The 275,522-nt window shown below is 53.0% G+C and overlaps 15 protein-coding genes across 20 annotated transcripts in view; 7 read left to right on the top strand and 8 right to left on the bottom strand.

The window, feature by feature from the left end:
* The window catches only part of LOC115912661 (disintegrin and metalloproteinase domain-containing protein 9-like), a 27,963-nt gene extending 7,374 nt beyond the window's left edge, over nucleotides 1-20,589 (bottom strand). The window contains exons 1-16 of the mRNA XM_030964312.1: nucleotides 20,405-20,589; nucleotides 12,387-12,484; nucleotides 11,802-11,866; nucleotides 10,657-10,735; nucleotides 9,016-9,092; nucleotides 8,150-8,339; nucleotides 7,297-7,362; nucleotides 6,802-6,873; nucleotides 5,674-5,843; nucleotides 4,271-4,352; nucleotides 3,313-3,446; nucleotides 2,933-3,104; nucleotides 2,733-2,825; nucleotides 1,800-1,995; nucleotides 743-848; nucleotides 138-327 (exon numbers count right to left, since the gene is read on the bottom strand). Coding sequence (XP_030820172.1) covers nucleotides 138-327; nucleotides 743-848; nucleotides 1,800-1,995; nucleotides 2,733-2,825; nucleotides 2,933-3,104; nucleotides 3,313-3,446; nucleotides 4,271-4,352; nucleotides 5,674-5,843; nucleotides 6,802-6,873; nucleotides 7,297-7,362; nucleotides 8,150-8,339; nucleotides 9,016-9,092; nucleotides 10,657-10,735; nucleotides 11,802-11,866; nucleotides 12,387-12,484; nucleotides 20,405-20,510 — 1,896 coding nt within the window. The 5' untranslated portion in view covers nucleotides 20,511-20,589. The remainder of the gene's footprint in view (nucleotides 1-137; nucleotides 328-742; nucleotides 849-1,799; nucleotides 1,996-2,732; nucleotides 2,826-2,932; nucleotides 3,105-3,312; nucleotides 3,447-4,270; nucleotides 4,353-5,673; nucleotides 5,844-6,801; nucleotides 6,874-7,296; nucleotides 7,363-8,149; nucleotides 8,340-9,015; nucleotides 9,093-10,656; nucleotides 10,736-11,801; nucleotides 11,867-12,386; nucleotides 12,485-20,404) is intronic.
* Nucleotides 20,590-21,961: 1,372 nt separating this feature from the next.
* TM2D2 (TM2 domain containing 2) lies at nucleotides 21,962-23,128 on the top strand. The gene is made up of 4 exons (XM_030964248.1): nucleotides 21,962-22,183; nucleotides 22,258-22,345; nucleotides 22,418-22,533; nucleotides 22,646-23,128. Exons 1-4 carry the CDS (start codon nucleotides 21,996-21,998, stop codon nucleotides 22,857-22,859), a joined length of 606 nt encoding a protein of 201 aa, XP_030820108.1. The 5' UTR covers nucleotides 21,962-21,995; the 3' UTR covers nucleotides 22,860-23,128.
* Nucleotides 23,129-23,926: 798 nt separating this feature from the next.
* On the bottom strand, nucleotides 23,927-38,351 carry PLEKHA2 (pleckstrin homology domain containing A2). The gene is made up of 12 exons (XM_030964254.1): nucleotides 38,230-38,351; nucleotides 35,323-35,486; nucleotides 34,281-34,337; nucleotides 32,822-32,870; nucleotides 32,605-32,702; nucleotides 29,922-30,068; nucleotides 28,003-28,137; nucleotides 27,831-27,899; nucleotides 27,641-27,711; nucleotides 27,146-27,209; nucleotides 26,619-26,696; nucleotides 23,927-26,521 (listed from the first exon to the last, which is right to left on the bottom strand). The coding sequence occupies exons 2-12, from the start codon at nucleotides 35,461-35,463 to the stop codon at nucleotides 26,180-26,182; spliced, it is 1,251 nt and encodes a 416-aa protein (XP_030820114.1). The 5' UTR covers nucleotides 35,464-35,486; nucleotides 38,230-38,351; the 3' UTR covers nucleotides 23,927-26,179.
* A 6,876-nt stretch (nucleotides 38,352-45,227) lies between these two features.
* On the bottom strand, nucleotides 45,228-81,734 carry TACC1 (transforming acidic coiled-coil containing protein 1). 3 transcript variants are annotated; one of them, XM_030964307.1, is made up of 13 exons: nucleotides 69,840-70,098; nucleotides 69,301-69,413; nucleotides 60,841-61,780; nucleotides 57,406-57,469; nucleotides 56,382-56,580; nucleotides 53,739-53,794; nucleotides 51,323-51,445; nucleotides 50,644-50,720; nucleotides 49,663-49,706; nucleotides 49,406-49,566; nucleotides 49,098-49,204; nucleotides 47,914-48,034; nucleotides 45,228-47,294 (listed from the first exon to the last, which is right to left on the bottom strand). In XM_030964307.1, exons 1-13 carry the CDS (start codon nucleotides 70,010-70,012, stop codon nucleotides 47,226-47,228), a joined length of 2,247 nt encoding a protein of 748 aa, XP_030820167.1. In that variant the 5' UTR covers nucleotides 70,013-70,098; the 3' UTR covers nucleotides 45,228-47,225. The 3 variants fall into 3 exon arrangements, with proteins under 3 accessions (XP_030820167.1, XP_030820169.1, XP_030820168.1); XM_030964309.1 differs by lacking the exons at nucleotides 69,301-69,413; nucleotides 69,840-70,098 and adding an exon at nucleotides 81,444-81,734; XM_030964308.1 differs by lacking the exons at nucleotides 69,301-69,413; nucleotides 69,840-70,098 and adding an exon at nucleotides 76,721-76,810.
* A 41,022-nt stretch (nucleotides 81,735-122,756) lies between these two features.
* Nucleotides 122,757-156,289, top strand: FGFR1 (fibroblast growth factor receptor 1). The gene is given in 19 exon segments (XM_030964147.1): nucleotides 122,757-122,986; nucleotides 128,666-128,862; nucleotides 138,063-138,326; nucleotides 139,246-139,329; nucleotides 139,949-140,124; nucleotides 141,990-142,113; nucleotides 143,578-143,768; nucleotides 147,076-147,220; nucleotides 149,154-149,350; nucleotides 150,583-150,728; nucleotides 151,164-151,285; nucleotides 152,262-152,372; nucleotides 152,476-152,666; nucleotides 153,664-153,786; nucleotides 153,901-153,971; nucleotides 154,210-154,265; nucleotides 154,268-154,346; nucleotides 154,747-154,852; nucleotides 155,371-156,289. Coding segments are annotated over 18 exon segments (2,454 nt in total). The 5' UTR covers nucleotides 122,757-122,986; nucleotides 128,666-128,771; the 3' UTR covers nucleotides 155,548-156,289.
* A 5,526-nt stretch (nucleotides 156,290-161,815) lies between these two features.
* LETM2 (leucine zipper and EF-hand containing transmembrane protein 2) lies at nucleotides 161,816-169,697 on the bottom strand. Its single transcript, XM_030964244.1, has 10 exons — nucleotides 169,570-169,697; nucleotides 168,280-168,703; nucleotides 167,334-167,477; nucleotides 166,426-166,560; nucleotides 165,897-166,100; nucleotides 165,280-165,399; nucleotides 164,645-164,755; nucleotides 164,426-164,512; nucleotides 163,654-163,728; nucleotides 161,816-163,073 (listed from the first exon to the last, which is right to left on the bottom strand). Exons 1-10 carry the CDS (start codon nucleotides 169,614-169,616, stop codon nucleotides 163,023-163,025), a joined length of 1,398 nt encoding a protein of 465 aa, XP_030820104.1. The 5' UTR covers nucleotides 169,617-169,697; the 3' UTR covers nucleotides 161,816-163,022.
* Nucleotides 169,698-171,725: 2,028 nt separating this feature from the next.
* Nucleotides 171,726-209,965, top strand: NSD3 (nuclear receptor binding SET domain protein 3). Of its 3 annotated transcripts, XM_030964198.1 has the most exons (24): nucleotides 171,726-171,900; nucleotides 177,303-178,024; nucleotides 180,666-180,734; nucleotides 181,254-181,413; nucleotides 182,169-182,323; nucleotides 183,012-183,515; nucleotides 184,284-184,410; nucleotides 187,562-187,662; nucleotides 190,044-190,089; nucleotides 190,604-190,734; nucleotides 191,276-191,404; nucleotides 192,017-192,143; nucleotides 193,105-193,302; nucleotides 194,586-194,756; nucleotides 197,170-197,319; nucleotides 200,526-200,682; nucleotides 201,217-201,419; nucleotides 201,860-201,972; nucleotides 202,915-203,184; nucleotides 204,541-204,657; nucleotides 204,757-204,898; nucleotides 205,252-205,358; nucleotides 205,680-205,884; nucleotides 206,348-209,965. In XM_030964198.1, the coding sequence occupies exons 2-24, from the start codon at nucleotides 177,347-177,349 to the stop codon at nucleotides 206,587-206,589; spliced, it is 4,302 nt and encodes a 1,433-aa protein (XP_030820058.1). In that variant the 5' UTR covers nucleotides 171,726-171,900; nucleotides 177,303-177,346; the 3' UTR covers nucleotides 206,590-209,965. The 3 variants fall into 3 exon arrangements, with proteins under 3 accessions (XP_030820058.1, XP_030820059.1, XP_030820060.1); XM_030964199.1 differs by lacking the exon at nucleotides 180,666-180,734; XM_030964200.1 differs by lacking the exon at nucleotides 197,170-197,319 and having other exon boundaries at nucleotides 206,348-209,964.
* A 1,864-nt stretch (nucleotides 209,966-211,829) lies between these two features.
* On the top strand, nucleotides 211,830-217,566 carry PLPP5 (phospholipid phosphatase 5). Its single transcript, XM_030964264.1, has 7 exons — nucleotides 211,830-211,949; nucleotides 212,030-212,138; nucleotides 213,639-213,729; nucleotides 213,839-213,902; nucleotides 214,916-215,040; nucleotides 216,380-216,550; nucleotides 216,866-217,566. Exons 1-7 carry the CDS (start codon nucleotides 211,888-211,890, stop codon nucleotides 217,033-217,035), a joined length of 792 nt encoding a protein of 263 aa, XP_030820124.1. The 5' UTR covers nucleotides 211,830-211,887; the 3' UTR covers nucleotides 217,036-217,566.
* A 759-nt stretch (nucleotides 217,567-218,325) lies between these two features.
* DDHD2 (DDHD domain containing 2) lies at nucleotides 218,326-229,361 on the bottom strand. Its single transcript, XM_030964079.1, has 17 exons — nucleotides 229,178-229,361; nucleotides 227,734-227,924; nucleotides 226,766-226,855; nucleotides 226,400-226,520; nucleotides 224,851-224,940; nucleotides 223,822-223,957; nucleotides 222,749-222,957; nucleotides 222,058-222,128; nucleotides 221,821-221,940; nucleotides 221,537-221,632; nucleotides 221,326-221,448; nucleotides 221,082-221,237; nucleotides 220,890-220,992; nucleotides 220,640-220,804; nucleotides 220,117-220,279; nucleotides 219,724-219,835; nucleotides 218,326-219,477 (listed from the first exon to the last, which is right to left on the bottom strand). Exons 1-16 carry the CDS (start codon nucleotides 229,359-229,361, stop codon nucleotides 219,745-219,747), a joined length of 2,109 nt encoding a protein of 702 aa, XP_030819939.1. The 3' UTR covers nucleotides 218,326-219,477; nucleotides 219,724-219,744.
* Nucleotides 229,362-231,468: 2,107 nt separating this feature from the next.
* BAG4 (BCL2 associated athanogene 4) lies at nucleotides 231,469-235,706 on the bottom strand. The gene is made up of 4 exons (XM_030964348.1): nucleotides 235,651-235,706; nucleotides 234,235-234,474; nucleotides 233,471-233,716; nucleotides 231,469-232,748 (listed from the first exon to the last, which is right to left on the bottom strand). Exons 1-4 carry the CDS (start codon nucleotides 235,696-235,698, stop codon nucleotides 232,260-232,262), a joined length of 1,023 nt encoding a protein of 340 aa, XP_030820208.1. The 5' UTR covers nucleotides 235,699-235,706; the 3' UTR covers nucleotides 231,469-232,259.
* A 125-nt stretch (nucleotides 235,707-235,831) lies between these two features.
* Nucleotides 235,832-237,815, top strand: LSM1 (LSM1 homolog, mRNA degradation associated). Its single transcript, XM_030964351.1, has 4 exons — nucleotides 235,832-235,956; nucleotides 236,093-236,161; nucleotides 236,665-236,780; nucleotides 237,340-237,815. Exons 1-4 carry the CDS (start codon nucleotides 235,911-235,913, stop codon nucleotides 237,508-237,510), a joined length of 402 nt encoding a protein of 133 aa, XP_030820211.1. The 5' UTR covers nucleotides 235,832-235,910; the 3' UTR covers nucleotides 237,511-237,815.
* Nucleotides 237,816-241,866: 4,051 nt separating this feature from the next.
* Nucleotides 241,867-244,686, top strand: STAR (steroidogenic acute regulatory protein). The gene is made up of 7 exons (XM_030964350.1): nucleotides 241,867-242,068; nucleotides 242,775-242,888; nucleotides 243,111-243,238; nucleotides 243,325-243,483; nucleotides 243,894-244,078; nucleotides 244,269-244,362; nucleotides 244,473-244,686. Exons 1-7 carry the CDS (start codon nucleotides 242,005-242,007, stop codon nucleotides 244,578-244,580), a joined length of 852 nt encoding a protein of 283 aa, XP_030820210.1. The 5' UTR covers nucleotides 241,867-242,004; the 3' UTR covers nucleotides 244,581-244,686.
* Nucleotides 244,687-245,664: 978 nt separating this feature from the next.
* On the bottom strand, nucleotides 245,665-253,973 carry ASH2L (ASH2 like, histone lysine methyltransferase complex subunit). Its single transcript, XM_030964346.1, has 16 exons — nucleotides 253,913-253,973; nucleotides 253,656-253,725; nucleotides 253,254-253,399; nucleotides 252,098-252,186; nucleotides 251,698-251,792; nucleotides 251,519-251,614; nucleotides 251,237-251,332; nucleotides 251,024-251,099; nucleotides 249,125-249,218; nucleotides 248,228-248,445; nucleotides 247,907-248,074; nucleotides 247,632-247,825; nucleotides 247,210-247,302; nucleotides 246,990-247,088; nucleotides 246,614-246,673; nucleotides 245,665-246,236 (listed from the first exon to the last, which is right to left on the bottom strand). The coding sequence occupies exons 2-16, from the start codon at nucleotides 253,710-253,712 to the stop codon at nucleotides 246,129-246,131; spliced, it is 1,689 nt and encodes a 562-aa protein (XP_030820206.1). The 5' UTR covers nucleotides 253,713-253,725; nucleotides 253,913-253,973; the 3' UTR covers nucleotides 245,665-246,128.
* A 903-nt stretch (nucleotides 253,974-254,876) lies between these two features.
* On the top strand, nucleotides 254,877-256,552 carry NODAL (nodal growth differentiation factor). The gene is made up of 3 exons (XM_030964347.1): nucleotides 254,877-255,168; nucleotides 255,591-256,318; nucleotides 256,400-256,552. The coding sequence occupies exons 1-3, from the start codon at nucleotides 254,877-254,879 to the stop codon at nucleotides 256,550-256,552; spliced, it is 1,173 nt and encodes a 390-aa protein (XP_030820207.1).
* Nucleotides 256,553-262,981: 6,429 nt separating this feature from the next.
* Nucleotides 262,982-268,596, bottom strand: EIF4EBP1 (eukaryotic translation initiation factor 4E binding protein 1). Of its 2 annotated transcripts, none has more exons than XM_030964352.1 (3): nucleotides 268,363-268,596; nucleotides 264,898-265,068; nucleotides 262,982-263,531 (listed from the first exon to the last, which is right to left on the bottom strand). In XM_030964352.1, exons 1-3 carry the CDS (start codon nucleotides 268,508-268,510, stop codon nucleotides 263,497-263,499), a joined length of 354 nt encoding a protein of 117 aa, XP_030820212.1. In that variant the 5' UTR covers nucleotides 268,511-268,596; the 3' UTR covers nucleotides 262,982-263,496. The 2 variants fall into 2 exon arrangements, with proteins under 2 accessions (XP_030820212.1, XP_030820213.1); XM_030964353.1 differs by having other exon boundaries at nucleotides 262,982-263,528.
* Nucleotides 268,597-275,522: the final 6,926 nt, after the last annotated feature.

The raw sequence follows: 275,522 nt of genomic DNA, 5'->3' as shown, positions 1-275,522 counted from the left end.
GTGCAGCTGAAAATTTTAACTACAGGCATCCAAAAATAATGACCATAACTATTCATGAAACAGTGCAGCTGAAAATTTTATTCCCACAAATACCCCAAACTATTACATAAGGATATAATTTTAAAAATTTTTATTACCTTTCCATTACCACACTTGGTGCCTTCATTCACCATTCCTGGGTCTGGGACATCAGAGCCCAGCTGGAAATCCACTCCCCAGCATGTCTGATGGGTGCCTCTGATGGGAGTTTGGATAATAGCAGGCTTGATTCCAAACGCAGGCATGGCTTTCACATTTTCACACTGCAGCTTCCCACACATGGCATTCCTATAACAGCAACACAGGAACACTGTAGTGACACTTGAATTTATTCTGAGAACCAGACTACTATGTGCTTGATGCCATCTTTCTACTGGAAGATGCTACTTGAAAACAAAATTGAGGCAACTTGACAAATAAAACTGAACTGGGCTTCATTCCAGTGCTGCAAGAGTAGTTTATCCCTTCTTTCTGTAAGCTGCTGGAATCTCTACATTAAGGACAACATGATGATTTGCTTCTCATCTTCCCATATGTGATCACTTAGGGAAAGCACAATCCTTGACAGGAGATGTGGAACACCCTCTGCTCAGCACAGCCCTGCATCCCTCCCCTACAACATCCCAAACTGACACCACAGCACCCAAATACACATTCCCAACCACTTCCTTCAGAACTTCCCAATGCACTGGGCTCAACTCACCAGCTGGAACATTTCTTGTAGTCATGGCCATGGAAACCACAGTTGCCAAATCTGTCCCCCTTGGAATTCACTTCAGCAAAGCAAATGTTGGAGGCTGCTTTGGCTTCTGCAAACAAGAGCCCACCCCCAGAGAGAGGAGCCACGTTACCCAGGCACAGAAACATCTCCCACAGGATCTCCTGTACCCAGAGCAACTACCCTGCTGCACCAAGTGTTTGCCATGCAGCAGCGAGCTTAGGAACCTGGGCAAAACACTAAAGAAGTTACAATGTCAGAATTACAAGGTTCCAAGTTTAAAAACTGAGAAAAACAGTTACTTAACCTGATATTTTTTGATATTTCTTTACAGATCTATAGAGCAGAAAGCAGCTGTACCAAAAATGATAAGTGCAACAAAATTATGACTTGGATCCCCAGCACAAAACTAAATGTAACACAGGAAGAATGCATGACCATGATGCTAAACCATTACTACCACTGCTCCAAATACTCTGCCAAAGCCAGCTGGTCTCTGTTAGTGACAAGCAAATAAATACATTTCAAATAAACTTTTAGTGTATTTATAGGAATGTGCCCCCTGTTGACGGAGTGACAAAACTATCTTTTGGTTTTTTAAAAAGGAAATAAGCCCAGAAGTTTTTCTGTTCAATGAGGTGAAAAGACATCTCATAAGACAGGGGACTTCACTTCAAACTTAAGGATAGCTAATTGGATAAGAGCAAAAAAGTTTTGCTTGGGCAATTTGCTAGAAAAAGAAGAGAACAAAGAAACTAATCACTTTAGTGAGGTTTTTTACCAGGAGCAAGAGGGCCTCTTGCACTTGGATCAGTTTTTCTCTGTAAAGAGTTTTGTAATTTCGCCTTTTATTAAAACCTTTTTGTTTCCAACACTACCACAGAAGCCATCCTGCTGATTTTATGCCTTCTGAGGTAGCTGAGCTATCTTGGATGTGAAATAGATCTCCAAGAGCTTGTAACACCTGGCTGGAGGAGACCAATATTTCATGTATTCTTTAGTTACATCTCTTAGAAAGACTGTAACCTGTGCCCTTCCTTACTGGAGCCAAAGATGTCCTGGCACTGAGCATCGTAGTACTGGCACACGCCGTTGTAGCAGTAAGCCTCCTGGTTGTGGCAGGGGTGCCCGTTCTGCACTGTGAAATCTGGCTGGCAGAACTGGGAGGTGCCATTGCAGTACTCAGGGAGGTCACACTCGTTGGTGCTGGCACGACACTCCGTGCCTCCAGGGAGGAGCTGAGCAGAGAGAAAGGGAAAATTGTGTTAGAAAAGAGGAATCTCACAGCAGAGAGTGGCGCTGCACCTGAGCCATGACACGCCCCAAAGCAGGGACTGATCTGAATTCTGCTCTGGGTGTTCTCGTGGGGCAGGTGTGAGAAACAACTGCTCACTTTGAAAATTTAAAGAGGTTTATTAAACCTTAATAAAAATACAATAAAGGACTACATAAGGAAAAATTCGCAGCACTGGGAACTGCCCCTCGTGGACACCATGACTTCAAGATGGATGCTCAGCCTTTTATACCCCTGGGGCTGCATCAGCCAGCCCTGGCCCTTCCCAAAGTCTGTCACTCAGCTCTTCTTTGCCATTTATCAGTGCAAACTGCTTTGGAACTGGGTTGGAGGTCAGGTGTTGCCATGCTGCACCCCCTAAGCACCCCCAAGCTTTTCCATTCCCACCTGCCCCAGGCAAGGGACACGTGTGCACAGCTTCTTTGTACCTGTCCTAGACACCCCAGGCTGACTGATGGGGAAAAGGGAACTATGGGGAGAACAGAGGACATCTAAACTACAATAACACAACTATACATCACTAAAGCTTTTCTTGATATTCACACAATAGTTATCTTTTAATTGTGACAGCCAATCATCTCATTATCCATTTATAACACAGGAAAACTCCCTCTCACAGATGCACTGACTAAGCCAATGCTCTCCTCTTCTCAACCTCCTACCACCACCCCAGTTTCCTACCTGGCAGTTTTTGCAGCAGTCCCCATAAGCACATTCAGCACCAGATCGGAGCCTGCAAGTTCCCGGCTCGCAGCACGGATCGTTCTCACATTCCTGAGGACACAAAGGCTGTGAATGTCACAAAATCTCCCCCTCTGTCACAAACAGTCCCCTCTGAGCGGGGGGCACTGCTGGGATAAGTTACACACACAGCTACAAACCTTTGGAGAGCCACAGTCACACTCCTCCCCAGCATCCACCAGCTTGTTCCCGCAGTACGGGACACTGTAGGTCTCATCAGGCTTTGGGACATTGAGCAGGCAGCTCCCACCTTTGTTGAGTGTCAGCTTCTCAAAGTCTTCTGCACTGCAGCTGCTGAAGTTCCTCGATCCCCTGCAACGGAGAAAATGAGCTGAGCTTTACACTGAGCCAAGCCAGCAGCCCCTGTGTCTGCAGAACAAGGGGGACATTCGCATCCCCCATCACAAGCACAACAGCACTCTTTGCAAGGGGAATTTGAAGGTGAAAGTAATCCATAAAAACAAAGCACATGGATGGGGCATTTTGAGCTTTGTTTGCCTTCCCTTGGTCAGCTACTTACGATGCTCCAGAGCTCATGATGCAGCTGCTTGCCCCACAGTGACAGACTCGTTCATCATCGTGGTTCATGCCCAGGTTGTGGCCGAGCTCGTGAGCCATGATGGAGGCAAACATCTGGATACTGATCCTTCCAAACTGCACAGGAGTGACACAGAAAGCAGTCAGCACAGAGCTTATCACTGACAAAGTCAAAGTGAGCCATGATGGAGGCAAACATCTGGGTACTGATCCTTCCAAACTGCACAGGAGTGACACAGAAGGCAGTGAGCACAGAGCTTATCCTGACAAAGTCAATGTTTGCTTCTGTGCCAAGAAGACCCTTTTGCCATTCTGGCTCTACATTATCAGGATTCTCAGACCAACACTGCTGGATTTCCAACCAAGTATATGGAATTTGCTTAGCAGTAAGAGCCCTCAGAGAAATCTCCCTGGGACACTGCCCAACAACCTCCACTTTCCAGAGCAGCTGCAACATTACCACAAAAACTAGAACTCTCCACACCAGCCCAATTCTCCTGAAATGTGCAAATTCCAACATTTCTGTCACTGGTCCAAAGAAGCAGATTTCTGGGATTGTGAGTTATCTGAGACCAGCAGCTTGGTTCATTAAGGCTCTGCAGTTCCATATAAAACATGGAGTGAACCAGCACTGCTCAGGGAGGTCACAGCTGCAGGTCAGACAGCACAGGACAGATTTGAAAATACCCATAGCTCCCACAAAATTTCAAGGCAGAGATGCTTAAAACAACACAGAGAAGTCCTCTTGCATGAGTACTGCACACTGAGCAGAAGACTACAGAGAAGTTGTGATCTAGATATCCTGGAAGTGTCAGAAATTGTTTGGGACAACATTAAGAGCCCCACTAAGGCACTTCAGCTTTGTTATGTGCTTCCAGGAAGACTTTCAGAGTGCAATCTCTAACCTCAATCACATTCAGAGATCACTGAAGAAATCTCACCACGTTAATTCCTCCTGCATGGCTCTTGGAGCACACTGTTCCCACATAGGCCATTCCAGCTGTGCCACCAAAACCCTTCTTCCTGCAGTCATGAAGGGAAAGGAGAAGCCATCATCAGTCTCTACAGACACACACAGAGTCCAATGCAGCACACCACTCCTGCCTGTGGGGCCCAAATCCTGCTGCTCCAGCTTTCCTAGCACTGCTACTGACTACAAGCAAAAATGGCACCAATTAAGCTTTTGCTGTCTGCTCAAGATTCCTTTACTCTGTTCAGTTAAAACAAGTGTTTACAGAGAAATTCAGCCTCTTCCACACCATCCCTCTGCATATAAGGAGCACAGCACTACAGCTGTGAGGCAACTCTGGTGGTTTTGGGGTCTCCCTGCCGTGGGTGCCCAAGACAGAGAAATCCAATTAAGCACGATCTGTGCAGACCCCTCAGGCAGAGTCCAGACCTAGCAAGCAGTTCAGTTCTTAGTGATTATCAGCTCATTTGTGATTTCAGCTCTTTAGTTTGCTAAGTGCCTTTGGCAGACACAGGGAGAGAGAGGAGGAGGCTGTGTGAGGTTCCACAGAGATGCCTTTATTGGCATCTTCTGCAGAGGGTCTCAGGGACAGCTCTTCTGCTGAGCTGGGCAAAAGTAGGGGTTTTTATAGGGTACAGGAGTTTTGGAAACTATCCAGTGGTGAGGGTTCTATAGGCTTACAGAGAGATAACAAGGGTCTGAAGGCAAAGAGGGCTTCTAAGGTCCACTCACCATGACCAGGCATTTCCTATCTTAGGCTGCTGAATGCCATGGAGGCATTGCAGGCCCTGTGCCTGCTACACAGCTGGGCTGAGCAGGCAGGGACAGAATGAACTTCCTGGTGTTAGGAAAATTAATCTACAAACATCAGAGGTTTATGTCCAAAAAGGAGACAGAGGAGTCCTTTCTGGCTTTATTCCAATAAAGGGAGAGGCCATGGGGCATTCCCCTGGGGTTTCTCCAAGTTTTGGAGGACACAGCCTCCCTTTTTATCCCAATTTCCAGCCACATTTCCCTTCTCTCTTTCCCCATTGGCTGAGGTACTTGAGAGGTTCAGACTTCCCAGAACACCTGATCCCAAAGATTTCCCTCTAATGTACAACCCTCCTTTTAATTTTTAATTCTTACAGAATTTAGGGATTTTTCTTCCTCGTTGTTTCTTTCATCTTTCAATGTCTAATTTCATTTACCAGCAAACCTAAACTTTATTTACAAAAGCAAATCTCTTTTTCCATTCATCAATCCGTGGAATCCTCCCCGTTGTTTCTTTCCTCTCCCAGTGCTGGTTTTATCTCCCAGCAGACCCACAGCTTGTTTGGAAAGAGAAATCCCCCATTCCTCTCCCAGGGAGCAGAGGGAAGGAGCTGCACTCACAGGACAAACTGGGCGCTGTCGTGCCTCCGCCGCAGAACGAGGTTCTTCTCTCGCCACTGCACGAAATTGGCCAGCACATCCCCAGCCCCCCCGTCAGTGCTGATGATGTTCTCGTGCTTCCAGATCTCCAGCCCAACCAGCACGATGCGGATGTTCAGCATAACGTACATCTGGGGAGGAAAACAAGAGAAATATTCATTTATAGCTTCAGACAAAAACAAGTGGCCTGGTGTCTTGTATTTCCCTCGTGGCAGGAGGAATGATGAATCTGACTCCATGTTCTTAAAAGACTAATTTATTATTTTATGATACTATATTATATTAAAGAATACTATACTAAACTATACTAAAGAATACAGAAAGGATTCAGACAGAAGGCTAAAAAGCTAATAATGAAAACTCCTGACTCTTTACAGAGCCTCAACACAGCTTGACCAGGACTGGCCATTAAAACAATTCACATGAAACCAATGAAACAATCACCTGTTGGATAAACAATCTCCAACTGCATTCCAAAACAGCAAAACACAGGAGAAGCAAATGAGATAATACTGTTTTCCTTTTTCTCTGAGGCTTCTCAGCTTCCCAGGAGAAAATCTTGGGCAAAGAGATTTTTTCAGAAAATATGATGGTGACACTGGGGTTATAGATTTTATTGCAAGCATCCATCTTTTCTGTGTGGGTTTGAGTTTTCTTTTCACAGCTAGCATACAACTGGAAGCACCAGAATGCATTTTCCCTGTGATTCAGACCTTCATTAGCTACAGAATCAATGCTTAAATGCCACACTGGCTCCATTGTAAGACAATACCAAACAGAAATAAAAAGAAGTCTCAATTCTGACAAATATCATGTGAAATAGTGGAGTTCCAGACATGCTTTTTCTCTAACCTTTACACAGACACAAGAATTGCAATAATTGCAACAATCTGTCCTGTCACTCGCTGGATGTAGCACAGGTTGGAAGAGTTTCCTAAACAAATTCTCAAGGTGGGTAAGTGCAGATGAATTTAGAGATGGAAAAGCTTCCATGGGGACGCATTCCCCAAAGTGGTACCAGAACAGACCCCAAGGTGGACATTTCCAAAAGGCAGCAGGGCTGCAGCACACAGCATCCCTCCTACTCACACTGTCAAGGAAGTTTGCCAGCTGCACCATGTGTTCTCTTACTTCTGTTTCACTCTTCCCAAAATCTTCAAACTGCAAGACAAAGAAACTTAGCTTCATGAAGAGAAGAGATACAGACAACAGTTAGAAAAAGGAACAGAACATTTTTGCCCGGCTCAAATCTCCAAGAAGATGCAAACCAATTCAGCAACATTTTCACTGGTGCTGCTCAGCAGCTCAGTATTCCAAAGACAACAGCAAAGGCAGTTTTTACCATGTGCTTTCCTTACATCAGGAGATTCCTTGCTAACAGAACCTCTCCCTGTCTGATGGCTGGCTTCTTTTCTGAGGAGGATTGCATTGCACACATTTATCCATTTCCAGATTAGCATATTTGTACAACTTGGGTAAATTGTGAAGTGTTTTTCAACAATCCATTTGGGAGTAATGAAATCTGAGGGCTTTCCAGGCCCTCTTCTGAGGAGAAAGAAAAGGAAAGCCACACAGAACTCCCACCTTTTCTTTATCCACAACTATGAACAGCTCCACATATCTTGTCTGGTGCAGGACCGCCCTCTTTCTCTGGGGAAAAACAAAAATCTGTTTTAGACAACTTCAGATTTATTAATTCAAGTATAAACAAAAAAAACCCTCATGACATTGTCATATTTCACTTGATACCACCAGTGGTTTGAGACACACCCAAAGCACACAGTGCCAAACCCAAGCAGTGGAATCCAGTGCAATGAGAGTCTCTGTGTTTTACACTAAAACTCAGCTGCACAAAGACTCCCCTTGTTCCAAAAGCAAGGCACCTCTGCACAGATTGCTTTGGAATGTCACCACACACTTTGATAAAGGGGCAGAAAGATTCTACCAGCAAATACCAATGACTTGGATGTGAAATACAACATTTCTTCATTCTCCTGCTTTCATTTCAATCTTGTTCCTGTACAGACAGTCCTTGAAGGACAAGGGGGACTTCACACCAAACTGCTACTGGGATGGTGATGATGGTGTAAATGGAATAAGGAAATAATGGATGGAATAAACATGACAATATTCTCCTGGCTCCTGATGCAATACTTTGTTAACAAGCCTCTCCATGATGAAGGTCATGCTCCTGCCTTTAGGAGTCCCCCAAAAAAGCCCAGGAATATTCTAATCAGCTGCCCCAGCCCCACTGCCATGTGCAGAAGCAGGAGGAGACTGTGGCTGCTTTGGGGAAGAAACTGAGTTGTCCCTTAGTGCAAACCCCCCAAATCATAAACCTTTAGGTATGCACTAAGAACCAGGAAATCTGATAAGCTGCTTCCACACTCTTAAATGAACTCACAAAACCCCTTGTGTGGGACTGGGCAGGACTTACCCGCAGCAGCTGGGTCATACTGGGATGGAGCTCTCCCTCTGCATGTTCCCCTTCCTGGCCTGCAGTGGTTACTCCACACTCTGTGGGCTCTTTCTTCACATTATCCAGTCGATACAAAATGTGTTTAGAGCCAGAGGAGGGATCCATGGGCTCAATCCCATAGGTGACATTCCCTATTGTCACCAAACCCCTAAAATAAAGCAGTGTGTAAGAAATCTGGCACTGAGCACAGAGGACAGTTAGCCAGAATTTTATTTTACTGGATAACCAAAGCCTGCCTATACCTCAGCTCTTGTGAAGCAGCACACCTCACTTCACAATTCTACATTTCCAAAGGCTGAGCAGGGCCTTACAAATGCAGGACATTAAATACCCCTGTAAGGCTCTGCAATGCCCCAGGAATTACATCCCATTTAAGCAGAAATGCTTTAGTTCAAATACACTATTGCCACTCTGACATGGCTCTGTAAAAAATACAACATATGGAACACAATATATGGCAATTAGGTCAAAGTAGAAAACAATTCCCTCAAACTTGAGGTGCATAAGGTTTAGGGCCTATTTTGTGAAATTTGGAGATTAGTGTTCAACATTCCACTTCTGCAATATGTACAGCTGTCATGACTATCTGTGCAAGTTAAAAAATAAGCCAAATATGCATCAAAACCAACTTACTGCATTCTGGTAATAATCTGTATTAAAAACTTATTTGATGGTACTTCAGATATCTGTGAACTCCTTGAATAAAAGGACAAGAGCACCAAGGCAGCTCAGTGCAGCCAGTGACAGTCAAAAGCAGCAGAACTGAGTTTTGGCTTCAGCAGCCACAAAGTGACAGCAGGGACACAAAGGAGGAGTTGTGTTACCTGAGCCCTGAGCAAGTGCTGACAGCCACCAGGGAATCCAGGGTCCCCTCCACGAAGCCCTGATAGTGGCAGTGATCCTGGGCAGGAAAACAAGGGTGCATTATCAGGTGTTTCAGGCATCCCTGCACAGCCAGGGCAACCTCTGAGCTGCCACTGACCAGCAATGATCACAACTCAAGAACACAACATGTATGAAGTTAAAATTTACCACAGCTGGATTTCTTGACTTGAGCTAGGCTATCCCTCTCCTGTTCTGTCCTCCACCCTGCCTCAAATATTTCGAGGCCAGCCCCTCCCTCCTGATTTGGGCCAAATTACTCTTCAGTCTTCTGGCAGAAAGTTCTGGCTTGTCTGTCACCTCTCTGCAGCAGGAGGACGGACAGCACCTGCTGTGTCCCCAACCAGAGCTGTGCTGCACAGTGCAGCCCTGACACATGGACATCAAAATTCTGGAAACCAGACAAGGGGGAGCATGGGGAAATACACTCAATTTCCTCTGGCAAGGGCATCTTTAGACATTGATCTAGGGGTCTATAATACAGGTTCTGTCCCCTGTTGCTCTGTCTGTCTTGTTCTGTCACTTATCTGTAGCAGGAGGAGGGACAGCACCTGCTGTGCCCCCAACCAGAGCTGTGCTGCACAGTGCAGCCCTGACACATGGACATCAAAATTCTGGAACCCAAACAAGGGGGAGCATGGGAAAATACACTCCATTTTCTCTGGCAAGGGCATCTTTAGACATTGATCTAGGGGTCTATAATGCAGGTTCTGTCCCCTGTTGCTCAGCAAGGAATGCAGAAAGCACAGAGGGTTTGTGCTAATTGTTCAGGGCCAGCGTGACTTCTGTGACCTAATGCTGAAAAAGCATTTTTCCTCTAACCAATCCCTTTTAACTAGGAAGCAAAGAGTGACTTGACTCAGGTGCTCTATTTTCAAGAACAAGATCCTATAAATCATGTATGACTAATACCTCCCTTTCAAAGGAACAACACTGATCCCTAAGAGTGAAGCCATTAGGAAATCTCTTTTGCATTTTGTATCACACAGCTTGCTTTCAATTCTACATTTCCAAAGGCAACATGTCAGGCAGCTTTTTGTGGAGTAACTCCAACACTGCACAGATTCCATCTCTCCCAAAGGTCCTTCTGGCTTGGTGCATCCCTTCCAGCAGCTCCCACCTGTCAGGACTCACAGAGTTTTTAGTTCCTAAAAGCCATCCCTGCTAAATGGATGGCCCACAGCTCACTGTGCCTCAGGGATTGATCTGGAAGCTCACTGTGTGCAAAAAACAAAAATGCAAAGTTGCCTTTTCAGCGCCCAGAGCCACCAGCCCTGCACTGGGCTGTGGGACAAGGACAGCAGCATTCCAATAATGAGACACCAACAGCTGAGAGCAGCACTGCCTTGGAGAGAGGAGCAGCTTCGAATGAGACAGCAATCACCTCCACAGCAGAAAATACAGGTTTTTCACAGGTTAGAGCCTCATCTAAAATTAAGGATTCTCTCCAGGAAGAGGGCAGTGGGTACTGAAGGGGGTCCAGCAGAAAATACAACTATCTTTTTGTAATCCAAACTCCCTCATCCCACAAATGCTCTGTTCCAGTCACCCTCAGTGAGGGAAGGAATAGAAGGAAATCCTACCTGGACATCTGGATATTCCAATTGCAACTTTCCCTCCTTGTCATAGGTATAAACTGTGAAATCTTTGGGCAGCAGTTCTCTGCAATGACAGGGGACAAGGAATTCAAAAGGAATTTCATGGAATGGCTGTGACATTGGAACAGAGCAGTAAGATGGCCCTAATCAAAAGTGTGACACATATGTAAATTGAAATTAAATAAGGAAACATTAAAAAGGAAAATCCTCTAAAAATAACAAAGAACTAGTATATTCTCACGGCAAAATTCAGGAGACCAGAATGGTAGAACTGCTAATGAAATCAAACACACCACCTCACCTCAGAGAGTAGAACAAGCAGCAAACCCCATTAAATTGTGCTAAAAGCCTCTTTCCAAACAGAAAAAAAATTCTAGCCCTCAGTCTGCTGCATATGCCTTTTCCTCCCCAGTTTGAGGAGGAAGTGCATTGGAAAGTCTCCCACGACTAAGACTGCTGCACTATCCTGGTAATTCCATTGATGTGGTGCAGCTAAATTCCCACATTTCTGAGGGTCAGGGCCTTGGCAAGTGGCAGCTGGAGTTCCCCAAGGGCTTGCACAGTTGTGTCTCTATCACAAGGGCAGCAGTGGCCTGGTAAATGACCATGTGCTGGTGCTGCAAGTGGCCCTTAAACCCCAGACAGACAGACAGACAGACAGAGTCTGTATCAGTGAGGTGTCAGTATTCACCTTGGAAAGAGAGTCAGTTTCCTCATTTATTAGTGTCCTTGTGCTACTGTGACAGGAAAAACCACAAAACTAAAACAATAAACAAGATCCAGACAAAAGTGAAAATATTTACTTGGAATACAGTTCAGCTTGTTTATTTTTAGCTGTGAATGGAAAGAGTTGTAGATTCCCTGGGTCTCCTCAGAGTAATCTGCAGCTTCCTGCTCTGAAGGGGGTTCCCCAGGGCTGCAGGAATCAAAACCATCTCTGGCTGATGGCCAGGACAACTAGGACTCGATCTCTTCCCATTGTGCAGAGCTGGGGTGTACCTGCACTTCCCACACAGAACCCCAGCATTCAAAACTCATGTGCTACCTGCCAGCTTCTCATCTGGACACAACAGTCATTTAATAAAATTTAATTTGAGTAATTTAATAATTTCAAGAAATTCGTCACTTACTTGTTCTTTTCTAGATGAATGGTGTATTCTTTTCCCTCAATCTCAATAGCATATGATACTTTGTCCTGAATATAAAGAAAGGTGCATTTTACTCATGTTAATGAATGAAACAGTCTTTGAAGCCAACAACAGTGGATGAGCATGATATTTATTTTATAATTGTCCCTGCCTTGAGAACTTAACATCTCTTCCTGTGTGACTGGGGAAAAACATCCCATGAAGGAAATGGTTTTAAAATAGAAATGGAAATGGTTTCAAAATAGAAATGTGGTTTTCTTATTCTGTCCTTCTAAAACTTCCAAGTCAGAACCAGAAAAGGACAACACATTTTTTTTACTGAACACAATGCAAGTTTTAGACCCAGATCAAAAATTCTACTGCAGCAACTCATGAGCTCTGGAGGAGGGAGGTACTCCTGTCCCTCAGCTGCCAGCAGTGCCAGAGGTGATGCTCTCTGCAAGGACAGACATTTCCCTGCTGCCAGGTGCATCCAGCAGCATTCCACAGGCATTTCAGGTCAGTTTTGGGCAGATTTTATTTGGAAATAGACACTAAACTGAAGATGTGGCTCAGACTGCCCAGTACCTGTATGGAGGAGCTGTTGGAAGCCTCTCGTCGTTCTCTCCCCAGTCTCTGTGGAGTTACAACTTCGTAGGAAGTGAGCAGGGAAATCTCCTGGAAACCTGGAGAGCAGAACAGGAACATTGGCTAAAGGAACAGAGCAACAAGGAGGAAAACACTACTTGAGGAAAAGTCCACACACAGAAGAACACAGAGCAAGGCACACTTGGATTGCCTTGCAAGGGGCCAGAGAAAAACAACACACAAACAGCAGAGGAGACACCAATTTCCCCAGAAAGTTTTGAATTGAAATCTTCCCATTCCAAATACTGTCTCACCAGCACCACCCTCTTCATGAGCAGAATCAGCCCAGCAAGGGATGCCCAGTGTCAAACCAAGCGTCCTGTGCTGCAAAGCTGCACAACTGCCCCGTGCAGCCTCTCCCAAGGAGCTCCAGCAGCTCCTGCTCTGCCCATGGCACAGCTCAGCCTCAACCCTGGCCCTGCACAGCACAGCCAAACCCCTGCCCTGAGGCTGGTGCTTTTGTTTATTATGCTTTTAGAGAGCTCCCAAGGGCCTCATCAAAACAACTGAGGTGAGACAAATCCCTGCAACAAAGAAGCTGTCACAGACCCCTTTATATATTATCTGTACATGCAACATCAGACAGATCCCCTGAACCAAACAAGTCCACAGTCCAAGCTCCCTTTATCAGTTTTTGCAAGCTGTTTTATATTAACTATGTAAACAACAATAAATTGTGCATGCAAATTACTTTTCCCATCAGTGGTGGCATCTGCTGGTGCCTGGCTCACAGCCACTCACCCAGGAAGCAGGAGGTTGGCCAAGGCAGATCAGGCAGCATCCAGAGAAATAGTTTTCCTGGCTCATGGCAAGGGAATCAATGAGCTCATCAAGAGGAGTCTGAGCTTCCCAACAAAGGCAGGGGGAAGGGAACACAGTTATACTCGCTGTCTGTCTCCAGAAATCATCACCACGTCTGGGTGAGCAAGTGTTTGGTGCCAAGACCCTACAAAATCTCTCAAGTGGGACTGAGATGCTGCATCCAGTTAAAACCAGTCCCTCTGAGCACACCAAAACTCACACTCCATGTCCAAAGGGCCTTTGGCTTCTCTAAGTTTCAGGACAGCACTGTGAGCTCAAAGCCTCCATGAGAGGCTTGTTCCATCCTTTGGAAAATGGGCAGGCTTTGAATGCCTGGATTTCACCAAAAAGCACCAGGCTGCAGCGACATTCAGGCTCCTTCAGACGCCTTCTCATCCCTGGCAAGCTGGCACAGATCATCATCACCTTGGGGAGCACTCAAAAAGGCATCCCAAAGGAAAAGCAAGTCCTTTGCACACTGTTCCTATCGCCAGCTGGGGGCTCTGTACAAATCACCAACAGGACAGGACTGCTGGGAACGTGCCTTGAGCTGTTTTATTTTCCAGCATCAGCCTCATTATCTGATTATGACAATAGGAAGATGCCACCAGCTCACATCCCAGCCAGCAGACCAAAGACTTAATGTTACAAATCACTTTATAAGTTTTTTGACCAATCACACAAAGCAAAAGCACATTGACAGCAGTTCTATGCAACCACTATAAGCACAGGTACCTTTGGTTAAACAATGCTTGCTTATTTCAAATACAACACCTGCTTGTGAGCCTTCAAACACAACGCACAGAGCTCCATTATTAACCTTCAAACTTCCTAATATCTCACTAGATAAACTTTTCTGTAGCTTAGGGAGTTATTCTAGACAAGCATTAATACACAGACCATTGTTCTATTTGTCCTTGCTTTTCTACATTTTACATCATTTTTCTGCTGACCAATATCATGGTGAATGCTTAGCTCCAATCACAGTTCTGCTGTCTCTGAGGCCTTTTGCAGCTTTCCCAAGCCCTCTGATTTATGGATTCCCACACTTCCCACCACTATCCCTGAAGAAGAAGCCATCAGCTCACTGCCAGCTTCCCCCTGTCACAGCACACGTGGCCATGCAGGAGGCCTCAGATGCACTCTCCTGCTCTGCCACACAGAATTTCTGTCACCAGAGCACAGGCACAGCCCCACTGCTTCTCAGGAACTCACACAGGGCACAGACTGCAGCAGAACTTGCATTACTATGGTGTTTTAGACAAAAGGTATTTGTCTACTATTAAAGTAGACATACTACAATACTACAAAAAAAAAAGCAGACATTAAAAGTATTGAAAGTATTAAAAAGTAGACATTAGAAGTATTAAAAGTATTTAAAAGTAGACATTAGAAGTATTAAAAAGTATTAAACTAATACTACATTAAAAGTATTAAAGGACACATACAATATTACAAAAGTATTTGTCTACTATTAAAAAAGCAGAGAGAAAATTCCTGAAAACAGCCCCTGACATTCACTGGCTACAGAACACAGTGTCAGTACCTCCCTGGCCTGAAAACAAGGGAGGGAAGGGCTGCTTCCTTCCCTGGAATGAACCACCAAAAGCACACACTGCAGCAATCACTTCTGTCCATTTGTCATTTCCCAGCCAGCCCCGAGCTCCTGCTCTGCCCCTGTGCCATCCCCAGTGCCCTTCCCACCCTCAGCAGAGGGGTGGGACCCTCATGCCAGGCTCTGCAGGCTCACAGGTGACACAAACAGCAGGGCACAGCCAGCCTTGGCAGTGCCTGGAACTGACACGTTTGCCCAAGAGCAGCTTGGAAGCAGAAAACAAGTCAGTGAATCATCACATGAAGCACAACTGGGAGGGATTTCTGGGAAGAGCACAACTCCAAGAGGATCCTCTTAGAGCAAGAGCACTAAAAGAGGCCAACTTTCAAGTCTCTGAATGCTCTGACAGTTCTCTCCCCACTTTCTGCCCTCCTTCCCATCCTTCACCCTCCCAGTTTGGGAGGTGCTGGGGGTGGGAGACTCCAGCAGGGACGTCCCTGGCACTGCCCCTCACTTCCCAAAGCAGCTGTTTCCATGCTGAGTGCCCTGGGCAGCATTTCACACATCACCAGCAACCCTCAGAGAGGGCACAGAGCCATCAGAGAGGGCACAGAGCCCATCAGAGAGGGCACAGAGCAGTTCAACAAAAACCCAACCCAAGGCACAAGTGCAGCCAAGCAGAAAGCCAACCCCTCTCCCACAATTTCCTTCTACAAAGGCCAGGTAGAGTTTGGAATCAATTTTTCAGCAAGTTACAGGACTTCTAATAGTCAGGTGCTTTCTGGCAGCTGCTGGAGCTGCACCACGTCACTGCTGAGGACAGGACATGCTGATGACCCATTTCCGTGCTGAGATTTTACTTCTGATCAGAAGAACACAACTGCATCCATGACCATAGTTATCTCATCTCATTAAAGGCTGCCATTAATTACCAAGCACTGGAGACAACTAGGAAGATGTGATTCATCTTCCCCTCCCCACCCCAAATCCACCAGAGGAATTCCATGCATGCTCCACGGCATGTGGGAGCTTGAAAACCACAGAACACATCACAGCCACAACGACTCTGCAGACACTGAGGGAACCTCTGGGGGTGTTCTGGGGGAGCCTGACAGGTAAAATCTGCATTCAGCAAAGGTCAGACTGCACCCCCTGTCTTGCTAAACCTTGGCATGCCCATTGGCTCAGTTACAGAATCACAGCACACAGCTACATCCACTTACTCACCCACACTTCCCCTCAATCACCATCCTTCCTGAGCTGTGACTCCTTCCCAAGGAAGGTCAAAGATACACTCTTCAAGGGAAGAAAAAAAATTAATAAGAGGAAAGTTCATACTGTGGCCTGTTACACCACAAAACAAGCTAATTTCATAAAAACAACTCATCAGCATGTGAGCAGGTCAGCTGCTAACACCAAAACTCATTAAGTTAACTGTGGTTATCATCAATTGATTACAATTGATAGCTGAGGTCAGCTTCCACACTTTGGCAGGGGATCGCTCACCAGAAGTGCCAAAGGCATTACACAGCCATCCAACCCACCAGGACAGTTCCACACGGAGCATTCCTGACCCAACCATCAGCTCCTTGTGCTTCAAGCTGCACTCTGAGCTCCAGAGCAGGGCAGCCATTCCTTCCAGCCCTTCCCTCCAGCTCCACATCTTTAGATTTCCTGCTGTCATCCTTCCCTCTCCTTTCCTGCAACTAAGGAGCATCAACACTCATTATTTCCTTACACCTCTGCCTGTTTCCATCAGGCTGTTCTGGCTCCAATATCCCAAAAAACCCCACAACAGGACACAACAGCCCAGAGAGGCCTCACACACACCAAGGCACACATGCTGTGTGTGTTTATGGATCTCCACAGGTTAAACTCATCTTCAAAACAGCACACATCTGATTCACTTGTCATTTAACCCACTCTGACACTCATTTCCCTTCCTGCCAACATGCTCCCCATTTTTCAACCTCTCGTACTTGTACAGAAATTATTTCCACCTCAGCAGAACACTTTGCACCATCCTTTCAAAGCCACTAATCTCTGACAGACACTTCTCTCATGCTCAGACCCCAGTCTTTATGGAGCCTGAATCCCATCTGACTGGGAGGTACCAGCTGCCAGCTCAATCTGCATTCTCCAGATCCTATTTTCAGAATCACACAGGAGTTTGCCAAGCAGTGTCTGAGGAGAAACTTCCATGACCTGGCTTCCTCACATATATCCTTCAAAACAACAGAACCACTGCTGGAGGATTTCTCCAGCCAATGACACACCAGGAAAAGCATTTTTGGTGCACTTGACTTTTGCACTAAGGTCACAGCTGAAGTAGGATTTACTATTTGGACTACAGCTAGTAAAAAGTTCCTTCACTTTTACTATGCAAATATTATCCAAGTCCACTTAAAAATGTTTAGAGTTTTATAAAAACCACAAAGATAACAAGTCTTCTTCTAAATGCAGGAATGTTTTCTGTGGAGCCAGCAGTTCCAGCTCCTCCCAAACCTCAAACACCAAAGAGTGCCTCAGTGGTGCTTCATCTTCAAAACACCTGGGAACATATGGCCAGCTGTTCTTCCACAGGTACCACTCCTTGGGACTTTTCTTTCCACCTCTCCCTCCCCTGCTCTCAGTCTTTAGACCTGCTGGGTTCTCCTGCTGTGCTGGTGCAGGAAGAGATGACCAATTATCATGGCAAGAGAAGCAAATTCCTCTCTATGTATCGCTCACCTGGAATATTTGGATAACATTAAACCTGGCCAGAGCAGTTCATGAAGTTTCTTTTGGTATTTCACTGGGGATGTTGGATGTTGATCAGGTTACGGAGCTCTTCCACAGAAATATTTCCTAGAAAATTCTTACACCCCTTGCTGAAATCCAGACCTATGCTGTAAGTGTTTCCTGTCTAGACTCTCCCCATTCCTTCTGCCCTTCCTAAAGCCTAACTTGTCTGCAAGACAACAGCTCCCCTTGTTCTACAAAAAGGACTGTCACAACATGCTCTGCACCTCGGAGCCTTCTCAAAGGAGAAGCAGGGTAAAGCTCAGCTATCTGCAGCAAAATGAACCCTCCTGGGGGTCACTGGCCCTGAGTCACTCCCTTCCACCCATGGCATGCTGAGCCCACTCACTTCCTCCCCATCTTACCAGCTCTGCTTGCTCAGCTGACTCCGTGGGAAGCTTCTCTTTGGAGACATCACTGGCTCTACATCTGGCCACCAAAGGGAACTGTGACATGCACATTCTTACCTTTTTAATATATATTTAGCTTGTGAAACAATAATGATCAAGACATGCAGAAACTCTAAAGTCATAACCCTAACTTCATTTTTCCTAAAGCAAGGCATTACAAGAGACAATGTTAGCTACACTGAAATGTATTTTCTCTCTTTCCTTTTCACATGGAGGAAATAACCACAAACCCACTCTTTGCTGAATGATTGTCCCAGATTTGCTGCAATATGGGTGAGGCAGTGCTGTGTTTTCTGTGATCTGAACGAAAGAATTATCTTAATCAAACACCCTATCTCCCCAGAAATTTAAACCTAAGCATTTAGACACTTCAAGAATTGTGGTCAGGCCTGGCTGGAACATCCTGATGTGGGTATGACACCAAGTATCAAGAAAGATAGTTGGTGAAGTAGAAAGAGATGGAGTAGCACAAAGCAGTCTCTGCCTGTGAATTTTTTTGAATCCATATAGTTAAATCTTTAAGGCTTTTATGGACACCAACAGGAGAGGAAAAGCCATGCACACAAATCCCTTAAGGCTACACACCACTATGTGATTATGGCCATTCAGGAACTTGGAGATAATAGTTTCTGGTAACACTCCACTTCTGCCTTACATCCCTATGTGTGTCAAAAGCACTTACATTATAACCCAAGAGTTGGAGGCTTCTACCCTCTCCTTCATGCTCATACTCAGGCAAGGGAGGTTCATTATATTTCATGGAAGGTTTGGGATTAACAGCTGGGGCAGAGAGTTCCAAAGGCAAAGAGGAACACTACCATCCACCATCAGAAATGGCACCAGTGTTTATTTCTTAGAGGCAGGAGCAGAAATCTTATTCCTAAAACACCAAGCACCCCACTGGAAGCACAAGCACCTCAGAGATGCATAATCCCAGACATCACTCCCCAGTCTCCAGTCAGGCAGCTCCCAACGTGCTGCACAACCTCTCAAAGCCGACTTTCACCTCACACAGCTCACACACCCTCCAGCAACACCGCAGCAAGTGAGAGGAAGAGATTCCAGCACAGAATCCCTCAGGGAGAGGCACACATCACATAAGCACTGTCCTCAGCACGAAGCACCAGTATCAAGTTGTATATTGCTCAGTTGGGAAGACCTAACTATAAAAACATGTATTAATGACAAACACAAAAGTTATACATAGTGCATGTGTCCCTTCAGGAGGGGGAAACAATGACAGAGGAGGCATTTGTGCCTGTCATGTACGTACAGCTTTAAATCAGCACCGTAAGAGCCCATAAACAGAACCATCTCAATCCATAAACAATCCCTAAGGACAGCACGGGACCAAGTAATTTAGAGCCATGCAGAACGATGGTACTGAGTGCTGCCCTCCCTGGGGACAGCAGCCTGGGCAGCTCTGCCCCATACCCGAGCTCCTGCATGGCCAAGGCCACCTGCACTGACCGGGCAGCCCCGCATCCCTGGGGCTTTGCTGGGCTAAGAGCCGGGCGGAGCTCCCGGGAGGATGGAGGAGCAAAGAACTCAGGCAGGTGTGCCGGGACCCGAGGCCACTGCCGGGATCAGCTCCCCGTCTGGAGCTCCGTGGGCCCGGCACCGGAGCCCCGTTATCCGGGATGAGCTCCCTGCCTGGAGCTCCATGGACCCGGCACCGGAGCCCCGTTATCCCGGGATCAGCTCCCTGCCTGGAGCTCCGTGGGCCCGGCACCGGAGCCCCGTTATCCGGGATCAGCTCCCCGTCTGGAGCTCCATGGGCCCGGCACCGGAGCCCCGTTATCCCGGGATCAGCTCCCCGTCTGGAGCTCCATGGGCCCGGCACCGGAGCCCCGTTATCCCGGGATCAGCTCCCCGTCTGGAGCTCCATGGGCCCGGCACCGGAGCCCCGTTATCCCGGGATCAGCTCCCTGCCTGGAGCTCCATGGGCCCGGCACCGGAGCCCCGTTATCCCGGGATCAGCTCCCCGTCTGGAGCTCCATGGGCCCGGCACCGGAGCCCTGTTATCCCGGGATCAGCTCCCCGTCTGGAGCTCCGTGGGCCCGGCACCGGAGCCCCGCTGTCCCGCCGGGCCCTCGCAGCATCCCTGAGCACTGGCGATGCTGGGCAGGGCACAGGTGGTGCTGGCACCCACAGACTCGCCTGCTGTGGGTGGCACCGGCCACCCCCGGGCACCGCCGCGGGGCACACGGGGCCAGCGGGCAGCACCCCCTGCTCTGGCCGAGCTGGGGGGGCTCTGCCCCACCGGGCCCCTTCGAGGGCAGGGGAAGGGTGACAAGGGAGGGCCCGACCCTCTGGAGGGGACGGGGAAGGGAGAACGGCGCTGTCCGGGAAAGGGAATGGGGGCCGAGCGGGCTGCGGGCGGCAGGCCCGGCCCGGCCCCGCGCACTCACCCGCGGGCTGCCCGGGCGCGGCCGGCGGCGGCAGGAGGAAGATGAGGAAGATGAGGAGGCGACAGAGGCAGCTCCAGGCCCGGGCCATGACACCCCCTGGCCACATCGCCCCTCCCGTGGGGCGCTGGGTCCGGCCGGCGGCCCCGCGGCCTTATGGAGCCGGGCCGGGGCCTGCGCTGCGCCGCCCCGGGGCGGAGCCGTGTGCCCGACCGACCGGCCCGGGCCCGACGGACCGCCCGCCCCACGGCTCGGCACGGCCCGGCACCGCCCCGGAACCCAGCACCGACCTGGGCATCGGCACCGCCCGGGCACGGCCCCGGGATCCAGCACCGACCTGGGCATCGGCACCACCCGGGCACCGCCCCGGGTCCCAGCACCGACCTGGGCATCGGCACCGCCCGAGCACGGCCCCGGGACTGAGCACGGACCGTGGAATATCCTGAGCTGGAAAGGATCGTCAGTTCCGCCTCACGGCCCTGCACGGACACCCCAACAATCCCATCCTGGGCATCCTTGGGAGCGTTGTCCAAACCCTCCCGGAGCTCTGGCAGCCTCAGGGCTGTGACCCTTCCCTGGGACCCTTCCCTTGGGAGTGCCCCACCAGCCCTCTAGGGAAAGAACCTTTTCATAATGTGTTAGAAGCACATGAGAGCACACCGTGTCACCCCCTGCCCAGGCAATACCACAGGTACAGGTGAGCACAAGAAACTCCCGAGAATGAGAAGGCATCCCAGGCTTTGCCCTCCTCTACAAGCATCAGGCATCCTGCCCTGCTCCACCAATCGCCCGCGGACAACCTGCCAGGGCAATTTCGGAGCTCTGCATCATCCTCCAGAAAAACCAGGACCAAACACCTGACAAACCCATTACATTAGGAGCAAGTAATGGCAAAGTGGAGTCAATTTACTGGGGAAAAGAGCACAAATACACCCGAACCTGGGCTGCCTCCCATTCCCACAGGGCCGGGTGGCACTGGACAGAGCCGCGCAGCACAACGGCGGCTCGGACGGAATCAGTCGCTGAGCCGCCGCGCTGCCCGTTACCGGCAACGCCGACCCCTGAGAGCCCTTCCCCGGTGCGAAGGGTGTCCGCTCTTCGGGCGAGCGCGGCGGGCGCCCCCGAGGGAGGGGTCCCGGGATCCCAGAGTCCAAGCTGGGCCCCGTTTGAGGCGGTTCGGCCCCGGCTGGGCCCCATTTGAGCCGGTTCGGCCCCGGTCGGGCCAAGTTCGAGCCGGTTCGGCCCCGGCTGGGCCCCATTTGAGCCGGTACGGCCCCGGGATTCGGTCCCGAGCGCCGCGCGCGGCGGCAGGCCACACGCGCCGCACCAACGCCCCGCCCCTCGCCTTCTCCCATTGGCCGCCAGGTCCCTCGGTAGCCAATCAGCTCCTCGTCCGGCGCGCACTCCCTCCGCCACGCCCTTCGCTGCCGCTTCCGCAGCTTTTTCCGCTTCGCTCCGACCGGCTGCGAGCGGCGGGCGCCCATTGGCTGCGGGAGCGGGGCGACGGGCGCCCATTGGCTGCGGGAGCGGGGCGGCGGGCGCCCATTGGCTGCGGGCGGTGCGGCCCGAGGCCGAGCGGGGCGGCGGTGCCGCCATGGCGCCGCCCGTGGGATACGCGCTGTTGTGCGGGCAGGCCGCGCTCCTGCTCGGGAACCTGCTGCTGCTGCACGGCCGCGGCCTCCCGGGCAACGACACGGAGCCCCGGGAGCTGCCGCCGGAGCCGCCCGCCGCCGCCTGGGCTTACAGCGATCCGCGGGCGCCGCTCGTCCTCTGCACCTACCTGTGAGCACCGGGCCGGGGCGGCAGGGGGGGGCGCGGCCTCCCGGCCTCCCTCACCAGCCGCTCCTTCCCCGCAGCCCCGATGAGTTCGTGGAGTGCGAGGAGCCGGTGGACCACGGCGGGAACGCCACGGCACAGCAGGAGCTGGGCCACGGCTGCGTGAAGGTGAGGGCGGGGCGGGGGCGGCCCCGGTGCCCCCCGGGCCCCGGTGAGCGCTGAGCGCTGCCCCCGCCGCAGTTCGGCGGCCAGGCCCACGGCGAGGTGGATCACACGCGAGTGCAGTGCCGGGCGCTGGACGGCATCGAGTGCGCCGAGCCGCGGAGCTTCCTGCGGGGCAGCCGGCCCTGCGTCAAGTAGGAGAGTCCCTGTCCCCCCCGCAGCCACCGGACCGAGCCCCCCCGGGAGCACGGCTGGTCCGGCGGGGAGCGCTGACACTCGCTGACCCCGCCGCATGTTCTCTCGCAGGTACACCGGACACTACTTCATCACCACGCTGCTCTACTCCTTCTTCCTGGGCTGCTTCGGAGTGGATCGGTTCTGCCTGGGCCACACCGGCACCGCCGTGGGGAAGCTGCTGACCCTGGGGGGCCTGGGCATCTGGTGGTTTGTGGATCTGATTCTGCTCATCACCGGGGGGCTGATGCCCAGTGATGGCAGCAACTGGTGCACCGTGTACTGAGGAGGGGCAGGGCTGGTCCTCCTGCAGCCCCTGGGTGCCTCTGCCCTCTCCCAGCACCAGCCTGGCACAAACTGGACTTACAGAACTCAGGGTGCACAGTTACTCTTGATAATGACTCTGTACCGACCTTGGACACAAAGTTGTTCAGGATGTATTTTGCTTGTTTAAAATAATCTGGCTTCCCACTGCACATAGTGACAGCTTCAGAAATCAGAGCTTGCAAACACGGGGAGTCAAACAAACAAACAATAAAATCTGGAAGAAGCTGACTGCACGTACTTTGGGGATTAGTAGATCACAGCCACACAGAGATGCAGGCCATGGGGTCATGGGCCACCTGACATCTGGGAGCAGTCAGGGAGCTGGGAAGGGGCCAGAGGTGCCGTGGGGCAGCTCCTGAGTGTGCCAGGCACCCTTTGGGTGCTCCAGCCCCAGCACAGGGCACCTGCAGCACACAAAGGGTGCAAGAACCTCACACTCGAAAGAGGAAGCCCCAGCAGCTGCAGGTTAAAAACTTACCAAGCTGAATAAAATGGGAAAAGGAAGCTGCAACAAGTCCCAGCCAGAGCCAGACACAAAATCTGTGTATGCAAATGTCCAGCATATTTGAGATAAAACAGCAAACACACGCTCACAGTTTGGCAGCTTCAACTGGGTGGGGGGCAGGGGGCAGCTTTGTCCTGAAAATGCCATTCCTCAGCAGAACAACAGTGCTGGAAAGTCCATGGAGGGGAAAAAGTTCTGCAGTGACTCAGAAAGAAAAACAAAATAAAAAATAACGTGCAAAAAGCCCACTATCATTAACAGCTCCCATGTCTCCGGCCTCCCACTGCCAGCTCACAGCAGGACCTTGGTCCAGCAGCTTCCCTCCTCCCCAGGGAACATTTAGGACCTTGGTCCAGAAGGAATTGTGATGTCCCTGCCCTCACCATGCACTTGTGCAGGGCAGCAGCACCCTGAGCATGGGGAGCAGCCAGCAGTGCTCCTGGGCTCTCCCCAGCTGCTGCACCCTGTCCCCCCACCCTGGTGGGGACAGCGTGACCCAAAACACACAGTGCAAATGGACATAACTGGGATTTCCTTCTTTATTTAAAAACACAGGGGAGAAAGGGCATTGCAGCATGTACAGGCGAGGGGTGGGAGGCAGGGAGCCCCCACCCCAGGAGTCACGAGCACTGCCCCAGCCCTAAGAGCACTTGGAATCCCCAGCCAGCACTTCCAGAAACTTCTGGAACCACGTGGGAATAGCAAACCCCTCTCTCCCACTGCTCTGCCCTCCACAAGGCACCCCGAATCTGCAGCACCCCCAGCAAAGCCCCAGAGCACAGGAGGGAGCAGTCCCAGGGGGATGCCAGGAGCAAACGCAGAGCTGAGGAGAAACCAGTTTGCTTTAAAATAACCACAAAGCTCCATCGAGGTCTGGCTGCACCCACCCAGCACTTTGGAACAGGAGGGAAATCCCTCCCTCCCAACACCAGCTGTGCTCTGGATGGCTCTGGAGCCCAGCTGAGCTCCACACTTGTTTGAACCTCACCTTCAGCCTCTCTGCTGTCCTAGGGATGCAGGAGGGTGGGAACCAGCAAGAGGAATGTTGCAATATTGCTGGAGCCACTGGTAGTTTCTGCTCCTGGATAATTACCTTAATTGTGCAACAATCCTCTGCTTTACCTTCCCAGGCCTGAGGAAACTGTGCAATTATCCAGCACCAGGAATACTCAGGAGTCTGTGGTTCCAAGGCCTTGCACAAAAGAACCATCATCCCTCTGCGTTCCCTGCTCTCCAAAACTGAGATCACAACGCTGCAACTCTGATGGATGGGCTTGCCAAAACTACTAAAACATTCTTGAAACAGTGTTAGGAGCCAAACAGCAAGTCAGCCTAAAAAAATGAAAGTTTCAAACTCTAGTGCAAACAAAGCAAAAAGGAGCAGAAAAAGGAACAGCAGGATCTAGGTAGCTACAATTAAATAACATTAACACTCGCCCCTGTACCGTTTGCACTGATTCCCACTCATTTTCACGGTGTCTGTGTTCTTCAGCACAAAATCCCCTTTGAGACTTTCTTCCTCCTGAACTTGAGGGACCCCATTCCTGCCTTCCCCAGCAGCAGGGAGGTACCTGTGCCATGCCCACCCCACAGCAGCCCCACGGGGACTGAGGCAGGAAGGTACAACTGGCATCACATTGAGGTCAGTCAGGCTAATCAAGGCTCAGGCACAGCTGTCAAACAGCTGGAGGCCCCAAAAGGGCTGGGACAGCCCAGATGTTCTGCTCCTGGGGAACACACTGGGCTGAGCTTGCAGAGCAGAGCATGTGTCACAGCCAGGGAAGTGAAAGGGGAGCTGAGTTCTGGCTCGGCAAGCGGGGATTGCACACACTTGTGGGGTGAAGGTATCAGATCTCCACCAAGGGAACACCTGAACTTTCTACACACTATTTATCACACCTACAGGAGCTCATTTGGTTATGGAAACGACGATTCACATTGCTCTAGAAACTCCTGCTGCTTTCCATCTCGGGCAGGCAGTGAGGGAGTTGGCCGGACAAGTCTGCCCAGCTCCATCAGGGCTGGTTTTCATTGCTTTTTACTAAAAGCCCTTCACCATCTGGCACAGCTACCTGTGCCCAGGTGTGAGTAGTGCCAAACCAACGTCACACCTGAGGATGCTCCCACCTGGGAGCCACTGTTGCTCCGGCTGCCTGCCCTGGCTCATGCTCAGGAAGTACCAAAAGCCTTTGGAGGGCTTGAGCACCTGCCCAGGCTGGGTCCAACAGGAGCCACAGGTATAAAGAGACATAATTAAAAGCCAGCAGATTGCTGATAAACCTTTGTGTGGGCAGTGGGAAGATCCGGTCTCTGAGGGAATAAGTCACTGTAAGGGGAAGCTGCAGTGAGTCCCCTGTGTGGGCAGCTGCAAGCTGGTGGCTCCCAGCTCTGCCCTGGGGAGTCTGAGCAGCAGAAACGAGGAGAGAAACATTTTACAAACACAAGAAAGGCCACACTCCCCGTGTCACGCCTTCAAAACCTCCTGCCACTTCCTCCAGACCTGGTTTGTGGGGGAAACAATGCAATTGCAGAAGATGTCCCCTCGTGCTGGTCCCCAGCACCTCCTGCCCTGCACAGCGAGCGCCAGCAGCGCCAAGAAGCACCTTCCAAACGTGGAACCAGCGGGGCCAGGCCTGGGCAGGAGCAGCCAGGGACCCCACACCCCGCAGAGCAGGGTGTGTGCAGACAGATCCTGCATCGCAGGGAAAGGCTGTGCCGGAGGGAAGGGAGCACTTTGCATGCCCCAAACCGCCCCACAGGGACCCCGGGGAGGCTCAGACATCAGAGGTCCGGATGCTTTCATCGTCCAGGTCGAAGGCGAACGGTTTCTCCTTGAGGGGCTGCGGCTCGGAGCGGTGCCGCAGGCGCGTGCCGGGCCCGGCCTGGCGCTCCGTCAGCGCCGGCACCAACCCCGAGGAGTCCCTGAGCGGGGCTGGCAGCGCCCCCAGCCCCGGCTGCTGCCCCTCGGCCCGCGGCACCGGCGTCCAGGGCTGCCAGGAGCTCGTGGAGGGCGCCCTGCACGAGGATCGCCGCTCCTCCGCCGACGGCCGCGCCTGTGAGGGGCCCGAGGCGCCGCCGGGCCTGGCCACGGAGGTGGATCTCATAAAGGACATCTCCTGCAGGGACAGGGCAGATATCTGCTGAATAAATGTCTTGCATGTTGGCATAGTCTCTATTTGACACTAAACGTGAAATTGAAAGTCTGTCACCTACCCTGGGGCGGGTTTTCAGGGCCTGCACTGCGGCTGTGATTGCCCGGATCCAGCTGTGCATCTCCTCGGGGCTGTCTGCCTGCAAACACAGCAGCCCCAGTGAGGTTCAGCTGTCCTGGCATTGCCAAAGTTCAGCTCTGCTCCCCCAAACAGCCTCTATTATAAATAATCCCAAGGGAGAAAGGAATCCCCCACAGTTCTCCCTCACACTCATGCGTTACAGCCCCCTCTGCTCGTGTTCACTGGTGAAGGGCTGAACTTTCTGCCCCAAAAATTATCCTGGCCTCAGCTGCTCACCTGGATGTAACAGGTCCTGGAGCTCGTTATGATTTCAGAAAGGTTGTCCCCCACAAACAGCCTCTATTATAAATAATTCCAAGGGAGAAAGGAATCCCCCACAGTTCTCCCTCACACTCTGTGTTACAGCCCCATCTGCTCATGTCCACTCTTGAAGGGCTGTGGGGAACAGCCCATTTCTTGAGAGCTGAACTTTCTGCCCCAAAAATTATCCTGGCCTCAGCTGCTCACCTGGATGTAAAAGGTCCTGGAGCTCGTTATGATTTCAAAAAGGTTGTCTCGCATCAGGAGGTCACTAGAAACAGTGGGAAAGAGACAGTCACACCCCAGCAGCCATCGTGTGTGCCAGGGAGGAACATATTGAAGGCAAACCTTGGATCTCATTGGGATCTTTTTAGCCTTCTGTAAGTATCCTCTCTCTATTCTTTAGTAGAGTTTTTAGCCTTAGTTTTTCTTTATTATTCATTATCTTTTTAGCCTTCTGTAAGTATCCTTTCTCTATTCTTTAGTATAGTTTTAGTATAGCAGAATAGAATGGAATGGAATGGAATAGAATAATAAATTAGCCTTCTAAGAACATGGAGTAGGATTCATTTCCTTCCTCCTCAGACAGGGGACACTGAAAATACCACACAGGAGCAGCTGGAGCAGGCCAAGCTCCCTCTGGCTGCTGTGGCCTGAGCCAGCCTGGGGCCAGGGCAGGGAAATATGGGTGGAAAGCATTACCCAGACTTGACCAGGCACTCGTGGGTCTTGCAAACATCTTTCAAGAGAATCGAACGCAAAGGCTCCTTGTCCTGCAGAGGTGAGAGGAGACAGTGCTGGGCTTGGCTGGCCCCAGAGCTGGCATGTGCCTCCTCCAGAGGAGGAGGAGGAGGTGCCAGAGCCCTGCTGGGGTCCTGGGGGAGCTGCTCACCTGCTCACACTTGTAGTAACTGATGGAAAACTCATCCAGAACAAAGTACCGCCGCTTCCAGCTCTTCCTCTGGAAAAGAGCAGGAGATTCAATGCTCAGCCCTGCCACTCTCTGTGGAGGTCCTGCAGCCAGAGCACCCCCAGAGCAGCCCCAGCCCGTGCCTGGCACTCACCACATTGCCCTGCTTGACACAGAAGCCGCTCTTGAGCGGGGCTGGCCCGGCTGGGGGCTTGGTGGCCGAGGGGGGGATGTAGCTCTGTGAGCGCCTCAGCAGAGGGTGTGTGCCCACCTCGCTGCCCTCCCCGTCCTGCAGAGAGAGAACACAGCCACCGTCAGCAGGGAGGCAGCCAGGACAGCCAGCTGCAGGGAAAAGCCACCTGACACAAGCCCTGAGTGAAGTGTGTGAGCCAAGGGCTCGTGGAAGCGCTGAACACGGGCAGGGAATGAGGCAGAGCTGATGTTCTCACACTGTGTGCAGCTCCCTGGTGCTATTCCACCTTTTGCAACCATGTGTTAAAAAAAAGAAATGAGAAGGGCTGCAGAGAAGCAATTTGAGGGCTGAAGGTAATCCCCTGCAGCAGGGGAGTTAACAGAGCCCACCTGCCTGGCTCAGAGGTGACTCAAATGCCCCACTGAAGGTATGAGGAGAACAAGAACCACCAGACAAACACAAGCTGGGAAGGAACGCTTTAGAGAAGGCAATATACCACGGGAATAAATTGCTCAGAAAAGCCATTAAGTCTCTGATTCTCATTTTCAGAGCCAAGTTCTCCCACAGATACTTGGGTGTTTGGAGTTCAGGAAGGGAAGCTGTGCCTCCTCTGGCCCCAAGCTGTCCCTCCCAAGTGCAGTGCTCAGTGCTGTGAGCACAAAGGGGCTGCGGTCATGACCACGTGCCCAGCACCCAGCCCTGGCTCCCCTGAGCACATCCCAGTCACCCCAAAGGCCAGACCCACCCCAGCAGCACCGAGGATGGCTGAGATGGAACATCTTCTGCATTCAGCTTCTTCCCCATCCCTCAGAGCCCTTCCTCCCTGGGCTGAGGTGTGAGCATTGCCATGGCAGCCACTGCCAGCCTTATATGGCGCCACAGCAGGGAGACTGTGGTTTGGGTGAACCTGCCCTCCCCAGCACCTTCCTCAGCTGCTTCCGTGTCCCCAGGACACAGCAGCAGCTTTTTGTCTGCCTCAAAGCGCTGCCCAGCCCTGCAGAGAGCAGTGCAGCACAGCTGCAGCACCACCATGGGCATGGCACCCACACCCCGAGCCAGGGCTGTGCCAGCTCTGCTGGGCATGGCACTGGTGGTGTCCAGAGCAGAGGTGGGGACACTCCAGCAGCCAGGAGTGTCACACACCTCGGGGCTGGGGTGATGCTCCTGTGCGTGGGACTCCCCTCTGCAGTCCTGCAGCAGCACAGCCAGGAAACCACAGACACACCCAGGAAGCTGCAGCAGGGGAATGGCCATTTCACACGGGTGAGAGGCGGGGGAAGCAGCAAGAGCACGGAAATATTCTGGCAGCTGATGCACCACCTCCAAAAAACCCCTCTGCACCCCACAGCCCTCCGTGCACCTCTGCATCCCGCCAATCCCCGTGGCCAGGGAAGTGTTAAAAGCATCTGCCAGCAGAGACTGCTGCAATGATCTAATTCTCCACTCTATTTTTAGTGCTGCCACTGATAAGAGCTGAAGTGAGACCCGGAGCTGGACAAGTGCCCAAACATGGGAGATGCTGATGGCCACGTGCACACCCAGCTGCGTGCCAGGGAAGGGGATGTAGAGCCACAGCAAGAGGTGCCACCAGCCCTGGGACAGTCCCTATGGCTGCTGTGCTGGGGACACCAGACACAGGGCTCCTCTGCCCTGGGTACCTAAAGAGGATTTGCGCCCAAGACACGTGGGTGGGTGGATGGTGATAGCCAGGAAGCCGAGCAGATTCATGACCTTCTCCTTCTCACACCCCCTCATCTCATCACACTTCAGAGTGAGACAAAGCAAAGGTGATCAGGGTGCTCAGAGCAGCCATTCCTGCCTGCAGAGGAAAGGCTTTGCAGGCACAGTGCTTCCAGGATTGAAAGTGCAAACCAGCTCACCTGGTTGATGGAGATGGGCGTGTGGACCACCACCCCCCCAACAATCTCAGTTTTGTAGGCCACCTGGGGCTTCCTCTCCTGGGCCTGGGGCACCACTGGAGGCTTTGTGATCTCTGTGGCCGGCGGGACGCTGCCACCCTTTGGCACCTGTGGGGGAAAGGAAGGGATGAGGGGCACAGGGTGACCGTGCTGGGCACCCCATCTCTGCCTAATGCAGCCACAGCCCTTCAGAAAACAACTCCTGGCCAAGCACCCCAGTTAGGGAGGGTGTGGAACCCCCTGGGCAGCAGGAGCCACCCAGAGGAGAGATGAGAGGAGCTCAGTGATTAAAGCATCCCTTCACAGGCGCCTGTGATTCGCCTCTGCAGCTCAGTGAGTTTGTGGGACACTTGCTCCTTTAATTGTCCCCGCTCCATTTACAGCCAGGCTTAATGAGGAGCTGGGGCTGGCTAACGAGGCGCCAGGCACTGCTGTGACCCCAGAGCTGGCTGTGGCCCCCCTGAGTGGCCCCACATCCCTGGGCAGAGGCTGGGCTGCAGCAACACAGCTCCCAGCACTGCCATCCTCCCCTCTCCCTTCCCTGCTCCTTCCCTTGGACAGAAAGGGCAGTTTCCAAGTAAGTTTAGTAAAAAGCAAATGCAGTTTAGTAAAAAGCAATGAAAACCAGTTTCCCTTCCCATCCCTGCACTTCAGCTGCCTAACGCCATCCCTCACTGCCTTCCCCCAGAGCGGCAGCAGCAGCACCACATCCCTGGATTTCCCATCCAGCCAGGGACAGCTCCTCCCTGAAGGGCTGGACGAGCCGGTTGGCCAGCTGGGACACAGCCAGAGTGGGGAAGGGCTGGCCGAAATCAGGCCATGGAAAGCACCACGGCTTCTTGCAGAAGCAGAAGATGCATCTCATTATTCTCCTGTCAGCCCAGCTCTGCCAGCCCGGCAGAATCCCCCTGCCCCAGAGGCAGCGACCCTGGAGGACACTGCTGACAGCACAGCCAGACACAGAGCCCAGGCAGGCTCTGGCCACAGCTCTGGACATGGAGTCTGTGGCCAAGAAAGAGAAGGCACGAGCCAGAGCAGGGTGGCAGCTGCAGGTGCAAAGGTTGTCACACTTAATGTATTTGCACACAAAGAAAGAAAACACAAGCTAGGTCTGATCTTGCAGATGAGTTTCCCACAGAGACTACACCATGGCACTCCAGGGATTTTAAAGAAAAAACCCATGGATAGGCCCCAATCAAACTGTTTACATCACTTTTCCTTACATTTAGTTTACACCCCATAAACAACACGCATCAGTGCACGACCTAATAAAACTGTTCACATTATGCATTGACCCTACTGTGGTAGTCACACGCCCTCTGAACAGAGAGAAGCTGTGAGACAAGCAGAGAAGAAGGAAAACACAATTCTGATCTCGCTTGCTGTGCTAAAGTAGAATGCAATATGGAGATTGGTTACCCAAAGTGAGGAGGTTTTGTTCCCTTGGCCTGTCAGGGCCAGGTGTGTGTGTGGGACTGTCATGGGACAGGCACGAGAGAATCAGAGATGAGTGCAGTGTGAGCAGTTGTGAGCAAGGGTGAGTGCAGGGCAGATTCAGTTTAGATACAATGCACATTGTCGCAGACATTTTTTATGAAAAACCCTTTCTTTAGGATTTTTCCTCCTGAGAAGCTGAGAGGCCTCAGGAACAAAATGTAAACAATGATTATCTGCTGCTGTGGAATGCAACAGGTGCATCTGTGATTGGTCTCATGTGGTTGTTTCTAATTAATGGCCAATCACAGCCTGGCTGGCTGGGACAGAGAGCCGAGCCACAAGCCTTTGTTATCATTCTTTCCTATTCTATTCTTAGCTAGCCTCTGATGAAACCTTTTCTTCTATTCTTTTAGTATAGTTTTAATGTTATAAATATCACAAAATAATAAATCAAGCCTTCTGAAACGTGGAGTCAGATCCTCATCTCTTCCCCAATCCAAGAACCCCTGTGAACAGTCACAGTACATAATATAGTATAATCAAGTAATTAATTAGCCTTCTGATGATGGAGTCAGATGCATCATTCTCTCTCTCCTCTTCGTCAGACTCACCTTTGATTTACAATACCCCACTGCTCACTGCAGGTGAGCCCCCAGAAGAAGCCCCTCCAGCAGAAGCCCCCAGCCCTTTCCCAGGGACCCCCATATGCAGGCAGAAGCCATCCTGGAGCCCCCAGCCCAGGCCCTGGTGGTGCCCAGGAGGGAGCAGGGCACATCCCACACTGCCAGGAGCAGCAGGCACCGGGTCAGTGCCCATCAGCTCACGGCCCTGTGAGCACAGCAGCACAGCACAGGAGATGGCAGATGAACCCCTCTGGATGTGCCTCGCCGTGCCCCACAGTGATTCGCTGCCTCATCACAAGAGCTGGCATTCCAGGGAGAATAAAAACTGAATAAATAAGTTACTGAAGCACAAAAAAGCCAGCTTTAGAAAGCCACAGTGAGGCCAGATCCCAGCCAGCAGGAGCAACGGGAGGAGGAGGAGGAGGAGGAGGGCCTGGATGGCTCCCACAGGACCTTCCTGGGGCACAGCTGCTGTCCCCACAGCTGGGCTGGGAGGGTGAAGGAAGACACACAAATAAACCTCAGCCATAAGGATCCCTGGGGATGGTGGAAGGAACAATTGAGAGCAGCATGAAGTAACGTACCGTGATCTTACTGGCCCTGTTCAGTGCCTCCACCCAGTCCTGCAGGTCCTTTTGGTCACTGGCTTGCAAGAAATAGCGCTGGGAGAGAGCGTTGATAACTGCCAGAGGAGGAGGGACAAGGAGAGAAGGATTCAGAGGGGTTCATGGGGCGCCCACACTGCAGCTTCCTGTGGGACGCTGTCCCCCCACTGAGCCCACCGAGATCCCACTCACTTACCAAAGCAGAACGGAGTTTTAGGCTTCTGTTTTGGGGTGGCAATGCTAACCTGTGACGGAGCAACACAGGGGAAAAAATAAGAGATAACAGCACGTGCCAATGGCGGGCAGAAAAGCTGGGAGTGCCCACCCACCCATCCTGCTCCCTGCCTGGGCTCTGCCAGCCCAGCCAGGACCCCTGAGCGGGACCCCACACCCATGGGGGCAGCTGGAGCTGCAGCACAGCTGTGGAGCTGAAGGGAACTGGCCCGTGTCAGAGCACATGCAGCACAGGGTGCTGGGTCCCAGGGGAAGGTCAGCACGGAGCCAGGACTTTCATCCTCTGCATCCCCTCAGGCGCTGGCTGAGCTGCACAGCAGAGGACAGAAAGCTTTCAAAGGACCTGAAAACATCCATTCTCCTGGATTAACACAGTCACTCTCATCAGCAATTAAGGGAATTGAGGGAAAATAGTGGTGGTTTTTCCCTGAAGAGTAGGAATCATTTATATAAGAATAATATTCCTTGAGGCTCCACAAACAACATTCGTGGAGTATTTATTCTGACAGTCCTCCTCCTTCAAAGCCAGTCCATAATGCTTTAAATATGTTTTCTCAAGCAAGCCTCCCTTTTTCTGGTGTATTTACTGTTGGTAGTTCCAGCCACTGACAGAACCCAACCCCGCAGTTTCTGACCAAATGCTGTCCTGCAGCAATTTTCATTTAAACTAAAACCTATGTAATTTGTGAGGCTCTTTCCAAAATGGGGAAGGCTCGGCCTCCCAGCATTGCTTCATCTGTGCTTAATTTATAAATCATGATTCAGCAGGAACAGGAAGATCTGTCCAAGGCTATATCCAGCTCCAGGATAAAGCAGCCACCAGCCCCCCACTCCCCCCCAGCAGCTGAGGGGCCACTGGCAGGAGGAGGAGGAGGATGGTGGCAGCTCCACTGTCCACACACAGCCACAGCTCTGCTCAGCTCTGTTCTCTCTCTCAGGCACCAGCCCGGCAACAATTGGTGCTTATTGCACTGCTCCTGCCTTCCCTAGGAGACTGGATAACCCCCCTGAGACACACAAGTGACTTTCCAGAAGGTCTCATCCTTCAGGGCACTGCCCTCTGAGCTAGGGAGAGCTCCTGAAGCACTGCTCAGCTGATTGCCCAGCTCACACCGACACCACATTCCTGTCCCCACTCGGTCCTGACCACCCCATGTCCTTCCTCACAGCTGAGCAGTTCCTCTTCCTCCTCCAGCCCAGCCTTGCGCCCTGTCCCGTGCCACTCCAGGATCTTTGTGCCGTGGGTCCCTCCCTGCTTCCACAGCCCTGCTCAGGCTTCTTCCCAGGGTCACAAGCCCAGGCAGGACCAGGAGCTGGCCTTGGGTGCTTCCAGGGCAAGCCGTGGCCTCTCCTGGGAATGGCACAGGGATAAGGGGAAAGCAGGGAGCACTCACCTTCCCTGTGCCCCACCCCAACATTACCTTGGAGATATAGGTCAGCTGCAGGGATCCGACAGCACCTGCTCCAATGGCCAGGTTCTGCAACACACAGGAGAGCAGTGGGAGGTAAATGACAGGGAGAAGGTGGCAGGGGCAATCCAGCCTGTCGTTTGTGCCCTTGAGCTCAGGCAGCAGCTGCCATCCTCAGCCACTTCCCTGTCCTGCACCTGCTTCAGCCCAGACCCCGCAGCGGTGGGAGCAGCCCTGCTGTGCTTCCTTGGGACACTCCTGGAAACCACAGAGGTCACAGAAGGGCTGGAGCCTGGTCATGGGAGACACTGACACAGCAGGAAGGGGCCTGGGGAGACCTAGGGGAGATGTCTGCTGCAGGGAGGTGGGATGTGTAGGAGCATCAGGGGGTGGGATGGTCGGGATGGACGGACACGAGAGATCTTTGAAGCCAGGTGGTGGAATTTGGGGTTTATTGCAAAGGGCCTGGGTGCAGGGCCCTGCTGGGAGCTGCCAGGCACAGCTCAGAGCAGGCTGAGAGAAGAGAGGGGGAGAGAGGATGAGAGGGTGAGAGAAAGAGAGGCAAGAGAGCAAAAGCATAAGAGGGTAAAAAGGGTAAAAGAGTGAAGTTCTCATTACAATACAATAAATCTTCTTCTGTGTTGAATATTCTAATTCTCACTAACCATCTAGTACAAGATACAAATCCTATAGGATTTACATACAGCCTGTAAGAATCATTACATTGCCATATTGTGTTCAGTTTTAAACCTTAAAACCTACTCTTTAGACCCTTTCTGCCAAGCTGTAGGGTCTGCTCTGACCCTTGGAGCTGTCTGCAGGCAGAGGGTGTTGTTCCATCAAAGGGGGATCACCTTCAGCCAGCCACACCATTGTTTTCCAGTTGTTCAGTAACTGAGGGATCTCAAAGCTTGCTTTCATCTCAATCTCACTTATAGTTTCTATATTCTCCAAATCTTTTTCCAGACTATCATATTTATAAGGCTTTGCTGTTCCATCTTCCCCAACAGGGATGTGCCCACACACTCACTGCCAGCTTTGGGGACGTGCCCACCTGAGGATTGTCCATGTACCACAGGAGGTGGTTGGCCTGGGTGTCCAGGATGAAATACCTCCGCAGAAACTTGCCACAGGTCTCATTCTCCTCGATGTCCAGGAAGCCACAGATCCGGTTCTGTCGGTCCAGGTACGGCATGCCGGGCTCCTTCTGGCATCACCCTGTCATGGATGGGGGCAGGCAGGGGCAGGTGGGTGCTCTGCCCCCACATCCATAGCACCCTACCTGTCCCAGGTGTTCCAGGATGCCAGCACAGCCGCTCAGCCACAGCTGAGCTCTCTGGTGGGACAACATCCAACCCACCACTGCCAGCCCCCAGAGCCACCAAACCCCACGAGAGAGGCCAGAGCAGCCACAAAGCATCTGCCACGAGACACCAGACCCCTGAGAACTGTGGTGAACAATAATCCCAAAGAGAGAGAGAGCCTGAGCACACTCCCAGGAAACGGGGAACAATCTGCAACTCCAGCAGAAAATCCCTGCAGCCAGGATGTCGAGTCAGCAGGGAAAACAATGACCCATCCCAGCAGGGCCGCGCTGTGTCCCCAGCTCTGCCAGGGGCATGGACCCTCCCCAGCTCTGCCCCTCACCCTGGAGGGATCCTTCAAACCCCCTGGGCTGCTGTAGGAGCATCATCATCACTCCCAGCCCTGCGTGGGGAGCAGAACCAGCACCTCCCACCCAGGAGGGATCCTTCAAACCCCCTAGGCTGCTGTAGGAGCACCATCATCACTCCCAGCCCTGAATGGAGAGCAGAACCAGCACCTCCCACCCTGGAGGGATCCTTCAAGCCCCCTGGGTTGCTGCAGGAGCACCATCATCACTCCCAGCCCTGTATGGGGAGCAGAACCAGCACCAAGGGGTCTGGGGGTGCAGGATGTGTCCCCCTGCCCAAGGCACAGGGTGGAGGGCAGGGATGAGAGCAGCCGTTACCCAAAGGATGTGAGTGAACCCAGTGTGGTTTGTCTGGCAGGAGAGTGAGTGGTGATCACGCAGGTGCCAGAAGCAGAGCTGCACAAATAAAAGAACTCATGCAGCAAAAGGAGGAAATACTATTTTTGAGCTGCAGTGGAGTGGGGCCCGGGGAGGTGAGGGTTGTGCAAGAGCTGGGGTGCAGCTGCAAAGGTAGAGGAGGCAGAAAACAAGACAACCTGCTGCTACCACCACCATTTCAGAGATGGGTATCATGGGGACCATGCTGCTGCAGGAGGAAAGAGTGTTTTAGACCAACAACAGTGCCTTGGCACAAGGGTTTGTGTGGGCACTTCAAGGCTCACAGCTTTTTTGTGGGGTTATTTTTGTGGTGGGGAAGCACATGGAAAGACAAACCCTAGGTACCTTCAACCACACCAGCACGTTCAGACCAAACCTCATAAACCCTTCCTTCTGCTGACAACAAAGCTCTGGAGATTTCTGCTTAGGAGATGGATGAGGAAGGAGCAGAATGTGCCACAGGCAGCACAGAGATGAGCCCCCAGCCCCATGGGACACCTCTTGGGGTCTCCATGTCCCCCCCACCACCATCCTTCATTACAATGGGCTCATCTGAGTCTCCATGTCCCCCCCACCACCATCCTTCATTATAAAATCATCCCTACTGTGCTCACCAACCTCAGGCTGCACTTGGAGATGCCCAAACCTGTGGGCAGAGGGGATTGGGATTGCCCCACACCCTGCACCAAGTCAGCCAGGTTCCTGTTCCCTCACATCCCACCGCCCACAGAACACAAATGGTCTCTCTTTGGAGCCACCAAAGAACTGCACTTTTCCATAAGAAAAGGATAAAAGGAGCATCTCCAGCTGTGCTAAGGAAATCCAGGAGGGTCAGAAAATGCTCAATTTCCCAGTGAAGCCTATCAGAGACTTCCAGGACTCTCCTACCTCTGAAGCAACTGACTTGCCAGCTTTTTAAATCACAATATCCCACCACAAAAGACACCCCTTTCCTGACTCAGTGAATGACACGACAAGCAATTGGGCTGCAGAAGGAGTTTTACAGCAAAACCACCCCCTTGCCTGCCTGGGCCAAAGGGAAGTGCTCCCCAGGGACCGGCAGGAGGTGCAGGGCACTGTCCGTGCAGCACCCAAGGGTGGCTCAGAGGCCTCGTGTGCAGCCACTCAGGCAGACTTTCCAGGAAGCACCTCAGGATGCCCCTGCACGGTCACGGCTGCCTGTGCCCTGCTCTGTCCCAGCAGGGCAGCAGAAAAAGCCGAGGCCATGGGAGAGCCGGCATTTGGAGCATCACATCGCCTCGGCACCTCCCTCCGCAGCAGCCAGCGCGCCTGTGGGCAGCCACAGCGTCCTCCTCCTCCTCCTCTGTCACACCTGGATGAGCCTCCCTCTGTTCTGGGAGGGCTGGGAGCTGCCCGGTGCTCCGGCTGCAGCAGCGCTTCCTCTCGCCTGCGCTTGCAGAGTTTGCTCCCACGTCTGTCCCGACCCACGAGACAGACGCCCAGCGACTCGCTCCTACTAATTGCAGACCTTGGCCTTAATGAAACCATCAGCCTGTCGGGAGGAGGCTGCATACAGCGCTTAATCAGCCACAAAGAGTCGGAGAACACACAGAGTAGCCCCAAACCGATGATCCCCACCACATGCTTGCCTCCAACCGCACAGAGTTTGGGCGAGGACGGTGCCTGCAGCATTCCCGGGGCAGAGCCCCCCTCGCTGCCCCCATCGAGCCGCTGGCACCGGGAGGGCTCCACTCCAGCCCCGGCACGGATGATGCCGCTGCAGGAACAGGGACAGGGGGACCAGCGCTGTCCGGAGCCGGGGGCGCGGAGCCTCCAGCGCGGGGAGGGGACACGGGGAGGACGGGAGGACAGCGAGGGCTCCCAGCCCGGCCCGTGGGGTCTCTGGAAGCGGCTCGGTGGCCACGCGTTTTCCCCCCGGGTGTCACTTACCCCGCGGCGTCCCTGGGCTGCGCGCCCCGGGCGGGCGGGGGGCGGCGGGCGCTGCGAGGAGGACGGACGGACAGACGAACGGACGGTCGGGAGGCGGAGGGGGTGTGCCCCTGGCTCCGCCGTCGCTTCTTTCCGGGTTAATTACGTCTGTCATTAGCAAACCCGGCCCCGGATGTGAGTGCGGGGCGCGGGGCGGCTCCGCGGGGCGGGGGGTCGGTGTCCGTCTGTCCGTCCCACCGCCGTCTGTCCGCCTCCCTCCCGCGCACCTGCCGCGGGCCCGGGGGCTCAGCCGGTGGGAGGGGCGGGGGCAGCCCGGTGCCCTCCCGGTGCCAGCCTGTTGTGGGTCCTCTGCGTCCTCCAGGCGGGGAATTCACCCCATTCCCGGTGAATCCCCCCAGGCCCGGCACAAAACCACTCGGGCTGTGCTTGAGGCTGGCACTGACAGAGATGAGCCGCCCAGCTGGCGATTCCTGCAAGAGCATCTCTTGGGGAGGCTGTTGCAGGGTGGATTTGGGAGCAGGAAACACCCGCTGCCCCCGGGGAAGCCCCACTTTCTCTCCGAAACTCCGTCTGGCCCCGACGCACTTTCTCCCGGCGCGGTGAACCGATCCCGGTGCAGAAGAAGATTTAAAGCAAAACCAAGGCAGCGCAGGGATCTCGCTCACGGCCACCCGCAGCCCCTGTCCCACCGCTGCCTTCTCCCGGCATCCTGGAGGTCCCGAGCCCTCCTCCTCTCCCCATCCCTCCCTTTGCAAACACTGAACTGTTTGAGGGTTTTCACACCGAGGTTCCTCTCGCAGCCCTTGTGACCCTCTGGGTTCCGGGCACGGTCACACGGCAGCGACTCACAGCGCTGCTCTGCCTTCCTTCCCAGAGCCTGGCAGCTCTCCCGGACTCTCCAATGAGTTTTTCTGCTCTAATCTGTGCGGGTGCAAGCCCCTGGCACTCACTGAGATACCCCATCAGCAGATGAGGGAAGCGCGGGACAGGGCACGTCTCTGCCACAGGAGCTTTGGGGATTCCAGCAGCAGCCAGAGCCCCGTGCGGTGTGGCCATGAGATTTTCTGAAAAATCCTTTCCTTAGGATTTTTCCTCCTGAGAAGCTGAGAGACCTCAGGAACAGAATGCAAACATTGATTATCTGCTGCTGTGGAATGCAACAGGTGCATCTGTGATTGGTCTCATGTGGTTGTTTCTAATTAATGGCCAATCACAGCCCAGCTGGCTCGGACAGAGAGCCAAGCCAAAAACCTTTGTTATCATTCTTTCCTACTCTAGTCTATTCTTAGCTAGCCTTCTGATGAAACCTTCTCCTCTATTCCTTTAGTATAGTTTTCATGTAATGTATATCATAAAATAATAAATCAAGCCTTCTGAAACATGGAGTCAGATCCTCGTCTCTTCCCTCATCCAAGAACCCCTGTGCACACGGTCACTTCTCCCCCATGTCTCCCTCCATAGCCCCAGGTTGCAGACAGCAGCCCCAAAAATGTCTCTGTTGGACCAGTGGGGAGGGAATCCCTGCCTAGCAAAGCCCATCCGGGGTGGCACCAGAAGCCAAACTGTCACAGACAACTTTTTATGAAAATCCTTTTCTTGGGATTTTTTCTTCCTGAGAAGCTGAGAGGCCTCAGGGATAAAATGCAAACAATGGTTATCTGCTGCTGTGGAATGCAACAGGTGAATCTGTGATTGGTCTCATGTGGTTGTTTCTAATTAATGGGCAATCACGGCACAGCTGGCTCTCTCTCTGTCCCAGCCACAAACCTTTGTTATTCATTCTTTTCTATTCTTAGCTAGCCTTGTGATGAGAACTTTTTCTTCTATTCTTTTAGTATAGTTTTAATGTAATATTTATATATATATATATATATATCATAAAATAATAAATCAAGCCTTCTGAAACATGGAGTCAACATCCTCGTCTCTTCCCTCATCTGAAAACCCCCGTGAACACCGTCACACCAAACCAGTCCCATTCCGTGCTTTCTCTCGCGGTTTTGCTTCCCCTGACAAGGAGAGGCTGCGGACGCGCTTCTCACTGCAGCGTTTATTGCACTGGCGGCGCTGGGACCTTCCCGTGGAGCATCCCCGCCCGTCCCTAGGCTAGAGCAGCAGCAGGCGGGGCTCAGAGCCAGCCCAGCAGCATTGTCCCGGCCAGGGCCGTGGCCAGCAGGCCGGAGGGGGGCGGCAGGGCGCTCCCCCCGCCGTTGCGGGAGCCCCGAGCCGCCGGCCCGTTGCAGTCGTCGCTGAAGCAGCAGCGCACGGTGGCCCCGCCGGAGCCGCCGCGCCGAGCCTGGTCACAGAAGGACTTGTAGGAGCAGGATTTAATGATGCTGTCTGCGAGGAAAGGCGAGGTGACAGAGGGTCAGGCACTGCCGGGAACCGCGGGTTTCACCGGCGCAGGAGGAAGAACCTCTCAGCGCGGCGCGGGGGCGGAATTAACGCATCTCTCTCCTCCCCACAAGTAGAAGCCGCCTCCTGCTCTGCCTCAGGTCCCCTGCTTCTCCTCACCCTCTGGTTCTCAGCCCCTCTGGTCCCCTCCAAGACCCTCTGGTCCCTTCAAGACCCTTTAGACCCCTCCAAGATCCTCTGGCCCCCTCCAAGACCCTCCGATCCCCTCCAAGACACTCTAGTCCCCTCCAAGACCCTCTGATCTCCTCCAAGACCCTCTGATCCCTTCAAGACCCTCTGGCCCCCTCCAAGACCCTCTGATCCCTTCAAGACCCTCTGACCCTCTCCAAGATCCTCTGGCTCCCTTCAAGACCCTCTGGTCCCCTCCAAGACCCTCTGATCCCCTCCAAGACCCTTTAGCCCCCTCCAAGACCCTCCAATCCCCTCCAAGACCCTTTACCCCCTCCAAGACCCTCCAATCCCCTCCAAGACCCTCTTAGCCCCTCCAAGACCCTCCAATCCCCTCCAAGACCCTTTAGCCCCCTCCAAGACCCTCCAATCCCCTCCAAGACCCTTTAGCCCCCTCCAAGACCCTCTGACCCCCTCCACCCTCTGGTCTTCCCCCTTTCCCCCCAAGCCCCCCAGCCCAGGCGCTCACTGGGTGCAGTGATGGTGGAGCAGGCGTCGGCGTACTGGGGGCAGCTGTGGGATCCCTGCTGGTTGCAGTCGTTCTCGTTGGATGCCACACATTTGTGGCATTTCAGAGCTTTGCCTGGGTGAAGGTGAGGAGGAGGAGTGAGGGGGAGAGCAAGGCACCATCCCAGAGCCCCCAGTGCCTCAACAGTCACACACTGGTGACCCCCAGCCCAGGAACTGGGGGGGTCACAGGTGAGGGTTGGCACCCCATGAGCAGGAGCTGCCATGGCATGCAGCAGGATGGGGCATCTAGCCACAAGTTTAATTTAAAATTTATTAATTTATTATTATTAATTTAAAAATCTGTCCACAAAATTAATGCAAAACTCTTCCAGGTGTGACTCAAAATGGCGAGAGCTAAACCTGGCAGGTGAGCTCTGCAAAGTCCTCACCCTGCAAAGACTCCTTGAGAGTCCTGGAATTCCTTTTACAGTAAAAACAGGCAGACATAATATTTAAAAACCATCCTAGATCTTTGTCTTCTTGTGCCAGATTTCATTTTAATAAGTATTTTGTGGGGGGGAGAAGGGAGAATCCATCCAACCTGTGGGAGCAGCTCCCACATTCTGTACTCAGGAAGCTCAGCCCAAGGGACTGCATGGGGACAAGGAGGGTGACACGCAGATGCAGGAGGGACAAACCATCTCCAGATTGTCCTTTAAGGAGCCCCACAGGCAGGTTAGACAGCAGCCAGCCCTGTGACCCCTCAAATCATCCACACACCCCAGAAAAACCCGGAGCTGAAGATGCTGCTCCTGCCTGAAATGAGGAATTTTGGATTTTGACGGGGCTGGATAAGGCAGCGCTGGGGCTGGAGGTGGAACTCGGCTCTTGCCGACAGAGCAGAGCCCTCTCGTGGCAGCGGGGCCGGAGCTTCCACCTCCATCTCAGGGAGAAAACTCGGGAATGGTGGGGTCAAAATTGGGATTTCATGGGGTCAGAGGCCAGTGAGCACCTTCCATTAGCCCACAATGACCCGGCTCCCACTGCTGGGTTGTGTTGTGTCCCCTTTGCTGTTCCTCACATCTGCCCTGAGCTAAAAGTTCAGTCGTGCTCTGTCACTATGATGTTTTTAGAAAATTTTTCTTTGCCCAGAATTTTTCTCCTGAGAAGCCACGGAAAAGAAATGTAAACAATAATTATCTGATTGTTTGGAATATGAAGGTTGCTTCCCAACAGGTGCATCTTTGATTGGTTCCGTGTGAATTGTTTTTAATTAATGACCAATCCCAGTCCAGCTGTGTCAGACTCTCTGTCACAGGTTTTTATGATTCTTGTCTAGCCTTCTGATGTATCCTTTCTCTTTCTTTAGTATAGTTTTAGTATACAATTTCTAGAATGGCATGGCATGGCATGGCATGGAATGGAATGGAATAATATAATATAATATAATATAATATAATATAATATAATATAATATAATATAATATAATATAATATAATATAATATAATATAATATAATATAATATAATAATATATCAGCCTTCTGAGAACTTGGAGCCAAATTCTCATCTCTCACCTCATCCCGGGGACCTCAGAACACAACAGTGTTCATCTTGCCTTGATCCAAAGACCCTGAAACAGCCCAGAGCTGCCCCAGCTCCTTGGCACTGCCCTGAGCAGTGCAGCCACCCCCCTTTTACCACATCTTTTTGAGCTTATACCTTTGAGGAACCAATTTTCAGCAGGCAAACACAGCTGTAGACAGGAGAAGCTGCAGGGTTTTGGCTCAGGAGCCTCCATCAGAGGCTCTGTGGTCCCTGCTGGGCACAGCCTGCCCAGGCTCTGTGCCAGTGGCACAGGGGGCTTCTCTTGGTGCCACTCAGAGGAGAAAACCTCCCTCCCCGCCTCCCAAAACATCATTTTCCTGCAGGGGTGGGAGCAGCACGAGGCAGGGGACAGGGCAGCAGCAAGCACAGGAGCAGCTACAGGGATTTACCCCACCCTGGGCTGCCCAGAGCCAAGGGACACTTACTTCCTCCAGCCAGGGACGTGACCAGGGCCAGGGCCAGCAGGGCCTTCATGGCAGGCATCCTCAGCAGTGTGCAGGGTGGGCTGTGGAGCTGCTGTTTTGTCTTAAGGTCTTACAGCTAATCTGCTTGGGTGAGTGCATCAGGGGCTGGGCTAATGCCATCTTAGCTGGGGGGACAGGACACAGCTCCCCAAGGACAGGGGCTGGGTGATGGCACCACTCTGGTGCCGTGGATGGGCTGGGCTCTGCTCCATAGCCTGCTTTGGAAACCTTCTCTGGACACAGAACCTTGTGGTGGCTTTCAAAGGTCTTCATCAAGCCCAGCTGCTCCATCAGAGAACTTCTTGTCACAAGGTGAGGAAAACCCCTCCAGATTTTCCAACCCACCAAAGGAGAAGTGCAAGAGAACAACTGAAAATCCCCAGGAGCCCAATGGAACCATTCCTGCCCTCCCCAGGCTCCAGCAGGATTTAGCCAAGGCCACAGAGGGTTGGCAGGGCGTCAGGATTGCAGGGTGATGCTGGGTGATGCACACGTGGATTGGGTTTCATTCCTGCCTGGAAACCCTCTGAAAGAACTTGTGGTGGCCTCAAGCTCTTACCGCTGCTGAGCCTGAAAAAAATTTACCCCCCAAAAAGCTAACTGCCAGGGCATGGAACCATCGGACCCCCAGTCACAGGATGTGCTGGGAGGGTTACAGGGAGCCAGAAAAACATCCAGGATCTGAATTTCAGAGCCCAGAAATGCAGAATCACAGTGTGTTTCAGGAAATCAGGTGAATTAACTCGTGCTTATTTCAGGAACAGGTGAAACCACATTTAAACACAACATTAATAAAGACAAGGCAGAACACAGCCCATGCTTAGGACCATCACAGTGTGCTGGGAGTTACAGAGCCAGAAAAATCATCCCAGATCTGAATTTCAGAGCCCAGAAATGCAGATTTCAGGAACAGGTGATAACTGTACTTATTTGAAACCAAATAATAACCATGTAAACCACGTTAATAAAGATAAAGCAGAACACAGCCCATACTGGAAGGTAAAACCAACTCCTCCCAAAACTCTTCACCAACCTCACAAACACCAAGAAAGCTTTCAAGAGTGATAAACACAGTTTTTACTCAGGCAATGAAACATGGCAAAAAATATATTAGTAATCATTATAATAATCTCATTTGTGTGAGTATAACTCTTACAAATATTTACCTGACATATAAAAGGGAAATTATCATACATATAAAACCAATGGCAATGGCAGTTACACACATGGCTGGAAGCAGAGGGGAAGGAGCCAAGGCAGAGGAAGCTCCTGCCTGGGGGAGGCCACACTGCAGGGACAGGGGAGGGGATCAGTAGTTGGGGGTCACTGGTTGGCACTTGGTTACAGACAGATCTGCTGGCAAACACACACTGCAAACAGCAACACAGCAGCAGCAGGGGCAGGGCCTGCTGCTGCCAAAAGGGCATTTAAAGCCTACTGCAAGGAACAGGGGACAGACACACACCCAGCTGTGACAGCACACACAGGGACCTGCCATTCCCTGTGCCATTCCCTGACACCACCCCATCACCTGGAGGTGCAGCCACGCTGCCCGCTGGCAAACACCTTCTGTTTTACATCACCATAGCCATTATGCCTGTATTTATCTATATCTGGAGCTACAACCATATTATAGTTAAAAAATCATTCCTTAGGAATCTTCTTTGCCCAGGCTGGGGATGCACGGGATGGGCACAGCACCGGGTGAGGGGAGGTGGCACAGCAGGACTGGGTGGCACTGGGGACAGGAGGGGTGGAGGGCTGTGTCCTGTGGGGCACCACAGTGCAGCCCTGCTTTGCAGACAGGGCAGGGCTCTGGGGATGTGGTGAAATCTGAATTCCTGCAATGCTCCATCAGCTCCAAGGGTTGTCACCTTGACCAGACACACATGAGGATCACAGCGCTGAGCAAAGCAGAAGGCTGAGGGGCTGCCATAGTCCTCCAGCAGCCTCACACCACACTGGGGGTGCTGCTGTGTGCAGGGCAGGGCTCTGGGGAACTGGTGAAATCTGAATTTCTGCAATGCTCCATCAGCCCCAAGGGTCAGAACTACGCCCCAAGCAGATGAGCTCACCTTGAGCCAGGACAGCACATGAGGATCACAGCCCTGAGCAAAGCAGAAGGCTGAGGGCTGCCACAATCTCCCCTCACAGCACACTGGGGGTGCTGCTGTGGGCAGGGCAGGGCAGCGCCCCAGAGCCCCAAAGCAGCCCTGGAGCAGCCTGTCAGCAGCTCTGAGGGGTGATGCAATGCTGCACTCTGCTTCCTCAACAGAAAAAAGCCATCTGCCCCAGAAATCTCAGCGTCTCAGGGGTTTGCTTTACCTGCACAGACTCCCACAGGGGAACAGAAATAGTCCTTGTTGATCACAGGATTGAAGATTTTCCACCAGCCCAGGAGGGGATATGTGGGGAAGCCAAGGGGGTTAAAAAGAAACAGGAAAAAAGGTGTTTTTCTTTTCTGTCAACTGTGCAAAGGATGAATATCCAGCACAAGGAACAGGTGCACTGCTTTGAGTGGTGTCAGCCACTGGTTTCTGTGACCAGTCTGTCACTGGGATAACTGGAGAACAGGGAAGAACATGGAGAACTGGAGTTGGGGAGCTGTGTGCTGGGGCAGGCTGCTGACACCTTTGCTTAAGTGTAGAATAAACTCTCTATATATTATATAACTAATAAAATATAATCAAGTGTATGGCTCTGGCTTAAACAGGTGTTTGCTCTGCATGCTCGACACGGGGAATTAGAAAATAGAAGGAAAAGAGCTCAATTCTGTTACAAAAAGGTAGCAGCAAAAAGGTTTGTGAAAGTCTTCAACAGGCTGGGCAGGAAACAGTCCAAACTGCAAATATTTCCCTTATTTCACACCTATCCATTCAAGGCAGAGAATCCTCCACCACTGCAGCTACTGCAGCACCCAGAGGCACGTCAGGGTTCAGTTCCTTCCTCCTGCAGCCTCTGAAAGGGAGCCCTGCTCTCAGCATGGCACAGGGAGTCACAGACAGGGCCCTGCAGGGGCCAGGGCACAGGCAGGGTGGGCACAGGGAGGATGGATGGGCAGTCCCAGCTCTGCCAACATCTCCCCTGCTTCTCAAACACCTCTTGGTGCAGAAGCCTCCTGGTACTGCAGGTTGTGTGACTGCTCCGTGGGGAACAAGTTGTGCCTGACTGGAAGGAGTGAGCAGAGAGCCCAAGTGCCCATAAATGCTCATAAAGTGCACGAATGCAGAGATGTCAGCTCCCTTCCTCTGAGGCTGGCACAGCCAGGGACAGGGAGAGGCTGTGCTGTGCTTCACCCACAAACCAGAGACCAGCCAAACCCAGTGCAAGAGCCAGCAGGTCCCACCCTGCCACCATCCACGTCCCAGGGCAGGACCCACCAGTGGCTGGACCTCTTCTGCTGAGCCCATGAGGACAAATCAGTGACACAGAGTGCAGTGGGGACACAGCCCAACCAAGGGGGACAGAGCCCAGGGTGTCACCTCCCACCTGAGAGGTGCAGAGGGACAGGGCAGCACGCCCTGGGAGGGACACACAGGATTCCCAGGCTGAGCCCAGGATGATGCCCAGGCTGAGCCCAGGATGATGCCCAGGCTGAGCCCAGGATGATTCCCAGGCTGAGCCCAGAATTCCCAGGCTGAGCCCAGGATGATGCCCAGGCTGAGCCCAGGATGATTCCCAGACTGATTTCAGGGATCCCAGCCTGGAGCTGTGGGAAGCAGACAGGGACAGTGAGGGGAGCAGCCCTGCTCAGGAGCCACAGGTCTGGCAGCCAAGGGGCAGCTGGACACGTGAGCTTTCCTGCAGGGAGCCCAGGGGTAAGGCAAGGTGCTCAAGGTCATGAGAAAAGCAGCCAAGTGCAGAGTGCTGGGCGAGGAGGGGTGCTGAGGCTCAGTCTGACTTTCCCAGTTTCGCTATCAGCTCGTCGCAGATCTTGGTCAGCTCCTCAATCTCCTGGTTCTGGAAGGAAAGCAGATCTTGGGGACCAACAGCAGGGCCCATCTGGCATCAAGCATGTGTGGGAAAGGGCAGCCAGCTCCTGTATGTGCCCCTGTGGAGCCCTGTGCTCACCCCTCCTCATCCCAGATCTGCAGCAAGCCAGCCCCACCCCATAACTCTGCAAACAGGCCCACATAAGCCAGCAATGTCCATTCTGCCCCAAAAAAATCCAAACCAACCCCACAAAACACAAAAAAAAACCCCAAAAAATATCCCAAAAACCAAACCCGCAAAACACCTTCTGGACTAAAAATCTGGAGGACACCTCTGGCATCAACAGGATGCTCAGGGCAGAACAGGAACTCCTCATCCCAGTCAGACCTGCAGAGGGATCTGCAGCAAGCCAGTCCCAGCCCACACCTCTGCAAACAGGCACACACAAGCCAGAAATGCCCATTCTGCCCTAAAAAATCCAAACCAATCCCACAAAACACAAGAAACCCAAAAAAATATCCCAAAACCCAAACAGCTTCTGGACCAAAAACCCGGAGGACACCTCTGGCACCAAGAGGATGCTGAGGGCAGCAGCAGCAGGAGCTGCTGGCAGGGCTGCAGAGAGGCAGGGGCAGGCGTGTGTTACCTTCTGCTGCAGGGTTCTCTCCAGGGACTCCACCTTCATCTGCTCCTTGCGCAGCCCCGCGTGCAGCGCCGCGCTCTCCGCCTTGGCCTTGGTGCGCACCTGGGCGATCTCCTCGTTGGCTCTGCGGGACACGGGGGGCCAGGGGCCGGCTCAGGGGGCAGGCAGGAGCACCACTGCTGCCTTGTGACTTCAGGGTTTACCTCGGAACCTCGGGTGCCTCCCCTGATAATTCCCTCCCAGGTGTGTCAGTCACCTCTGCCTTCTTCCCTTTCCTGACCCCTCCCAGCACTGTCTGTCAGTCCTGGAATTCCAGGAGGGTGGCAAGATGTGGGCTGGTGTTCCCATCTGCATGCACGTTACCACCAAAAAAATAAAGCAAATGCACCTGTAATCACAAGACAAAACTACTTAATGACAAAAGGATAAGAGCTCCTTGATTTTGCACGCAGAGCCATCTGAGAAATAATGTTCTTGCAGCTCCCCAAAAGCTACAGAGTTCTCCTAACTGCCCTCTACATGAAGTTCAGAAGTACATCTCTAAAGAAATGTCTCTAATTTCTGCAATTCATCTTGTTGGAAAAGAATAAAATATTTCAATAATGAATTCTTTAGTTACAAACAGCACCATCAGCACCTGTGTCATTCTCCGCAAGAGTGGAAACATCACAGCAAGGCCTGAGGCTGTGCAGCAACTGCAGAGCCTGGCTCTGCTCCCCTGGGCACAACAGAGGGGCTTTGCCCCTGTGGAACCTGGGTGAAACTGGGTTAATTCAGCTCCTCCAGCCCCTGTACGAAACTCTGCCCTTTCAGGGCCAAGCTAAACCCCCTCACCACCCACCTCACTCAGGGTTACACGTGCTGCTGAGCTCCTGCTCATCAGCTGAGCCCCAGGGCTGCACAGCCCCCTCGTGTACCACAAACACGAGCACTCTGAGACAGGGGAACTCGGTTAAGTGGCCATAAATAGGCTGTGAACCTCAGGTTCTCCATTAAAAAATAAATAAGCAGAGATCAGAGAGTGCATTCAGGGATTTGCTCTGCCTTGCTTAGAGACACTGGAGCCTGGGGTTGTAAAATGCAGCTTTTCACATAATTCAGCTCCTGCCTTCCAGCCTCTGGAGAGCAAATGAAGCCTCTTCCCTACAAGGTCTTGAAGCACCCAACAATCTCATGCATGACCTTACTTGTCTAATTTTTCTTCTGCGTGGACTTTCAGGGCCTGATACCGCTGCTCCTCCTGCTTGACACGGGTCAGATAATCTTGAGCACATTTCTTCAGAGCTTCTTCATTCTGGAAAAGAAAGTACATCCATCTGCACTGGGACTGGGCTCTGACAGGATAGATACTGCTCTAAGTGCAAGAAAAAAGGTTTTTAACAAACCCAACTTCTGCTTTACACTCAGCAGCATGGAAACATGGAGTGTGAGTGCCCAGGAACCCTGTGTCAGGGACCAGAGCTGCAGGGAGAAAGGGCAAACCAAGGTAAGGAACCTTCTTAAATCCTTCCAGGACGGCCTTCAGGTTTTCATATCTCCTGAACAGATCCGACAGGGACCTCTCCACCGAGTTCAGGTCTGCCAGAGCTTGGTCCTTCTCCATGGTGAGCTGCTGCAGGTTCTTCTGAGATGTCATGTTTGTCCTCTGCTCATCCTCTGGGATGGAGAACAAACAACAGGAGCACAGTGACTGACTGGGGACAGCTGTGGCAGCCAGCTCCCTGCACACCTGGCCAGGTGACAGCACCTTACCTATCATCTGGGCAATGGTCTTCTCATACTCTGCCACGATTTTCCTAGAGGGAAGAAAAAAAAAACAGGTGAGAGGCCACTGATGGTGGGGACATGCACCTCCAGCTGTGCTGGCAGCAGTCTGCCCCATGGAGGCCCTGCTGGCCCTGCCACCACTGCAACCCCACAGGAGCACGGGCACAGGGCCCAGATGTTGGTGCTGCACCCCAGATGTTGGGGCTGCACCACCCATCAGTGCTGCTTCAGACCAAAACCCTCCTCTGCCACTGGGGCTGGCACAGCTCATGGGATTTTATTTCTTTTTTTATTTTATTTCTATTTATTTCTATTTTATTGCAGCAAAGGAACGAGCAGGACACAGCACCAGCACTAAGAGAACAGTGGTGTTGAGTTTGTGAGGTCCCCAGGACGAAGGAGGAATTGAGAATCTGACTTCATGTTCTCAGAAGGCTGATTTATCATTATATTATATTATATTATATTATATTATATTATATTATATTATATTATATTATATTATATTATATTATATTATATTATATTATATTATATTATATTATATTATATTATATTATATTATGCTATACTAAAACAATAGTAAAGAAAGAGAAAGGATACATCAGAAAGGTTAACAAGAATGATCATGAAAAACTCATGACTGACTCCTCAGAGTCCAACACAGCTGATGGTGATTGGTCATGAATTAAAAACAATTTACATGGAACCAATCAAACAATCACCTGTTGGTTAACAATGTCCAAACCACATTCCAAAGCAGCAAAACACAGGAGAAGCAATCAGATAATTATTGTTTTCATTTCTCTCTGAGACTTCTCAGCTTCTCAGGAGAGAAATCCTGCGTGAAGGGATTTTTCAGAAAATATGATGGTGACACACTGACACAGCACTAAGAGAAGTCTCTGCCAAGCCTGGTGAGGCTGTGCCACCCCTCATCCTCCTCCTGCCCAGCACAGCTCTCACCTCATCTCCAGCACTTCCTGCCGGCTCTCCTCGTATTTCTTCTTCCACTCGTTGGCCTCGATCTCCTTGGTGATGATCTGGGTGGCAGCAGACACAGCACCCTTGGGATGTGCTCGGAGGGGTTTCCCCTCTCTGTCCCATGCAGGGGATCAGATCCCCCATCCCGGGCAGAGCAGAGCTGCCCCTGCTGCCCTGGGGAGAGGTCCAGGGAGGGACAGCCCCAGGGACAGGAGGGGCAGCCCCAGGGGACAGGGACAGGGCTGTCACCTCCTCTCTGATGAGCAAGGGGCAGCCTGAGGGGACAGGGACACGAGCGACAGCCCCAGGGGACAGGGACAGAGCTGTCACCTCCTCTCTGATGAGCAAGGGGCAGCCTGAGGGGACAGGGACATGAGGGACAGCCCCAGGGGACAGGGACAGAGCTGTTACCTCCAAGGGACAGCCCAGGGGACAGGGACACGAGGGGCAGCCCAGGGACAGGGTTGTTACCTCTGAGAGGCAGCTTAGGGGACAGGGACAGGCCTGTCACCTCTCTGATGAGTGAGGTGCAGCCCAGGGGACAGGGACACAACGAGCAGCCCCAGGGGACAGGGACAGGGCTGTTACCTGGTCTCTGATGAGCAAGGGACAGCCCCAGGGGACAGGGACACAAGGGACAGTCCCAGGACCAGGGCTTTACCTCCTCTCTGATGAGTGTGAGCACAGCTGCCTTCTCAGACTCGCTGAGGCAGATGCCAGCCAGGGGACTCTCACTGCTGCTCACGCTGGGGCACTTGTCCATGGAGCACAGCCCGGGATTGTCCTGGGGGAATTACCCAGGGAGGAGATGTTGGGGAAGGGGCTCTTTTCACCCACCCCCGCCCCCTGTTTTATCAGCATCTGCATTTTCCCTTTCTGCACACACAGAGCCCAGAGCCTGCATCTGAGCCCTGGCAGAGCTGCTGGGAGGTGCCAGGAGCAGGCAAAAGGAGCCATGAGCTGCCCAGGGAGGCAACATCCCAAAAGGGAGACCCCAAAAGGGACACCCCAAAAGGGACACCCACTAAGGGACATTTCAGAAGGAAAAGACCCAGCCCCAAGCACATCCAACTTCCTTTATCCCATGGCTGCTTTAAAAACATCCCCAGCCTGGAGGGTCTCTGCTGGCTGTGAGCCACAGGCAGGGATGGTCTGCAAGGCTCTGGGTCGGTCTGTCTGTCTGTCTGTCTGTCTGTCTGTCTCCAGTCCCTCCCAGCCTGGAGGGGACAGCAGTGCAGTTCAGATGGATGCTGGCAGCTGCAGGGACATCTCCTGGGCCTTGCTGCTCACCCAAATGCCCAAGGAGGCTGTGGGGGAAGCAGGATTCACCCCTCTGCAGAGCAGGGGTGCAAGGGACAGCCGCACTCATCCCTGGTGCTGCAGGAGAGCTCTGAAATGGGAGATGCTCACACAGAGATCCTGGCACCCTCCTGGTGCCATTCTGGGTGCCCCTACAAGGCCTGGGGGGGTTGTACCCCCATTGTCCCCTGCCTTCCTCTCCCTCTGCCCCACTCCTGTGCCCTGCCTGTGCACCAGTGCTGCTGTGACCGTGCTCACAGGGGCCTGAGGATGAGGGAAGAGATGAGGATCTGACTCCATGTTTCAGAAGGCTTGATTTATTATTTTATGATATATATTATATTAAACTATACTAAAAGAATAGAAGAAAGGATCTCATCAGAAGGCTGGCTAAGAATGGAAAAAGAATTAAATGATAACAAAGGTTTGTGGCTCGGCCCGCTGTCTGAGCCAGCTGGGCTGTGATTGGCCATTAATTAGAAACAACCACATGAGACCAATCACAGATCCACCTGTTGCATTCCACAGCAGCAGATAATCAATGTTTACATTTTGTTCCTGAGGCCTCTCAGCTTCTCAGGAGGAAAAAATCGTAAGGAAAAGATTTTTCAGAAAATATCACGGCTACACGCTGCAGCCACTGGGACAAACTGGGGACAAGGCTCAGTTGGCACTGCCTGCCCCTCCTTTCCCCACCCAGAGCAGTGACAGCCGTGCAGCATCTCCCTGAGAAGGGGCTGCCAGAAATAGAGAAGTGCTGGCAGGAAGGAGGCAGCCTGCTCCTCACAGGCTGGAAACCAGAGCACTGCAGCACTTCTCGCCTCCCCTCTCCTCCCCCTGGTGCTTCAGCTGCTCAGCTCGAGCTGCCCGAGCCCTCCTCAGCTCTGCTGTGGCCATGGCAGAGGTGGGAGCCAGCCCTGGGGCAGGTTTGGGGCCAGGCACCCCAGCACTGAGGAGGTTCAGCCTCCCATGGTATCTCCCAAGAGCTGGTGCACACCTGAGCTCCTGTGGGGTGACAGCAGCCTGCCTGCAGGACCAGAGCCTGCCAGGCCCTCCTGGGCACCAAATTAAAGCTCACTTTGCCCCATGTCCTTGCGGGGCTCAGCACAGCTAAATCTGTCTCCCGGGGGTTGCTTTTGCTGATGGTGCTAATCCCATTGTCATCTGCTTGTCAGCTCAAGCAGCTTTGGCTGGGGCTGGCACAGGGTGTCCCTTGGGGCTCCTGGGGCCATGGCAGGGCTGTCCCAGCACTGTGGTGCTGCCAGGGGCAGTGTGGCTGCAGAGCAGGGCTCCTGTGCTCTCCCCACCTCTGCTGTCAGAGGGCAGGGCCCTGAGGGTGCCACCAGCACCAAGGGGCCACCAGAGCCAGCTCTGGGCACTCCATGTGAGACAAAACCAGCTCCCTACAGTCTGCTCTGCCCTCCCTGCCCTTCAGCCACTCCTAGTGCAGCCCTGGCTCTGCACTGCTCCTGTCCCAGCACTGCTCATCCCTGTCCCAAACAGTGCTCATCCCTGTCCCCAGCACTGCTCCTGTCTGTCCCCAGCACTGCTCCTGTCCCCTCCCTGCCTGTCCCCAGCACTGTCCTGCCTGTCCCCTCCCTCCCTCCGTCCCTGCCTCCCCCTCCCCTCGCCCACCCAGGCTGGATCTGTCTCTGCCAGGCTCCTCCAGGCCTGCTGGGAAATCTCTGCTATTTTTATCAAGTCCCTGCGTGGGCTTGTCAGGAATTTTACCTCCCAGAGAAACTCATTTCAGAAAGGAGAAAGCGAGAGGCACTCACGGGGAAGATGCCAGGGCCTCCCTTTTCCATCTGCTTGCAGAGCTCCTTTTCAAAACCTAAAAACAACGAAACACAACCTTTAATTGATTTGGAAACAGCACCTTGGGGCACACACAGATTTTCTGAGACAGAGCAGGGTCCCTCTGAGCCTCCCCATCCCCTGAGCTTCCCCTCCCAAAGGCGTCTTTGCCCCCAGCTCCTTGCTGGAATCCTTTAGGTTGGAAAAGCTCTCTAAGCCCACGGAGTCCCCAGCAAGGTCACCATTAAACCCTGTCCCCAGGTGCCACAAGGTGCACCCTGCCATCCTTCCAGCACTCCTGGAGCGGGAACCAACACTCCCCTCTGGTGGCAGTTCAGCTGTGCCCATGTCCCCAGGGCTGGGAGCACCATGTGGTGGCAGTTCAGCTGTGCCATGTCCCACCATGTGGTGGCAGTTCAGCTGTGCCCATGTCCCACCATGTGGTGGCAGCTCAGCTGTGCCCATGTCCCCAGGCTGGGAGCACCATGTGGTGGCAGTTCAGCTGTGCCATGTCCCACCATGTGGTGGCAGTTCAGCTGTGCCATGTCCCACCATGTGGCGGCAGTTCAGCCTGTGCCCACGTCCCACCATGTGGTGGCAGCTCAGCTGTGCCCATGTCCCCAGGCTGGGACAGGACATTCTGCACCTCAGCAGCTGCTCAGACCACCCCAGAGCACCAGCACCCCTCATCCCAGATGCTGCAGGTGTCCAGGAGAGCTCTGGCATGGGAGATGCTCACCCAGAGATCCTGGCACCCTCCTGGTGCCATTCTGGGTGTCTCTACAAGGCCTGGGGGGTTGTACCCCCATCGTCCCCTGCCTTCCTCTCCCAAAGCCCCACTGCTGTGCCCTGCCTGTGCACCAGTGCTGCAGCCACTGGGACAAACTGGGGACAAGGCTCAGCCCCAGCACCAGCCCGTGCCAGCCAGTGCCAACACCCTCCAAAGGACCTGACACACAGCCCCGGCTGCTTGTAACAGCAGAGGAGATAAAAAACATCTCCTCCATCTGCAAGGTGGGGACACCCCAAGCTGGGGGACATCTGTCTCACAGGACACTCTGTCTCACAGGAGGGACACCCTGAGCTGGGGACACCCTGCTCACAGGCCACCCCAACCTGGGGACACCCTGCTCACAGGCCACCCCAATCTGGGGACACCCTGCTCATAGGACACCCCAATCTGGGGACACCCTGCTCACAGGCCACCCCAACCTGGGGACACCCTGCTCATAGGACACCCCAATCTGGGGACACCCTGCTCACAGGCCACCCCAACCTGGGGACACCCTGCTCACAGGACACCCCGACCTGGGGACACCCTGCTCATAGACACCCGATCGGGGACACCCTCACAGGCCACCCCAACCTGGGGACACCCTGCTCACAGGACACCCCAATCTGGGGACACCCTGCTCATAGGACACCCCAATCTGGGGACACCCTGCTCACAGGACACCCCGACCTGGGGACACCCTGCTCATAGGACACCCACCTGGGGACACCCTGCTCACAGGAGGGACACCCTAATCTGGGGACACCCTGCTCACAGGACACCCCGACCTGGGGACACCCTGCTCATAGGACACCCTGAGCTGGGGACACCCTGCTCACAGGAGGGACACCCCAATCTGGGGATACCCTGCCTCACAGGCCACCCTGCCTTGCTGGAGGGACACCCCGACCTGCAGGTGCTGCCTCATGTAGCACGAGGGGTGATTTATGGGCCACACTCTCACACCTGCAGGCACAATTCAGGTGCTAACAGTGTGTTTAGAGAGCTCAGCTTCGAGAGGAAGCAGGAACTGGGACACTGCACACTTCTCATGCTTCCCTCCAGTTATCCCAGCGCCAGCAGCTGCACTCGCAGCTCGCACCCCATCCCTGCAGAGAGCACCCAGCCCCTGCACCTGCCCGGCCTCTGAGAGCAGCAGCAATAAATAAACCCTCCAGCCTCTCCCCTGACTGTCAGGTTTTCCTCCCCTGAGGACAAAGGACCATTCTCCATGGAGCTGGCAGCGCCATGGAGAAATGATTAATGGGTTCCTGCAGAGGGGAGGCTGCAACCCCCCCGTGGTGATTTCTCCTGCTTGCACCTAGGGCTTGGCTATTGATTAAATGTCATGTTGCCTGGCTTTTAATTATTTTGTAATGGCTTGGGCAGAGAGGCTAATTACGTGGGAAACTGAGAGCAGAATTCCACCAGGAGCAATAACTGGGGCTGTGTGGGCATTACTGAGATCTCCATCAAGCACAGCCCTGTGCCAGGACACCAGGTCCTGGCAGCTCTGCTCTAAGCAGGGACCCTGCAGGCCAGGATGCTCTGAAGGGACAATTGCTCTGCTCAGCAGTGAGCACTGGTGGGGGCAACCTCGTGTCTGAGCCACATCCCCCTGCAGCATCGTGGGGAGAGAGCTCTGTACACAAAATCCAAATAAACACAGCCTGAACCATGGTTTTCCATGCTGGAAACAGTGCAGGAAGGCAATGGGAGGCTCCATGAGAAGCTGCAGCAGCCTTTAGCCCTGTCAGTGCAAATAAGCTCTGATGAGGCTGCAGCACCAATTCCTTGCCAGAGGCTCCCACAGCACATTGCCAGGGCTGAAGGCAAGCAGGGTGCTCCTCACCTGCCTCTGGTCTGTGCTTCCCTGAGGACACAGGCACGTTGGAGCACTCAAAGTACTCCAGGTCATCTTCTGCCTCGGCCTTCTTCTCCAGCCCCGCTGGTTTCTGCGTGGAGGTGGTGGAGGCCAACTTCTCCTCATCAGTGGCACGTCCATCCCTGTTTGTAATGTCTGGGATCTCTGAGATCAACACTCCTTCATCCTGCAGGACCAAAACACGCAGTTAGGCAAGATCTGCAGGGATCGGCCCACCAGGTGAGCTGCTGATACTGCACAGAAAGCGTGGAAGGATTCAAATCCACAGGTGAGCTGCTCCTGCCTCCCTTCCTGTAGGATGGTCAGGATGGACGGAGACGAGAGATCTCTGCAGCCAGGTGGTGGAATTTGGGGTTTATTGCAAAGGGCCAAGTGCAGGGCCCTGCTGGGAGCTGCCAGGCACAGCTCAGAGCAGGCTGAGAGAAGAGAGGGGGAGAGAAGATGAGAGGGTGAGAGAGGAAAAGGGGTAAGAGAGCAAGGTTCCCGTTCCAATACAATAAATCTGCTTCTGTGTTGAATATTCTCATTCTCACTAACCAATCTAGTACAAGATACAAATCCTACAGCATTTCCATACAGCCTATAAGAATCATTACATTACCATCCTGTGTTACATTTTAAACCCTAAAAACTCCTCTTTGGGCCCCTCCTGCCAAGCTGTAGGGGCTGCTCTGACCCTTGGAGCTGTCTGCAAGCAGAGGGTGTTGTTCCATCAAAAGGGGATCACCTTCAGCCAGCCACACCATTGTTTTCCAGTTGTTCAGTAACTGAGGGATCTCAAAGCTTGCTTTCATCTCAATCTCCCTTATAGTTTCTATATTCCCAAAATCTTTTGCCAGACAATCATATTTATAAGGCTTTCCTGTTCCATCTTCCCCAACAGGGATTTTCCCATCAGGAACTGCCCAGAGGGAAGATGCCAGCCTGAAGCTCAGCCAGCCCAGCCCTCCCCAGCCCCCTGTGCCCAGTTCTGGGGTCTCAGCCCCCCTACCTGAGCACTGATGTCCAGGACCAGGGGCTGCTGTGCCTCGTGCTGCTTCACCTTGCATCCACTCCTGCAGGAGAGAGGAGCAGCAGCTCAGGGGGGTTCAGGGGCAGCGAGGGGGGTGTGGGGTGAGTGCCAGACAGCCCAAGCAGGGGGAGGCAGTCCCAGCACCAGCCTTGCACCCACGGCGTGCCAGCACCCCACTCACCAGGGAACACCGAGGCACAGCGGCTTCTGGGAGGGACAGAAGGAACAGGCAAACAAAAGACACAACTACACAGAAGTTGGGTTTGTCTGTGAGGTGTTTATTCCTGAGGAAGGCAAGGAGCAGAGCAAGGACCCCAAGAGGCTGATGGGGAGAGAGGCACTGCCAAGGAGCTGGCACAGAAGGATCTCCCTCGCTGCGCCCTCGCCCTGCGTGCCCAGCGCCACGGCACCCCAGGCTTTGGTGCAAGTCGACTTTCTGCAGGAAGAACCATGTCCAGGCTGTCTCACGGCCTCTCCCTGCAGCTGGAAGTTTGTCTGGGGCTTCTCCACAGCAGCCACATCTCCCAGGTGGGTCAGGCAAGGCACTGTGGCTCGAACAAATGCTCTGTGTGGCACGAACGCTGCCCCGAGGAGACGAGCCCCTCAGGTGGCATCTTTAGCCCAAGGAGGTCTTGCAGGTGGTCTCCTTGCCCTTCAGGGAGGAGGCTGTCCCTGGAACTCCATGCCATGTTCCTGAAGACACCCATCCATCTGTGCAGGGCTGCAGGCACGGCCGCATCCCCACGGCCCCAGTGGGAACAGCAGGAGCTCTTCTCCTGCATCTCACCACCTCACACCCCACACTCAGGGACCTCCCAGCCTCACGGCCATGTCTGACCCCCCAGGAGATGCTTGCTGAGCTGGAACAGCTCGTGTGATCCCTGGGGAGGGATCCCAGCCTCCAGGCACAGGCAAGGGCTCCAGCAGCACTGCAGGGAGCTGCTCCCAGGTCCATGGAGCTGCTCCTGGGTCCACAGAGCTGCTCCCGGGTCCACGGAGCTGCTCCCGGGTCCACGGAGCTGCTCCCGGGTCCACGGAGCTGCTCCTGGGTCCACAGAGCTGCTCCCGGGTCCATGGAGCTGCTCCCGGGTTCATGGAGCTGCTCCCGGGTTCACGGAGCTGCTCCCGGGTCCACGGAGCTGCTCCCGGGTCCACGGAGCTGCTCCCGGGTCCATGGAGCTGCTCCCGGGCTCATGGAGCTGCTCCCGGGTCCACGGAGCTGCTCCCGGGTCCATGGAGCTGCTCCCGGGCTCATGGAGCTGCTCCCGGGTCCATGGAGCTGCCCCCAGCCCCTGGCAGTGCCCAGCCCACCCAGCCCAGCAGAGCACGAGGAGCAACGTGGGGCACACGGAGCTGGCTCTGCACGCTGCCATGCACACCTGGCTCACACAGAAGAATCCCTCAGGACTGGTTTTCTCCCTCATGCCCTGCCACATGACAAACTTGTCATGTCCTCCTTTTCTGCAGCCTCTCCTGTGCCAGGGCTGTCCCATCACCTGGCAGCTGGTTTGAGCTCCCCCCTCATGTCCTCACCTTCCTCTTTTCTGCAGCCTCTCCTGTGCCAGGTATCTGGCAGCTGGTTTGAGCTCCCTCCCAGCACCAAGATAACAGCTCTGGATCGCACCAAAACCTCCTGCCCTTCCATGAGCTGAAGGTTTTGAACATTTGTCCACCATCAGAAGATGCTGCAAGGCGGCATGCTGCGAGGACAAGCACGGGTGTGTGCCTCCAGTGCAGCTCAGCCCAGCTCAGCCCAGCTCTCCTCTTCTCCCTCACACCAGGCCAGGCCACCCTGGGGACCCCACCACACAAACCAGACAGCAGAGAGCACAAGTCAAAGGGCAGAAGGAGCCAGCATGCCATGGAGACCAGTGGGGCAGCACACACCCAGAGAGAGGACAAAAACAGCGAAGGAGAAGAAAAGGAATACAGGAGAGAGTACTTACAACAGAAAACAGAGAAATTTCACTTGCTCAGTAGTCCTGATGCACCAAAGCACGGACAGGGAGAGAGACAGACAGATGGAGAGAAGAAGAGTGTGTGAAAAGACCTGGATGTTAACTCTGCTCTGAGAAGCACAGGGAGCTGCCTAGCTCAGATTTTGGGAAGGCACACACACACACGGGACACTGATCCTGCCTGTGCTGCCCACAGCAGCGGGTTGAGATCCAAACGAACCTCACTGCCAGGGCAATGCCTGATGTGGGTGAGATCCACACACAAACCTCACTGCCAGGGCAATGCCCTGATGTGGGGTGAATTTCAAACCCAAACCTCGCTGCCAGGGCAGTTCCCTGCTGCCTGTGCTGCTCCAAGGTGACAGAGAGAGAGAATTCCCGGCTGCTTCCCCTCCCCACAGGCTCTGCTCACCCACAGCCACACATGGGAACACCAGCTCTTTTTTATCTACTCTCTGTAAAGTATTCCTGGACAAAACCATCCAACACAGCCTGATTTTTGCCTGTGAGGTTTTTAAAACCATCTAATTTTCTCACTGGAGAATCCGACAGCAGAGTGAGAGACTGCCTGTCCAACCTGTTCTCTTCCTCTGACATGAAACAGAAACTTGGTGGCAGCTCACAAAATGTCTCAGCTAATTTGACCAATCACACCTGCATCCACCAGGGTGTGTTTGGTCCTGCACAAGTCCAGCAAACACATCAGCTCCAGCCTCCCCTGAGGGTTCCTCTGACACCACATCTACACCCTGAGCCACCAGCTGGACCCCCAAAGGGTTTCCAAGTGGTGACCCTGTGAGCAGCTCCCAATCCAGCCTTCCCTTGGGACTCAGGACACTGGCACTGCTCCAGAACTCCTGTCCCTCTGCTCCCACAGTGGTTCTGACAGGCACAGGGGGTAAAACTGAGCCAGCAGCAGAACCTGAGGTGCACAGGAGGATCTGGGGCTGGCTCAGGAGGCACCAGGGCAGGAGCACCATGAGGGCAGGAGCACCACCAGGGCAGGAGCACCATGAGGGCAGGAGCACCACCATCACCACCTCCATCTCCATCATCAATGTGTCCATCACCATTACCATCATCACCTCCTCCATCACCACCTCCATCACCACCATCATCACTTCCTCCAACTCCTCCATCACCACCACCATCATCACCTCTCCATCTCCATCATCAATGTGTCCATCACCATTACCATCACCACCACCACCATCACCTCCTCCATCACCACCACCATCATCACCACCATCACCTCCTCCATCAACTCCTCCATCATCTCCTCCAACTCCTCCATCACCACCACCATCACCACCTCCATCATCACCACCTCCATCACCTCTCCATCTCCACCATCACCACCTCCATCTCCTCCATCACCACCACCACTGCAGCTCTGCCTGCCCATGGGGAGCACAGGGGGAAGCTGCAGCCCCAGCTCTGACACACTGGCACTCACGTTATCAGGCGTGACTTGGGCTTCTTGGGGGAGTCTCTGCCTTTCAGGGCCTCGTCCTGCAGCTCCAGGGTCTGAGATTCCAGGATTTCATTGAGGCTGTTGTCTGCGGTGGAGCAGGAGTCAGGGTCACTGCTGGCAAGAGTCTTGGTGGGCTTGAATGGATCCATGGAGTCAAAGTTACTGGGGTCAAACTGGTAAGAGCCCTTGGGGAGAACTGGTGAATTTTGCAGTGCTGAGCTGCCACTGAGAGAGCTGAGGCTGGGAGCCAGCTGGGAGGAGCCCCGGGCTGGGGGTGGCTCTGTGGGACCCCTCTCTGCATCCTCAGCTGCTCTCTTGGGGGACTCTCTGTGTCTCCTGGGTGTCACCTTGCTGGCTGGGATCCTGCTGCCCCTCCTGGGTGAAGCTGGCTTGGCCTCCACACTCTCCTTGGCCTCTGTAGAATCAGCCCCAGGTTTCAGGAGCTGCCCTGGGGCCTCCAGAGCCGGGTCCCCCCCCAGCTCACCGGGGTCGGGGAGGCATTGTGGGGCTGCTGGGGCAGAGCTCTGCAGCTGGCAGGGGCTCACACTCCTCTCGTGCTGCTCAAGCTGGGTCTCCTCTGTGGCTTCATCTGTTTTCCTCCCGAGTGAAGGTGTTTTCCCTTTCCCGAGCTGCTCCTGGCCCAGGGCACCAGCCCTCAGCTCCAGCAGCCCCGTGCCAGTGTCCCCTGCTGGCATGGTGGCAGTGCCCACATGGGGCACAGGCTCCCCAGCAGAGTGCCCAGGGTCAGCCTGGCAGCCCAAGGGCTGCATCAGGGGTGAGCTGTCAGGCTCAGTTTCCCCTTTAGCATCCAAACTGGCTGTAGGGGCTCCAATCTCTGGCTGAGCCTCATCTTTGGGGTGCTTCCCAGGCGAGCTGTCCCAGTGGGCTTCCCCTAGCAGCAGGTCACCATGGCCAGCTGGCTCTGGAAAGAGAAAAGGAGATGGTTAAACCCTGACCCGTGTGACCGTGTTCACAGGGGGGGTCTTGGACTGGGGAAGAGACGAGGATCTGACTCCATGCTTCAGAAGGCTTGATTTATTATTTTATTATATATATTACATTAATACTATACTAAAAGAATAGAAGAAAGGATTTCATCAGAAGGCTAGCTAAGAATAGAAAAAGAAAGAATGATAACAAAGGCTCTATCTCGGACTCTCTGTCCGAGCCAGCTGACTGTGATTGGCCATTAATTAGAAACAACCACATGAGACCAATCACAGATGCACCTGTTGCATTCCACAGCAGCAGATAACCATTGTTTATATTTTGTTCCTGAGGCCTCTCAGCTTCTCAGGAGGAAAAATCATAAGGAAAGGATTTTTCATAAAAGATGTCTGTGACAACCTGCAGTGCACTCCCCTCCAGAGGGCTTCCTGTTCCCTCCTCACAGCTGCTCTAGGGTTGGATTTTATGGGGGATCCACAGCTCAGCTTCCCTCCTGCCACACCACAGGGAGCCACTGCTCGCTTGGGCAGAGTTAAAAATCAATGAGAAGAGTTCAGGGATGCACAGCACGAGACAGCAGCACAAAATGTGAGCCAGCAGGGCCCAGGGAGGAGGGGAATGGGAAGGTGTGCCCAGTGAAGGAGCAGAATCTGGCTGCAGGAGGGATCTGGGGGTCACCCAGCACTGGGGCTGCAGGGCTGGACACTCCTGCCCCACACCAGCTCCTCTCCACCTGCACAAACCCTGCTGTAGTCACACCACGCTCTCCACGCTGCTGTCAGCATCTTCTAATGACAAATCCTGATCCATGACTTAATCTCCAATCCTTTCCCCTCAATCCTTTTACTGTTTAATCTTTTCTTTGACATCAAGGGATGGGAAAAGCTGGACCAACCGAGCACCCAGAGCCAGGCTTGTGGTGCAGCTGTGCCGAGGCACAAGAGGAAAACATCTGGTGCTTCTCCTGCACCTCAGCCAGGCACAATTCCACAGATTCCTGGGAGAAGGTGAGACAGGATGGGATGCCCAGCACCCACCAGGGAGCACATGGTACCTGCAGCCCTCACAAGCACCTTTCTGAGGAGACACAGTCAGGTCCTCCAAGGGCAAAACAGAAAAAATGCTCTGCCAAGATGTTTTTACCAAGCAGAAAGACGGCACATGCAAACAAGGCAGCAAAGTTGCAAGTAGAAGAAAGGTCTCAGAATTTTCTACTGCAAGAAAACTGACAAACAACTTCTAGCTCAAACTGTAATGTACTGACTTTTAGTGATTGGAGAACAGTAACATGAATATGGTAATTACAGTAGTTATGATAGGCTATAGATAATAGTTAAGGTATAGATTGGTTCTGCTGTATGGAGATGCTCAGCAAAGGAAAGTAAATAATGCATTGTAACCAAAAGAAAAGTAAATAATGCACTGTAACCTAAACCAAAGGGTCTCCAGGCCTGCCTGCAGCTGGAGCTGACAGCTGTGGGCACAGCTCTGTCACCCACGACCCTGGACTGCTGTAACCTCTTGGATGGAATAAACTCCATTTTGTATACAATAAACTGCATTTTGGATACAATAAACTGCATTTTGAAGAGCCCCTGGAGTCCCACATCTCTCATTTAGGCTCTTACAGTGGCGCCCAACGTGGGGTGCCATTAGTATGATCCTGAATGAGGGAGAATGAGGGATCTGAGTTTCCAGGCCTGCCTGCAGCTGGAGCTGACAGCTGGAGGCACAGCTGTGTCACCCACGACCCTGGACTGCTGTAACTTCTTGGATAGAATAAACTGCATTTTGTATACAATAAACCGCATTTTGGAGAGCCCCTGGAGTCCCACATCTCTCATTCAGGCTCTTACTTTTTCCTATCACCAGGCATTTGCAAGCAGCTCAAGTGCGCTGGTAACAGAGCCAGGCTGGCAGAGGAACAGGGAATCAGGCAAAAATCTGATCCCAGGACTGATCCAGGACATGGAGCCAACAATCCTGACTCAGTGGATGGCTCGTGGTTAGCATAATTGATCCCCAGGATGCTAAAAGCCATGAAAATGAATCATGAGGGTCTGTGTCCTCACTGAGACTGCAAAAATGCTTCCTCTGAAAAAAAAAAAAAGCTCCCTCCAAGTAGACGTTGCCTTGATGCCCCAGAAAATGCATCAGTAAACACAAATCCAGTGGATGAGTACTTGGAGTGCAGCCAGGAAACAGTCTGAGGCAGCGCCTGGCAGGCCTTCCCATCATTAGGAACCAGGAAAACCTCCTTAACAGACCCCAAAGAAAACTTTATTACACTTGCTGTGCTGCTCAGCCGTTTGAAGCCTTCCTGAGACAGCCCTGAATAGAAGAACAGACTTCAAAGTCAGGGCAAAAGGACTATTTAAGTGCATTTTGCCTTCCCAGCAGAAGGTTTGGCAGCTGCTGTTCTCACAGACATGAGCCCATCCTGGTTTCTAACCCAAGCAATGAGTAATTACTCCTTGAATAACAAGCAGCCAGCACACAAACTGCCTCTCCATGCCGTGGTGTCTCCAGGGTGGGGAGGAAAGGAGCATGTGGCCAGAGCTCAGAATGGTTTTCCCACAAAAAGCAGAAGCAGCACCCAGCCAGCTTCTCCAGTTTTGTGATTCCCTCATTTTCTGCACCCAGGAGAGCTCAGCTGCTCAGCCACAGCCAGTCTGAGGAACTGGGCTGTACTGGCAGGCAGGAGGTGCAGGCTCAGGTGCTGGTTTTGGACATCTTTTGCAGCAAAAATATCCCTGCTGCAACCTCAGTGGGGGGGGGATTTCCCCTAGTTCCTCCCCCTCTACATTTCTTCTGCCTCCAACAGTAGCAGGAACAATTACACAGGATGCAGAAAGCAGAAGCCCCTTCCTTGGGGGCCCCCACAGCGGCCCAGCCCTGCTCCTCCTGAGCTCTCCCTGCTCCTCCTGAGCTCTCCCAGCTCCTCCTGAACCCTCCCTGCTCCTCCTGAGCTCTCCCAGCTCCTCCTGCAGCTCTCCTTGCTCCTCCTGCAGCTCTCCTCCATCCCCATCCCCAGCCCTGCAGCTCTCCCAGCTCCTCCTGAGCTCTCCCTGCTCCTCCTGAGCTCTCCCTGCTTCTCCTGCAGCTCTCCCCCATCCCCATCCCCATCCCCAGCCCTGCAGCTCTCCCAGCTCCTCCTGCAGCTCTCCTCCATCCCCATCCCCAGCCCTGCAGCTCTCCCAGCTCCTCCTGAGCTCTCCCTGCTCCTCCTGAGCTCTCCCTGCTTCTCCTGCAGCTCTCCCCCATCCCCATCCCCATCCCCATCCCCATCCCCATCCCCATCCCCATCCCTGCAGCTCTCCCAGCTCCTCCTGAGCTCTCCCCCATCCCCAGCCCCAGGCAGTCACGTTGTGAGCAGCCCTGCTGGCTCTGCACGTACTCCCTTGGCTCGTGGCTCCTGCCAGGCAAACCAGCTTGTCCCCAACTCCTGCAGCTGTCCCCCAGCCCTGTCACTGCTCAAATCCTCCCTTCTGGGCCAAATCTGTGCTGAGCAGCCCAGGAGAAGGAGGGCTGGCAGGCACGGACCACAGACAGCTCTGCCCCTTCCAGAGCATCCCAAAGAGGTGACCCCAAGGTGGCCCATCCTGTGGGATTCACATTTTTTTGGAAAAATCCCTTTGCTCAGGATTTTTCTCCTGGGAAGTTGAGAAGCCACAGAAAAAAAAAAAAAGAAAACAATAATTATCTGATTTGCTTCTCCTGCGTTTTACTCCTTTAGAATGTGTTTAGAGATTGTTTACCAACAAGTAGGTGTTTAATTAAATTTCTGGTGTGAGTGTTTTGACTCAAAGGCCACGCTGTGTCAAGAGTCTGAAAAGAGTCACGAGTTTTCATTATTATCTTTTTAACCTTCTGTCTGTGTCCTTTCTGTATTCTTTAGTATAGTTTAGTATAATATTCTATAATATCATATCATAATAAATTAGCTTTCTAAAACCATAGAGTCAAATTCATCCTTTGCCACCATGATATTTTCTGAAAAATCGCTTTGCCAGGATTTTTCTCCTGAGAAGCTGAGAAGCCTCAGAGGAAAAGAAAACCAATAATTATCTGCTGCTGTGGAATGCAACAGGTGCCTCTTTGATTGGTCTCATGTGGTTGTTTCTAATTAATGGCCAATCACAGTCCAGCTGGCTCGGACTCTCTGGTCAGTCACAAGATTTTCTGATTATTCCTTTCAAGCCTTCAAGCCAATTCCTTTAGTATAGTTTTAATACATAATTTTCTTTTAATACAATATATATATCATAAAACAATAAATCAACCTTCTGAAACATGAAGTCAAGATTCTCATCTCTTCCCTCTGAGAACACCACCACAATCATTCCTTCCTTTGTCTATGGGAAACCCAAATACAATCCTGTCCCACCTCTGGCACTGCACCCTGCAGTGGGGGACACTGTCAGAGCATGGCACACACAGTGACCCCACATTCAGTCCCAAACACAGCACAGGACAAGCTGGATCTCACCCACACCCGCTGTCCCGGCTGTGCTCAGGCTGCAAACCTGCTCCACACCCAGCTGAGTACCTGCAGGGGATGCTACAAAGTGAAAACAGAGATTTTTTTTTTTAACTTTCTAAAGAAAAGCAGGCAGGGCAGTCTGGCACCGCAGTAACAGACGCGTTGTGCCTGTGCATTATAATTGCTTTGCTTGTCTTCCTCGGGCTGAAATTAAACACAAACACCAACTTCAACAGCTTTCCATCGTGCCATCCCTCAAACCAACCAGGAGAACTTGGCAGTAAAGGCTCAGAGCCCTTTCCATCCCACAGGCAGCAATCCCTGTGCCAGAACAGCCCCTCTGCTCTCTGGGCTCAGCTGTGAGTCACACACTTCCCATCTCAGCACAGGATATCTGCCCCACACACCCAGCTCAGCCCCACCACTGCTTTCCGTTGGTGCTGAACAGCCGTTGGTCTATTTTTAAATCCATTCTGTTAAGAATTAGCATCAGAGGGAGGATGCTGCTAACGCACCGGAAAACACGTGCCCTGCATCAGGGCAGCTCCCGGCTCTGATGGCTCCAGATCTGCTGCTTCTGCTCATTTCCTTGTGCAAAATATCTACTGGCAGATGACTGCAGACAACTCCAGTATCTACTTTTCCTTGTGCAAAATATCTACTGGCAGATGACTGCAGACAACTCCAGCAAGAATGGGATAGAGTTAATCCCACCATCCGAGACCACAAGAAGAAACTGAGTGGGCACAAACCCTCACTGCAGCTCCCTCCAGGGCTGAATTTTTGTCCCCAAGGACAGGGTTTAACACGCCCAGGTCACCTCTCGGTTGAGCATGGAGCAGCCAGCCCTGAAGTGCAAAATATCTACTGGCAGATGACTGCAGACAACTCCAGCAAGAATGGGATAGAGTTAATCCCAGCATCTGAGACCACAAGAAGAAACTGAGTGATCCTGAGTGGGAACCCTCACTGCAGCTCCCTCCAGGGCTGAATTTTTGTCCCCAAGGACAGGGTTTAACACCTCTTGGCTGTGCATGGAGCAGCCAGCCCTGCAGCCACAGGTTGTGTCATTCCTCACTCCATTTATTCCCAAGGCAGGGTGAGACTGCAAACACACAGCAGACAGTGCCTGTCCCTCAAGGCCAGGGGGGCAGTGCCTGCCCCCAGGTGCAGCCCTGGCACTGCCCCAGACAGCCCAGCAGGGAGCAGCTCCTGGCACTGCCAAGCAGCCATTTCAGGGATTGCATCCCTGCCACTGCTGCAACCCAGCTGCAGCCAGACCCAAGGGCCTGTGCAGCAGCAGAATGCAAAGATGAGGCCTTAACACAGGGATTGCACTGGTGCTGTGACAGCCCAGGGTGCCTCTGCCCACTGCAAACCCACCCACAGCCACACAATCCCTTCTCTCCACCATTCCAGCCAAACTGAACAGGCACCGCCACAGACAGGGGCAGGGAAGGGCACCACAATTTGGCTCTGCTGGCCCCAACATGCCACTCTCTGCCAGCCAGCACAGAAAAACAGCTTTTGCTGGAGATCATGCCCCCGCCTGCAGAACACTGGGAGCTTTGTGTGCAGGAGCAGATACTCCCTCACTGCTGAGCAGGAGCTGCTCATCCCAGGACAAGGGGCACAGGCACACAGGGGAACAGTGACACCCTGAAATGTTCCTCCTACCTGCTAGGAAAGCCTTGATCTCTCCCCCCCTTCCCAGGCATTATCCCCCAAAGTAAAGATGCCTCTATCATCCCTTCTTAAAAGGATTATTCCAAGAGCTGTGATTACTGGAAGCACGAACAGAGCACTCCCTCCATCACAGCACACAAACACGAGTTTTCCACAGGGATGGATGAGCAGCACCCAGATCCACCCCAAAGCAGAACAACACCACAGGTGATGCAGAGCCACAGCATCCTGTGCCTGGGCTCCTGCACAGGACCCACGGCCTGGATCAAGCCCTGTGCTCTGAAACCAGCCCCACACAACGTTCCCAGCTGCTGCTGCCAGCATTGAAGGAAAGCACAACGTTGCACATCACACACCAGGGCCCGCAGCAGTGAGAGGGCAGGGAATGCTCAGCATGGCCTGTCCAGGACTGCCCGAGCCACCACAAACTGCCCTGTGCCTTGGAGAGGCTCCTGCAGGGCACGCCAGGGCTCACAAACAGCCTGGCACTGCCCAGCCACCCTGCCCTGCTGAGAGCACAGGCAAGGGGAGCTCTTCTCCTCCCTGCCCTGCCCTGGTAACCCCCCCGTGGGCTGCTGCAGCTTCAAAGCTTCCTCCCAGCAGCACAAAACCAGAGATAAACACCAAGACCAGCCACGGACACCAGCACAAACCCCTGACGAGGAGGGAATGGAGACAGTGAGGTCCTCACAAGGCTGTGGGCTAATGGGGAGCCACAGCAATGTGGGACACAGGGATAAACCTGCTGAACAGCTCAGGACCCACCAGCAAAGGAAACCCCACACAGTTTCCTGAGTTTTCCTAGAGCAGATCCCCTGCAATTCCTCAAAAAATGGGGTTTAGCAGCATTGAGCTCTTGCATCTTTAACAGTGAGGACAGCTGGCACCTAACTGCAAGGAAAAATGCCCTGTGCAATGAAATCCCACCGAATCAAATGAAATACTGAATCAATCCAATGAAATACCACTGACCAGCCTGGGGGACACAGACCTGGCATCCTGCCACTGCTGAGCAGGAGCCAGGGGTGAGGGACACATGAGCAAGGTCCCAGCAGCCAGGGCAGCCCCCAGGTTGCAGAGGAAGTGTCAGAGGAACGTTAAACCGATAAAATAATCCAACAGCACCCTGGGACTCCTCCCATCACAGCTCCTTGTGGGGCACCCAGCCCAGCCCTGGCATTTGAACTGTCCAGGCCATTAACCACCAAAGTGTGCTGGGCATTACTCAAAGTCAGAGAATTTGACTCCTTGACCCCACCCCGCCTTTCTGCCACCGGAGCAGAGCACCAAGAGCAGAAGGTGCATCTTTAGAGCTGGCTCTTTACCTTGGCTCCCAGCCTCAGGCTCTGGCGATCCCGGGGGCTCACAGAACTCCTTGAGGGGCGAGCAGGCCGGTGTTTCTGCTTCAGGGGTCTCAAAATTATCAGTGGAGTCCGAGCTGCCGAGGGGAGGGGGAAAAGAGTGAGCAATTACTGCTTTCAAGGCTACCTCTGAAATCCTCCAGAGCGCCCACACGTCCAGCCAGGCCCCAGGCTGGCCGCGGGCATCCACTCGCTCCTGTCCAGCGGGCAAAGGGAAAAGGGAGAGCAGGTGAAACATCATCGGCAGCAGCGCCCTGTGAGCCCCAGCCCTGCGGGAGGTTCTCAGCCAGGTCTGAGCACACAGCACGGGCCTCCAAGGACACGCAGCGAGCCCGGCTGCTCCGGCATCCTCCGGGGAGCGGCTCCCGGCCCCCCAATCCCCGGTGCGGCGCGGGATCCCCGGCAGGCAGGCAGCGAGCGAGGGGAGGATGAGGATGGGGACAGGGCCGGGGAGGACGCGCATGGGTGCGGGCAGGGAAGGGGAAAAACCGCGGGTGACTTGCCTGAAGCCAAGGGCCGAGCCCCCCGCCGGCGGGTCCTGCTCCTCATCATCATCATCATCCTCCTCGCCAGCAGCACCGTCCCCCTCCTCGGGGCTGCCCCCGCCCCGCACCGCCGACCATGTCCAGCGGGCCCACTGCACCGGCGAGAGGATCTGCCAGGCGCTGAACGCCATGGGCCCCGCTCCGTGCCCGCTCCGCTCCCCGCCGGGCTCACTGCGGCCGCGCCGCCCCCATCGCGCCCCGCTCCGCTCGGGCCGCCCGCCCCCGCACCGCGCCAGCGCCGCCGGGGAGCGCCCGCCCCGGGGAGGGGCCGAGCCGAACCCCCCAGCGCCCCCCGGAGCCCCCGCCGCGGGGATGGACGCGGGGATGGACCCGGGGATGGACCCGGGGATGGACGCGGGGCTCCCCCGCCCCGGGGAGGGGCCGATGCCGAACCCCCCAGCCGCCCCCCGAGCCCCCGCCGCGGGGATGGACACGGGGATGGACCGGGGGTGGACGCAGGGCTCCCCGGCTCGCCCCACTCCCGACCCTCCCGCTGTTTTTCCTTCCTATGCGAGCTCCCAAATCAGCCAATTTCTCCCAAATCGGCCCATTTCTGCCCAAAGGCGGGGCCCGGGCAGGTCGCTGTCACCCCTCCCCTGCCCTGCCACGCCACAGGGATCCCCCCCCTCCGTGAGAGGGCAGGGAGCGGTGAAACCCAATCCCCGGCAGTTTATCCCGCATCGATTTGGTTGCACCTGTGCTGACACAGATTCTTTCCACTCTGGACGTGCCCGAGGAGACCCCACACGGGTGGGGAAGTGCCCTGCGGGGTGGGCAGTGTCCAGGAATCACCCCCCCAGGAATCCTCATTCCCCCCAGGAATCCTCATTCCCCCCAGGAATCCTCATTCCCCCCAGGAAGATTCTGTTCCCCCAAGGAAGGGGGGCTTCCCCAGAGCTGAGGAGCCAAACACAGCAGGGCAGGGGCAGAGGGGAGGGAAACACCTGTCCTTTCCACTTTCCAAGGAAATACCGGCCCCAACAGCCCTGGCTGATGCTATATCCTTCCGTGGCAGCAAGTTTATTTATTTATTTATTTATTAAGCTATTGTTGTTTAACAATAACAGCCAGCAGTTCCCACAGAAATCAACCTTGCTGGCCTCCCTCGGGAACTTTTTTCCCCTAACGAGGGCTCCCACTCCCAAATTCATCACCTCCCACACACTTGCTAGAGAGAGGAGGATAACGTTTCTCACACCGTGCTGCAGCACTGGGAGGAATGTCCAGGGCTCTGCAGCCGATCTGTCACGGGCAGTGACATTTGGCAGCTCCTGACTGGTTTAGCCCAGTCCCAGGGATGGCCTCAGGACAGACACACAACTGTCCTGCTGTGAAACCAGCCTGGCCCACTGCAGAGAACGCTGCTGGCCCTGCTGACTGCACCAAGAGCTCCCATGGGAGGCTGAGCCCACGGCTTCCCTGTGAGTCACCAGGCAGCTCTGGGGGTTGGGAATGCCTCTGCATGGACACAGAGGCCCCTGGGCCAGAGCAGACCTGTCCATCTGGTCTGGCTGCCTCTGTCTGAAGCTTCAAAGGGCTCAGCAGTCACCACTGAGCATCTCAAATAACCTCCTTGCAGGGATCCTTTCTCCAGGCTTCCCTCTCTTGGTGTCCTTATTAGGTATATGTGTCATTCCTGCGTGCTTTCACTCCCCATCCTCTCGAAAAGAAAACCTCTTACCCCTTTCCACAACACTTCTAAGTTTCCCCAAAGACTTCTCTGGGTGAACCAAAGCTGAGGTGCTGCCAGCTCCCAGCACAGGTCAGTGGCAGGGAGGCACGTGGGCCCCAGGGAACACCTCAGCCCTGGCACCACATTGGCATCCCCAGGGGGACAAGGGACCCTGCACACTGCCCTGCTGCTGTGGAGGACACAGAGCAAGAGGGGGTTATGTGACTCTTACTGAAGCTTAGCCAAAACCATGAGTCTGAAGCAAAACCATGAGTCTGAAGCAAAAGCAGAAGCTCCACATCCTGTTGCCCATGGCTGCCGTGAGCAGAGCACAGCCCACATCCCCGCTCCGAAGCAGCAGAGCTGATTTCTGCAGATGAATTTTACATCAGATCCTCAGCGTGAGCAATGCTGCAGCGACACGCTGCAGCCTGACCTCATCCTCCTCCTGCCTCTGCTTCCCCTTCCCACCTCCCTGAAGCCAAGGAGCAGCTGAGGAGCTCTGCAGGGACCTCGCAGGGGATGAGAAAGCCGAGTGCAGCAGGAGCAGCAGCTTTGGCACAGCAGCAGGGATGAGCCACCTCTGCTGCAGAGGGAAGGAGCTGTGTGTGACCTGCTGGAGGAGGGAACTGGGGCACACGAGAGCAGGAAATCATTCAGGACCTGTCTTTGTGCATCCAGCCAGGATCCCCAATCCCACCCAGCACCCCGGGAAGGAGCCAGCAGGAACAGGATGAGCAGGACTGAACCACGCTGGCTGCAGAGCCCTGGGGGAGGAAGATACCAGAGCAGCTCAGGGGCAGAGCCGGCTTCCACCTGCTGTTCCCGAGGAGCAATTAAGAAAATGCCTCGAGTGGCATTTTCCAGCTTGGCACCTGACCCAGCCTGGCAGCAGCACCGGCTGCAAATCACCACCAGGGAGATAACCTGACTTTGTCGGTCACACCGGAGGCTCTGCCTGCCAAACGCTGCTTGGCACAGTCGGCAAACACATCTCTGCAGAGCAGGGAAGGATGCTGACCTGCTTAAAAACACCTGGCAGCAGTTTCCATGCTGGCAGAGTGGTGCAGCCCACACAGGCAGGAGCTGGACAGGCTGTCCTTGGCACTGCTGTCACTGCACACACGCAGGGCGATGCAGCCCCACATTTCTCTTCACAGAGAAAAGCGAGGCACAATTCTTCCCAAGAATATTTCTGGGGTTTGCATTTTTTGAACTTCAGAGAAAGAAAACACAAATTTTTTATCATTTGCTGTGGCTGTGCACAAGTAGAATGCAACACAGAGATTATTTACCCAAAGTCATGGTGGTTTTTTTCCTTGGCCTTTCAGAGCCAAGTGTCTGTGTGTCAGGACTGTTGGGTGACAGTCACAGATTCAATGCAGTGTGAGCAGCTGTGAGCAAGAGTGAGTGCAGAGCAAATTCAGTTTAAATACAATGTACATAGTATAGTATCATAAAGTAATTCATTAACCTTTTGATATCCATAGAGTCAGATGCATCGTTCTCTCTCCCTCACCAATGTCAGAGTCGCTTTTGATTCACAATAAGGCTCAGGGACGTCTCTGAACTGCCTAAAACTCCACCCACAGTTCTCACACTGCCTGCGCTTTCCAGGAGGGGGACTCCAGCGTCCCCTGCTGCACAGAGGAGCCCCAAATATTTTGGAAGAAGCTGCAAAAAGAAGCAAAACCTCGCTCAGCTTTTCACGTTTATCCTTGCAGGAAGCCAGCTGTATCCAGGGATGACAGCTCTCATGCAGATGGACCTTCCCTTCACACTGGGGATGAACTTCCTGCTGGCAGCCTGGCAGCAGAGCCTCTGCCTGACCCCACAAACACAGTGTGCACAATTCCTGAGCCCCAAAAACACAGTGTGCACAATTCCTGACCCAAAACACACGTGCACAATTCCTGACCCCAAAAACACACGTGCACAACTCCTGACCCCAAAACACAGTGTGCACAATTCCTGAGCCCAAAACACAGCGTGCACAATTCCTGACCCCCAAAACACAGCGTGCACAATTCCTGACCCCAAAAACACACGTGCACAATTCCTGACCCCAAAAACACAGCGTGCACAATTCCTGACCCCCAAAACACAGCGTGCACAATTCCTGACCCCAAAAACACAGCGTGCACAATTCCTGACCCCCAAAACACAGCGTGCACAATTCCTGACCCCAAAAACACAGTGTGCACAATTCCTGACCCCAAAAACACACGTGCACAATTCCTGACCCCAAAAACACACGTGCACAACTCCTGACCCCAAAACACAGTGTGCACAATTCCTGAGCCCAAAACACAGCGTGCACAATTCCTGACCCCCAAAACACAGCGTGCACAATTCCTGACCCCAAAAACACACGTGCACAACTCCTGACCCCAAAACACAGTGTGCACAATTCCTGACCCCAAAACACAGCGTGCACAATTCCTGACCCCAAAACACACGTGCACAATTCCTCTCAGTGTTCCCCCACCCCAGTTCCCAAGAAGGGCACGGGGAATGACGCTGAGGAGCAGGTACCACACAGCCACACCTGGTTTGGAGCTGCAGTGCCCCAGGCCAGGGGAAGGCGTGCACCTGGAATTTCCCTTCTCAGCCCTTTCATTAGGCAGCACAACACCTATTTGTGGCTTCGAAGCTTTTCTGGGCACGGCACAGCAGCCGGCGCTGACATTTCTAGCTCAGAAACAGATCTTTTGTGGGGTTTTATTTCTCTTCCCCACTCCTGCCTCTGTGCTCCTCTGCAGTGGAGCACCAGGACCAGGGCCAAGCCCTTGAAGGCACCACCAGGATGGGGCACAAGGACAGCAGGGGAAAGTGGCGACAACCCAGAGATCAGCACACTGAAAAAACCCAAATCCACATTTCAGTGCTGTGTAAATCCCTCTCACAACCTGTAATAAGCACCTTATCCACATAGCACTTATCTCCTGCAGGAGGGGAGGTCCGAGGCGTTTCAGGAGCATTTTTCTGTCGTGGCATTTTATTCCAACCTATTCTATCGAGCAGGGAGCAGCACCTGGAGCATCCCGGGAGTTCCCCAGGTGCAGGAGCATCCTGGAGCATCCCAGAGCATCCTGGAGGATCCCAGGCATTCCCCAGCTGTGAGAGCATCTCAGGCGTTCCCCAGGAGCATCCCGGGCATTCTCCAGGCATCCTGGACCATCCCAGCTCCCAGAGCATCCTGGAACAGATCATCCCGGAGCATCCCGGGTGTTCCCCAGGTGCGGGAGCATCCCGGAGCATCCCGGGCGTCCCCAGGCATCCTGGACCATCCCAGAGCATCCCGGAGCATCCCGAGCATCCCGGAGTTCCCCAGGTGCAGGAGCATGCCGGCATAGCCCCAGGTGTGCCAGCCCCCCCCGGAGCATGTCCCGGGCACAGCGTCAGCCCCGGGAGCCCGGCGGGCTCAGGCAGGCTCCGCTCTCGCTAGAGGGCTCCCCAGGATGGGTTTCCGAGCGCTGCCGAGCTCTCCGGGCCGGGAGCGCGGGGCTCCTTCTGCTTCTCCTGAGCTTGGCACAACCTCAGCCCGGACACCTCCGGGCACAGCCCGGAGCGAGCAGAACGACAGACACCCGATGGCCTGGAACTGGAACTGGAATTGGAATTCAAGGCAGACAAAACCGAGCAGCATCCATCTCGGGCTCTGCCATCTGCCCGGGTGGCACAGAGGGAGCCAGGGTGGCACAGAAGGTACCAGGGTGGCACAGGAGGAACCAGGGTGGCACAGAGGGACCCGGGTGGCACAGGAGATACTGGGGTGGCACAGCAGGAGCCAGGGGGGCACAGAGGGACCCGGGTGGCACATCAGGAGCGCTGTCCCCCCCTGTGGCAGCACTCCCGAGCTCCAAAGCCATGCCCAGCGTGGGACAGCTCTGCAGAGCAGCTCAGCTCCCCCGGGACCCTCCCCGGCCTGGGATGTGACAGTTCCCATCGCTCCACATTCCATTAAAGCAGCGCTCCAGAAATAGAAATAAAGGACACAACTGTCACACTCGAGCCTGGACACCAGCAGCCAGCCCCGGGCTCCAGCTGCCTGTCCCCAGCAGACTGCCAGCAAATGGATAAATACAGACGTTTGTGGTTGCACTGAAAAGGACTGATGGGATAATGAATGCTCTGCTATCCCTGCGTTTTAAAAATGCCAAGCACAGCTCAATCTCGCTGATGCACTCGTGTGGGTGCGAGCTCATTTCAAAAGGAGCAGGCTCCAGCCCCATTTCCACACTGATGCTGGATGAACACAAGCAGCTGCCTTCATCGTGCAGCTTATTGACTCGCCCTTCAGCTCCTTTGCTCCCTTTGCTAAAAATATCTGTGCTATGTGGCAGGAATGCTTTTATCAGGTGTTTGTCAGGCCCTTAGATCCCTGAGTTTACTCCAGAATCGGTTGTTTTGGGAAATGCAGGCAGCACCCTAACCCATAACCTGGGCAGGAATGAGGACAGCCAGGATAGGGAGGGGGACCAGGAAGGTGATAAAGGGCAGGAGGAATAAAGCAAAGTTTGCTCAAGGTGGAGCAAACAGGTGGGAAGGAGAAACAGCTGAGTCCAACGAGGCAGAAGGGAGCAGCTCCAGCCACGCAGGGAACACTGGGGTGGCTTTTCCACCTGAAAACACCTCTAAAGTCCAGCTAGGAGAGGATTGCAGGAAATAAAGGCAGGAGCGAGCAGTTACAAGGGCAGCACACGCTTGTTTTCCTTGTCTGAGCCCACTGTTTGCAAACACACAGCCTCACAGGGTCCCGCTTAAATAAAACACGTCCGTTCTCAGCAAAGTTTTGGTTGATTCACGGATAAGATGTTTCCATTTTTCCTTTTGATCCCAGCAAGTGTCTCCCCTTCAGTTCCCAGCGCTGGAGCAGCCGGTGGGGAGCAGCCCCAGCTCTCCCAGCCTGCAGACCCCCCCCAGCTCCCACCCGAGGGCCCCGAGGCAGCCCAGCCTCCCCCCGGGCTGAGCTGACACCAGGGATGGCGTTCGGTGTGCTGGGGGAGGAGAGGGACAGAGGGGACAGAGGGACAGAGGGGAAGGAACTTTCTCCCCGCAAATTAAACCCCACTCACTGTCCGTTCGCCGCCTCCACCGCAGAGAGGTCGGGGAGGGGGGAACGGGACCCACCCGGACCGCGAGCGGCCCCTTCCCCACCACTCACCGCTCCCGGGGGTTCCGGGGGTCCCGGGGGTCCCGGGGGTCCCGGGGGGATCGGGGGGATCGGGGGTCCCGGCTCTGCGCCGCCCCCATGGCCCGGATCACTGCCGCCGCTCCGCCCGTCCCGGAGCGTCCCTCCCGAGGGAGAGAAGGAGGAGAGAGGGAGAGGAGGGAGAGAGGGGGAGGGAGAGGGAAGAGAGGAGGGAAAGAGGATGGAGGGATAGAGGAGGGAGGGAGGGAGGAGGAGAGGGGAAAGAGGGAGAGAGAGTGACACAGGGAGGGAGGGAGGGAGAGAGATAGAGAGAGGGAGAGAGGAGAGAGACGAGGGGGAGAGAGAGGGAGAGAGGGAGGGAGGGAGGGAGGGAGAGAGAGACGGGGGGAGAAGGGGAGAGAGGGAGGGGGAGAGGGGGAGAGAGGAGGAGAGCGGGAAAGAGGGAGAGAGAGAGAGAGACAGGGAGGGAGGGAGAGAGAGAGAGAGGGGAGAGGAGAGAGGAGGGAGGGAGGAGGGAGGGAGGGAGAGGGGAGAGAGGAGGAAGAGAGGAGGGAAAGAGGAGGGAGAGAGAGAAGAGGGAGGAGGGCCGGGCTCGGGTGGAGCTGGGGGGGCGCTGGGTGCCGCTCGCACCGGCGGCGAGTTGTTGTTTGTTTGTTTGCTTTCTTATCCATTCTAGCAAAGAAACGTTATTCCTGCTCCCATATCTGAGCCCCTTGTCCAGGGCACCTGATCTCTGCCCAGAAGCTCTGACAAAGCGCTGGTGTGATTTCTCCCCTGAGGAGCTCTTCCCAAAGCTCCTTGCAGGGAAGCCAAACAGCCACTCCTGATGGCAGGAGCAGCCAGACCCCTCCGTGGGAGGAAGATTTAAGGTCACGCTTTAAAAGCTCAGAGGTGACCCTGCTAAGGAAAGGTCCAGATTGGAGTACGTTTAATTAAAGTGCCTGAGAATGCATCCATTTCTGACAACATCCGAGCCTTTTTACTTTTGAGAAACTGAAAACTGGAATATTAATCTCTTTTTTTTTTCCCCTGTCAGTCAAGGTGCTCTGGCTGGAGCTGCAGCGTTTCTTGGCAAGGAAAGTGTCAATGCCCTTGAAAGCTCTCACCTTTCTGAAAAAAAAACACCCAAAAAAACCCCAAACATCAACAACAAAAAAAAGGCACAAAAAGGCACAAAAAAACACAAAAAACCACAAAAAAACAAAAACAAACCAAACCAGGAAAAAAAAAAAAAACACAAAAACCAAAAACAAAACAAAAAAAAAAAACCAAAAAAACCAACCAAACTTTCCTTGGATGAAAAAATCCAGGCCAGGCTCAACTGCTCTCCTGCCTATGATGGTGCCCTCAGCCATGCCCACCCATGGGGACCCCTCTGTGATCGGGGGGGCACCCACAACATCCCGACCCCCCCAGAGCCCTGAGATGCCCCCGGTAGGAGCCAGAGTTACCTGTGAGAGCTCGGAGGCTGCTGTCGGGCTCCAGGTTGGCCACCGGGGCTGAGTCAGGTGACAGCCATGTGGGACCTGGCGTGGGGCCCTGCCTGCTGCAGGAGGCCAGAAAATCCCTGGCAGGGCTGCAGGAGCAGCCTGCACCCCACCGAGCAGCCCGGGCGCTGCTGGCACCTGTCACAGACATCTTTTCATGAAAAAGCCTTTCCTTAGGATTTTTCCCTCCTGAGAAGCTGAGAGGCCTCAGGAACAAAATGTAAACAATGGTTATCTGCTGCTGTGGAATGCAACAGGTGCATCTGTGATTGGTCTCGTGTGGTTGTTTCTAATTAATGGACAATCACAGTCCAACTGGCTCGGACAGACAGTCCAAGCCACAAGCTTTTGTTATCATCCTTTCTTTTTCTATTCTTAGCTAGCCTTCTGATGAAATCCTTTCTTCTATTCTTTTAGTATAGTTTTAATGTAATATAGATCATAAAATAATAAATCAAGCCTTCTGAAACATGGAGTCAGATCCTCGTCTCTTCCCTCATCTGAAAACCCCTGTGAACATGGTCACAGGCACCTGCACCATTGGTGCCACTGAAATGGAGATTTTTGGAGTTCACTTGAGTCAGCAATGTGAATTAAGCATTTAAATTTTAGCTTGTAGAATTATGTGTTGAATTTGAACCTTTTTACTTAAGAAAACTCTGCCGTGGTACAAAGGGCGGAGGAAAATGCAAATTTCTGAAGTTTCTCGCATAAAGAACAAAACCTCTTTAAATTTTCAAAGTGAGCAGTTGTTTCTCACATGTGGGAGTGGAGGTGCAGTCCCTGCACAGCATCCTCCTGTGGGGCCAGGCTCTGGCACGGGCAGAATTCCCAGGGCTTGGCCCTTCCATTCCTGTGCCTTTGGTTTCAAAGGAATTTCCTCCAGCCCTTTCTGAGTGCTGCATTTGGAAATGCTGCCCTGCCCGGATGGGCCAGGCTGGGACACACACACACATCTGCGTCTGTTGGACAGAGCTGCCAGGACCTGCCTGTGCTCCAGGCTGGGATGCTACGTCCAAAAATGAATCCCAGAAATGAAAAAATGCTTCCACGAGGCTTTGCCGAGCTGAGGACTGCTCCCCTCAGCGGCAGGAATTCAGCATTTCCTGTAAAAGTGCATCTTGTCAGAGCAGGGATCTAAACTGGAGGGGTGAGTCTGACCAGGAGCCAAGGTTGCAGCAAACACACATTAAAATCAGCATTAAAAAAAGCCCACGGATGCCAAACAAGCCGGGGACAGGCAGCGGGGACATGTGACACTGTGGCTCCAGGCTCGGCAATTTTCCCCCACCCTCCTTGGCAGGGTCCCACCCTGAGAGGAATAAACAAACTGGGATTGCTGGGAAACTGCTGGCGTTCCGGGCAGACCCTGCAGGGAAACTCAGGAGGGGGAAGGCACCGAAATTAAGTGACATTTATGTAGCACACCAGCAGAGCAAACCAGTTTCCAAATCCAAAAGCCCTGAGGGCGCATGGTGATGTTCTTCCCCACGCTCCCCAGAGTTCCCTCCACCTGACAAACCAGCAGGAAAAGTCCTGATGAAGCTTTTCCCAGCCCCTCAGGGCAGCAGGAAGGATCGGTGGCACCACCTGCGAGCCACAGCCTCGGCCTTAGGGCAGTGCCAGGGGCTGCTCTGACCCCCCAGGAGTCCCAGAGCAGCCCCCAGTCCCAGCTGGGGGTCTGGGGGTGAGCAGAGCTGCAGGAGAGGCTTTGAATCCTGGCTGGGCCAGGTGTCACAGGACCTTAAACAGCCACAGCACCCTGCCCAGAGAGCCGCAGGGCTGGGTGCCAGTCACACAGAGCAGCCAGATGTGCCCCAGCTGTGGGGTCCCGCTCTTTGCCAGCAGAACTCAGCTCAGGTGGGGCTCCTGCACCCCTCAAAGAGCACTGGAGCTGCCCAGGGGCAGCTGGTAATAATTATCCTCGTGCTAATTCCATGGAAATTTCCATGTGCATGGGAAAGAGGCAGCCAAGCCCTTTCTGCTGCCCGGGGCAGAGGTTTGCAGGGTCTGGGACTGAGAGCCCGGTCTGTCACATGGATGCTGTTTAAATGCCTCCTTGGAGCTTTCCGAGTGCCACCAGCTCCAAACCTGCCCGGAGCTGGCAGCACCAGGCTCTGAGCTGCACCTGGGGGTACCTGGGCATACCTGGGCATACCTGGGCACCTGAGCTGTGCCTGGCAGAGCAGCAGCACTGGGTCTCAGGGCTGGAGAGCTGTCCCTGAGCCCTCTCCCCCTCTCCCCTGTCACCATGATATTTTCTGAAAAATCCTTTTGCCAAGATTTTTCTCCTGAGAAGCTGAGAGGCCTCAGAAATGAAATATAAACAATGGTTATCTGCTGCTGTGGAATGCAACAGGTGGATCTGTGATTGGTGTCATGTGGTTGTTTCTAATTAATGGCCAATCACAGTCCAGCTGTATCAGACTCTGGTCAGTCACAAAATTTTATTATCATTCCTTTCTATTCCTTGCAAGCCTTCTGATGAAATCCTTTCTTCTATTCTTTTAGTATAGTTTTAATATATCATTTACTGTCTGGTCAATCAAAAGATTTTATTATGATTCCATTCTTTCCTTTCCTTGCTAACCTTCTGATGAAATCCTTTCTCTATTCTTTTATAGTTAGTATAATTTTAATATATCATTTACTTTTAATATAATATATATATCATAAAACAATAAATCAGCCTTCTGACACATAGAGCCAAGATTCTCGTCTCTTCCCTCGTCCTGGGACCCCTGTGAACACCCCACATTAAACCAGTTTGGTCCTTGGGAGATCATTGGTTCTGTTTTGCCCTTGAAGGACCTGACCGTGTCCCCCTGTCCCCCTCTCCCCCTGGCCGGCTCGGAGCTCTCCCGTGCTGGCATCTCCCGTTCCCGAGGGTGCCGAGGGCGGGCAGTGTGAGCAGCGTGTGCCAGCACACATCGCACACATCGCACACACCATCCCATCCCGTCTGGCTCCGGCAGCGCCTCCTAGCAACCCAAACAGAGCCACAACAGGGGCTGGCGGCAGATCGCACCCCGGCCAGCTCTGGAGGAGAGCCCGGGATGGCCACACGGCCCCGGGAAAGCTCCGTGGCATCATCGCCCTGCAGGGCAGAGCCGCAGGAGCTTTGTGTCCAAAAGTGTCCTCCAGGCTTTGCCATGGCAGGGGACAGCTCTGCGCCTCTGTCCCTGCTCTCCTCCTCCCTCCAGCCTCTGCGTGAGCCTCCCAGCCCTCAGCTCCCTTCTCCTTCCTACCTTGGCAGCTGCAGACTTGTCCCAAGCTCTGGCACTCTCTGCTACCTGCCCGGGGCTCCTTGGACAGCCGCTCCCGCGGCAGCTGCCTGGGGAAGGGCAGGGAGGAAGGAAGGGGATGGACGGGGTGGGCAGGGCCGGGCCGAGGGTGTCTCTGCTCCCTGTAGCCGGGGGGGAAGGAAGGAGGGCGTTTGGGAATATTTGGCGAGCAGAGCGAGGGAAGCGGGGCCGCGCACGGCGCTGGGGGAGCCGCGCACCGGGAGCCGCTGTCCCGGAACCGGGGGAACGCCTGGAGCTCTCATGCCGGCTCCTGCCGGGGCCCCAGTGGTGTCATGCCGTAAAAATGCGCTCTCGGCTGGAATTTGGCAGCCGAGCCCCTGACGGGGTGGGAACCTCTGCGCTTACAGCGGGAGCGGGAGCTGGGGCTGCAGGGAGAGGTGATGGGGAACTGTTCTGAGCAGGGAGAGGTGATGGGGAACTGTTCTGAGCAAGGAGAGGTGATGGGGAACTGTTCTGAGCAGGGAGAGGTGATGGGGAGCAGTTCTGGGCAGGGAGAGGTGATGGGGAGTTCTGAGCAGGGAGAGGTGATGGGGAGCTGTTCTGAGCAAGGAGAGGTGATGGGGAGCAGTTCTGAGCAGGGAGAGGTGATGGGGAGTTGTTCTGAGCAGGGAAAGGTGTTGGGGAGTTGTTCTGAGCAGGGAGAGGTGATGGGGAGCAGTTCTGAGCAGGGAGAGGTGATGGGGAGCAGTTCTGGGCAGGGAGAGGGGATGGGGAGCAGTTCTGGGCAGGGAAAGGTGATGGGGAGTTGTTCTGAGCAGGGAAAGGTGTTGGGGAGTTGTTCTGAGCAGGGAGAGGTGATGGGGAGCTGTTCTGAGCAGGGAGAGGTGATGGGGAGCTGTTCTGAGCAGGGAGAGGTGATGGGGAGCTGTTCTGGGCAGGGAGAGGTGATGGGGAACTGTTCTGAGCTGTGCAAGGATGGGAAGGAGGTCTGGGGGCAGTGGATTGAAGCCCAGGGGTGCCTGCAGGAGCAGACAGAGCCACGGAGCTCCCCAGAGCAGCGGGGCAGTGCCTGGAGCACAGGTGAGCAGCCCTGGGGCACTGGGGACAGCAGGAGGTTTGTCTGGGAGAGGCACAGAGTATGATGTGGACTATCCTACATTTCATGGACTGCCTGATGGGGCAGGGAGTGTGATGCATAGTTATACATACCCTGAAAGCATGAAGGAAACATGCTGGGGAGGGTAAAGGGGGCTGAAGGGGAAGAAGGGTTGAGTTAGGCGTTCCTGTAGTTAAATTTTGTAACAATGGTTTTTCTTGGAGCAGAGGAGCTGTGAGGGTCCCAAGGTTTTGTTCTGGGCCCCAGCCCAGCGAGGGGCTCTGAGGTATTGCTCTGCTGAGCATCTCGTCCCCATTCAGCTCCCTCTCCCCTTTTGGGGCAGGCGCCCCCCGACCCCTTTCCAGGAGCTTTTAGGCATCACCCCCTGGTTTTCCTAAGCCCAAACTTCAGCCTGGTCCGCGAGCATCCCTCCGGGCAGGGCTCAGCCCGCGACACACGCACGGAAATCGGCTCAAGCCATTCGGTTGAATTCCCAGGAATGAGAATTCCCTGGCAGGGTTCGTGCCAGGGGTGCCAGCCTGGTGGGAGCTGGCAGCGACCCCCGGCCCCTCCCGGCCCCCGCCCGCTCCTGCAGAGGGAGCGCAAGGAGCGGGAATGAGCCGCGGGCTCCGCGCAGCCATTTCGTCCTCGGGAAGCGTCAGCAGGGGTGTTGCTTCCCAAAGAGAAGAGAAAACTCTGCTCACAAACTTCCCCTCGCAAGCCAATTGTGCCGTCTGTTCCCGGAATTCCCTTCCCAAAGCCGCAGGACCCACGGCATCCGTGCAGGGACATGAACCTGCCCTCTTCACTCCCAGCTCCTAAATTCGAAGGAATTTCCTCCAGCCCTTTCTGAGTGCTGCATTTGGAAATGCTGCCCTGCCCTGCTGGGCCAGGCTGGGACACACACACATCTGCGTCTGTTGGACAGAGCTGCCAGGACCTGCCTGCGCTCCAGGCTGGGATGCTGCGTCCAGAAATGAATCCCTCCAAAAAGCAACGAATCCCTCAAAAATCAGGGCAGTGAGAGGAAAGGACCCTGCTGCACCTTCCTGGGACAAGCAGGGTGGGGAGTGGCAGCCTGGGAGCCCCCATTTCTTCTGCCTTGCCGGGTTGCTCCATCTGCTCACCCTTCCCATCCGTCCCTTTCTCTCTTTCTTTCTTTTTCTCTCTCTGATGCCTCCTTGCTGGGGTGGATGGCTGCTGTGTCCCAGCTGTGCCAGCACCCCCAGGCTTGGCTCTGCGTGCTGCCAGCCCCATGCAGAGCCACGCCAACACCCCAGAGCCCGTGTTCTGCCCAGGGTTTGGGGCAGGAGAGCGTTCCCAGCTGCTGCAGTGGCACTTGCCTGCTCGTCTCATCCCTGGCCCCAGTTTAGCTTCAGCTCCCATCTCCCAAGTGGCTCTTTCTCTCCAGCTGGAACTTCCTGTTGGCTCTCATTTTCATTCTTTACCTCTTCAGCAGTGCAGAAAATTGGCACTTAATGTGCCCTGCGAGGCTGTGTGGTAGCAGCTTAATTGACCCTGGTTGCATCAGCCTGCCCACAGCCAGCTCAGCCTTGGGCCACGTTCATTTCCCACCCCCTCCTTTGTTTTCCTGCCCTTCCCGGGATGCTGCTGGTGTTTGGCTCCAGGTGAGGGTGGTAGAAGAGCCCAGGCTGCCCAGAGAGCTGCAGGAATCCCTCCTGGCTTCCCACCCAGGCAAATCTGTCTTCCTGCAGCTCTCCATCCTCTTTTCCTCCCTCATCCCCAGCTGGTCAGCAGGTTGCTCCAAACCCTGCACATCCCAACATCCCACCTTGGATGAGACATGTGGCAGGACCGTGCTGCAGCTCCGGGAGCTTCCCCAAGCACTGCAAACCAGCCAGAAACCTGAGCTGCTGGTTGCAGCCCTGACCTTGCCAGTTGTTTTCCAGGAGCTGGTCCCAGGCAGGATGGGTGGAGGGATTGCAGAGCGTGTCAGCCCGAGCCAGAGCAGTGGGGATCAAGTGGCACACTGACCAAAAAAAAAGCTGATGATAAAACCAGAGCTGTAGCAATCACCCAGATGTGGTCTCAGCTTAGCTCCAGTTCCCTTATTGCATCCTTTGGGGCAGAGATTGCTGCAGGAAGACCTGAAATAATTGGTATTGAGAGCGTCGTAAAACTCCGCGTGAGGCTGACACTCCAGGCAGGGCTGCATTATGGCAGATGTCTAGCAGGGGAATAAGATTTTCCAGGTGAATGAAGGAAATGCGTGCAGCCATTGTTTTGGGGTGTTCCTGAGTGCTGCTGAGGAGAAGGGGCCTGCTCACTCTGCTCACTCTGCTCACTCTGCTCACTCTGCTCTGTCATGGGAGAGCGCAGCGCTGCCACCAAGGCTGTGCCCAGCTGCTGCCCTGGCACTCAGCCAGCCGGACCCTCCTCACCCAGCGGGCTCTGGGGGACAGCAGGGCCACACCAGCAGCAGCAGCAGGTCCTGCAGATGTCCCTGTGGAATTCCCTGGGCTTGGGTGCAGGTTCCCAGGGCAGGGCTGAGGCAGCACCTCCGACGCTGTGTGCCTGGGATGCTCTGTTAACAAGGAGGGTTTCCTCTGACTGAATGTCTCACCACTCCATTTGTGTTGGACCATGGAGTCCTTCCAACACTTGGAATACAATGAGTTAGTATCTGCTGCTCTGGGTTTGCATCCTGGCCAGCTGGGAGCACGCTGGGACCAGGCTCCAGCACAAAGAACAATGGGAAGGCTCAGCAAGGGGCTCTGGGGGCAAGACCCAGCCTTGGTGACAGCGCTGGGGCTGCTCCCAGCTCTCTGATTGTGCACCAGGAGAGGATCACAGCCTCCAGAGCCTCCTTTTAACTCTGCAGCTCGTCCCCTCACTGTTCTTTCCTGCTCTTTCAGGCGGTGGGCTCTGCATGCCAAATGGGATGCTGGGGAAGGCGCTGCTGCCTGGATGGGCTCCAGCTGCAATGCAACGAATCCATTTTTATAGCTGGGAGCAGGTGTCTCGTGCGTGGCCAGCAGCTCTTCTAAAGATCACTCTTTTTATTTGGCCACAAGCACTGGAGGGGTGCAGAGGCATTGGAGAGCATTCAGTGCCCTCCAGCTCCAGAAATGCCCTGTGGGGCCTCGGCTCTGCTGCACCAGCCCAGAGAGCAGGGGGGGCTCTGGGTGACTGTTGGCATCCCTGGCCAGGGTCACAGGACCTGCACCTCGCTCCTTTTATTTCGTGTCCTATAGTGACACCCATGTTGCCCTGATTTTTTAAGATTTTCTAAGCCTTCTGACGTTTACATTCTTGTAACGAACTTTCTCGCACACTTTCTGTAAATAACTCATTGTTTTGCATTCTTTTCTGGAGGAGGAGAAATTTGATGGGCTGTTGATTTGCCCAGTGTCATTGGAGAGGTGGCACTGCCACCCTCCAACCCACTGTCACTTTTGGAAAACAATAAATGTTGGAGTCAGAAATTTAAATACTCTCTTTTTACCTTGAAAGAGCAGCGTGTCAACATCATGTTACTTCATCTCCTATAGTGACAACAATGACCAGTCTTGGGGTTGTGCAGCCCCTCCAGGGCTTCATGGACTGACCTCTGTGTGCCTAAAATGAAGAACACAGCCTTGAGGACATGGAGAAATTCCTTTTTGCTTGTACTTTCCCGCATTTCCTGTGCCTGGGAAGAGCCAGTACCTGTGGGGAGGAAAAGAAAAGAATCCACTGTTGGAGCCGGAGATAGGAAAGGCCAAAGGGTTTGTTTTCCATCCTCAGAGCTCAGCAATGCAGCAAGTGGAGCTCAGTCAAGAAACCCCATCCAAACCCACAGCTCTTGAAGCTGCTCTGGGCAAACAAAACCTCAAAGGGCCCTCTGTCCTTGCCCGTCCCATTCCCGCTCTGGAAGGAGAAGTGACCCAGGGCTGCAGGACTGGGGACCCTCAGCTGAGCCACAGCAGGACTGAGGCACAGCCCCATCCCCAAAGCAGCACCTGCAGGAGCTGCAGCCACAGATCCTGAAGGGAGCAGGTCCTGGGGGGGCTCAGAGACCCCAGGAAAGAGCCCCCAGCCCAGGAGCTTCACCACAGCAGCTACCGACAAGCCTGGACCCTGCTGAGACAAAGAGCCATTGCTGGATTCAGCTGCCCTGGGTATTTTTTTCCCTCTTCGATGAATCACCTGCTAAAAATATTATAAATTGAGTCGCTGGCCAGACCTTTCACTTCTCTGGAAGCAAAAATATTTATTTTACTCAGGCCGTGCCTGTGTTTTAGCAGAACTTTATGATCAATTTTGGAGGAATGTGCCATGCTGTATATTCAAATTACAACTTTTTTTGGCTCGCAGCGTAAGTTTAAAATGTCTTGTTTAAGACACAACTGTCAAGCTGCCAGAAAAATGCATTTTCAGCTGTTTTCCTCCCAAAAGCAGCAGTTTTGCTCTGTTGATGGTTATTGTCAACCCAGGTGTGTGCCTGTTTCAGGGTTTGGTGATCAAGGCTGGACTGGTTTAGACTGGGAGCTTCCACTTCCATGGAAAAACCAGCACTCAGTTCCCAGCATCACCACAAAGTCAGGTCCCAGGGAGCCCTGGAGCTGCCTGGCTGGTGGGACAGACCCATTCCCAATGAACAAAGCTGCATTTTTGGGAACTGGAGTGGGACCTTCTCCTGCCCAGGCTCCAGGCTGGTGCAAACCTGATGCAGATCATCAGACAGGCGCCAGCACAATGAAATCCTTGAGGAGAAGAACATCACAGAGCCAAAGGAGCTTTGTCCTGGGAGCACCTTCCTCCTCCTGGGGAGCCTGGAGCCAGCTCTGTGCCCCTGGCCACTGAGACCCCACTGGGACCAAGCACCACCAGCTCCTGTTGCTCTTGCTCCCGTGCCAGGCACACCTTCCCCAGAAACCCTCATTTGAATTTAGGAAGGAAATGAGGGGAAATTTCTTTTTCTTGCTTCAGGACACAGAGAGAATAATGGGATCTTTATTCCCTGGTAATGAAGTTGATTTTTTTTTTTTTTTTTGTGGGTTTAATTTACACTCCCTTCCAGCCTCCCCTGCAAAGTGGGAACGTGGCTGTGGGTGGGCAGGGAACACCAGGACCAGGTGTGTGTCAGGGCATCCCTGAGTGCAGGAGCTGGAGGCCCAGAACCAGCACTTGGGATCCTCTTCGTGCCAGCTTGTTGGGAAGGATGAAAGTTTGACAAGAAAGTCTCACAGATCTGTGTGCTTGGCAGAAAGACTTTTAAATGTAGAGTCTGATGGAAGAATAGAGATGGAAGCAAGTTTTGATATAGAAGAAAAGAATTGCTGAGCCAGTCTTGCTGGCTAACCAAAGAAGCAAAGATTGTGTTAGTTAGAAGGGGTTTTTATGACTTAGAGCAAAAGATAAACTCACCTCAAACAAGAAGATGTTTTTACCAAGCAGAAAGATGGCACAGGTAAACAAGCCTGCTGATGTTGCAAGTAGAAAAAAGGTCTCAGAATTTTCTACCACAAGAAAACTGACAAACAACTTCTAGCTTCAACTGTAATGTACTGACTTTGAGTGATTGGAGAACAGTAACATGAATATGGTAATTACAGTAGTTATGATAGGCTATAGATAATAGTTAAGGTATAGATTGGTTCTGCTGTATGGAGATGCTCAGCAAAGAAAAGTAAATAATGCATTGTAACCAAAAGAAAAGTAAATAATGCATTGTAACCAAAACCAAAGGGTCTCCAGGCCTGCCTGCAGCTGGAGCTGACAGCTGTGGGCACAGCTCTGTCACCCATGACCCTGGACTGCTGTAACCTCTTGGATGGAATAAACTTCATTTTGGATACAATAAACTGCATTTTGGATACAATAAACTGCATTTTGAAGAGCTGCCTGGAGTCCCACATCTCTCATTTAGGCTCTTACAGTGGTGCCCAACGTGGGGCACCATTAGAAAGAGCCTGAATGAGGAATGTGGGTCTCCAGGCCTGCCTGCAGCTGGAGCTGACAGCTGTGGGCACAGCTCTGTTGCCCACAACCCTGGACTGCTGTGACATCTTGTATACAATAAACTGCATTTTGGATACAATGAACTGCATTCTGTATACAATAAACTGCATTTTGGCTGGAATAAACTGCATTTTGTTGAGCCGCCTGGAGTCCCGCATCTGTCATTTCGGCTCTTACACCAGCTTCCCAATCCCACGGATGGGAGCTCTGCCCACCACTTCTCCCAGCTCTGCCAGCCCCCCTGGCACCTGCTCTGTGCCACTGCTTCCCTGGACAAAGGCACTCACAGCCTTGAGCTGGATCCCATCAGCTCCCCCAGGAGGAGCAGGGCAGGACGGGGATGAGCTGGATCCCTTCAGCCCTGGGGATAAGCTGGATCCCTTCAGCTCCCCTGGGAGGAGCAGGGCAGGGAGGTGCAGCAGCCCCAGAGCAGCTTCTGCCCCCTCAGCGGTTTCCCTGTGCCGGATGTCGCAGCCACAAGGCAGCACAGCACATGTGGGATGCTCTCAGCCCACCTGGCACATCCCCCCAAGGAGCTGGGCTGGCCTCACGGGGCACCAAGGGGTTCCTGACTCCGAGGCAAAGCAGGGGTTGGGCACAGGAGCATCCTCAGCCTGACACTGGCAGAGCCAGGGCACTGCCAGACTGCAAAAAGAAGCTATAAACACAGATATTCACATCCAGATGAAATTCCCAGCAAGCAGAGGACGGTGTCTTCATCACAGATTTCAAGTGCATAAATACCTGAAGCCAAAAGCTGCTGCTGCTGCAGGAACCAAGGGGTTCCTGCCTCCGAGGCAAAGCAGGGGTTGGGCTCAGGAGCATCCTCAGCCTGACAGTAGCAGAGCCAGGGCACAGCCAGACTGCAGAAACAAGTTATAAACAGAGATATTCACACCCACATGAAATTCCCAGCAAGCAGAGGATGGTGTCTTCATCACAGATTTCAAATACACAAATACCTGAAGCCAAAAGCTGCTGCAGGGGAAGGCCCTGTGGGAGGACACAAGGAGTGCCCTGGCTGCCCTACACCCTCCAGGCCCTCCCTCTCTGCAGGGCCATGGCAGAGGAGAGGAAAGCCAAGCCCAAATGAGAGCCTGCTGTGTCTGCTCTGTGCTCCTGGGCTGCAGAGGGGAGCAGCACCCCAAAGCCAGCCCCATCACAGGGCATGAAAAACCCACAGCAACACCTGCTGACCCCTTTCTTCCTCTTATCCTGTCCAAGGGGATGATAAGAATTCAGACACCTTAAAATCCACCATCTTGTTGTACAAGTCACAATATTAAACCTAGTTTCAATATCAGCAGTGAGTTTCCTTGGAAATGGTGAAGAAAACAGCAGCATTAATTAAAGGCACAGCCTTTTGTGTTCATTCCTTGCTAGCTGTCTTTTTTCCACTCTCCTCTTGTATATTTGATCTGTTCAAAGCTGAGGAAATGTTACCCACAGCTTTACTTTAATAGCAACCAACTTCCAGCGCCTGCTTAGTCACTGGGGAATTTCTTGGGTTTTATGTTTTCTGAAAAAACAGAACCACCATTGCCTTGGTCAAAATTCAGACTAAGGCTCACCAATATTTTATAGTAGTGGTTGGAGGTGAAATTCCACTCATAACTTTTTGACAGTGCTGTGGCCTTTTGTACATATACAGGGCCCTGAGCACCCTGCTGGAGCTGAAGATGTCCCTGCCCATGGCAGGGGATTGGACTAAATGAACTTTAAAGGTCATTTCCAGCCCCAAACACGCTGTGATTCTATGAATTCTCATTCAGGGCTGCTCCACATCCCCACACAAGTGTCGGTCAGATGCAGATGAAGAGCCCATCCTGCAGAACAGGCTCAGGAAGTTTCTGTCCTCAGCTGAAACCCCTTTGGTGTGGAAGAGCCTGGAACTTATTACAAATCGCTTAAGCAACTTTGGCTCACTCACGCTGATTAAATTGCTTCCCTGACTATTCCAGAGGCTCAAAACCACCAGCAGCTCCCAGGCTCACTGCGCAAAATTAATTAAAGCAGAGGATAACTTGGCAAGGACAAGAAAAGAAAGTCTCATAGTAAGGAACAAGCCCAGTGTGGGGGTGTTTGCTGGAGCACGTGCCTGTGGGTGCTGGTAGGTGTCTCAGATCCAGCCTCACTCAGGGAGAGACCTCAGCTCACACGTAGCACCACCCTCAGCCCTCAGTGCTTTGCCAAATCTGGGCATAAAAATAAACTTGGAAGTTGAGTGCAAGATCCCAGCACAAAGGCAGGGACCCCTCGGTTTCCATAGGAAGCAGAATTAATAGCTTGGCAGAAGGGGCGCGTTTCCATTTTTGTACAAGAATTTCCTCCGCCTCCTGCAAAAAAAAAAAAAAAAAAAAAAAAAGTTGTGTAAGAAACACGGATTCAGAGAGTTCTGCAGAACCTGGCAGCAGCTCCGAGGCATCCCAGGAGGTGCCTGCAGGACTTCCAGGTTTCCAACAAAAACCAAGTGGGCCATCACTGCTCTCTTCCTTGAAAGCAGCAGAAAGGCAAGCACAGAGAGGCACCCGGCACCTTGAGCCGCACAAGGGGAAATGGACTCCAGGGTGTTTTCATGCTCAGTTCATCCCCTGGAGGTCCCTTCTGGCCCCCTGTGAGGAGGGGAGGGGGGTGCATGATTAAGCAAGAGCCCTGGCAGCAGGACAGAACCGAGCCTGAGCCCAACCTTGTCCCCCCTCCCCTTCCCCAGCGTTATCTGAAACCACAGCCCTGACTGGCTGCACTTCTCATGCATCTGCAAAAGCACATTAAGGAGGGAGAGAAAGGTTGGCAGCTGACCATGAAGCAAATCCCCAGAGAGGTCCTTACCTGACTCCAACCAGATGCTGTTTGTCAGCCCGAGCGTTTGCTACATGCCCGATGTGACGGAGACGGCAGAAATACAAGAAATGCTTGTTATGCTCGGGGCTTCGGGGGGTTTTCATCCTCAGGCCGGATATACAAGTTCCAGGAGAGGAATATGCATCCCTGGAGTCCTGGGCTGAATCTGGAATTCATATACTCTGTAAATGTACTTTATTTAATACAGGAATCAAGAAGGGGTTTGGAATTATTGCACTGGAGAGTTTGATTGCGTAGTTGCAGCTTGGAATTAAGGAATAGCTGCAGATCCGTAGGGCAGTTCCATCCCCATGGAAAGGGCAGGATGGCGTGTTCTGGCTGCACTGTTCTGTCCCTGCTCTCCAACCACTGCCCTACATGTGCTGAAGCCTGAGAGAAGGTTCCAGCGGGGTCTGCCCTAGCCCTGCATGTTTCCCATCCCGGATCTCCCTTTGGATTAAGCCAGCAAAGCCCATCAGGCCAGGAAGAGGCACCACAGTGACAGTGCAGGGTCCTAGAGCCCAAGGAAGCCTCTCAGAGCAGCACAAGGACAGGGCCAGGCTGGGAGGTGGGGAGGATGTGCTGCCAAAACCAGAGCAGCAGTAACCTGGAACAGCCACGCAGCCCAAGCAAAGGCAGGGAAAACAAGGCAGGACTCCCTGAGAGATGGCTGTACCCTTGTGCAAGCACATACCTGTATGTTTACAGAGTTCTATGTGTGCCTTTCGTGTGTTCCAGCCTGGCTTTAAGGATCTAACAGGTTTTTGCTGCATCACCATGCTTTATCCGACACCTGCAAGGTGCATCTGGCCCTGGGAGTGCCTCATCCTCACCTGTGTCCCGCTGGCAGCTCTGCAGAGCGTGGTGCCAGCAGCTCACAGGGCTCTGGGCACCGTGCAAGGCTCTGCCTGTGGAAAGAAATGCCCAAATGCCAAGCTCTCAGAGTTTTGGGAAGGGTTTTTATAGCCTGGAGGGACCTGGTTGCTAATTAACAGCTCATTAATGTCAGATTAACATCTGGAGCACCTCTGGAGGAGCCCCAGAGCCAGGGGGTGCCCTGGGGGCTTTTCTCCCCATTGAAGGGTGAGTGCCAGACTCTCCCAGGTACTCCTGCAGGCTCTGAGCAGAGGGAGGGCGCCCTGGCTGCTCCCTCCTTTGCTTCCCCAGGCAGATCTGCAGGGAAGAACCATCTCCCCAAGCAACCCCAGACCATGCTTTGGGACCCTTGGGGATTATCAGCAAAAGGCTCTTTTTTTGGAAAGCCTGTGCCATGAAATTTGGTGTAGGGAAAGTGTCACATCCCAGGAGATGCCCTGGCAGGGCCAACCCATCAGGAAGGTGCTGAGGAAGCGGGTGAAGAACACTTTGCTGCATCAGTGTCTCCCACTCCACCAGCTGCTGCGTAAATCACGTTGGCTTCAGAACCTGCTGGCAAAACATAAAGCAGTCTCCGTGCTCCAGCCACCACAAGGGTATTAATCAGGCTAAAAATATAAAAACAACATGAAAAACACCATCTAGGGGGGTGTGCGGCATCAGCCGCTCGCTCCGGGAGCTTGGCCAAGTGCTCATATCTCCACTCTCATAAATACACCAGGAAAACACATTATCTCTGCAGTGCTCTTGGAGCAGGGAGAGCTCAGAACAGCCCATGGCACCTGCTGCATTTTAATGATCCTTCATCATATCACCTGTAGGGAAACTGGTACCTGTCACCGTCGTATTTTCTGGAAAAATCTCTTTGCCCAGGATTCTTCTCCTGGGAAGCTGAGAAGCCTCAGAGAAAAATGAAAACAATAATAAAATAATAAATAATAACTGAATTATTTAAATAACTGCCCTGCAGCGCCCTGGCCTTCCCACTGCAGCCCTGGCATCAGCAGAGTGAGGATCAGCAGTGCCAGCAGAGCATTCACACAAATCCTCCCGTTCTGGAGCACCAGAACATTGACCACACATATCCATGTCCTCACCTGTAGGGAAAGTGAGATTTAAATAACTGAATTATTTAAATGACTGTCTTGCAGCACCCTGCAAAGCTGGCATCAGCAGAGTGAGGATGAGCAGTGCCAGCAGAGCATTCACACAAATCCTCCTGTTCTGGAGCACCAAAACATGACCACACATCCTTGTCCTGGACCTGCAGCACTACCAGGGGAGCAGCAGGCACTGGGATGTGGGATTGGCCTGGCTGGGGTGACAGATGCACCCTGGTAACAAACACAAAGAAAGGTTTTATCGTGTTCAGGCAGCCCAAAGAACAGAGCTGATGTAGAAAACACGCCCTCTGCATTGCTCTCCATTGCCCATAAAGCCATAAACCCCTTTCAAATGCTCCATCCCCCGAACTTTTGGATGTCATTAAACGCTTTATTAATTTACTCCAAATGTCTTTCTCATATTCCAGCACGGCTAACCCCATCAAAAGGAGACAGCACAGTGCTTAGGCAGCACTTCTGCTCTTCAAAGCCTGTTACTGAGATTAATTGCTTCTCTCGAGTCCTCTGTGAAGGGGGAACATGAGGATAGCTGTTATGAGTGCTGGGTGTGAGGGGGGAAGTGAGATCCAAGGCAAAAGCAGAGTTCCAAGGCATCCCAGCGCTGGCTGGATGGGATGGGCTGTGCAGGCTGCAGGGGGGGCCCCCAGGATTGCTGCTGGATGTTCCTGCAGCTCCTCAGGAGAAGGCAAAGCCCAGCTGGGCAGCGTGGTGCCACTGCAGGGCTGAGTCCCGAGGTCCTGGCATCTGCCACCTCCAGAAATCCTCCCTTGGGCAAGACCTGAGCGTGTCCTCAGGCTCTTCCCTAACCTCTGCTGCCTGCCAAGAGCCTCTGCAGGCAGAGCTCCCTCCTCCATCCCAATTTATCCTGTGATGTCACCAATCCCAGTCCATCCTGACATCACCAGTGCCATCATCAGTGCTTCCCCACATGCCTTGTGTGGCAGTGGGGCTGGGCAGGGAGGACCCACGGCACCAGCCATGCCCTGCCCCACAGCACAGCTCAAGGTCCCCGCAGCACTAAGGAGGGGCTGCACAGCCTCCCAAAATCTCCCTGGCCACCCCCCAGGCTGGCTCCCACTGGTTCCTGTCACCGTCATATTTTCTGGAAAAATCTCTTTGCCCAGGATTCTTCTCCTGGGAAGCTGAGAAGCCTCAGAGAAAAATGAAAACAATAATTATCTGATTCGCTTCTCCTGTGTTTTGCTGCTTTGGAATGTGTTTGGATGTTGTTTACCGACTGGTGATTGTTTCATTGGTTTCTGTGAATTGTTTTGACTTTTTGGCCAATCAGGGCCAAGCTGTGTCAGACTCTGAGGAGAAAGTTACAAGTTTTCATTATTATCTTTTTAGCCTTCTGTCTGTATCCTTTCTGTTTTTTCAGTATAGTATACTTTAGTATAGTATACTTTACCAAAGAATGCTATAGTATAGCATAACTAATATAATATAACATAGTATCTTATACATATATTTTTATATCTTAATATGACATAGTATCAGCCTTCATTAGTATCTTTCTAACCTTCTGTCTGTATCCTTTCTGTATTTTCAGTAGAGTACACTTTACTACAGTATAGTTTACTAAAGAATGCTATAGTAGAGCATTCTTTAATATAACATAGTATCATATATGTATATATAAAATATCTTAATATAACAGAGTATCAGCCTTCATTATTATATTTTTAGCCTTCTGTCTGTATCCTTTCTGTATTTTCAGTATAGTATTTTCTGTATGTTCAGTATAGTATACTTTAGTATAGTATACTTTGGTATAGTACACTAAAGTATACTATACTTTAGTATTCTTGAATATAACATAGTATCTTATATATATCTTATATCTTAATATCACATAGTATCAGCCTTCTAAGAACACGGATTCAGATTCATCATTTCCTTCCTGCCACGGGGCACCTCCGAAACACAACAGGTACCTGCGGAGGGAGGATCCTGCGCGGAGGAGCGGCGGTGCCAGATGCGCTCCTCGCCGGGGCTGCCACGGCAACATCTGCTCCGCGTTTTGGTTTCCATCGCCGAGCTCACCACATCCCCCCCGGCCGGCTGGAGGCGAGGAGGAGAACATCTGGAAGCAATCGCGGCTGTCACGCTTCAAGGAGATACGGCACCGCAGAGAGGAGAACCCGATCCCGCGCCCCAGCAGCTCCTCCCGCCCGCAGCCCGGCAGATGAGCACAGAGCCGGCATCCTGCCCCGGGCTGGCTCCCGCCTGGTCCCCAGCCCCTCCCAGGAAGGGTAACACCCGCCACCAGCGTGTCCCTGGGCAGAGGTTCAGGGCTGAGCCTCGTGGTGAGCACCCCAGCTCCGTGCCAGGGCAGGAGGAAGCTCCCGAGGGACTTGCTCTCTATTTTGGGTTGGGTTTTTGGGTTTTTTTGGCTGAAATAATTGCCACTGGCATGCCAAGGACTCTCTGGCGGGGCAGCAGGTGAGGCTGTGGCTGGGCTCTGCAGCCCCCCAGGCTGGGCAGCACTTGCTGCTCTTTCATTCCCTCCCTTCTGAGAGGGAAACTGCAGTCAGGGGCACACGTGTGGGTGACCCATGGCCACCAGTGCCTTCCTCTCATGTCTCCTCCTCCTTGCTTTTTCCCTGAAAACATTCCTTGCTGTGGAAAGCTCCACAGGCAGCAGGTGTGGGGCCGGGACAGGGGCAGCAGGGTCCCCTTGGCACCCTGATCTTTTGCTGCCCAGGGTGGGGAGCAGCAGGGCCCTGCCCTCACCTGGCCATCAGGACTATGCTGCAGCCAGCCTGTCCTCCCTGCAGACACAGGGAGATGATTAATTAAAGCGAGAGAGAATGGGGCTCAGGTGGTTCATTGAAGCGAGGCTGCAAATCCAGCCTGGGAGTTTCTGCCTGTGGTCATGCACGCGACATCTGCTCTGCTAGGATTCGAGAGATGAAAGCTGAGAGGATGCAGGGATTCCACGGGAGTCCCCATGGCAGCCCTTCTTTTGCCTGGCACCCTTCAGCCAAGCCAGAACTCCACAGGGACATGGACATTCCTGGAAATTCCTGCTCCCCTATGGAAACACAGCAATGCACTCTGATAACCATCACCTCGCTCAGCAGAGCTGCACTGCTGCTGAGGGGGGCTCCTCTGCTCTTGGAATGTTGGGGGACACAAGGCAGATGATGGACTTTAGACCTGGTTAACACAAGAGATTTGATAACAGGATGCCTTGGCAAAAGCAAACGGAACTTTGAAAATTAGGGCTAGATTGCAAGAAGATTAAATCAGACAGGTTTACCGGAAAAAGAAAATCCCATTAAACTCTGCAAGCAAGAGATGTTGTTATAGGGATAAGTTTGTGTGTGTGATTTTAGCCTAATCATTGTAGTACACATTACTAGTCTCCCTGAAATAGGATAGAAGTGTTTGTATCCTCTCGGAATCTCTGCTGCTCAGTGACCCCAAGATACATTAGAAAGTCTCTTTTCTCAGCCCAGTGATTGAAGAAGGAGTCAGTGCTCTTCAGTTTTCATTCTCAAGGTTCTTTATTGTTTCTTATCTATAAAATTCTTTTTCTCTGGCCTGCTGAGGTCCATTCAGCAGGTCAGACTGAGGCACTTTGGCCACCCCTGGGGCAGTGTTATCTTTTTATATTAAAAACTACGTGTACAATATTTACAATTACTTCCCAATACCTATCACCTGTGTTAGACAGTGAGCTTCTACTCTAAACCAATCCAAAAGTGCCACCATCACAGCAGAAGATGGAGGCTAGGAAGAAGAAAGAAGGACAGGGCACGCCCAAATTCCTCCATCTCGGACCTCAAGCCCCCATTTTAAAAACCCCCAAAAATCTATTTTTCACTCTGTGACAAACTATTATTCTACTTCAACACTTTTGACTTGTAATTCTTCATATAAAGGTTGGTAATTGTTTTTTCCAAGGGCTAAATCAAAGGCACAGGGGTCTTGGGCTCTGTGCCAAGGTCTCTGAGCCCCCTGGGCAGGGGCTGGAGCCCTCCAGGGCAGTCAGAGGAATTTCTTGGGTTCCGACAGCATCCCACAATAAAATGGGATTCTGATCACCAAGTCAGTCTCCATGGCCGACACTCTCCCACACCTGCAGCAAGGTCACATGAAGAAAATGCAAGTGCTGGGCAAAGCAGCTCAACCCAGAGCTGGTGGGAGTGCATGTGACACCCAGTGCCAGCTGCTGCAGCTCCCACCTGCACCTCAGTGCTCAGCCACGCACTGCAAACACCACCGGGGCTGCGACGAGAGCAGTGGCACCAGCAAGGTCCCTCCAGGGCTGGAGATCCCTCCTCTCCCTCCCCAAACATCTGTGCAGATGTTAACAGGCGTGCCACGGCTCGATTTTCGATATGAAAGGCAAAGGGTTAGAGTTGAGCTCTTGGGTAAGCGACACCGAGAAAGTCAAAGTTTAATTGGCATTCCTGCCTGGGATGAAAGCCCGCGGCTGCCGGGGCCGGCTCGGGCTGAGCGGGGCCATTGGTCACGGGCTGTAAAGGCCACACACAGGCAGCACCGGGGCAGGGCTGCCATGGCCAGGGGAGCTGCAGCTCTCTCGCACTGGCATCTCCCTCCCCACGTCCCCCATGAAGGGGCAGCATGTGGGAGCGTCGCGGGGCAAGATGGTGGGGATGGAGATGAGAGATCTCTGCAGCCAGGTGGTGGAATTTGGGGTCTATTGCAAAGGGCCTGGGTGCAGGGCCCTGCTGGGAGCTGCCAGGCACAGCTCAGAGCAGGCTGAGAGAAGAGAGGGGGAGAGAGGATGAGAGAGAGAGAGAGGATGAGAGGGTAAGAGAGTAAAAAGGGTAAGAGAGCAAGGTTCCTGTTCCAATACAATAAATCTGCTTCTGTGTTGAATATTCTCATTCTCACTAACCAATCTAGTACAAGATACAAATCCTATAGCATTTACATACAGCCTGTAAGAATCATTACATTACCATCCTGTGTTACATTTTAAACCCTAAAAACTCCTCTTTGGGCCCCTCCTGCCAAGCTGTAGGGTCTGCTCTGACCCTTGGAGCTGTCTGCAAGCAGAGGGTGTTGTTCCATCAAAAGGGGATCACCTTCAGCCAGCCACACCATTGTTTTCCAGCTGTTCAGTAACTGAGGGATCTCAAAGCTTGCTTTCATCTCAGTCTCACTTATAGTTTCCATGTTCTCAAAATCTTTTGCCAGGCAATCATATTTATAAGGCTTTCCTGTTCCATCTTCCCCAACATCAGCAGAGCTGGGGAACATCCCTGCCCACACACGTGTCCCCCACTGGGGTCGTATTGTAAATCAAAGGCGACTCGGATGAATGCAGGGCTGATGTGGCAGGGAGGAAGCTCAGATGATGGTTCCCAAAGCATGGGAACCCCTTGCCTTGCTCCAAGCTCTTACCACCTTAAAAACTCCCTGGCAAAATGGAGCCACTACCCAGGCCCCAAGGGAGCTGCTCCAGCTTCTTCTGGGCTTCTTAGAAAAACCAAACCAAGTGAAGAAACATCTTCTTATATTGACAGGGACACACAGGGATAGAGCACTGGGATCAGACTGGGGCAGCCAGAGCAGCAAGGGTGGCTGTGGCTGTGGGAGGCTGAACCCCCACGCTGCAGCTCCTCTTTCAAAGAGCCCTGGATGAGGATTTTTGTTCCCTTCTTCCTTCAATTTCAATGAAACTGCAATTTTTATGCAGGAGAAAAAGCCCTGAGAAAACAATTTTTTGGCATGTTCTAAAAGCAAAAATCCCCTTTTTCTTGGAAAGCAGGCCAAAGCCTAGCCCGTATTCCTTGGAAGTGGGCCTTGTTCTACTTGAAAAACATCCCAATTTTTTGATGGAAAATTGGAAAATAGATCCAGGTTGGCTCTAGGAAAACGTGGCATTGCAGCAAAACTTTCCATGGAAATGATCGAGAGTCTGCACAGAGCAAAAACCCTCGAAAGTGGAATTTCACCAGCCCAGCCCAGGACCAGCCTGGCAGAGGCACTGTGGCATCATCCTGGTAGGAAGCTCCAGTGGTGGGGTGGTCTCGACAAGGATGCTGTGCCCCCAAAAGCTGGAGTAGCTTCCATTGCTGTGGACTTGAGGAAATGCAGGTCCCCTCAACCACAGCTGTTTTTTCCAACCCAACATGATAAAAGAGTCTCATCCCACCCTCCAAATCTCCCCTGTAATGCAATTCTGGCAGGGCATGTTACCCAATAGGATTTCTATTAAAATGTGATTTTCTTCTGCTTATAATTTCATTACAAGGCATTTGTGTAGAACATCGACCCCACAGGTAATAAATACATGGGCAGGGGAGCAAGAGTAGAGAGCATGGATGATTCCTAATGGAGGCTGCAAGCAGATGTGAAACAATCAATGCTGGGCACAACCACCATCATTTACTGGTGCCTTATTGGAATATTTACCAATATTGTGGATGGGAGCTGCCTGATCTTGTCTGGCCCTTGGTGCTGAACCAAACAGCCACAACTGTGGCGTTTCACCCCAGAGACACTTTTGGCTGGCTGGGTGAGTGGTGAGAATGTGAATCCCAGGAATATTCTTGGGAAGATTTGTGCCTTGCTTTCCTCTGTGAAGAGAAATGTGGGGCTACACAGCGGTGAGGAGGAAGCAGGAATGCTCACCTCCATCCCCAGCCTTGTCCCCCAGCCCCCTCCAGACCGAAAACTCATCGTGCCCCTCTCTCCCTGCCTGCAGGGGCTGTGCTGGAACTCAACCCCTCCCCATTGCCTCAAACTCACACAAGAATAACCCAGCTCAGAGGGCTGAAATGCCTTTTTCCAAGGCAAAAGAGCAGGAAAAAGGCGGTTTCCCCCTGCAGCAGTCTGGGGGTGGCGGCAGCCCCGTCTCTGGTCCTGGGCAGACGATGCTGAGCCCGGCGATGCCACTTGGCATTCCTCCCACACCCGAGGAATAAACACCGCTTTGTTTTAACCCCCCTCGCTGCACAGACAAGAAGCACTCCGAGGCTTTCATAAGCTCATCTGCATCATAATGCTGGCGAATTCCTAACTGGAGTGATCGGAGTGTCAAAACCCGGGATCCAGCCGTGAATTAGGGGGGAAGAAGCGTCGCAGAGAAAATGACACCGGGTGCGGGAAGGAGAGGAGCTGCCTGAGGGCTGCTCCCGGGCCACGGGCTTTTAAACAAATGTCTGAGAGAGGAGGGCGAGGAGAAAACCTGGGGTCCTGTGAGGGGAAACCTGGGGGTCCTGTGAGGGGAAACCTGGGGTCCTGCGAGGAGAAAACCTGGGGTCCTGTGAGGAGAAAACCTGGGGTCCTCCGAGGAGAAACCTGGGGTCCTGTGAGGAGAAAACCTGGGGTCCTGCGAGGAGAAACCTGGGGTCCTGTGAGGGGAAACCTGGGGGTCCTGTGAGGAGAAAACCTGGGGTCCTGCGAGGAGAAAACCTGGGGTCCTGTGAGGAGAAAACCTGGGGTCCTGTGAGGAGAAAACCTGGGGTCCTGCGAGGAGAAACCTGGGGGTCCTGTGAGGAGAAAACCTGGGGTCCTGTGAGGGGAAACCTGGGGTCCTGTGAGGAGAAAACCTGGGGTCCTGTGAGCAGGATTCAGACTGTTGCTAGAGCCTCGTCCCCCGAACCATGAGCAAATCCTCATCTGCAGCAATCACAGGGTGGCTGGGAAGCCACGGCGTCACCAGAGAGCCTGAGGGCTGCTCCCGGGCCACGGCTTTTAAACAAATGTCTGAGGGAGAGGAGGGCGACTGGAGAGCCAGGAGAAAACCTGGGGTCCTGTGAGCAGGATTCAGACTGTTGCTAGAGCCTCGTCCCCCAAACCATGAGCAAATCCTCATCTGCAGCATCCACAGGGTGGCTGGGAAGCCAGGGCATCGCCAGAGAGCCCTGTGTTGGGATGGGGCCACCCCTGCACCAACACCCACAGCATTCGGGGGGCTTTGACCTCCCCACCCCACTGCTGAGCCCTGGGAATAGAGGTCACACGCCAGATGTGCGATTTCTGGGGAAATTCTGATTCGTGAGCAGCAAAACCTGCTAACGCCATCCCTCTCCGAGGAGGGAGCCGTGTTTTCTCTGGCATCCGTAGGAACAGGGGCTGCTTTGAGCCGAAGCCTTCCCGAGCCCTCCGGGTGTGAAGCTGCAGTGAGAGCTTATGCAAACACACACGCTGTTAGCCGGCAGCTGAATTCAGCAGAAATCACCAACTCTGCCTTCGCAAGGAAAACAAAGCCGGTGAAACGAGGCCGGGCAAATGGAACAAAAGCCTCTTGCTAACTTGGGTGAGAGCAGGGAGGGCAGGCGGGGCTGCAGCGGCTGCGAGGGGACCCTGCGGGCCGTGGGGCTGGCCAGGGGCAGGGGCAGCGCTGCAGAGCCCTGCCAGGAGCTCGCCCTTCCCCAAAACCCTTCCTCCCCAAACTCTTCCTCCCCACAGCCCTTCCTCCCCTCAGCCCTTCCCCAAATCCCTTCCCCGCAGCCCTTCCCCAGAGCCCTTCCCTGTCACCCTGGTTTTTTAAGATTTTCTAGGCCTTCTGATGTTGACATTCTTGTGGTGAACTTTTTCAGACACTTTCTGTAAATAACTGATAGTTTTGTCTTCTTTTATGGCGGAGGAGAAAGTTGATGGGCTGTTGGTTTGATCAGTGTCATTGGAGAGGTGGCACTGTCACCCTCCAATCCGCTGTCACTTTTGGAAAACTATCTGAGTCTCTGAGACTTCTGGGCAGGGTCTTGGCTGCTCAGGACAGCCAGAGGGATGTCCTGGGTCCTGACAGGTCAGGGCTCCTCCGGACAGCCCCCCTGGGTCATGTGCCAGAGTCACTCAGCCACCTTTTGTCGCCTTTCCATCCTACTACATATTTATCAGCCTCATTTGCATGGCCTTTGCATAAACCGCTGGGCCGGCGGCTGCGGAGTGTCTCTGTTGAAGGCAAGCTGAAGTATGCATCTCCATAATTCTGCCGGCATTCTGACTTCCCAGGACAGAGCCTTTGTTTTATGCCATTGCCAGCAAATTCCTGCTCGGGTGGGCTCAGGTTTCCAGTGCACCACTAGCACACAGCCGTTCCCATCCACAGCTCCAGAGAATTTCCCTGTTCCCTTCCAACTCCAAACAGCAGCAGCTCGGATCCTGTTGGGAAATCCCCATCTTATTGAGATGCCTGGACACAGTTGGGATGAAAACCTTTTTTAAAAGCTCCAGGACCAAGGCTCTGCAGGCTCTGCCACCACAGCTCAGGGATGTGGCCATTCCTGATCCGGGTGCTCCTTTTCTGACTCCTCACAGCTCCATGGAGTGAGAGGAAATATACTTTTGATTCCAGACCCTAATTAGGCCTCAGGAAAGGAGATAATGTGCTCTGTTCTCACCCAAAGAGTCCCAGCATCAATCCCAGCTTTGGCAGGGTTCACTTGTGGTTCCCAAAATGGTGCTGAGGAAGGAGGAGGGTCCATCCCCCCACAATGTTTCCAGTGGGAATGGGGGAAAAACTCTCATCACATGGGCAGAAGGGGCAGGAGGAGGTTTATTAAAAGTTTCCCTTTCTTGATGTGAAGCAGCCATTTCTGTATCACATTCCCATCATCTTCCATGGCACTGCTGGGACAGAGCCCCTCATGGCTCCCAAGATGGTGCTGAGGACAGAGGAGGGTCCATCCCCCCACAATAGGCCTACTGATATTTCCAGTGGGAATGGGGGAAAGACTCCCATCCCATGCACAGAAGGGGCAGGAGGAGGTTTATAAAAAGTTCCCATTTCTTGGTGTGAGGCAGCCATTTCTGTTTCATTCCCATCATCTTCCACAGCACAGCTGGGACAGGGCCCTGTGTGCCCAGAGCAGGAGCCTGGGATGAGGACACCAGGTCAGGGGAATTGATTTCACAATCCTGGAAAAGCAAAAACCCCTCAGCAACAATCTCATCGGATGTTCCTGCGAACACATCCGTGTCCATTAGGCTGCCGGGCTGCCTGGAGTGCTGGCTGAGTGCTCCCGCCGGGATCGATGCTCCCCGCCCTTAAAAACCCACTAATCACCCTGATTTATAGGCAACATGCCTTGCTTGTTCCGAGGGGAGGGTTTAAAACCCTTCCTGCTTTTTAGTGCTTTTCGGTTGAGCGAAATCTCTGGCTGCTGGCTGCCCCCAGCCCTACAGTGCCCTCACAAAGTCTGCTGGAGCAGATTGCTGGGGGCTCGGAGGCAGCTCCTGGGGCAGGGGTTTCATGAGCACCCAAGTTTTGGAAGTCTCCAGCACCATGGCAGCTCCAAGGTGCAATATCTGTGCTGTAATTGCACCCTTGAGCCTGTTCTCTGCCCAGCAGCTGGTTTGTTATCTGCAGGGTTTGGCTCATAGATGCAAGTCTGGCTGCTCTGCAGTGTCCTGGGGCTGAGGAGTCTCAGAGCTGCATCCAGCCAAGCCAGGGAGCTGAGAAATCCCTCCCTGCCTGTGCCAGGGAGTGCAGCACAGACAAGGGCCTCTCCAGCATCCCTTCTCTGGGCAGTGGGAGTGGGAGCAGCATCACTGAACCAGGGCATCTCCCTGGTGATAAAACCGAGAGCTGGATACCGGTACTAAAGTGATTTCAGCATTTATTATAAAAAAAGAAAGGCCTAAAGCAAGGGGGCCCCAGGCCGAGCAGGAGCGCTCCCATCGAGGATGCTGGGTTTTCTTTTCAGCAGTGATGTACCAACCCTTGGATTGGTTTTCCAGCCCTTTGGATTGGTTTCTTTTTGGATCCTTCATTTGCATGAAGATTTTAGGCCTTGATTGGCCATTACAGCTCTGTCCGGGCTGGCTCATGGTGCATTTACCAAGGTGTGTTCTGGTACCTTGAGTACCAGATTTCTTACAACTACCCTTTTAACCCCTTTTACAACAGAATAACCAAACTGAGAGTACATGTTCAACGATCTATCAACTATTTTACAACAGTTTTTAACTTATTTTTAACCCTGAGGTGCTGAGGAGCATCTCCAGGAGTATTGGGAAGAATCTCCACGGGATGCTGCATCTCCACGGGGCGCTGCCTGCAGCCTGATGAGCACGGGCTCAGCCCTGCTCTGCTCAGCTAATCAAAAGGAGCTGAAGTGCCTCTCTGATTGCAGTGAGTAAGTGCCTCCGTGGGCAGCAAATGCCGGGCACTGGAGAGCTCTTCAATCACACCACAAAATAGATGGCACAGCCAGAGCCTGCAGCCAGGAGCACTCGGGGGTTGCCTGGGGACCAGCGCATGCTTGTGAGAGAGAGGATTGTCACATTTCCTCCTCAGAGAGAAAAGCAAGGCACAATTCTTCCCAAGAATATTTCCAAGTTTCTCTGAACCTCGGAGAAATTCTTATTCTTTGCTGTACCTGTGTTTGTACAAAAGTAGAACGCAATATGAAAATTGTTTACCCGAAGTGATGGTGTTTTGTTTCCTTGGCCTATCAGGGCCAAGTGTGTGTTTGAGTCAAAACTATCAGCTAACAGTCACAAGATGTTGTGCAATTGTGTGCAGTTGAGTGCTTAGCAGATTCAGTTTAGATGTAATGTAACATAGTATAATATAATATAGTGTAATATAATATAATGAAGTAATTAACCTTCTGATAAAATAGAGTCAGATACATCATTCTCTCCCCAAATTTGTCATGCAAATTTGATAGAGGATGATGAGGGAGGAGGAAGAGGGAGCAGTAACTCCATCTCTGGGTGTTGTGGGGGGCTGCAAGAGACCCATCAGCCAGGCTGAGGCACAACGGCCTCGTGGTGTTTCTGGTCCTCAAATCTGTGAACCCACAGTGTTTCCAAAGCATTTCCTGTATTTAAGGAGAGAGCTGCTCTGGAGTGCTTCCCTGGATGCTTTACTCAAGTCCTGTAAATAATGCATTGGTTTCACTTAGAGGAGGGCAAGCAGCCCAGGTTTGTGTTCTTGCTGGGGCTGCAGACAGAGCACAGCATCCCCCCCTCCCCGGGCTCCTTCCTCCCCACAAACTCCTCGTTCCTAATTTCCCTTTTCCTATTTAATGAGCTGGTAAGCACGGGGATGATGCCTGGCTCCGAGCGCCCTGTGCATTAGGCAGAGATGATCCCATTAGGAGCAGTCTAGCGAGCCTGGCTGGATACCTCCCGTCCTGTCCGGGGCTGGCAGAGCTGAGGCTCCCTGGGACCCCTGCCTTCCCCCAGGGCATGGAAACTCCCCTGGAGCGAGCAGCACGGGCAGCCCCACAGCAGGGATTGTGAAAAATGCATGTATTTTATGATTGGCTTTTCGCAAATATTCAAATGAATATTATATGTGTTGTGTTATAAAGTAATGCTGTATTAATTCTCTTAAGTAGTGTGTTAAATATAGTTTTAGGTTATAAAAATTGTTAAAATAGAAACGATGCTATGTAGGATACTTTTTTTAAAGAAAGGACTCGCACCGAGATAGCAGCCACAGGACACCTGAATCTTTCAGAGAAAAGAATTTATTGCTCCATTATCAGGAGAAACGAACTTCTTCCCACCTCGAAGGCGCTGTCAGGATTCAGAGGAAGAAGTTGACGCTGACCAGACAGAATCCTGTGCTTGAATGGAATTTATGCATCATGGATGAGGTGTATGAATATGCAACAGGCTGTTGTTTTTAAGGGTTAATCCTTTGTTAACATGGGTCCTTTTTCGGGCTCGTGCTGCCCAGAAAAAGGTACCCAGATATCCGTAACTCTTTGTATTTATTGTCTCATATTGTCCTAATTCAAATTGTCCAAATTATTATTACTCCAATTGTATTACTATTTTTATAACCATTTTATTACTCTTAAACTTTTACAATTTTAAAAACAAGTGATTGGCGTTTTTCACAAGGGACCATGCTGGTTCATGCCAGCCCTTCCCTGGGACGGATCTGCGTGCTCTGCCATGCTCCGAGCAGGTTTGCAAAACAAAACTTCACCTGGGAGATGGACAAGCTTCCAGAAGCGTGGGTCGTGCTCCAAGGAAAGGAGTGTTTTCAGCTGTCTGCTGGTGAGGCAAAGCAGAGAAGGGAAAACAAGTTCTGCTGTTGGAACCCACGACCTCCTGGTGCAGGGATCAGCACGTGGCAGCTCGTCAGCTCCCAGCTGCCAGAGACACGGCAGGTTCTGGGGTGTTGCAGCCTCCCTGCTCAATAATTCATCAGAAAAGGCCAAGCAGAGGCAAGTGCTGGGAGCAGCCCAGTGATGGGAATACGTGAGCAGCCTCAGGAGTGCTGGGCTGCAGCGAGGTCCCCACTCTGCAGCAAGCAGGGCTGGCAAGAGCTGCTTGGAAAACTTCGGGTGGCTTTGCCTCCAGTAACATGCCTGTTGATTTTCCCTCTGTCCCTCCTGTGTAGCTATTATATTTTCTGAAAAATCTTTTCCTAAAGATTTTTTTCTCCTGAGAAGCTGAGAGGCCCCAGGAACAAAATGTAAACATTGATTATCTGCTGCTGTGGAATGCAACAGGTGGATCTGTGATTGGTCTCACGTGGTTGTTTCTAATTGATAGCCAATCACAGTCCAGCTGGCTTGGACTGTCTCAGTCAGTCACAAACCTTTGTTATCATTCTTATTCTATTCTTAGCCGGCCTTCTGATGAAATCCTTACTTCTATTCTTTTATATAGTTTAATATAATATATATCATAAAATAATAAATCAAGCCTTCTGAAACATGGAGTCAGATCCTCGTCTCTTCCCTCATCCTAGGACCCCTGCAAACACAACCACGCTCCTGCAAATTTTGTGACATCATTTTCCCTTTACATCCCTCTTTCCCTTTGCTGTTTCAGGCCAGGGTAGGAAGGAGAGCAGCAGGGCTTCCCCCAGACACCCCCCAAAGCCTGGAGAAGCCCAGGGGAGACTGAGCCATCCTTGCCCACAGCCCTGCTCAGTGTTTGGGGGAGCCCTGAGCAGGGGCTGCACCCCAGGGTTGTGCCCCCAGTGCCCAGCCAAGGGGCACCACACCCACAGGCAGGCTCCTGGCGCCCATCCTGCAGGTTAAATCTGTTCCCAGCCACAAATTAGACATTGAGTCGCTTGAGTCCAGCTTAAATTACAGTGCAGGGTTACAGCGCTCCCTCTAATTAGGAGCTTTGCTCTGGAAGCACAGCCCTGCAGGAACGCCCTGTGCACGCTTCCTCCTGCCGGGGCAAACCAGGCAGGCGGGCCCATCCTGCCCATGGAGCCCCTGGAGGGTCCCGTGGAGCCCCTGGAGGGTCCCATGGAGCCCCTGGAGGGTCCCATCCTGCCCATGGAACCCCTGGAGGGTCCCATCCATCCTACCCATGGAACCCCTGGAGGATCCATGGAGGAGGTCCTGGCCCTGGAGGGTCCATGGAGGAGGTCCTGGCCCTGGAGAGTCCAGCTGTGGTCACTGCTGGGAGGGAAGGTGGCCTCATGTGATGCTGCCCTGCACCTCATGCTGGATTTCAGCCCAGTGCAGCCCCAGTTCCAGCTCTACAAGACTGGGACAGAGGAGTGGCCAAACTGGGTTTTATCCTAAGCTCTCAGCTCCTCACAGTGGGTCAGGCCATGCCAGGACCCATCAGAGGGTCTCCATAGTGCATTCCACTTGGGTACAAATACAGGTAGAGAAAATGACGAGAATTGTGTTTTCTTTCTCTGATGTTCAGAGAATGTGAATCCCAGAAATATCCTTGGGAAGAACTGTGCCTTGCTTTTCTCTGAGAAGAGAAATGTGGTCCCCAGCTGGTGCAGACAGCAGTGGGAACCCCCTGTGCCAGGCAGCCAAGAATTGAGGACAGGGAGTGGCACAGCCGGGGTGCCAAGGGGGCTGCAGCTGGCAGAGGAGCCCTGTGTGCCATGGGGAGGGTGGCAGGGTGGCACAGCCCCATGAGACAGCAGTACAACCAGTCCTTGCTCCAGCACCACTGCCTGTGCCAGGAATGGGCTTGGCTGCTCCCCTCCCCTGGAGCTGCCAGAGCCTGCAGCCAAGCGGCAGCTCCCGGGTGCCCAGGCAGCTGCAGCATCCGCAGGGATAACTTGGCGCTGCTGGAGTCTTTGTCCTAACAAAGGAAAAAGCAAAGCACCCAGATCAATAAAAAACAACCTCCTGGAGGAGGCCAGGAGCTGCTATGGGCTGTGTGGGAATGGGAGAAGGAGGCTCCCATCCCAGTAGGATGAGGCACAGCAGCAGTGGGAAGGCACTGGGGTGATCCCACACCCATCTGCCCTTTGGGTCAGAACAAACCCGCACAGAACATCTGCAGATTTTTTTACTGAAACTTCACATTCTCTCTCAACAGATAAAATTTCACTTTCTGGTTTGTTGTTTTTTTAACCAGAATAACCTAAAACATTTCAGAAATGTGTTCCGTGGCCCAGCCCCAGATGCCTCCCAGCATCCTCAGTGCAGCAGCCTCATCCCAGCCTGTCGCAGACATCTTTTCATGCAAATCCTTTCCTCAGGATTTTTCCTCCTAAGAAGCTGAGAGGCCTCAGGAACAAAATGTAAACATTGCTTATCTGCTGCTGTGGAATGCAACAGGTGCATCTGTGATTGGTCTCATGTGGATGTTTGGAATTAATGGCCAATCACAGCCCAGCTGGCTCAGACTCTCTGTCCTAGCCACAAACCTTTGTTATTCATTCCTTTCTATTCTTAGCTTAGCTAGCCTTCTGAGATGAAACATTTTCTTCTATTCTTTTAGTATATTTTTAATGTAATATATATCATAAAATAATAAATCAAGCCTTCTGAAATATGGAGTCAAATCCTCATCTCTTCCCTCAACATAAGACCCCTGTGAACATGGTCACACCAGCCCTCTCCCCCCTGCTCTGTCCCTCCACTCCGGATGCAACCACATCCCCCTGTGGCTGCAGAGCTCCGGACGTGTCCCTGGGCACTCCCCTCCTGCCCAACTGATATTTTTGTGGTCTGGCAGCTGAGAGCCAAACCTCTTCCCGCTGCCCCTGGGTTTGGCACAGCTGCCAGAGCCCCGCTGGAGTCAGCACAGGGCTCCCAGCAGCCAGGCAGGGCATCCCTGCAGAGCCTGAGCTGCTCCATGCAGAGCAGAGTGCCACTGGTGTCATTCCACCTCCCCAGTGCTGTGCTGGGCACTCCCATTGTCCCCCAGCCACCAACACTGCAGGTCCCTGCTCTTCCCAGGCTTGGGAGGAACCCCCATCCTGTGCATCTCTCTCCAAACTGGGGTCCAGCACCACCAGGCAGCAGCCAAGTTGTCCCACCAGATGCAAGCTTTGGGCCATTGTCCCTCTAGAACGTTTGTCACCTAAAACACCCACTGTGATTTCCTGCACACTGCTTTAGTTTGTAATTGATGCATCTCTATCCAAAACTGGGGTCCAGCACCACCAGGCAGGGGGGGGGCTCCCCCGGTTGTCCCCCCGTGTAATTGGCCTGCAGACTAAATATACATATATATATACATATATACATATATATATATATATATATATATATATACAGAAACACAGTGAGCAGGTCACTATTTAAAGCCTGGCAAGGAGGAGGACCAGAGCCAAGGCTGGTTTTTAGGAATGGGACACAGGTGCAAGCTGAGGACACGGCCCCAGGTTGTTGACTGCATGCCAGGGCCATGGACCCATCATCCTGCAGCGTGGATGGGGTTTGGAGGAGTTCAAATAACGCCTGCAGTGGGCTGGAGTGGCCAAGCCTGGCTCTGTGGGGCTGTGGGTGACCCCTGCCCCTGTGCATCCTATGGAACCCCCAGGGGAGCCCAGCAGCAGCTGCAGCACTGAGCTGCATGTTCAGTGCTGGATGCCAGGACAGATGCTGCATGCCAGGGGTGCCACAGAGGCTCTGCTCTCGCACCTGGGCACAAAGACAGGCTCTGTCAGCCCCCCCCATCCTTATCACCCGGGGATTTGTGCAAGAGGAGCCCCAGCAGAGGCAGGGAGAGCCCGGTGGCTCAGCTCCAGCCCAAGCACACAAACCACCTCCTGCCCCAGCACAAACACGAACACAAACCACCTCCTGAGGAGCACAAACCACCTCCTGCCCGAGCACAAACACAAACCACCTCCTGCCCGCGGCCCCGGGCTTTGCTCTTCCTCCCACAAGGGACAAAAGGGACAGAGCCAGCCCTCCCTGAGAGCAGCAGCCTCTGTGCAGTGGATATTTTTGCTCCCGACTAAGGAGGAACGATGAGGAGGACTCCATCTTAACAGAAGGCTAATTAATTACTTTATTATTTATTACACTTTTATTTAATAATTTATTATTAATAAATTATTATATAAATATATTATAAAATTATATAAAATTTATTTTATATATTAATATATAATTGTATCAATAATATAGAAATTATATAACATATATAAATTATCTATTTATCATTATATAACATATATAAATTATCTATTTATAATATATATTTTTATAATATAAAATTATATATAAAAATATTATATAGATAAATAATTTATTATTACTTTGTTATTTATTATATTATATTATTCTGTACATCTAAAACTGAATCCTGCCAAGCACTCAGCTCTGCACACAACTGCTCACACTGCACTGAATCTCGTGATTGCCCCCTGATAGTCCTGACACACACACACACACTCTTGGCCCTGATAGGCCAAGGAAACACAACACCATCATTTTGGGTAAATACTCTCCATATTGCATTGTACTTGGGCACAACACAGGCACAGCAAATGAGGTAAGAATATTCTTGGGAAAAATTGTGCCTTGCTTTTCTCTGGGAAGAGAAATCTGGGGCTACACACCTGGCCCTGACAGGCCAAGGAACCAAAACATCATCACCACCAACACCATCACTTTGGGTAAATAATCCCCATATTGCATTCTACTCGGGCACAAACACAGGCAGAGCAAATGATAAGAATTGTGTCTTCTTTCTCTGAGGTTCAGAGAATGAGAAACCCAGAACTATTCTTGGGAAGAATTGTGCCTTGCTTTTCTCTATGAAGAGAAATGTGGTCCCCAGCTGGTGGGGACAGCGGTGGGGACCCCCTGTGCCAGGCAGGCAAGAATTGAGGACAGGGAGTGGCACAGCTGAGGTGCCAAGGGGGCTGCAGGTGGCACAGGAGCCCTGCCCAGTGCTCCCAGTGCTCCCAGTGCTCCCAGTGGCTGGCTGCAGTGGGGATGTACCTGCCGTGGGCTCCACCCTCCCCCAGCTCAGCCAACTGGCAGGTGACGATGAGGAGGCTTCGCCCCGCACTGTGATGTTGCCTGTGATTTATAGGTCATTTTACAGCAGCTGTAAAGAGGCTGTAAATTATAGGAGGGGCATAAATTAGCCACGGAGCCCTTTACTGGCCATAAAGATCTAAGGCCCACCACAGCTGCCTTTGGAGCTGGCACCCCGGGACATTCCCGAGGACAGCCAGGGGTGTCTTCAGCCAGGCCAGTGAGGCTGTGCTGACTTATTTAGCACAGCTCAAATAAATGGGGCCTTTTATTCCAGCGGGGCCACAGAGCCAGAGTGTGACAGGTGGGGAGGGGCCGGGGTGATGGGGCAGCCCAGGGGCTCCCTGGCCCATCCCAACCTTTCCCTCTTGTTTTGTTGGGGGGAGAAGTCACTGCATCCCCTCAAAGGGTCCTGGAGCTGGGACCTTGTCGAGACCCAAACATTCTTCTAGCTACCCTGAGTGATTCAAGACCCTAGCAAGGAGCTTAGAGATGGAGTCAAAAACACTTGTGCCTTCCATTTTAGTCCACAAAAAAAATCATTAACTTTGTGCGAAAATTTACAAGCCACAAGAGTTTGAGTAGAATGATAGTGAATTTGTCACAGGGTGAAAAAGTAGAATTTTGGGGTTTTTAGAAGGGGGGTTCAAGAGGAAAGATGGAGGAATTTGGGCATGTCCTGTCCTTCTTTTACTTCTTCTTCTCGTCCTCCATCTTCTGCTGGGATGGTGGCACTTTTGGATTGGTTTAGGATAGAGACAGACTGTCTAACATAGGTGATAGGTATTGGAAATTTCAAGATGGAAAGATGGAGGAATTTGGGTGTGTCCTGTCCTTCTTCTTCTTCTTCTTCTTTTTCTTCTTCTTGTCCTCCATCTTCTGCTGGGATGGTGACGCCTTTTGATTGGTTTAGAATAGAGACAGACTGTCTAACATGGGTGATAGGTATTGGAAAATTATTGTAAATAATGCACACATAGTTCTTAGTATCAAAAATTAATACTACCCCAAAAGCAGTGCCACAACCTGACCTGCTGCACAGAGAAAGAATGGAATAGATAAGAGACAATAAACGACCTTGAAAAGCAAAACTGATGAATCTCAACTTCTTCTTTGGTTGTGGAGCTGGGAAAAAAAGACTTTCTAATACCTCAAAAGTAATTTCAACCACGAAAACCCAAAAGGACCAGCCCAGCCCAGCCCAGGAGGGTTTGGTGGTCCATGTGCCAAGAGGCAGCAGCAGGATGGGGACAACACCTCAGGGCGTGCAGGTGTCTCCATCCCCCATCTGCCAGCACCAGGGTCCCTCCCCTCGTGCCAGGTGTCCCCTGGGCCGTGTGCCCCCCACATGGAGCCCCCAATGTGGGAGAGCCCCCCGAATTCCAGCGCTGCCCCCCGCCCTGCCTGCCTGGCAGTTGGTGCCCTGTTGTTCTCCCCCTGTTGTTCTCCTGTGTGACCCTGGAGCACAAACAGCTCTGCAGCCTGTTAATTACATTATGTCTAACGAGCAGGATCAGGCGGAAGGGATTAAACCTTGGATGTGCTTCTGCAGCGCTGGAGCGGAGGAGAGAACAGCAGCTTTATCCACTCAAAACGGGAGTCACTTTTCACACCGGCTCCAATCCCAGAGCTAATCCCCTTCGTTTGCCCGGTGCACCCACAGCTCCACATACAGGCAGGGCAGGCAGGATGCTCCTGGCCCCAGACTCGAAATTTTCCCTGCCTTATCCAGCCTTGAAGCCTGCTGGATGAGCTCTGACAGGGCAAGAAGAGACTCTGCAAGCCCTGCCCTGTGACCGTGTTGGATGAGGGAAGAGACGAGGATCTGACTCCATGTTTCAGAAGGCTTGATTTATTATTTTATGATATATATTACATTAAAACTATACTAAAAGAATAGAGGAAAGGATTTCATCAGAAGGCTTCATCAAAGATTTGTCTTTGATTTGCATGATTATTTGGCATGGATTTGTCTTTGATTTGCATGATTATTTGGCATGAATTTGCCTTTGATTTAAATGATTATTCAGCATGAATTTGCCTTTGGTACCGAGCCAGGGTCACCCCCTGTGTGACAAGGACGGCACTTTGCATTCTGAGACCTCATTCATACCCCTCAGCTACACAAGCTTAGCCACCACCGAGCTCCCTGGGGAATTCACAGAATCAAGGAATCATTTAGGTTGGGAAACACCCTTGGGATCATCAAGTGCCTCTGCCAACCCCACACTGCCCAGCCCAATGCCAAACCCAGCCCTGAGGCTGCCCAGCACACTCTTCCCTGCACCTTGGCATCTCTCAGGAGCAGCTTGAGACAGGGAAAACCTCTGTCCCTGGCTGGGCATGGGGCTTGGCCCAGGCAGTGCCACCAGCTGGGCTCAGCTCTGTGCCACTGTGCCCAGGAGCTGCAGCCCTGGCAGGGGTGGGCACAGCCACAGAGCCCCTGCCCAAGCACAGCTGGGAGGCAGCAGCAGCAGCAAACCTGGAGACACCAAGGAGAGCGTCTGCAGCTTGTTTCCAGCATGAACTCCTGTAAAAAGGGCACTGGGTCTATAAATCCATCACGGGGAAGCTTCCTGGAAACCCAGTTTGGCTTCTGCTGCTCTCAGAGCCCCCAGGGCTGCAGTGCAGAGGCTGGGAAGGGCTGGGAATGCTGAAGGGGTCTCACACATCTCTGAGTCCTGCAGAACTCAGAGCAGGAATGGGGGCTCCCATCCACCCTTTGGGCACCAAACCCCTCTGCAACAGCTCCCTGTGAGCCAGGAACCTCTACCAGGGCCATCCTCTGAGCCAGGCTGTGCTCTGTGTCCTCCAGCATCAGCTAAATCAGGTTCTAACTCCTCCACAGCTCAGCAGCCAAGACAAGGGTGAATTAATTCAAACGTTGGCAGGTGGAAGTACCAGAGGATGCTCCTCCCCAGCAAATTAAGCCCAAATGAATTAATCAATGAGTCAAATTTTAAAAGCTTTCATGCACTTGTGCAGCTCTTGCTCTATATATACACCAGTCACCTGCTCCAGAGCTGCTGGTCAGGACAGGACCCTGGGGAGAGCTGGGGATTGAGTCACCTTCACCTGGAAGTGCCCTGCAGTTGTTCTTTTCCTGGCACCTATCTGCTAGAGAGCAAGGGAAAGGGCAAGAGGATCCCAGCAGCCCTGGGCACTGAGAGGAGCCATTCACAATCTGGAGGGGTGAGAGAGTTTAGGGTCTGCCTGTGGTTTCCTCTGCCTTCCTCCTCCTCCTGTTTCCAGCGTGTGGGAGGCACCTTCATCCGGCAGCATCAGCCTCGTGTGGGTTTGGCAGAGCGAGCGGGCACAGCTCTCTGCCCTGCTCTATAAATACAGTGCCTTCTCCAGGGCTGTCTAGACAGGAAACAGCCTGAGAAACTGGGAGAAAACTCCTGGAGTTAAAGGGGACTGGGACTGTGCTGGGAGCCCAGGGGAAACTGGCTACTCGCTTCCAAATCCAGGGGATTCTGCCTCTGGATGAGGTAGAGGAAGATGGGGAGGCAGCACAGTTACACCACAACCACCCCTCTATCCTGCTCTGGCCTCTCTGCTTCCCATTTTTATGCCAGCCAGGGCAGCTCTAGGTATGGGATCCACTGGATCCCTCCCCCATCAGAGCCTGGGCAGGGCACGGGGACTGAGCTGCTTGGGGTGCTAAACCTGCTCAAGTTTGTTTTGCATTGCTTCCACTTCATACTCTTGCAGGGAAAACTCCTCCTCCTGGCTGTTTTGTCCCCAGCTGTGGCTTTTTTTTCCCCTGTAAACATCCAAGTAGCACTTGAAAAGGAAAAAAAAAAACCAGCTCCAGTTAGTGCTGGGAGCCCAGAGGAAACTGGCTACTTGTTTCCAAATCCAGGAGGTCCAAGGCTTTGGGTGAGGTAGAGGAAGATGGGGAGGCAGCACAGTTATACCACAACCACCCCTCTATCCTGCTCTGGCCTCTCTGTTTCCCATCCTTATGCCAACCAGAGCAGCTCTAGGCATGGGATCCACTGGATCCCTCACCCATCAGAGCCTGGGCAGGCTCAACTGCTTGGGTCCTTCCTTCCAGGTGCTAAACCTGCTTCAGTTTGTTTTGCATTGCTTCCACTTCATCCTCTTGCAGGGAAAACTCCTTATCCTGGCTGTTTTGTCCCCAGTTGCGCCTTTTTTTTCTTTCCCTGTAAACATCCAAGTAGCACTTGAAAGGGAAAAAAAAACCAGCTCCAGTTAGTGGAGGAGGAATCCTGGCCCGTGGGTAATGACACATAATGACAGCTCTCTCCCTCTGGAAGGAGCTGCTGTTGGGCTCCCAAACGACAGCGTGCAGAAAATGCCATTAGCAGATTGTGCAGCTGAAGAATCTTTGCAGGAACAAGAAGGTGAAATGCATCTGGCCTTGAGAGAAGGAGCTGCCAGCTCCATTCTCACACAGGAATGGCAGAGATGAATCCCACATCTGTACAGATCTCTGCACCAGCCCAGGCTGTTCTGCACAGGGATCCCACCAGGCCCAGGGAGCAGTCCCCACATCCCCGGTCCCAGCAGGGAGAGGGGCAATATGTGGGTGCTGTGGGTACTGCTGGAGGGGTGAGATAAGGGGAGAGAGAGTCCTCATCTCAGGAGAACCCCACAGTGATTTGTCTTGTGCCTGCATCACTATAAAGGCTGTAAATTAGTGACATCTCTTATCTGGAGCGTCCTCCCCCTGTGAAGAGGAGATAACAGCCTGGGAAGGTGGCTGTTGCTGCTCTGATGGACTTCAGCACCTTTATCTGCCCCTGGAGATCTTTTGGGGCCAATCCAAAGATAGCAGGAGGATTTCTCAGGGTGGAGAGCCAAGGGGACAGGATGGGCAGTGTCCTGGCCCTGCCCTGGCTCCAGAGACAGCCCTGGGTGTGCTGGTGTCACCAGGGCAGCTGAGCAGCACCAGAACCTGTCCTTTCTCCATCCCCAGCCCTCTGAGCCTGCCTGGCTGTGCGGGCACTCCCATGGAGCCCGGGAAGCCTCGGCATGCATCAGGGATGGGAAGAGCTGGAGGTCCCCTGGGACAGCTTATTAAACATCCCAGCCCCTCGAGCAAGCTGGGCTGGAACAGAATGACATTCATACAGCAGCTCAGCCTCAGTGCCACAGGGGCAATGTCAAACAAACACAATTAATTTCCCTCTGCAAATCAATGCGGGGGGGCAGAAGTCAAGCTCTCCCGGTACAGGAGATGCACTGCAGCAGATAATCATCCCACAGGATGAGCAGGAGCCCTGCAGCACCTCCAAGGGCTCCTGCTCACCTCAATAATCATCCCACACGATGAGCAGGAGCCCTGCAGCACCTCCAAGGGCTCCTGCTCACCTCAATAATCATCCCACACCATGAGCAGGAGCCCTGCAGCACCTCCAAGGGCTCCTGCTCACCTCAATAATCATCCCACAGGATGAGCAGGAGCCCTGCAGCACCTCCAAGGGCTCCTGCTCGCCTCCCAGCAGATCAGAGCCTCCCCCTGGGCAGGATCTCTTGGATGGACCATCAGTAACTGCCTGCCCTGCCCAGGGCAGGGGGCACAGCCGGGCAGCACTCTTGGGCAGCAGGTTTGTGGGATGGATGGCTCAGCCCTTTACCTGGCAGCTCTGGCAGTGTGGGGAAGGCTTTGTCTTCGTGCCAGGAGGGGGGATGCAGAGCCCTGAGCATCCTTGAGCCCCATCTCCCCACTCCCTCCCAGGGTGCCTGTCCTGGGGCAGACACCAGTCTGGGGACATGCTGCAAGCACTGCTGGGGAATTGCCTGCCTTGACTGCTGTCTGCAGACAGTAAAATATCATGTGATGTCTTCATGAGCCCCTCAGCATGTGACAATTGCAGGGAGCAGAGCTCCTGCCTGGCTGGAGGGGCTGGTCCCAGCGCTGGGGTCTCAGTGTGAGGAGCAGCAGGAGCTGCCCTGTCCCAGGCAGAGGCTGCCAGCACTCCCAGCCCTGTGATGGGGCTGAGAGCTTTTATCAGCTGTGATTAAAAATGAGATACCACAGGAATGCCAAGGAAATGGCAAAAACAGCTGGGCTGGGTGCTTTGAAGGTGGCATTGGTGTTCTGCTCTCACTGGCTGAGCTTGCTCCATCAGCTCCTGCCAGGTCTCCTAAAACTGCAACTATGGTGCCCCAAGCACTGCTGGTCCTGGAACAGGTCCTCACCTCATGAAGAAGATGATGTTTGGGCAGCCAAGGACTCCTAAAAAAATGTGTTTCCCAGAGGAGCAGCCAAGTAGTGGCAGGTGGGGGGGGTTATGGTGTTGAGATGAGACCAATCAAAGAAAAAGGCACTTTGGGTCCAAAAGTCTGGGCTGGACAGTGAGAGTTCTCCTAGAGGTGGCATCAGCAAACCCCATCCCTGCATGCCAGAGCTGAGCTGCCAGCCTTGGGCAGGGTGCCAGGCTGCTCTCTGTGCCTCACATGTTCCAGATGATGGGAAGTGCTTTGCCAAGGGCAGCCAACACACCTGGAGGGTGCAGAGCAAACCCTGCAGCCTGGCTGTGAGGGGACGGTGGGAAAAGACATCCTGGGTGTCGGGATCTCTGCTGCTCACAGTGACCCCGAGAAAAGTTCCAAAGTCTCTTTTCCCAGCCCGGCGCTTGAAGAAGGAGTCAGAGCTCTTCAGTTCTCGGTCTCAAGGTTGTTTATTGTGTCTTATCTATAAAAAATTTTCTCCTGCCCTGCCCAGGTCCATCCAGCAGGACAGTTCCAGGCACTCTGCCTGCCCCCGGGGTGGTGTTATGTCTTTATACTAAAAACTAGGTGTACAATGTTTACAGTTACTTCCCAATACCTCTCACCTATGTTAGACAGTGAGCTTCTACTCTAAACCAATCCCAAAGTGCCACCATCCCAGCAGAAGATGGAGGCCAAGAAGAAGAAGAAGAAGAAAGGCTGGACACACCCAGATCCCTCCATCTTGCTCCCTGGACCCCCATACCAAAAACCCCAAAATCTACTTTTCCACCCCATGATAACTTCACTAATATTCCACTTAATTTGTGATGGCTTGCAGATCTTCATACAAGGTTGGTAACTTGCTCCACGGGTCATAATCAAACCCACACAGGCATTTTGGGCTCTGTGCCAGGGTCTCTGAGCCCCCTGGCAGGGGTCTGGACAGCCAGAGGGATGTCCTGGGTTCCCACACCTGGGGATTAGGACAGAGGGTGACACGAGCACAGCCTGCCCTTGGTGCTGGCTCCCATCTGGGGACACACGGGCGTGTCCTGCCCCAGCCCCAGCACCAGGCTGGGTCCCTGTGAGCACGAATGCACACATGTGCAGGCTCAGCTCTGCCCCACGGGGCTGGGGCACGTCCCACACGTGTGTGTGAGCTCTGCTCTGCTCTGCTCTGCTCTGCTCTGCTCTGCTCTGCTCTGCTCTGCTCTGCTCTGCTCTGCTGGCCGGGCTGGGAGCCGCCAGCTGCCTGCCAGGAGCCCCGCACCCTGATGGGCTCCAGCCTTTTCAGGGAGAGATGGAGCTGACAAAGTCTTTGTCAGTCAGATCTGTCAGGGAAAGCTCTTTGTTCTTCAGCATTTGCTCTTGCCTCCCCCCCCCTCCCTCTCCAAACCTAAACTAGATGCATCTGCTTTTGTTTTCTAAATGCAGAATTAGGGGCTGAAAGGAGCCCCTTTGTAGTGGGGAGGAGGAGAGAGCTGCGGATCTTTCACGGGGAAGGCAAGGTCAGGGGGGGAGCTGCTCTATTGTGCGGGGCCTCTCCTCTGCCGGCTCAGCCCTTTCTGTGCCCCCTCTTCACAGTCCGGTTCCCACTGGAACCTCTCTGGGGACGTGGGGGAGCCAGCCCGGTGGGACGGGGAGGGCGCAGCTCTGCCCGTGCTGGATTTGGGGAGGGCTCAGCTCTGCCCGTGCTGGATTCTGCTGCTTCCGATGCCGCAGCTGGGAGCCGGCATGTGGAGGCAGCAGATGAGGAGGAGGAGGAGGATGAAGGCCACCCCGTGGCCTTGGGCTGGCAAGTGGAGGCGTGCAGCATTGAGTGTGCAGGAGGGCACGTGTGGGGCTGGAGGGGGTACATGTGTGCACACGTGTGTGTGACACCCTGCAGGGGATTGTGTGTGACACCCTGCAGGGATTGTGTGTGTGACACCCTGCAGGGATTGTGTGTGACACCCTGCAGGGATTGTGTGTGTGACACCCTGCAGGGATTGTGTGTGACACCCTGCAGGGACTGTGTGTGTGACACCCTGCAGGGGCTGTGTGTGACACCCTGCAGGGACTGTGTGTGTGACACCCTGCAGGGGCTGTGTGTGTGACACCCTGCAGGGATTGTGTGTGTGACACCCTGCAGGGATTGTGTGTGTGACACCCTGCAGGGATTGTGTGTGTGACACCCTGCAGGGACTGTGTGTGTGACACCCTGCAGGGGATTGTGTGTGTGACACCCTGCAGGGATTGTGTGTGTGACACCCTGCAGGGGACTGTGTGTGTGACACCCTGCAGGGATTGTGTGTGTGACACCCTGCAGGGATTGTGTGTGTGACACCCTGCAGGGATTGTGTGTGTGACACCCTGCAGGGGACGTGTGTGTGACACCCTGCAGGGGCTGTGTGTGTGACACCCTGCAGGGACTGTGTGTGTGACACCCTGCAGGGGCTGTGTGTGTGACACCCTGCAGGGACTGTGTGTGACACCCTGCAGGGATTGTGTGTGTGACACCCTGCAGGGGCTGTGTGTGTGACACCCTGCAGGGGACTGTGTGTGACACCCTGCAGGGATTGTGTGTGTGACACCCTGCAGGGACTGTGTGTGTGACACCCCGCAGGGACTGTGTGTGTGACACCCTGCAGGGACTGTGTGTGTGACACCCTGCAGGGATTGTGTGTGTGACACCCTGCAGGGATTGTGTGTGACACCCTGCAGGGATTGTGTGTGACACCCTGCAGGGACTGTGTGTGACACCCTGCAGGGGCTGTGTGTGTGACACCCTGCAGGGGATTGTGTGTGTGACACCCTGCAGGGACTGTGTGTGTGACACCCTGCAGGGGATTGTGTGTGACACCCTGCAGGGAGGGAACTGGTGTGTGTGACACCCTGCAGGGACTGTGTGTGACACCCTGCGGGGATTGTGTGTGACACCCTGCAGGGGACTGTGTGTGACACCCTGCGGGGATGTGTGTGTGACACCCTGCAGGGGTGTTGTGTGTGACACCCTGCAGGGGATTGTGTGTGTGACACCCTGCAGGGACTGTGTGTGACACCCTGCAGGGGCTGTGTGTGTGACACCCTGCAGGGATTGTGTGTGACACCCTGCAGGGACTGTGTGTGACACCCTGCAGGGATTGTGTGTGTGACACCCTGCAGGGATTGTGTGTGTGACACCCTGCAGGGATTGTGTGTGACAGCCTGCAGGGATTGTGTGTGTGACACCCTGCAGGGATTGTGTGTGTGACACCCTGCAGGGGCTGTGTGTGTGACACCCTGCAGGGATTGTGTGTGTGACACCCTGCAGGGGCTGTGTGTGTGACACCCTGCAGGGATTGTGTGTGTGACACCCTGCAGGGGCTGTGTGTGTGACACCCTGCAGGGACTCTGTGTGTGACACCCTGCAGGGACTGTGTGTGACACCCTGCAGGGATTGTGTGTGTGACACCCTGCAGGGACTGTGTGTGTGACACCCTGCAGGGGACTCTGTGTGTGACACCCTGCAGGGTCCCTGTCCATCCTGAAGGACTTGCTTGTGCACAACTTATGCCACCAGATGGTGACAGCTCATGGTCACTGAGCCCCAACATGATGCTGAGGCCAAGGATGCAGCCAGATCCTGGAGCTTCCTGGGAGCAGGGGGTGGTTTTCCCCATTTTCTGCCATTTCCAAGCACCTTTATTGATAAAGGCACAAGAACTTGTGCCCTGTTGATGAAATCATGCAGAAAACCATGCCAAATGACCAGCAGCCACAGAGCCTGTCCATCAGGAGTGTAGCCCTGTTTTGGAGCCAGCATAGAAAAATCTGGGACAGAAGCCCAGTGGGAGTCATGGATAGCAAAGTCCAGCAGCTGTGGGTCCCCCAGCAGCCTTGGAACCTTCAGCCCAAAGCTCCTGGGCAGTGAGGAAGGCAGGGCTGGGGATGGGTGACTGCACCCTAAATGTACATTGGGTGAGTTGTGCACGTGTAGGGCTGGGCTCATTGAAACACTTCCCATCTCCAGCGTGCTGGGAGAACATCCCAGCAGGTGTGTTACCTTCCCCCCTTCTCCTGCCCACAAATCTGTCAAATCTGAAAGGGAAATATTCCGCAGGTCTTGGCATGGGGAGCTGAACGGGTGCCTGAAGCAGGAGGAGGCTGCTCCTGGGGATGGATGCCCAGCATTTGGTTCAAATCTACCACCAGTGACTGACAGGGCTAATTCAGCCTGTCCTCTTCCCTCTTATAACTTAATCACTTACACATTGCCTCGGCAGGTCTTTCCCTGCTGACTGGAGATGTCTTCATCCCGGGATGCCCTGACTTGGACTCATGGCTGCTCCCACTGTGCTTCCTGCATGGAGGCTGAGTGCCCTGCACCACCCTGAGCCAGAGCAGCTTTTGGGGGAGCCCATCTGAGTGCCCAAACTGGGGCTCTGTGAGCTGGCCTTCCATGCTGGGGAGTGCAGAAGTCAGGCTGGGCTCGCTGGTGTGACAGTATCCCACTCTGCCTCTTGGCTTGGGGACTGAGTGTGGCCCCAGCTCAGACTAAGCCAAAAGCGCCTGTTGATAGTTTTGGGGAGCTCTGTGTCAGAGCTGCCAGTTCCTGCTCCAAACCTCAGTGAAAACAGCTGGGGAGGGCAGGGACTGCAGCAGTGGCGGCTTCTGCGGAGGACTCGGGGCTGATTTGGGACTCTAAACATCCACCCTGGGCCTTGCTCTGCAGAGGGGTTGGCTGGGGGGCTCTAGGCTGCCCAGAGCTCTGCCCACCCTGCTGCCTCCAGATCGGGTATTGCACAGGATAACAGGGGGTGCAGGCAGGCCCCCCACCCCAAACTGCACCCACGGGGCCTGAGGGTTCCCCGGGGCCAGCAAGAGCCACAGGGCAAGGGTGCAGAGGTGAGGGGAGCATCACGGCCAGCATCCTCCGCTGCCTCCGGGGCGACCACCGCCCGCAAATCCCCGGGGCACGTCTGGAATGGCAGCGGGGTCTGCAGGTGGGGGGGCGCTCCGGCTGTGACTACAAGCCCCATCAGGCCGCTGAGGAGGAGGAGGAAGGCGGAGGAGGAGTCGCGGCCGTCGGCGGGGCGGTGCGGGAGCGCCTTAGTTCGGCGGCGGCGGGCGCTCGGCGGGACGCGGCGGGCGGGCAGCGGCAGCGGCGGCGGCGTCGGGGCGGCCGCGCCTTCGGGAGCGCGTCCGGCAGCGGCTCCGGGAGCGCCTCCCGCCGCCTCCGCCGGCCCGGCCGGCCCGGGGCTGCCATGGGGCGGCCGCTGTGAGCGCGGCGGCGGCGGGGCTGCGCCTCTCGCCCCGGCCGGGGCTCCCCTCCATTGTTCCCGGGAGCGGCGGCACCGCGCCGCCGCCGCCGCCCGCGGGGCTCCGGTGAGTAACGGCCGCCGTTCAGCGCGGGGGGGGGAGCGGCACCGGCACCGCGGGGCGTCGCTTTGTGCTCCGGGGGCTCGGGCGGGGGACGGGACCGAACCCCCCCAGGTGCGCCTCGTTGCCCCGGCGGGGCGGCTCGACGGCGGTACCGGTGCGGGGGGGGCTCTGCCTTGAGGGACGGGGGGGTTTGCGGGGCTCGGGGGCCCCGGAGCCGTTCCCGGGCGGGCAGCGGTTTGGGAAGGCGGCGGGTCCGACCCCGTCCATCGGCCGAACCGAGGCTGGAACCGCCCCCGCCGTCCCGACCCCGAAACCCCTCCCGGCCGCGGGGCAGCCTGGCGGGAATCGGGGGACGTTTTCCGAGCCGCTGCCTGGCCCCTTATTCCCGAAAAGTACCTGAGCGGGAGCCTTGCGGCTTCCAGAAAAAAAAAATGGAGAAGGAGTTGGATTTGGTTGTGTTTCAGTTTTGGGATCCCGGGGCGGGCAGCGGGAACGGAGGCGCTGGAATAACGCCGTCCCGGGGCTGGTGCTTCCCTTTGTGTGTCCGCGCCGGTGGGGCTCCCGGAGCCGCCGCATCCCCGCGCTGTGCCGGGCTCCGCGAACCGCTCGTCCTCCCACGGGAGTGCGGGGAGGCGACACCTGCGATGGCGGGTGACCGGTGCGGTGGCCCTCGGCACCCGCGGGGATCGGCTGCAGAGCGGTTTGGTTGTGGTTTTTGTGGGTTCTGGGGCCGGGAGACACGGCCTCGTGTGAGGACGGAGCGGAGCGTGTCCGCGTTCAGGTGATGCCGAGGGGCTCCGCGGCTGCCTCGCCGTTCCCTGTGTGCCTTGTTGCCGAGTTGCTGCCCCGTGGCCCGGATCACGGCGGGCCGGGGCAGCTCCGTGCCCGGCAATGTTTAAACGCAAGCGGTTCAGTGAACCCAGCTCGCGGCCGGAGGGCAGGTGGAGCCGGTGGTTTGGGGCTCTCCGAGTGCCAGCGATGGATGCTGGATGCCAGCACAGGCAGAGCCCCCCCGCGCTGCCCGGGGACGCCGCAGGAGCGTGGGCCCTGCAGCCCCCTGCTCTGGCTAGCAGCCATCTTCCCCACTCAGGAGCACTTCCTCCCTTAATCCCTGTGCTGGCTGGCATGCACTGCTGCCTTTTCCTTGTGTTGCTCCGAGAGGATTAAAATAAATCGCCCCTGCCCCGGCAGGGTGCAGGCACGAGTGAAGGCGGCCGGCGGGAGCTTCGTCTGGGCTGTTGCACACACGAGGTGCCTTCCCTGCCCTCACCACTGCCTTTGCACCACCTCTTTAGTTACCCACCTAAAAACATAACCTGAGCCAGGAGCCCTTTTGTCTCCAGCTCCAGGTGGAGCCCCCCAAATCCTGGCTGCTGGAAGGGGCCTCTCGCAGATGCCCATCCCATCCTGAAAATCCAACTTTCTGCCCCTTTGGGGACCTTCTGTTTCTGCGCATGATGGCAAATGTGTGTCCTTCCCCTCCCCATGGTTTTCCTTGAAGGAGTGCAATGTAGTGAAAAGCCCATCCAGCTCCCTCCCAGGCTGGGTAATGGGTTTCTGTCCCTGCCTGGGATGGCAGGCTGTGATCGTGTCCCAGTGTCCCTGTCCTTGTCCAGTCTCCTCCCAAAGCAGTCAGGGCAACCATCCCAGTATAGATTTTTGGGTACCAATGGTTGTTCTGTAGATCTGAAAATCAAGTCTTCGGGTAGGGAGGGATCCCTGAGTGTGAGGATGCTTCTGGAACGGCGATGGTTTTATGGAGATCTGTGGGTGAGGCTGGGCCTTTCCCTGTCCTTCCTGCCCCATGTCCCAGGCTCTCCCACCACTGGATTCCAGCCCACAGCTCAGAGGTGCCCCTGGTAGCCCTTAAGTCCTGGCGGCCAGCTGGGAAGGGTTAACATGCTCTTTATGCTGCACAGTTGGATATTTATTTTTCCAAGCATGTGTCTGCTTTAAGCATTACAGTTTTTCCCTACAGTTCCATGTGCAGTTGTGTTTGCTTTTTATTTCAGCAAATACTTGGTTCTTGACCTGAGCCACAGGTTGGGGCACGGAGCACTGGGCAAGGGAAAGGCTTCGCTCCTGCCGCCCACGGATTGTGCCTTTGGCGTGTCCTTCTTCCCCAAGGGCAGCTGGAGGGCTGCTTTTGTTGTGCCTCAGAGGAAAAGGAGCCTCTTTTCACGTGCTTTGGAGCTGAGGGGCATCTGTGCCAGGCAGGGTGGTCTGCTGGCAGTCACCACCTCCCCTCCCGAGGGACAGGGACTGTGCCTGCTTGGGCACAGTCTGCCACCTCGGGCTTCTGATGCTGTGCAGACCCAGGAGCTGAGCTCAGACTCTTCTCCTTGTTGGATTTGGCCTGTCCCTGTTCTTTTCCTGCCTGCTGTGTTACCCACTGGTGCCAAGGCAGCCGTGGTGAATGCCTCAGGCCGTCTCTGCCCCAGCAGGGAGGCAGAAGAAAGGAAGCAGAGCCCCCAGCCCCAGGGAGCCCATGGCAGCAGCCAACCCATCACACCAGCGCCCAGGGATGAGATCAGGGCTCCCCTGTAGATGTCACAGCACTGCTGGCTGTTCACCCTGCTCCAGCACCAGCTCCTGTGCTTGGCACCTCAGATGCATTCCAGAGATGGACAGGACAGGAAGGGGCTTCCCCACTCAGAGCCACTCAGCTCAGAACCATGGGGTGCATCTGCTGTGCGAGTGGGAAAGTCCTGTCTGTGCCACGTCCCTGGGACAGCTCAGCCCCGTGACTCAGGGCTGTGGGAGATGCGAGGAGTGAAAGTGCAGCCCTCGGGGTCCCTGAGGATGGGGGGGGACAGGTTGCACAAGACTCCTCGTGGACACACTGGTGTGCAAAAGCAGTGTGAGAACATCTTTCCTGGCACACAGGGAGCGTGTGCCCCTGGAGGGTGCACGGATGGGCACAGGGCTGTCCATCACCACTCTGAAATAGCTCCGTGGGTGTAATGGCTGGTTGTAATTGCAGTTTTGGAGGCAGGTCTCCGAGGGGCACTTAGCCCTGGCTCCTCTCTAGCTGCTTCTGTTTTTAGTTGTTTGAATCCACCCCGGAGCAGTAAATTGCAGTGTGCTGGGGCCACGGGGAGTGGGGATGGTGCCCAGCACCCGGCAGGAGCCAGAGACCCACCCTGCCCGAGCTGCCATCCTCCAGAGCAAATGGTTTCCTGTTGGGATTTATATAAAAGCTGGATAAACACGGAAAAGAGCCATGCTGTTGTTTGCACAGGTAGGAGCGCTCTCCCCACTTCCTTGCCTTCTTCCCGTGTGGACACCAAGGAGTCATGAGGGCAGGTGTCTTGGGGTTCCCCAGCCTCCCCTTTTCCCTTGGGAAGGAGGAGGAGGTCTGTGCTGCCTCTCCAGCATCTCTGAGCACCGAGATTCCCTCGGGTGCTGCTGAACCTGTCCAGAAGGAGCAGGCAGGGTGGGTCCCAGTCCTGCTGCCCTCCAGCAAAGCCGTGGCTGCTGCGCCCTCCCTCACTGCCCAGGGAAGCCGACCCTCTCTGTGTGCTCTTGCTGGGTCCTGGCACCCTTCCTCTGTTCCTCCCTCCCTCCCTCCCTGCCTGCGACCCTCTGAGCCACGGGACAGCTCTGTGCTGCCGAGCCATCCCTACGCCATGGAAATATCCTGCTGTCAAGCCCCTGAATCAGCTGGAAGGCGCCGGCTCCGAGGTGTATCTGGAGAAGGGCTCTGCTGTGCGCGAGCCAGCACTGACTCATTTTTCAGGAACTGGAGGCACTGGGCTCTCCTCCATCCCTCCATCCCTCCCCTCGGCGCGGGGCCGGCTCGGGAGGCCCACGCAGACGCTCCGCATTAGGGCATGTTCCGGGGAGCATGTGCTGCCCATAAACAAAGCCACCGAGAGACAGAAAATAATTTCCAGAAATACCAAAGACTTTTTTTTTTTTCTCCCCCCGCCTCCCTCAAAGAATTCCACCTCCCCTTTCCAAACCCTGATAAATCCTGAACATTCAATAACTACTTCCAAGCACTACCCAGTGCCTGGGAGCGCTGGTGTTGGAGATAACACAGGTGTTTGCTGGGTGCCCTTTTCCCTGCCCGACTCCTTGTGTCAATAGTTTGGGTCCCAAATATTCCAGAGCAGTTGGGCATGAAAGAGGCAGCTGGAGCCCCTACAGCTACACCCCAGCTGGGCTTCCTTTGGGTGCAGAGGCTCTTTGGAGGATCTAAACCCTTTGGGGCTTGTGGCTGCTCAGCCCATCCTTGAGGAAAAGCCAGGCACAGGGAGCGCAGGGTCTCACACCGGAGCAGGAGAGGCCGGAGCTCCGTGGAGCGAGTGCGTGGGGAGGATGAGTAGCAGTTTATTACTCACTACGATTATTACTCACTGTTTTTAGCAGTGTGTACTTCAGCCTGACGCCTGTTCCCGCGGCAGGTCAGGGAGCACAGCACACGGCAGCACGGGTGAGCTTGGGATGCTCGGCAGGGGCTGAGGGGCCTGGAGGCACAGCTGTACCCCGGGAGGAGCCGTGGGGAAGGGTTTGTGGCATGGTATCCTGTCCTGTCCTTGTAATTGTCCCAGAGAGACAGAAAGCCACCGCTGGCAGCGGCGCCCTGGCCGGGGCTGCGCGCGTTGTGCAATGGCTGGGCAGGATCTCCTCCCAGAGCCCAGCGGGACCTTCAGCCATGGCCAGCCTCAGGACCTCATCCCAGGCTGCTGCCGAGGTGCAGATGTGGCGCGGGGGTGGAGCACAGGGGCTCGTTCCCATCCGCCAGGCTCGGAGCAGTTGGCCGGGGGCGGCTGGGTTCGGGCTCCAGCGTCCCCCTGGAACGTGTCTTGGAAGAGCTCCATGCTGCTGGCATGGAGAGAGGGAGGGATGGTCAGAGGGAAGGAGGAATGAGGGCCATGGAGGGCACGCCCCCACAGCACCCTGAGGCAGGATCAGGCTCTGCTGGGCCTCCCAGCTGTGCCAGAGCCCAGCTCTGGAGCTGCCCTGCACCTCTGGAGCAGTGCCCTGGAAAGGGATGGGGACCCGAGCGTGAGAGCTGGCAGGGACGAGAGCGAGTTGCAGAGTTGGCCCTGGATGCCGGGGGATTTCTCCCCACACAGCCACTTCAAAAACAGCTGTTGGTGGAAAGAGATGGGCTGCAGCTGGCTGACCCCGTGGCTCCAGGAAGGCCTCTCCAAGGGGGTGGCTGCTATGTGCCCTATGGATCCTATAGGGAATGGCAGGGGCTGGAGTTTGCAGTGAGAGCTGCTTTGCTAGGGGTGGCACAGCACAGACAACATGAGATTTTGCTCTGGATAAGGGATTTCCCTCAGTGGAGCCATGGTTCAGCAGCACCTAACAAAGTGCAGGAAGAGGAGAGCAGGAATCTCCCTTTCTTTAAGTGTCGTTAATGTTTCTCTCACCATTCTGGGAAATCTTGCTGCGCTCGGTTCTGCTTGGCCAGCAGTTTCACTCTTGACACATCAGCGCTTTTACACAGGGAAACATAACCCTGCCAGTCAGTGCTAGCTCGTGTCAGGCTGCTGAGGGGTCTGTGGGGACCTGCCACTGCAGTCTGGGGATGTCCCTTGGTCCAGGATGTCCCTTGATCCAGAGACATCCTGCTGTCTGCGCTGGATGCGGGAGGAACATCACAAGAGCTGGATGGTGGGATGTGGGGGAGCTGGCCCTGCCTGACTCTGCTTTCCTCCTTCACAGCTTGTAGGGGCTGCCAGCCCTGCGGAGACCCCCCTGCTCCCACGCAGGGCCCCCATGGAGTGGCAGTTGCAGAGCCCAGTCGCCGAGCAGTAGCTGCAGCAGTGGGATGTGGACCTGGCGGTGCCTCATCCTTTGGGCTGTGCTGGTCGCAGCCGCGCTCTCCGCTGCCCGGCCGGCCCCCACCCTGCCCGAGCAAGGTAAGAGCACGGCCTGATGCCTCCACTCCCTCCTTTGTGTTCCTCGTGGGTCACACAAGCTGCTCTTCTCTGCAGCTGGTGTGTGTCCAGCTGTGGGGCCACCAGCGCGTCCCCAGTGCCACCTGTGGTGTCACCCGGCTGCCTGGGAGCTGGTGGCTCTGGGGACATGGCACTTGTTGTCCCCAGAGTGGTTTGTGTGTGGCTCCAGCAGTGCCTGGGGACATTTTAAACCTGGAGAAAATTGTGGCAAACCCTGACCTGTTGGTTTGGAGGAGGGCACAGAGCCCTGGGGGCTGTGTCCCCCACTGGGGACACTCCCTGTGACGATCTGTAACCCGGGATGTGTGTGAGGCTGCTCCCACCCTGTTAGCCCCACTGGGGTCACCCTGGGCTCAATGGTGGGGGTGAAGATTTGGGTGCAAGGTGCTGGTTCAGCTTTTGCCAGCTGGCAGTGCTGGGGATGAATGCACCCCACAGAAACCCTTGGGATGCTCTGGTGTTGCTCCCAGCTGGAAATGCCCAAGATGGGGGCTCAAAGCCGGGGCTGGCTCGTGTGATTTGTGCAGCCCAAATCTCTGGATTTGGGAGATTGGGATTTTGGAGCTGGGGAGTGCAGTCCCTGACCAGGACATCCCCTCTCTCGTTATTGCTGCTGTCCCCCAGGAGCAGCCAGGGTGGCAGCAGCCAGGGGTGCTCCTTGCCTCAGCCTGGCTCAGCTCTGCAGCATGGGGCACCCCAAGGCTCAGGGATGGGCCAAGGGGGTGGCCTGGCCCTGGGCAGAACCTTGGGTTCAGCTTTTGCCAGCTGGCAGTGCTGGGGGTGAATGCACCCCACAGAAACCCTCGGGATGCTCCGGTGTTGCTCCCAGCTGGAAATGCCCAAGGTGGGGGCTCAAAGCTGGGGCTGGCTGATTTGTGCAGTCCAGATCTCTGCTCCAGCAGAGTGTGGGGGCACCCCAGAGCTCAGGGATGGACCAAGGGGGTCTCCTGGCCCTGGCCAGAGCCAGCCCTGGCCGAGAGCCCCACTCAGGCGCCTCGAAGCCTCGGCGAGGCAGAGAATAACCAGAGCCGGCAGCGGGACTACGACTCGCTCCTTTTGGTTCTAATTACCCAAGAATGTCTGGTCTGTGGGCACTGCTCTGCTTTTTAAGACTCGCTCCCCTTCCCCCTTCCTCGCAGCAGAGCCCTAGGATGCAGATTGCTGGTGCGGCCGGCATGGGGACGGTGCTGTGAGGTGCCCCAGGGTCTCCTCAGGGCTCGGGTGGGAGCTGGCAGCCAACAAGTGGCCCCTCTGCAGCCCCCTGGGAGATGCCTGGGTGATGCCCTTGGCTGCCAGGGTTGGCAGTTCTGACTGGGCCAGCCGGTACCCTGGTGCCGGGTCACACCCTGCGAGGTGACACCCCAGAGCCAGGCATGGTCCCTGGGGAGCTGCAGCTCCAGAGAGGAGCCCGGGCAGAGCTTCACTGCCAGGGACCATTGCTGAGATTTTTCCACTGGCGTGCCTGCTCCCCGCATCTGTAAACAATGCGGTTGACAGTGGTAAACATGTTTTTCTCGGGAGATTGCTCTTCCTGGAAGAGGTTTCCTGGCAGTGTTTGGGGTAAGGATGGCTCTGTGCTGCCAGGAGAGCACCACCTGCAGCCCCAACCCTGGCTGTGGCGCTGAGAGAACTGTTGGGGTGTTCAGGCTGATGGAGCACAAGTGAATTTTGGGGTGCATGAGGAGCCCCTGCAGCTCCTTGTGGATTTGAGAGCCACGTCAGGCAGGGCAGTGGAGGAGGAGAGGTTGGAGAGGAGGGAGCTGGTTCCTCGCCAGCCTCATGCCAGGGCTAACAATAACCTCTGGAAACATTTCCCGACACGGTTCTCACCAGGGCGGCCCAATTAGTGCCACAGCAGGAGCCCGGCTGGGGCAGGATCCGTCCCTTGGCTCGGGAGCCGACTGGTGGGAACAAAATGTTCCCAGCAGGACGTGTGGGATGGGAAGAGCCAGCGCTGGGCCAGGACCTGCAGCCAGGCCTGAGCCACCAGCATCTCTCAGGGGCAGGCTCTGACCCCACCTCAGGGGTTTTGGGGTCCCCGGGGGTGTGGATCCTGGGGGACAAGGTGTCTGTCCTTCCCCATGGCGCTCAGGAGCATCCCCCATCGCCCTGCTCGGGGCTGGAGGCAGCAGCAGTTTTCCAGGACTTTGTTCTGCATGTTTATGGGGTTTCAGTTTACTCCTGGTTCTGAGGCAGCTAAGCTCCCTTCTCAGGGAGGAGTAATCCCCCGCGGCCGGCCAGCGGCCTGGCCTCACGTGGAGGGGGGCTCAGCTCTGCTCCCCGCTTCCCTGTGCTCTGGGAGGGAGTTTGGGAGCTGCCAGCACCAAAAAATCTGGAGCAAATAAAACATTAACAGGCATTTACTGCGTTTTATAGTTACCTAAATTTGGAGGTGGTGAAAAAGCCCCGGTTAAGGGGAAAAGCCAAGAAATTTCCATGCGCGGCCTCTGTCCTTCCCTCGCACAAAGCCGCTCTTTGTCTCCAGGTTAAATAGAAACCTGCAGAAAATTGCCAAGGTTTTTTTTTCCCCCTCTCTCCTTGTCTGCCATTGTCCCGGCCGCTGCTCAGGCATCTCCTCGCAGGGGGTGCAGCAGATTGTCCTGGGGAGCCGTGTCCTGGGGCGCGGGGTCCTGCCTTGGGCAGCTGGGTTTGGGACACCCTGCACCCCAAACCACCCCAGTGCAGCAGAGCCTCCCCAGAGGGGTGTGTTTGCACTCCAAAGCACAGGGGGCTGGGCTGCAGCCCCCTCCCTGTGGGGCGGGGGCCAAGGGCTGCCCCATTTCCCAGGGCTGCCCAGCTGGCCACAGGCTTAACCCCCCCCGGCCATCTGCAGGGCCAGCGGGGGCCCTGGCTCCCGGGGCTTTGTTGTCCCCAGCTCCTCCAGGGGGTCTTGCTCTGCGCCCTGCAGGAGCCAGCAGTCAGGGCAGGCAATGTGCTCAGCCCTGGTAGCCTGGGGGAGCCCACGGGGGTCTTTGGCTTGTCCCCTCTGCTCCCCAGGGCACTGCTGTCCCTCTGTCCCCTCCCCATTTCCCTGCTGCCCAGCCCCTCCTTGTTCTTGCAGCTCCAGGTGTCTCCCCCCCAGAGCCCAGGGGATCCCATTTGGACTCCTTGCTGGAGCCCCACAAGCAGCCCAGGCATTCCCTGCCAAGCCTGCAGCCTCCTGCTCTTCTGCTGTTGATGGCAGCAGCCCAGGGCTATTCCCGGAGCTCGGGGGGTCCAGCAGCACCCCCAGTCCCGGCTGCCAGGGCTGTGCCCTGCAGGGCATCACACCCGTCCCCTCCCAGCCTGCAGGGCCGGCATTGTTCCCTCCTCCCGCCTTTCCACTCGGATGCTGTCACTCCAGCCCTTAATTGAGGAGCAAAAAAAGAAACAAGAGTCTTTGGGAAAGACCCAGGCTGTGGGGAGCAGGGGGGTCCCTGGGTGTGGAGCCCCCACCTGGGGCTGTGCAGGAGGGAGGTGGGCGCAGGAATGGACGCTCAGTTCCAGCAGCGAGCCAGGGCCAGGCAAAGCCAGCCCAAAACTGCGGGTTGGGGGGTTCTCTTGTGCCCCCCGTGTGTGCCATGCCCGGGGGGAGCTGATGGAGAGATGTCTGTGCCCCAGGCTGCTGCCTCCAGGGCAGGGAAAGGGGGGAGAGGGGTGGGTTTATCCTGACAGCTTTGCAAACTCCCAAGGCGCCTGTTAATTAAGTGCTGCTTCATTTGCGGTGCAGGCAGGGCCTGGAGCAGGACATAAATCCCCTCTCCCTGCGGAGGGAGTGGAGCAGCCCCCGGGCCGGCTCAGACAGGGGGAGCTGGGGGTGCCCTGAGCACTCTGAGAGCCACGTGTGCCTCGTGCTGCTCATCTGTTGGCATCTCCCTGCTGCAGCCTTTCCCTGCATCGGGGATGTGCAGCCTGACCGTGTTCACAGGGGTCTGGGGATGAGGGAAGAGATGGGGATCTGGCTCCATGTTTTAGAAGGCTTGATTTGTTATTTTATGATCTATATTATATTAAAAGGAAAGGACATGTGACCGTGTTCACGGGAGTCTGAGGGTGAGGGAAGAGACGAGGATCTGACTCCGTGTTTCAGAAGGCTTGATTTATTATTTTATGATATATATTACACTAAAACTATACTAAAAGAATAGAAGAAAGGATTTCATCAGAAGGCTGGCTAAGAATAGAAAAAGAGAGAATGATAACAAAAGTTTGTGGCTCGGACAGAGTCCAAGCCAGCTTACTGTGATTGGCCACTAATTAGAAACAACCACATGAGACCAATCACAGATCCACCTGTTGCATTCCACAGCAGCAGATAACCATTGGTTACATTCTGTTCCTGAGGCCTCTCAGCTTCTCAGGAGGAAAAATCCTAAGGAAAGGATTTTCCATAAAAGATGTCTGCGACAAGGCAGGGCTGGGGATGCCGCACCTCGGGCCGTGCCCCCGGGCTGGGGGGACGCGGCAGCGTGAGGAGCTGTTTAAATCAAAAAGAAGCCAATCCCCAGGTCCCGGTGAGCGCTTCCTGTTGGGATTAGTGGGGCTGCCGGGCATGTGTGTGCTTTTTCTTCAGGAAATACCTTCGGAAAGCCCCGCTGGGGTCTCCAGGGCAACCGGCGCCTGCGGCTCCGCGCCCCCCGCCCGCATTGTCCCCGCGCCGCTTTGTTGGCCCCTTTATTGCCATCGTCACCGTGGCCAGCACAGCCCGTGGCTGTCTGTGCTTGCAGGGTGCACCCTGGGCTCCCCATGCTGTGTGCCCAGCCTGGGGGGCAGCACGGAGAGAGGGGGCACAGTGAGCACCAGCAGCTCCTGTCCCTGCCCCATGTCCCTGCTCCATGTCCCAGGGTTGCCACATGTCCGTGTCCCTGTCCCTGCCCCATATCCCTGTCCCTGCCCCATGTCCCTGCCCCATGTCCCTGTCCCTGCCCCATGTCCCTGTCCCTGCCCCATGTCCCTGCCCCCATATCCCTGTCCCTGCCCCATGTCCCTGCCCCATGTCCCTGCCCCTGCTGTCCCCATCAGGGGGCTAGCCCCAGGGGAGCTGGTGACAGTTCTATTCACTTGGTGACACTCTCCATCTGGCTGGGCTTGGCTCCGCTCCTGCTTCCATTTCAAAGCTGGAATAAAGTAATAAACCCCCAGGAGCTGCCCCCAGCAGGGCACCACGCAGCTTCTGGGGGTGCTCACGGGGGCACTGTGGGCTGGAGCTGCCCCTTGCCTCACTGGGGACCTTGGGGCTCCCCCTGGCATGGACAAGGCCCGTGGGACTGGTGTTCCTGTCGCCCTGTGAGCAGCCCCACAGCTCCCAGCTCTGAGTGAGCTTTGTGCAGTGCTGGGAGCACCCAGAGCTTCGGGGATGAGAGCCAAGTGTTGGTCTGGCTGGTGAACCTTTGGAGAGGTGGGCCTGGCTTGTGCCCATGGGGAGGCTCTGCCGTGGGGCTGTGCCCTGTGCTGTGGTTTAAGGCGCAGGAAAGCAGAGGGGGATGTGAGACAGGGATGTATCAGGCTGGAGAGACAGCAATCATTCACCAGAGTGAGGTGCCAGGGCTCACACCAGCAGCTCTCCGTGCCATCTGTGCCATCATGCCAGCAGCCACAGTGCTCTCTGCCTGCCAGGGCCACAGTGAGAGGCTGAGCAAACCTGGCCGTGCTCATTAGCCTGGGGATTCCTTCTCAGGCCATTCCCACCAGGCTGTGGTTTTCTGCCTCATCCCAAGTGCCAGGGAGTGCTGTGGGTGACCGAGGGCACAGGGTGACCAAGGGCAGGGCCCACCGTCCTCGTCAAGGGCACCTCCACCAGCTTGTTCCTCTCTCCTTCATGGGTGCAGGGCAACCCCACCGTGCCCTCTCATGCCATGGGTGACCAAGGGCCAGCCCCACTGTGCCCTCTCGTGCCATGGGTGACCAAGGGCACACCCCACTGTGCCCTTTGTGTCCTCTCTCCTTCCATGGGTGACCAAGGGCACACCCCACCATGCGCTCTTCTCCCCTCTCCATCCATCACCTCACACGTCCGTGCCCCAGCCATGCTGCTGGTGCAAACCAGTGGGGCTGGAAGGGTCTGGAAGCTTTGGGAGGGGTCAGAAGGGTCTGGAGGAGCAGTGGCATTCACACAACATACCCAGGGACCTGTGGCCATTGGGAAAGGACCCTCCTGAACCTGCAGTGCTGCTTCCCCAAGCCCTGGCATCAGGCTGGGGTCTCCCAAAACTTGGTGGGGATTTGGGGATGATCTCAGCAGAGGACAGGGATTACACAGGTAAAGGAGGGGGACACAATCTGGGGTAAACCATTGGGGAAAAATACTGGGATACAAAACCAAAACTATTACAAAGTATAAAAACACACTACAACATCTCCCCTCCTCCAAAGGCCTTTTCCATGCCCAGGACACCTCTTCACATTGCACAGGTGCAGCTGTGGGGTGCTGGTGGAGCTCGAGGCTGGGAGGAGCGACCACAGCAGGGCTGTTCTGTTGCACAGGGAAGCTGCTGATGCCTGGGAAGGGGCAGATGAGAGCAGATGTGGCTGCAGCACTGGGCTCCTGCTGGTGTGGGGTGTTCATGGCTGTTTGTCACCCACTGGCCTTGCTCTGTGTGAAGAGGGATGGGCAGGATGTGGTGTTACCCAGCCCTGGGGTCCAGGGGGACAGGATGGGTTGTCACTGCAGCTTTGGGAGCCTTTGGAGATGCCTGTGATGGATCACTTGAAACACTAATCAGCTGTGAGAAGTGCCTGTCCTGTGGGAGAAAACAGGATTGCAAAGCAAGACCCTTCCCCAGCACCAAAGGGGCTCCCATTGCTCTTCTCCTTCCACATGAAAATGTTTTGTAACCTCTCACGGATGAGCTGGAGCCCTGGTGTTGGTATTACAGCAACTGAGCGAAGGGAATCTCCCCCATCCCACTGTTTTCCTTCAAGTGCTGAGCAAAGGGAAGACGAGAAACTCTAGAGCTGCTCATGAATGTTTTTCCCATGAAGCTTCTCATCATCAGTCCAAGGCAAAGAGAAGTGGCCAGAAAGTGAAGTGCAGGTCATGGTGTGGTGAATCAGAGTTCTGGAGAGCCAAGGTTTCGTTTTTTGGCTGCACAGAGTGGCTGTTGGGAGCAGGGAGGAGCGAGCCCTGTGCTGCTCAGGGCACATGGGCAGAGCAGGGAGCAGAGGTTTTTCTTTTCTGGTTCATTGGGCACTCAGAAATCCTGGGGGGCTCAGCCCTTGAGCTGAAGCTTGAACATCTCCTGGCTGGTTCTGCTGCCTGCATTGGGATTTTCCAGCCCCTCAGAGGAACATCTGCAGCTCCCACAGCATCCCATGGCATCCAGGAACACCCAGACACGTTATTGAGGAAGAAGAGGCAGAGGTCAAGGGGTGCCTGAAGAGTTGGGCCCTGGAGCTGTGCCTGTAGAGCTCAGTCTAGGATGATGATCACCCTGCATCCACCCTCATCATCATCATCCCAGGGAGTCTTTGCAGAGCTGTAGCAGCCTGGACCATTCCATGGGGTGTGGAATTTGAACATGTCCTGGCTGGTTCTGCTGCCTGCATTGGGATTTTCCAGCCTCTCAGAGGAACATCTGCAGCTCCCACAGCATCCCATGGCATCCAGGAACACCCAGACACGTTATTGAGGAAGAAGAGGCAGAGGTCAAGGGGTGCCTGAAGAGTTGGGCCCTGGAGCTGTGCCTGTAGAGCTCAGTCTAGGATGATGATCACACTGAATCCACCCTCATCATCATCATCATCACAGGGAGCCTCTGCAGAGCTGTAGCAGCCTGGACCATTCCATGGCATGTGGAATTTGAAGAGGTGATTTGGAAGCCAGCATCTTCCCCAAGCTTGGGGCCAGGAGAGCTGCTCATGCACAGAACTGCTCGTGCACCACCCACCGTGGAGGGCAGGACTTGAGGACACAGCCCTGCACGCTTCAGGGCTGGGAGAGATGAGATCATGTCCCAGCAGGATGGAGAGAAAGGATCTTTGTGCTGCTCACCTCGGGGAGCTGAGCTCCCCTCCTGGATGCTGTGGATGGGAACACCATGGAGGCCAGAGCTGCCTGGGCTGCCCTGTCCCCCTCACTCCCTGCCTGCTCTGCTGCCCTGTCACCCCTGCAGTGCCCTGCTCTAACCAGGCTGGGGCTCCTGCTGCCACGGGGACCCTGGCCTGCTTTGCTGCCTGCCTGCTTGTGGTGGTGGGGATGCTGAGAGCCCTGCGAGGTGGTGGCAGAGCCATGCAGGGATTTGGGGTGCTTTGGGCAGGGCTGGATCCTGCCAGACAGCACTGAGGTGTCACTGCTGCCTGTTTCTCCCCTGTTGGGAATGCCCTGCCCTGTCAGGCTCCGTAAGAGCTGAGGAGGGTGAGGGCTGTGGAGCCGGGTCCTGCTGCAGAGGGGAGCCCTTGGTGCTGCTTGGGGAGCTGTCAGCCTCTGCTCTGCTCTGCTGCTGCCATGGGCTCCATCCCCTCAGTGCTGGGGTCCACAGTGCCCCAGAGGGAATGTCCCAGCTGTGGGAATGTCCCAGCAGTGGGAGCATCCCAGCAGTTGGAATATCTCAGGAATATCTGGGAATATCAGAAATATCTGCATCCCAGCAGTGGGAATGCCCCAGCAGTGGGAATATCTCAGGAATATCTGCATCCCAGCAGTGGGAGCATCCCAGCAGTGAGAATGTTCCAGCAGTGGGAGCATCTCAGCAATGGGAATATCTCAGAAATATCTGGGAATATCAGAAATATCTGCATCCCAGCAGTGGGAGCATCTCAGCAATGGGAATATCTCAGAAATATCTGGGAATATCAGAAATATCTGCATCCCAGCAGTGGGAATATGTCAGAAATATCTGCATCCCAGCAGTGGGAATATCCCAGCAGTGGGAGCATCTCAGCAATGGGAATATCTCAGAAATATCTGGGAATATCAGAAATATCTGCATCCCAGCAGTGGGAGCATCCCAGCAGTGGGAATGTCCACGCAGTTGAAATATCCCAGCAGTGGGAATATCTCAGGAATATCTGCATCCTAGCAATGGGAATGTCCCAGCAGTGAGAATATCCCAGCAGTGCATGTTGCCTCATTAACCAGGCCGCAGCAGCAGCAGCAGCAGCAGCTTGGTTTTCCTTTAGTCTCTATCCCTTTTCTCCTTTTTTTTTTTTTTTTCTTCTCTCCTTCTCTCCCCTAACCCCTCCAGCTGTGCCCAAAGCAAAAATGGAAGTGGAGTCGTACTCAGCGCACCCCGGTGAGCTGCTCCAGCTGCGCTGCCGGCTGCGGGATGACGTCCAGAGCATCAACTGGGTGAGGGACGGCGTCCAGCTGGCCGAGAACAACCGCACACGCATCACTGGGGACGAGGTAGAGGTCAGGGACGTGGTGCCCGAGGACTCAGGGCTCTATGCCTGCATGACCAACAGCCCCTCGGGGAGCGACACCACCTTCTTCTCCGTGAACGTCTCAGGTTCGTAGCAGGGACAGGCCAGCCACGGGGCCGGGCTGTGAAGCGAGGAGGAGGCAACCTCTGCACATTTCTGCACTCCTCTGCAGGTCCCTGCACACTTCTGCACACCCCTGCACACTTGTGCACACCTCTGCACACCCCTGCAGGTCCCTGCACTCCTCTGCAGGTCCCTGCACATTTCTGCACAGTTCTGCACACCTCTGCACAGTTCTGCACATTCCTGCAGGTCCCTGCACTCCTCTGCAGGTCCCTGCACATTTCTGCACACCTCTGCACAGTTCTGCACATTCCTGCAGGTCCTTGCACATTTCTGCGCACTTCTGCAGGCCCCTGCACACCCCTGCACACTTGTGCACACCTCTGCACACCCCTGCGGGCCCCTGCACACACACTGGTCGCACACAGTGAGTTCAGGGCCGACCTGCACCTTGTGGGAGCCCAGGAGAGTTTCCAGTGTGGTGCTGTGGCTTCGTGGCCACTGCAGCCAGAAATCATCTCCTGTTTATCTGAGGGGGCTGCAGGGCTGCCCCAGAAGGGACATGTACTGGGTGTGAGCCGTGCTCTGCAGTGCTGTTGGTGGAGCGTGAGGCTGGAGAGGGAGGAATGCTCCAGGTGGGGACGTGTCTGTGCTCACAGGTCTTGGCTGCCACCCCAGGGGTGTTGGTGACACCAAACGTGGGGTGAGGAGCTCCAGAGTCACCTCTGACAGGAAATCTCTTCAGGATGGCTGCAGGCACTGGCTCTGCTGGGGATTCTGTGGGATTTCTGTGGGATTTCTGTGGATCCCTGTGCCCCTGCCGGGCACCAGCACCACCGGGCACTGCCCCCAGCACCCACCCACCCACCCTTTGTGCTCTGCCAGCCACACAGCTCCCCTCACACACCCAGGCATTCAGCAGGGCCCTTGCCTCTCTTGCAGACGCTCTCCCCTCTGCAGAGGATGATGATGATGAAGATGATTCCTCGTCGGAGGAGAAGGAGGCGGATAACACCAAACCCAACCGTACGTGCGAGCTGGGTTTGCCCTGGCACTGCCCTGTGGGCAGGCAGGGGGAGGCTGGGCACAAATGAGCATCACCCAGGGATGGGGAAAGCAGCCCAGGGCACCTGGCAGTGTGGAGGGCATGGTGGGGAGAGCAGGGCTGGATTGGGGTCACATTGGGATCACTGCTGGTGCAGCTGAGCATCCACCCCACAGGGAAAGGGCTGCTGTGTCTGGGTAATGCCCCAGAGCTCCAAAACAAGAAATTATCAAAATTTCATTGCTTAGACAAAACCGTGTCTTCATTAGTCTGAAAAGCTAAAATATTTTTCCACATAAAAACCTGCAAACAAAGAAATAATTCTGATATTGTAAGACCTATTAAGATACGGATTTAAAAAATTTAGCCTATTTAAAAAATATGCAACATATTGAATTCCCTTCCCTGCTTTAGCTGAGCATCCAGCCCACAGGGGAAGGGCTGCTGTATCTCTGGGTAATGCCCCAGAGCTCCCCTCCCTGCTTCAGCTGGCCTTGGCTGCTGGCATCTCTCCTGATTCCTGCTCTGGGCATCCTTGGGTGTCTCAGGAGCAGGAGGCTGCTGGGTTTGGCCGTGCTGAGCCCTCCCTCTGCTCCCCAGAGGCCATTGCTCCTTACTGGACCTATCCTGAGAAGATGGAGAAGAAGCTCCACGCTGTCCCCGCTGCCAAAACAGTGAAATTCAAATGTCCCTCCAGCGGGACCCCCAACCCCACCCTGCGCTGGCTGAAGAACGGCAAAGAGTTCAAACCTGACCATCGCATCGGGGGGTACAAGGTACGGCTGGGGCAGGGGGGACAGGGGGAACTGCAGGGCTGGGGGCTCCTGGGGCAATGGGAACAGTGGGAATTGCAGGGCTGGGGGGCTCCTGGGGCAGGGGGAACTGCAGGGCTGGGGGCTCCTGGGGCAATGGGAACTGCAGGGCTGGGGGCTCCTGGGGCAGGGGGAACAGGGGGAACTGCAGGACGGGGGGCTCCTGGGGCAATGGGAACAGTGGGAATTGCAGGGCTGGGGGCTCCTGGGGCGGGGAACTGCAGGGCTGGGGGCTCCTGGGGCAGGGGGAACAGGGGGAACTGCAGGGCTGGGGGGGCTCCTGGGGCAGGGGGAACTGCAGGGCTGGGGGCTCCTGGGGCAATGGGAACTGCAGGGCTGGGGGCTCCTGGGGCAGGGGGAACAGGGGGAACTGCAGGGCTGGGGGCTCCTGGGGCAGGGGGAACAGGGGGAACTGCAGGGCTGGGGGATCCTGGGGCAATGGGAACTGCAGGGCTGGGGGCTCCTGGGGAGAGGAGAGAGGCACCAATATATATTATATATTATTATATATTATTAATATTATTTTAAAACTAATTATTATTAACTAATTATTATACTGAAAGAGTAGAAGAAAGGATTTCATCAGAAGGCCAGCTAAGAATAGAAAAGGGAGTGATAATAAAATTTTGTGACTGACTGAGACAGTCCAGACAGCCGGACTGTGATTGGCCATTAATTAGAAACAACCACACGAGACCAATCACAGATCCACCTGTTGCATTCCACAGCAGCAGATAATCAATGTTTACATTTTGTTCCTGAGGCCTCTCAGCTTCTCAGGAGGAAAAATCCTAAGGAAAGGATTTTCCATAAAGCGTGTCTGTGACAGTGGGGGTGCTCCAGCCCATCTTTGGGGCTCCCTGAGCTGGGGAGGAGCTCAGTGCTGCTCCCCCAGCAGAGCCAGGCTGAGGATGGCACCTGGCTGGGATGGCAGCTTGGCTTTGCCCTTCTCCCAGCTCCAGACCAGCATCCCCAAGTTCCTTTTCCCCAGCCAGAAGGCAGCACTGTCCCTTTTTGCCATCTCTCTGGTTTTGGGAGCAGGGCTGCAGCCATCGCCCCTGGGCCACGTGCCACGTGTCACAAGTGGCTCCAGACGTGCCCTGCATGCCAGGGCTCCTGCCAGGACGCTGGGGCAGCAGCAGGAATGCAGCCACGTCACAGCTCCCAGCTCTGTGCAGGGTGTCCTGGAGGGACACAGGCTCAGCCAGGACATGGCTGGTGCCAGCACAGTGCCAGCAGGGCTGAAATGCAGCACTGTGGAAATAAACCAGATTCCAGCTGGGCTCTAGCAGGGTTTGCCATGAGGAGCCACAGCTGGGGCTGGCAGGGACAGGGCTGAAATTTGGAGAGCCCCCGTGGCCAGAGGGACCTGGGCAGTGCCCAGCAGAGGCACTGAGGCTCTCCCAGAGGAGATCACTGGGTCAGCAGCACCCACAGAGTGCCCTGGGTGCAGCACTCCAGGCTGCAGCTGCCCTGTGCCCACCTCAGACCCCACTGGTCGTGGGGAGCAGCAGGGTCTGACCCCCAGGGCCAGCCAGGGAAGCAGCTCCTGCATGAGGAACAAGGCTGCTCTGTTCCCTGCACACACAGGGGCCACCAGGGAGGGTGTCCCCACCAGCCCATGGACAACATCTGCTCAGCACAGCTGGCTCTGTGTGGCCAGAGCTGGCTCTGTCCCTCCTGGGACAGCTGGGAGCGATTACAGCCCCTCTGCAGGGAAGGACCAAGGTGACCTCAAAGGGAGATTTGTGTCCTGCCCGTGCCAGGGGTTGAACACGAGCAGGGCCTGGGGTTCTGCAGGCTGCAGGTAACTGGCTCTGCCCCCCCAGGTCCGCCAGGCAACCTGGAGCATCATCATGGACTCGGTGGTGCCATCTGATAAGGGCAACTACACCTGCATCGTGGAGAACAAGTATGGCAGCATCAACCACACCTACCAGCTGGATGTTGTGGGTGAGTGCAGGGGGCTGGGGGCTCACCCCACACCCTCAGCCCTCCCAAACACCACCCTGTAGGGTCGGGTGGGTTCTACCCCACCATCCCCGTGGCCTCCTGCCCCAGTCTGGGCAGCGAGAGCTTCACCCCACCCTGTTCTGGAGGTTTTTAATTGTGGTGAAAATCATTTGATAGACCGGACAGAAACTTTTTCTAATCGCCTTATTAGCCATAATTCCCAGCTGGGAAGGCTGGTCTGAGCAGTTCCACATGTGGAGCTGCTCTAAATGCCAGTAAATGAACCATTAAAAATGTGATTTAATTTGATTACACTGAGCAAACTGAAGGGAACAGTCCGCGAGGTGAACAAAGGGGTTTGTTAATGCTGACTCACCACAGTGGCAGCCCCTTTGTGAACAGCCAGGACCCTCCATAGGTTTGGTTGCTCTCTGACCCTGCCCAAGAGGTGCTGATGTCCCTGTCCCGCAGGGGTTTCACCTGTCCCCCGTCCTGCATGCTGTCACCCCACTGCAGGCAGGCTCCTGGGCGAGGGCACACTAATGCTGAGTTGGGTGCATTGGTGCCCACCTCAGCCAGGGGTCCTGGGCATGGGGGGCTGCAGGGTGCCCCCAGGATGGGCAGCAGCCACCCCAGACCCCGCTGTAAGGTGCCCCACTGTGGTGGTGTTCACAGGGGCCCCAGGACGAAAGAAGAGATGAGAATCTTGATTCCGTGTTTCCATAAATCAGAGGGCTGATTTCTTATTTTATTTATATTATATTATATTATATTATATTATATTATATTATATTATATTATATTATATTATATTATATTATAATTATATATATAATATAATATATTATATTATATTATATATATTATATTATATTATATATATTATATTATATATATTATATTATATTATATTATATTATATTATATTATATTATATTATATTATATTATATTATATTATATTATATTATATTATATTATATTATGTTATATTACATTATAGTACATTATAGTACATTGCATTCTATTGCATTATATTGCATTATATTCTATTACATCCTATTGCATTATATTCTATTACATCCTATTGCATTATATTATATTACATTACATTACATAATATATTATATCATATCATATCATATTATTATTATAAGAAAATGATATAACTATACTAAAAGAATAGAGAAAGGATTTCATCCGAAGGCAAGCAAGGAATAGAAAGGAATGATAATAAAATCTTGTGACTCTCAGAGAGTCCGACACAGCCGGACTGTGATTGGCCATTGATTAAAAACAACCACATGAGACCAATCCAAGATGCACCTGTGGCATTCCGCAGCAGCAGATAATTGTTGTTTACATTTCCTTTCTGAGGCCTCTCAGCCTGTGAGGAGAAAAAGATCCTAGCAAAAGGACTTCTCATAAAATACAATATTTTTCATAAATATGTCTGGTCCCGCAGAGCGCTCCCCGCACCGGCCCATCCTGCAGGCAGGGCTGCCTGCCAACAAGACAGTGGCCCTGGGCAGCAACGTGGAGTTTGTCTGCAAGGTCTACAGCGACCCCCAGCCCCACATCCAGTGGCTGAAGCACATTGAGGTGAACGGCAGCAAGATCGGCCCCGACAACCTGCCCTACGTGCAGATCCTGAAGGTAAAGCCACGCTCTGGGTGCTCCCAGCCAGCTCCCAGTGCCTGGGGCTGGAGCACTGGCAGCCACAGAGAGTCACCGGGGGCTGGGGACCAGCCTGGGAACACCTGGAGCCCGGAGCCATCACCAGCAGGGAGGGATGTGTGTGCCAGCTGTGCCTTTGGAGCCCTAAGGACGCACAGCACAGGGCTGGGACCCCTAAGGGCACACAGCACAGGGCTGGGGGTGTTATCCCACTGCCTTTGGAGCCCTAAGAGCACTGAGCACAGGGCTGGGGGTGTCATCCCAGTTTTTTTGAGCCCTAAGGGCACTGAGCACAGGGCTGGTGTGATATCCCAGTGCCTTTGGAGCCCTAAGGGCACTGAGCACAGGGCTGGGGGTGATATCCCAGTGCCTTTGGAGCCCTAAGGGCACTGAGCACAGGGCTGGGGGTGATATCCCAGTGCCTTTGGAGCCCTAAGAGCACTGAGCACAGGGCTGAGTGTGTTTTCCCAGTGCCTTTGGAGCCCTAAGGGCACTGAGCAGAGCTGTGTGAGCTGTCCCAGGCAGCCAGCCTGGCTCTGGAGCTGGGAGCTGAGCCCTGCATGGTCCCAAGGACAGCAGCTCCCTCTGCACCCCAGCAGTGCCACTCAGTGGGCACGCTGGCCACCGGTCCAGCTGTGCCAGGAGGTCACACTGAGTGGCCTTTAAGGATCCCTTCCAAGGCATTCAGTGACTCCATGCAGCCCAGCTGTGCTCCTGACCGGGAGGAGCAGAGTTACACCCCCATCCCTGCCTCCTCCTCCCTCCTGTGCCCCTCTGCGTGCATCCCCGTGCCCCCCACCCCTGTGGGGGCTGGCAGAGCCTGTGCCAGCCCTGAGGGTGCTGGGGTTCCTGGGCACAGCCGTGTGACTGCGTGTTGTTGGTCTGTTCCAGCACTCGGGGATTAATAGCTCCGATGCGGAGGTGCTGACCCTGTACAATGTGACAGAGGCCGAGAGCGGGGAGTATGTTTGTAAGGTTTCCAATTATATTGGAGAGGCCAACCAGTCTGCGTGGCTCACTGTCACCAGGCCCCTGGCCACAGGTAACCCGAGGAATGCCTGGCGGTGGAAGACAAAACTCTGGGCTCTCCTGTTTCTGCTGTTTCTGGTGCAACAACCATGGAAAAATACCCAGCGGGGCTGGCTGTGCTCTGTATGTGTGTCCCAGTGTCCTGCTGTCTGTCCTGTGTGCTGCCCTCCCCATCATGCAGACGCCAGGTACCTGCTGGGTCTGGTGTCACCCTGATTTTTTAAGATTTTTTAAGATTTTTGAAGCCTTCTGATGTTCACATTCTTGTAGCAAACTTTCTCACACGCTTTCTGTAAATAACTTATTGTTTTGTGGAAGAGGAGAAATGTGATAGACAATTGTGGGAACCCAGAACATCCCTCTGGCCGTCCAGGATGGCCAAGACCCCTGCCAGGGGGCTCAGAGACCCTGGCACAGAGCCCAAAATGCCTGTATGGGTTTGATTATGACCTGCGGAGCAAGTTATCAACCTTGGATGAAGATCAGCAAGCCACGACAAATTAAGTAGAATATTAGTGAAGTTATCACGGGGTGGAAAAGTAGATTTTGGGGTTTTTGGTATGGGGGTCCAGGGGGCAAGATGGAGGGAACTGGCTGTGTCCAGCCTTCCTCCTTCTTTTTCTTCTTGGCCTCCATCTCCTGCTGTGATGGTGGCACTTTTGGATTGGTTTAGAGTAGAAGCTCACTGTCTAACACAGGTGATAGGTATTGGGAAGTAACTGTAAACATTGTACACGTAGTTTTTAGTATAAAGACATAACAGTGCCCCGGGGGCAGGCAGAGTGCCTGGAACTGTCCTGCTGGACAGACCTCGGCAGGGCAGGAGAAAGAATTTTATAGATAAGATACAATAAACAACCTTGAGACTGAGAAATGAAGAGCTCTGACTCCTTCTTCAAGCACCAGGCTGGGAAAAAAGACTTTGGAACTTTTCTCGGAGTCACTGTGAGCAGCTAAAGATCCCAACAGACAGTTAGTTGTCCAGTGTCATTGGAGAGGTGGCACTTTCCCCCTCCATTCCACTGTCTCTTTTAGAAAACTATAAGTGTTGGAGACAGAAAATAAACTTCCCTTTTTCTTCGCCTTGAGAGCAGCAGTGTGTGCACTGATGTTGTTTCGTGTCCTGTACTGACAGTCTGGCACCTGTGAGCCTGGGTCTCTGAGAGTGTGAGGGTGTTCACAGGGGTCTTAGGATCAGAGGGCTAGCTAAGAATAGAAAAAGAATGATAACAAAGGCTAGCTATTCTTTTCTAATAATACAAAAAGAATGATAACAAAGGGTTAATGAAAAAGAGTGATGACTGAGGGTGTGACCGCGTTCACAGGGGTCTGAGGATGAGGGAAGAGATGAGGATCTGACTCCATGTTTCAGAAGGCTTGATTTATTATTTTATGATATATATTATATTAAAACTATACTAAAAGAATAGAAGAAAGGATTTCATCAGAAGGCTGGCAAAGAATGGAAAAAGAATGAAATGATAACAAAGGTTTGTGTCTCTGACAGAGAGTCCTAGCCAGCTGGGCTGTGATTGGCCATTAATTAGAAACAACCACATGAGACCAATCACAGATCCACCTGTTGCATTCCACAGCAGCAGATAATTAATGTTTACATTTTGTTCTTGAGGCCTCTCAGCTTCTCAGGAGAAAAAAATCCTAAGGAAAGGATTTTTCAGAAAATATCATGGCTACATGCTGCAGTTTATACAAGAAACTGATGGTAACGAATTATTCTTGCAAAACAATGCTGTGAGATCTTTAGCAAGCAAGAGAGAGAAGTTTTCAGGTTTATATCTTACCTGCAAAGCCAAACTTTCACTGATGCTGTAGCCCTTAATACAGTAGCTACATGAGGGTGCTGCCGTCAGGCCAGTCCGGGCACCCCAGACTGGCACGGTGCTGCATCCCCTGTCCGTGCTGCCCTCCTGCCACCATCCTCTTGTCTGTGTCCTGTCTCTGTGCTCCCATCCCTGTCCAGCCAGCCCTGCCCGGGTGATTTCTCCATGCAGCCCATCACCAGCATGATGATGGGCAGGACACCCCGTCTGGTGGAGGGTTTTATTTAACAGCGTCTCCCTAGCTCGGCCGGGATGAGTGGTCATCCCGAGGGTCTCTCATCTCTGCAGTGGTCTCTGTCTGCTCCCCGGGGGTCTGGCAAATGAGACTGGGCTCTCCCTCCTCTCTGGCCTCCTCCCAGAAGATCTCATGTCGTTTGCTTCTCCGTTTTTTTTTGCTTCCATTTTTTCCCTTCCAGACAGCTGGCGTTAACACGACAGACAAAGAAATGGAAGTGCTTCACTTAAGGAATGTCTCATTTGAGGATGCTGGGGAGTATACATGTTTGGCGGGTAATTCTATTGGGATCTCCCATCACTCTGCATGGTTGACAGTTCTCGAAGGTATTTACTCCTCTTCCTTTCCTCCCTCCTTTCCAATGTATGCATTGTGGTCCGGGAGAGAGCCCTTCCCATCCCCTTCCCTGGCTCAGCGTGGGCTGCCCTGCAGCTCTGCCAGTGTCCCCAGTGTCCCCAGTGTCCCCTGGCTCTGTGCCCCTCTCCACCCCAGCTGGGGTCTGCCCCTGCTCTCTCCCTGGCCCAGGCAATGCATACCTGGGGTACTTAACCAGGGCTGGCTGCACTGGAGCAGGACGGTCTCACACCCCCAGGCCAGGCCAGCGCTGCCATTCAGGGGGTCCGGGGGGGTTTTGGGGGTGCTGGCAGTGCTGCCCTTCCCTGCCAGGGCCTGGCCTTGCCCTGTGGTGTGGGACTGTCCGGGGCTGTGTGTGCCTGCCCTGTGGGGATGGCTGCCCCGTCCCCATTGATGCTGCTCCTGGGTATCAATGAGGGAGCAAAGCCTGATAACAGCTGTGGGAAAGCTTTTGGGGTGCTGTGTGCTCGTTGCTTTCCCAGGCAAAACTTTCCCAGTTATCAGCCACTGCTTTGTCAGCCGGGTGTGCCCAGAGGTGGGGCAGGAATCTTCAGCTCCCTCTTACACCTCTCTCTGAGGCTCTGCTCTTTGGGGGTGCAAAAATTGGACTGGCAGCCCCATCCTGCCAGATTCACCGTGTTCCAGGCACATGGCACAGGCTCTGAGCTGTTCAGGGCTCCAAAACCCCCTCAACCACCAATGCAGGGTCGGTGGGTCCCTTCTCCCAGCAGCCCAGGCTCCCACAGCAGGTCACTGCCACTGGAGTGCCCCTGGCTGCATTGCATTAAATAAAAAAAAATTACTTATTTTCTAAAAAAAAAATAAATTCCAAAATAGAAATCCGTTTTAATTTCAGTGAAATGTACATTTTGAAGTTAAATCTGTAGTTAGAAAACGTAACTATTTAGCCTGACTACAAAAACCTAAGCTCAAAAAGCTACTTCAGTGAAAAACAGAAATTAAAAAAAAGAGACAAAGAGTGATAAAAAAAGACAGAAAGACTGCTATGAAAGGAAGTCAACCTGACCTAAAAATTCTTTCTAATAAAGAAGAACTAACAGCAAATGTCACGCAAAATTCGTAAAAATGAATATATATAAACCTATTGTAAAATTGTGTGCACATATATTTAAAAGAAAATTTAAAAAAAAAACCCTGAAATTCCCAAAAGTACGCATGTCTTTTAAAGAGAATAATTTCCACATGCGTCCAGCACTGTAATAAACATACCAGCTTTACAACTTTCACAAAGTTGTGAAGTTTTTAGTTATCTCCGCAAAACAACCTGTCCCCAGAGGTGCCCGTGGTGCCACATCCCTGTGGGATAACCCAGGCCCTGTCCCCCATTTCATCCCTGTCCCATTTGACCACCCTGCAGAGGTGGCACAGGCATTGGGGATGATGAGCTGGGGCTGCTTGCACAATTTCCCTGCAAGGGTTGGGGGGCAGCCCCCAGTCCCTGCTGCGCCAATGTCCCCACTGAGCTTGGGGACAAGCCAGGGGCTCCCCAGTGCCACTCCCCAGTGCCAGTCCCAGTGCCACTCCCCAGTGCCGTTCCCCAGTGCCACTCTCTGGACCTGCAGCTCCCAAATGTAGGCAGAGCACAGCAGCTGGGACAGACACCTGTCCCTAAAGGTGCCCGTGGTGCCACATCCCTGTGGGGTAACCCAGGCCCTGTCCCCCACTTCATCCCTGCCCCATTTGACCACCCTGCAGAGGTGGCACAGGCATTGGGGATGATGAGCTGGGGCTGCTTGCACAATTTCCCTGCAAGGGTTGGGGGGCAGCCCCCAGTCCCTGCTGTGCCAATGTCCCCACTGAGCTTGGGGACGAGCCAGGGGCTCCCCAGTGCCACTCCCTGGGGCCTGGTGGGTGCTAACAAACCCCCTGTTCACGCTGACCCAGCTATTGAAGACACCCCAGCCATGATGACGTCTCCCTTCTACCTGGAGATCATCATCTACTGCATCGGAGCCTTCCTCATCTCCTGCATGGTGGTGACCATCATCATCTACAAGCTGAAGAGCACCACCAAGAAGACAGATTTCAACAGCCAGCTGGCCGTGCACAAGCTGGCCAAGAGCATCCCCCTGCGCAGACAGGTAACAGAAAGTAGAGAGGGGGTTTGTTTGCACCTACTGCCTCTCCTGGAGCCCAGGGGACCTGGGGAACGAGGGATGGCAAGACCCAGGAGCATCTCAGCCTGCTGCATGTGCCACCCCCTCCAGCCTGTGCCCACCTGGCTGTGCCTCTGATGGGGGCACAGTCAGCACAGCTCCCCCTCATCCCCCCCTGGTGGGGCTCATGAGGAGAACCAGGAGGATTTACAACAGTTTAAGGTTTGAGCAGAGCGTGGAGGAGATGGGAGAGCTCCCAGGCTGTGCATTTTTGGGCTACAGCATGGTGGAGAGTAATTAAAAGTTCCACAGAGGGGAGCAGCACTGCTGGGCACACAGGAAGGGTGGGCAGGGGGCTGCAGGCAGGGCAGGTGCTGTTATAGGAACCTCCTGGAGCCAGGTCTCATAAGCTTTCAGAGATCTCTAACACACCCAAGATAGCTCAGCTACCCTTGGAGGCATAAAAATCAGCAGGATGGCTTCTGTTGCAGTGTTGGAAACAAAAAGGCAAAATGACAAACGGAGAAAACCCGAGGCAGGTGCAGGATGTCTTTGCTCTTGGTAAAACACCTCACAAAAGCCATTTGTTTCTTTGTTCCCTTCTTTTTCTAGTTAATTGCCCAGGCAGGACTTTTTGGCTTCTGTGCAATTACCTCTCCTTAAGTTTGAGGTGAAGTCCCCCGGGTCCTATGAGATGCCTTTTTCACTTATTCCTGGAGAGAAAATTCTGGGCTTCTTTCCTTTTTGAAGGGACAAAGAATAGTTTTGTCACTCTGTCAACAGGGAGCACATTCCTATACAAGACTTTCTGACTCCTGTGCAATTGGGTATCCTTAAGTTTGAGGTGAAGTCCCCCAAGTCCTATGTCTTTTTCACTTAATCCAGGAGAGAAAATTCTGGGTTTCTTTCCTTTTTGAGGGGATAGTTTTGTCACTCCTTCAAGGAGACAGAGCATAGTTTTGTGACTCCTTCAAGGGGAGAAATGAGAGTTTTGTCACTCCTTCAAGGAGACAAAGGATAGTTTTGTGACTCCTTTAAGGGGACAAAGGATAGTTTTGTCACTCCTTCAAGGGTACATGGGATAGTTTTATCACTCCATCAGTAGGTAGCACACTCCTGTAGGGTGAGCCAAGCCTCCCATCCCCATCTCCCCCACCTCGGGGGCAGCCAGCCATGGGCTGGGCACTGCATGAAGGTAACCCACGTCCCCCCTGCAGGTGTCAGCCGACTCCAGCTCGTCCATGAACTCGGGTGTGATGCTGGTGAGGCCCTCCCGCCTCTCCTCCAGCGGCACCCCCATGCTGGCTGGTGTCTCCGAGTACGAGCTGCCCGAGGATCCACGCTGGGAGCTGCCCCGGGACAGGTGAGCCCAGCACCCCAGAGTGCTGGGAAGGATGAAAGTTTGGCAAGAAAGTCTCACGGATATGTGTGCTTTGCAGAAGGATTTTTAAATGTTGAGTCTGATGGAAGAATAGAGATGGAAGGAAGTTTTGATATAGAAAAAAAAGAATTGCTGAGTCAGTCTTGCTGGCTAACCAAAGAAGCAAAGAGTGTGTTGGTTAGAAAGAGTTTTTGTGACTTAGAGCAAAAGATAAACCCACCCCAAACAAGGGTGGGTTTACCTTCAGCCAGCCACACCATTGTTTTCCAGTTGTTCAGTAACTGAGGGATCTCAAAGCTTGCTTTCATTTCAGTCTGGCATATAGTTTCCATATTCTCAAAATCTTTTGCCAGGCAATCATATTTATAAGGCTTTCCTGTTCCATCTTCCCCAACAATCGGGGTCTTCTCCCTGCAGGCTGATCCTGGGCAAGCCTCTGGGAGAAGGCTGCTTCGGGCAGGTGGTGCTGGCAGAAGCCATCGGCCTGGACAAGGACAAGCCCAACCGTGTGACCAAGGTGGCAGTGAAGATGCTCAAGTGTAAGTGGCAGCAAAAATGTCTTGGCAAAATGATGCTGCAGGAGGAATTCAAGAGGACAGGATGTAATTAACTAACTGCAGGGTGGTGGTGTTCACAGGGGCCTGAGGATGAGGGGAGAGATGAGGATCTGACTCCATGTTTCAGAAGGCTGATTCATTATTTTATGATATATATTATATTAAAACTGTACTAAAAGAATAGAAGAAGGGATTTCATCAGAAGACTAGCTAAGAATAGAAAAAGAATGATAAGAAAGGCTTGTGGCTGACTGAGACAGTCCGGACAGCTGGGCTGTGATTGGCCATTAATTAGAAACAACCGACATGGGCCAATCACAGATCCACCTGTTGCATTCCACAGCAGCAGATAATCAATGTTTACATTTTGTTCTTGAGGCCTCTCAGCTTCTCAGGAGAAAAAAACCCTAAGGAAAGGATTTTTCAGAAAATATCATGGCTACACTGCAGTTTATACAAGAAACTGATGGTAACGAATTATTCTTGCAAAACAATGCTGTGAGATCTTTAGCAAGCAAGAGAGAGAAGTTTTCAGGTTTATATCTTACCTGCAAAGCCAAACTTTCAGCCATGCAGTAGCCCTTAATACTAGATATAGATAACAGTATTGATAAGATGCAATTACTCACAAAACTCACGGCTCACCAACGAGCTGTGGGTGCAGTGCTGGGGTGGGGAAGGGAGGTTTGGTGGGATGGGGAGCCCAGCAGCAGGGCCTGGGGCACCCTCCCCTCCATGCCCGTCCCTGTGGTGGTGTTCACAGGGGTCCCAGGACGAGGGAAGAGATGAGAATCTTGACTCCAAGTTTCAGAAGGTTGATTTATTATTTTATGGTATATATTATATTAAAAGAAAATGATGTATTCAAATTATACTGGCATGATGCCACAGCCCTGGCTGGGGCCTGCAGTGTGCAACCCAGCCTGGCACCCCCTAAGTGCTGCCTCCTCCACTTCAGCTGACGCCACAGAGAAGGACTTGTCTGACCTCATCTCCGAGATGGAGATGATGAAGATGATTGGCAAGCACAAGAACATCATCAACCTGCTGGGAGCCTGCACGCAGGACGGTGAGGGTGCATGAGTGGGGAGGAGGTGTTCCCTCTGCCACCCCTCCACTGGAGGGGCTGCCCTGGCACCTTGCTCCACGTTCTCATCCCACCATCCCCTCAGGACCCCTGTATGTCATTGTGGAATACGCCAGCAAGGGCAACCTCCGCGAGTACCTGCAGGCACGGCGGCCCCCAGGCATGGAGTACTGCTACAACCCCACCCGTGTCCCCGAGGAGCAGCTCTCCTTCAAGGACCTGGTCTCCTGTGCCTACCAGGTGGCACGGGGCATGGAGTACCTGGCCTCCAAGAAGGTGAGGAGCTCCCAGGAGGTTGTGGTGGGATGGGGAGCCCAGCAGCTGGGCCTGGGGCACGCACATTTCCCTCCCTGCCCGTCCCTCACAGGGGTCCCAGGATGAGGGGAGGGATGAGAATCTTGACTCCATGTTTCAGAAGGCTGATTTGTTATTTTATGATATATATTATATTATATTATATTATATTATATTATAGTATATTATAGTATAGTATAGTATAGTATAGTATATATATATATGAAAACTTAATATTATATATATAATAAAATAATATATTCTATATTAAAATATATTATATTCTAATATAATATATTAAATATAATACGTTATAATATATATTACATTATAATATAATATATTAATAATATGTTTTAGATATAATATATTATTTATATAAAATATATAACATGTAATATATTTATATAAAATACAATATATATTATATAAAATATAATCATTATAATATAATATAATATATTAAAACTATACTAAAAGAATAGAGAAAGGATTTCATCAGAAGGCTGATTTATTATTTTATTATATCTATTAATACATATTAATATTATATATATTAATATATATATTAAAAGAAAATGATATATTAAAATTATACTAAAAGAATAGAAGAAAGGATTTCATCAGAAGGAATGGAATGGAATGGAATGGAATGGAATGGAATGGAATGGAATGGAATGGAATGATAATAAAATCTTGTGGCTGACCAGAGAGTCCAAGGACAGCTGGACTGTGATTGGCCAATAATTAAAAACAACCACATGAGACCAATCAAAGCTGCACCTGTTGCATTCCACAGCAGCAGATAATTGTTGTTTACATTTCGTTCCTGAGGCCTGTCAGCTTCTCAGGAGAAAAAATCCTAATGAAAGGATTTCAAACAATCCTAATGATAAAGGATTTTTCATAAAACATGTCCGTGACACATCCCATCATGGGGAGGGAACCCTCCAATTCTGAGAGCCCTGTGCTTGGTCAGTGCATCCACAGGGACCTGGCAGCCAGGAACGTGCTGGTGACAGAGGACAACGTGATGAAGATCGCTGACTTCGGGCTGGCCCGGGACATCCACCACATCGATTACTACAAGAAGACCACGAATGTGAGTGCTGTGCCGGGGGTTCTGCGGCGTGGGGAGGCCCCAGTCTGTGCTGGGAATGCCCCAGGCATGCAGGGCTCAGGTTCCCTCACAGCCATTGTGGGTTTTGTGCTCCAGGGTCGCCTGCCAGTGAAGTGGATGGCCCCCGAGGCTCTGTTTGACAGAATCTACACCCACCAGAGTGATGTGTGAGTAGGGCCTGCTGGGGACATGCATGGGTGGGATTTGCCTTGGTTGAATGAAATTACAATTGGTGCCAGCCAGCCAAACCTTTGGAATCCAAATTGTGTTTGGTGCTGGGACTCATTTATCCTGCAGAGTGAATGGAAGCTGTGGATGGTTGTTCCTCCCAGCAAACCAGCCTCTAACTGGGGTCCGGCGGGGTGTCAGCACCCTGGAGCCCCAGCATCTGCCCTGTGTTCCCAGGTGGTCCTTCGGGGTGCTGCTGTGGGAGATTTTCACACTGGGTGGGTCACCCTACCCGGCGTGCCCGTTGAGGAGCTCTTCAAGCTGCTGAAGGAAGGTCACAGGATGGACAAGCCCAGCAACTGCACCAACGAGCTGTGAGTGGGATGGGCAAGAGGGCTTTGAGGTCTCTGAGTGCCATTGCTGGGTGCAGAACGTGGGCTGGGGCATGGAGGGTGGCAGGCAGATGTTGGGAGTTACAGTCCCAGTTCTGCAAAACCATCAGTCAGCCAGATTTGCAATAATGAGCATCTCCCTGGACAGGAGGGAATCCCAGCACAGAAACCAGCCCAGACTGTGTCCATCCTCCTCCCTGGGTCGTGAGGGCAGGCAGGAGGGTTTCCTTTCCTTGCACATGGGGGATCACCCTGGAGTAGCATCTTCCCTGGCCGTGGGTCCAGCCTGGGCCCAGGGACACTGGGCACACATTCCTGGTGCTTCTCTGCTCCCGTGGCTGGGGGTCCCCAGGCTGAGCCCCTTCCTGCCCTGCCCTCACAGGTACATGATGATGAGGGATTGCTGGCACGCCGTCCCTTCCCAGAGACCCACCTTCAAGCAGCTGGTGGAAGACCTGGACAGGATCGTGGCCATGACCTCCAACCAGGTAGGAGAGGTGGCACCTGGGTGAGGGGGAGCTGCCCTGTCCTTTCCTGAGCCTGTCCCTGGGGTTTGTCCCTCCAGGAGTACCTGGACCTGTCCGTGGTTTCCCAGGGTCAGTAGGAGAGGTGGCACCTGGGTGAGGGCTCCCTGGTTGTTTTCTGGGTTGTCCTGAAGTAATGTCATGGCTTCCTGGGGTCAGTAGGAGAGGTGGCACCTGGGTGACGCTCTGCCCTGTCCTCTCCTGAGCCTGTCCTTGGGGTTTGTCCCTCCAGGACAAACCTGGACCTGTCCATGCCTCTGGATCAGTACTCCCCTGGCTTCCCAGGGTCACTAGGAGAGGTGGCACCTGGGTGAAGGGCTCTCCCTGGGGTCTGCCCTGTCCCCTCCTGAGCCTGTCCCTCCAGGAGTACCTGGACCTGTCCGTGGTTTCCCAGGGTCACTAGGAGAGGTGGCACTGGTGGCACCTGGGTGACGCTCTGCCCTGTCCCCTCCTGAGCCTGTCCTTGGGGTTTGTCCCTCCAGGAGTACCTGGACCTGTCCATGCCTCTGGATCAGTACTCCCCTGGCTTCCCAGACACGCGCAGCTCCACCTGCTCCTCGGGAGAGGACTCTGTGTTCTCCCACGACCCGCTGCCGGACGAGCCCTGCCTCCCCAAGCTCCCCCCTCAGCACAGCAATGGTGGACTGAAGCGACACTGAGGGTGGCACTGCCAGGGCTGCCACGCCGTGCCGTGCCTGTGGACGCTGCCTGCACAGCCTGGTTGTGCTCAGCTGGTGCACAAAGGGTTCAGAGGCATCTGTAGCATCTCACATAACCAAAACCACCCAGCTCCTCCTGCCGCTCCTGTCAGCTCTGCACAGCCCAAAGCCTTCGGGGCTTTCATGGCCTGTCCTCCTTTTGTTTTTAAACCTCTTCTCCGTCAGTTCTGTGCTGGAGTGTTCCAACCTGGCTGAGCTGAAATCCTCTCCCGTGGGCAATGCGTGGCCAAAGAGCCCAGCCAGGCATCCTGGGATGGCACAGCCTGCTCAGGCACAGGGAGCTGGGCTGGTGTGCCAAGAGAACCTGGTGAGCTGGGAGCAGCACCAGACTCCTGCAGCTGCACAGGGGGGGAGCCTTGGCGTGCCAGGAGCCTCACTGGTGTGCTGGGACCCTGACTGGTGTGCCAGGAGCTTCACTGGTGTGCCATGAACCTCACTGGTGTGCCATGAACCTCGCTGGTGTGCCAGGAGCCTCACTGGGGTGCCAGGAGCCTCACTGGTGTGCCATGAACCTCACTGGTGTGCCAGGAGCCTCATTGGTGTTCTGTAACCATCACTGGTGTGCCAGGCACCTCACTGGTGTGCCAGGAGCCTCACTGGTGTGCCAGGAGCCCCATTGGTGTTCTGTAACCATCACTGGTGTGCCAGGAGCCTCACTGGTGTGCCAGGAGCCCCATTGGTGTTTGTAACACACGGTGTCGAGCCTCACTGGTGTGCCAGGAGCCCCATTGGTATTCTGTAACCATCACTGTAACCAGAGCTCACTGGTGTGCCAGGAGCCCCATTGGTATTCTGTAACCATCACTGGTGTGCCAGGAGCCTCGCGTGTGCCAGGACCCTCACTGGTGTGCCAGGAGCCTCACTGGGGTGCCATGAGCTTCACTGGTGTGCCAGGAGCCTCGCTGGTGTGCTGGGACCCTGACTGGTGTGCCATGAGCTTCACTGGTGTGCCAGGAGCCTCATTAGGGTTCTGTAACCATCACTGGTGTGCCAGGAGCCTCATTGGTATTTTGTGACCCTCCCTGGTGTGCCAGGAGCCTTATTAAGGTTCTTTAACCTTCACTGGTGTGCCAGGAGCCTCAGCGTGCCAGGACCCTCGTGGTGGGGCTCCCTCCCTGCCCAGGATGCCCCCAGGCCGGGCACAGCCGGGGCAGGAGCCCTGCACTGCTCAGAGGTGACTGAACCCACCCGTGCTGAACCCAGAGTCCCGTGTACATAACGAAAAAATATGTATAAATATGAATATATATTTACATGTCTTTTTAAAAAGGGTTGTTACCAGAGATATACCAGTTTGGTAGGAAGGTACTAGTGGCTGGTAGATATCAGTTGCTATCTATAAAAAAAAAAAAAGTCATATATTTTGCTATTTTTGCTGGTTTTATTTTTTTAAATTATGTTCTAAACCTATTTCAGTTTAGGTCCCTCGGTAAGAATTTGCTGCTGCTGCTTCAGTTTTATATGGGGTTGTATTAAACAATAATAATAATAATAATAATGTGTCGATGATGCCTTTTGGGAATCCGTTGTCATTACGTGCCTGGCCTTGGCCTGGCCCCGGGGAGGGAGGGAGGGAAGGAGGGAGGGAAGGAGGGGTTGCCATCCTTGCCCCCCATCCCCTGCCCTGGGGGGAGCTCCGGGCAGTGCCCAGCTCGGTGCCAACCCCACCGTGCCCGGGCATCCCCCGCCAGTGCCTTACCTGGGAGCATCCTTACATCCTCACCCCAGCTCTGTGCTCCCCCTGCAGTCCCACGGACGGACAGACAGACAGGGCACTCCCTGGAATCCCTCCCTCCCACCCCTCCCTGCCGCCGGTGCCAGGCCGCTGTTACTTGAAAAGTTTATTTTGCCTTTGTACGGAGAAATATTATTTGTTGTCAACTCTTTCTGTCATGAAATTCTGGAATTCTTGTAATTATTAAAAGACTTTAACCACCCTTACATCTCCCTTGGTGGGGGTGGGTGGTGATGGGGAGGGGATCCTCAGGGGTCTGGGGTGCTCCAGCTCATCCAGGCAGCACTTTGGGAAGGTGATGCTCAGCTGCTTTTGGGGGAATTCTGTTTTTTCACAGCTCCAGCATTTCCCATAAAAATCTTCCAGCACCCTGCACCCCACAGAGGCCTGGATAGGGTGTGGGGGGTGGCTGGCCGTGCATGGAGGGAGGGTAAAAGGGGCTGCCAGCCCCTCCAGAGCCTTTAAAGGGTTAAACCGAGGCGGCTGAAGCAGCTGCAGCATCACCGGGGCCTCCCCGGCCTTTTTAAACCTTTTGAAATGCGTCTGCTTGTTGCTGTTTCCCGGTGTAAATTAAATCGATCAGCTGCACTCTGCCCACCCCCCACCCCCTTTAAATTAAGTAGAGCTTTTAATCAAGTGATTTATGTTGAATTTGCAGCCCTGGATTAAAGTGGCAGCCCAGGCTGGGGGCAGGGCTGGGGGGGGCTCTGTAAATCACATAAATCACATAAATCACATAAATCACAGCTCTCTTGGCGCAGGGAGAGCTGCACTTGGTGTTTACATCATCCCAAACTGCGGCTCTCGCCGGCTCCTGCTCATTTCCTGGGGTTACCAGGAGGGCAATTAAATATGATAATAAGCAGAGCAGCTGCAGCAGAGCTGCTGGTGCTGCCTGCAGGGCTGGGGAAGGGGCACATGCAGCTGGGTGCCCCCTGAATTCCGTGGGGACACAGCAGGGAGGGTCCCCAGGGTGCTGCCCAGCAGAAACCACGGAGGCTGATAAGACAGAGCTGCCTGGATGCTGGAGGAAGATTCAGCTCCTCTCTGCTCTTCCTGCGAAGCCATCCTCTCCATGAGGACAATCTGGGAGATGGGGATACCCCAAAAGTGACCTCAGCGCCGCACAGGACCCACCCAACACTAGGGGAGAGCTGCAGGAGCAGAGCACCCCCCAGCTGGGCCCCTGCAGCCCCTGCAAGGTCTCTGCTGAGGAGGGAGATGGGACAGGATCCCTTGGGAAATGGCTCCAGAGCCGCGGAGGAGCTGAAGGTGCTGCCCTCAGGAGCCCCTGGGCGGGTGGGGTGTGCTTGGCTCTCACAGCATCCTTTGTCTTCTCCACTCCTCGCCTTCCTCGTTGTCTCCTTTTAAAGCCCTCGTGCTGTGCAGGGCCGGGACAATCTCCTGGCCCCAGCCCAGGGCTGGCTGCTGTGCCAGCGCTCAGCTGGGCTTTGTCCCCCTGCCAGCCGTGCAGGAACCTCCTGTGCCATTGCACCTCGGGGCGGCTCCCACGGCTCCGAGCGGGGCTCGGTGGGTGTGGGGAGTGATCCCCCAGCCCCCTATCCCCATGTCCCACCCTGCTGTGGGGTCAGCAGGACCCCAGGGTGCAGCTCCAGCCCCCCAGAGCCGAGCAGAGCCAGAGCCAGATGTGTGCAGCTGCAGCTCGGGCACACAGCTCCCCCAAACCCCCCTGTCCTGGGCACCACCAGGAGAAGCAGGGTGGGCAGTGGGATGGGACCATCCCTGGGGACACCCTGGGGACATTGCCACCTGCACCCCGTCCCGCTCCATGCAAGATTTGACAGCAGAGCCCTTGCCCCACTCGACTTCAGGCTCCATCTCCTTTGTTACACGTTTGCAGCAGAGGCAGGAGGGCTGCAGGAATGTGCTGCTGGGATCCGGGAGCTGTAAATCCCAGCCTTTGTTGTGCTTGGGCCGCACTGAATCACCGCTTTTCCCCCTGAATACTAATCTCCTCCAAAAATGCTGACCGGGGCATCTTTTCCCAGCAGCTTTCAGGGGAAGAGGCTGACGCAAGGCCCGGGGCTGGCGCTGCCACAGGAGCAGCATCCAGCAGAAATCCTGCAGAAATCCAGCAGAAATCCAGCAGAAATCCAGCAAAAATCCAGCAAAAATCCAGCAGAAATCCAGCAGAAATCCCCGGCTCCAGGGCAAGGTGCTGAGGCAGAGTGGGAATTTTCCAGGGTAGAAATCCATTTTGATTTAGGTGGAACGTATATTTGAGTTCAGCCTGTAGCTTGCTGTTTGCTCTGACTGCCTGTTCTCTCGAAGGGCCAAAGGACAAGAAATAATGGGGGAGGAGGAGGGCAGATAGAGTAGGGCAACCTGACCAGGAGTTCTTTCTGAAGAATTAGTTGGCACAGACATCTTTTATGGAAAATCCTTTCCTTAGGATTTTTCCTCCCGAGAAGCTGAGAGGCCTCAGGAACAAAATGTAAACAATGATTATCTGCTGCTGTGGAATGCAACAGGTGGATCTGTGATTGGTCTCATGTGGCTGTTTCTAATTAATGGCCAATCACAGCCCAGCTGGCTCAGACAGAGAGTCCGAGCCACAAGCTTTTGTTATCATTCTTTCTTTTTCTATTCTTAGCCAGCCTTCTGATGAAATCCCTTCTTCTATTCTTTGAGTATAGTTTTAATGTAATATATATAATAAAATAATAAATCAAGCCTTGTGAAACATGGAGTCAGATCTCTTCCCTCATCCTCGGACCCCTGTGAACTAGTGGCAAGTGTCACTCGAAATCAGTGGAATGAATATGTATGAACCTATTGTGAAATTGCATGCATATGTATTTGAGAGGGAGATAAAAGGGGGTCTGGAGTTTCCAGAGTTACTTATGTCATTTTAAGGGAACGATTCCCACATGTAATAAACATACCGGCTTTACAACTTTAACAAAACTTGTGGAGTTTTGTTTATCTCTGCAAAACAGTGCTGGGACGGACACGGGCGCCACAACACCCGGCTCAGGGCTGGAGCAGAAAGAGTGTGAGGATGCCCTGGGGAAGGACAAACAGCTGAGGAGCTGTTTCTCCAGGCTGAGGGGAGACTGGAAGGTGTTTGGCACCGGCGCGGCTGGAAAAGCTCTCCCCACGCCAAAGCACACACGGCCTTGGATCTCTGCAGCGTTTCGTTTGCCCGGCGTTGCAGAACAGAATCCTGTGATTTATGGGGCTCCACGGGGGTCGTTTCCTCCCCTCGCTCGGGAGGTCATGCAGCAGAATCGCTGCCTCTCCCCTCTGCAGGGTTCTGGCTCCTGGGAAGGTGCCCAGCGTCCCTGCATGCCAGGCAGAGGTGAGAGTGGGCACATCCCCAAGAGCCCCGAGGCAGCAGCGACCTGTGAGGCTGAGGAAAAAAGCTGGCTGGCTTTTTGATCTGAAAATGGGTTTGTTCAGAGGTGTGGGAAGGGTCTCTCTTGCCTCTGCCTGCCCCAGGCCGGCTCCCCTAGGAGGAGGGAGGCTGGCACAGCCCGTGCTCACTTCAGGCTGAACACGGGGCTGGTGGTCACTGCAGGACATCCAAGGAAGAGAGAGTCCCAGCTTCCAGATCTTTCTAAATTGAAAACACAGGAGGCAAACGGACACATGACCTCTCACACACACCAGTGTGACGTGGAGGTGCAAGGCTGGAGGATGGGGACGTGGGAGGCACCAGAGCCCACCCAGGGCTCACCCACGGCAGGGCAGTGCCCAGGTGGTGCCTGGGCTCCCCGCCAGCCCCCTCTGCTCTCTCTCCATCTGTGAAACCTCTCAGCCGAGGAATGTGCTGCTCCGGCGCTGGCTGGCTCTGCCTTCATCCCGCCCAGTCTCCTCCTCTCCCGCCGCCCGGAGCAGGGGCTGAGCCCTCGGAGCCGGCACAGCTCCGCGCTCGGATGGGGCACGGAGCTCACCAGGCCGGCTGGCAAATGAAGGAGCTGATCATTTCACCCCAAACCTCCCCGGGCTTCCAAAGGCTGCCAGAGAAACCCAGGCGGGTTTGGGAGTGGAGCAGGCTTGGCTTGGAACACCAAGGGGGAGGAGATGCCTTCCCTCATTGCGGCGCTAAGAGCCAGCAGTGACTCCACATCGCAGACACATTTCATAAAAAATCTTTTCCTTAGGATTTTTTCCTCCTGAGAAGCTGAGAGGCCTCAGGAACGAAATGTAAACGATGGTTATCTGCTGTTGTGGAATGCAACAGGTGCATCTGTGATTGGTCTCATGTGGTTGTTTCTAATTAATGGCCAATCACAGCCCAGCTGGCTCAGACTCTCTGTCGGAGCCACAAACTTTTGTTATCATTCTTTCCTATTCTATTCTTAGCTTTCTGATGAAATCCTTTCTTCTATTCTTTTAGTATAGTTTTAACATAATATATCTAATAAAATAATAAATCAAGCCTTGTGAAACATGGAGTCAGATCCTCATCTCTTCCCTCATCCTCGGACCCCTGTGAACACGGTCACAACTCCACAGCAAGGTGTTATTTTATTGAAACAACATTTGTTCCATTTATTAGACACAGACCCAGCACTGTGGACGGGCTGGGTGAACAAGGAGAGGTTCAGGTACAGAGCTAAGGACACAGGACACCTGACAGCTGGCTCTGTGCTGCTGCAGGAGCCTCAGGCCTCAGGTTTAAAGTGCTGCTCCTACCTGAGCTTGGAGAACTGGCTCTCAGTCGGGTTGTTCTAAAGGCTGGCTGACCTCTGGAAGAGACATTTCATTCCTACTTAGCACCAAATCTAATTTTACAGTAAGTATAAATATATACATATTTAAAATCCATAATGTGAGTAATTTCTCAGTATTTACATAGGACAGAGTAAAAAATTTAACAAATGCTAAAAACAGCTTTTCAGAATCCTCTGAGAGTCTGGTAAAAACTGAGCATGTGAGGAGTCATTTTGCAAGTGTGGAGAGCACTTGGAGTGTTTCTGAGCCTGGTGAGGATTAACCAAAGCTCCACCCTTGGGAGAGGTGTGCAGGTCCAGGTTGCTCCCTCCTGTGACCCAGAGGGATCCTGAAAGTGCAAGTCTGATTCTGTCACAGTGTGTGGCACCTGCACAGCTCCCACACTCACAGGTGGAGGCTGCTCCTGTCCAGCAAGGCTTGAAGCCTTTCTGATCAGTCCTACCACACCAAGTGCTGCTCCCTCCCTCCCTGGGGCCACCCTCCTCAGTTAAACTGTGGCCACGTGGGTTGCTGTGGGCTGGTCACTGGCTAAAACACCCAAATCAGGACCAAGAGCCTGAGCTGTGACCCTCAGGACAAGCTGCTGGCCCTGGCTGGGTGGGGATGTTCCTGCAGAGGATTTCACACTGCAGAACAGGCTTTGCTGGAGCCCAGCCCAGCTTGTTCTGTGCACAGGCCATTCTAACATGAAAAGCTGCCTTTGCTAAGCACAAACACCTGCTCAGGAACAGCACAGACAGCAGCACCATTATTAACATATTTACACCATAAGTTAAAAGTAGCAGGGCAAGGATCCAGCACAAAAGAGATGTCTGGGGCCATCCAGACAGCAGTGGCCTAGTTGCTAACAAGCTTGGGACAGAAGAGAGGCCCCTGAGGGCTACTGCCTCCTTGTGTAGAGCAGCCTCCTGGGAAATCCCTGCTCCCTTTGCAGGAGCTGTGGAGATGGAAGCTGCTTCCTCCCAGTGCTGGCTCCAGGTTAGGCTCCATTGGCACCAGCCTTGCTGCTCTGGGATGCTTCCATTTTGGTCTAGGGGCAAAAGAAAAGGGCAGATTTTAGGCAGTACAAATGTTTCTTAAAATGCAAAATGTTTTCTGAAGGTGTCTTTCCATTTAGCTGCTCTGGAGAGGAACAGTTGACAAGGAGCAAAGTTCTTCAGGTTAAAGGAGATAGGAGTCTGTCTGGACTCCCAAACTTGCCTTAAGCAGCATGCCAGATGTGCACATAAGCACCTAAATTGAAATCAAATATTCACAGAAAGAAAATGGGCAAAACAAAGACAATCACTGCAGAAATCTTTTTACAGATACCAAGTGGCTTTTACCCTGCTGACCCCAAGGGAAGGCTGGTCTGTCCCAGTGGCCCAAGGCAGATTATTAAGGAAGACTACAAGGATATACCAGTAATTCCCCCCAGTCTGACTGCTCTCTGCCATGTGTGGTATCTTTGTATTGAACAGCCCCCAGTGCAGTTCTCATCCAGTTTCTCCAGCTGCTCTCTGAACTCAGCAGCACTCACAGCATCCTGCACTCCAAACTTGCTCGGTTTGGCTGCAAGCTGTGTGAAGAACAATCTCTTTTGGGAAGTGTAAGAACTCTGACAAGCTCACCTCTCGTGGGGGAGGCTTCACTGATGCTTCAGAGAATGGCAATTTCTCTGTTGGCTGGGACACAAATTCTTCAGTCTTTAAGGAAAAAGCAGCAGTAAGTCACAGAACCCTCTCAGAAAGGCCTAAATCCCCCAGGCCCTTCTCCCTTCTGACAAGGCTAACTCTGTGAAAGCTGTCTGGCATTTCCATTGTTTCCCCAGCACAATTTAACTATGTGGAAATATTTCTGGCAGTTGATACAATATTCTTTGATTCCTGCTGCTGCTTTTATCAGCTGGGACTAATCTAAGGAATTCACTGCAGTGTGATGCTGAGAACCATATGCTCTGGCTTTCTTACTCCAGATATTTTGGCTCATTTTGTCCTGGACAACTGAACCCAAATTCACTAAGAGGGCTAAAAACAAGTCCACTTTAACTGGCTCCTCTGAGCTGAATGTACCTGGGCTGAGGCCTGAAGCAATTTAGGTTGAGGTTGAGTCCTCCCTGGCTGGGAGCCAGCACCATGGTACTCAATAACCAGCTGCTCCCAGGCACAGCACCAGGTGTGCCACAGCAGATCCCTGCTCCCTTCCCTCGCCTCTCAAATCAGAACATGCAGCTGTGAGGCTCTTGGGGGGAAAAACACCCACACAGTGCAAGAACAGACACTGCTCGTGCTCTGTGCTGTGGTGTCAAACATTGGTTCTGTCCAGCTTTGGAAAGGTTTGGTCATACCCAATTCCCAACGATTTCAGCACATGTTTTCCTGCTTGCAGACTGCTGTTTCTAACCTTTCTTCCCTGTACAACAGGGGCAGGATCCAGGAGGGCCTCCTGACCTTCAAGCACAGATGTCATCACTCCAGCAGCTTCAGCTGTCTGCAGAAGAACACAGAGTCACAACTTCAGTCCACTTGTAGGCTCAGAAAACAAGATTCTATCAAAGTCCTTCATTTTTATAATGCATAATGGTTGAGCTATTAACCTAAGAGCTTTATTCAAACCACTTGCCTTGCTCTGTGGAATGGGAACAGATTGTGGCTTTACATCTATTAAGTACAAGGCACGGGAAAGCAGGAGGAGGGAAGAAGGAATGTTCTCCTTTAAATGCAGATCCAGCCACTGTTGGAAGAAAACAGAAGGAAAAATTGCTTCATATTGGCTCTAGGTGAGTATTTATTAATACAATACTCTGTCCTTCAAGCAGTCTTGAGTTTGGATAACACAGTTTTAAGTTACTATCATGAGAAGAAATGGGTTTAAAAAATTAAAAAAAAACACACAATTCCCCCTCCTCCCCCCGCCCCTTTTTTTTTTTTTTTTTTCTTAAGTATCTGGACCATCATGCCTTAGAAGGCTCTGTGGGTAAGATAATACGTTAGTAAATCATGAAAAAAGTGAGTCTGAAGAGTTAGGAATACCCCCCACTTCACCTTGCTCCTATCTGGCCCTGGTTCTATTTGGTTTTCTCTTTAGTCTAAGACATAATCTGGACCCTTCATGCCTTAGAGCTCAGCCCTGTGGGTGAGGATCCAGCCTCAAACTCATGCATGAACTCTCAGGAAGCTGTGCCTGCTGCACCTGAGCACTGCCTGGAGCCTGTGCTCTGATGAATCTCACAGCAGCCCAGGCCAGGGCACACTCACCTGCCCCAGCTGCTCCTTCAGCTGCTCCTCAGAGAGCCCCAGTGACCGCATCCCTCTGGCCCTGCAGGCGCTCTGCAGCTCTGCCACGCTCAGGCCACTGACCCCTTCCTTGGCAATCATCTGCAATGAACAGCAACGTTCCCATCCAGGCACAGGGCAAGCCAAGAGCCTGCTGCACCTGAAGGGACTTCTGGAGGTCCTCAGTTCAATCTCCTGCTCAAAACTGCTCAGCATTCTCCATGTGTGCTTTGAACCCCGGGGATTTCGCAACCCGTTCCACTGTTTACCCACTCACTGATTTAATTTTTTTTCTTATCAAGTTGAAATTTCCCTTGCTGCAACTCATGGCCACTAGGTCTGCACGTGTAAGTCTGGTTCCATTTTCCAAATAACCAAATTGCACACCAAAAAGCATCCCTTTTTTCTAAGTTAGCATGACCAAAAGGAAATGTTCTAGTGGCAACATCTGCAATGCCAGACTGTAAGGCTGCAGGGAGGTGAGCTCTCATTCTGTTTTCTTCTGGGATGTGTCCTGGGGAGGATCTGACTCTCATCAACACCAAACTGCCCTGCTGTGAGGGGGTGTGGGCAGCTCCTGGCTGCTGCTGCAGACTCACCTCATCGTCGGCCTTGATGCTGCGCAGCCGCATCAGCAGCTGGAAGCGCAGCAGGTTGTTGGTGCCCAGGGGCTGCAGCTCCAGCAGCTTGCACAGGGCCACCAGCTGGGGCCTCTCCAGGTGCTCCAGGGTCAGCTCGTCCTCAAAGAGCTTGGAGAAACGCACAATCTCCTGTGTGCTGGGCTGCTGGCCGCTGGGACGGAGCTGGGGGGAAGCACAAAGAGCCCTGAGCTGAACGGGATCCCAGGGGAACCTTCCCCCTTCCCCTTCCCCTCCTCACAGGGGAATTCCTGTCCCTGCTGGAGATACAGTTAAAAGTCACAGTGAAACTGTTATTGAGCAGCCACTGGAAGTTCCAGGGGGTGAAAGGTGTGCCTTGCCAGGCTGGGAATTCCTGGGGTGGGCAGGGAGACACCCAGGGAACAGCAGCTGACTGCTGCTCTGTCCCCACAGTCCTGGTACAAATCCCCTGCCCTCTGCCCCAGGCAGCAGCTCTAAAGGTGTGTCTGTGCCATGGCTGCCATCCTACCTCGTGCAGGTAAAAGGAGACTTGTTTCCCTTTTCCTGTGTCTGCCTTGTTCCTTTTGGCCATCTCTGCAATGGTCTCCCGCAGGAACTTGGCTAATTCCAGCCTTGCATTCAACTTCTTCTTCAGCTTCTCTTCCTTCATTTGGGAAATACAAAGTTACAAATCAGAAAATGGAATTGCTGTGCACATTCCTTCTGATCCCTGTCTGCAGCACAGCCTTTCATCTGTCCCACCCTGTTGAATTTGTGGGGATCCCCAGGACGAGGTGAGAGATGAGAATTTGACTCCATGTCTCAGAAGGCTGGTTTATTATTATATTGTATTATTTAGATTATATTTATATTATCAATATCATATTTATATTATATTCATACTATATTTATATTTTATATTATATTATATTATACATATTATATATATTATATTATATTATATTATATTATATTATATTATATTATATATATTATATTATATCATATTATATTATATTATATTATATTATATTATATTATATTATATTATGAATGCTATACTAAAACTATACTAAAGAAAGAGAAAGGATACAGACAGAAAGCTTAACAAGAATGAATAATAAAAACTTGTGACTCCTCAAAGCCTCACATAGCTGGCTGTGATTGGGCATTAAGTTAAAACAATTCACATGTTGGATAAACCACATTCTGGAGCAGCAAACACAGGAGAAGCTGAGACTTCTCAGCTTCCCAGGAGAAAATCCTGGGCAAAGAGGATTTTTCAGATAATATGACAGTGACACCACTCAGCCCAGGAATGAGCTGGGAATGCCTCAGGCACTGGGTGAGGCTGATGCTCACTGGCAGCACAGGCAGGGAACAGCAGCCCTGCACAGCTGCACAGATGTTCTGAGGAGCTGGGGACACTCCACAAACCTTTTTTGACTCCGTCTCAAACGTTGAGGGCAGCATGTCAGGGAAGAGCTTCAGGAACACAGGTAACAGAAACTCCATGAAGGGAACAATGACAAACACCAGGAAGGGAACCAGCCTGAAGAGATCTGCACAAGTTCTCAGCAGCTGTAGGGAGAAAAGCACAGCAGGGATTACCAAAGTGTGCCCAAAGCAGGGGTTAACCTTTTTACTGCATCACTTTATCCAGGTGCTGTTGATAGTAAAAAGATTTTTAAAATTATAGAAAATTTGAGGAGCTAGAAAAAAGTTAGGCTTAGTAGGCCCTGGGGAAATGTTAAAAGTGGGCCCTGGGAAAGTTAGATTAGATGTTATATTATATATTATATATAATAGATTACATATTCTATAATATATCATATCACATTAAATATTATATTATATATTACATATTAAATGTTATATATGAAATAATATTATATGCTATAGTAAATATAATATAATATAATATATAATATAATATATATTATATTATATTATATTATATTATATTATATTATATTATATTATATTATATTATATTATATTATATTATATTATATTATATTATATTATATTATATATCTTGCTAGATCATGTGAAACTGCACCTGTGCAGTCAGTACATGATAAATGATCTAACTGTTAGATGTGATTAAATATAATTATTGTTTAAAGAATCATGACAAACTATGTAAGAAGGTTGAGGAGATCACGAGAAATCTACGGTTGGATGAAATCAGTGTATACAAAAGAACCATGTAAGCTTAATAATTAATATGTAAGTTACATAATGATAGGATGTAAAACATGTTCAGCTCAAAACCATGTTGAAGTCAGATTTGGGTCTGTACCCCTGGCCCAAATAAAAGCACCTGCATATAATTATTCTGTAATTATGAGTTCCTGAACACTAACATTGTGGCACTCACCCTTCTCCTCTCCCTCCTGGTGAGCACCTGCCCGTGCAGCAGCCTCCACACCATCCTGGCAGCCACCTTGGTGTCAATCCAGAGCAGGTGGAACCCATGGTAGTAATGCTTCAGCTCATCCACCACTCTCTGCCTCAAGGATTTCCTCCCTGCAGGAGGCACCACTTGCTTGGCCAGGCTTTTAGCAGCTTTAGCCCCCTGGTTCCTGGGCTTTCCCTGGGGCTCCCCTGGCAGCTGCTGCCGGGGGCTGCTGGAGGTGTGCAAGGCGTGGGCAGGAGAGCGAGGCAGGCAGGCTCGGCGTGCCCAGGGCTGGCTCTGGGAGTCCCTGCAGCTCCAGGTGAGCTGGGGATCCACCAGCTGGACAAGAGCAGCGGCTGGGGAGCACGGAGAGCTGCAGCGAGCCAGGAGACGGGAGCCCCTGAAACTGGAGAGGTGTTTGGGTAAGAGCAGGGCAGCAGAACCCAGTGCTGAGGTGTCAGGACCCAGGAGCCCTGCCAGGGGGCTCAGAGACCCTGGCACAGAGCCCAAAATGCCTGTGTGGGTTTGATTATGACCCATGGAGCAAGTTATCAACCTTGTATGAAGATCTGCAAGCCATCACAAATTAAGTAGAATATTAGTGAAGTTATCACGGGGTGGAAAAGTAGATTTTGGGGTTTTTGGTATGGGGGTTCAGGAGGCAAGATGGAGGGAACTGGCTGTGTCCAGCCTTTCTCCTTCTCCTTCTTGGCCTCCATCTTCTGCTGTGATGGTGGCACTTACAGATTGGTTTAGAGTAGAAGCTCACTGTCTAACATAGGTGAGAGGTATTGGGAATGAATTGTAAATATTGTACACGTAGTTTTTAGTATAAAGACATAACACCGCCCCGGGGGCAGACAGAGTGCCTGAAACTGTCCTGCTGGACAGACCTCGGCAGGGCAGGAGAAAATTTTTTATAGATAAGACACAATAAGCAACCTTGAGACCGAGAACTGAAGAGCTCTGACTCCTTCTTCAAGCGCCGGGCTGGGAAAAGAGACTTTGGAACTTTTCTCGGGGTCACTGTGAGCAGCAGAGATCCCGACACCGAGGCATCACACCCAAACCGGCCCCCTCACCACCAAACCAGCCCCGTGAAATCTCTTTTGTGCTGACAGCCCGATCCCCCAGCAGCGGCTGCAGTACCGACAAGCCGTGCCGTGCCCCTCCCTCAGGGGGCAGCCCCGCCGCGTCTCCCGGAGCCGCTTTAACGGGGAATGGATAAAAGCTCCGAACCCCCCCAGGCCGTCCGATCCCGCGCGGGCTCACCTGGCCCTGGCCGCGGCCAGGAGCGCGTTACAGCCGCACGCAGCCATGGCTGGGCCGGGCGCCGCGGGCCCTCAGCCCCGGCAGCGGCGGGAGGCGGCGGCAGCTCCGGCGGGCGCCGGGGGCCGCCGGGTCGCGGCCGGCCCCATCCCCGTGCGCTGCCGGGCGCGTCAGGGCCGGACCGGGGGCTGCCGCGCCGCCCCTCTCCGGTCTCTGCGTTCGTGCCAGTCCCGGCAATGCCGATCCCCGTCCCGGTGTCCCGGTGCCGGTTCCGCTTCCGGTTCCGCTCCACCCCCCCCACCCTCACCCATCCCGTCGTGCCCCGCGCGCACCGCTCTGACCCGTCGCCGCTCTGTGGTGAATGCACCATGACGCCATCGCGCCGCGCCACGCCCTGCTCGACGCCAGCCAATCAGAAGTCAGAATCGCCGTCCTGCCGGAGGTCCGCCCAATGGGAGCGCAGTAAGGCGGGGCCTGACCCGAGGAGCCCTCGGGAAAAGCCGCTGATTGGGCGCGCGAGAACGGCGGTGGCGCGCCAGCCGTGACGTCACGTGGCGGTGGCGTGACGCCATCGCGAGACGGCGGAGTTGCGCGTGACGTCACGCGCGTGGCGAGGCGCTCGGGACCGGCGCGCGGGGTCCTGAGGCCTCGGGCGGAGCCACACCGGGGCCTTAAAGTGCATCCCGGATGTGAAAAATGCATATTTTATGATTGGCTTTTCGCAATTAAATTGAATATTATATGTGTTGTGTTAGAAAGTAATGCTGTATTAATTCTCTTAAGTACTGTGTTAAGTATAGTTTTAGGTTATAAAAAATGTTAAAATAGAAATGATGCTATGTTGGATAGTTTTTTAAAGAGAGGTCTCGCAGCGAGATGGCAGCCACAGGACACCTGAATCTTTCAGAGGAAAAGAATTTATTGCTCCATTATCAGAAGAAACGAACTCCTTCCCACCTCGAAGGCCCTGTCAGGATTCAGAGGAAGAAGCTGACGCTGACCAGACAGAATCCTGTGTTTGAATGGAATTTATGCATCATGGATGAGGTGTATGAATATGCAACAGGTTATTGTTTTTAAGGGTTAATCCTTTGTTAACGTGGGTCATTTTTCGGGCTCATGCTGCCCAGAAAAGGGTACCTGGACGTCCGTAACTCTTTGTCTTTATTGTGTCATATTGTCCTATTACTACTCAAATTGTATTACTATTTTTATAACCATTTTATTCCTATTAAACTTTTAAAATTTAAAAAAACCAAGTGATTGGCATTTTTCACAGCTGAGGAGCGGGTGGAACACACTGACGGCTCAGAAACGTCCCCAGCAGGTGACAGGTGACTTGATCCCTTGGAATTTTGAAGGGCCCTTCCAACCAGAGTCATTCTGGGATTCCATTAAATCCTATCTGGTTTTCAGAGACTCGAGGGGAAAAAAGCATTTCATTGCCCCAGTGAAAAAAGGGTGCAGAACCCTTTGGCTAATGGGTGCCCAAACAATTGAACGGTGTTTTAAAAAGTAGAAAATAAAATGGGGTAGAGGGGTGAAAAAGGGGACAGAGCTTCTGAGTCTGCTGCCAGAGCTCCCAGTACGAAACTGGGCCTTAAACACATTTAGATTATGTATAAAAGAGCTTTTCCTGTGGGAATGAGGGACATGGATGATTCTCCTGTTCCTGAGGACACTCTATGGTAGTTCCTGCACTGTGCGCGGGCCTTTAGGAAGGTCCCTAAAGTGAGGAGCAGAATCACTTTTTAAATTTCCTTTCTTACAGCTCTTCCCAGCCCATCCCCTCGTCCCTCTTGTCCGAGGAGCCCAAAAATGGACACAATTCCCGCCCAGTCCTCTCCTGTCCCCGACTCCCCTCAGGGGTCACGCCGCCGCCACACCGGGCCGAACTACACTTCCCGTGATGCCTCGCGGCGGGCACCGCCTCAGCGGCCAATGGGCGAGGGCGGCGCGTGCGCGCGCGGCTGCGCAGTGCGGCGGCGGCGGGGGGCGGGCGGGGGCGGAGGCGCTCGGCGGGGCCGCACCGGCACAGCCGCTCCAGCGCCGCCGCCGCCGCCAGCGCCTCCCTCGGCCGCCGACCCGCCGGACCCCGCCGGGCCCCGCCAGCGCCTCCCTCGGCCGCGGCGGGCGCTAGGGGCGGGCGACCTCCCCGGGGCGGAGCCGGCGCCAGCGGCGGGGGCGCGGAAATCGAGGCCGGGGCTCCGTCGCGGCCTGGCTGGTGCTGCGGGAGGAGGAGGAGGCGGAGGCCCCGCGCCGCCCCCGCCGCCGCCTTTGTCTGCGCGGGGCCGGGCGGACGCGGCGGGGCCGTGAGAATGGAACTGACTGAAGGTGAGCGCGGGGCCGCGGCGGCCCTGGGGCGGAGGGGCCGCGGCCGCCATGTTGCTGCGGGAGCTGCGGCGGCACCGGGGCGGCGGGGCCGGGCCCCAGGCAGAGCCCGGTCAGGGCAGAGCCCGGTCGGGACAGGCCCCGGCTCTGCGGGACCCCCGGCCGGTTCCGCACTCCCCGCTCCGGCCCCGCCGCTCTCACCGCGGCCGAGCCCCGTCCTGCTGCGGGCTTTGCCCACCGGAGCCGTCGGTGTCACGGTGGCGCGGCCTCCGCAGCTCGGGGAACGGGCTTTTATTGCGCGCGGGAAGAGCTGCGCATCAGCGAAGGGTTTGTTGTTGCTCCGCTGTTGTTTTTCTGCGGTGCTGTTGCGTTGTGCTGCACTTTGTTGTGGTCTCGCTGTGCTTTCTTTTCGCTGGCGGTACGCTCGGTTGTTTCAGTGCAATTTGGTGTTAAAAGTCTGAACGATGACACAGTTCTACAGGTATATACTAGCCCGAAGGATAGGATGAAGTAGCCAGTAGTTATAGTTGGTGGGAAAACTGTAGCGTGTTTTGGTGGCTGTTCAAGTCTTTCAGTGACCTTTTGCAGAGATGCACAGTGAATGCTTTGGTAGTTATATATATTTTTTTATTTAATTATTTTTATGAACTGCTTGGAAGGATTTTGCTCCTGAGCATGTGCATTATAAAGGTGCAGGGTAAGAGTGAAGGATGGTGGTCAAACGCTGTAGGTTTTGTTTTAATACAAGCATATTTTGCATTTTCCAGTTTCACGACTTTGCCTGAGTTTGAGGGGGTTTGTGTGACACATGTTGTGGTTCTTGCCCTGGCTGTGATACCTGATTTCTGGCTTCATAGCAGTATTTGCCCATGACTTTTCCTCAGGATCCAGAGCTTTTGCTTCATATTTTCCATTTGAATCCCGTGGCTCTCTAAACAAATGAGTCTCTGAGCTCCTTTTTCAGACAAACCCCTTTTCTCTGCTGCCCAAGTTGTTCCTTTCCACAGCACCGTGGGAAACTTCTTCCAAATGCCCTTATCTAGCCCAGTTACAGACGTGACTGTTTTTTCTGGCATTCAGAAACCAAATACAAAACACCTTTACAAAGGTGCACAGGGAAGCAGCCTCACCTCATGCTTTAAAGTTTGTCAAGAGGCCTCTGATTCATCACTGGTGTCTGCCAGGAGGAACAGCTCAGTCCAACTGGAGTCAGGAAAAATCCACAGGCTGTGCGTTTCCTGTTAAAGACTCAGGTGCAGGTGAAAATTTGGCGTTGTCTTAAGGTGTGCAAACAGAGCTTTGTCTGGGGGATTTGTTAAGGACATGCAGAGATGGATGGGACAAAGCAGATTGCACAGACTGAATGCAGAGATTAGTAGGAACAATTGTTTTATTTCTCTCTGCAGTTCATAGAGTTCTGACCCACCGGGATGATGTTCCAGGTGACAGAGGTGTCCCTGTGGGTCGTGGTTAATGTGCCTGGGAGCAGCGGGTGTGCTCAGCTCAGGGGAGGAGTGCGGTGCAGGGTGTGAACTGCAGAGAGGTGTGAGAGTGAGGTGTGTGTGTGAACTGCAGGCTTAGGGCTTTGAGAGGTCAGGAGTGATTGCATCACTTCAGGCACCCGGCCTGGCCAGCCAGGCAGCTCTGTCTGTCTGTCTGTCAAACACCTGCAGCAGTGAGCAGTTGGTTGGGTGCCTGAGGAGAGCAGCACCAGTGCAGCTTGGATGTGAAACTTTGGGGTGAAACAGCACAGGAAATGGCAGTAAATATCTGTGGGGTAAGGAGGGGTTGGTTGGATGTGAGCAGAGGTTTGCATCTCTCTGGTTTAGGTCTCTGTGGACAGGAACTGGGTGGTATTTGGACATTAAGATGTCCTGGAACTTCTGCTTTTGAGGCTGGTGATAGAAAGGCCAGCTCAGGGTGATGAGGCAGTGACACCATTCTGAGCACACACGTCTGACTCACAGCAGTGCTTCCAGCTCCTGCCTCACAACACACACCTTCCATCCAAAAAACACCTTACCTCTGCCTGCACTAGCCCTGAAACAGAAAAGGTTTGGTGAAACCTCTGTTTAAAATGTGTGTATGCTGGACTTGATCAGTAGCTGTTGTGTTTCTCCCTGCTGTGGTCACAGCCAGTCTCAGCCAAACCTACAGAGCTCCTTGATTGGGAATAAGAAAAGCTCTGATCACACAGGATTGGAGTTGTTTGATAATCTGAGGTCAGTTGTTATTTAGTCCAATGCAACATGGAAGCAAGGTTTGAGAAGATCAAGTCTTGTTTTCTGAAAGCAAAGTCGAAAAATACTCTCATTAAAACTGGTTTAAGATAAGTGGAATTGTTGGTGAAAAGGTGAACCTGGAGGATCCATAATCTCTGCAAAACCTTCCCCACCCTGAGCACTCTTGGAGTGGAACTGGTTTTTTGAGTTGTGCTCAGGATGGGAACTGAAACTAACAACGTTCACTTAAGGAAGGGCTCTGCTAGGCTGACCTGCCTTATCCTGTGCTGCTTATATTTTACCATTTACCTTTTCCTCTGTTCCTTTGAATTGTGACTCTCCCATGGATGACAGGAAAATATTTACTGAAGGTGTGTCAAGTCTCAGTGTTTGTAAATGACCCTGTGTCCCTGTCTGCCCTGGCAAAGGACTTGAGCAGAATGGGGGACTCTCACCTTCAAAGAGGAAATGCTCTCATTAGGAAATACAGTTGCACTTTTGACAGTGTTAATTTCAAATTGTTTCATTGTTGATTCACGTTGTTTGCAGCCGCTGTGAAGCGTCCATTTCCTATAAACCTTGAAGTGATGAAACTGTTTCTTTATCTGTTCATCTCCAGTGTTGTATCAGTGCAGGATCTGCTATGGGTCATGTTTGGAAGCCAAACTGTACAGTTCACAGGAGGCTGACACGGTGGGTTCATAGAGTAATCACTGGCATAGTGAGAAGAATTTATTCTGGAATAGTTTTCTGCAAGATCAGCTGGAAATCCCGTTAGCCTGTGGTGTGGGTGGCGTTGCTGTGTGGCAGGGACAGCTCTCTGTGGTGACAGTGGGGTGTTCTTCACATTAGTGCTTAGGAGGGACAGACACAAAGTGATCCTTGCTTGGGTTTGGCTGTTGAGATTCCCGTGTGCTCAGGGCTCCTCGTTGTGTCCTGGTTTTGTGGTCACTCTAGGGCCTGTCCTCTCACTGTGATCCTGCCCAGGTGCCACTTCACTGGGCAGCGTGTGGGGCAGAATTTTGGGCAAGGAGAATGGGAAGGTCTGAGTGTGTTAACAGTGATGGCAGTGAGGGGCAGAGAACAGCCTCAGTGCTTTGGGGCTGCTGGGGCAGTTTGTGGAGCCCTGACCCTGGGTCTCAGCCTGCACAGAGCTCCTGAGGAACCAGTTTGGGATGGGGTGTCCCAGCTGTGCAGCACAGGCTGAGAGACACAGGTGAGATCCAGAACAAATGAAAAAAAAACCAGTAACTCTGTTCTTTAACTGGTGGCTCCTAAATGCAGCGCTTTGGAGTTCATTAATCTGCATTTCTGTCATGTAGCAAAACAAAGCACAAGGGCAGCCACCTCTGCAGAGCCTGTGGGAGCTGCATTGGCGGCTGGGACTGTGCCCTCCCAGCTGTGGATGTTCCTGAAGTGCTGCCACAGCTTCCCAAGAGTTTTATTTAAGTATTCAGAAGATTGAACCTGGTTTTAGTAAAACATAAAACCCAGCCTAGTGTGAGAATCTACTGTTTGCTCTTTGGTTTGGCAGATGGAAAGTAACAATTCAGTGGTAAATTGTACAAACAGTCCCACTTCCTCTTCCCAGAACAGGGGTGGGTTGGGGTTTTTTGACCTTGCTGTGCAATCCCAGTGCTGCTCCTCAGATCTGCTGCCCCTGATGGTGCTGCCTGTGTTGGTTTGCTGGCTGATGTGCAGAGCTGTGGAGGAAAGAATGGTTTCATGGCCCCGAGGTTTAAAAGTTCCTGCAATGAGAAAATTCTGCTGCAGAACCTTGTGCTGTTATTGCCCTGAATTGCTTAATTACAGTGACAAACGTGCCCAAGTCAATCTCACAGGATGAGGACAAACATCAATTTAATCGTAGTGTGAAGATCATCAGAAAACATCACCCCAAAACATCCAGCACAAATCTGTTTGAGGTTTTGTTCCTGTTGGAACTTCTGTTACTTTTTGCAGTTGTAGAGGAGGGAAGTTCTCAGTGTTAGGAAAGCTCTAAGGTATTGAAATGCACAGCTCTGGGAGGGTGAGAATTGCATGTGGGCAGGGTTTAGTGGAGGTTTCCTTTAGAAGAAGTGTCTGTGGGATGCATTAGTGTCATTTCTAACCCAGACCAAAAGGGCACAGTAACCCTCCTGTGTGCCCACACAGGCAGAACAAATACCATGGGGCTGTGTTTGCTTTGGAAGGGCTGAACTAACCTTGTGGGAAGCAAACTGGTGTTTCTTACCTGCAGGTCAGGTCAGTCACTTTGTATTGCTTCTTGTTGAACATTGAGCTGCTTACATGAATGCCAAAGCCTTCTCTGAGCCTGCAGTTGAGTTTTGGAAGTCTGGCTTGGATTGAGTCTGGTTGTGGTGTTTTAATATGCACTGGGAGGTTGAAGGTGTGGAATCTCACTCAGTGAGTAACCCCTGGGTTTGGGGGTGTGTTGATGCTGAGGCTCTGAACCATACAGTGCTTAATATTAAAATAAAGTGTGAGGGGCAGGAGAATAATCCTCCTCACACAGCTGCTGGGAGCCAGTGCAAATTGTACCCTGCTTTTCTGGGGAGGGAAGAGGCTGGGAAGTTCCATCTGAGGCTGCTGCAGGGCACTGGTTTCCCAGTGGCCAAGGTGGAATAACCCACTTGTTTTCAATGTGCTGTTGTTCAGAGCATCCTATGGCTTGCCCAAAGGCTGCTCATGTCTCGAATTTTGGCAAAGAGGTGGGGAGGGAGGAGGAGAAGAGGTTTCTCTGTTTGTCTTTCTGTGCTGTTCCTGCCTTGTGCAGTTTACAGTGACTGTGTCAGGACAACTTGGCACCTCTTATCTGCTGCAGGGTGAAATGCTGTCCAGCTGCTTCAGGCTGGAATAACCCTTCCTAGGGCATGACTAGGAAGGCTGGTGAGTTTGGCACCGTTACTCTGACTTTTTAATACTTGGCTTATAGTTCTTAAGCACTTGTAGGTGCTTCTGATATTTTTTGAAATGTCTTGGAAAAGAAGAAATTTGCCATATGAAAGACATGCCAGTAAAGGCTCAGTAACACCGGTCCTCTCTGAATCCACATGAGGGTGTCTGCTGGATAGAGAGGGGGAAATTGTTCTTGAGATCCCTTTTTTCCTCAACTGTTTAATTTGCTTAATTACTGTTTTTTTAATTTACACTGACTTCTTATTTCCCTTCCCCTGCCTCTAGGCCCTATGAGAAAAAGGGAAAGCTAAGGATGCTGGAGCAGAACAATGGATTTCTCTTTCTCTTTCATGCAAGGGATCATGGGAAACACAATTCAGCAACCACCTCAACTCATTGACTCGGCCAACATCCGCCAAGAGGAGGCCTTTGATGGCAGCAGTGACATTGCCGAGGATGGGGGCCGGACGCCGTACGAGGCCGCGCTGCAGCAAGGCTTCCAGTACCCCACACCCTCCGAGGAGCTGCCCACCCTCACCAACGGCTACCCCCCGGCCATCAGCATGTATGAACCCCAGGGCAAGTACCAGGGCTACCCTCAGTATCCCAATGGATCTGCCAATGGCTTTGGGACAGGCAGGAACTTCAGCCCCACGGAGTATTACCAGCTGGAGAACTCCAATGCCAGGCAGCACGAAGTGCTGGAGAAACCTTCCCCTCCTCCCCAACCGCCTCCACCACCACCACCTCCACAAGTGGGGATTCCAAAGAAGACTGGCTCACCAGAGATCAAACTGAAAATAACCAAAACTATCCAGAATGGCAGGGAATTGTTTGAGTCCTCCCTGTGTGGGGACCTGTTGAATGAAGTCCAAGCGAGGGAGTACGCTAAGGCAAAACATGAAGGGAGGAAAGAGAAAAGGAAAAAAAGTAGCAAGCATGACTCTTCCCGATCGGAAGAGCGCAAGTCACACAAAATTCCAAAATTAGAACCAGAGGAGCAAAATGTAAGTGGAATGGTAATTCAGCCATCTGTACACCTGGTATTGTTGATGGAGAGCGTGTCCAGCAGGGTTTGTCCTTGTTCTGGCTGTGTGCACGCTGAGTCACCAGGCTTTAGTTACTCGTCAGAGCCTCAGGATGAGGTTGCCAGGAGCTGTGTCTGTAGGTAACACAACGTTGGTTTAAAGGCTCATGTGAAAAACAAATTTTAGAAAATTGTTTTTAAATAGTATTTAGTGTTATAACATGTTTAGAGTTTGCTACGCTCTGGCCAGTGTTGAAGATGGAACTTCTGGACGAAAGCTCACACATTCCTAAAATTGCCTCTCAAAAGAGTGCTAGATTGTTGAGTGGAAAGTGAGGTTCCTTGGGGTATTCAGCAGTGAAACATTAATTAATCTTGTACCATATTGTCCATATCCAGAGGATGTACATCAGGTGGTGTTAACTGAGATTCTGGGAAGCAAAGACCCAGATTACCTTGGTGCTCTCTCATTCTTTTCCATTCAGTTTCATAAGCCACTCCAATACTTCTGTTTCATTTTCTCATGCTTGTTCCTGCCACCTCTGTGGTGCTGGTTTCTGCCTCTCTCAGTTTGAGGGAATGAGTGGCAGAGAGGCTGGTAACTGCCAGGAATGGGGAAGTTGCCATTTCTGGCAGGGACAGAAATTGCCCAGCGCAGGCTGGGCTGTTACAGAACGTAGCTGAGTTTGTTGTCAGGCCTGTGGAAGCCCTTGGTGCTTGCTGTTCTCTTCAGGGAGAAGATCCTGTCCTGCAGGCAGCAGCTGTGATCTGGTAGAGTGGGTTCTGTGCTGCAGGGAGGTGCTGGGGCCCCTGTGAGGCTGTAGGAGCTGCTGTGTCCTGCTGGCACTCCCCAGCATCTCTCTTACACTGTTCCTGCTTTCTGGCGAGACTCCATCACCCCCACATCGGGCTGTCAGTTTGTTTCCCCTCTTACCAGTGACTCCTGTTCTACTCCTGGAGCTTCAGCTGTGCCTGTCCCTCTGGCTGTTACCTGCTTGCCATGAGAATGGAATCTTCTGTCTCTCACAGACTGAACCAAAACCTTGCATCTTGAATTCCAAGCTCCTAGTCATGTGTGTCATCCAGAGTTCCCCAGAAATCTTGATCTTGCTATTGTCTTCCTTGTTGCTTTCATTTTCCTTTCTAAAGGTGGTTTTGCAATAAATGTTTCCTGTAACCCAGCCGTGTTTCAGACATGGCCTGCTCTGACAGGAGCAGGATTTTCTGCTGGTGGTTCTCAGTATGAGTTTGCCAGGGCAGTCCCAGGTCCATTGTCCCATCATTTTGCTTTCCACTGCACAATTTCATCTTCATGTACACTTTTGTCATCTTCAGTGTTAAAGGTGTGAGATTTGTGACTTGGGATCATCTTCATAGGAACAAACAACTTTTGATACAACTGTGGTTGGTTTATAGTTTTGCACTCAGCGAGGCTGTGGCACGTCAGATGGTCACCAGTTGTTCCTTATTCTGATGCTGTAATTTCAGAGGAAATCCACTGACTCTGAGGGGATGCCCATACTGGAGAGGCTGATTTAAAATGGAAATGTTGTGAAAACACTGGTGAATGTCAAGCTCTGAATCCTCTCTGCTCAGTAGTTGTGTTCTGCGAGGAGCTGGAATTTTGCAGCCTGTGAACCCAGCTCGACTCTCCTGGCAGAGGGGAGGTTTCACTGTAGCTAAAGAAGGGCAGGAGTCAGTCTGTGCTTCCTGCTATGCAGGGGGGAAGAATGTCTGCCCAGCAAATAGCAATGTGATTAGTCTTAAATGGGGGTTGTGTACAGACAGCTCCAGATGAGACACTGGGCTGTGCCCCCCTGACCTGAGCTGCTCTGTCCCTTCCTTGGGTCCCTGGTTCTCTGGAGCACACAGCAGGGACTGATGTGGGGTCTGTGCTTGGAGTGGCCTGACAATATCAGGGGTCCTCAGCATTATTAGTTCCTCACTGCTTGTGTCTGACTACTCCTCCTGCTGCTCTTTGAGTCCTTTGACTTCTGTGCTGCAGGAAAAACAAGTGTGTGGCATTTGTCTCCTGAACCTCAGCCCCTGTCCCCTCACACCTGACCCACATCAGTGTCAGCTTCTGGTCAGGGCTGATTCTGCTCTGTGTTGTGGACTTTTGATCCTCCAAATATATTTGTCAACTCTATGCAATATAATATTGATTTTACAATGATCATGTTGTATATTTAGCATAATTTATGTACTGCAGTTCTTGCAAATAACTGGTGCACGGTGAGACTCACCACATCGCTGAGGATATCCCCACAGGGGGTTCTCTGGTTTTTGGAAATTGTGTGTTATTTTAGGTGGAAGTTACTTTGATTTGCTGTTTCTGAATGTATGTTCTTCTGTCATCTGTTACAGGAGAGCATAGTTATATTTAGGTGTGATAGCAATGTAAATAGTGTAGGGGAAAGCAGGCATTTCTTTATTGTGATGTTGCTGTGTTAATTGGGTACAAGGAATAGTCATATTCACATTTTCTGGGTTCATGGTTGCTTTTCTCTCTGTGAATTATTTTTTTCTGCCTGGTTTCACTATTATCTTCTGTTGTTTTACTGTCCCTTTGCAGTAAGTCTTGTTTTCCTTTTTTCTCTTCATTGTTACCCATTTCTTAGAGACCAAATGAGAGGCTTAGCACACTCTCTGAGAGACCAAGAGAAGACGCAGTGCTGGAGGAAGCCCCGGTTAGTACATGCACCAATTAACACTTTTGGAACTCAGAGAATGCCACTATTTTTGGACTGTTTCTTCCATTGATTCTTTAATTTATCTGCTAAATCAGTTGTCATTTCTTTTAAACTCTTATTACTCTCATTGCTGCATCAACTCATCTCTTATTGTATTGGATTTATTGCTTTATTCCCAAATATTTTATTCTTAAATATTTATTTTATTTTATTCCTATTTTATTATTTTCTTTTATTCCTAAAAGCAGTATTTCTAATCAACTTAGGAAGCAGAATCCCTTTTGGGGGGGTGGCAGTTGCTCTTTTGTGTCTCTGTTTGTCAGCGATGTTGTTACGTAAATCCCAGCTGCGTGCAGCTCCTTTCTTTTCACGTTTCTAAGAAATGTTTTTCTCATCTTGGATTATCAAACCTCAGGGATATCTGAGAGAACAACAACAAGTCCCTGTGGATGGCGTGTGCATCTCCAAGTGCTCTAAATCCTCTCCTGTGGCTTTAATGTGGTGTTTCCTTTGCAGGTCCAGCAGCTCGTGCCATCCCTTCCAACGCAGGTCACCCACGACGTCAAGTTCCAGGTTGGGGATCTGGTTTGGTCCAAGGTGGGGACGTACCCATGGTGGCCTTGCATGGTGTCCTGTGATCCACAGCTTGATGTGCATACCAAAATTAATACAAGAGGTAAGGGGGGAAGCTCTTTGCCAGAGTGGCAGGTGTCTGTAGCTGTTCTGTTATTAAAAATATCCTCATTCTAAACTGCCTTTGTGGGGTGAATTCTGCAGTGTGTGTGCTGAACAGGACAGAACTGGTGCCTGGTACATGACCTCTGCAGGTGGCACTGTAGGAGTGGGCTGGTGAACAGGTGTTTCTGCTTTTCTCAAGTCAGTGGGAGAGTTCAGTGTGGGCAGGGTGTCCTGAGCATCTCTTGTTGTGTTGTGAAGGTCCCCAGGAAGAGATTTGACTCCCAAGTTCTCAGAAGGCTGATTTATTCTGATATTATATTATATTAAAAGAAAATGATAAACTATACTAGAGAAAGAGAAAGGAGACATCAGGAGGCTAGAACAAGAATGATAACAAAAACTCGTGACAGACTCAGAGGGTCTGACACAGCTGGCTGTAATTGCTCATTAAATTAAAACAATTCACATGGAACCAATCAAAGATACACCTGTTGGTAAGCAACCTCCAAACTACATTTCAAGCAATCAGATAATTATTGTTTACATTTCTTTTCTGCGGCTTCTCAGCTTCTAAGGAGAAAATCCTTTGCAAAGGGATTTTTTAGAAAATACCATGATAACAAGCATCCATCCCAAACTGTTCTGGATCTGGGCCACTTGGGCCAAGTACCTCCACTTGCAGGAAGGAGGAGGAAGGTGTGAGCTGAACAGAGCAGTGTTGGTACAACTGCTGAGTGTTGTTTGCCCTTTCAGGTGCGCGGGAATACCACGTTCAGTTCTTCAGCAACCAGCCAGAGCGGGCCTGGGTGCACGAGAAGCGTGTCCGGGAGTACCAAGGGCACAAACAGTACGAGCAGTTACTGGCTGAGGCAGCCAAGCAAGCCAGCAACCACTCTGAGAAACAGAAGGTACAGGGGGCACTGGGGGGATCATCTCTGTGAGGGAGATGCTCCAGGGCAGGTCTGGAACTCTTTGGGGCTTTGTCCTGAGAAGGACTGGCTGCATCTCACCAGCAGGGAATTATGTGTCTACATTTATTGAAGTAAAGGATGACTGTGACAATGGGGAGAGAGTGATGTATCTCACTCTAACTTATTAGAAGGTTAATTAATTACTTTATTATACTATACTATATACATTTCATCTATACTGAATCTGCCAAGCTCTTACTTTGCACACAACTGCACAGAACTGCACTCCTCTCTTGATTGCTTTGTGGCTGTCAGCAGACAGTCCGGACACACTCACTCTCTCAGCCCTAATAGGCCAAGGAAATAAAACATCTTCACTTTGGATAAACAATCTCTATATTGCATTCTACTTTGGCACAACACAGGCACAGCAAGCGATAAGAATTGTGCTTTCTCTTTCTCTGAGGTTCAGGGAATACGAATCTCAAAAATATTCTTGGGAAAAATTGTGCCTTGCTTTTCTCTATGAAGAGAATGTGGCAACATACATTCAGTGTCAAAAATACCCTGTAAATGGAGAGCAGACTGCAATCTGCTGCCTGAGAGATGCAGAGACCCTCAGGGTTGTATTTAAGTGTAATAGTGGCAAAATCGTCAGTGTAACCTGCTTGTCTTGTCCTTTAAGATTCGCAAGCCGCGGCCGCAGAGGGAGCGAGCGCAGTGGGACATTGGCATTGCCCATGCTGAGAAGGCGCTGAAAATGACCCGGGAAGAGAGGATAGAACAGTACACCTTCATTTACGTAGACCAAGAGCCAGAGGAAGCTTTGGCCAAAGCCAAAAAGACTGCTGCTTCCAAAGCAGAGGCCAAGAAGAACCGGCGGCCGAAGGCGGCGCCGAGCTCGCAGCCGGAGCACGGCAGCGCGGCCCCAGGCTCCTCACCCTGCCACGGCGAGCGCCGGCAGGGCCAGCGCAGGCACTCCAGCCCCGAGGAGGAGGAGGCTCCACCTGTGAAAATTGCCTGGAAAACAGCTGCAGCTAGGAAATCCCTGCCAGCTTCGATCACCATGCACAACCTGGATTTGCAAAAGTGTAACATGTCTCCAGTTGTTAAAATTGAACAGGTTTTTGCCCTTCAGAATGCTGCTGGGGATGGAAAGCTCATCGATCAGTTTGTTTATTCTACCAAGGTACGTGCTTGGTGCAGTGACCCCCTCTTTTGCTCCTGAGTTATCCTGAGCCTGCCTTACTGGGGAGCTTGAGCTGTGTCCACCAAGCTTTCACCACCCATGTTCCTTTATTGGAGAGATTAACAGACAGATGTGACAATAGAATCTTTCAGGGTACTGAACCCCATGTTCAGTGCAGCTCTGGCAGTAACTGTTTTGCTGGTGGCAGAGCAGCTCCCTACAGATGGCTATATTTTTTTTGTAACACATTAAATATTAAATATATTCAGCTTCCTAGTTGAAATAGTCCAAAAGTTCTTGATAAAATCAGTGGTTTTGTGGGAAACAGATGACAAAACTGTTAATAATGTACTAAAAAGTAATAACTACATTTTGTGTAACAGACTTTTAAATTGAGTTCTGCCTCTGAGCTTCCTTCAGGTGCACAGCAGCTTCCCACAGTCAGTGTAAGGAAAAGGCTTAGGACTATTTCTCTGCCTCCTTCTTCTGCCTCTCTACCTGGAGAGTGTTTATTTCATCCTAAGCCCTATAGAGAAGGTAATGTTTAGAAAAGTCACTGGAATTATTTTTTCCTTGTGTGTGAGGGGAGATTGAGAGGGGTGGAAAGTTGTGCAGGGAAGCAGCTCCATAGCAGATTAATCCTGTCTGTGTGTTGGGTTGGAGAGCATTGATTGTTTCTGTTCTGAGATTCAGGGGCAGGCCTGTTACCTGGTAGCAGCACAGCTTTGTAACAGGGGAAGACAATCTTTTCCTTTTTTTATTTTCAAGGGAGTTGGTAACAAAACAGAAATAAGCATCAAAGGACAAGAGAAACTGAATTCTTCGTCAGCTCAGAGAAGTGAGAAAGCAGTGGTGCAAAACGCTTCCTCTCCTGAGACAACTTCTGGGGCAGCAGGTAGGGAAACTGCAATCCTGCTCTGAACCTGAGCCTGCAGCAGGAGAATTCAAATATCAAACCCAGCATTTTCTCATTACTTAATAATTATTAACATCTTTCTGTTCACATAGGAATTGTAATGAGCATGGCTAATGTCACACATGGTGAGCCAACACACACAGCATGGCTGTGGGGTGGGACTGGTGCTTTGGCCTCTAAACTTTGTGTCTGCAGCTTACAGCCTGAGGCAACATACTCAAGGGATGATGTCCTGTGCAGAGCAATGGAAAGTTGGTTTAGAAGACAACCCCGTGGATGTGTGTTAGCAGGGTATTGCCGTGGCTTTTGGTCCCAAATGGAAAATATGAGAGCTGTCATGAAAGCAAAACGAGTCAGGAAGTGGCACATTTCAGTAGGGAATGTCTGATTCAAGATGGAGACTCCCTAGGCTTTGTTGTTCAGTTTTTGCATGACCTGTTAAAAAACAGGGATTTTTTTAAATGCTTCAGTTAACTCCATTGACCAGATGAGGTAGTGCTTGCCTTCTGAAGCCATCTCAGGGGGGTACATCATAAAGCAGTGAGTTTTGAACTATCAGGTCTGAGGGAGAAGAACCACTGAAGCAAATAATGGGCCTGAAATGGGAATACCTTGAATGAGCTATTTGAATCTCATAATGTTGCCAGGTGTCATTTCTGCTTTACCTATCCCTTTATTTGATTATTTCTCCTTTTCCAAACATGAAATAGATGAGAAGCAGAGTCAGAAATCTCAGTGGTCAGCATCCATGAGTCCTCTGCAAACACATTTCAGGTTCTGTCTGTGTGATGGTTTTAGGCAGGGTTATTTGCTGGTTTATGGAGTGTTTGGGACAGCAGCACTCGGATTCCCCTGCTGTTGACAGTGGTGGTTCTTTCCAGTTGTGGTTGCTGTGGCTCCTTGAATTGCCTTGCAGCAGGAGAGGCCGTCTCCATTCTGCTTCTCTCACCTGGGATCTAAAGGCTTCAGCTTCCCTTTGGCTCCTCAGATGTAGGGGGTGAGAATTCTGAGCCTCTCTTTTTTCATTTTCTTAGGCTTTTTGGATACGTAACACTCCACCTGCTAACACCCTGTAAGTGCCTGAGCTTACCTGCAGTGCACACTCCAGTCACTCTCAAAGCCATTTCCAAAGTCCAGTTATTGGTCCCCTCTTGTGGAACATAACTGCCAAGTCCTTTTTTCAAATGTAAGGTCAGTGGAACTTCAGAATCCCTTTACGGTAAAGTATTTCCCAGACTGACTCTTGGAGTCCTTATTGCTAACCTGCAGTTAGATACACAGAATTCAATAATGCTGGAAAAATAATTCCCTCATGTGAAACCTGCTACTGCAAGAGCAGCCCTGAGAATCCCTGGTGCCTCTGGCCTGCAGACGCTGAACTAGGATTTATCTCCAGCAAGGTGGAGGGCTGGTCCAACATCTGTCCTGAAACTTTGGATGAAAATATGCCTGAAGATGGGATGGGAGCATTGTGAAGGTGATAACTGGATCCTTGGAGAGCAGGAAGAGGAGAAAGTGCCCATTGCAGTGGTCAATGTTGCTGTCAGCCAACATTAGACTCTCTGGTTCTGGAATTCTCTGATCCAGGGCTTGATCTTACCTCCTTGGCTTCAGGGAGAAAATCCATTCTTGCTTAAAGTAACTGTTGGTCACATCTGCTCAAATTTACCTGAAGCTGCTTCAGGGGATTTTGGTCACACAGCAAAGTGACAAAAGATATTCCCCAGCTCTGATGTGGAGATCCACTGCTGCTGTGCAAGTTCCTCAAGGGATGGGGCCTAACCAGAAGTTACACGTGGACAGACAGGATGGATGTTGACCTCAAGTCATTAATTTCTAAATTATTAATAACTAATTGCTATTATTCATTAATTAATATGCTGTAAAAGTTTTTTCCCCTCTTAAGAAAAACAAATTTTTCCCCTCAGAAATCCAATTATTGTAACATGATAACTTTTCCAGCTGTGCAGTTTAGTTACTGAGACATTCCCAAGCCATGCAGCCATGGGAAAAAAAGTTGTCATTTTTTTTCTCTGCAGTTCTTTTGCAAGGCTGTCTTTCAGTCTGGTTCAAGCCCATGTGTGTCTCTAGATACTTGATCTTCTGACAAGACCAGGCAGGTTTACAGCTCCTAACAGTGCATCCATCTGACACAGTCAGCTCCCAGGAGTTTGCAGTTTTGCTTGGAAGAAAACAAAGTATTTCCCAGTTGTGTCTTGTATAGGTGAAACCTCCCAGGCTGAAAACCCAGCAAAATGCTTCCCAGCAGCTCATTGTAAATGCTCAGGTGCCAGTTTTGTCAGCTCCAGGTGTTGTGCTTGTTCCAGCAGCTGCCCATGGTGTTGTGTCCATGGTTCTCCATGTGCCTGTTTGGGAAGAGCTGAAACACAGAAAGGTCTTTTGATTTTGCCAGCCTTAGTTGCCAAAACCCCGGTAGCTCCCTCTTCATCTGTTGAAATGTCACAGTAACCTTCATTAATCTGTTTTCTATGCTAATGCTTTTAAGAACTTGTTTTTCACATTCATTAATGACAGTAACACATCATAGTTGATGCCTCTGTTTGTGCTGAGTTTTTCTTCACCTCAAAACTTTCAGGTGAGCATTGAGGTCTGGTGTGGCTGCAGGTGGTACAGGGTGGGACTGGCTGTAGTTATGTGACAGAGGCCATCACACCACAGAGGGGGACACAGATCTGGCATTTTGGAGGAAATCCTGAAGCTGTGCTTTGTGTCTGAAATGTCTAGTTTGTTTTTGTTCAAGGAGTTGGTTGTGGCTACCTTCCCAAAACACCAAAGATGGACTGTTTGGTTCAGAATTACCCAGGTGAAGACCATGCCAGAGAGGTGTGTTATGGATTATGGAAATCTGTTTGCCCTAATCTGAATTCCAGCCTTTTGTTCCAGTCTGTTACTTGTGTCTGTTTTCTGAAGCTGATCTCTGGAATCAGAATGTGTGTCTGCAGCCACAGCACCAGCTGGTCAATAGCTTGGAACTGAATTTAAAAATAAAACATTCAAAAGAGGACAAAGTCTTGGTTTCATTCCTTTACCTCTTGGTTTGGTGTTGCACATCTTGCTGTACCTCAGAAATACAAGGAATCATATAATGGAAACCTTTTTCCTTCCTCAGGTTCTGTAGAAAAGAAGCAACAGAGAAGATCGATTCGAACCCGCTCTGAGTCTGAGAAATCCACTGAAGTTGTGCCAAAGAAGAAGATCAAAAAGGAGCAGGTTGGCTTCCTCCATGTAGAGAGTTAAAATATATTGTATTCATAAATGTTGTGGCTTATATTGGTGCCTTTTTATTTTTCTCCATTTTTCCCCATCGGGTTTCGGTTTGGACTATCCTCCATGAAATCCCCCTGTCAATGCCATTGCTGTGACTCTGCTACTGGCATCTTCTCAGTGTCAGTCAGGCTATGGAAGTGGGCACGCAGTGATGGATGACTCCTAATGAACCTGCCATGTTTCCTTTGAGATTTCTGTTCTGAGCAAAATGGGTTTGTTTCAGTGATTTCTCTTGGATGGAATTGCCACCAGGTTCCTTCCTTTGGCTCTTGATTTAGCTGCTGGTTTGTGTTGAGGCTTTGTTTTTCAAATGAAGTTAGAGTGATTAATTTGACCACTTCTGAAAATGGACTTCAAGAATGATTTCACTTAAAGATGAATAGTCAGACTTCCATGTTGGCAGACATCAGCAAAACAGTTCTGGGATCTACCATTTTTTCCTGAAATAGTTCTAACTTGTACAGGGCACTCCTTTAATCCGGATGTCAGACAGACAAATGTTGTTGCTTTAAGAAAATTTTAATGATAAAAAATTTCTGCGTGGAAATGAGTAGGAGAGTGCAGTGGATGGACAGAAATACTAAAACCTGCATACACTTTAAACAAGTTTGTCAAAGTTGTTGGTTCTTCTCCTTGCATGGTTGATTTTTCCCGCTTCAAGGGCCTCTGTCTGAAAGCTGAGAATTTTATATAAATGTTTCATAGTTTAGCTTTTCCCAGTGAGAATTTTTAAAGAGAGACAGTCAGGATGAAGATTTATATGGGAAGGGGAAAAAATATTTTTATCTCTTTAATTTATTCTTTGCCCTTTGCGCTATGTTTTGCACTTCCTTCACTTCAGAGACTGAAAGTGAACTCGGTTGCTTTTTTGGGGTTTTTTCCCCTTATTTTTCCTTTGATGCTGGAGCATTTTCTGCACTGCTGTGCAGCAGAGGAGTGCTCCAGCTCGAGGCAGTTTCTTGGTGAAACTTTAAAGCAATTCAAGTGTTGGGTGTGTGACACCTGATGTGGACCGTGGAGCCTCTTGGCACGAGCTGTTGCAACCTCCCCCTTTCAAAAGAGTTGTTTTATGTTTGTAAAGGTTTCTTAATTTAACAAAGGTATAAGAACCAACAAGATGAACTTCATGGATGCCAGGTAGCTTCATGTGCTTCTCTTACCTGGCTGACTCAGTCTGTGGACTTTAATTAAAGTGCTTTTCTCAGGAGAAGTATCTGACTAAAGTGAAACCCAGGGGCACTGTAATGCGCTAAACCTTGAATGTATTAAGTTAAATTTTAAAAAAGAAAACTTACTAACTTCTTACAATTATGCAACAATATTTGTTACCCAAAGTCAAGTTTTCTTGATTCCCCAGTTAGTCTGCAACAACTTGGTATAAAATTATAACTGGAACGAGTACAATTAATGGGAAAAACAAAATGTTGATGCTACTGTTACAGTGACTAGTGGAGAAATAAAAGTGATTGTTTAGATTTTATATTTGTATTACAAAATGTATCCTATACAAATCCTTCTACTGTATGTTTTTACCTATTGTACAACAAAATAAAATATTTTTTAAAAAAATTATAGAATAATCCTTAAATATTTACTAAATGTGTTTCTCCATGCATATGTAACCACATTGCAAAGCAATAACTTGTAATTCTTAACCTTGAAAACAGGATTTTAGGCAACAGCTTTCTTCTGTAAATATTACCCAGTCACCAAATTCCCACATCTTCCATGTGTGTTGGCAGAACAGTTCCAAAACTTCTCCCTAGGGTCAAGGACTGGAAGTGCTTTTGCAAGACTGTAAACTTGTGCATTTATCTGCTGAAGTGCCTGTGCCCCGGCGTTCCAGCTGTGTAGAGCCCTGCACCACGGCACCCGGGCGGGCCCGTGCAGAGCTCTAGACGGGGAGCAAGGGCTGCAGGAGCTGCAGGGAGCAGCGAGTGACCCACCCCGTGCCTCACTAGCCCAGTGCCAGCCCTGCCAGGGGCACGCAGTGTGCTCACACAGCTGTGGGCTTTGCACAGCACCAGGGGTGGCTGCCCAAGGGTGCTCCTGCCTGCTGGACACGGATACAGCGCTCCTGTCACCTTCCTGCCCCAGGGCAGAGAGGAAGGACCTGCCTAGTGGCCCTGGCTGGTGGCCCCTGGCTGCCAGGGCTGCGGGCACCAGCCTAGGCAGGAGTGGATCCAGCAGGACGTGGAGACTCGGGCTGAGGAGGGGATGGCAGCTCCCACCTGAATTGTAACCCCTTGAATTGACCTGTTTGCTTTTTGGTACTAGGGAGAAACTTTCCTCTGGTGTTAACTGTGGATTTTCCTTTCAAACAGGTTGAAGCTGTCCCACTGGCAGCGGTGAAGACGGGGTTGCAGAAAGGTGAGTGACAGGTGAAAATTAACTGGACTGACCTTGGTGGCCTGTGGCCCTTGGGCAGCAGCTTTGCTCCATGTGAGCCACGATGTTGGTGCTTTGTAGGGCTGAGCTCAGCTTCCCTGGGGACAGGCTGTGTTTGGGGTTCTGGTCCTTGTGCATTGCTGGGGGAAGGATGGTGTTTGTTCATATGCTGCAAGCCCCCAAGTCCTTCTGGGCATTCTTAATAATCTCTGCTTAGCCGAAGTTAAAGGTGGATGATGAAGAGGAAATCTAAGGATTTATCCTCCCTTAGAGACAATTTATTGCCTTCCTCCACTGTGTCGCCATGTTAAAAAGATTGTCAAAAGCTCTGCCTAAGCTGGTTTTCAATTAATTTTTGGGGAGGATTCAACTAGTAACAAAATTGCAAACTGAAAGTTAAGACCGATAATGGAATCCGAGCCCTCATCTTTCTTTCCTTGATTGAGGCAAAAAGTCGAGCCCATGTATTAAACTAATTTTAGCGTGTTGTGTTAAGGTGCCAGTGAGATTTCAGACTCCTGTAAACCCTTAAAGAAGAGAAGTCGTGCCTCCACAGACATGGAACTGACCAGCTCAGCCTACAGGGACACGTCTGACTCTGACTCCAGAGGACTCAATGATTTGCAGGTAAAGGTGTGTTGGTTCTCACAGGAACCTGAACAAGCTGTCTGTGCACAAGAGGCTTTTCAGTTGATTATTGCTAAATATGTGAACGCTATTTTCTAGAAATTTTGAGTCTTTTATTATCTGAAAACATAAAACGTAATCTGTTCTAATCCCCTCCACTGGTTTGTTGTAAAAATACAATATTTACTTACAAATTTTCCTGTTACTTTGTCTGGCAAAGCATTGGTTTAGATCATGGTTTGCTCTGTGGAAGATTTGAAATTCTTGGGGAATTGGGAGATGCTGCTGTATCTGGTATAACTCCAAAGAGTGTCTGGAAAAGTAAGAGAGCTCTTTATGGTGTTTGGCTTGTACAGGTGAAATATATCAAGAAGGCAGCACTTGTGTCATCCCAGTGAAGTTCAGCACCTTTCCAGGACCTTTGTGTCTCTTGAATTACCAAATGTTCTTTTGCTCAACAGTGACAGAAATATTTTTTTCCCGGGGTGGTTGTGGTTTGGCGTTGTCTGGTTTGAGAGCCGTGGGTTTTTCCTCTTTGTAGGGCAGTTTTGGGAAGCGTTCAGACAGCCCCTCAGCCACTGCTGATGCTGATGCCTCAGATGTGCAGTCCGTGGACTCCAGCTTATCCAGGAGAGGAACTGGAACAAGTAAAAAAGACACTGTTTGTCAGGTAACTGGTGATACTGGGAAGTGATGGATACTAAATATGTATCCCCTAGTTCTGTTAGTTCTCTTAATTTGACCTCTCAGATAAAATATCCAGGTTTTTAGGAGTTTTTACGTTCTGGAAATGATTCGTATTAAATGATTCCTAAGCCCCCCTGCAGCCCAGAAAGCTCAGCAGCTGGAAGGTGATGTCTAATCCATACCTGCCAGCATCAATAGAAAAAGTAGATGCCATTTTCTGCTCCATTTGAAGATTCCAGATGGTTGGTCAGGATAGGACAGAGTGAGAATTTTCAGTATTTAAAAAAAAATAAATTCTGGGATGTTCTGTCCTGTTCCCTGGTCAGTAGTGAAGGACCTGAAGAGCAAGAGCAGCTTGTTCCCTGGCATGGAGGAGGGCAGGTGGGTGCTGTGGTGCCTCTCCTGTCTCTGTCTTGGCTTGCACTGTTACCTCAGAGCAAGGTGCAGCAAGTGCTGGGATTGTCCTCTCCCTGAGGCTTGCCAGGTTCAGTTCTCCTGCCTTATCCTAATTCTGAAGCAATTCCAGGCAGTTCTGTTGCTAGCTCCTGGTGTGTCAGTGTGCCCTGTTCCCTGCTGAGCTCTGTGCCTGTTGCAGATCTGTGAGAGCTCTGGTGAGTCGCTGCTGGCCTGCGAGGGCGAGTGCTGCAGCATGTTCCACCTGGAGTGTCTCGGCCTGAAGGCCATGCCTGAGGAAAAGTTCATCTGCACCGAGTGTAAGAATGGTGAGTGTGTGTTCCTCTGCCTGGAAAACTGGGAGGGATTTCCCCCTTTGCTCAGGAGCCACATTCTGGTCAGAGCAAACCAAGGTGGTGCTTTCTGGGGGTTTCTGAGTGAAGTTTGAGTTATTCCCCTGCTTTTTTAACCTCTGAGACAAGATTCTCATTTCCCATTTAGCAAGTGCCTTGTAAGAAAAAAAAAAAAATGAACTGCTTAGGGTTTTACTTGGAATAAGAGATTTTTATGTGAGCAGCTACTCCAGTGTTACTGTGGATCACAGTAACCACCCAGCCTGTTGGATGGGAAGGATCCTGTATTGCTCACAGTCTGTTGGCTTCAGAATTTGTTTGGACAATATCTGTATGTCAGAGTGTGGGGGTTTCAGTTGTGGGTTTCTCTGGGTCTGCATTGAAGGCACTTGAGATGGTGTTTCATGTTCAGACTCAGGTGTTTATTATTTCTTATCAGTAAAACAGTCTCACTACTGTGAGTTGGCCAGCTTTTCATTAGAAGGCACAAAATGGCCAACAATCTCTTGTTCCCAGGTCTTTTAAGACTAAACTATCCAGTTAAGAACTGACACCTGGATTATTTTCCCTTTTAACCCAATAACTGATCCCAATGTGGACTTTTCTGCCCAATTACAAAATGCCACCCAAACCCAAGAAGAAGCACAAAGAAGAAGCCCAGGATGACAGACACCCTGTGCCCTCCATCTTGCTGCCATCCACAGCACACTAAAAATCCCAAAACCTCAATTTCTCACCAAGTGATACACCTATGCTACTCTCTATAATCTATTTCAATCTTTTGTGGATTCTGGTCTATTCTGGAGTTTAGGAAACTTTCTCCATGAATGAGGGTCAAAGTCAGTGCTCCCCTGGGGGACAGGTTTCCCATGTGCCCTGGGTTTCCACATCAGAGTTGGCTTTTACAGTTGGCATTCCTTATTCCTTCTCTTCCAAGGAGAGCACACGTGCTTTTCCTGCAAGCAGCCTGGCAAGGACGTGAAGCGCTGCTCTGTCAGCACCTGTGGGAAGTTCTACCACGAGTCCTGCGTGCGCAAGTTCGCCACGGCCCTGTTCGAGTCGCGCGGCTTCCGCTGCCCGCAGCACTGCTGCACCGCCTGCTCCATGGACAAGGACATGCACAAAGCCAGCAAAGGTGAGGCCAGCCACAGGAATGTGCCCCCTGTACACAAAACTATCCTTTGTCCCTTTGAAGAAGTGACAAAACTATCCTCTGTCCCCTTAAAAAGGGAATAAGCCCAGAAGTTTCCCTCTTCAATTAGGTGAAAAGACATCTTGTAGGACCTGGAGGACTTCACCTCAAACTTAAGTACAGCCAATTGGACAGGAGCCAAAAAGTCCCCTATAGGAGTGTGCTTCTTGTTGAGAGTGACAAAACTATCCTTTGTCCACTTAAAAAGAATATAAGCCCAGAAGTTTCTCTCCTCAGTTAGGTGAAGGCATCTTATAGGACATGGAGGACTTCACCTCAAATTTAAGGATAGCTAATTGCACAGAAGCCAAAAAGTCTTTTATGGGAATGTGCTCCCTGTTGACAGAGTGACAAAACTATTTTTTGTCCCCTTAAAAAGGAAAAAAGCTCAGAAGTTTCGCTCCTCAATTAGGTGAAAAGACATCTTGTAGGACCTGGGGGAAGTAAACTTAAGGATACCCAACTGGACAGGAGCCAAAAAGTCTTGCCTGAGCAATTTACTAGAAAAAGAAGAGAATAAAGAAACTAGTTGCTTTTGTGAGGTGTTTTACCAGGGGCAAGGACCTCTTTTAACCTGTGTGGTGTAACCCCAGGACGAGGTGAGAGATGAAAATCTGACTGCATGTTCTCAGAAGGCTGATATGATATGATATGATATTGAAGAATACTATACTAAAACTATACTAAAGAAAGAGAGAAAGGATACAGACAGAAGGCTTAACAAGAATGATAATGAAAAACTGGTGACTGACTCCTCAAGAGTCAGACACAGCTGATGGTGATTGGTCATTAAGTAAAAAGCACTTGAGAAAGTTTGTTACATGAATGCAAACATCAGAAGGCTTAGAAGAACAGGGCGACAGGTTTAATGTCACAGTATTAGGCCAAAGAATGGTGATTTTTGAAGACAGTTTGTAGTAGCCTTGTGAACAATTGTTTTTCAAGGAAGAAGATCCTTTTAGAAATGAACCAAAATGTTTAAAGCAAACAGATAGCCTCTAGAATGATGGAAGTTTTCCTTAACAATTTTAAAGCGAAAGTTAAAGGGCAATATTTTGAAACTTTCTTTAGAAAAAAGACGTAGCTGTTTCCTTTTTTTGCACCATTGGAATAGACCCTGCCTTGCCTTTGCCTGTGGGGAGTTGTGCCCTGAGCATTGGTTGTCCCCAGTGGTGTTTTCCAGCTGGGGGTGCTAGCCCTGGGTGTCTTTGCTGTTTCCTGAGCAGGTCGCATGGCGAGGTGTCTGCGCTGCCCCGTGGCCTATCACTCTGGAGACGGCTGCATCGCTGCAGGAAGCTTGTTTGTGTCATCCCACATCCTCATCTGTAGTAACCATTCCAAAAGGACTCACTCCTCATCAGCTGTAAATGTAGGCTTTTGTTTCGTTTGTGCAAGAGGTGAGACACTTGGTTTTTTTTCCCTGTTTATAGTTCTGTTGTCATTTGTACAGTTTAGTGATAAAAATTAATGTTTCGTGAGGAACTCCTCCCTTAGGGCTTGCTGGGGTTAAATGCTGCCTGGGATTTTTTAATGTAATTTTATTTTATTTTATTTTGGTCAGCAGTTCTCATGAGATTCAACTCACTGTGTTGGTCCATTTGATAGCCAGAAGCAGCACCAAGCACTCAGGCCCACTTGTTCTGCCAGTAGGGAAAAGCAGATCCCAATCCCCCCATTCCAGCCTTTTCATGCTGAGAATGCTGTGTTGTTAACCACTCTATTAAGCAGAAGGAGATTCTTTCACTGCTACAAACTTACAACTAAGTTTTAAGTCTAAAAGGTGGGATTTACTCATGAACTAGAATAACTCCATTTATAACTGCCTTCACATTTGAGAACTTTGAAAGAAAACCTTTAGCAGTACTGTATGAGCAGGTTTCATGCTGAGCTTTTCCATGTGTCAGAGTTCTTTTTTTTTCTTTTTAACTTTTTTCTCCACTTGTTACTTTTATGGTTCTTCAGTCACCAGAGTTCTGCCAGAGAGCAGCTTAAAAAAAGTCTGTGCAGCAGTTACCTTGGTCTCAGGATTCAAAAGTGCCATTATTCTGTTGGAATAATATTAATGTGTACTTTCTACAGAATGCCAGCAGTTTATATTGGATGTGGTCTCTGCAGCAGTTTTGAGAGTCACTAATAGGGAAATGAAAGTGAGCTGGATCCTGAAGTTACTTGTTTTCATTTGTGTTCATTCAGGTGGAAGTTTAGTTTGGCTTGAGGAATAATTACACATCTCAGAATGACAAGAAATGCAGAAGGAATTTTTCATGCTTTTTTTTTTCCTTCCACTTTACATTTGTTTAGTAATTCTCTTTATACCTGAATCTGGCTCCATCAGAGATGAAACTACAAGTCTGTATTTTCTCCTGGCAATCTAAATAACCTCTTGTGCCCTGGCAGATAGAATTCCCTGTCCTGTGTATTTCCCAGATCTTAATTAGGAGAACTTGAACAGTTCCAAACCATTACCACTGCCTGAATTCTCTGTGTCTTAGAGCAGCTCTGTACTTGTTCCTCTAGAACATTCTTGTGGGGCTTGTGTCCTCCAGGCCTGGCTGGAATCAGGAGCCAGAGTGCTGAGGGACACTACCTGGGCAGGAGCACTGAGAAAGAAACACGGAACTGAACACTTCAGAAATCCTTGGACATCTCTGTGAGAATTTAATTAGTGCTGATTTAATCAGTGTTAGTTGCTATCAGAAGCAGAGACTTTGTGTTTAGATGCAGTTACTGAAGTGAGAAATGTCGATGAGAGACAATCTATAAGATATACAAACTTGCTTTGAAATACAAGCTATTTAAAGACCTCTTATTCAGCACCCTGCAATAACTGCAGTCAGCATGGTGCAGTTCATGTGTAGGTTCCCTTGTTTTAGGAATACTCCCAATGATGCTTGTCCAGGTAGGCTGACCCCAGTCTTCTTACAGCAGTGCTTTAGGCACCATCCAAGAGCTTCTGTCCAGCCCTCAGCTGTGTCCCTCAGGGGAAGAACTGGGGGCTCTCTTGGTAGCTCATCTTTCCTGTTTCTTTGGGGCTCAGCTGCTCTGCTCTTGCCATGAGTTGCTGGCCAAGTGCTTCTCTCTGCAGCTCTGGGCTCTCAGCTGGGCTGCCTGGCTCTTTGGAGTAATGAGGAAAAGCTTTTCTTGAGAATTGCAAAGGCCTGGGATGGAGTTATGTAGGGAACTGAGTGCTGGACTGTTCTGGAGCAGCCCTGGGAGGGCTGGGTGGGGGAGCTTCACCACCACAGCCTAGGGCAGAACCTCCATCTGTGCTTCCCCCTTGGTGCCTTGCAGAACACTGACCTCCTCCTTGCTTTCCAGCACAATTATAGAGGCAAAACACTTCTGTAGGCAAGATCTCAGGGATTGGCTTCTAGGGAGTGGGACAGTGAGTTCTCATTCCCAATTTCTGTTCCATCTGTAGCCCCAGCTCAGAGCACGGCCCAGCTGCAGTGACCATCACCCCAGGTCTGCAGAGGAGCTTCCTTTTGCCCTGTGGGAAGAAGAGGGGATCCTATGGATTCAAACTTTATTGCTTTTCTTGTGCTTGTCTAGAAGGGTAAAAAACCAATTGAAATTCCACTTAGAAGCAGCTTGATTCATTGCAAGATTTTCCAGTTAAGTTTGAGTCTCTCCAGCACAACCTCTTTGTTAGCGCAGACACTTTGTCAGACTTTCCTTTTTCTTCATTTTATCCTTTTTTTCATTCCCACATAACGCATTAGAGGTGTTCATTGGATGTATTTGGTTTTTCCTTCATGGAATCATGGGTAGTTTCATTGCAACTCATCTCTTTCTGTTTGTTTCGTATAGGGCTGGTAGTGCAGGACCATTCAGACCCCCTGTTCAGTTCCTATGCCTATAAGTCCCACTACCTACTGAATGAGTCAAATCGTGCTGAGTTGATGAAATTACCTATGATTCCTCCTCCTTCGTCAGCTTCCAAAAAGAAATGTGAGAAAGGTAACCAAAATAGTTTCTTTCTCTTTAATTTACTTTCGCTTTTTCTATTTTTTCTCTCTAAATCAACGGAGAAATGTCTGCTTGTCCCCTGACACTGACTGCTTTCAGTGACCTTCACTCATGGTTTTTGTGAGCCTGTTTTCATGTTGTTGGCGATTTTTAATTTTTATTTTTTTAATTATAAAAGGGCTTAAAATAATTGCTGTCACTAAATTCTGCTTGGAAGAGATTTGGTCACTCTCTATGTGGCCTGGGCTGTTCCAGGTTCAGGGAGCTGTTGGCACAGCAATGTGAAGAGGAGGCAGATGGATCTCGATGTTGTTGCAGTTCAGTATTTACCTGGATGATGTAAAACACTTCTTAAAAGGATTGGAAGCAGAGGGGGATGTGCTGCTTCAGACCTTGTGCAGGTCCTGAGGGGAGAGAGGGCGTTTGGGGCTGGACAAGGGTGGGTGCTGTGTCCTTGTGGAGAGCAGGAGGGCAGGGAGGTTTGACCTGAGTGTGCCCCATGGGCCTCGTGTCCCACCTCCACCACCGAGCCTGAGTGTGTGCCCCATGCCTGTCCCCTCCCCTGGGGATGGATCCTTGCCACAGCCAGGCTGGGACCCTGCAGGGATCCTGCAGCTCAGGGACCCCTCCTGCTGCCGAGGGGACTGAGGCTCTCCAGACCCCTATGGGGCAGTTCCTGGTGCTGAGGGGACTGAGGGGCAGTTCCTGATGCCAAGGGGACTGAGGCTCTCTGGATCCCTGGGGGCAGTTCTTGGTGCCAGTTGTTGAGGCTCTCAAATCCCTGGGAGCAGTTCCTGCTGCCAAGGGGACTGAGGCTCTCTGGATCCCTGGGGGCAGTTCCTGCTGCTGAAGGACTGAGGCTCTCCAGATCTCTGTGGGGCAGTTCCTGGTGCCAAGGGGGTGAGGCTCTCCACATCCCTGGGGACAGTTCCTGGTGCCAAGGGGACCAAGGGGCAGTTCCTGGTGCCAAGGGGGTGAGGCTCTCTGGACCCCTGGGGACAGTTCCTGCTGCTGAGACTCTCCAGATCCCTGGGGGCAGTTCCTGCTGCTAAGGGGACTGAGGCTCTCCAGATCCCTTCAGGGCAGTTCCTGGTGCCAAGGGACTGAGGGGCAGTTCCTGGTGCCAAGGGGGTGAGGCTCTTTGGATCCCTGGGGACAGTTCCTGGTGCTGAGGGGGCTGAGGGGCAGTTCCTGCTTCTGAGGGGACTGAGGCTCTCTGGATCCCTGCAGGGCAGTTTCTGGTCCCAAGGGACTGAGGCTCTCCAGATCCCTGGGGGACAGATCCTGGTGCCAAGGGGGTGAGGCTATCCAGACCCATGCGAGGCAGTTCCTGATGCCAAGGGGGCTGGGGCTCTCTGGATCCCTGCAGGGCAGTTCCTGCTGCCAGTTCCTCCCCAGACCCCTGTGGGGCAGTTCCTGCTGCCGCGGGGACTGAGGCTCTCCAGACCCTATGGGGCAGTTCCTGCTGCTGAGGGGATTGAGGCTCTCCAGGCCCCTATGGGGCAGTTCCTGCTGCCGCGGGGACTGAGGCTCTCCAGACCCCTATGGGGCAGTTCCTGCTGCTGAGGGGATTGAGGCTCTCCACATCCCTGGGGGCAGTTCCTGCTGCCGAGGGGATTGAGGCTCCCCAGAGCCCTGTGGGGCAGTTCCTGCTGCTGAGGGGACTGAGGCTCTCCACATCCCTGGGGGCAGTTCCTGCTGCCGAGGGGATTGAGGCTCCCCAGAGCCCTGTGGGGCAGTTCCTGCTGTCTGTGTGCAATGCTCAGCTCTGGTATTTCATTCCCCACAGAACTTTGGTTCCCCGGGAGCGTTCAGAGCCAGTGCCCCATTTCCCAGCCCAAGTTAGGTCTCTGTCAGCATTGTGAGATCAATGGCTTGCAGTAGTCCTGTAATTCCTGAAAACAAGAATTATTTTGAGCCCTGTGCTTAGCTTGAGCCATATCTGCCTAATGCATCCCGAGAGCAATGTTGGGTTTTTTCTTGCTTAGCATTGACAGTTTTGTGTTTGATTTTGTTTGATTTTTGCATCTCTTGGCATTTTCTCATCTTGGATAATGTTTCAGTAATTTGTCTGTATTTCCTCTGAAATTACATTTGCAAAAATACTTCAAAAATTTCATTATGGGTTTGGGAGCTCTGGAGGATCTGTGTGACTGGATTTTACTGGTTTTAGCAGAGGAAATACAGTGTTGGTCATGCAACTGAGTTGTTTAAGGAATGCTTATTGTAACATGCAATGATCAATTAATGCAATGGTACTTTGGGAAGTCTATAGGTGAACAAGATTTTCTGATAAAGGTTTGAAAGTGACTATTCACACTTCTTTTGATACTGTGATTGAAAATTGGTTTGAATACTCTCAAATCTCTCCCAGATTTTCCATCTGGGAGACGAAATCTTGTTAATTTTTAAATATATATACATATAAGAACATGTATATATATTTTATATACCTACATGTATAAAATATTACAGTATGTGTAATGTCATCTTCTATAAGTTGCTTTGCTGAGGGTGGCTTAGAGATGTGCTGTAGCCCTCCACATGTAACACATCATGCAAAATGTGAGCCAACCAAAATAACTTTTGCCCAAATTAGTGTAAACTTCAGAAATTCATGTGAACTCCAGTGCTGAGGTTCCCTCTGTGCACCAGGAATTTTTGGGATGGGGACAACTCGTGTGTCTAATACTGGGCTTATCCTGGTAAACTTTTTGTAGAATAAACACACTTATTACAACTCTTTTTCCTGTCCTTGCAGCAGAAAAGTATTGATCAACCTATAGGCTGTGGGGTTGGTGCTCGCTAATGATTGCTGGGGATTCAGTCAGAGCAATGTTGATTGAAAAGGATTCTTGAAAAAAGTGGAGTTTTGTGGTTGCTTTGGCCATCACCAGAGCACCAAAAGCTGGTAGCACTGTTCCCAGCTGCAGTGCTTCCCTTGGCAGTGGTGCTCCTCCTGCCAGCTCACCTCATGTTTGAATCCTCAGCTGCTTTTTGTCTGATGCAGTCCCAGCTTAGATTAAACCCTGCACAGTCCTTTTTAACCAACATTGTTAAGCTTGACTCGATCCCTTTCTTTTGCCATTTTTCTGTGGGAAATCTCGAGCAGATGAACTAAAATGAATTTCAATTGCTGTGCACGGGGGGGAGCAATCCTGACTTCTACAAACCAAGCAGGGCTTCTTTGTTTCAAGGTGGCAAACTGTTGTGCTGTGAGTCGTGCCCAGCTTCCTTCCACCCCGAGTGTCTCAGCATAGAAATGCCTGAGGGATGCTGGAATTGCAATGACTGTAAAGCTGGCAAGAAGCTGCGGTACAAGCAGATCGTTTGGGTCAAGCTTGGGAATTACAGGCAAGTTCACCTTTTGGGGTTTCTAATGCTTTGGATGTTTTAATGCACTCATTTGGATGTTTTCAAGCATGGACAAGAGTTAGAAATATAATAATTTCTCTGCTTGGGGTCAGACATGGATGTCACCCTTGAAATGTGATGCTCCTGCTTCTCCCAGGTGCTGGACTCTGGATTGCACAACATTTGCCCTGCAGAGTGTGATGAGGATGTGGGAAAGCAGGGGCTGCCAGAGCCCAGCTGTCCTTGCTGCTGTTTGCTTTAGTCAGCTGCAGCAATACAAGTGTTTGCAGGTGATCCTAGAAACCCACTCTCAGGCCATGGATATTCTTAGAAGGCTTTCCCAAAATTTGGAGTAACATTGCTTGTGTTTTCATGGAGCTTCCCAGGCATTGCCAGCAGGAGCCTTGGCTTCACGAGGGAGGAATTCATTTCCTTGAGAAAGAAAAACTGGCTTTTATTTCTCAATCCCATTAGGGAAACTGGGAACCTCTGGTTCAGGAAATTTACATTCTTCTTTTCTCTCCTACTCTGCAGGTGGTGGCCAGCAGAGATCTGCAATCCCAGGTCTGTGCCTCTCAACATACAGGGCCTCAAACATGATATCGGGGACTTCCCAGTATTTTTCTTTGGTTCACATGACTACTATTGGGTACACCAGGGCAGAGTTTTCCCTTATGTTGAAGGAGATAAAAGCTTTGCTGAGGGGCAAACTAGTATTAACAAGACCTTCAAGAAAGGTAAAATCAAACAAAGTTTATAGTGGTTTATGACAAAAATTCCACGTGTTTGTGTCTCCATCACCACTTAACCTGCATGGGAATATTATGTGACTAGTGTTCTGTGTTCACGTGAAATCCAAGCATTGTGTTGATCCCTTGACTGCAGATAAAAATGTGTTTAAGTGCCTACTCATTGTGTGTTGTTGTGGGCCAGTTCAGTGCTTCCACAAACGGGGGAATGTTGAGATGGATCTTGGGCTCTGCTGCATGGGATCATTGTTCAGTATGTTGGTACCTGCTGATAAATTCATGATAAATTGCAATAACTAATTTTAACTTGTCTTTTTGTTAATAAAGTTCTGTTCCTAGTCTTAAAAAAAAAAAGATACATGTACATGTACATATTTGATTAGCAGCAACTGGGACTGATTGCTTTCTATTCTGAATTCCTTGCACAGCACTTGAAGAAGCAGCAAAACGTTTCCAGGAACTGAAAGCACAAAGAGAAAGCAAAGAGGCATTGGAAATTGAAAGGAATTCAAGGAAGCCTCCGCCCTATAAACACATTAAAGTGAGTTGGCCTCTTTCTGTTTTATTTTTATTCTGTGTGTGAGGAAGTTGCCCTGTGCATGAGTAAGGATGCCTAGAGAAGGTGTGGCTGCTCACTCCCTGGCAGTGTTCAAGGGTGGGTTGGGTGGTGATCAGAGCAGCCTGGTGCAGTGGAAGGTGTCCCTGCCCATGGCAGAGGTTGGGATGGATAAGGTCCCTTCCAACTCACACTGTTGTGTGATTCTAAGTTATGGACCTACACCAAGGTGTTCAGCCTAAAGAAATTCACGTAAATAATTTTGCTGTTCTTCTCACTAATCTCTTGTTGTGTTTTCCAGTACCATAAAACACAGAATAAAATAATTTTTCTTTGCCTTTTCATGTCACTTGTTGACTCTGTGTTCCCAGTGCATTGCCTTCATACCTCGTTGTGCCCTTTTCTCCCCAGTCCAACAAGGTGATCAGGAAGGCACAGATCCAGGTGGTCAACTGGAAACACAGAATAAATCACAGAATAAAATAATTTTTTACAGAATAAAATAATTTTTATTTGCCTTTTTGTATCATTTGTTGACTCTGTGTTCCCAGTGCATTGCCTTCATGCCTTGTTCTACCCTTTGCTCCCCAGTCCAACACGGTGATCGGGAAGGTGCAGATCCAGGTGGCCAACTGGAAACACAAAATAAATTATTTTATTCTGTGTTTTATTCTGTAAAAAAATTTTTTTGCCTTTTTATATTAGTTGTTGACTCTGTGTTCCCAGTGCATTGCCTTCATGCCTTGTTCTACCCTTTGCTCCCCAGTCCAACACGGTGATCGGGAAGGTGCAGATCCAGATGGCCAACTGGAAACACAGAATAAAACAAAGAATAAAATAATTTTTTCTTTGCCTTTTTGTATCAGTTGATGACTCTGTGTTTCCAGTAGATTGCCTTCATGCCTTGTTGTGCCCTTTTCTCCCCAGTCCAACAAGGTGATTGGGAAGGTGCAGATCCAGGTTGCTGACCTGTCGGAGATCCCTCGCTGTAACTGCAAGCCGTCGGATGAGAACCCCTGTGGGCTGGAGTCAGAGTGCCTCAACAGGATGCTGCAGTACGAGTGCCACCCTCAGGTGTGCCCAGCTGGGGAGCGCTGCCAGAACCAGTGCTTCACCAAGAGGCTCTACCCCGACGCAGAGATCATCAAAACCGAGCGCCGCGGTTGGGGCCTCCGCACCAAGAGGAGCATCAAAAAGGTACGCTGTCGTATTTTCTGAAAAATCGTCTTTGCCCAGGATTTTTCTGCTGAGAAGTCTCAGAAAAAAAATGTAAACAAGTATCTGATTGCTTTGGAATGTGGTCCAGAGGTTGCTCACCAACAGTTGCATCTTTGATTGGTTTAATGTGAATTGTGTTGACTTAATGACCAATCCCAGTCCAGCTGTGTCAGGACTCTGGTCTGTCACAGGTTTTTATTATTCATTCTTTTCTAGCCTTCTGATGTATCCTTTTTCTTTCTTTAGTATAGTTTTAGCATATAATTTCTTTTAATATCATAAAATAATAAATCAACCTTCTAAGAACATGGAGTCAAATTCTCATCTCTCACCTCATCCTGGAGACCTCACAGCACAACAACCCCCAACGAAGGGAGGAATGATGCATCTGACTCCATGTTCTTAGAAGGCTAATTTATTAATTTTTTATCTATATTATATTAAAGAATAATAAACTAAACTATACTAAAGAATACAGAAAGGATACAGACAGAAGGCTAGCAAGATACTAATTGCAACTCATTACTCTCTCCCCAGAGTCCAACACAACTTGGCCCCAATTGGCCAATAAGTCAAAAACAATTCACATGAAACCAATGAAACAATGTCCAAACCCATTGCAAAGCAGCAAAACACAGGAGAAGCAAATGAGATAATATTGTTTTTATTTTTCTCTGAGGCTTCTCAGCTTCCCAGGAGCAAAGTCCTGGGCAAAGAGATATTTCCAGAAGATGACAGTGACAGTACAGTGAGCCAGGACAGGGCTGTGACAGCCATCAGAGTGGGTCTAGGTGAAAGCATTGCACTCTGCACTGTCACAGTCATATTTTCTGGAAAAAGCAGGCCTGAAGGGCTGCTTTTAAACATGGGGTTTAGCCATTGGTTTTATTAAATGCAGAACTTTTAAAATCCATGTTTCATGAAAGCTGTGCTACTGCAAATGTTCTGAGCTTATTGACTACTGAAGTCCTAATAAAAGTGGAGTATGTAGTGAAAATACTTACTGAAACAGTTCCTGATTCCTGAGGAGTCCATGAATATTGTCACATTGTCCTCTTTGAAAGAAAGTGGGAAGGTTGGAAGGGTTTTATGGACCTGACAGCTGTCTTGTGTACTGAATACAGGAACAGGGCTGCCTTTTATTCTGCCTGGGTGTAATTCTAGGACAGCAATTACCTGGTGCCTGTATTCACACTGTGCCTACCAGACCAGTAAAGTGTAACACTTTCTGTGATGATCAGAGTCCTTTTTATAGGAAATGCTTTTTTCTGTGCTGCTTCCCTTTATGATTGTGCTTAGGATGCAGAGATAACTTCCTTTTGTTCTTGTTTGCAGGGTGAATTTGTGAATGAATATGTTGGGGAGCTGATTGATGAAGAGGAGTGCCGGCTGCGGATCAAACGTGCTCACGAGAACAGTGTCACCAATTTTTATATGCTGACTGTAACCAAGGTGAATATTGTGTCTTGTTTGATAGCAAATGTCACTCAGCAGCAGGAAACCTCTTTGCTTTGTAAGCACTAAACACATCTTTTGTCTTTTTCCTTGAAGGACCGAATAATAGATGCTGGCCCAAAGGGGAACTACTCTCGTTTTATGAACCATAGTTGTAATCCAAACTGTGAAACACAGAAGTGGACAGTGAATGGTGACATTAGAGTTGGACTGTTTGCTCTTTGTGACATTCCTGCAGGTAAAAGGATGGCACTATTTGGCATGTTTGCTTTTGTCTTGCAGTGACCAAGTTCCTCACTTAGAATCATGGCTTTTTCTTTGAAGTTATTAATACCAGTGAAGAGTTTAGGAACTTTTCATTCATTGCAGTGGAGATGATACTTAAGGTTCCACTTTTAGCAGGGGTCTCATGGTAACAAATGCTAATGAAATGTCATTGTCACAGGCTTGTCTTCCCTCACTGTCCGTGTGGGTGAATTGTTTTTCTTTACATTTCAGGAATGGAATTAACATTCAATTACAACCTGGATTGCCTGGGCAATGGCAGGACCGAGTGTCCATGTGGGTGAATTGTTTTTCTTTACATTTCAGGAATGGAATTAACGTTCAATTACAACCTGGATTGCCTGGGCAATGGCAGGACCGAGTGTCACTGCGGAGCAGAAAACTGCAGCGGCTTCCTGGGAGTGCGGCCCAAGGTACAAGGCTGGAACTGGAGCTTCTCCTCCCAAACCCAGAGATTCTCTAGGGCAAAGAGGGTTTGGATTTATTTCACTCTTTAGCCTAATACTTTCTACCCTTGGAAGTTTCCAAAGATTCTATAGTCTGCCTTGCCATGTTGTTGTGTCTGGCAGGAAGTTAATTCAGAAACATCTGAATGAGCACTTCTGGCTTTTAGAGCTTAAAAACTATTTTAAATGGATCTCATTTAAGAAGAATTCATGCAAATAATAACTCAAAATTTACGTGAATGCTGGGGGTTTATAAGTGACTCTGTGTTGTTATTTTCTCCTTCTCAGACAGCATTTGCAACGGCAAATGAAGAGAAGGTGAAAAACGCAAAACTAAAGCAGAAGAAACGGAAAATAAAAACAGAACAGAAGCAGATGCATGAAGATAACTGTTTCCAGTGTGGAGATGGGGGAGAGCTGGTCATGTGTGATAAGAAGGACTGTCCCAAAGCATACCACCTCCTATGCCTTAACCTGACTCAACCACCTTTTGGTAAGAACAGTGGCTCCTCCTGCTCAGCTTCTTCATGCTACAAGACAGCATTGGAGATGAAATGCAGCATGTAAATAAAATACAGTGTTCACTTACATTAAATGCAGTATTGTATTCATTTGCACTAAGTGCACCAAATTTGCTTTTGCAATACCACTCACTTTTAGCAGTACATCAGGTGGCTGTTCCTAAATGGAACTGGTGGGCAGAGGCTTTGTCATACTTTTTAATGTTGCTCAAACTTCCTCTTATTTTGATTGAAACATGAACATCATCTTTTTGCCTAAAAAATGCAGAACAGAACTGTGTTCAGTCAGATTCTTGTACATGAGAAGCAGAAGTAGTGGCTGATTTTTCTGGACTTTTTTTGCATTCATCTGAGCATGGAGTGAGGCTTAAAGGCCAGCGCTGTCTCCAAAGTGCATTAATTCCAGTTCCCTTCTCTCTCTCCTCCCCTCCTCAGGAAAGTGGGAATGTCCATGGCATCAGTGTGACATCTGTAGCAATCCTGCCGTGTCCTTCTGTGAGTTTTGCCCCCACTCCTTCTGCAAGGATCACGAGAAGGGAGCCCTGGTGCCGTCGGCGCTGGACGGCCGCCTCTGCTGCTCCGCACACGACCCCAAATCTCCTGTGGCACCCGAGTACTGGAGCAAGATCAAGTGCAAATTGGAAGCACAGAATGCTGTGGAAGAGGCAAAGGAGTGAATTTGGTTAAAAACAAACACGGGAGGGGAGAAGAGGGGCAGCAGGCGATGAACTCAGAGTTTGCAGCGCCACACTCGGCTTTGTCCTCGGAGCCGTCACGTGTGAGCTGGAATGGGACCATTGAGCTGAGCGAGAAGGACCAGGCAGTGGTGTTTGCTTTTTATTGTTTGGTCTTTCTTTTACCCTTGAATGTGCTACAGCAGCTCTTACTGTTGGAAACCAGGAGCGTCTTGGCCTTTTGAAGAAAACCGTAAACCTTTTGACAGTGAAAAGAATATTCTGTTTAAAATAATGTTCTTTGAGTGTAGAAAGCAAAGCATAGCCACATATTTATTTATTTAATTTTGAAAGGGTGTTGAAGATCTGGCTTTGATCAGTCATCATGTCTTTAGAAACAAAACAGCGAAGCCAACATAACTTTTGTGTCTAGTTTATGGAGAGAGCAAAGCCTGTGCCCTCTGTAACACTGAGATGCCAAACAGACAGGTGTGGGTGTCAGACCAGGTGGCTCTGCAATGCCTCTGTTCCAGTACTTATTGTTAAAGGCATTGGAGAAGGTAGGTTGTCTCTCATGTTTACTTCTGAACATTATTGTGAAGCTTTTCCTGTGAGAAATCAGGTGTGTGACTTCTGGGAAGTGCTCGTAACACAAGGTCTGGCAGTGAGGAAGAAATGGTGGTGCCTTGCTCCAGAGCTGTCTTGGGTGTTTGCAGACATGCAAAAATTCAGAGTTTAATTGCACAGTGGTCATTTCTGTACCCCACCTATATTTTGGAAACCCCTCCCAGGCAGGAGAGGCTCCCAGCCTCAGTCAGAGCTGAAGGCAGTCCTGCCAGTGGCTTCCTCACCTGCTTTGGTGGCAGTTACTGAGTGATTCTTCAGTCCTGCCTTCTCAGGCTCCCCTTAGCTTCAGGGAGACTTGGGCACGTGAGGGACCTGACCCATGTGCATGTTGGTTTCGATGGAGTGTTAATATTTTTTTTTGTTGAGAGAGATCTTCTAACTTTAATCTTCATTGTTAATGGAGCTGAGGAACATCTCAGCACTTCCTCAATGAACAGGGTATTTTGTGTCTGGGTAAGGGGCCATATCCCAGCAGCCAGCTGATGCCTCAGGAGATGCTTCTGTCTTGGATTTCCTCTGTTAATCAGAGAGACAGACTCCTTCAGTGAGGCTTTCAAGGTGGCTTATGTTGGCTCTTGCTCCAGAATTTTTTTTAGAAAACCTCTATTCCTCCATTTTTTTTTTGTGCAAGGAGCCACAGGGCACTGGTGTCCCCAGGCTGGAGCTAGTTTTGGTGACTCTTCCCCCCCAGCCCACAATCTCACCAAGCACTGTCCCCTCCCCTGCCCTGGTACAGTGAGTACTTCTGACTTGTGTGCTGATAACAGCTACTCCCTGCCAGCCTCTGCTCATGGGTACTGAAAATAATCAAATGTTGCTGGCATCTGGCTGAACTGAGCCTTGGAATTAAGAACCTTGTCTCTGGAAAGCTGCTTACGCAAACCTGTGGGAACACGGAGACTTCTCAGATCAAGAAAAAGTCTGTGTGGAATTTAGACCGTGTCTTGCCTCTGCCTGGTGTCCTTCTCATCCTCAAACTGGTGTACAGGGGGAGTTTTTTGTGTGTGCAATCAGTGATGGATACACTACAGTCCCTGAGCAGCTGCCCACACCTCCCTTGGGGTGCCAGACCCCACAGGTGCTGGGGCACTCCTGGGCCAGCAGCTTTGGGATCCCTAAAGCACTTCCTGCTGTGGGCCATGCTCCAGTCAGGGTCCAACACTAACCCTGCTGGAAAGCAGTGCTGGATTTTGGTATTTTTAAAGAAAAAAAAAATAAGGTACAAAAAGGATTTTATTTTTCTTAACGTTTTGTGTGGGAAATGTCTCTTTTTATGCTCTTATTGAGGATGTTTAACCTTCTCAGAAATTCCAAACACAGCTCTTGCTACCGTGTCTGTAAGGCCTGAGGTGTTCACTTTATATTCTTTATTAGGCTTGATAATGTTCAGTGATTTTCTCTGAAGTCAGAGCATTCTGATATTGCAGCTATCAGCTGATATATTTTATATATATATATGTATAAAATATGTGTGTGTATATATATATATATATATATATATCAGATATGTTGCTGATACTGTTCTGCTGTGTGAGTGCCCCAACCTGCTCCATGAATTCCCTGTCCATGGTGACCTGCTGAGCAGAGGGACGTGCTGTGGCAGCACCAGGACACCTTGGGAGCATTGGACAGGAGCACAAACTGTCAGTGCCCCCCGTGGCAGTGCCACAGTGCTGTGCCAGGGCACAGAAGGCTTTAAACTTCTCAAATGCTGTGATGGAGGCTGCTGTGCCACTCCATGTCTTGGTTCACTTTGTGTTCAGACTTCTTAGAGATGCTTCTTTTTTCCACCAAAAAGTGATTCATAGCAGCTGGGCTTGGACTCAGGAAGGAAAACAGGAGAGGTTGTTTAGTTTGTGAACAAAACTCTGAACTGGAGAGAAGGTGAGTCTTTCAAAAAGCTTTAACATTGTTAGATGAGAACAGACTGGTTCAGAGGATCTTGGTGGCTGCTCAGGGGCTGTTCTGAGTGCCAGGCTCAGATGCTAAAATGTACATTTTAACCACATCTTTGTAAGCTGAGTAACCAGAATGTAGTTTCTTAGTGCAGCTCCTTTGTAAGGAAAAGATTGCACAGCTGTTCTGATGGATTGGCTTCAGCAGAGTGGGAGGCAGCTGCTGAATTAATTTATGTGGGCTCCAAAACAAGGAATCTTGGATAGTTGGGTCATTTCATGCTGAGACCTAGGGGAAATCCACAGAACTGGTAATTTTGGTGGAGAATTGCAGTGTGCTGTCCCAGCACATTGTTTTTCCTTCATGGGAACACAGTGACACGTTTTTCACCTATTTTCTTGTTACATTTTTGGGGTGGCCCCACACTTCTGGTGACCTCCTGCCTCCAGCTCTGGCACCTGGGCACATCCTGCAGCCTGTGGCCAGATGAATCTAGAAGCAGGAATTCCATGATTTTGTGATTCCAGTGGTGCAGAGGCTGGTTCCACCATTCCTGAACACATTGTGCAAGCATTAACTGTTGTAGCTGTCAGATTATTGTATAGACTTGTCCTGTCCATAGGCTGTTGAAGGTGTTTGCAGCTCAGGAAGGAAATTTCATGGGCAAATCACCTTCTCTGGTCTTCACATGGTCTTGGAGAATCAGTTCAAATGGAGTTAATACGGCTGGAATGTGGATTTTTGGCCTTCTTAAAAAAACCCTTCTTTTCTATCTTAATTTCAGGCTAGAATGGGAAAGACACAATTACTAGACATAATTATCAATGAGCATAAAATCTGTATATATTGAAACTTTACAGAATTATGTGGGTGGGGGGGGGGGAGGGTGGGATGGGGGTGTCCGACGCTGGTACGGAGAAGTCACTTTAACATGGAAACCTCTGCCTCATTGAATTCAGGGTTTAATGTACTTGAAGCTCTGCGGTTCCTTTTACAGCTTTTTTTATTTATACATGATTTTTTTTTTTTTTTTTGTATACTGCATTGAAAAATGTCCTTGACTTCCCCCCCCAAGTTCCTTCCTGCTCCTGCTGTGCAGTGGATCCATGGCAAACGGGAGGGTTTGGGAGGTTTGTGCTCACCAGGTGTTGCGTGGGAGACGGCGACCTTGGAGCAGTGCTGTCCCTTTGCTTCCCATTCCCATCAGCTTTCCCCACCATTTCTCTTTGTGTAGCAAAAAACATTTGCACTTAAGATACACTCCTACACGTTGGACGTATTCCCAGTGTTGTTCTGAGGGAAAAAGGAGGAAGAGAAAAAGGCGAAACAGGAAGAAAAGAAAGGTTGTTTCCTCTGATACTGTATTTCCCAGTGAGCAGCTCAGGTCTGTGTTCCCCTGGGAGGGGTCCTGCTGCTCCAGAGCGGGAGGTTGGGAGCTGGAACTGTGCTTTGTGTAGGGGATTTCTGTGCTTAATGTGAATAAAAAAGGGAAAACATGTATGAATTTGCCAAAGCCATTTACCACTCCCTGTGCCCCGGGGCTGTGCCACCACCAGCCCCAGGGGCAGGCAGCTGCCTGGGGTCCCTCTGGAGATGCCTGGGGTCCCTGTGGAGGTGCCAGCTGCCTGGGGTCCCTGTGGAGGTGCCAGCTGCCTGGGGTCCCTCTGAGATTCCAGCTGCCTGGGGTCCCACCTTGCAGTTCTCTCTCGCTTTTGGGTCATAACCAGACTGGACGAACCCCTACGTTCCCTGTTCCCAGGTGGATCTGTATCTCATTTTGGTGTCACTTTTCCAACAAGCCCCCAGGGTGATCCTGTCCCATCTGAGCCAGGGGTTGGGGGTTGCATTTGGGGTGCTCTGAGGACCCCAGCCCGTCTGTCTCCACGCCAGTGATGTTGCACAACACAGATCCCCGCGGATCCGTCTCCATCCCCACGTGCTCTGTAAGATGGACCTTTGTTAGAGTCGTTCTTTCTGTAGACTTTGTTTATCTGTAACAAACTTTGTAGATTCTGTGAAATGTTATTTTAACGAAATCACTCGAGTCTTTAATAGCAAAGCGTCGATATTCACCGGAGTTGGTTTGGAAGAGTTTTTGGACGCAGATGCAGCCCTGGCACTACCGAGGAGTGTCTGATTCCACGGGGCATTACTGTATCATGACTTGATGTTGCCGCATAGACTTTGAGATATCCAATATTTTGGGGGGTTTGTGTTGGCCTCTGTCCTCTTGCATAGTGTGAAGCCTGTAAAGCTGGTTCCCTGTACATAGATAGCTCCTGTCCTCTAGGTAGAGCGTATCGAGACTTGCCTGTAATATTTTAGCTTCTTACTGACTGTGTGTGATGGTAGAACATATAATTTTTGTACATTCTATTTACTGAGATGTTGCCTTTTTTTTTTTTTTTATTTTATTTTACAAATACTCTGGAATTCAGATGTGAGTTTTGGTTTGTTTTTTTGGTTTGTTTTTTTTTTTTTTTTTTTTTTTTTTTTCCCTTTTGCTTTTCCGTGAGGGAAGATTTTTAATGACATTCCACTGATCTGAATTTTTTTGTTTTTTGTTTTTTTTTTTTTTTTGGTTTTGTTTTGTTTTGTTTTTGTTTGTTTGGTTTTTTTTTTGGTTTTTTTTTTTGCTTGAGGTTGACTTCAATAAATCGTTCTGAATGTTCCAATGATGAGATGACTCAGTTCCGTCTCGGGGCGGGGCGGGGCGGGGAGGGATAACGGGACTCTCCGCTCCGGTCCCTCCTCCGCTCCGTGTGCCGGGCAGTGGCCATGCGGAGAACGGAGCTGGCGGCCGATGCCGCGCTGCGGGTGCTGCTCCTCGCCACCTTCGGGTGGGTGCGGGACCCCCGCCCGCCCTGCCCAGCCCTTCCCCGCCCTCCCCCGCCTCTCATTCGCTCGTCTCCCGTTGCAGGATCATGGAGTTCCTGCCGCCCTTCCAGCGCGTGGTGCAGCCCGAGGAGATGTGGCTCTACAAAAATCCTTACGTTGAAGTGGATCACGTCCCCACGGTCTTCATGTTTGTAAGTTTAGTGGGGTTCCTGATGTGGTTTGGGTGGGAAGGGAGCTTAAAAGATGGTTTTGTCCCTCCCTCCCCCTCCCAGCAGACCAAGCCTACATAATCTGTGAACAGTTCCGGGGATGGGGCATCCACAGCTTCTCTGAGCAGCCTGTGCCGGTGTTTCCTGCATTTACTTGGATTTATTCTCGAGTTAGCAGCTCTCCTTTTAAAACAAAGCTGCTGGCTAAAAGCTTGTACTGCAATACCTGCAGCTCCTAGTGCACGTTGCAGAAAGTGCAGGATATGGTATCCATGTGGATAAATAGCCGCGGGGAGGGGCTGGGAGGATGGAGGGAGCCGGGCTCTGCTCAGTGGGGCGAGAGGCTCAAGCTGGAACATTTCCACCGGAACAGGAGGAAGAACTTTGCTGTGTGGGTGACTGAGCAGTGACACAGGCTGCCCAGACAGTGGGAGTCTCCTTACCTGGAGACACTCCTAATCCAGCTGGACACAGTCCTGGGTGATGGGCTCTGAGGACCCTGAGCAGGACTTGATGGTCCTCAGTGATCCCTTTCTACCCATTCTGTGAGATTAATACCAACCAGGCTGAACATACAGTGATTTTTGTCATATTTTGAGGCTTTACCATCCGTTGCCTTTGGGATTTGAAGTTCATAAACCGATTAGGACTTTGCACTGTTGTCCATAATCCACTCCACGTCTCACTTAGCGGGTGTGTGGAAGATAGCACAGCTCTTGCTATCAGGGAATGTTTTCCTTGCAAGCAGCTATTTTTAGCAGGGATTTATTATCATCATTTTATTGTCAAATGTTTTCCCAACGGCTCTAGGCTTGCTTAGATGAGTTTGACTAAGTCTGTGTTGGAGTTCCAGGAGAGAGCAGTGTGTCAGAGGGATTGGTGAAGGGATTGATCTGTCACAGGCGTGAGGTGAAGGGCTGTTGGCAAATGCAGGTGGGATTTCCTGCAAGAAGTGGCCACTAAACATTAAGGACAAAACCTCAGGATAGCGTTTGGAACAGGCAGTGTAAAGCTCTGTGTGCCAGAGCTCAGGGTGGGAACAGACTCCATGGGAGCCTGGCAGCCTGCTGAGGATGTCCCAGGGTGCAATCCCCCAGGGCAGAGATGGGGATGATGAGAACTGCCTGCTCTGAATCAGCAGCTGCCGAGGTTTTGCTGACAGAGCGAGGGTGCTGCTGACTGAGCGCTAATGCTGGGGCTTGCAGGGAGGGCAGAGCTGAGGTGCTGTGCCTGGGGACACCCCCAGCAACCAGGCAGAGCAGCACTGTGCCAGAAGAGCTGTCTGAGAACCAAAGGACGTGCTGGGCTCATCAGAGCCTGCTGCAAATCCAGCTGGGAGTTGTGTTCTGATTGCTGAGGACAGATTGCTGCTTGGCTTTGGGGAAGGGAAGTGCACTCAGAGTCTTGAGTAACTGCTCTTGTGTTCTGGTGAGAACTTAAACCTGCTTCACTGACACCTAAAATTCTCCCTGTGTCGTGCAGTTCATCGCATTTCTGTCTCCCTTGTTGCTCATCCTCCTGGCGAGGCTGTTCATGGGCGCTGACCACGAGGACACGAGGGAAGCCTGCCTTGGTGAGCTCCTCCTTGTTCAGGGAAAGGCAGCTTGAGCCCTGCCCGTGCCTGAACATGCTGCACTCTCAGGTGGGGACGATGCTGATGTGACCCTTCTGCTCTCTCTCAGCTGCCAGCCTTGCTCTTGCCCTGAACGGGGTTTTCACAAACGCCCTGAAGCTCGTTGTGGGGAGGTGAGGACTGGCTGCTTCCCAGCACTGTGGGGGAGGCAGCTCTGCTGTGGGAATGTTGGAAGGAGCTGGGGTTGTTTATCCTGAAGAAGAGGAGGCTCAGAGGTGCCCTTATTGCTCTCTACAACTTCCTGAAGGGAGGTTGCAGACAGGTGGGGGTCGGTCTCTGACAGAACCAGAGGACACAGACTCAAGCTATGACAGGGAAGGTATAGGTTGGATATTAGGAACAAGTTTTTCACCAAAAGAATAATAAAATATGGGAATGCTCTTCCCAGGGAGGTGCTAGAATCACCATCTCTGGATGTGTAAAAAAAGCCTGGAAATGGCACTGGGTGCTATAGTCTGGGTGAGGTGTCAGGGCACAGGTTGGACTCGATGATCTCAGAGGTCTCCTCCAACCTCATCATTCTGGGATTCTGTGATAGCCACGCCAGGGCCAGGAGCTGAACTTGGACATGCTCAGCCTGGAAAGAATATGGTTTTTTTCTAGCTGCAAAGACAATTTAGAAATAGAAAAAACAGTGTGTGGAGACCCTGAGGAGGGGCATTCCCTGGTCTAGGGAGACACAAGAACCTTCCCTCAAAAAGCTGTTAGATCCCATTGTGTCCTTCCCTTGCTCCTATGACTGTTGCTATGTTCCTGAGCCACTCCCCCCTATTCCCTGATCACCTGTGTGAGACCAGGGACAGCCCCCAGGGAGAAAGGTACAGGGTGCTTTGTCTGTGTGTGTGGGTGCTGGGACCTGAACATCTCACCGTGGATATTATTTGCATGATATCCACAGATAAAACATCTGTGGATATTATGCAAAAGTCCTTTTTGCTTCCTTACCCTGGACTATGCCAGCAGCAACTCAGACTGCTCCAACACTGGGGAGCTGCTGTCTCAGGCCATCACTCATGGGCTCACTTAGGCTGGGGAGGATGGCGTTGGCACAGGCAGCTCCCCGCTGCCCTGCTGGGGCAGGGAGTGCCCACACTGGAGGGCTCTGAGCTGCATTTCCCTGTCCCAGGCCACGGCCCGACTTCTTCCACCGCTGCTTCCCGGACGGCCGCGCCAATGCGGAGCTGCTGTGCACGGGGGACGCCCGCAGGGTGAGCGAGGGCAGGAAGAGCTTCCCCAGCGGACACGCGTCCTGTGAGTGCCACCACAGTGTCCCCTTCCTGCCACAGCCCCGGGCAGCTTGGGTTTGTTTTCCTGCACGCCACAGCTTTGGCTTGTAGCCATGATATTTTCTGAAAAATCCTTTCCTTGGGATTTTTTCTCCTGAGAAGCTGAGAGGCCTCAGGAACAAAATGCAAACAATGGTTATCTGCTGCTGTGGAATGCAACAGGTGGATCTGTGATTGGTCTCATGTGGTTATTTCTAATTAATGGCCAATCACAGTCCAGCTGTCCAGACTGTCTCGGTCAGTCACAAGCCTTTGTTATTAATTCTTTTTCTATTCTTAGCTAGTCTTCTGATGAAATCCTTTCTTCTATTCTTTTAGTATACTTTTAATATAATATATATCATAAAATTATAAATCAGCCTTCTGAAACATGGAGTCAGATCCTCGTCTCTTCCCTCATCCTAAGACTCCTGCAAACACTGTCACATTGGCTGAGTTCTGAGAGGGATTCGGGTTTCCCTCTGCAAAGCAATGGGGTGAGAAATGTGGTCCAAAGCTGTCTGCAACCCAGGAGGAGGGATTGTGCCAGCAGCTTCTAGGATGCATCACTTCTACGAGAGCGACGGGGGTAGGACGGTCAGGGCAGATAGAGATGAGAGATCTCTGCAGCCAGGTGGTGGAATTTGGGGTTTATTGCAAAGGGCCTGGGTGCAGGGCCCTGCTGGGAGCTGCCAGGCACAGCTCAGAGCAGGCTGAGAGAAGAGAGGGGGAGAGAGGATGAGAGGGTAAGAGAGTAAAAAGGGTAAGAGAGCAAGGTTCCCATTCCAATACAATAAATCTGCTTCTGTGTTGAATATTCTGATTCTCACTAACCAATCTAGTACAAGATACAAATCCTACAGCATTTCCATACAGCCTATAAGAATCATTACATTGCCACACTGTGTTACGTTTTAAACCCTAAAAACTCCTCTTTGGGCCCCTTCTGCCAAGCTGTAGGGTTTGCTCTGACCCTTGGAGCTGTCTGCAAGCAGAGGGTGTTGTTCCATCAAAAGGGGATCACCTTCAGCCAGCCACACCATTGTTTTCCAGTTGTTCAGTAACTGAGGGATCTCAAAGCTTGCTTTCATTTCAATCTCACTTATAGTTTCTATATTCTCAAAATCTTTTGCCAGGCAACCATATTTATAAGGCTTTCCTGTTCCATCTTCCCCAGCACACTCCCAGCTGGTATTTCCCTTGGCTTACAGGGACAGACAGACGCCTCTCACAGCCCTTCCAGTGCAGCAGCAGAGGGTCAGGGTCAGGGTCTGACAGCAAAGCCTGGAGCTATTCTGAACTGACACTGTTCTCTTCTCTTCCAGTTGCCTTTGCTGGTCTTGCCTTCTCTGCCTTCTACCTGGCAGGGAAGCTGCACAGCTTCGTTCCAGGCCGGGGGGGCCGGGCCCTGCGCTTCTGTGCCTTCCTCCTGCCCCTCTTCCTCGCCACCCTCATCGCCGTGTCCCGCACCTGTGACTACAAGCACCACTGGGAAGGTGGGTGAGGGTCTGCTGGTGCCCCTGGGCAGGGCTCAGCAGGCACAGAGGGCTGTGGTGCCACAGAAATGTTCAGAGCCCCCAGCAGCAACTTGGGTTTGGTTTTTTTTTTCACTCCTCCAGCAGCAATTTTGCTGCCACCTGCAGGGAAATGGTTTTGAAATACATACCAAGCTTGGGTTTACAGCCAAGCCAGGTTATGGATCTAGCAGAAAAGCTGCTGCTGAGGAATTGATCACGAGGCTTGGGTGAGGAATTGCTCACAAGGCTTGGGAAGGTGAAGGGCCATTAACTTTGCTCTGGTCTCACCCACAGATGTGTTGGCTGGCTCAGCGATGGGCTTGGTGCTCGCATACCTGTGCTACAGGCAGTACTACCCTCCCCTGACAGACAGCACGTGCCACAAACCATCTGTGGCCAAGCCCAAAGCGCTGCCAGTGCACGAGGAGAAGCCTCCAGCTCCCAGCTTCCACATGAACATTTAGTGCCAGGCTCTGTCCTGCCTCTCCCTGGATGCCAGGGCAGGGTGAGGCTTGGGGGAGGCTGCTCAGGAGAAGTGAGGATGAAGCCCAGGGCAGGTGTTCCCTGCTGAGCTGGTGAGTTTCCTGCCCTGGCCCTTGTGTTGCTTCATTTCATTGGATTTTGTAGGCCACCCCCTCTTCAGGCCCACTGTGAAGCAAGGGGGGCACTGGGGGTGCCAACCTGCACAAAGACAGTTGGGTGTGAAGGTCCTGAACACAAACTGGGAAAATGCCCAGCCCAGTGTGCCCAGTCTAGGGGAAGTTCCTGTGTCCAGTCCAGGAAGCACCACTGGCCACCTCTCTGCAGTCCAGCCGAGCTGTCCCAGCCCTTCTCCTGGGAAATGAAGTGCAGGACCTGCCAACTTTGAGCTTTTCTAATGTCCCAAATAAAGGAGTTTAATTTTTGTAATGACCTGTGCTACTAAAACTTTTATTTCAAGGTTTGGGTTGCTGCTTTACAAACCATTTCCTCTGGTGTCTGCAGGGGTTTCTGATGGGTGCTCTTTCCTTGCAGCTTTAGTAGTTTCAAGGAGATGACAGCAGAAAATGAAATGGTGGCTGGGAGCATCCCTCAATTCCCTGCCTGGTCTGTCTCACACCAGGAAGGGCAGAGTGCTGCTGAGATCCAGGGATCAAAGCTCCTCTGGGAGCACCTGTTTGTCCCTGGTCCCTTCCAAGACAGATTTGAGGTGTGTGTACATGCAAACAGCACAGGTGAGGCTGCAGCAGAGCAAGGCAGGTGAGTCAGACATGAAACACCTCCCCATCAGCTGCAGTTTGCACCCTCTGGAACTCTGCAGCTTCATTCGAATTACTGAAATAATTCTACTGAAATAGAAGAAATAGAAATAGCTTCACTTTCCCCTAAAACTGCACATCTTTGAGTTTTCCAGCCCTTCCCTCTCCCCCTAGACATTCACACACCACAGTCATCTACTTATTTATTTTGGCTTTTACTGGAAAAGACATTAAATAACATTTAAAATGTATTTAACTTCCTTTTTTTTTTTTTAACAAAGTGCATAACTTAAAAAGCTGATCATTAGTGTCCCATGTTAAGACTGTCCCTTTTCCTACTCCCATGAGACTTTAGCCAGTCAGGTGCTGACCAAGCAGCTTGGCTGTTCCTGCAGTCAGGTACAGAACAGCTTCTGTTCCCTGGGAGGGGAGGAGGGATGGAGGCTGCAAACAAAACCCTTCCAATAGTGCAAATAACAGACAATGGAGGAAAAACAAACCAACAGGCTGGGGGGAAGGCTCCTTACCCCATGCAGGGCAAAAGTCAGCAGGAGGGAAAGTGGTTTGGCTCTCCAAAGGCTGCACAACAACACCTCACACAGCACTGGAGCCCCAGCCCGGGGGCTTTGGTGCCCAGGGAAGGATCACAGAGGCTCTCCAGCCCTGCCCCCTCAGAAAAGAGCTTCAAGGCAGCTGCAGACTGAGCTGCCTACAGAGCTGCTGTCATTCCTGCAGTGGCCAGACCCTGCTGGATCTGAGCTCCACCTTTGCTGGCTGCGTTTTGTACATTGAAAGCTAAACCAGGACGTGAGCATGGAGGGCACAGATCTCTGTGCTCACCTGCCAGCCCCGTGGGACAGCAGCACTGCTCAGTGTCCCTGCAGGGCTCAGAGGGCTCACCCTGCCTGCCACTGGGGGGAAAGCTTTCCTCAGAGCAGGGACAGCAGAGCACTGGCTGGGTCAGGGCTGTGGGGAGGGTCTGGGTGGGCTGGGATGGGGTGCTGAGCTGTCCCCAGCAGCACTGGGGAGGGTCAGGGTGGGCTGGGATGGGGTGCTGAGCTGTCCCCAGCAGCACCCCACAGCAGGGAGGAGCACGAGCATGCCACTCTCATGGGGTGCTGCAGGGGTGCACAGAGATGCAGCAGCAGTGCAGGGGTGCACAGAGATGCAGCAGCAGTGCAGGGATGATGCTGGCCAGCCCCCGTGGCTCAGCAGCACTCTGTGCCCTGGGCTTCACCTCCTGGGCCCTGCTGGGGGGTTTGTGTTAGCAGTCAGCAATCTCCCTTGCTCCAAGGCTGCTGCAGCTCTTCCCACGCTGTGTTTAAGGCTTTTTCTCCTCAAGGTTCCAGGCTGGGAGTGTCCTCACAGAGCCAGGTGTGGGCTCTGAGCCCTCGTCTGCTGGTGTGGGGACTCACAGGGTGCAGGCTTAAAGTACAGGTTGCCACAGGGAGTCACTGTGCAGGTGGTGTGTGTGTGTGTGTTTGAGCAGAAGTGGTTTTCCTTGACAGTTTTTCCCCCTACCCCTAGCCAAAAATGGAGGAAAATCCATCCTTAGCTCCAGGCAGCAGCAAGTACTTGGGAAGCAGCATGCAGGACACGGCAGCAGAGGAGAGAGGAAGGCAGAGAAGAGATCTGGACTTTCCTGGTGAGTGCTCTGTGGGATTGAACCTGAGAAAGCAAAAGGAGAACACAGGAATAGCTGCAGTCAGGATCCAGCCCCCTGGACCCTCCCTGGTCCTCTCCTCATGTCTGATCATGCAGGGAAGAGGAAAGAAGCCAAAGGTGCTGCCAGGCTAAGGAAGAAAGCTGACACACGTTCCCTGCCTTAGATAATGGATATTACTGCCCCAAACCAACGAGATCTCCTCTGAGGTGTCCTGGGAAATCCAGAAGGGAAATCCAGAGGTGACTTACAGCCAGAACAGCACAGGGGGGTCACTGGCTCCCTGGTAAAGGCTGGTCCAGTGTGATGCCTTGTGTCTGGTAGATCTCCTTCAGAACCAGCAGAACAGTGTCCTCCGACTCCCTGCAGGGGAGGACAGGGAATCAGAAGGGAATGGTGCCCTGCACTCTGTCAGGCCATCTCTGATAGCTGGGGCACATGCAGTGCTCTGCAATGCAGGCAGCACGAGGGGAACCACAAGTGTCCTTCCTCTGGCTGTGCCCACCCTCTGTGTGTCACAGACAGGGCAAGATCTTGTTCCCTCGACCACCTGAAGCTTTTCTCACTACACTGGCTCTGAAACTGATGCCATTCTGCTTCACCACAGGTAAATCTGAAGCCCTGAGCATTACACAGACACTTACCAGTAGCAGAGATGCCCCTGGAGTGCAAACAAATACTCGTTGAAGCTCTCTATTGGCTTCTCCTGCAGCACGTAGTCGATGCGGTTCCCCCCGTTCAGCCTCCCCACGTTGATGGGAGGGGTCTCCTCCTTCACTGCTGCTGGGGGCTCCTCTGCCTTTGTGTCTGCAGGAAGGAGCAGCCTGGCTCAGCCCCAGGGCACCAGCAGCCATGGCAATACAGCAGCAGGGCCGTGCCCTCCCCTTACCCCTCTGCAGCTCACACAGGGGTGAGGCAGCTGAAGTGCCAGGGACACCCAGAGGAGGGGGGTGGATTTAAAACGTGGTGTGGTGTGCTGAGACCCCCTCAGAAACCCCTTCATCAGGTGCTAACAAGGGAAGGCCACAGCATTCAGGGAGATCCAGGTGCCTGGAGTGCCACAGCCACAGTGCCCATCACCTGTGCCCACCTTTGGGCTGTGCATGCTGCTCCACAGGCACCTCCCAGGGCTGCACCCCTGGCTGCCCCATGCCCCCCACCACTGACCTGGCTGCTTCTCAGTGCCAGCCTCTGCCTCTGCCTCAGCTTCAGAGCTCCCTGCCTCCAGGGCTGGCACGGGGGAGCGGGTGAAGGACTGCCAGGCCACCCTCAGGGAGCCCAGCAGGTTGTTCTTCAGGTCCACGCTCATGCGGGTCAGCCCTTCCTTCAGCTCTGCAAGGCAGGAGGGGGCTGGCTGTGGGGCTGAGGGCTGCAGCAGCGAGCCCAGACCAGGGGACAGGGGCTGCCTGTGCCATACCCAGGTGCATCCTCTTCCTGCCCTTGTGGTGGGGCAGCAGCATGGGCTCGAACTCCAGCTCTGGGACGATCATGGGCTCGATCCGATACGCCACCGGGTCAAACTGCACACGAGAGGGGGACAGTGACAGCGGCCAGGGCTCGTGCTCCACGTGTGCCTCACGCAGGACACAGCTCTGGCTCTTATACCTACGGGGTGGAAGATGTTGAAGAAGCCTTTGCAGGTGGGCAGGCTGTAGTTGGGGTCGATGCGCTTCACTCCTCGCACTGTGAGGAACATCCCGATGGGAGAGCCAAAGGCAAAGAAGATGCTGGGCTTGTAGTTCAGCTGGGGGTAGTTTGCCGACACCTGGGACAGGGGGATGATCAGATTTGCTCATGAGACAATCCCTGTGTTGTGTCACGAGGGTTTTGGGGTGCAGCCAGAGCTCTTGTACCTGTCCCAAGCCAACGTCCCGGTACTGGCAGCTCCTGCCATCCTCAGAGCTGTCCCCAAGCTGGGATGGGGACCCTGGCTCAGCCCCACCTTCACTGTGCCCAGGAGCTGCTGAGCTCTGACCCTGCAGCAGCACAAAGGGGTCCTGGTGTCAGAGGGACGCACTGGGATGGGATGTGATGGCACGAGCACAAGCCATGAGGAAAACAAACCTTCATCCCTGTCTCAGAGCTGATGTAATGGAGTATTTTCATTCTGGGCCCTAAGGGAATTCCCATTTCTTTCAGGTTGTTCTCTGTGCACAAGAACTGGAAAATAAGCAAGGCTGGTGTTAGTCCAGGAGCAGAGGGATGGTGAGGTGTCTGTTCCATGGGACTGTGTGAACCTCAGAGATGGTTCATGTGTGACTCAGTACCAGGAGATGTGCAGAGCTGGGATGATGGGGAAGAAATCAAAGAAGAGCCACAAGAGCCAGTAAAACAGAGGAACTTCTCACCAGTGCTTGCCTGTCCATTTTCTCCTTCTCAAAAACATCACAGTACTCAGACAGCTCCAGCTTCTTCAGGATTTCTTTCACCTCCTCAATACCCCCCATGCTTGAGGTTGTCCTGGACCCCTGTGAACAGATCCAGGAGGGATCACACTTTCTGCTCACCACTTTGCTCCCGTGCATGTTGTGCTCTGCCCCATCCCCATGCAGCTGCAGGAGAGAAGGGTCAGTGGCCTCCCCTACCTGCACACAGTGCTCCTGCTCCTTGGGATCAGCCTTCTGGTTTGTCAGGAGATCAAACAAAATGAGCGACCCTAAAAACCAGGCAGGGGCAGAGCATCAGCACCTGGAGGGGAAGAGCCTGTGCCACCTCTTTTTTGGGATGGAGGGAGGGAAAGAGGGAAAATCCTCTTTTTTGGGATGGAAGAGCTGCACCCTGGGCTTTTTTACAGGCAGACAGTGATAGGACAAGGGACAATGGCTTTAAAGTGGCAGAGGACAGGTTGGATTAGATGTCAGGAAGAAATTATTACTCAGTGAAGAAATTATTACTCAGTGAAGAAATTACTCGGTGAAGCACCAGCACAGGCTGCCCAGAGAATCTGTGGCTGCCACAACCCTGGAAGCTGGGACAGGGCTTGGAGCAACCTGGTTTCATGGCTGGTGTCCCTTCTAACAAAATGAGTGACCCTGGAAACCAGGCATGGGCAGAGCATCAGCACCTGGAGGGGAAGAGCCTGAGCCACCTATTTTTAGGGATGGAAGGATTACTACTCAGTGGTGAAGCACCAGCACAGGCTGCTCAGAGAATCTGCGGCTGCCACACCCCTGGAAGCTGAGCCAGGGCTTGGAGCAACCCGGTTTCATGGCTGGTGTCCCTCCTAAGCCAGAGCCGCTGTGGCTGTGCCCTCCCTGCCCCTGGCACGGCTCTCACCCAGGCTGTGCCCCGCGATGGACACGCCGCCCCTGAAGTGCGGGTTCCTCTGCAGGAAGAGCCGGTGCAGGCGGTTCATCTCCGAGGCCACCGTGTCCACGATGGTCTGGCAATAGGTGGAGCTGTTGTAGAAGAACACGTCCAGGATGGTGTCGTTGATGAAGTGACGCAGGCGGTTGATGCTGGGCAGCGTGATCCGCTCCAGGTCACTGCGGGGAAAGGAACACAGGGGGCTGCAGCTGGGGAAGCCACGGAACCCCACCCTGCTTCTAAAGCAAAATATGAGTTCACAGGAGGATTGACAGAGTTTCCAGCGTGGTGTGTTGTAATCCAGACCCTCAGAAGGCAAAGCACAGCCTGTGCTCTTACAGTCCCAGAATCAAGAGCCTGCCCTGCTTTCTGCCCTTGCTGGGGCACTGCAGGAACTGGGTACTCAGCTCTCAGAGGCTTCAGCCAGGTGTGGCATGATGGCAAGGTTCAAATATTCAATTTGAGATCACTGTACGTTTCCTTTTTGTTTTATGCAAACAGTCAAATTAAATAGGAAGGCTAAAAGCAGAGGTCAATCTCCAAGTACATGAAGAATTCTGTAGGTTACACAAATCTCATACTGAAGCCTACAAGAGAATTTTCTCATCTAACACCTTGATACTCACTATTGATTTAGTATGTGATAGCTCGTGTCTGGAGATGAATAAAAGAAAAAATATCCTTATTTCAAGGAAATAACACAAGTAAACTATTTGCATGATGAATGGAAACAAAACCAAAAATAAAACAATAAAAGAGAAAGAAAGGCATTAGGGAACTCAAGAGTCCTGTTGGTTGCCATATTTGATTATATCTCCTGTTCCTCCTGAGACCAGCCAGGGAAGGCAAAAACCTCTGTTCTGAGGATGCTGATTGGAGCTGCTGAGTGCTGCAAAACAGCAGTGGGGAGGTGCTCTGGGGGTCCCTGTCTGCCCTGCTCTCCCCTACCCTAAAAACTCACAGCTTTTCCACCAGAAGTAGATTTTCCAGGGCAGGAGGCTGCCTGTGCCCCTTGCCACCCCCCAGCCCTGCTGGACACTTACACGTCCACACCAGTGGAGTGCAGGGAGCTGTGCCAGTTCACAGGCAGGAACTCCACCCTCCCGACCTGCTGCTGCTCCTGGGCCTTCCTGAAGTGCGACTGCAGCATGCTGAGCGACACGTTCCTGAAATCATTCACTGTGAAACACAAGAGCTCTCAGGGAGATGCACCAGGCTCTGGGGCCAGCCCGTGGCACCAACCACACTTAATACCATGAAAGATCATTAAGGGGAAATCCCACTGGGGTCTTTAATCTGCTGCTGCTCCCCTAAGTCCCTGAATCTTTAACTACAGATCAGGGGAGGCTCCATGTCCTGCCACGTGTGCTTGCTGGATTTCGCTGCCCCATCTGCACCTCCTTCACAGGGGCAGGATAAGAAATTTATAAAAAATAACTCTGTCATGAAGCAAAACCGAGGAGCAGCAGCTGCCTAAACCCTTTGAGAAGGTGGATTTGGTGGCCAGTGAGCGTTCTAACACTGCCCACAGTCAGCAGGCCTGGCTGTGCAGCCTGCCAGGCTCAGGGTGGTTTGAGGCAGCCCCAGGGGGAGGTTCCCCTGCCAGGTTCCCCTCACAGGTTTTCCTGCCAGGTTCCCCCACAGATTTCCCTCCCAGGTTCCCATCCCAGGTTCCCCCCAGGTTCCCCCCCAGGTTCCCTCTCAGGTTCCTCTCCCAGGTTCCTCTGCCAGGTTCCTCCCCAGCTTCCCTCCCAGGTTGCCATTCCAGGTTCCTCCCCAGGTTCCCCTCCCAGGTTTCCATTCCAGGTTTCTTTCCCAGATTCCCTCCCCAGGTTCCCCCCAAGGTTCCTCTCCCAGGTTCCTCTCCCAGGTTCCCCTTCCAGGTTGCCATCACAGGTTACCATCCCAGGTTTCCCTCCCAGGTTCTCCTGCCACATTCCCCTCCCAGGTTTCCCTCCCAGGTTCTCCTGCCACGTTCCTCTCCCAGGTTCCCCTCCCATGTTGGCCCCCCAGGTTCCCCCCCCCGACTCCCCTCCCAGGTGCCCCCCAGGTCCCCCCCAGCCCAGCAGTACCACACTGCACGATGCTGCGGAATCGGATGTCGCAGGCGGGGCCGATGCCGTGCACCACGAACACCAGGTGGTCGATCTGCAGAGGCTCTCCTGAGGAGGGGAGGGCAGCTCAGGGCACGGCTGCTGAGCAGGCAGCACCCAGCAGGGAGCAGAGAGCCTGGAGCCCCCCACCCTCACCTCGGCCCATGAAAACCCTCCTCAGTGCCTGCATTTACACCTCAAGGCTGCTGGGGTTGCTCAGGTCAGCTGCCCTAGGATGGATGTGGACCAACAGGACAGTAGAGAAAGGGGTGGTGGCTCATCCCCACTGCCCTTCAGCCCTGCCCAGCACAGGGAACTGCAGGATCAGGAGGTGTCAGTGCTGAACTGCAGGATCAGGAGGTGTCAGTGCTCAACTGCAGGATCAGGAGGTGTCAGTGCTCAACTGCAGGACCAGGAGGTGTCAGTGCAGCTGCCCCATGCCCAGCCCACTCTGAGGAGCCCCACGGAGCTGCATCTCCCAGGTAGGGCCCAGGTGGAGTCAGGGCTTGTTCTCTGCTTCCCACACACCTTAGTTTGCATATGTGCCTTCCTGAGGGCAGGCAGCCATGGAAAATGGAGCAACTGCCTGGTGTCCTCATGGGGACAAGTGCTGAGGCCCCACTGGCAGCTCAGGGCAGCTGGGAGGGGACAGAGCTGGCACCTGGCTGCAGAGATGGGGACAGCACATGCCCCAGAGAGTCACCAGCACAAGGGTAAGTGACAAAGCACTGTGTCCCTAGCAGGGAAACAAGCTCCCCTCCTGTACAAATCCTCAGGGGTCATTTCAGGCACGGCAGAGCTCCCAGCAGCTCTGTCTCTGCACAGCAGCTGGGAGCTCACCACCCTCCCCTGGATCTGCAGCTCTGCAGGGGCTGGGGAGGTTTCTGAAACCATTTGGATCCTTTTGGCACGAAATGTTTTGACGTGCACTTGACTTAAAGGATCATGGGAGCTTCCTCCAGTCTTTGTGAGCGATCAGGGTGGAAAACACCACCCGGGGTTGTCACAGACATCTTTTATGAAAAGTCTTTTTTTAAAGATTTTTTCTTCTTGAAAAGCTGAGAGGAACAAAATGTAAACAATGGTTATCTGCTGCTGTGGAATGCAACAGGTGCATCTGTGATTGGTCTCGTGTGGTTGTTTCTAATTAATGGCCAATCACAGCCCAGCTGGCTCGGACTCTCTGTCCAAGCCACAAGCTTTTGTTATCATTCATTCCTTTTCTATTCTCTAGCTAGCCTTCTGATGAAATCCTTTCTTCTATTCTTTTAGTATCGTTTAAATATAATATATAATAAAATATAATATATAAATATAATATATAAATATAATATATATAATATATTATATATTATATTTTTAATATGTTTATAAATATATAATAATATAAATAAAAATAGATATAATAAAATAATAAATCAAGCCTTCTGAAACATGGAGCCAGATCCTCGTCTCTTCCCTCATCCCCAGACCCCTGTGGACACGGTCCCAGAGGGTTTGGGATGGGTGCAGGGGAGCAGGGGCTCACCATTGGGGATCTCCACAGCGATGTTCTCCACTCCTCTCTTCACAGTGCGGGGCCGGCCTTGCTCCGTGGGGGTGGAGACCCAATCATCAGAGCTGGCAACGGGATGGTAGTGAACCATCAGCTTGGGAACAAGAAGAGCCTGTCAGTGACCCAGAGCAGCACAGCGACAGCGGCTGACACGGCGTGGTACCAGAGCGTGCTTCGCCCACAGAGGTGTTGGAAAGAAATGTGAAGCTGTTGGCAGGCTCAGCTGCCACTGCCCTCTCCTGTGGCACAGGCAGGTGAGTGGAAAGCCTTTGGGACAACTCATTTGAAGGGAACAGCACCAAGAGACCCAAGGGGATGTCCTCAGCAGGCCCTGCTCACCTTTGGGTTGTGCAGGATAATGACTTCTCTGTTGGGGGACTCCAGCTTCTTCTTCCACTCACCCAGGGTCACGGCAATCATGTAAGCTTCCTACAGAAGGGAACACCCACTGTGAGTCAGCTGGAAGTATGCCCATCAGTGTTCAACCTCTTGGGACATTCCCCACCCAATTTTCAGAATCTCTTATCAATACTCTGCAAAAGAAGCAGAGAAATCAGCTGGAGGAGCAGCAGGGTCATCCCAGGATCACCTGCTGAGAATGTTTAAGAGCTCCTGGCTTTGACAGCAGCAGCATCAGACTTCCCCATCCCCTTAGAACTGGTTTTGGTACATCACAATGGAGCCTATTGCCAGGATGGGAATTTTTATACGTCTGCCTACATATCTCTGCATTTGCATCATGCCAAAGGAAAGCCTGGCGCTTTCAGGTGCGCTGGAATTTGCACCATGCCAAAGGAAAGCCTGGCGATTTCAGGTGCGCTGGAATTTGCATCATGCCAAAGGAAAGCCTGGCACTTTCAGGTGTGCTGGAATTTGCACCATGCCAAAGGAAAGCCTGGCGCTTTCAGGTGCGCTGGAATTTGCAGCATGCCAAAGGAAAGCCTGGTGCTTTCAGGTGGGCTGGAATTTGCAGCATGCCAAAGGAAAGCCTGGCACTTTCAGGTGCGCTGGAATTTGCAGCATGCCAAAGGAAAGCCTGGTGCTTTCAGGTGCGCTGGAATTTGCATCATGCCAAAGGAAAGCCTGGCACTTTCAGGTGTGCTGGAAGGATGCACCGAGGGCAGGGGAAGGGGAGGCCACGGCAGAGCTCACAGTTACATCAATCAGCTGCAGGAATGCCTGCCAAAGCCTCTTTGGAGTTCATGTCCTCAGGCCTGCCAGCGGCCTCGTACGGGGTTTGGGATACCAGAGGCAGTGTGTGACGAGGAGAAGCTGAGATGGAAACGAGCAGGGAAAAGTGTGCTTACCTCCAGCTCCTCACTGAAGGCCTCTGAGTAGGGAATGAACTTGTTGTCCTTGTCCCCCTTGTAGAACCAGGTGCAGCGCCGCACCTCGGCCGCCTCCTCCTCCCAGTACACGGCCACGCGCTGCCGCGCCTGCAGGTGCACGTCGTACCTGCCCCCCGAGGTGGGCACCACCACGGCAGCCTGCTCCTTCCCTGGGAAACAGGGCCTGCAGTCAACCCTCACAGGCTGGGAATGGCAAGCTCACAGAGGCTGGAGCATCTCCTTGGGCAGCTCAGAGCCACCACGGCACCAGCACCACCTCCAGACCCAAACTCACTGTCGGGGTGAGATGCCTCGAGTCACCCCTGATGGGATTTTATGGAGAAGATGTTTTCTCCCCTCTTTTAATGAGGTTATAAATACACCTGGTTGGAAATATGAGCATGCCCTGGTGACACCAGGGGGATGGCACAGGGAGTGCAGCACTCCAGGAGGCTTTTCCTGCTCCAAGGACACCAATTCCCGTCATTTCTGAGGCTGGATTAGCACTGGAATGCCAGGGAGCAGGCAGGGCTTTAGCACCAACAGAACAAACAACATCCAGGACAATGCTCGACTTCCATCTTACCAGAAGGTAAGATGCAAACATTCCACTGCGCTGTCCTTCTCTCCAGTTCGGGCACATGCTTACGTGGCCTCTCCCTGCCTGGCCTGGAGGGTAAAAGTGAAACTGAGGCCTTGGGAAGGGCATTGTGTAACACTGGGGGTGCACCAGGGTCTGCTGTCTCTAAGGCGTTCCTCTCCAAAACACAGAACTCTCTACAGACCTCAAACTGTGAATTTCGCTGCTTTTTGGGGCTGCCTGTGGACTCTGTGCCAGGCTGGGCCAGGCAGCAACACTGGGGATGAACAGCACAGCCTCTAATCCCAAACTTCCTGGGCGAGGGAGGACGGGAGCCAACCCTTGGGCAATCGGAGCTCTGCCCGTGGCAGCAGCAGGTGGCACAGATGGTGACATTTGGCACACAAGGGTCTCGGCACAGGGCTTGGAGCTGACCTGCAATCCTTGCTGCCATAGCAGGCACAGAGGAATTCCCAGAGGAATTCCTGTCATCCTGGCAGCGTTCTCCCGGCCTCACCAGAGGATGCTTTGCAGCGTGATTATATATAATTCAGAGCAGTATCACTTGAATGGGGTCAGACCATTTGATGCATCCGCTCGGTTATTTGGAGCAGGCACATGGCCAAAAAAGCCAGAATTTAAAATTCCTCGAGGGAAAATCTAGCATCGCATCCCAGGTGGAAGCCACGGATGCGTCCAGGGAAGAATTCCAAGCACAAGCTCATCAGGCCCATCATCCTTAGGGCGCCCCACGAGCGGGGATGCCGAACCGGAGGGCGGTGGGAGCCGTGCCCGGTGGTACCGCGGGACCCCCGCCCGCCTGTCCCGGCCGTGCCGCCCTACCTGCGCCGTGCGCCGCCTCCAGCCGCTCCGAGTCCTGCGCGCTGAACGGCACCCAGCGCTCCCGCGAGTCCGTGACCTTGCAGTAGAACCAGTGCGGCACCACGGCCTCGTAGCGCCCGCCGGGCTCCGGCTCCGGGGGCTCGGCGGCGCCCGGGGGCGGCCGCGGCGGCTCCTGCGCCGCCATGGGGCTGCTGCGGCCCAGCCGGGAGCGCCGCTCGTTCCCGCCGCCGCCACCACCACCGGGGGCTCCGCGGGAACCCGGCCCGAGCGGCCCCGAGCGGCCCCGAGCGGCCCCGGTGCCCCGGCGGCTGCTGCGGCCCCAGCGGCCCGGCCCGGCCCGGCCGGCAGCGCAGGCTCCGCTCCGGCCGCGGTGACCGCCCAGCCCGGGGCGGTGCTGCCCGCGGCCCGCCCCCGCCGTCACGGCCGGGGAGGAGCGGGGATGGCCCGCAATCTCTGCCCGCAGTCCCTGCCCGCAGTCCCCGCTGGAGCTGCTGCCTGCGGCCCTGGCCCTGATCCCCGCCCGCAGCCCCGCGACCTTTGCCTGTCATCCCTGCCTGTGACCCCTGCCCCTGGTCACTGCCCCTGGTCACTGCCCCGGTCCCTCCCTGTGACCCCTGCCCTTGTTCCCTTCCCTTGGTCCCTGCCCATGTTCTCTGCCCCTGTTCCCTACCCTTGGTCCCTGGCCCTGGCCCCTCCCCGTGAACCCTGCCCATGTTCCTTTCCTTTGGTCCCTGTCCCCGCTCCCTGCCCGTTCCTTCCCTTGGTCACTGTCCCTGTTCCCTGCCCCTGGTCGCTCCCTGTGCCCCCTGCCCCTGTTCCCTGCCCGGGTGGGGGTGATGGTGGCCCTGAGCTGGATGAGGGGCACCAGGGTGCCGGGGAACACCCAGCCCTGTGCCAGCTGCAGCATGGGGTGATTGCAGCAGAAACCACACGGCGCTGATTTCATGGTTGTTTTTCAGTCCCTCTGTGACACTTCAGCCTCCGTGGTGATTGAGAAACTCCAGCACTGCTGGAGAAGCAACGGGCAACCCCAGAGTAAAAGTTTGGTTTCTGTAGAGATGAGCCCAGCGATAAACAGAGACAGACTTTCTAATTTGGGGGTTGTGATGTGGGTGGATGCTGCAAGTGGATGCTGCAAGATGAATCAGTTGCCAGGAACTGCTATCCCAGTGCTCACCGTGGCACAGCAGGGACTGGTGAGGAAAACAGGAGGCTCAGGAGTGCTCAGCTCCTCAGTTGTGCAGCTGGAGACCCTGCAGAGCCTGCAGCAGTGCGTGCTGACACAGCTCCTGCCCGTGTCACACCGTCCCCATGGGATCACCCGGAGCTGTGACGCACTCTGCTCCTGCCTGGAGGAGGCACAGGCAGCAGGTAGGGATGGGTCATCACAGCAGAGCTTCCTGCAGGATGAGGTGTGGGACGTGTGCCTGACCCCTGATCCCAGCTCAGCTCTGGGGGAAACACACAAAACCCACCCAGGGATGCTGGAGTGTCCCAGGCAGCCACATTGTCCCAGGGAGCTGTGGGATGCCCACACCCTGTGATGATATCCTGCCATTTCAGCCCACTTCTTCATCTTGGGCTTTTCTCCAGGAATTTACATAACCCTCCACCAAGGAGGCAGGGACGAGCACTACTGTTCAGGAATATCCTACCTGGATGGTTCAGCTGTGGGGGAAGGGGTGGCACTCACTTCAGCAGCACAAGGACAGGGCAGCACTCTCTGAAATTGTGAATTATTGATCTCCCAGCACAGCCAGCAGCTCCCAGGAGGCACTTGCCAGGCTGGAAGCACAGAACAGCTCAGAACTGCTCCCTGCCTGACATGAAATGAAGCAGCAGCAGAGCCTCTCCCTGTCCCAGGACATGCAGCTCACTCTGGACGTGGCTGGCTGTGCAGCCTGACCACGTGTGGTCATGGACACAACTCAACGAACTCCAAAGGTCATCCCGTGGCCACAGCCCTGTCTGGGAATGTGGGATCTGCCTCCAGGATCTCAGCTGGCTGGGAGCACACAGGGCATGGCCAGGGCACTCCCAGCCTCAGGCATCCTAAATCCCTTCCAGACTGGCCCTAGAGCCACAGCTGGAGGCTCCTGGAGCATCTGCACTGCCTGGGAGGCAATGGGGCACCCTGGCACCCCAAAACAGCCTTGTCAGACGTTCTGTTCATTGGTACAGCTGGGCTGCAGCTTTGGTCTGAGTTACAAAACTTTCCTCACCTCTTCTCTTTAAAGAAAAAGAGACTTTGAGACATCTCAATTACAAAATAACATTTAAAACTTGTCAGGGTTTATTAGGTGCCACACATAGCAGTGAGTTGCTGTGCAGGGGGTAACCAGGAGGCTGGAACAGGCCGAGCTGCTCCCTCCCCGTGGTGCTGCACAGTGGGACACAGAACTCACAGGATGGAGAGGGACATGAATCAGGGGATTCTGACCCAAGTGACCTGGAAATCACTTCCAAGCATCCTGCCCCTGCTCTTGCCTTGACTTGCACTCCTTTCAGTGGCAGAACGGGGATTTCCAGCCTGTTCCTATGCCCACAGGGACACCCCACACTGGCTCTGCACCACACAGCAGGAACAGCACGACGTGACATGTGCCAGCACAGTCCCTCCCTCCAGCACTTCAGTGCACTAAACCCAAACAACCCCTCTGAGGACACACGGGGCTCATGGCAAGGGAGCTGAAGCTGAAATTACAGGCAGTGAGGACAAGCCCAGAGTCCTGGTTGGTGGCTGCACCCTGCAGCACATCTGAGGAGTGTCTGAAGCCTGGCTGTGGCTGTAGGAGGCACCCAGAGACTGGGCACAACCCCACAGGGCTCCATCCTTGGCCCACTTCTCTTCAGCATCTTCATTCAATACTTTTGCTGCTTCAAACCTCTCTCCATTTGTCCTTTGCTGAGCTGTTTGTCAGGGCTGGGCTTCTGGGCTGGCTTTTTTGGTGGGTTTGATTCGATTTGTTAACTCAGGGCTTATTGCTATTCCATTGTCAATAGTGCGTAGCAGAAAGAGCTGAGATTTAAGAGAACTCTTTGGAACCTCAACAACAGCCTGTGTGTTGTGGCTCATGTGCTTTCACAATCCCTTTCTTTCCAGTTTTTCCAGTATGGCCTGAATTCTGTGGACGGACTCTTTCCTGGCCTGCCGGACACTGTCCTGGCCCCCAGTCTCAATGGAATCCAGCTCCAGCAGCAGCTTGGTCAACATCTCCTCCAGCAGCCGGTAGGATTTATCTGTCTTTTTCCCTACAAACTCATCCACCTCTTCCTCCAGCTGTTCAGCCTCTCCCATCACGTGGAGGATCCTCTGAATCTCCGGCTGCAGCGCTGCAGGATGTGGGGCAGGCTGCTCAGCAGGTTTGAAGCCCAGCTCCTGGCTCCTGGCCATGGGTTTCCGTGAGGTGAGGTCGTAGAGCTGGGGCTGGGCACTGTACTGCACCCTGGGCTGGGATGGGGCAGGCTTGGCCACCCTGTGCTCGTTCACTGGCCCTGAGTGCCGCTGGTTGCCATCAGAATAGTAACTGTGTTGGCCGGGGCTCTGCTCAGCTCTGTCGTAGACAGAGTCCTGCAGTCAGAGGGAGAAAACATCTCTAAGTGCATTTCCTTTTAACCTGCACCTTCCTGCTCTCATCCTGCACCCAGCAGGGCTGGGGATGCTTGGGACAGGGAGCTGTGCTCTGCTCCCATGGTAGAAAACAACAGCCCAGCAAGGGGCACCTGTGCAGAGGAGGAATCTGAACCCCTGAACCCCCCATCAGGGTGTCGCAGACATCTTTTGTGAAAAATCCTTTCTTTAGGATTTTTCCTCCTGAGAAGCTGAGAGGCCTCAGGAACAAAATGTAAACAATGGTTATCTGCTGCTGTGGAATGCAACAGGTGCATCTGTGATTGGTCCATGTTAGTTGTTTCTAATTAATGGCTAATCACAGTCCAGCTGGCTCGGACAGAGAATCCAAGCCACAAACTTCTGTTATCATTCTTTCCTATTCTATTCTTAGCCAGCCTTCTGATGAAATCCTTTCTTCTATTCTTTTAGTATAGTTTTAATGGAATATATATCATAAAATAATAAATCAAGCCTTCTAAAACATGGAGTCAGATCCTCGTCTCTTCCCTCATCCTGAGACCCCTGTGAACACGGTCACATCAGGGCTGCTACTGGGCACCAAAGTAGCAGAGTCACTTTAAAGCCTGTCAGACCCATTTCAAGACCCACCTAGGACAACTTACCCATCACAAGAATCCCAGCCACGGGTTTAAGTGCTCTGTGTGCAAACAGGAGCTCACCTGTCCCTGTGAGTCCCAGGAGGGAGGGTGGGAAGGGGCCCCGCTGCTGCTCCAGGGGGGCTGTGAATCCGACACATAGGGGCTGCTGTGCCCCGAGGCGGGCCAGGCGTAGCGAGGCTGCACCCCAAAGCCAGAGTGGGAGCCCCAGGTGTCCTCCAGGGCTCTGGGCTGTGGCACTGGGCCCTGCCCTGTCACCCCTGCGCTGCTGTCTCCGTACTGATACTGCGGCATCGGCATTCCCGGGGTCTGCAGGGACGGGAACAGGAGTTACAGGGGGCACTGTACCATCACACAGCCCTGGGACAGGCATTATAGGGGATCACTGAACCCTCACCCAGCCCTGGGACAGGCATTATAGGGGGATCACTGAACTCTCACCCAGCCCTAGAAGCTGGGACAGGCGTTACAGGGGGGTCACTGAACTCTCACCCAGACCTAGAAGCTGGGACAGGCGTTAGGGGGGTCACTGAACCCTCACCCAGCCCTAGAAGCTGGGACAGGCGTTACAGGGGGGTCACTCCCAGCCCTGCACCCTCACCCAGCCCTGGCAGCCAGATGGCCCAGCAGCAGCTCAGGTTGGCCGCCCAATTCCCACTTTCCTGACCCAAAAGCTCAGAGTCTCCAGAGTGCCCACCACTTTTGCTAAGAGCAAAACCAGGCTGCACCAGGCACTCAGCGCCACCCCCAGCCCCAGCAGAGCCGCTCCCCCTGTCCCAGCCCCACCACCCACGCCCTGCAGGCTGTGCCCCCGGCCCTGCCCTTACCTGTGGCGGGGAGTAGCCGGGCACCTGCTGCCTGCGGAGGGCCGAGCCCTCGGGGGGACACTCCGGGGGGACGTAGCTCCAGGCGGGAGCGGGCGACGGGGGCCGGTAGAGGCCCGTGGGCTCCGGGGGGTAGGGGCTGCGCGGGGGCCCCGAGCAGTAGAAGCCCCGTGCCTGGGGCAGGCTGGCGTAGTGCGGGTACGGGGGGCTGTAGGCTCCGTTGGCATAGGGAGAATCCATTGCCTGGGGACAAGGGAAGAGCACAGGGAAGGTGATGGGACACAGGTGATCCAGGAATGAGTCTGGCCCTTCCTGCAGCTGATCTGCCCCAGTTTTAGGCTTTCCTGGTCTAACCTGGCTGTACCAGGTCTCGCTCAGCCAAGCTGGGCTCAGGGGGAGGTGCGCAGCCCCTCACAGTGAGCAGCTCCTGGAGGATTCAATGCCAGCTCTGCATCACCGACAGGAGGATGGAAAACTCTCCAGGGAAGCTCATTCTCAAACAGACAAGCTCTGCCAGCCAGTGTTCATGAAAAGCTCGTTCTCAGAGAAGCTCTGCCAGCCAGTGTTCAGCTCCTGGAGCTGCAGCTCATGTGGGTCTCTGTCTGCACACCCAGGCCACAGCTGAGAATTTACATGGATCCATCCCATAACTGATGTGTAGGGAACGTGAGTTTCCACCTGACGGCAGAGGGGATGCTGAAGGACAGGATTTCGGGAGCTCGGGGAATGACTCCCTGTACCTTCGGGCAAAGCAGCCCAAAGCTGCTGAGCTGCTTCCCACAGTGCAGGCTGTACAACCTGTGTGCCGGGATTTATGGAAGGGCCGGACCATCCTGACAGCCCAGACGAGAAACCAAACCAAACCAAACCAAACCAAACCAAATCAAATCAAACCACGGCAAAGCCCTTTTCATCACACGGAATTTGCACGGCAGCCCGAAACCCAGCCGCCATCAACCCCGTGGGTACCGGACCCGGCAATGCCCAGCCCCGGGACCGGCCCCGGCAATGCCCAGTCCCGTTACCGCGGCCCTCCCGCTCCGCAAAGCGCTCCGGGATCCCCCCGTTCCCGGGATCCCCGCACCAGCAAAGCGCCCCAGAAACGTCCCCGTGCAGCGCCTCCCTCCCTCCCCGCGCTCCTTTCCGCCCCGTTACACGCCCGCAGGGCTCCGCGAGCAGAGCCACGAGAACCGGCGGGGCGGGGGAGGCTCCGGGCAGTGCCGCCCGGGGACCGCCCTGCGCGCCCGTTATCGGGCTGAGCGCTGCGGGTCCGATCCCGGGGGCCGTTTCTGTGCAGGGGCCCGTGCCAGATCCCGGCGGCCGTTTCCGTCCCGGGGGCCGTGCCCTCGCCGGGGGGCCCCGTCCATCCCGGGGGCTGTTTCCGTCCCAGGGCCCGTGCCCGCCCCTCACCCCCGTTACCTGCGCGGCCGCCGCGGGCGGGCCCGGCCCGGCCGTGCGGGGCTCCATGGCCGCCGCCGAGGCCACGCCCCCAACGGTCCCCGTGTCCAATCGGCGGCCGCTGCCCTCTGGCCGCGACCAATCAGCAGCGTCCCCGCGCGCACGGCTGGCGCGGCTTAAAAGGGCAGCGGCGGGTGGGCCCCGCCCGGCGCGGGCGGTTCCGGGGCGGCGGCGGCGGCACCGGCGCATGGCGGCGCTTCCGCTGCGGGCGCGGCGGCACCATGAACTACATGCCCGGCACGGCCAGCCTGATCCAGGACATCGACAGTGAGTGTCCCGGGGCTGCCCCGCCGTGGGCTCCGGGCTCCCGCTCCCCCGGGTCCTGCCCCGCGGTTCCGAGCGAGCCCGGCGGGTCCCGGAGCCGCGGGGGCCGTGCGCGACGCTCCGCTCTCTTTTCCCGCAGAGAAGCACCTGGTGCTGCTGCGGGACGGCCGGACGCTCATCGGGTACCTGCGCAGCATCGACCAGTTCGGTACGGCCGGGCCGGGAGCGCCGGGGATGGCGAGGAGGAGGAGGAGGATGAGGAGGGAGCCGTGCTGATTTTCCAGTGTGGTTGTGCTGGGGGTTGAACCTCTGGACCGGGCGCTTCGCGGGGGTTTCTCCCGCGCTGGGCTCTCCCCGTGCTGCGGGTGCGTCCAGCGCTGTGGCTCTGCTTGTTGGGCAGAAGCACCGGGCGATGTTCATCATCATCCTCCATCCCGGGGCCGGGCGGTGTTCTTCATCCTCGTCCCGGGGCCAGGCGCTCCATCCTTGCCCGGAGTTTGCAGCACAAGCATCGCCATCACCTTCTGTGCTGCGGGGTCTCGGGTGGGCTCAGCTCAGAGCTCGCTGGGTCTCGGTGGCCTCAGTGACCCAGCTCTGGCAGGCACCGAGTGCCGGGGGACAGCCAGCCCTGCTCCGGTGGGACGGGGGACGCTGCTCAGCCACGGTTCCCGGTGGAACATCGCTGGTTTTGTGTCTGTCTCGTTGCTGCAGCGAACTTGGTGTTGCACCAGACTGTGGAGCGCATCCACGTGGGCAAGAAGTATGGGGACATCCCTCGGGGCATCTTCGTGGTGAGGGGCGAGAATGTGGTGCTGCTGGGGGAAATTGTAAGTGCTCACATCTCACTGCTGGGGAGGGTTTGTGGTCGGTCGGTCTGTCTGTCTGCCTGCTGTGAAATGTGGTTGCTGTTGTGTTGGGCTGGAATTGGAGCCGCCTCCAGGGCCAGCTCAGGCTGAGCCATCACAGAAGGGCCAGCCTGCAGGGCAGGGCTGCCTCCTGCTGCCACAGCCCCTCTGGGATGACACAAGGACAAAGAACAGCGCAGAGGGAGCTGTGGGGAAGCTCCAGCTCGTGTGGCACTGCTGGTTACCTGGTACCTCCCTGCTGGCTCTGCCCCAGCAGACACCGCCTGGGATGGGCTCAGGAGGAGCTGAGCACTGTTTGCTCAGGGATCCCCTTCCCATGGCGGATCCTTGAGATTCCCCAAGGATCCCCTTGAGATTCCCCAAGGATCCTCTTCCCAGGGCTGTGCTGGGGATCCCTGCCCACATCCCCACCCCTCAGGGCACTTCCAGCACCTCTGTTTTCTGTCAGCCCCGCTGTTTGCTGGCACTTGCTGCATGGCCACAGGTGATTGTGTGTGCTGAAGGGTCTTTTCTCCTGCAGGACCTGGAGAAGGAGAGCGACACGCCTCTGCAGCAGGTGTCCATCGAGGAGATCCTGGAGGAGCAGCGGGTGGAGCAGCAGGCCAAGCAGGAGTCAGAGAAGCTGAAGGTGCAGGCTCTGAAGGAGCGAGGCCTCTCGGTGCCACGTGCTGACACGTTGGATGAGTACTGAGGGGCTGCTCCTCTCCTACAGGGAGCCAGGGCTGCTCCAGGACTCCCCTGGGCAGGCACACACTGCCTGGAAAGGCAGGTTTCATTTTCAGATTGTCTTTTCCGTGGTGCTGGTAACTGTACACAAATCATGCCTTTAGTCTCCTTCTGGAGAAGGAGATGAGGAGGGCCCAGCGCACTGGGAGTGCAAGCATTTGTGTTTGGGAGGCAAATCACTGCTCCTTGGCTTTGTTTGCTTTTTTCCTCCTCACATGACTCTGGGTGAGAGTTTCCTTGACATGTAAATAAATCCTTGATCCTGACATCGATGGTTTTCCGGTGTTCTGGCCCTGGCAGTTCCCCTCTCTCAGGCCACCTCGTGTCCCCTCCGTGTGCTGTGCAGGGACAGATGGCACCCCTGCTGCAGCCATGGGCTGGGCTCACTCTGAGAGAACGCTGGAGCCTGTGGCAAGATCCTGCTCTGGGAAGGGAGCAGAACCTGGGTACCCCTGTACCCCAACACAGAGCACCCGTACCCCCCAGCCAGGCTGTGCCATTCCCCTGCAGCTGAGCCTGCTAATTACCAGCTGAAGCCACTAATTACCTGCTGGCGAAGAGCTGCTGTGCCTGGGCAGAGCCTGGAGCTGCAGCCCCTGCTCGCTCCGTGCTGGGGGAGCTGCTGCAGCTGTGTCAGCTTGGAGAATCCTTTGCCCTGAGGTGTCCTGGCCCTTCCTCCTGTGGGGAGGAGAGTCCTTGGCCTCAGGGCTGGCTCTGGGCAGCTGCCAGGCCCCAGGAGCCTCCTGGCTGTGGGCAGAGAAGGGCAAACCTCGGCAGGGACAATCCCTGGGTAACCTGGGGCTGCCCCCTGGGAGTTCTTAGGGTGAAGAATCCACACTGAGGGCACAGAGGACAAGCCCAGCTCGGCTTGCTGGGGCTGAGCACTGGCAGCTGTTGCTGGCCCACTCTCACTCCCTTTGGGGGAAAACATTCCTGCCCCGTTGGGCTTGAGTGGGTGTTGTGGGTTTGGGGGATAGCAAAGGTTTAAACGAGGAAATGCTATTTCTTGTTCTAACAAAACTGAATAAAAAGCATTTATGGAGCTGGCGCCTGTGGCTGGAAAGTCTCTGGCAGGCAGGGATGGCTCTTTGGGGTGTTTGTGCTGTTGCTGTTTGTTTGGGGGGTGTTTTGGGGTGAGGGGGATCAGAGCAGAGATGCCTGTGGTGGCTGTGGGGAGGCAGGGGCTGCCCAGCTCCCCAGTGCTGGGGTCCCAGCCCTGCAGCCCAGGGCTTTGGGGGGTGTAAGGAGCTGGTGGGGGTCAAGACATGGACCCATCCTTGCTGTTCTTGAGCCCATTATCTTATCAGGGCGTTGGGTGTGACCTCCGTGGCACGGGGGGCTGTGGTTTGTCTGTGCTCTCCAAATAGCACCAGGGCAGCCTTGGGATGGGGGGACACCCCTGGGCTGTGCTGCTGCAGAGGGACAGGGTCACCCTGACAGAGCCTGGGAATGCGCTGGGAGAAGGGAATGTTCTAGAAGGTGGCTCAGCTGGGCAGGGTGGGGGCTTGGGGCAGCCTCAGGGTTCTGGGTCCCTGAGCCTTCAGGCCCCGGTGAAGCTTCAGTGCCTTTGGTTGGCATCATTTTGGTTTTGGTACATTTTGTACATTTGTGAGCCTTTGTACTCCAAGCCCTGTTAAGTGAACGCAAATGGAGCTGTGTGGTGACTTTGTGCAGGAGCCTGGGGGTGCCTCAGGGGGCTGTGGGGGCTGTGCTGTCCCAGTTAACCGGATTCCCTGAGGGTTCTTGCTGCCTTTTTGGGGTCTGTGTCCTGCTCTGGGGACTGCTCACCTGCAGCATTTCCTCACGTGCTGTGGCACAGTGTGGCTGTGCCTGTGTCCCCTCCTGAGGGCACAGCTGGGCTGGTGCCCTCCAGCCTGGAGCCAGAGGGGCGGCTCTGCGTGCTTTGTTTTGGTTCTTCTCACAAACAACTGCGTGTCCTTGTGCCGAGGCCTTGTGCTGGGAGCAGCGGCTCCATGTGGGATAAGAGCCCTGGATTGCTCCAGCCAGGGGCTCCCTGGATCTGGGATAAGAACCCTGGATTGCTCCAGCCAGGGGCTCCCTGGATCTGGGATAAGAACCCTGGATTGCTCCAGCCAGGGGCTCCCTGGATCTGGGATAAGAACCCTGGATCTGGGATTACAGCCCTGGATCATTCCCAGCCAGGGGCTCCCTGGATCTGGGATAAGAACCCTGGATCTGGGATTACAGCCCTGGATCATTCCCAGCCAGGGGCTCCCTGGATCTGGGATAAGAACCCTGGATCTGGGATAACAGCCCTGGATCATTCCCAGCCAGGGGCTCCCTGGATCTGGGATAAGAACCCTGGATTGCTCCAGCCAGGGGCTCCCTGGATCTGGGATAAGAACCCCTGGATCTGGGATAAGAACCCTGGATTGCTCCAGCCAGGGGCTCCCTGGATCTGGGATAAGAACCCTGGATCTGGGATTACAGCCCTGGATCATTCCCAGCCAGGGGCTCCCTGGATCTGGGATTACAGCCCTGGATCATTCCCAGCCAGGGGCTCCCTGGATCTGGGATAAGAACCCTGGATTTCTCACAGTTCCAGGGCTGTGTGCCCTCACTTCCAGGGCAGGGGGACTGCACGGGCTGGGGCACAGCACAATATTGGGGTGTCTCTGGTTTCCCCAACACCCAGACCTGTCAGTGTGTGCTTGGCCAGAGCTCTGGGCTGGGCACTCCCAGGGCTTCCAAACCCTCTCTCCCCACCTGTGCAGGGAGGTGGGAGCAGGTGGGTGAAGCCCAGAGGGTGGGAGAGCTGTGCCATGACCCAGGAATCACACTTGTGAGAGCATGGCTGCAAAGAGGAGCTCCCAGCAAAGGTTTTGGACAGGGATAGTGCAGCTGCTGGCTTCCTCCTGCTCCCTGCAGCACCTCCCTGTAACCCCACACTGCTGACCTGAGCCCGAGGTGTTTCCTGGCACACAGTGCAGGATGGCAGCCCTGCAAGGGACAGGAGCATCCCGGGGAGCAGCAGGAGTGTTCTGGAAGGCAGGTGGGACTCAAATCACCTCGGGAAAGCTGGGGACAGGCAGGGGGGACAAAGAGCTCCCCATGGCCAGGCTGCTGGCGCAGTGAGGGGGTGACCTCCCCCAGGCCAAGCTGTTGAAATGGGGGAGCAAGGTCAGGCTCCGTGGAGAGGGTGCACGGGCTGACGTCAAAGGAAGCAGCTGTAATTCACAGGTTCCTGCGAGTGCTGGTCTCCAGGCCATAATTCATCCCAGAAATGTCATTTCAGCCTTGAGCATTATCGCTGCTCTGCCGTGTCTCACTGCTGGGGCAGATAACGGGGCCTGGGGAGTAGGGGCGCTGCTCCTCACTTTAGCCCCAGGCTCAGCAGCTCCGTGGATTTCATATTCAGCTTTCTGTGGGTTCCTGTGCACAGAGGCTCAGCCTGGCTCGTTATTCCACAATATGTTGTGTTGTCCATCATTTGTGGTAGTGTTTGCAGGGGTCTTAGGATGAGGGAAGAAATGAGGATGTGACTCCATGTTTCAGAAGGCTTGATTTATTATTTTATGATATATATTATATTAAAACTATACTAAAAGAATAGAAGAAAGGATTTCATCAGAAGGCTAGCTAAGAATCGAATAGCAAAGAATGATAACAAAGGTTTGTGACTGACCAAGACAGTCCAGGCAGCTGGACTGTGACTGGCCATTAATTAGAAACAACCACATGAGACCAATCACAGATGCACCTGTTGCATTCCACAGCAGCAGATAATCAATGTTTATATTTTGTTCCTGAGGCCTCTCAGCTTCTCAGGAGAAAAAAATCCTAAGGAAAGGATTTTTTCAGAAAATATCACGGCTACAATCGTTATCCCTTATTATCAGTTGTCACCCATCAAAACTTGGCCTCGATGACCTTGGAGGACTTTTCCATCCGTAATGATTGCACTGTGCTGATCTGTTACCTGTCAGAACGCTGCTCCGTGCCATGGGCTGCAGCTCCGTATGCTGTGCGCTCTGTCCCAGCAGGGATGGCCTCAGGGCAGGGCAAGAACAGCTCGGGGGGGGGCTCTGCCTGCCGTGCCCCGGGGCTAGGGCAGCTCAAGGGGGGCTCTGCCTGCCGTGCCCCGGGGCTAGGGCAGCTCAGGGGAGCTCTGTGGTGCTCCGGGGCCGGAGCCTCTCCGCGGGGCCCTCACGCTGCCGGCCCCGTGTGCTGTGCGCGGGGAGCGGGGCCGGCCTTGGCCCGGGGGCCCGGCCCGCCGTGAGGGCCCGCAGTGACGGCTCTTATCTCCCGCCTGACGGGGCAGAATCCTTCAGCACCGCGTACTTAAGGCCGTGCACGGCGGGGCCGCGCCAGAGCAGCGATCGGCGCAGGCAGACGGACACCGGGACACCGCCACAGCCACAGCCACAGCCACCGCCACCGCCACAGCCACTGCCACAGCCACTGCCACTGCCCAGCCGACGCTCCAACCCCTCAGGAGATGCTGCCAGCCACGTCCAAGCTCTGTGCCGCCATCTCCTACCGCCACCTGCGCAACATGACCGGTGAGTCCGGCTGCGGGCCGGGGCGGGTCCTATCCGGCTGTCTGGGACAAGAAAAAAACAGGACAGTCCCTGTCCGGCTGTCTGGGACAGGACAAGGCTGGGACAGTCCCTGTCCGGCTGTTTGGGACAGGACAGGGCCATGACAGGCCCTGTTCGGCTGTCTGGGGCTCAGGGATTCTCTTCCTGCTGTCACAGAGTCAGATTTTCTGACAAGTTTATTAGAGAAGCTCCCGTTGAGTCACAGGCTCCAGAAAGGGCTCTCTTTCTTCCTGAACTCCTCCGAGTGGTGGCTGGGGCCTCGGTGATGCTCTCCCCACTCTGCAGCATGTTGGGTTCTGTGATTTACTGTCCCTGAAACCCTGAGCCCTGTCACTGCGGGGCTGGCTCATGTCCCTGTGACCAGCTCTGGGTCACACTCCTCTGGCTGTGAGGGTTTTGTATCTCTGTGCTTCATTTCCATGCTCTTTCCTGGGCACCTGCATGATGCTCCTCAGTGTTTTTACTGCTGCAGGGAGCTGGAGCCAAGCTCAGGATTGCTTAGGACAGCCTCCCCCAGGGCAGTGTGATGGCAGCCAGCTGCTCCCTGTGCCTGTAGGGACACCGAGATGGTGACAAGCAGGGACCTTTCCATGTTGTGCGTTTAAATGGAGGAAAAGCCCATGGTAAGGGCCAGGTGGTGCTGGTGAGTGACATGCTCTCTCCCCAGGTCTGAGGAGACAAGCTGCCGTGGCCATCAGCCAGGAGCTGAGCAGGCTGGCCAGCCACAGCCCAGGACCCAGCACGTGGATCCACCAGGTGCGCAGGAGAAGCTCCTTGCTCAGTAAGTGACACCCCTGAGGGGTCTGTTCCTTCTTGCGGGGGAGAGACCCTCACAGGCTGGGGGAAAACCTGCTTGAGGGTGAGCTGTGTTTCTGCTGAGCCAAAGGCAGAGTGGGAACTGGGTGTAATCCCCATCCCCTGGGCACAGAGAAGGGTATTTGGTGTAGATAAAGCTCATCTGGCACATTACACTGCTCTTGCTCAGCCCTGCCGCTGTCTGCAGGCTCAAGGCTGGAGGAGAAACCCTTCAGCGAGATGGAAATGTCTTACATCAAGCAAGGAGAGGAGGCCCTGCAGAAATCCCTCAGAATCCTGGAGGACCAGGACGACTGGAAGACAGAGACGGTGGCGGTGGGTGCTGTGCCCTGTGGTGCTGCCTTGCAGCCCTCCCTCCCCCTGAGAGCAGCTCTGGTGGTAACTCTGCCCTCTCCTCACAGGGTAACGGGGATAAAGTGCTGAGCAAGGTGCTGCCAGACGTGGGGAAGGTGTTCCGGCTGGAGGTGGTGGTGGACCAGCCCCTGGACACGGTGTACGGAGAGCTGGTGGACAACATGGAGCAGATGGGAGACTGGAACCCCAACGTCAAAGAAGTCAGGGTAGGAGAATGTGTCAGATCTGTCACAGCCAGCCTGTGTTCTGTGCATTTCCTGCTGCAGAAGTAGAGGAGGTTTTGCAGTATCTGTGTTGAGGCGAGTCTGGAGCAGTTTCTGTGTGATTAATTCTGCAGGAAATTAATGCAAGGGAATACCTTGCATTTTCCTGCAAGGAGCTGCCAGTTCTGCTGGAAGTTGGGGCTGATCTGGGGAAGAAATAGGCACATGGAATCAGAGAGGCAGTAAGGGAATAGCTTTTCACTCAGGAATTGAAAACAGTTCTCACCTGGGGGCAAGCAAGTATTTGGAATTATTGTCAAGTCTTTGTCAGACCCTGTATCTGATCACCTGGTAACCAAAGGCAGCTTTTAGCTGTGCTTGCAGTAAATGAAAGCTTTAATTCTGAACTGCAGATCCTGGAGAAGATTGGGAAGGACACGGTGATCACCCACGAGAAGGCGGCCGCAACCCCCGGGAACATCGTGGGGCCGCGGGACTTTGTGAGCGTGCGGTGCTCCAGGAGACGCGGCTCCACCTGTGTCCTGGCAGGGATGTCCACCACCTACGGGGCCATGCCCGAGCAGGAGGGCTTCATAAGGTACCTACAGCTGCTCAGCCCCGTTATGTGTGAGCAGGGAGGAGATTCCCACAGGGCACAAGGGTTTTTCTGCAGGCTCAGGGTTGCTGGGTTTCTACAGACAGTAGGAGCTGCTGCAGAAAGCCCAAGGTGCAATTTTGAGGCTGAAAAGTCCAAGTTTGGATCTGATCTGAGCCTCTCTCCCCACCAGGGCTGAGAATGGTCCCACCTGCATGGTCCTGCGCCCGCTGCCCGGCAGCCCCTCCCAGACCAGGCTCACCTGGCTGCTCAGCATCGACCTCAAGGTACCTGGGGCTGGGCAGAGCCTGGGGGAGCCTGGGGCTCTGGGGGAGCCGGGGAGCCAGGGGCTCTGGGGAGGCCGGTTCTGTTCACAGGCTGTGTCTGCTCTCCCCAGGGGTGGCTGCCCAAGAGCATCATCAACCAGGTCCTGTCCCAGACACAGGTGGACTTTGCCAAACACCTGCGGCAGCGCTTGGCCCGGCCGGTGCCTGCAGCCTGCTGACCACCATGACCCACTGACCACAGCCTGCTGACCACCACGGCCTGCTGACCACCACGGCCTGCTGACCACAGCCTGCTGACCACCATGACCCGCTGACCACCACATCCTGCTGACCACCACGACCGCTGACCACCACGACCCGCTGACCACCACGACCCACTGACCACCACAATCCACTGACCACGGCCTGCTGACCACCACGGCCTGCTGACCACCGCAACCTGCTGACCACCATGTCCTGCTGATCACCATGATCCGCTGACCACCACAACCTGCTGACCACCACAGCCTGCTGACCATGACCTGCTGACCACAACCTGCTGACCACCACGACCTTCTGACCACAGCCTGCTGACCACCACAGCCTGCTGACCACAACCTGCTGACCACCACAATCCACTGACCACAGCCTGCTGACCACCACGACCTTCTGACCACAGCCTGCTGACCACCACAGCCTGCTGACCACAACCCACTGACCATGCAGGCCGTGCAGGGCTTCCTTCAGGGGCCAAGTATGGAATCTTGTCACTTCAATTAGCCAAGGCCTTTAATAGCAGACTCCACTAATTAATACATAGTTACACTCAATAAATAGAACAGTTTATTTATTGAAGCTCGTTGTGTAAGTGCAGGACTAAAAATTTAATTCCTGCAGTTGCTTAACTGAGCATGTGCTGGCCTAGTCAGCCAACTCCACCCTCCCTAATTACTTTCAATGAACAAATAAAGCTTTAATTAGTGCTGTCTACAATTAAAGGTCTGAGGCTAATTAGTTATTAGGGAGACAGCTGACTGGGAAGGTACATCCTCAGTGAGGCAAACACAAGCCTGACTGAACCTCAACTTTTACTCTCCCAAAGCTCAAACACAGCACTTACTTAACAATTTTGTTAAGCTCTAATTTTTTTTCTGTACCAACACATAAGAAACGTCAAATTATTTATTCACCCAAAGCTCTGCAATGATCATTAGGCCCCATGTAACTCCTGTGCACAGGAGATCTTCAGCTCAAAAGATCTCCAAGTGTAGCTACTTTGAGTTTCAATGTCATTTGTAACAATTTACAAGACAAAAACAAGAATAAAAAGAAGAGTTAAAGCCTTTATTTTTAAACTGGTTTCCAGTCTGTGGGGAAAAAAAAATACAGTTTGGACAGAAGCCCAAATTTCAGTCTTGCATGCAGCCGTGTTGTTCCAGCAGAGCTGTCCTGGCTGGGAGCTGTTGGCCACCATCAGCCAAACACACCTGAGCACAGGGGTCACTGCAGCCACACCTGGCAGGTCCTGAGCTGTCACAGCCCGGGAGAAGGTTCTTCAACACCCCCTTCTCCAGTGAGTGACACTCTGAAGGTACTGGGGGCTCCAGAGAGGCCCCACAGCAGCACAAACACCCAGAACTGCCTCCCGGGGCAGTGGGGAGTGTGAACACACACACACACACAACACCTGCCAGCCAGGGCTGCATCCACCTCAGCCTGTTGGCTCCTTGGCTGATCACTGAGAGAGAGATGGAGGTTCCTCTGCAGCAAACCCACAGTGCTGGGGTTTATGGCTCCCAGGGTGGGCTCCTCCTGCCATCCACCTCTGTCTCCACGTGGTACAGGACATCGGCCAGCGTGTGCTCCACCACGGCGCCCCAGCCCATGTCACTCATCTGCAGGGGGAAGCACAGTTAGCTCCACTCCTGGACAAGGAGGGACCATACAACCCAGGGCTGTTTCCCTCCTCAAAACAGTTCTGGCAGGGGGGAAATTCCAAGTGTTTCCTTAAACAACAATTCAGCCCCCTTACTGACAAATGAGGCCAACAATCTGCCAAGAGGAACAAGATAACAGCACCTATTATTTAATTAAAATTTAATTATTCACTTGGATATCTGTCCTTACATATTTTTAAACATAATCTTTTGGCTACACTGTCCAGGTACTGAGACTGAAGGACAGGTACAGGTGTGGTATGAATCACACCAAAACATCTTTGATTTAAACAATGAGGCTCTCAAATGGGGGGAGAAGCTTCAGTTTTACTTACAGGATTGTAAGTGATGTCTCTTGGTGGATACTTGAAATATGGCCCAAAGTTTATGGAAACCTGTGGAGCACATATTTTCATTAAATCTAAAAACCCAGAGAAATCTCCTTAGTCCTCCATCCTCATTCCTTCCTACTCCTGAGCCTCCCCACACCCTGTACAAGCCCACAGGAACAAACATTGCTGATGTTACTTCAGCAATTTGATAATCTTGTTACACATGTGAACAGCAAGATTGTTCCAGAGTCACTAAAATGATTCCCATCTTTCCTTTCCACTTGGCACACTCCCAGAGTGCCCACACTTTGTGCATGAACACACTTTGTGTGTGAAACTGATGGATTTAGGAATTCCCTTTCAAAGACCCCTCACTCACCGTGCAGCCTTTGTACAGAGAGATAGCAGGAAAATAAACCCCCTCAAAGATGTCCTTAAAGGCAACTCCTTGGCTGACACCATTTTTGAAGAATATGATCTGAAAAATGAAGGGTTTTCCCACTGATGGTGGCTGTCAGGACACAGCAACCCTGACAAGAGTAATGCCTGCTCCCTTGCACTCAGGCCAGGCACGAGTTGAAGTGACAGCAACAACTCACCTGGCTGCCAGGGGCTTGCTTTAGGCTCTTCTCTGCTTTGTCCACAAAATCTTTCTCTTCAAAGTACAAGTAGCTTTTGAATTTGATCAAAGCCTGAAAAAGCAGCAAACAATGTCAGGAACAAGCCTGAAATCTGTTACCTGTCACCTGCTCAGGGCCAGGTTTGCCTGGTGTCAGAGTACTTGTGAAGAGTGATTCCCACAGCTCAGAGATTTCAGAGCCAGGAGGGGAAGGTGAAAGGGGATGTGGGCAATCCCATCCAGGAGTATTTTGCTTTCTTGAGATCAACACTTTGGGCCTCTTCCCCAGGAACCACAGAGGTACCAGGGATGCACAGAAATGGGCATGAGTGAGGCCACAGCAACTCATTTTCCAGTTTTCCACCTGCCAATGCCTAATCCAACAGTGAACTTGCACCTCACCTTGTCTTTGTAGGTGTCAGGCAGGGATTTGGCTGTCTCAGTATCCTCTGGAAGGTTGATATAAAACCCCAGGACATCGCCCTGTCCGTAGCCAGAGGAATAGTGTTTCCCTATGGACTGGTGAAACTTGGTTCCCTTTTTGCTGCGCCAGGAGTAACTGAACTTGTCGTATCCCAGAGGGGCCTGGAGGTTCCCTGCAGAAACAAACCCTTCATGGTGAACACAGGGAGTGTAGCAGGAGCATCTGCTGAGAAAAGTTTTGCAAGATTATTTACCCAAGGGCTGTGACCAGCCTAATCTGGCAGCTGTGTCTGGAGGCATCTCATCCATGGAGATTTCGAAGTACCAGGCTCCCTTCCGCACGCCGTGCGAGGCCCTCACCATGGAATAGCCCTTCTCCCCAACCACAGTCAGCCTGTCATCAGAGATCTTCAGCTGGGGAGCTGCAGGGGAGCACACACTTGTCATTTTTAAAAAAGGCAAATGAACACAGAGGTGGATCTAAGCTCTGCACCTCTAAGCTCTGACTGGTACCGAGGGGTGACTGAGATGCCTCTGGAAGGAAACACAACTGCACACCCTGAGGAGCTCTGTACCTCGGTCATGGAGTGCCAGGAGGACTCGCTCATACAGACAGGCTCTGTACAGGTCCCCAGGAATTGGTTTTCCTGCCCAACAGTCCAGCTCCAGCTTTTCTGGGTCGGGGGCGTGGGGGTCAGGCTCGGCCAGGATGTAGCGATAGCCGTCCTTGTTGAAGGGGTGCTCCAGAGGGTACCCGTGGGGGGGCAGGCGCTGAGCTGCGAACAGCGGGTCACTGAAACACACAAACACCGCGCTGGCATCCCCAGGTGCTGGCACTTGTCACCCCAGGACACCCCCCTGCAGAGCTGTCCCAGTGCTCAGGGGCTGCACACTCCGAGCGCAGTCATCCACTGCAAATCATTGACAGCCTGTGACCCATCAGTCACTCATGACATCATCAGTGACATCATAGGAGTGACCCCCAGACACCCAGCCAGGGCAGAGACAGCTGAGAGGCAGCTTAGGGCATCACAAGTGCCACTGTCCCTGACTGGTACCCATCCCTGCACCCATCCCTGTGCCCACCCCTGTGTCCATCCCCATGTCCATCCCGTGTCCATCCCTGTGCCCATCCCCACACCCATCCTTGTGCCATCCCCATGCCATCCCTGTGTCCATCCCCAATGCCATCCCTGTGCCCATCCCCACACCCATCCTTGTGCCATCCCCATGCCATCCCTGTCCCTGTGTCCATCCCCCCACTCATCCCTGTGCCCATCCCTGTGTCCATTCCCGTGTCCATCCCTGTGCCATCACTGCACCCATCCTTTTCCATCCCCACACCCATCCCTGTGCCATCCCCATGCCCATCCCTGTACCCATTCCTGCACCATCTCCACACCCATTCCCGGGCCATCCCTGTGTCCATCCCCATGCCCATCCCTGCCCCTCCATGGCACCCCTGCTCTCACCTCCGGGTTTTCTTGGCCGTGCCCGTGGTGCCCCCGTCCTGCTGCTTGCGCTTGGCCCCTCTGCCCTTGCCGCTGCCCCCGGCAGCCATTCCCCCTGCACACAAAACCAGCCCTGCTCAGGAGCTGCCGCTGGCCAGCGCCCGCCCCACGGCATCCCCAGGACAGAGGGGCAGAGCAGCCACACCAAAGCAGCTCCTGGGCTCAGGTGCCTTTGGCCACAGTTGCTGTGAACCAGGCTTCACTGCCAAGGAGCACAGCAAAGCCCACAACTCTCGTGTGGCTTCTGGTCAGCTTTTGAGGCGTCTGAATTTGGAGCGGAAGCTAAAGGAGATTGAGCAGCGAAACAAGCTCAATCAGAGCTTTTCAGGTGAGAATTAAGAATCTTTTCTGCAGCAGCACTGGGATCCACTTCAGGGGCATTAATATTATTATTCTTATTATTGGAGATTCCAGTCACAGCCCAAATCACAGTCACCAACCCAGTGACCCTGTGCTGGAGGAACACTGACACCAACCAACAATAAGCACTCAGTGTTCAATTTCCATCTACAAAATAAAATACACCTGAGTTGAGGAAAAATGAAAAGCAAGAGGTGTTTCTCTTCAGTACTACTGAAATCAGTTCTGTGATTGAGCAGCAAATCAGTTTGAACTCAGCACTCAGTAATAAAACTGAGTGTAGGAAGATTACATGTCAAACTTAATCAAACTAACATCAGCATGTTTTAATAAATTAAATCATACATGCATTTTGTCATCCTGCTATTTCCAAAGATATCACTGCTGATTTATAAGAAAAACAACGGAAATTTCATGTACTGTAGATAAACACCTTCACAAACCACATTTGTGTGGTAACTAAAAATCCAGTCAGCTCTTCCATTACCAGCATTCCCTTACAGTGTAAGGGATCCAAACCATCCAGGGAATGCCATATTCTGCACAAACATGACCTGATCCAGCTGCACTCCCTGATTTCAGTGCAGCCAAACATTCAGGTTCTCCAGTTTGTCAGCAATTACTTGCCCAAAAAACCAATTACTTGCCCAACAAACCATTGCATTGTAAATTTCAGACCAATTGTTTAAGCATTAAAACTACAACATCAGGTCAATTGATACAGAAAAAAATAAACATAAGCATAAAATAAATAAACAAAACCTTTAAATCAGTCAAGTAGGGCAGAATATGGCAATTAAAAGCTTCTAACTACTGAGATTAAAGACTGGAATTGCTGGTTTGTATTGAAGTCCAACTGCAATCACATCAGGGCACGCTTTCATTTTTGATTGACTTTGGCTTCTAAGAGAATCGAGCAAGAAAAGCTTTGCACACAGCAATACTTAAGTTTTAGAAGCTGAAAGGTAAATATTCACCTCCCAGAGAGGCTCCACCTGCAAGAACAGAAGTGGCACCACATGTTTGTCAGTCTCCCAGAAATGGAACAAAAAACAACCAGTGCATGACATGGAAATAACACACCTGAGATATCACTATCCTGCTTTAAAAAGACCCAAATAACTCCTGCCTGCACTACTGGGATGTGTTTAATAAACATTATTAATACATAAACCCATTACCAGCTCATTTACTGCAGCAAGGTGCCTTGAGTACCCTCAGCAAGATGGGAAACAGGAAATCTGAATAACTCAAGGAGGTAATTTAAAACCATTCTAGGAGCAAAGTGACAAGCTCAGCCTTCAGCAAGCATCTTGATTTATCTGGTGACAGTCAAGAAGGGGCTGAACCTTCCCAAGACACAAAGTTAATCTTTCTATAAAAAGGCACAGTGAGACTGTTCTGAGTGTAAGCATAAGCTCAGTTCACAGGACAGTTAAGTGCACTGGGAAATGCAGCTTAGTCCCAAATACCCAAACCCCCCCTGAGTAAAGAACTTGCCATTTAAGCTTCCACTCGTGGACACAGCATTGTTCTGTTTCTGGTTGTCATAGGCTGGACCAATATTGGCAAGATCCTGCAGGAGATCAAATGCTTTGGTCAAAGGGAACACTCTGAGCCTGCTGGGGCTCCCACCCACCCAAGATCTGTCCCTTGGCTGAGCAGAAAGGTATCAGTGGGACCCCCACCTTCCTCCTGTCTCCCATCCCATACCTGGTCTAGAAGCCCAAATTTGGGGTAATCTTCCTCTGGGTCTTTACTGCCTGGATCTGGATGCTCTTTCACCAGGAACACATCTCTTTCTTTACACTAAAACAGAGGAGTTTTAGTTACACAAGGTAAGCTCATAACAAATTGATTAACAAGTGTTTAAATCACAGTAGCTCCTATTAATGATACATCAGCTACCTAAGAAGCATCAGCAGCTCTAAGCCCAGCCCTCAGCACACTCAGATGTCAGAAACCCAAATCTATGGATTTACCCTCAATCCTTACCATGGTTTTGACAATATTATTGGGCCAGGTCATCTTCCCAGGCCTCTGCCGTGTTGTCATACACTCCCAGTATTTATCAATAAAGGGGATAATATCCTGTAGGAACAGAAAACATTTCTGTGAGCTCCTCCTCTTGCTGGCTGACACCACCAGTGCTGTGAGCTCCCAAAGAGCCAGACCTTATCCTTGGAGAACATTGTTTTGGGGTGCTCGTCCTGGGTCCTCGACTGCCACGTCAGGTTGGCCAGAGCACTAAGGCACATTTCCTTCAGATCTGAGAAACAAAACACCCCAATTACACCTGGGGGGAAAATCAGACACCCAGACACAGTGATCACCCTGAGAAGACTGCAAAACCTCCCAAATTCTGTCCTGACTCAGCCCTCCTGAACCAGTTATACCACCTTCATAAATCAGCAGCAAAACAATTTTAGAAGAAACCACACATGGTTGTAAATATGGGATTTTGGGTCATTTTCCAGAAGTCTCAGCAGAGCCCACCCACTGATTTCAGATAAAACCAACCCTCCAGGGTGATCTTGCACAAAACATCTCCCAAGGAGCTGTTCCCAAACTCACTTGCTTGTTTCCTCAGGAAATAGGTGTTCCCACTGTGGTGGCACACGTTGCAGTGGAAGCTGTAGTTGGTCATGAAGGGCAGACAGGACCTGGGGAAAAAGCAGCTTTGTTAGGGCTGAGTACAGTGTAATTATTGCCTCAGGTTCAAGAATCCCAGAATCTGTGAGGCTGGAAAGGCCCTCTGAGACCAGTCTGTGCCAAATCCCCACCTTGTCCCCAGCCCAGAGCACTCAGTGTCACCTCCAGCCCTTCCTTGGACACCTCCCCTTGTCCTGTCCCTGTTCCCTGGAGCACAGCCCAACCCCCCTGGCTGTCCCCTCCTGGCAGGAGCTGTGCAGAGCCACAAGGGCCCCCCTGAGCCTCCTTTTCTCCACACTCAGCCCCTTCCCAGCTCCCTCAGCCCCTCCTGGTGCTCCAGCCCCTTCCCAGCTCTGTTCCCTTGCCTGGACACACTCCAGCCCCTCAATGTTCTTCTTGGAGTGAAAGAAAATCAATTATTCTTTACTACACTGGGTTAAGAAATTAATTACTCCAGGTTAAAACCCAAGCCACAAGGTGCCCCCTGAGCCTCCTTTTCCCCATGCTCAGCCACTCCTGGTGCTCTAGACCCTTCCCAGCTCCACACCTTTCCCTGGACATGCTCCAGCCCCTCAATGCTCTTCTTGGAGTGAAAGAAAAGTAATTATTCTTTACTGCACTGGATTAAGAAACTAATTATTCCAGGTTAAAAGCCAAGTATTCCAGGTTAAAACCCAAGCCACAAGGTGCCCCCTGAGCAAGCTGAGCTCCCTCCCAGCTCCCTCAGCCCCTCCTGGTGCTCCAGCCCCTTCCCAGCTCCGTTCCCTTGCCTGGACACACTCCAGCACCTCAATGTTCTTCTTGGAGTGAAAGAAAATCAATTATTCTTTACTACACTGGGTTAAGAAATTAATTATTCCAGGTTAAAACCCAAGTATTCCTTCCCTCCCTAAAAGCACAGACAGCCACCAGGCTCAGTGGGATTTCATGGGGGGGCCTTTATCACGGACAAAGCTTCATTTACACAACACACCAGTTCCCAAGCGCTCAAGGACACGGGCAGGTCCTTGGGAACTCAGACTCCAAACACTCCACTTTAAAGCCCCGTGCTGGCCCTGCCAGCCCTGCTGTCACCTACGTGGTGTCGATGCCGAAGGTGTCAGCTGTGAACCACTTGGTGCAGATGCCACACTGCAGCTCGATCTCGCCCAGCTGCCGCGCGTTCTCCTCGTCCCCCGAGCCCCCCTGGGCATCCATGGCTTCAGCGCCATCCCCGGCAGCGTCCTGCAAACGGAGCAGAGCCAGGAATCCAACAGTGCCCGGGGCAGGCAGGAATCTGAGAGGGAATAAATCCTTTCCCCTGACCCACGGCTCCGCTGCGAGCAGCCTGGAGCTGTTTTGTACACTCCACTCGTGAGGGTGAGCCACACGGCTGGAGATTTAACTTCCAAAAGAATCCTTTAAGGAAGCAAGGCTGGCGCTAAGGGATGCTCCCCCCCGGTGGCACTAACCCCTCCGTGCCCATGGCACCGGCACCTACCAGCGGCTCCTTCCCGTTGGCCGACTCGGTCTCCAGGGGCGCGCTGGCATCGACCATGGCGGCGTCTCCCTGCCAGGGCACAGAGATCAGAGCGGAGCCCGCACCGGCGCTCCGGGGCCCGGGGCCTGGCGGGACTCGGGCTGAGGGAGCCCCGGAGGGCCGGGACCCCCATCCGCGTTCCCATGGTAACCGGGCCAGGTCCCGCCGAGCCCGTCCGGCCCGGGCAGCGCGGGGCTCCCGCTCAGGAAGGGACATACCCGGTCTCGGCGTCGGTGGCGGGCGGCTCTGGCGGCGCCGGGGGCTCCGGGGCGGGGGCGGCTCCGGGGGGGGCTCGGCGCCCTCAGCCGCCGCTGCCGCCGCCATGTTCGCGCCGCTGCCGCGAGAAGCGTGGGGATCTCGCGAGACTTGGCGGCCGCCGGGAACGCGCCCCCTGCCGGCGGCCGCCGGGAGCGCGCCGCGGGGCGGTGTGACGTCACCCTGCGCTTGAGTGACGTCACGGGCGCGGGGCTGACAGCGGGGGCTGAACCGGGAGCGGGTCCCGGTGCCCCGCGGGAGGAATGAGCGCCTTTTCCCCCGGGATGGACTAGTGTGCCCTCTCTGGATGCCCTGCCCCAGAGATTGGGGGCCACGGGTGCCCCCGGTGCTTCTCCGCCCGCCAAGGAGCGCGGCGGGACTGAGCGGGCTGGGGATGTGCCCGGGCCGCTCGTCCCCGGGCTCTGGGGACAGCGGTGGCATCGCACAGAGCGGGGGTGGCCGCCCCCAACACCCGGGCACAGGGAGAGAGGGACGGAGAGGGGTGGTGGGGACGAGCCCAGAAGGGATGGAGGGACAGACGGACGGGGAGAAAGAGAACTGGAGGAATGCAGGGATGAGGCAAGGATGGATGGATGGATGGATGGATGGATGGATGGATGGATGGATGGATGGATGGATGGATGGATGGATGGAATGATGGATAAGGCTGGAGGCAGCAGGGGAAGGATGAAGAGAAGGACAGAGGGAGAAAGAGTAGGGCGGGGGACGAGAGCAAGGGAACGGGGAGGGATGGCCGGGGGTGGATGGGGGCGGAGGGGAGGGAGGACAGAGATAGGGACGGAGGGATGGGAAGAGGGACGGGGACAAGAGGGGAGGGGGCTGTCGGGGAGGGGGGTGCCGGGGCCGCCCGGGGCGGCGCTCGGGGCCGCTGTACAAATAGGGCGGCTGCGGGTGGCCCGGGCAGACATGCGGGTCCCGCTGCGCTCCGTGCCCGCGCTGGCGCTCTGCGCCTTCGCCCTGCTCCGCCTGGGCTGCGCTCCGGCCCGGGCACTCACCTGGGCACCGACCGGAGCGTCCCCCCGGGCATCGCTCACCTGGGCACCGACCGGAGCGTCCCCCCGGGCACTCACCTGGGCACCGACCCCCGCCCCAGCCCGTGCCCCGCCGCGCTGTCCCCCGCTGATGCTGCAGCTGCTGCGCGCCCCTCCCGCCCCGCTCCGCGCCGCCGCCGCCGCCGCTCTCAGCCTCTCCCCGCACGGTGAGTGGGGCCGCGGGCATCCCTGTCCCGGGACCGGCACCGTCCTTGAGCATCCCTGTCCCGGGACCGGCACCGTCCTTGAGCATCCCTGTCCCGGGACTGACACCGTCCCTGACCTTTCCTGTCCCGGGACCGGCGCTATTCCCAGGACAGGCACCGTTCCCCGGTGACCCTGTCCCAGGGAGCACCGTCCTTCCTCCCGGGATTGCCGCTGTCCCCGAGCCTCCCTGTCCCGGGACCAGCGCTATCCCCGTGCATCCCTGTCCCGGGCATCCCAGCCCTGCCTGAGGCTCTGGCCGCCTCTCAGGTGGATCCAGCTGCTTTCTGCCGACCCTCAGGCTCTCATGGCCGGGCTGGTTCCCGTCCCCTCCCAGCTCTGGCACCCCTGGCACCGCTCCCCTCACCATTCCCTTGCCTTTCAGGTTCCTTACAGAACGGCTCTCGCTGGGCGCTCTCCTTCGACATGTCCTCCCTGTCCAGCAGCCAGGAGGTGAGTCTGGCTCAGCTCCGTGTCCGCCTGCCCGGCCTCTCCCGCGCCCACAACGCCTCCCTGGACATCTACCACAGCCAGCGCCGCAGGTGCCGCCCGGACGGCTCCTGTACCCACCAGCTCTTCCTGGGCACCGTGGCTGGCACCCCCTCTGCCACCCAGGCCTCCTGGAAAGTCTTTGAGGTCACCAACCTGCTGCGGGGCTGGCTGCACCAAGCCGTGCCCGCCGGGCAGCAGAGCCGGTGGGAGATGAACGGCTCGGCCGCTCCCGCCGCACCGGGAGGCAGCGGGGACGTGGCAGACAGCGTCCTGCTGCTCGTCTTCTCCAAGGACAAGTCTCCAGGCGAGCACAGCCTCATCAGGACGGCCGAGACCTCCAAGTACATCATGCGGGAGAGCGGCTGGCGGGGCGCGGGGCCGCGGCGGCAGCGCAGGACCAGGATGGAGAGGCAGCGCATCAAAGCCAGCGCCCCGCGGGAGCAGGGCCGGCAGCAGGGCCGGCCGCTGTGCCGCAGGGTGGACATGCTGGTGGATTTCGAGCAGACGGGCTGGGGCAGCTGGATCGTGTACCCCAAGAAGTACAATGCTTATCGCTGTGAGGGGCTGTGCCCCTCGCCCGTGGATGAGACCTTCAAGCCCACCAACCACGCCTACATCCAGGTAAGAGGGGGCTGCCCCCGCATCCCCCGCGCCCCCACACCCCAGCAGGGCCATGTTCTGCCCTTCCCGTGTCTCCCACAGAGCCTGCTGCAGCTCTACAAGCCCAACCAGGTGCCGTGTCCTGCCTGCTCCCCGGTGAAGATGAGCCCCCTCTCCATGCTCTACTACGAGAGGGGCGAGGTCGTCGTCCGCCACCACGAGGACATGATCGTCGAGGAGTGCGGCTGCAACTGAGGCAGCCCGTGCCCGCCAGGAAGGCGCACAGAAGTGCCCCAAGGACCCAGGAGCACTGCACGGAGCAGCAGGGTGTCCCTGAAGCTGGCACAGCCCTGGCTGGCACAGGAGCTGGGGAGGAGAGGGTGCCCGGCGGTTCTGCTGCGCTGCACGGCCGCAGTGCCTGGCTGGATCCAGGCTCCACGTGGAAAAGGCCAGCAGGCACCTCCCTGTGGCTGCACCCCGTGTTTACCAGGCAGCTGGAGGGTGCCCTGTGTGGGACAGAGGCAGGAGCTGAGGTGCAGGGCTCCCTGCCATGGCACGGCTCAGGCAGTGCTGCTTTTCCCAGCCACGGGAATCACCAGGAGCCAGAGGTTCTCAGGACCCTGCAGCTCCAGTGTCTGGCCATGCTGAGCATACACACCACTGGGGTTTTCAATTCCCCCTGGGGTTTAAGCGTTTCTTCCAAGAATTTTATTCTATTTCTATTAAAACTGTCACATTTCTATGACAACTCAGACAAGTGAATGTATTTGGCAATGTCCAGAGCCCCAGCTGGCAGATCCAGGTGGGCAGATGTTACAAACAAGTAACCACAGCTCTGCTCGAGCCTTTTCCCCCTCATTGGACGGGCTGGTAGTGAAAAGGCCACAGCTGTACAGTTCACCAATAAATTATATCTATTAAAAATGCCCATTGAGTTCTGCTGATTCTTGCTGTTGATGGCGTGCCAGGGTGTGAGTGTCCCCTTGTCTGTGTCCCCTCTCTTGCACCCAGAGCTTCTCCCTGCTCTGAGAGCAGGTGAGCTCTGAACTACCAGAGTGAGAGGTTCAAGAGATGCTGGAAAGCTCCAAAACTCACCTGAGATAAGGACAAAGATATTCCCACCCTTGAGAGGTTGCTCAAGAGCAAGGGAGGCACCTGCAAGCATGGAAGGGGAGGCTGAAGGGATTTTCCTCCTTTATTTACCCCTCGGAGATAAGGGAAGGGCCGTGCGCTGTAAGAGCAGGGAATTCTGAGCCGTGTGGTGCAGGCACCCTCCGGAGGGGTCCTGGGGCTGGGGGCGATGCTGGGGTCTTGAGCGCTCTGGGGTGAGAGTGGGTCCTGCATGGCAGCCCTGGGGAGGGGGGAACAGTCCGGGTTTGGCCAAATTGATCAGTCTGGGTTTGGCTGAATAGATCAGTCCGGGTTTGGCTGAATAAATCAGTCTGGGTTTGGCCAAATTGATCAGTCCGGGTTTGGCTGAATAAATCAGTCTGGGTTTGGCCGGGTTTGGCAGCCCCGGGGAGAGGGGATCAATCCGGGTTTGGCTGAACAGATCAATCCGGGTTTGGCAGCCCCGGGAGGGGGGAGTCAGTCCAGGTTTGGCCGAACTGCTCAGTCCGGGTTTGGCCGGGTTTGGCAGCTCTGGGCAGGGGAAATCAGTCCAGGTTTGGTGGAATTGATCAGCCTGGGTTTGGCCGGGTTTGGCCCCGGGAGGCAGCCGGGTTTGGCAAGAGAGAATAGTCGGGTTTGTAATTGATCAACCGTTTGGTAACTCCGGAGGGGTGGGCCAAATTAAGCAGTCGGGTTTGGCGGTTTGCCGAGAGGATCAGTCGGGTTTGGGCAACGGATCAGCTCGGGTTTGGCAGCCCGGAAGGGAGAATCAACCGGGTTTGGCGAGGCGGGAACAGTCCGGTTTGGTCGAATTGATCAGCCCGGGTTTGGCAGCCAGGGGAACAGTCCGGGTTGGGCCAAATGGATCAGTCCGGGTTTGCGGGTTTGGCAGCCCCGGACAGCAGGGATCAGTCCGGGTTTGGCAACCCCAGGACGGGGGATCAGTCCGGGTTTGGCCGGGTTTGGCAGCCCCAGGACGGGGGAATCAGTCCGGGTTTGGCCGGGTTTGGCAGCCCCAGGACGGGGGAATCAGTCCGGGTTTGGCCGAACTGCTCAGTCCGGGTTTGGCAGCCCCGGGACCCCCAGGCTCACAGCCGGACGGGGACACGACTCACTCCTGCAGACCCCCGGGCAGCAGAGGGGACGGGCGGGACCCCAAGCCCTGGTGGCCCTGGTGGCCCTGGTGGCCCTGGTGGCCCTGGTGGCCCTGGTGGCCCTGGTGGCCCTGGTGGCCGGCCCTGGGCCATGCCCAGCCCGCCCCTCCTGGGAGCAGCGGCCCCCATTCCACATCCCGACCCGGGCTGATTATCCCCAATCCACATCCCGGGCGGCGGATAAACAAAGCGTGTCTGCTGCTCCCCCCCCAGCGAGCCCTCCCCGGGGCCGCTTCCATATTCCGAGAGCTTTCACACCGCCACCATCCCGTCATTAGAGGGTCATTTGCAGGAGCTGTCAAGGGTGGGCCGGGGGCGCGGGGCTGACCCCCGGCAGGAGGCAAAGCGGGAGCCTAGGGGATGTAAAATTGCAGCGTTTTGCCTCTTTCTGCGCGGTTTTGCTGCTCACAGAGGGTTCCAAAGCAAGATTCAGTCCCCCAACGCCCCCCGGGACCCCTGCCCCTCCATCGGGTGCCGTATCTCTGCCATCTCTGCCCCTCCATCACGCCTGCCTGGAATCCAGCAGAGGGTTCAAAAAGTTGTGGCGGGGCAGGGGGAGGCAGCAGCCCCTTCCTGGGAAGAGCCGCTGGTGGAAAAATAAAGGCTGGGATTCCAGGGCTGTAAGGAAAACATCAAAGTGCGGGACAATGACAATAAAGTCGGGTTTAGGCGAGGATCTGCCAGGCTCGGGATGGGAGGAGGGACCTGACCTGAGCTGGGAGAGCTCTAGCCCTGCTCCTGCCCCAATCTACATCGGCTGGGGGACACAGGAGCCCAGACAGGAGGACAATAAAGTGGGGGGACAGCCCCGGTCCTGCCCAGGAGCCTTCAGCATCCCAGGGCTGGGGGAACTGGCAGGTTCGTGCTCTGGGAAGGGCTGGCTCGGCCAGCACAGATTGCTTTGGACACGTGAAAAGGAAAGAGTGAGAACAAACAGAGCCAGGGTGGTATTTGTACAAATGGTGCATTAAAGCACGAGCTGGGGCAGGCAGGTGGCGTTTGTCCCGCGGCTGGGACAGAGGGACACGGAGCAGGACACGGGGACGCCGGGTGTGCTGCTCTGCCTGCTTGAGACAAAAAGGGGCTGGGATGGGAAATGCAAGGACAACGCCAACTTGTGCCTGGACCTCCCTGGAGCATCCCAGCTGTGCCTCAGCCACCCACGACTGCCTCCCTCCCTCCCACTGTGCACAAACTGGGCTCAGCCCGTGCAAAAAGCAGCTCCTGGGGCTGGGAGAGCAAGTGTTGGGTGAGGAACAGGGCCTGGGGGAGCTGGGATGTGCCCTGGAGTGCTGAGCTGCTCCTGGAAGGGCTCCAAACGTGAATGCAGGAGGGAGATGTGCCCCAAAACCGCCTGGCTGAAGGATGGAGCAGCTGGGGCTGTGAGGGGGAAGGGAGGGAGTGAAGGGTGAAGGACCAGAGCAATGGGATGCTGACACCACTTGGTCCCACACCACGGGTGGAAAGGTTTAAGGGATGGACTTGGGACAAATTGCAGCAGAGCAGATGTGCTCTGTGCAAAGTGGAACTGAACTGAGGAGCTTTTTTGAGATCACAAAGCAAAGATTTAATAAAAGAACCCCTAAAAATAAGGAAGACCGTTGCTACCGGGACAACTTTTAACAAAAAAAAGTCTCTGAGGGACATGACACACATTTATTTGAGTAATTTTTGGTTACCATGCTGTACACTTCCATGCTTGAATAAGTATGAATAAATATGAAGCATTTAACATCTCTTATTATCATGTTGTGATAACATCCCCTCATCACATCGGGGCTTTGGTCAGGCTCTCTGTGCCCCTAAAACGATCCCAGAGCAGATGTGCATATATCCTGATCACACTGGGGCTTTGGTCAGCCTCTCTGTGCCCCAAAGCAATCCCAGAGCAGATGTGCACATCCCCTCATCCCCTCATCCAACTGGGGCTTTGGTCAGCCTCTCTGTGCCCCCAAACGATCCCAGAGAAGATGTGCACATTCCCTGATCACACTGGGGCTTTGGTCAGCCTCTCTGTGGCCCCAAACGATCCCAGAGCAGATGTGCACATTCCCTGATCACATTCAGGCGCTCTGTGCCCCAAAACGTTCCCAGAGCAGATGTGCACATATCCTGATTCTTCTCACACTGGGGCTTTACACTCCCCAAACGATCCCAGAGCAGATGTGCACATCCCCTCATCACATCAAGGCTTTGGTCAGGCTCCCTGTGCCCCACCACGGTCCCGATGCACCCATGGCCCCAGGGCCCGCACCCAGAGCCCAGCAGGACCCCGGTGACACCTGGCCAGGTGTTTCACAGGGTTTCCTCCCTCCCTCTGGCAGAGGCACCTGGCGCTTTGATGCTCCCACATCTGCATAAGCTGCAGATACCGATGCAAAGCTGCCAAAGCTGCCGGGACACAGACAAAGCATTAACACCTCCAGCACGTGTTACCTCTCCTGCAGGTGGCAGGAATGGCATTTAAGAGCGGTACCTGCAATACCTGACACCCCCAAACACCAGGCAGCCGCTTCTGTACCAGCACCAAAGCCCAACTCCAACAGCCACGGCTGGCCGAGGCTGAAATCAGCTCAGTTCTCCCCAAAACTGCCTGGACATGTAGGGATGGCACCTCAGGGAATCCCAAAATTGCCTGGATGTGCACCTTGGGAGATCCCAAAAGTGCCTGGATGTGCAGCTTGGGATGGCACTTCAGGAGATCCCAAACCTGCCTGGATGTGCAGCTTGGAATGGCACCTCCGGAGATCCCAAACGTGCCTGGATGTGCAGCTTGGGAGATCCCAAAAGTGCCTGGATGTGGAGCTTGGGGGATCCCAAACCTGCCTGGATGTGGAACTTGGGGTGGCACCTTGAGGGATCCCAAAAGTGCCTGGATGTGCAGCTTGGGAGATCCCAAAATTGCCTGGATGTGCAGCTTGGGAGATCCCAAAACTGCCTGGATGTGCATCTTGGGATGACACTTTGGGGGATCCCAAAAGTGCCTGGATGTGCTGTTTGGGATGACACTTCAGGGATCCCAAACCTGCCTGGATGTGCATTTTGGGATGGCTGGAGGATCCCAAAATTGCCCTGACGTGCCGCCCTCAGCTTGGGATGGCACCTTGGGGGATCCCAGCACTGTGTGTCCCACCAACCCCACAGCCCTGGTGACACAGGGACACTGCTCAGACACACAGGCCAGCGAGGGTGACACCAGACAAACCCACAGCAGGGCAGTGATTCCTCATTTTGGCTGGGACAGCAGGAGAATCCCCAGCACAAGCACAGGGACTCAGCCCTGCAGAGCCTGCCCAGCCTCTCAGGGCTGTTTCATTCTTCTCTGCACTGGGGGAACTTTGGGGAAATTACCATCAACACGGGAAGTTTTCCTAAACCTAAACCTGCAGCTGCACCACAGCCCAGCAGTGCTATTTTAAACCCAAACCAATTTAGAACAGAAAAAAAGTCAGTCCCAGCTGCAGCAGCTCCTCTCCAAACCATCCTCAGAACCCAACTGGCGCAGCTGAGACTGATAAAGCCACACCTGAGGGCAATAAAATTTGGATTTGTTCCCATTAAGGTTCCAGAGAAACCCTTAAATCTTATCTTTGAGAAATGCGGGTTTATCTGCAGCAATTGCTTTGTTCTGTTACTCATTATTGAGGGTTTGCATATCATAATGTCACCACCGAGCATCATTAGCAGATATTTAAATGCTATCTGCCAAAGCTGCTGTGCACAGACACTCCCTGTGGTTTGGGAAGTCTGAAGTTCAGGATTCTCCTCCTGTGAGATGCTTCCACCCCCCAGCAGCAGCACAGCAACGTTTTACAGGCTCTGTGAAGTTTGAGAAATGTCCAGACCACGTTTATCAAACCTCACAGAGGCTAAAAATGAAGATATTTCCTCTGGGGATACAAATTAGACCTTCCCACAGCAAAATTAATTAAAATTATTTTAAATTTATTAATTTATTAATTTCTCTGATGAAAATTCCCCTCTCAAAACCAGACTGATTTTGTTTCTAACCAAAAGCTCTTCTCCCTGCCCACCACAGGATAAAAAAAGAGAAGCAAGGCTAAAGCAGCAGGGAAATTCCACCACGGATCACAAACCCAAGCAAGAAAAAGAGAATGGCAGGGGCAAAGCTGGAGGGCAGCTCAGCCCTCCAAGAGCCTCCAGCTGAACTGAGCCCAAACATTCCCACCTGCAGCTCAGCCAGGCTGCAACACAAACTGGGACAGATCCTTCTGGAAGCACTCAGGGCAGTTTTTGTGTCTGTTCTGGGGTAGATTTGGCTCACCAAAACTCCCCCAAGGACCAAGGTTGCTTGCAGCCCCAGGGGACACAGTTTAACCCCTCAGGTTGGCAGTTTCTTGCTGAAATAAGGCACAGAAATCACATTTATTGCATTCATCTCCACACCAGGAGACTCCACGTGATTTTTATTTCTCCCTTAGATTGCATTTTTATTACTGTAACAATATTATGTGACAGATCCTTCTGGAAGCACGCAGGGCAGAGGTTTTGTCTGTGTTCTGGGGGCAGATTTGGCTCACCAAAACTCCTCCAGGGACCAGGGATGCTTGCAACCCTAGGGGACTCCATTTAACCCCTCAGTTTGTTGCTGAAATAAGGCACAGAAATCACATTTATTGCATTCATCTCCACACCAGGAGACTCCACGTGATTTTTATTTCTCCCTTAGATTGCATTTCCGTTCCTGGTACAGTATTAAAACGATTAACAAAAAGCATAAAACTGGAACCAAAACCAAGGTTGGGGGAAGAGTTTCTCCTGCAGCACCCTTGGCCTGGCCCCTGGAACAGGACAAACTCTGCTCTCCTGAGGGAAATCTGCCTTTCCCAGAGCAGGAAGGCACTCGAGGCATGGCTGGTGGGAATCCTCCAGACAAGTCCTGCTGCTTCACTGCATCACTCCAAGGCAGGTGTGTTAGATGTCCATGTCAAACTGCTCTTCCTCACCTGCTGGGAGGGACAAAACCACAGGTGAGGCCCCAAAATTCCACATTAAACAGCAAAGATGTCGGGGAAGGAGTGGCTGGCAGCTGTGCTTCAAGAAATGGGGTAGTTTGGGTTTAAAAGCTGCATGCAGGCAGCAGGGTTGGTGTGAAAATCATCTTGTGAAGCTGTGCTAAAGGTGTCACTGCTGGGGGGGGATGGATCTCCCTCAGACAGAGAAAATGCCCTTTAAATAATGAATTCTTCCCCCTGGATTTCCTTGTAACAACCCCAGTGAGGACAGAACCCAGGCAGGCACATTGCACAGCCCTTATCCCACAGCCTGACAGGCAGGACCTGCTCCTGAGGACAAAGATTCAGCATTTCAGGGGCTCCCTTGAGCCACTTCAGGTCACAGCATGAGGCAATCCTGACTCTGGAAAGGTTTTCCTTGCAGCAAGCACACAACAAGAGCCTTGGGATCTTTGCTTTTAGAGAGAGGAGATAAATACCTGCACTTGGTAGGTTCAGGTTGCATCAAGAAATAACCTCAAATAACTTTAAAAACCATTTTTCAAGGCAACATTGGCTCGTGTTGCTGCAGCAGGGCCTCAGAGAAGTGTCCCTGTCACAAAACAGGGTCAGAAACAGGAATTTACCACTCGGGCTGATATTAAAAACCCAAGTAAATCGTACGGCAGCAGGGGGGGGGGGGGGGGGCCCCCCCCCCCCCGCCCCCCCCCACCCCCACCCCCCGCCGGGGCCCAACTACAAACTTGTTGAATTGTAACTTGAACCTCCAGCAGCTGCAGCAGGCCCCAGCTCGGGGAAGCGAGCCAGTGGGGACCTATCAAATTACACCTCAAAACTGCAAAGTCACAGCAGGGCTCCCCATGCCTCTAACCAGCAGCTTCCCCAAAGGCTGGAATTTGCTGGGAATTCCTTCCAGCTCTAACAACCAGCAGAGCTTCCCAAATGCTGAATTAATGGGAATGACATCAAATTACACTTCAAAACTGCAAAAGTCACATTGCTGAAGGACCACAGTAGGATCAAACAACTACAAAAAACCCTTGCTGCCCCTGTGAGCCCATTGAGACTTTCCAAGAAGTTTCTGGAGAATTTCCTGGCTCCACTCCAGCTCTGGAACTTCTAGGAACCAGCAGAGCTTCCCAAATGCTGAATTAATGGGAATCCTATCAAATTACACCTCAAAACTGCAAAAGTCACATTGCTGGGGATCAAACAACTGCAAAACCCTTGTTGCCCTGTGACACTGAGCCTTTCCAAGAAGTTCCTGGAGAATTTCCTGGCTCCACTCCTGGAGCTCTGGAGCTTCTAGGAACCAGCAGAGCCCCTCAGAGGCTGCCTGGGCTCTGCTGCCTGCACTCACCTGCGCTCACTTTCTCCTCACAGCTCTGCACGTGGTGATTTTCCAGCTTCAGCTCCTCCACGCTGGGGCTGGTGACTCCTGGAATGTCGGGAAGGTCGGAGGGAGGGGTTTTGGCACCCGGGGAATTGCGGCATTCCATCAAAAACTTCCTGTCATAAATAATCCTGGTACCTGGGGGGACAGCACACGCTCAGCACTCCATCATTTTTAAAGCCTCTTACAGCCCAAAACGCTCAGGGATTGGGTATTTAAGTGATAAATGTGATGCAGCACTTCAGTTTTCACAATTCTGGGTGCACTGCCACTAAAGGTGACACATCAGAGGCAGGCAGGGGCTGGAAGCAGCAGATCCAACCCTTTCCACCTTGCCCAAGGTCACAGCAGCCCACAGAGCAAACAGAAAATTGAATTTAATTCCCACTCGTGGCCAGAAAGCTGCAGGTGGACACACAGCAGGGCAGGGCTGTGTGAATTCCTGCATGGACACTTCCCCTGGCACAGCAGCACTTACACACACCTTGCTCAGGGCTTACACAGATGGTTAAAGCTCCAAAGCTTCACCAGGAACCAGCCAGCTCCAGCCTCCAGGCATGGATTTCCAGGAACAGCACTGAACACTGTGTTCCTTATAAAGGAATTTCATGGAAACTGCTCAAAAACCACAGGCAGAACAGGGATCCCTCCAAACAGCCCACACAGCCTTAAGCCAGCAAGGGCTGGAAAACAGTGTTTGCTTCCCCCTCTGGATCAGGTGTGTCCTGCTCTGCTCCTGTTCCAGCCCCAGGGAAAGAGATTTGTCCTTGTGCCCTCCCCAAAAGTGTTAACTAAAGTACACAAGTGTGGGCAAACAGCTCCTGCCACCGTCTGTCCTGGAACAACCAACTCCCTTTGGTTTGAACACTGTAAATATACAATAAATCCATAAAACAACCCGTCCAGCAGCTGTGTTCCTATGGAGTTTGGCCAGGGAGTTCTTAAAAACACCAAAAAACCTCTCACTGGTGATTCTGAACTCCAGTTCTTTCAGGAGGATCCATCCCTACAGTCAGCTGCCTGGGAGAGGGGTGTGAAATTCCTGGGAAGCTCCAGGAGGAGAGGACAGGGATTCCTGGAACTGCAGCTCTGTACCAGCACTGGGAGCTTCCACCTTCCTCCAACAGAGCTCCTGAAAGGCAGGGGGACGTGGCCAGGAGGAGCAGGACAGCCTGGGCAGGACAGGACACCCAGATGGGGCAGGACACTCAGATGGAGCAGGACAGGACACTCGCTGGAGCAGGACAGGACACCCAGATGGGGCAGGACAGGACACCCAGGTGGGGCAGGACACTCAGGAGCAGGACAGGACACTCAGGGGTGGGGCAGGACACATAGGGGGAGCAGGACAGGACACCTTGGGCAGGACAGAACATTCAGATGGGGCAGGACACTCAGATGGAGCAGGACAGGACACTCAGATGGGGCAGGACAGGACACCCTGGGCAGGACAGGACACCCAGATGGAGCAGGACAGGACACTCAGATGGGGCAGGACAGGACACTCAGATGGGGCAGGACACCCAGATGGAGCAGGACAGGACACTCAGATGGGGCAGGACAGGACATTCAGCTGGAGCAGGACAGGACACTCAGATGGGGCAGGACAGGACACGACACCCAGATGGAGCAGAACACCCTGGGCAGGATAGGACACACAGCTGGAGAAGGACAGGACATCCAGATGGAGCAGGACAGGACACCCAGCTGGGGCAGGACAGGACATCCAGATGGAGCAGGACAGGACATTCAGCTGGGGCAGGATAGGACACCCAGATGGAGCAGGACAGGACACCCTGGGCAGGACAGGACACTCAGATGGAGCAGGACACCCAGCCCAGGCTGTCACAGGTACCAAGAAGCTCCTGCACCCACCCAGAGCCCCATTCCCCGCAGCTCTGGGTGCTGCCAGGCTGTGTTTAGCAGGAAAATCCACACACCACAGGATGCTCTGCTCCCCTGTGAGCCCCCCAGCAGCTCTGAGCCCTCTCTCCCTTCAGCACCCACGGTGTCCCCAGCACGGTGTCCCCAGGAGGGCAGGGACAGCCCCGGGCACTGCCAGGTGGGCACAGCCCGGCTTCTCCTCCTGCTCCAAACACGCAGGAGACAAAGGGCTGCCAGCCCCGGAGGGCTCATTGCTGCACGCTGCTAATTGCTCATTTCATTTCATTTCTGCTGTGCTAATTGCTCATTTCATTTCTGCTGTGCTAATTGCTCATTTCAATTTCATCTCATTTCATTTCTGCCGCGTTACTCACGGCTGGCGAAGGCTCCCACAGGTGTTGCTGGAGCCCTCAGCGATTCGCTGCTTCCAGAGGAGGGAAAACACGGCCAAACCAACCCCAAACCCGGCCAAAACAACCCCAAACCCGGTCAAAACAACCCCAAACCCGGCCAAAACAACCCCAAACCCGGCCAAACCACCCCAAACCCGGTCAAAACAACCCCAAACCCGGCCAAAACAACCCCAAACCCGGTCAAAATAACCCCAAACCCGGTCAAAACAACCCCAAACCCGGCCAAACCACCCCAAACCCGGCTGTTGTGCACACACCGGCCCCGTGAGTCAGCAGCGCCACTTCCCCTTCTCCCCTCGCCATTTAACCCCTGCAATCCTGCGGGACAACAACCCCTCCGTGCCCTCCCACGGTTTGTTTTTCTGGTTTCACCATTCCTGCTGCTCGCACCCACCCGGACAGGGATGCAAAGGGGAGATCCTACAAGGTGTGGGGGAAAAAAAAAATCACCCCAAAATCACCCCAAAGCCCGGCTCGGCGGCAGCAGAGGCTGCTGGACACTCCCCACACTGACCTTGTGCCACCATCTGGAGCTGGGGCCGCTTCTCTGGGGGCCAAAGTGCCAAAAATGAACCCCCAGAGAGGGATGGGGACACACAAGTGCCAAAAATGAACCCCCAGAGAGGGATGGGGACACACAAGTGCCAAAAATGAGGGATAGGGGACACAAAACCTCTCTGATAGAGGAGCCCTTGGCATAATCAGTTTATCACTTTACTCGAGGACAAGTCCCTACAGGAGGTTCCTCTCCTGGCCAGCAGACAAAGAGGGAAGGAGCCCATGGCGTGTTTGCAGCAGAGCATTGAGCCTCCAGAATTTGGAGCAGTTTGGGGTTGGAAATAAAGAAATAAAAGAAAAAAGCCCCCAGGCTTTGCTGGCTGCCCGGGCAAACAGCAAATATTAGAGATTACAATTAATCAGTAACCACGGGGAGGCCCAGGCTGCTCCCTGCGAGGCTCCGCCGTGTTCCCAGCACGGAGCCGCGGGCAGGCGCTGTCCCCTTGTCCCGGTCCCCAAACCGCCACCGAGCCCCGGGACCGGGCGGGGGCTCCCGGTTCCTATCCCGGGACGGGACGGGAGCGCTCCCCGCCCCTCAAGAACCGAGCCCTCCCTCCCGCGCTGTCCCGGCGCTCACCGCCCGGCGTGGTCCCGAACACGGTGCCCCCCGGTGTGGTGCTGTAGTCGCCGGGCGGCAGCGGGGCCCCGTCGGGCAGGGCGAGGCACTTGCCGGGACCCGGGATGTCGCGGCTGGGCGTCTGCCCGTGGCAGCAGCGGCCCGACATGACGGGACCGGGACCGGGACCGGGAGCGGGAGCGCGACCCGGAGCGGCACCAGCGCTGCCGCCGCCGCCCGCCCGCCGCTTCCGGCCCGGGCCACGCCCCTTCCGCCGCGGGAACACGACCGGGCGGGGCGCGGGCGGTGGGCGGGGCTTACACCAAGAGTGGGAGTGGTTTAACGGGAGGAGGCGGGGTTATGCTAATTTAGTAGGTCCGTGCGGGGGGGCGGGGTTTAGCCCGGACAGGGGTGGGGCTTAACGCTAAATGGGCGGGGTCTGGGCGGGACCCTCTTTTTCTCCCATTTTCTCCCTTTTTCTCCTATTTTTTCCCTTTTTCTCCTATTTTTTCCCTTTTTCTCCCCTTGCTCCCCCGTTCCCCCCTTTCCCTCCTTTCCCCCCTCTTTCCCCCCCTTTTCTCCCGTTTTCTCCCACTTTCTCCCTTTTCCTCCCATTTTTTCCCTTTTCCCCTCCTTTTCCCTCCTCTTCTCCCCCTTTCCCCCCTTTTCTCCCTTTTTCTCCCATTTTCTCCCATTTTTTCCCCTTTTTCACCCCTTTCCCCCCTTCACCCTAGTTTTCTCCCATTTCCCCCCTTTTCCCTCCATTCCCTGCCCATTTCCCCCCTTTTCCCCCCTTTTCCCCTTTTCCCCCCTTTCCCCTCCTTTTCCCCCCTTTTTCCCCCTTTTCCCCCTTTTCCCCCTTTTCCCCTTTTCCCCTTTTCCCCTCTTTTCCCCCCTTTTTCCCCCATTTCCCCCCATCCCCCCCATTTCCCCCCTTTCCCCCCCTTTTCCCCTCCTTTTCCCCTCAATGCATCCCCAGCCCGTGCCCCCCAACTTTCGGGCTCGCGTTTCCCCGTGCCCGGCGGGGACCCCGCGGATCCCCGGGGCCGCTGCCCCTCTCCGTGCGCTCCCGTTCCCGTGGCCGCGCTGGGAGGTCCGGGGGACAGATGCGAGTCCGGCTGTCCCCATCCCAAATGGCTCTGCCTCCCCCCAGGGACCGGCGACAAACGCGGGAGGACCCGGGGTGGGGCCACACACGGGATGCTCCGCTGGGAAATGGGATTTGCGTCAATATTTATTAAAGAAAAGATCTGAAGAGTGCGGTGGGAGAGGCGCAGGTGTTTTCGGGGTCCCCAGGACGAAGGAAGAATTGAGACTCTGATTCCGTGTTCTTAGAAGGCTGATTTATTATTTTATGATAATTATATTATTTATATTATATTATATTACATTACATTACATTACATTACATTACATTATATTATATTATGCTATACTAAAACTATAGCAAAGAATAGAGAAAGTGGGACACTGTGATATTTTCGGGGTCCCCAGGATGAAGGAAGAATTGAGAATCTGATTCCATGTTCTTAGAAGGCTGATTTATTATTTTATGATATTTTTATTATATTATATTATATTATATTATACGTTACATTATATTATATTATATTATATTATATTATATTATTTTATTTTATTATATTAAAAAAAGAAAAATGACATTTTTTTTGGTCCCCAGATAAATTGAATTGATTCCGTGTTTTGAACTATTTATGAAAATATTATATTATTTTATTTTATTTTATTTTATTTTATTATGCTATACTAAAACTATACTAAAGAACAGAAAAAATGGGACACTGTGGTGTTTTTTGGGGTCCCCGGAAAAAAAAAAAAAAAAAAAAAAAAAACATGTTTTTCGAGGGGGGTATTATTGATATTATTTTATATTCCCAGTATTAAGATATTATAGTATCTTACTCATGTTATTAGTAGGCTATTATATTATATTATATTATATTATATTATATTATATTATATTATATTATATTATATTATATTATATTATATTATATTATATTATATTATATTATATTATATTATATTATATTATATTATGCTATACTAAAGAATAGAGAAAGGATACAGACAGAAGGCTACAAAAAATGATAATGAAAACTTGTGCCTGCTTCCAGAGTCCCGACACAGCCTGACCGTGATTGATCATAAGTCAAAACAATTCACACGAAACCAATCAAATAACCAACAACCTCCAACCACATTCCAAAGCAGCAAAACACAGGAGAAGCAATCAGATAATTATTGTTTTCCTTTTTCTCCGAGGCTTCTCAGCTTCCCAGGAGAAGAAATCCTGGTGAAGGGATTTTTCAGAAAATATGACAGTGACAGGACACAGCAGCAAACACAGGAGAAGCGAACGAGATAATATTATTTTCTTTTTTCTCCGGGGCTTCTCAGCTTCCCAGGAGGAGAAATCCCGGCAAAGGGATTTTTCATGAATTCTGACAGTGACAGGACACAGCATCCCCGGCTCCAACAGATGGAGCTCGGCAGCCACGCTCGGCTCCCGACCCAGCCCGGGGTTCAACTCATCCCGCGGCTCCCCGGGCAGCGCTGAGCGTTTTTTGGGGCAGCATTTGGGTGTCCAGGGCAGCAGTGTCCTGCCAGGGGATGGACAGGGCTGTTTCTGCCCCCCGAGCTCCCGTGGGACCGCAGGGGCCTGGACAGGCTGTGGTGCCAGGCAGGCAGCCCTGTGTCAGCTGCTGAATCCATTAGTGGGCACTGGGGCAGGAAAACAACATTTCCTGCATGGGATGACATCAGCAGTGACCCCCAACCCAGAGAGGCGGCCGCTGCCATTTCCTCCTCCTCCTCCTCCTCCAGAATGGGCCGTGGTGGGGTCAGGGACTGGGGAAGGTCAGGGTGACACCCTGCCACATTGTCACCCTGCCACATTGTCACCCTCCCGTGTCGGGATCTTTGGCTGCTCAGAGTGACCCCGAGATGTGTTAGAAAGTTTCTTTTCCCAGCCTGGTGCTCGAGGAAGGAGTCAGAGCTCTTCATTTCTCACTCTCAAGGTTGTTTATTGTTTCTTATCTATAAAATTCTTTCTCCTGTCCTGTCGAGGTCCACTCAGCAAGACAGCCCAGGCACTCTGCCTGCCCCTGGGGTGGTGTTGTCTTTATACTAAAAACTATGTGTACAATGTTTACAATTACTTTCCAATACCTATCACCTGTGTTAGACAGTGAGCTTCTGCTCTAAACCAATCCAAAAGTGCCACCATCACAGCAGAAGATGGAGGCCAAGAAGAAGAAGGAGAAAGGCTGGACATGCCCAGGTCCCTCCATCTCTCCCCCGTGAATCCCCATTCTAAAAAATCCCAAAATCTACTTTTTCACCTTGTGATAAATTCACTGCCATTCTACTTAATTTGTCGTGGCTTGCAGATCTTCATATAAGGTTGATAACTTGCTCCACGGGTCATAATCAAACCCACACAGGCATTTTGGGCTCTGTGCCAGGGTCTCTGAGCCCCCTGGCAGGGTCTGGGTGCTCAGGACAGCCAGAGGGATGTCCTGGCTCCTGACACTGCCAGCAGCACACAGGGGACAGGGATCCTGTCCCTGCAGGCAGGGAAGAGGCGTTGGGTGCTCTCCCACCCACCCCACCAGCACCCTGGGCTTACAGAGTGTTCCTCTCCAGGGCATTTTATCTGCCCATTCCATGGGCAGCTCCTGAGGCTGGAAAGCCCTTTGTCATCCTCATGTGATGCAGAGTTATCGCATTATTGCCTTCTAAATCGGGAGCAGAAGTGCTCTCCGAGGTGTCGGCTCTCCACCAGCACTGCCTTTGTTCCTGACCTGCTTTGGATCCCTGTGAGCTGAGCAGGGCTGGCTTTGGGGCAGGGCTCACTCCTCTGGCAGGTTCTGGGGGAGAAAATGTGTTTTATAAATCATGAAATGCCCCTGCCCATGGTGTGAGAGCAGGAGAATGATGCAGTGAGGATGTCCCGGTGCCGCGGCATTCCCAGCCCATCCCTTGCTGTTTACATTCCCCTCCGATCGTGGCTGCCGATAAGGACAGACCCGGAGGAAGCCTCATCCCCGAGGGCTGCTCGTGCAGATAAAGGCTGCCCCATAAACAAACCCATCCTGCCTTTGGGATGGGCATCTCCGCTGGGCCCAGCCCTGCGCAGGAAACCCAGCCTGGGACGGCCCTGGCATTGCTGGGGGAGCTCAGCACCCCAAAACGCAGCACTGGGATGGAAAAATCCTCTGTGGCACGGGATTCACCGTGGTACCCTGTAGGAGCAATGGGGGTGGGATGGTCAGGACAGACAGACATGAGAGATCTCTGAAGCCAGGTCGTGGAATTTGGGGTTTATTGCAAAGGGCCCTGCTGGGAACTGCCAGCCACAGCTCAGAGCAGGCCTGAGAGAGAGAAAGAGAGGTAAAGAGAGTGGTAAAGAGGATGAGAGAGAGAGGTTGCCGTTACAATACAATAAATCTTCTTCTGGTTGTGGAATTTGGGGTTTATTGCAAAGGGCCTGGGTGCAGGGCCTGGTTTGGGAGCTGCCAGGCACAGCTCAGAGCAGGCTGAGAGAAGAGAGGGGAAGAGAGGATGAGAGGGTAAGAGAGTAAAAAGGGTAATTAGGTATTAGGGTAAGAATACCTAATTTAAGGTATTCCAATACCATAAATCTTCTTCTGTGTTGAATATTCTAATTCTCACTAACCAATCTAGTACAAGATACAAATCCTACAGCATTTACATACAGCCTATAAGAATCATTACATTACCATCCTGTGTTACATTTTAAACCCTAAAAACTCCTCTTTGGGCCCCTCCTGCCAAGCTGTAGGGTCTGCTCTGACCCTTGGAGATGTCTGCAAGCAGAGGGTGTTGTTCCATCAAAAGGGGATCACCTTCAGCCAGCCACACCATTGTTTTCCAGTTGTTCAGTAACTAAAAGATCTCAAAGCTTGCTTTCATCTCAATCTCACTTATAGTTTCTATATTCTCCAAATCTTTTGCCAGGCAATCATATTTATAAGGCTTTCCTGTTCCATCTTCCCCAACAGTACCCATGGCCAGAGCCAGGGCGGGAGTGTTTGACTCTTCCTCCTCCTCTTCCTCCTTCTCCTCCTCGTTTTTGCTGCTTTTCCTCCCTGCAGACATCGGGCTGGAAGCAAGCACAGCCAGGAGGGGGCATGGGGAGCAGGGGTGGTGATGCTGGGCACAGCTTTGGCTGCCCCAGAGGAGGGGCAGGGGGAGATGTGCCACATGGATGCTCCTCTCTCCCTCAGAAAGCCCTCCCGGAGAGCTCAGCTCTCTGTGAGGTCATTTCTGTTGTTGTTTTTTCTCGGTATTTCCCACACTTTTTTGTGAAATCTGGGCCCGTGTTATTGCAAACTTCTCCCTCCTTCCCCCCCACCCCAGTTTGCTTTAGCAACAGCTGGAGGAAAACCAGAAACAACGGGAATGGAGCTGTGAAAACATCTGTAAAGCCTCTGTGGTCCTGATGGCAGCAGTGAGGACTCTCCCTTCCCCTGCAGCTGGAGGGAGATGGGACCTGTCAGAAATGGAACCTGCAAGGTTTGCTAAAAATGGCAGAATTTGGGAATAACTGCTGCAGGCACTGCCCAGCTGCTGTCACAGGCTTTGCTCTCAGCAATGCAGGGGAAAAGCAGCTTTGCTATGATTTATTTTTTAATTTGAAACCGTAATTGCTCAGGGATCTGGGGGGCAGGAGCAGGACCTGGGGTTGCCTTAGCGCAGCCTCTGTCACTGGCTGGGTTTCAGGAGCTCGGTGCCCCTTTCCCTCATTCTCCCGATGCTGCTGTGGCCCTGCTGGGCTGTGCCTGCCCTCAGGCTGCCTGCTCAGGCAGGATGGCCCTGGGACAGACCCCTGCCTCCCTCTGCTGCCCTCGGAAGCTTTGCCCCCAGCTCCATTCTCCATCACAGCTTTCCCACTGTTATAGATGGATAATGAGATGATTAGTCTCACAATTGAAATAGAACTGTTGTGTGAATATCAATAAAAGCTTTAGTGATGTACAGTCGTGTTATTGTAGTTTAGATGTCCTCTGTTCTCCCCATAGTTCCCTTTCCCTCTGTATTGTGACCATCAGACAGCCTGGGGTGTCTGGGACAGGTACAAAGTGTGGGATTTTTGGGGTTCCCCAGACAGAGGAGGAAATGAGAATCTGACTCCATGTTCTCAGAAGGTCGATTTATTATTTTATGATCTATATTATATTAAAGAATGCTATACTAAACTATAGTAAAGAATAGAGAAAGGATACAGACAGAAGGCTAAAAGATAACAATGAAAAACTCGTGACTCTCTCCAGAGCCCCAACACAGCCTGACCATGATTGGTCATTAACTAAAAACAATTCACAGAAACCAATGAAACAATCACCTGTTGGTAAACAATGTCCAAACCCCATTCCAAAGCAGCAAAACACAGGAGAAGCAAATCAGATAATTATTGTTTTCATTTTCCTTTGAGGCTTCTCAGCTTCCCAGGAGAGAAATCCTGGCAAAGGGATTTTTCCAGAAAACATGATGGTGACAAAAAAGAAGCTGTGCACACGTGTCCCTTGCCTGGGGCAGGTGGGAATGGAAAAGCTTGGGGGTGCTTAGGGGGTGCAGCATGGCAACACCTGACCTCCAATCCAGTTCCAAAGCAGTTTGCACTGATAAATGGCAAAAAGAGCTGAGTGACAGACTTTGGGAAGGGCCAGGGCTGGCTGATGCAGCCCCAGGGGTATAAAAGGCTGAGCATCCATCTTGATGTTGTGGTATCCACGAAGGGCAGTTCCCAGTGCTGCAGCTTTTTCCTTATGTAGCCCTTTATTGTATTTTTGTTAAGGCTTAATAAACCTTTTTAAGTTTTCAAAGTGAGCAGTTGTTTCTGACACCACCCCTCAGCCCCGAGCTGTTCCCCAGGTGAGGAGGGGGATCCCAGCCAGCTCTGCCCAGCCCTGAAGGGCAGCACAGCTCCTTTTCCTGAGCTGTGTGGGGCAAACCCTGCTGGGATAATAAACTTAATAAACCTTTTTAAGTTTTCAAAGTGAGCAGTTGTCTCTCACACCACCCCTGAGCCTCCATCTGTTCACCCCACAGTGCCCCAGGTGAGGAGGGGGATCCTGCCAGCGCTGCCTGGCCCCTGAAGGGCAGCACTGCTCCTTCCCCTGAGCTGTGTGGGG

Source organism: Camarhynchus parvulus, chromosome 22 (genome assembly GCF_901933205.1).
Source record: "Camarhynchus parvulus chromosome 22, STF_HiC, whole genome shotgun sequence".
Taxonomy (NCBI): Eukaryota; Metazoa; Chordata; class Aves; order Passeriformes; family Thraupidae; genus Camarhynchus; species Camarhynchus parvulus.
This window is presented reverse-complemented; position numbering and strand designations above follow the sequence as displayed.

Bases quoted from the DNA above. Each gene is read 5' to 3' on its own strand.
- TM2D2 (XM_030964248.1), top strand. From the start codon at position 21,996: ATGGCGCCGCCCGTGGGATACGCGCTGTTGTGCGGGCAGGCCGCGCTC. The intron at 22,184-22,257 runs GTGAGCACCGGG...CCTTCCCCGCAG, and splicing joins CTCGTCCTCTGCACCTACCT to CCCCGATGAGTTCGTGGAGT. The intron at 22,346-22,417 runs GTGAGGGCGGGG...CCCCCGCCGCAG, and splicing joins TGGGCCACGGCTGCGTGAAG to TTCGGCGGCCAGGCCCACGG.
- STAR (XM_030964350.1), top strand. From the start codon at position 242,005: ATGCTGCCAGCCACGTCCAAGCTCTGTGCCGCCATCTCCTACCGCCAC. The intron at 244,079-244,268 runs GTACCTACAGCT...TCTCCCCACCAG, and splicing joins GAGCAGGAGGGCTTCATAAG to GGCTGAGAATGGTCCCACCT. The intron at 244,363-244,472 runs GTACCTGGGGCT...TGCTCTCCCCAG, and splicing joins TGCTCAGCATCGACCTCAAG to GGGTGGCTGCCCAAGAGCAT.
- LETM2 (XM_030964244.1), bottom strand. From the start codon at position 169,616: ATGGCTGCGTGCGGCTGTAACGCGCTCCTGGCCGCGGCCAGGGCCAG. The intron at 167,478-168,279 runs GTGAGTGCCACA...TTCTCCCTACAG, and splicing joins CCAGGAGGGAGAGGAGAAGG to CTGCTGAGAACTTGTGCAGA. The intron at 163,729-164,425 runs GTTAGAAACAGC...TTTTCCTTAAAG, and splicing joins CTGTTGTACAGGGAAGAAAG to ACTGAAGAATTTGTGTCCCA.
- BAG4 (XM_030964348.1), bottom strand. From the start codon at position 235,698: ATGGAGCCCCGCACGGCCGGGCCGGGCCCGCCCGCGGCGGCCGCGCAG. The intron at 234,475-235,650 runs GTAACGGGGGTG...CCTTGTCCCCAG, and splicing joins CGCCCGCGGCGGCCGCGCAG to GCAATGGATTCTCCCTATGC. The intron at 232,749-233,470 runs GTGAGCTCCTGT...CTCTGACTGCAG, and splicing joins CCTGGGACTCACAGGGACAG to GACTCTGTCTACGACAGAGC.
- LSM1 (XM_030964351.1), top strand. From the start codon at position 235,911: ATGAACTACATGCCCGGCACGGCCAGCCTGATCCAGGACATCGACA. The intron at 235,957-236,092 runs GTGAGTGTCCCG...CTTTTCCCGCAG, and splicing joins CCTGATCCAGGACATCGACA to AGAAGCACCTGGTGCTGCTG. The intron at 236,781-237,339 runs GTAAGTGCTCAC...TTTCTCCTGCAG, and splicing joins TGGTGCTGCTGGGGGAAATT to GACCTGGAGAAGGAGAGCGA.
- PLEKHA2 (XM_030964254.1), bottom strand. From the start codon at position 35,463: ATGCCGTACCTGGACCGACAGAACCGGATCTGTGGCTTCCTGGACATC. The intron at 27,712-27,830 runs GTGAGCAGCTCC...TCACCTCTGCAG, and splicing joins GTTACTACAAGTGTGAGCAG to GACAAGGAGCCTTTGCGTTC. The intron at 26,522-26,618 runs GTAGGTGACAGA...CTGTCCCTGCAG, and splicing joins CCCTGAAAACCCGCCCCAGG to GAGATGTCCTTTATGAGATC.
- DDHD2 (XM_030964079.1), bottom strand. From the start codon at position 229,361: ATGGCGGCGCAGGAGCCGCCGCGGCCGCCCCCGGGCGCCGCCGAGCCC. The intron at 224,941-226,399 runs GTGAGCCCCTGC...TCCCCTCCTCAG, and splicing joins CGCTGTGGAGATCCCCAATG to GAGAGCCTCTGCAGATCGAC. The intron at 219,836-220,116 runs GTAAGTGTCTGT...CCTCCCCTGCAG, and splicing joins CAGGGGCATCTCTGCTACTG to GGAGTCGGAGGACACTGTTC.
- NSD3 (XM_030964198.1), top strand. From the start codon at position 177,347: ATGGATTTCTCTTTCTCTTTCATGCAAGGGATCATGGGAAACACAATT. The intron at 190,735-191,275 runs GTAAAGGTGTGT...TCCTCTTTGTAG, and splicing joins GAGGACTCAATGATTTGCAG to GGCAGTTTTGGGAAGCGTTC. The intron at 205,885-206,347 runs GTAAGAACAGTG...TCCCCTCCTCAG, and splicing joins CCTGACTCAACCACCTTTTG to GAAAGTGGGAATGTCCATGG.
- NODAL (XM_030964347.1), top strand. From the start codon at position 254,877: ATGCGGGTCCCGCTGCGCTCCGTGCCCGCGCTGGCGCTCTGCGCCTTC. The intron at 255,169-255,590 runs GTGAGTGGGGCC...CTTGCCTTTCAG, and splicing joins TCTCAGCCTCTCCCCGCACG to GTTCCTTACAGAACGGCTCT. The intron at 256,319-256,399 runs GTAAGAGGGGGC...TGTCTCCCACAG, and splicing joins CCAACCACGCCTACATCCAG to AGCCTGCTGCAGCTCTACAA.
- PLPP5 (XM_030964264.1), top strand. From the start codon at position 211,888: ATGCGGAGAACGGAGCTGGCGGCCGATGCCGCGCTGCGGGTGCTGCTC. The intron at 212,139-213,638 runs GTAAGTTTAGTG...TGTGTCGTGCAG, and splicing joins TCCCCACGGTCTTCATGTTT to TTCATCGCATTTCTGTCTCC. The intron at 213,903-214,915 runs GTGAGGACTGGC...TCCCTGTCCCAG, and splicing joins CTGAAGCTCGTTGTGGGGAG to GCCACGGCCCGACTTCTTCC.
- TACC1 (XM_030964307.1), bottom strand. From the start codon at position 70,012: ATGGCGTTCAGCGCCTGGCAGATCCTCTCGCCGGTGCAGTGGGCCCGC. The intron at 61,781-69,300 runs GTAAAGAGCCAG...TTCTCTTTCCAG, and splicing joins GCCTGAGGCTGGGAGCCAAG to AGCCAGCTGGCCATGGTGAC. The intron at 57,470-60,840 runs GTGAGTGCCAGT...TCTCTCCTGCAG, and splicing joins CCCAAGTCACGCCTGATAAC to GAGTGGATGCAAGGTGAAGC.
- ASH2L (XM_030964346.1), bottom strand. From the start codon at position 253,712: ATGGTCGATGCCAGCGCGCCCCTGGAGACCGAGTCGGCCAACGGGAAG. The intron at 251,615-251,697 runs GTCTGGCTCTTT...CTGTTCCTACAG, and splicing joins CAATGTTCTCCAAGGATAAG to GATATTATCCCCTTTATTGA. The intron at 247,303-247,631 runs GTGAGGTGCAAG...CTGCTTTTTCAG, and splicing joins CTGACACCTACAAAGACAAG to GCTTTGATCAAATTCAAAAG.
- EIF4EBP1 (XM_030964352.1), bottom strand. From the start codon at position 268,510: ATGTCGGGCCGCTGCTGCCACGGGCAGACGCCCAGCCGCGACATCCCG. The intron at 265,069-268,362 runs GTGAGCGCCGGG...CTGTCCCCCCAG, and splicing joins GTTCGGGACCACGCCGGGCG to GTACCAGGATTATTTATGAC. The intron at 263,532-264,897 runs GTGAGTGCAGGC...TGTCCCTCCCAG, and splicing joins TGAGGAGAAAGTGAGCGCAG to CAGGTGAGGAAGAGCAGTTT.